Here is a 277955-nt window from a genome sequence, read left to right as displayed (position 1 = left end):
CTTTATAAATTTTAACTAAAACTCATCATATGTAGGCCAAATGATAAAAATGTCAAATGGAAAAGGCTCAAATCAAAGAGGTCAACATATTTGTGACCTAATCTAAAAAATTACATTTAAATTTGGTAGTTCAATTGAAATATTATATAGTCTTCATGCTATGCCAAAAAATTATTGGAATTTGGTATTTAATCCTAATTTTCTAAATAATATTTGGCTTACAAAATAATATGACAATATTTTAATTTTAATTTAAGTCTACTATAAATCTCATTTAAATATTTATACCGACACATCGATCATTTAAAAAACAAATTCGATAACTCTAGCATATATTATATATTGTGGCTCTATATGTTGAATCTATCTGTACGGTTGTAAATTCACGTTACATTAATTTGCCAGTTAAATTCCTGAAAATTTGCGGCCGCAGCTAAAGAAAGCACCAAACTTGGAGGTAAAAAACATACTAAGATCCTACAAGCATCATAATGAAAAAACTAGGTGGGGGTTTCTATCCTTGCCCCTACCCCATCAACAATGATCTAGTATATCCTCATTGTAAGAATGGTATATACACATCAGGGTCAAGTGTGAGATCAAATAAGAATACATATAAACAAATTAAAAAAAATTATATATATATAATAATCACATAATACCAAGGAATAAAATTTCGGGTTTCGAGGAAATTTCGATGGAAATTTAAATTTCGACAAAAATTAGACAGAAACGACGGAAATTTTGATCAAAATACGAAAATTTTGATCAAAATACGGAAATTTTGAATGAAACTTTACCATATGTTTATTTAACATATTATCTACTACATTGATAAAAAATATTGAAGAAATCTAATTATATAGTAGGTTTTATATTATATAAGATAAATATAATGCGCGCTGGAGACAAATATTGTTAAATAAAATTAGTATAATGAATAAATAAAATTAGTATATTCTTTATACTCTATAATCTATATACTAAACCTTATATACTTTATAATTTATACTCTATATTGTTTATGATATGGTATAAGATATTAGAGTTTAGGCCCTTTAGGGTATTTTTAATTATTTTTTATATATAAATATATATTAATTTAGAATTTAAAAACAACTAAACGAAACTCCAAACTTTTTTTTTTCATTCCAATTGCCCAATTGCCCAAATACCCCAAACCCCAATCAACCCCTTAACTCTTTTTTTTTTTTTTTTTTTTTTTTCTTTTCTTTTTTTTTCTTTTATTCCTTTTCCTTCCCGTGAGTCCTTTGACTTCTTTCTTTATTTGTTGTTCACTTTTTCACTTTTCAAATCTTTTTCTTTCTTTTATTTAATCTTATTTTTATTTTTATTTTATTATTTCTCTATCTAGCCAATCCCACATTCCCACCTCCTTTTCTCTTTTTATCTCCCGAAAGGGCCAAAACAACAAAGCCCATTTCTTTCTTTTATTTTATACTAACATTACTGTTTGAGCATTACATTTATTCCTCTTGGCATCTTCGGTCTTCCCCACTCAGCAACTCTCTTCTTGCATCTGTGATGTATTTTGAAATCAAACTGTATGTTTTGGGTCCTACGGCTGTGACTTCTTCCCTCTCATCTCTCTCCCTGCCCAGTCACATCTTTTCCTCCTTCCTTCTTCTCCTCTTCCTCTTCTCCTCCCTGATCTTTTCTCCTTCTCTTGGGTCGTCGAGATCTGGCCGGAGTTGGTTGGGTTTGTGCAATTAAGTGAGCGAAGAGTTGGGCCAGTTGGCTGGGTTTATTTTCGTTTGGCTGGGTTTGATTGTTTAGTTGTTTGCATTGTTTCATTTTGCCAAAGACAGGGAAGGAGAAGACAGAGAAGCGGTGAGAGCGAAATTTCGGCGAAATCTTGATGTTGACGAATGCATGTTAAAATTTCGATACCCCTGAAAATCGAAATTTAACTCCTTGCATAATACTAATACTCTAAGCAGAGATGCAAAAAAAAAAAAAAAAATACTGAAAGACAATACTTTACTGTTAAAGACCAAGTTATTTACAAATACATTCCAGTAGAGGTCAGCATACCAAGCCTTGTACATCCAATATAATTGTTGTTGAAGAACTTTGTTTCTTTGCTGCAATTGAACAAGCAGGGAATTTCTCCTGTAGAGCTCTCTCAAACTCTTGGACATGGTACCTTATGTATTGCTCTATACTGGTGATTTGCATAAGCCTACTTGGATGGGCCTTTCCCAGTCGCTCAATGTAAACCGGCCTGCCTTCTTTATCAACCCCATGGTACCCTTGAGGGTAATATTGCAATACTTCATCGTGTTCTTCAAATTCAAAATCCTTCATATTGATTAATTTGATAAGATGTTACAGCTAAGAACAAAAAAAACATAAATGAATTAGCAAAGTATGTACTTCAACTATACTACAACATTCCACCTGTTAGAGGCCTCTTGTTATAATTCAGATGTTAATGCATCATCTGCCAAAGACGAATTCAGTTTCAAGGTTTTAGTTTAATTTTTTATTAATTCTATAAGAATGTTTAATAAAAAAATTACAGAGTAACGTGGACAAGAGATCTACTAAAAAAACAATCTCATACAAAATCACATAAAACACTCGGTCGATAAGGATAACACAAAAAGACATGCCTTTAAAATGCTTTGCAAACAAAGCCCAAAGGCAACAACAGAGAAGCTCTTCTTTCGTAGCACACCAAAGACTCTCCAGTCTAATAAATACTACATCTATATCTACATCATTTGGCAAAATTTAACATCATTACCTCCAAAATAATGTCTGTTCCAAATTATTTTCTCTATTTAAGCATTTCTTCCCACAACTGGATTGTTTTGTCAATAAGGTCTCTAGCTTTCAAAAATCTACATGAGGGGGTAAAAAAGTAACATTAAGCTACTAAAATCAAATAGATCTTAAATGGAAAAGGAAAGGTAAAAAGATCTATTAAAACAGCCACTTTGTTAATGAACAATGGATATTAAGAGACTTGACTGACCTCAACAAAGTCTGGTAGTCATCGTGGACGATTAATGATCCAGGACCACCTTCTTGCTCAAAACGACGAGAAAAAGCTTCCTTAGGTGGTCCGGAAAAGGAGTGGGCTTTCAGTTTTGCTGGGTTACTGGGTGATCTAGGGCATGTTGAGGAAGATGAGGAGGAGAGGAAGAAGATGGGAGTGTTCCCATCGCTATCTGCCGCCGGATGACGGAGAAATCTCCTGTCAACGGCACTGCTGCATGAGAAAGAGGAGAGAGAAGAGAGAGATTGGGGAGAGAGAGTGCGTGAGAGAGGAGAGGGAATTCGGCTAGGGCAAAAAAGTCTAAAAACTCAAGGAAAAACTAGTAATTGGCTGGGGCCATAGGGCTATTGACCAAAACATAATTTATGAAATTGAGAAAAATGCACCATTGATCCACGAACTTTCTCTTATTTCCCAAATTGATATACGAATTAATTTTCGTATCACAGTGATCCTCGAATTCAATTTCTTGGTCCAAATTGGTCCATTCTTTTATGTTTGGCCCATTTGGCCATTAAAATGCATCATGTGCGCTCCATGTGCCATTTTATGAGGGCAAATTGGTATTTTCGCCCTCTACTATAGTCAACGCAGCCAATAATTAAATTAAAAATAAAAAAATCAACCAAAAAACATAAAAATTAAAAAACAAGATCGCACCCCCCTCATTTCCTTTTCTTCTTCTTCCCCAAGACCCCAACCCCTTCTGCAGATCGATCGATCAACAAAGAAAAATAACAGCCCCCACAATTTTTTTTCTTTCTTCTTCTTGTTCTTGTTTTCTTCTTTTTCTTCTTCATGCATTTGGCTTGCAATTCACACACAAAATCCAAAATTATGCAATAAACCCAAAATCCATTTGCAGTAAACAAAAATTGCATAAACCCAAATTCTACTTGTTGTTTGATCACACCCATAGCCATTTCTTTTCCCTTTTTCTTCTTCTTCTTCTTCTTCCCTGATCACACCCATAGAAGTGCTTGAATTGCATTAGCCTCTTTCGTTTGAAGGGAGGAGGTGTAACCGTGTAACCGGTGTTGGCCAACAAGAGTCAATATTCAACACGGTCGCCCCATAATATTTTTATTTTGGCCCGGTCCATAACTTTTTCTGTTTGAGCATCGTTTATTGTTTGAGCATCGTTTATTATTGTATAGTATCCGGGTTTGAATCAGGTTCTGACGACCCATGTGCTCATAAAAAGAAGCCCCTTGTTATTAATTATCAAGCCCAAGTTTAAATAAAAAATTCTAGAAACACTATTTGGTCTAGTAGATGATTCCCGGTTTCTCTTTGTTAGGGAAGATCTTGAATTCAAATCTCATAAACAACAGTTAATTAATTTAAAAAAAAAGTTAAATAGAAAATACTAGAAACTTTATTTTTGACTTAAACGTACATTGTATGAGGAAACACAACATTGGACCAAGCCCAAATCGAAGTAACCGGCCAACAAATCCAATATGATTAGAGATATCGATTGGCTTGGTTCAGTAGAAACCTATAACTTTATTATTGAGTGGCCAAAAAAAAAAAACTTTATTATTGGTTTAGAGCTCGAGCTCATGTACTTATTAATTTTCTGAGAAGTAAAGATAACCCTTCACTTGGTATGGATTACAATAATCCACCATTGCATGACTTATTAAATATATTTGACTTATGCTTGAAATTTTGAATTATGAAAAGCATCCCTTGCAAGCTTCTCATCTCTCTTGCAGCATCTTAAGGCCAATATACCTGTCCAGATCGACAAAGAAATTAGACGCGAAAAACCACAATATGTCATCGATTTCTTTACATTAATCAAGCCAGCCATGAAACCAATGATTATAGAGAATTTATTGTGGCTTTATTTATGTGTATATAACATACCTTCCAAACATCATAAGGGTGGCCTGAGGATTGGTCCCTGGTGACAAATTAAATGTGGATCCATCAACAACACGTAATGAGTTGATTCCAACGAACCGCAAATGACTATCAACCACCTTTCCCACAAGGCATCCGCCATGGTAATGCCAAAATGTGGCTAATGTACTTCGACAATATGTTTCGTAGGAAGCATTATCTGTTTGGTTCATTGGTAAAGATGGTCCAAACAAGTTGAAACCTTCTATACCCGGCAAAGCTTCAGCCTTAAATGGTTTCAATGTGTTTGTCTTTAATAGATCAGACATTATCCTCACCCCACTGACACAATGAGCAAGGTCCATTGGATGTGAAAAGTAGTTGAAGCTGACCTTTGGACCGACTCTCACATCGGAGGATGATTGCAGCTTTAGAGAACCATGAGACAAGGGTCTTCGGAATTTGCTACAAATATGTGCGAAACTAGAATTTACCTCTTTAGGATTAGATGGATCAGAAAAAAAACTAAAGGGTGGAGTGGAAAATGGGATGCCTGAGATAGTCTCTATGTAGTTTTCACTTGTGATGCCAACAATCTTTGGAATTGAGGACTCCATTGGAAATGGAAGCAAAATGTTGATGAAATTACGAGGATTGTCATACATAAACTGTCCAATGTAAGGTTGAGGGCTAACAACTGGGATTTTGAGAGATGATAGGTAGGACTCTGGGCCAACACCACTAAGTAGTAGAAGTTGAGGGCTTCCAATTGCTCCAGCACTTAATATAACCTCTCCCTTACCACGTACAAAAGCCCGATGAGACCTCCCATTAGAATCACTATATATGATTCCTATTGCCGACAAACCTACATTAGAGAGCAAGTTATAATTAGTATATATCCAACTATATTTGAATGAAACATATGTAATTGTACAAAATTATTATAGATGTAGCATACTGGATGCATTGGAAGAGAAGATGATCCTCTCTACTGTGGCTTGAACTGCAACTTGCAAGTTCTTTGGCTCTCCTTTATTAAGAAGTTCCACTGATCCATGTCTCCTTCCAAGATTGTCAAAAATTGAACCTGTGACTTTACTTCCTTGAACGTGGTCCAAATTAAATCCATTGTCAGGACCAACACCAGCCTCCAACAATGCTTCTTTCAAAACAGATTGCCAATTATTTCGCGTCAAATTTGGGCGAGACACGAGAGTGTTTTCGACCCAATTATAAGCCTTATCAACCAAATCCATGTCCCACTCAATTCCCGATTCCTGGTAGAATTGCTTGTCGGCTCTGGAGTATAAACCAGCATTGATCATGCTTGACCCACCAAGGACCCTACCTCTTATAATGGGAACACCTTCTTCCGACCAGAACCTCTCAGCTGGTGTCTTACCATCATCTTCTAGCTGGAGATTCGTCACAAAGCCTTCTTTACGCAACACGTTTGGATATGCACTAGGAACGCTGCCCTTTTCTACCACGAGAACCGAGTAGTTTGCTGATAAAGTTGCCGCCAATGGGCAGCCTGCTGTGCCCCCTCCAACTATAATGTAGTCATATATTTCTTCTATCGGTAGATCAGTGGCATTATACACAAATTTCATGTAGCTAAAATCTGACAAATATGGAAAGATGAATAAAAGATAAGTAAATATGAAGTAATTCTTGGTTATCATAATTGCACAACTACTTTGTTGCGTATCTTAGCAAGTTTTTTTTTTTTTTTTTGAAAAGCTAAATACAAAAATAATCTCTCTCTGCAGGATATTCGTTCTTTAGTTAAAGAATTGACACATATCTTTTATGGCTTTCTTTCAACTTTGATTTTATTCTTAGTAGGCTTTAATATTTTAGAGTATAAATCGTCAATTGAGACTTGTTGCTCGATTTTAACTCTCATTATTTTGAGGTCCAGTTACTCCATTAGATTTTAGGTTTTAACTCATCGCCCAAAATTTGAGAGTTAAAACCTAAAATATAACCTCGAAAGATGATTCTTTACCCTAAAATGTAACGTAAAGTATAAAATCATATACCTTAAAATGTTGAGTCATGTCACAAATGACCAAAAAATTAATAAATAAAAAAAATCATAAAATGGTCACATTAGAGAAATCTATTATATGGTTTTATCTAGCTATTTTGCATTTTTTAAATTTATTTTTCATGAAATTATTTTCAAGAACTAGTGACTTTAAGATACATAAGTTAAGGATAAAGTAATTTACCATGATCGGATGAAGTGGTGAACGAGTATACCTCGGATTGGCAGTGATGAAAGACACATAAGTACAGCATCAACAATATAGCAGAAACTGTTGGTTTCTCCATGATTTTGTAGCTAGATGATAGAGGTCTTTTCCCTGGAAAATTCAAAATCACTTTCGTATATGGAATTTGTAGGGTCTAATTAACAACATATTAGTCCAAATTGGACACGTAAATGAGAAAACACTCCACATGCTTACAATCGATCTGGTCCATTTTAAGTTGATGATTGATTGGCAAGGCCATCGATTGACCGGCCTATGTTACTGGTAGTCAATAACATCTACAATTGTTGTTTAGTGATCGCATAAAAATAATATTCCTACAAATGTCTTTTTAATTTCTTGTTTATGGAAATTTGTAAAGGGTAAGGCTGGGTGTGTATTTAATATGGAGTTTATGGACTTCAAAAAAAAATAATTTTGACTCTAAATTGGGTGTATTCAGTACAAAGTTAGTCTATAAAAAATGTATGGTATTCAATTAACGAGTGTAAAGAGTCTCTAAAAGTCATGTGGTATTCAATGATAAATGTTATAGAATCTATGGAATTTTTGTATTAATCACAACGTTATGCACTTTCACGGTGTGTTTTGATGGAAAAATTGAACTTGGTTTATTAAAAGTCACAATTTGATAAATCACAATCTCTAATTTTCTTGTTTGGTATGATAATATTATTAACAAAAAATCTTAGAATTATGTGTGGGAAAAATTATTTAATTTAGAATTTATAAATTCTAACTTTAAGTTCTATGTAAATAGGGACAAATTTTCAAACATGATACTTACTTTGGAGTCAATCTTATTTTAGGACACACGTTTGAATTTGTATTATTGTAAGGTACATATTTACAGTTTGTATTGTTTTGAGACAAACAGTTAGTTCCGTTAAAAACTCTGTCAAAATAAGTGACAATTTGGTCTTTTCGTATATAATTTTTTTCAGACCTAAAAAAATATTAAATAAAATATTAATTATATTTATAACTTAAAAAATATTAAAATTAAAAATTAAAAAAATTATTATTAAAAAATTAAAATATTTAAAACTAAAAAATATTAAAATTCAAAAAGATTACAACTAAACAAGATTAAAATTGAAAAAAAAAACATAAAAGATTAAATTAAAAAAATATTAAAAAAGTACGTTTAAAACTATAATCACAAAAAGCACCAAAAAAAAAAAAGAGAAGAAAGGATTGAAGAGGGAGATGCAGACTCAAAAGTCTCAAAATTGTCTTTTGATATGTAATTTTTTTTATTTGATGGTTTCTTTAGATTTTTGGTTTTGGAATAAAAATTAGAAAATATTCGACTAGATAGAGATTGCTCGGGGTGGGTGGAAAGCAAATTGAGGTTCAGATTTGATTATAGAGGGAGAGATCGATGGAGAGAGAGAGAGGGAGGGTGGGGTCACCACTGTCGGGTAGGGCCACCGAAGGAAAGATTATTAGATGTAACCGATATACCGACACATAGTGTAACCAATCTAATGTGTAAGAGTATTATTGGACGATATATTTATATTAGTACGATATAGTATTAAAAACATTTACTCATATTATGACATATTGGATTGGTTATACAACTTGGCGGTGTATCGGTTACACAGAATAATTTTTCGAAGGGAAGTGGGTTGAGGCTAGGTGGAAAAAGGGTGTGATGTCATCTTCTTCTTCTATATTTTTTTTTTTTAGTTTTACTTTTATTTTTTTTAATATTAAGGTGAATTGTCAATTTTGCCCCATGAAAATAAGTCATGTGCGTGGCACATGGTCTATGTTTTACGGTATAAGTCATGTGCGTAACACATGGTCTATTTTTTAAGGAATTTTCGACGGAGGTGACAGTTTTTCCCACAAAAACACAAACTGTAAATATGTATCCTACATCAACACAAACTCAAACATGTGTCCTAAAATAAAATTGACTCCAAAGTATGTATCCTGAATGAAAAATTTTCTCATGTAAATATGTGTAATTTTCATAATATATTCTAAGATAATTAAATTAGAAAAAAATAATAAAAAAACACCCACACCCACCACAACCATTCCATTACTACCATCGTAATTGTCACCACCATTGCCACTATATCCACACCAAAACACCACTACCACAAAATTTTTATAAATTCTATAACTTTCAATCTCATCGTTTAAAATTATGTTATTTTGACACTGCCTAGCACTTTAAAACGTACTTTCTCATCCAAACGCTGGAAGTGACTATATTGATGAGTCAATAAATTAGTTGAACATGCAATAGAGATATGAGTATCTTTCCATCAATATATATAATTGGGTTTAAAAAATTAAGCTCAAACCTTATTGTGGGAGATTCAAGAGAACTTCCTGACCACCATATCATGAGCTTAAGGCCAAGATTGCCTTCACTTAGGGCATGTTTACTTACCCGTAATCGGAATGAGCATAAATTAAAGTCGGAGTGAGGAGTAATCGAAGTGAGCAGGAATCGGAGTCAGACATTTAACGTGTTTACTAACTACCAGGAATTGGAATAAGAAACAACATAATTTTCATACACGTGTTTACTTATTTGTAGGAATCAAAATCAAAACCAGTTTGATTACTAAAATGTCCTTATACAAAATTAAATATGTTTTATAATACTCACAATTTTTAAAATGCCTAAAAATAAAGTTTACCTCAAATATTTTGCAAAAAATAAAAATAAAAATCATACTTTTATTTATGGTGAAGAAAAAAATTTAAATTATTTATGGTTGAGGGCAATTTTGTATTTTAAAAAAATAAGGGTGAAGGTAGTTTTGGCATAAAAAATTCTATTCCCATTCCCTCTTCTCTAATCTGGACCCCCCTATGGAATTCAATTCCTCCAAGAGAAGGAATGCAATTCCTTATTTCATGTGGGCACCACAATATATGTAAGTAAACAAGAGAATCAGAATGAGAATGACTCCCAAATGTAAGTAAACACATGAATGAGAATTACTCTCATTCTTCCATTCCGATTACAGATAAGTAAACATACACTTAGATAGTATAATGCTCACAAAAGAAAGTCATATGAAAAGGAGAAAATTGTATCTTTAGAAGCATATTTACCTAGTGGTACCAAAACAGTTGGATTGGTTTTCTATTGCCAAGAACTGATCCTTACGCACAATGGAGTTGATATATTTTGTGCATCTCTTCAACGACTTATATAAAGGCTAAGGAGGGGTCTAAAAACTCAAGGACGTACTCCTCCAAGTCGTTCTCCCACATCAATGTATACCTACAATTTAGGCGCATAGAGATAAGGTCAGTGCCTAAATTGTTTGGCATCTCACTCTTTAATTTTCCTTGGAACCTTCTTTCTTTGTTTCATTTCGTGTCCCCAAGGACTCCAAGTTGCTTTGCCTTAATTAGTGAGCAATTAATGCAGATATTGTTATATTGGATCTGCAACTAATAAGAATCATGGGTTTCTGGCGTACAATAATGGTTGAAAGAGATGCTCAGGGGCGTGCTTGAGATTTTGGGGCCCTAAGTACGTGAAAATTAAAGGTATGGCTCCTTTCAACAGAGTCTCACATGAAACATATAAATTTGTTAGTAAACTAATAAATTTGGTAAGGACATTGATATACAAACTTGGCCTAAAGAAAAATCTCTATGCGTAAAGCGCATCAAGGAGCGTAAATTAGACCACCGAGCGCTTGGCAGGTGCATTTATATATTGAGGTGCATCTACATTTTTTGAGTTGCATCTGTATTTTTTGAGTTACATTTGCATTTTTTTATATGCATCTGCACAAATTTTGCAAATGCAGCAATTTTCGCAAATGCAATTGCCGAGTGCTCGGAAATTTTTTTTTGCCTCGAACTTAAGTGGTTAAGTCAGTTGTCATTTTGACCAACATTTTTTGTGGTCGAGCCCTATAATCTAATGCATCCTAAATTTTTTTATCATGTTTTGAATCTACAACACATATATAATTAAAATTCATGGGATAAAAATTTTAGGACTCTCCACTCTAAGAGAGGGTTTCAACTTTGACAGCTACATTAGGGTTTCTTTAGAAATTACCAAAAAAACTAAAATCCGTCATTAATTTCTATAATTATCTTCAATCTACATAGTCATTATCATGTTATAATATAGCTTAATATATATACACTTATAAGCATATCATTTGATGATGATATATTATAGGAGCTCTATGTGGTACTAAGTTACTAATGTAATTCACCATGTAATGTATAAAGTGATATAAACCCAAATTGTCATCCTTAGTCAACAATAAAACTATTTTGACCACATTCATGTACCAATTATGTACCACATTTTAAAAAATACATTAGACCCATTTTACAAGCAATGTGATAATATGGTAGATAATGTGGTACAAAAATGCGTTCCATGCAGCAATTTCGTAACGTACTTGATGCGTCGGAATAGAAGATGATTCTCTCTGCTGTGGCATGAACTGCAATTCACAAGTTCTTAGGCTCTCCCTTGTTAAGCAATTCCACAGCCCCATGTCTCCTTCCCATTTCATCAAAGATGGATCCCCCAACTTTGGTTCCCAGCACATGATTTAAACTAAACCCATTGTCTGGACCAACACCAGCATCCAAAAGACCTTCTTTCACCACAGATTGCCAAACTTCCAAATCAGGATGGAACACCACTGAATTTTCAATCCACTGATATGCCTCCTCATACCATATCCATTTCCCAATCAACCCCTGATTTCTGAAAGAACTCCTCTTCAGCTCTGGAGTAGAACCCGGAATTGATCATGCTTGTCCCACCCAGGACTCTGCCTCTAGCATTTGGGATACCCTCTTCTGAAGTAAACCTTTGGGCAGGTGTATCACCATCATCATCTGCTTGCATAAGATTAGCATGGAAGCCCTTTTGGAGGAGGACATTTGGGTATGCTTTTGGGACATTGCCCCTTTCAAGGACAAGGACTTGAGTATTTTTGTGACAAAGTTGCAGCCAAAGGGCACCCTGCTGTGCCCCCTCCAATCACTATGCAGTCATATTCTTGGTCTGGAGATAGATCAGTGGCATTGTACACTGATGTCATGTAACTAAAATCTGCAATGAATACAATGTACAACACTTTTAATCTTCTAAATAATTTAAAACTAGGCAGCTAGCTGTGTAGAATATTAATTACAAGGAACATTTAATATGTGAGAGGGTTATATGTATATACCATGGTCAGATGGAGTAGCCAATGAAAGCAGCTCCAAATATTGAAGATGGGAAACACAGAGGAGCGAGGCTAAGGCAGCTATGGTTGATTTCTCCATGTCTTTGAATTATGGTTTCTGCATAAAACTAGAGAGAGTGGATATGTGACATTATATGTGTTTAACAACTGAACATCATTCAAGGCTTTTGAATAGCTAGGTGGCAAGTATGATTTTAAATCTTGACACTTGTGTATGAATGTGTCATGTTAAATTTTGTTACAAGCATTCAAGCTGCCACATGCACCAGTATAGCCATCACCGGGCACCAAATAATTGTACCTCCTGTATATGGTTCAGAGGAATTTGGAGTATGCAACAGCAAGTGTACAGATATGGAGGAGCTCTCAAAGTGGGCGACTTTGGGTCCTCAGGACTAAACCCAAACTAGACCCAACTCCTTCTTTGCTAGTTTCAAATGGGCTAGAAAGCCCTTAGGGACACATTCTGGGCCTGGCCATGTACCATTATATGTCCAATCCATTGATATATTGCCAAACTTGGGAGAATATGTTTTGTTGCTTTTTCTTTTTCTTTTTCGGTAGAAGGGCGGGCTGTTTTGTTGCTCCCTTGCTTTCAGGCCCAAAGTAAGAAATATCTTATATATATAGGCCTCTTCTATTGAGAGATTTTTCAAATAATTTTAGTTAAGGGATCTTTCATAGGGCTCATTCCATATAGTATTTCAACCATCCGAACTGTCTATTTTTTAGGTCTATATTCAAAAATCATCTTTGCAAAAAATTAAATAAATTGAAAACCATTAAGTTATCAAACTTTAATCAAATAAATAGACGAACATAATATTTTCGATAAACACTTGAAATGGTGACTGTTTAATCAACGATCAAATGGTTTCCAATAAATCTAATTTTTTGCAAGGATGATCATTCAATGGAAACTAAAAAAATAGACCATTCCGATCATAAAAATACAATATGAACTGGGCCCCACAAGAGATCCTATTTAAAGAATCACTTATTTATTTAAGGGATCTCTTGTGGGGTCCACTCCACATTAAATTTTGATGATCGGAACCATCTAATTTTTTTGTTTCCATTGAAGGATTGTCCTTGCAAAAATTAAGTAAATCGAAAACCATTTAACCGTTGATTAAATAATGATCATTTGACTTGACCGTTGTTTAAATAGTGGTCATTTCAAGTGTTTATCAAAAACATTTTGTTCGTCTATTTATTTGATCAAAATTAAATATCTTAATGGTTTCCGATTTGTCTAATTTTTTGTATAGATAATCTTATAATAGAGATCTACAAAATAAATAGTTTGGATCATTGAAATACAATGTGGAGTGGGCTCCATAAGAAATCCCTTTTTTAAGTTTAGGACTTATATATATACAGGCATCTTTCATTAAGAGATCCCTCAAATTGTTTTATTTAAGGGATCTCTCATTGGACCCACTCTATATAGTATTTCAACTATCCAAACCATCGATTTTTTAAGTCTATATTCAAAAATCATCCTTACAAAACATTCGACAAATTAGAAATAAATACGAATATAATATTTTCAATAAACACATGAAATTGTGATCGTTTAATCAATGATCAAATGGTTTTCGATTAACCTAAATTTTTGCAATGATGATCCTTTAAATGAGACAAAAGAAATAGACGGTTTCAATCATCAAAACATCATGTGGAATAAACCTCACAAGAGATCCCTTAAATAAGCTTATTTAAAAGATCCCTCAATGAAATGTTTATCAAGTATATTATTGCTCACATACTAAAAAAAAATATTCAAAGAAAAAAAATTAGACCATTAGGACAATTCAAAAGAGACAATTATGAGCCTACACTGATTCCTCATTTGGATTACCCCTGTACCTCACAGATGTTGTCTTCAATCGCAAATAAAATTTATAAGAGATAATAGAAACAAGCTACTACAAGGGTTCTTCACCATGCTTATTTCTCATCCCATGTAATCTTACTCAAAACCCAACCCTCCCCCCAAACCCTTAATTTCGCTTTTAATTATCTAAAAGCATTTTTAAACCGTCTACAAGCATTATTAAACATACTCTTAGTCCTGTTTAAACCCACATATTTAAACCAATTAAAATAGGACTATATAATTCTCGTGTTTTGATTTAAATTGGATTAGCTATCTAGTTCAAGGAAGAGCCAAACACGAGGCTAATCTAAAATAGTTTAGTTTCATACCTTTAATCCCCTTTAACACATCCCCTATATTGATCTAAGTCAACTGGATTGATAGAAAATTGGAATGGGCATTCTTACAAGTTTATATGGTAATACCCATTTCATTATTTTCGTGGAATGGCAATGATATCGATAGCATTCTTGTGTGCAAAAAAAAAAAAAAAAGTAAAAAAATTTACAAACAGGACACCTATTTTAATGGTTATTTCATTTCAGAATATTAATTTTGATTTGTGTTAATGAAAGACACATACTTTTATTTTGTGCCAATTAAGGATCCTGTTTTTTCTCAATTTTGGCCCGACATTAAATCCATCAAAACTCCACCAAATCTAGAAAAGTTATATTTGGTTTAAATATATGCATCTTCTCTTTACAACCATATAAAGATCACTCAAATCGAACATCTACAACTCCAGATAATTGGCCCAAAAGTAAGGTACCCGAAACTGTCCTATTAGACCTCTGGGAAAAAATTTGGAAAATCGGACAGTTTCGGGTACCCTACTTTGGGGCTGATTATCTAGAGTTGTAGAGATCCGATTTGGGTGATCTTTATATGGTTGTAAAGAAAATATGCATATCTTTAAACCCAATATAATTTATCGGAATTTCGTGAAGTTTTAATGGGTCCAACATCAGATCAAAGTTGAGATAAAAACTAAAAAAAACATGGTCCTTAATTGACACAAAATGAAAGTATATGTCCTTCATTAACACAAAGCAAAATTAATGTCCTAAAATGAAACAATCTTCAAAATATGTATCTTGTTTGTAAGTTTTTCTTAAAAAAAAAAAACACCAAATATGAGGCAAACATAAAATTGATTTAATTCCCTCCCACCTAACCAAACAGCACCTTAATAGATAAATTCTCAAATTCATAGTACAATGAACCCGAACAAGTGTCATCCTCTCATAAACATACTTGGCATAGTCCCAAAGCAAACCCATTAAAGAGAAACAAATTAAAACTTTGTAGTAATTGGGAAACACCATTATGCCAGATATTATATTTATTATTTTGTATCTAAAAATCTTATTTCATGCGGTGGAGGCTTATTTAGTTTGGTGCTAACCGCGTTTGGCATGCTAGAAATGGAAAAGAGCACCAAACATAGATGTGTCAAGTGTCCATCACTATTCTATACTCAACCAAACATGTATTAACTATTAAGATACTTATTAATAATTTTTTCTTGTTAATAGATTGTGTAAGATTTTTTTATTAGGTCAACTGAACTGTGAGGATAAGATACTTATTAATTATTTGTACTTGATTGCCCGAGAGAAAGGGGTCTAATCTTTAGGATCAAGACGAAAATAGCCTTTTCAACTACCCTCACATGTTACCATTTTCAACTTCTTCATTATCCACTGTCAGGGTGTCACCGTCCAAGCATTCAGAAAGTGACCCAACGACTCCACTATATTGTTTTTACTTCAAAAAGTTCTGAGTAGATTAATTATAGAGATAATTAGAATTAAATTTTTTTAAAAAATAATTTTTAAATGAAGGCTGAAAATATTTTAAAATTTATAAGAAACTTTCTTGGAGTTAAAATCTAACATAAAACTGTCAAAAAAGAAAAATAAAAAGATTTAATCAAAAATTCTAAATTACTACCGATCTTAGTCTAAGAAAAACTTATAAAATGGACTAAACTTTAAGTTTCCCAATTAAATTAAGAAAGAACTTACATAAAAAGAAAAATTAAGTTGTAACAATTTTTTTTTACTTTTCTTTACCATTTTTCTTCTATCAAATGATGCTAAGGAAGGATAATTCGAATATGGGATTCAAATGTATGAGCAAATAGCCAAATAGTCTTGATTATTACAGCTACAGTCCGCACTTATTTTTTGTACATCAAGCTTAGCATCAGAGTGTATAATATACTAAGAAAATACATTCTTGTTTTAGAAACTTACCGTGATTAAAAATTGGAGGAATTGTCTTATAAGTAAGAGAAATGTAAGCCTATATAAGCATATATGAGAATGATGAACCATTGAATTGCAATATTTTAATTTAAATAAAATAAGTATTTTGTAAGCTAATGGCTCATTATTCTCATACTTATGTATACTCATATTTCTTATATTTTTAAGAGAATTTATATTAAAAATTAAGGAATAAGTTTTTAACACACATCATTTGTGTTTGGTATGATTGTTTCTAAAAAAAAGAAAAAAATCAAAATTGCTCACAACATGGTATCCACAAATATTCATTATTGTTACATTAAATTCTTATATTGTGTGAATAAGACCAACTAGTTCTTTTCCTAGTAGTATTTATTTTCATTTTGTTAGATTTTGGTAAAAATTTCAAGTTCAATCCCCTTACTAAGATGGAAAAAAAAAAAAAAAAAAAAAAAAGCAAAACACAGGAGATAACAATACATGGGGAAGGGAGGGGGAAAATACCAAACTCCTACTCTCTCCCTTGCTATTCTCTCTAAATTCAGAATTCGAAAAAAAAAAACCTCAATGGATAGCCGAAATGACATTTTAAAAAGACAATATATATCATTTTTTGAACAGACTAACATATCAAGTTAAAAAACCAAATAAAAACTTACTTTGTCAGACACTAGTCAAAGGACTAAATATAAAGAAAAAAATGCTATCCTGGGTTGGAACTACAAAAATTTATGTCAAGAGATGTACTTTAATTTATTAAAATTATTTTTAGCTAAAGACTTAAATATAATCGTGTTTTATTCCGATTTTTATGTTTATTTAAAAGAAATGTAAGTGAGTGGCCAAAAAAAACAAGACATGTAAGTGCATCTAATGTACAGATTATCCTCCAAACCTCTTTTTTTTTGTCTTGATGTAATTGTTAGTGAACTCAACAAATGATTCCGATTGAAGAAAATGATGTCATCCCAAAAATTGAAACCATTGTTTGTTTCTGGAAATGTCCCTAGACAGAAATCCAAGGAAATCACGAGGCAAACCAAGAAACGCAATCAACATGGTTTGGCGAGCCCTCTGTCTGCCACATTGGCACGCTGACAGTGACTCCCTTGAATTCTGAGCCAAATCAATGGTTTCTAGGGGCAATTCCGTCCAACTACTATAAAACAGCTCACGCACCCCATGACGTAACCCAAACCAAACTTACCTGAATTTTAGTTCCTGCCCACCTCAGACATTCTTGGTATGGTCTGTACCGGGATCTAGGTTATTGTACCCTTCATCGCTACAAAAATTTGGTATGCGACAGTTAGGGGTGACTTCCTTGGCAAAATATGTATGTGGCACCTATACAACAGACCGTCCACCAGCTGACACTTGTCAATTTGGGCAAATTTCAAATCGATTTTGGCACCGTCAAAGACGATCAACTTACAATCGGTTGGTTTGGATCGGTATGGGTCTTGACCGACATTGATATTAGGCCACTTTTTGGCCCAATTTTGATAGCCCAAAACTAGATTATGGGCTAATTAAAAAATGTTCAAATGTCAAATTGGCAAGGTTGTAAAAAATTGGTAAGGTTGTAAAAATTGGCAACCATGCATTATACCTAATTACTTAACTTTATGTTCATGATAGAAAATAGAAATGTTCAAATGTCGAATTGTTAAATTTTTAACTTAAAACCTAATTACAATTACAACCCAAATTGAAAAATAAAAATAAAAATGTGAAACTTAAAGTATAAGATTTCAAATGTAGTACAAATTTACAACCCAACTAGAGAAAGAAAAAAAAAAAATATATATATATATATAAGCATACATAATAAGTCATTGCAAGTTGTAACTTGTAATGACCCCAGCAATTCAACAACAAAGTGAGGAATCAAAGTAAGCAGCCTTCAATCTCTTGTTGCGCAACAGTATTGACCCCATGCCAATCACTGACCTTTGAGCAGTCTTTAATCTCTTGTTGAAGGAGGTACTTCACTTGTGGACAGTTGTGAAGTAGCCACCACTGCAAAAAATACAAAAATTATTACTTGATTAGCAAGGCAACAAACAAAGTCAAGTTCAAACATAAAGGCAGCAAGTTTAAATTATTACCAAATTCAAGTTCTTCAAGTTCCTTGTAGAATTCAACTTCCTCATCTATTGGTTCGTTGTAGAAATTAAATTCTTCTGTTCTAAGCCAATCACTAGTACACACTAATGCCTCTATTGTTTTGGGAGTTAAAGAAGCTCTAAAAGGATCCACAATTCTCCTACCAAAGCTAAATGCATTTTCACTAGCCATTGTTGAACTTGGGATTGAGAAGAGATCATTGGAAACCTTTGAAAGAATTGGATACCAAGATTGATTAATCTTCCACCATCCTAAGACATCAAAACTCTGGTGTTCTAAAGTCTCAAAGGGATCACTTAAATACTTATCCACTTTATTGTTTATCTCTACTGCTTCTTTCACCATTCTTTTTCTTTTCAGCTTCAACTCAAGTCTTGAAAGTCCAGTTTCTAGTATTACCAGATTTGAGGAACTTGGAGGGACAATGTTCTCTGCTCCTTTGTATGCATTATACAAATTCATCAAACAACTTTTTATCTCACCAACAATATGTGAGATCTTTTCGAAATCTGCCCCAAGTTCCTCATATACAGTTTTAATGGCTTGAAGCTTGTATTTAGGGTTTAACACATGTGAGACATATACTGGCTTGTTCACAGTCTCAAAGCCCCCCAATACTTGTTAAACTTTGTCATCATTGAATCTGCCACCTTTTGCAACACCAGATTACTAGAATCTTGTTTTTTTTTTTTTTTCCATAATCTCAATTTTCAACTCACTTAATGTGACAAAAATCAAATGGGATATACATGTTTTGGTTGCACTAAGCAACAAGGTACTGTCATAATTTTTTTTAAAAAAATGCACAAAAGCATTTTCCTTCTCCCAATCCTCATCAATTGGAGGCCCCACCCTTAATGTTCCATCCCTCTCTTTCTCACTGAAATAGTTCATAAATGGCCTATATTCCTCTGTCATCCTACTAAACACCACTTTGTAATTTGATGCACTGTCCAACATCTTGTAAGTGGAATTCCACCTAGTTGCAACATTCATTGGCACATTGGACATTGCCCCCTTCTTCAGAAGGACAACATATTCTCTAAACTTGTCTAATCATTGAGGAGAAGAGTGAATATACTTCACACAATTGCTAATTGCCTCAATTGACCCAAACATCTCCTTCAACCCATCCTTAACAATTAAATTGAGGATATGACAAACACAACTCATATGCAAGTACATGTCATTAAACAACAAGGTATTCATCTTCTTCAGCCTCTTGCTCATGTACTCAACAGCCCCATCATTTGCAGTAGCATTATCAACACCGTAATGCTAAAGGACTTTGTCCTCACCCTTGTGATTTGTGATCTTTGTGAAGTTGATTATCATTTTATGCAACTTCCAATCACTGTCCATAAAATGGGCAGTGACCACCATGTAATTGATGTTTTGGACAGAGGTTCAAGTATCAGTTGTGATACTTACCCTTTGGTCACCTATCACATTCATAATCGTAGCCTTCTCCACATTATACAAATCTACAACTCCTGCAGCTACCTTCTTCCTATATGGTATCCTAAACTTAGGACACAAGTCAAGATCATATCCCTAAACCATGCTCCCTCAACCACCCTAAAAGGGATTTCATCCCTTATAACCCACCTAACAACCTTTTCTTCATGCCTTTTTTGGTTAAATGTATGGGGAACCAATGAAGCCCCTATTGTCTCTTGTGTAATGGTGGATTGGCCTCTAATAGTACCCTTATAACATGGATTGTTCACACATTTTCTCTATATGTGTCTTAATCTCAATAGTCCTATTAGTCTTGGGATGGGCTGGCATTTCGTGTTTGCAAGTTTTGCAAATAGCCCAATGATACATAACCCCTTTCTCATTTTTTTTTTTACACTTTAGTGACAAATTGCCACACATCAGACTGCCTACCCTTCTTAGTTGACCTAGGTTCAGACTCTGCTTGTTCATCTTCCCCAGGTTGTATTTGAGATTCATTATTTTCAGGTTGGGGTGAAGGTTCATTATTTTCAGGTTGTGTTTGGTTTTCAGGTGAGGTTAAGCTAGGTGCATTCATAGTGTTTGATTGGATAGACTCCATCATAGACTCCTAGTTTACAAACAAAACAGAATACACATTACTTAGACAACATCACAACAAGTACATTCTCAAGTTACATTAAATTGAAGCAAGCAATCACCAGTTACATTCTTAGAATACACATTCTCAAGTACATTCTCAAAATACACATTACTGATACTAAGCACTAACTATTAAACTGAAGTGAAAGCATGCATTCATAATTTCATATACATATATATATAAAACATATTACTAAAGACTATACAATCGATTGGCAGCAAGCAATCACAACCCTAAAATCTCGCATTCACATATACATATGCATACATACATATACTATAATTGAAAAAGAATGACAAACATACCTGGTTCAACAACCAATCAACAACCAATCAGCAAGCAAGCAGCACCCTACAATAGAAGCATGCAAATGTTAAATTGAGAACACATTTAGAATCAACATATTTGCATAGAATTGTAATCGAATTGAATTGAATTAAACCTCATTTGAAAAACCCTAAATTTTGGAAAACCTAGAATCAATTCAATTCAATTCATGATCAGGGTCTTTGATTATGAATTTAATTGATTTGAAACCCTAAAAGCCCCAATTTTGAAAACCCTAAAATTTGAAACCCCAACTTCTTAATCCAATCAATTGGGTTTAGGGTTGTCTTACCTCTGGTGGTGGTGGTGTCTGGTTATGGTGGTCTGAGATGGACAGAGACTCAAAGAGAAAAGAGATTGAGGGAGATTGAAGAAGAGATCTAAGAGATCGAAGAGAAAAGCGAGAAAATATAGAGAAGAAGGAGAATAGAGGAGGCTGAGATGAGAGGAATGTGGTGGTGGTAGCGTCTGGTTGTGGTGGTCTAAGAGAAGAGAGAGCTGAGAGGTAAGCTGAGTTCGCGAAGAAAGAGAAGAGAGTAAAGAGAGAAGACAGACTGAGAAAGATGATAGAATGTGATCGAAATGGTGTTTACAGTTTTTTTATAGGATTAAGAATAAACTAAATAAATATATATATCGATTTGGTAACGGTAAACTGCTAGTTTAGGTGAGCCAAACCCTTTCCGCGAACCAGGATGTCAGTTCACCTACCGAATCGACACCGACTCCTTTGGACAACTAGCAGACTTCATTCGTCGGTAAACCAACCATCGGTTTATGTCGGTTCGTCAGTTTTTCGGGTAAACCCACCCAGCCCTAGTGGCACCTATATGTATGTTCTGAAATGTAGGTCACATTATATGATCATCAAATGAAAAAGGCTTATTATCAATTTTGCCCCCTGAACTATGATTCCATTCCTAATGTGCCCCCTTACTTTTTAATGTTATCAATTTACCACCTAACAGTTACAACGTTATTCTAATGTACCCCTTCCGTCATAATTTCCGTTAGTTTTGTTGACGTGGCGCCTACTTGGCTACATAAACATAAAAAGTGGGACCCACCCCTTTAATTTAATTCAAAACTTAAAATTTAAAACAAAAAAAAAAAAATTTTAAACTCTAATATTTAGAAAGAAAAAATAATAATAATAAAAAAAAAAAAAACCAAACCCACCATCCCCTCCCCTCCCCAACCCGTGCCCAGGCCACCCCCACCTCCCTAAACCCTCCCGATCAGAAACTCACCCCACCACCCTCTCCTCCCGATCACCCACCTGCACCGGCCCCACCACCATTCCTGGCCAATGACCCCCATCCCCCCTCTCTCTCTCTCTCTCTCTCTCTCTCTCTCTCTCTCTCTCTATTTTCCCCTCTCTCTAGATCTGCAAATTGGTGGGTGGCCGTCGGAGGGGATGATGAAGGTGATGGTGAAGTTGTGGTGGTGGACGAGAGAGTTGGTGGGTGGGTGCGACAGTGGGGCTGGGTGCTACGGGGTTGGGTGGGAGGGGGGTGTGACGGGGCTGGGAGATTGGGTTGGGGGGGAGGTGCAACGGGGCCGAGAGGGGCTAGGTTGGGGTGACGGTGAAGTTGTGGCAGTGGACGAGAGAGTTGGTGGGTGGGTGCGACAGTGGGGCTGGGTGGGTGGGTGCGACGGGGTTGGGTGGGAGGGGGGTGTGACGGGGCTGGGAGATTGGGTTGGGGGGGAGGTGCGACGGGGCCGAGAGGGGCTAGGTTGGGGTGGGGTGGGGTGGGAATTGCAGAAGAAAAAAAAGAAATAAGAGAGAAGAAGAACTTGAGGGGTGGGTTCCACTTTTGGATCTATGTGCCAAAATGAGTGGTGCTGAGTGGTCTAGAGAGGTCAAAATGACCAATATGCCCTGCCACGTCAGTAAGGTTAACGGAAGTTATGACGGAATTGAGCCGAAGGGGTACATTAGAATAACATTGTAACTGTTAGGTGGTAAATTGATAGAATTAAAAAGTAAATGGGCACATTAGGAATGGAATCATAATTCAGGGGGCAAAATTGATAATAAGCCAATGAAAAAATTCCTCTTCTTGCTCACAAAATCACAACTCGATAATTGTCACGTCACTTTGTGGGTCCATTTTAGAATATAGGCTTATTGCAACAATGGGTCATAAAGTTTTTATCAAGTTTCAATATGGTCCTCAATCTAAATTTTGTATCAGAATTGTTGAAAAAATGTCAGTCGTGTCCAAATTTTTCTCTTCTCCAATAATTGTCCCAAAACCAGATATTTGTCTAGTTTTCCATCTATTTTGGATATGTGTCGTGCACGTGGGCTAACTTTCAAGAGTAAAAATGTCTAATCACTTCAAACTAACAGATCAAAGGGAGTGAAATGAGATTGGTTTGAGAATATTTGAATGCAAGAAGTGTAAATGGGTTTTGGGTACAAGTGTGTGTTTCTTAAGTACAAGTAGTGTGCTTGTTCAGTAGGGTCCATCTCGGATCTTGGTTGTAGGACTTGGTTGCAAATCTTGATGGTAGATTTGGATTAGTTTTGGTTTGGTAGTCCATCTACGGTTGTTCATGGGTTAAATAAGAGAAAAATGGAGCTTCGATAGGAATGGTATGGCAATTTGGCAGGAGGAACATTGAAAGGGGTGGGTAACATGCTAGTGAAGGTAAGCTTGAAGTGATTAGACATTTTTACCCTTGAAAGTGAGCCACATGCATGAACATCGCAAAATTAGACGAAAAACCAGCGGTGTTGATGGTTTAACCAAAATAGGGCACGAATGACATTTTGTAGACAATTTTGATACAAAATTTAGTTTAAAGACCACATTGAGACTCATTTGAGCCTGCAGGCCGGCTTGTTAAATAACGAGTTTGCTGGCCCATTTGAGTCGTAGGTCTACCAGCCTAACATTGGCTTTAGCATTGAGGCCAGTCTTATAATAGGTCTTCGGGAGCTCGAAGGTGAACACATGAATGCGTGATAATCTTTTCAATGGCCTACCTAGTAGCCCATTAAAGGATACCTCCTCTGCCTTGCAATCAAAGAGTCTTCATTCACAAATAGTGTCGTTCTAGGCACTAATATATACGCATTTAGAACTCGCATCCGAGATTCTCAACTTTCCCACTGAGAGTGCAAAGGCATGTTTTATCCCTTTAGATCGGCTCTTTATGGACACGTAGCACAATTCTACTAGGTAGAGAATGTGATATCCTATATTTAATATGATCAAGTTTAAATAAAATTAATAGGAAGTTACTAAGATAAATTAGCAGGGGTGTAGTGCATAAGAGTTGCTTATTTTGTGCATTGAGAGAGTGTTATTTATAGAAAAAATGAGGCAAAGTGGTATATTGACTTGCATGACTTTCCCTTGCTCTCACTAAACAAGGTGCATTTTATGGAAGCATGCTTATGCTTAGGGTTGTGCTTAAGGTATTGTCTTCGCCAAAAGTAGCCCCCAAAGCCCTAGATTAGTGACATGGTGATGGGATTAACCCCACACCTACCTTTAATCCAATCACCTGCCTCATTGTGTCAAACCATGCGAGCTCTAGACCAGATGCACTTCAATTATTCATAAGGTACATATCCAAGTGTGTTCACACATGGATATATGAACGGGTCTAGTGAGTGGTTGGATCGACTCAATGTGAACTTTTATGATCAAACTGTTTCAAAGGGTTAGAAGGACCACACAGGAATTATATATGACGAAGTGGTCGGGTCAAGCCACATAAGGTAGTCGATCACCAATCAGGCATGACGTGGTGATTGACACTCCTAAAAAGTCATCCTGCACTTTCTTTTTTCTTTTTAGTTATTTCAATATCATTTCATCAAGGGGTTTATTACCATAGGTTTCATTACCTCTTACTTAGGTAGAAAAATGAGGGAGAAGAAGAAGAGATCCATAGCACCTAAACAACGTTAGCTAACACAACCATCTAAAATTCATACTCAAATTTCCCAAAATCAAACCTCCTAATGAAGTGTATAAACCAAAGTATCGTCACCTCTAACTCAGGCCAATATATATAGAAGAAGAAAAAGAAGAGTCCTTTAGATCATGTTGAAAAAAAAAATTGAAAAATCAGAAGAAGAAAAAGTGTAAAGCATAAGAAAAAGAATAATCACAATCATAGAGGGCTTGATGTTGAAGAAGAAGAAGATCAAAGAACGTTATTTACCTGTATGTCAAACGTGTACGCAACTAGTGAAAAACATCTGGATGCCAACACAAATGGCAGCTAAACCACAAAGCATGACTGAATTTTGAAAAACGAATGCCAACACGTGAAAATGAGAAATGATTATATATATGTAACCGATATACCGGCAAGTGGTATAACCAATCTAACGTGTTATAATATGGGTGGATGTTATTAATCTATACCCTACTAATATAAATATACCGTCTAATAATACCCTTATATATTTGATTGGTTATACCACGTGTCGGTGTATCGGTTATACCCAATAATTTTTCCATGAGAAGAGTCTAGAAGCTTTTTTTTTTTTATTCATTAAATTCAGTTTACTTACTTGTATGTAAGACTTGCCTACAACTAGTGAAAAGCGTATGGATTCTCAACTGACAACAAATTTGAAAAAACATATGACATCGATTATTTGAAATTTAAATGAAGATTGAAAAGGACAAATTTAATTTTGAAAATCATAGATTAATAGACAATTATTTAATTACCAAAATGATAAATACAAATTGCTTAAACAAGGCATTAATTGACCAAAATTAAAATTTACATTTTGTCAACTTGAAGGGCAAAATAGGCATCCACAAAATAGACTTTCTACAGAAAGAAAAGAATCCGATATGGCAAATTCAAAAAAAAGGTGGAAATCTTATTCAACAACAAAAAAGATTAAATATAAAACGGAACTTACAAAATGGAGTTTTGTCTAAAAAAATGTTTTATCAATTCAATTACCAAAATTACCACTAATTACTTTGTAACATTATAGAAATTTACTTCATCCTTTTGTTTCTTCTATAAAATCATTTTCTTTCTTGTTTATATATTTCCTCTACTCTAACGTTCAATTAATCAAATTTTTCTTTAATCAATCAGATTCTCTCACTAATATTGGTGAACCTTGAGAGCTAAATAGTGGCTAAGCAACTCGATCACTATGAACATGCTTTAAGCAAATCCCATCCATACTTATGATTTTGGATGATCGATCACCATATCCAATGCATATATGCGTGAATCAGCTGCATTTAGTGTAAGAATTATTTATGGACAATCCTAATTTACTTAGGAAACAAAACAACTCATCATGTCTAAGAACAAAGGAATTGAGCTCTCCATGGTCTATCCGGATTCACCCCATATAACAGCTATGTTAATAAGTTTTAAGGGATGAAGGACTTATAGAAGTTTTAGGACTTCACTTAGATATGAACTAGGACTCTTAACCTTAGAGGAGCAGGATTGTATCTCGGCACAAAGTCTACTATGGGAAGGACTTGCCGAGACAACCTCTATAAATAGAGCTAGTCCCTGCTCTTATACATACTGCAGAATATTGAGCCCCATAGAATCAATTGCTTCAAGTTGTAGAGAGAGTAGAAGGCTAGCTTGTTGATTCCACCATGTCTTCCTCATCTAATGGTAAGTTTGGACTTGCAGGTAGTGATGTTTTTGTGTTCTTATACATGTATGTCTCAAGTATATAACTGGATGTCTTTATATATATATAGTTTACATTTGGTATCAGAGCATCACATACATGTTTAAGAATCAAAAAAACGATTTCCTAGTTGATGTTTTTGCTTAACAAGAAACAAAAGCATGAAAAATTTTGTATCTGTTTTCTTCTTTAAGTACCAGGTTTTTAAGTTCTTTGAGAAGGCCCAATTTTTTATGACCCATAAAGTAAAGCCCAACTTAAGGAGTCCTAAAACAAAAGACACGTTTTTTGTTTGATACATCAGAGAAAAGAAAGATTAGGGGAAAACAGAATTGGATTGTTAGGTTGCTAGGATTTTCACTGCAATAATTTATAGAAATCGATTATTATTCTCTATCTCTTTGATATTCAATCAATTTGTATATCATTGCAATTTGGATTCGATTTTGGTTCTGTAAATATTTTTGGTTAACTGGTGCTGCAGGAGCTCTCTGCACCAGGTAAGTTTTCGTTTTCTTTTTCTCTTCTTAGAGCATACGTGGGGATGCACATAGGTTTATTTTTCAGTTTAAGCATGCTGCCCCACCATTGAGGATGGTTGAGATATATATATATGCTGCTATGATTATATGCCGATGTCATGTATGATGTTGTATTTCACGGTTCTGGGATTTTAGCTGCTTATGTGTGTTGGCATATTTATTTATATATATAAACATGCTAAAGCAATCAAGTATTAATGGTTATAATCCGCTGCCATATTATGTTTTGCATACCAGAACAATTACTTAAGGTTTTCTTTGATCTTAATCCAGAAACCAATGTTTAATAATATTACCAAAGTAATATGACTTGATTAAAAGTTTCTAGGGATTACGGTTTACATGATCAAGCTTGTAGTATCAAATTAATTACAGAATTTATTTCCCAAAGGATCTATTCTTTCAGGATTGATACTAGCATGTTACAGATTGGTTAAAACATGAAGATACTCTTAGCGGTTGCTTTCTTGCCCAAAGGTGTAGGAACTACTTAGAAATTGTTTTTTCTTGTAATCTGGTAATATGATAAGGAATGAATAAAGGACATATCAAGTTATCTTGCTCAAAAGTGTTGCTTGATATTGCATAAACAGTATGTTGTTTTTTTTTTTTTTTTTCTTTTATGTAAGTATGAATATTTTCTGCAATATCAGTTTCTTAGACACTTGTTTTTTGCATGTTTTCCAGTTAATTCCAATTTTGCTCAGATAGAAACCCTCACTGGTTCCAACTTTAAGAAATGGAAACAAGACATAGAGATTTACCTAGGGTTATCTGAGTATGATCTAGCTTTGAAAGAGGATAAGCCCAAGCCAATCACTCCCGAGAGTACAGCTGAAGAGAAAGTAAAGATGGAGAAGTGGGAAAAATCTAATAGAATGGCTCTACTCATTATGAGAAAAGCCATGACTGATACTGTTAGAGGAGGGATAGATACTTGTGAAAATGCCAAGGATTTCCTAAAAGCTGTTGGTGAAAAATTTAAGGAATCTGAAAAAGCAGAAACTGGGAATTTGATGACTGCTTTAACATCTACTAAATATGATGGACAGGGGAGTGTGCGTGAGCACATTATGAAGCTTATAGACATTGCCTCTAAGCTCAAAGTCCTGGAAATTGCAATTTCTGATCCCTTTCTGGTTCATATGGCATTGAACTCACTGCCAAATCAGTATGGACAACTGAGGACTACTTATAACACTCAGAAAGACAAATGGAGTTTGAATGAGCTCATCTCCATTTGTGTCCAAGAAGAAGAAAGGATCAGAAGGGAGAATGGAGAGGTGGTTGTTAACTTAGTTATCAAAGACCAGTTCAAGAAAGGCAAGAACAAGGCTTTTAAGGATAATCAGATTCCCAAGAACAAAACTCAACCTACCAAAGCCAATAACTCACCTAGCAGCTCTCACAACTTAGGGCCAGTTCAAACAACACCTTTCAAGTGTTTTTTCTGCAAGAAAGAAGGTCATATGAAAAGGAACTGTTCTAACTATAAGGGTTGGCTAGCCAAAAAGGGTAAGAAACATATTTTCCATTGTATTGATAGCAATTTAGTTACCATTCCTTCGAACACTTGGTGGATAGACACAGGCTCACGGATACATATTTCTAATACTATGCAGGGCTTGGAAAGAAAAAGGACACCAAGTGAGGAGGAGGCAAGAGTTTATGCTGGCAATGGAGTAAAAGTAGCTGTGAAGGCCATAGGAGTTTTTAAGTTTAGGCTAGAGTCAGGTTATATATTAGAGTTGGACAATGTTTTTGTCATTCCTTCTATGAGAAGGAACTTAGTTTCGATTTCCAAACTTATTGTTTCTGGTTTTACTTTTAATATAAATAAAGATGGCTTTCATTTTTATTTAAATTCAGTTTCTGTTGGTAAAGCCTTAATGATTGATGGATATTGGAAACTAATGTATGAATTGCCTAATGAAACTTATCTAATTGAAAATACAGTGGGGATTAAGAGACCTAGATCTAAGGAAAGTTCATCTTTCCTATGGCACAAACGACTAGGACATATCTCCAAAGAAAGGATGCAACAATTAGAAAAAGAAAATATGCTTCCAGAATTGAATTATGCAGATTTTGATATCTGTATAGAGTGCATAAAAGGCAAAATGACCAACTCTAGGAAGAAGAACTCAAACCGAAGCCTACAACTCTTAGAAATTATACACACAGACATTTGTGGTCCCTTTCCAACCAAAACAATATGTGGAAATCAGTACTTCATAACTTTCATAGATGATTTTTCTAGATACTGTTACATATACCTTATCTCAGAAAAATCAAAAGCCTTAGAAGTTTTTAAAATATTTAAAACTGAAGTGGAAAAGCAGCTGGATAAATCAATTAAAGTTGTGAGATCTGATAGGGGAGGAGAGTACTACGGTAGGTATAATGAATCAGGGCAAAATAAAGGTCCTTTTGCTCTTTACCTACAAGAACAAGGCATACAAGCCCAGTAAACTACACCAGGAACTCCAGAACAAAATGGAGTTGCTGAAAGAAGGAATCGAACCCTTCTAAACATGGTGAGAAGTATGATGTGTGTCACTGCCTTGCCTAATTTCTTGTGGGGAGAAGCCTTGAAAACAGCAAACTACATTTCTAATAGGGTTCCGACCAAATCAGTTCAGAAAACACCTTTTGAACTATGGACAAAAAGAAAGCCAAGCTTATTTCATTTCCATATATGGGGGTGTAGGGCTGAAGTTAGACTTTATAATCCTCAAGAAAAGAAATTAGATGCCAAAACAGTAAGTGCTTATTTTATTGGCTATTCGGAAAAATCTAAAGGTTACAAATTCTATTGTCCTAAGAATCATACTAGAATTGTAGAGACAAACAAGGCAAGATTCATAGAAGATGTTAGTTCTGACCAAAATCAGTTTTCGAATGAACTTGAATTAAAAGAACAACCTGACACTTCCACAAGCTTTCTAGAACCAACAATCCTTGATTTTAATCTTAGGAACACTGTTTTAGATGAGCAGAACCAGGTAACAACAGAGATTGAAGATCACCAACCCTTAGAGCAACCCTTAGAGCAACCAGTAGAGCAACAAGTAGAAGAAGCACCTAGAAGGCAGTCACAAAGGGAAAGAAGATCGGCAATTTCAGAAGATTACATGGTTTATCTACAAGAAACAGACCTTGGGGAGGAATGTGATCCTTTGAATTTCAAAGAAGCCATCAACAGTGACCAAGTCGAGAATTGGAGAAGAGCTATGGAATCAGAATTGGAGTCTATGTCTAATAATGGGGTTTGGGACTTAGTTGAACCACCTGGAAATAGCAAACCTATAGGCTGCAAATGGGTTTTCAAAACAAAGAGAGGATCTGATGGCCAAATAGAAAGATATAAAGCCAGATTAGTGGCCAAGGGCTTTACTCAAAAAGAAGGGATAGATTACACAGACACATTTTCACCTGTCTCCACCAAGGATGCTTTTCGAGTTATCATGAGCCTAGTTGCACATTTTAATTTGGAGTTACATCAAATGGATGTTAAGACAGCATTTTTGAATGGAGATTTAAGGGAAGAGATCTATATGGTACAACCAGAGGGCTATATTGAGCAAGGTACTGAGCACATGGTTTGTAAGCTTAAAAAGTCAATCTATGGCTTAAAGCAAGCTTCAAGGCAATGGTACCTCAAGTTTGACTCAGTTGTAGTTTCAAATGGTTTTACAGAAAATCCTTTAGATGAATGTATCTATTTTAAGGTGAGTGGGAGCAAGTACATTTTTCTGGTACTTTAAGAAGATGACATACTGTTGGCCAGCAGTGATTTAAATTTGTTAAATGAAACAAAAGTTTTTCTTTCAAACAGTTTCGATATGAAAGATTTAGGAGAAGCCTCTTTTGTTTTGGGAATTGAAATTTGCAGAGATAGGAAGCATGGTCTCTTAGGACTCTCACAGAAAAATTACATTAATAGGGTTCTAAAAAGGTTTGAAATGCTGAATTGTGCACCAGGGGAGGCTCCAATGAGTAAGGGAGACAAACTACATAAAGGTCAGTGTCCTAAAAATCATATTGAGAAGGCTGCAATGGACACTAAACCTTATGCCTCACTTGTTGGCAGCCTCATGTATGCACAAGTATGCACCAGACCCGATCTTGCACATTCAGTTTCTATGCTCAGTAGGTTTCAGCTCAATCCAGGTCATCAACATTGGGTTGCAGGGAAAAAGGTGTTGAGATACCTGCAGAGGACTAAGAATTATATGCTGGTTTACAGGAGAAGTGAAAAACTTGAGTTGATAGGGTATGGAGACTCAGATTTTGCTGGTGACAGTGATGATTACAAATCCACTACAGGTTATATTTTCATGATGGCTGGGGGAGCCATATCTTGGAAGAGCACTAAGCAGACCCTTACAACAACCTCCACAATGCAGGCAGAGTTTGTGGCTCTACATGAAACTGTTGTGCAGGCACTTTGGCTTAGAAATTTCATCAAGGAAATTGGGATTGTGGATTCAATTTCTAGGCTTTTAAAATTGTTTTGTGACAATAGTGCTGCTGTGTTTTTTGCTAAGAATAATAAGAGGTCATCAAGTTCCAGACATATAGAACCAAAGTATCTGATGGTGAGAGAAAGAGTTCGAAATGAAGAATTACAAGTGTTACATATTCCCACTAAAGCTCAGCTGGCAGACCCTTTCACAAAGGCATTGCCAGTAAAAGCTTTCTTAGATCATGTTCCAAAAATGGGAGTGCTTGAGAATTTAGATTCTGAAGTTCAGTGGGAGTAGTTTTTATCTGTTTTTTGGTTTTCTTTCGAATTTTGTATGAACTTGTTTTTCCATTTTGTTTCCAGGATTGATTTCGTTTTTTTTAATATAAGTTTTTGGATAATCATTTTCATTCAGAATATCATTGCAGCAAACCATTCATACTCATCAAGTCTAAGCTCTGTCATTAGTTTTCTTTTGACAATGCTTAAAGAAACACATAACTGATCTTGTGAAAGAGCTTCATTTCTGAAGCATCAGTAAGTTTTCTTTTCGAAAAACTTCAAGAGGACTATGCATTTGACTTTTGGCTTTAGATTTTATAATCAATGTTCAATGCTTTTAAGATATTATATCATATCTTTGTGGTGACTTATGTAGTTTTGATTTCAGCCTTAGTAATTGCAGAGTGCTTATGCTTGGTTGAGCATATGTTTTTCTGTAGTTCTAGGTTGATGGTCAAAAACTGACCAAGTCTTGAAGTAAGTTTTGGCTTAGTGCAGCTCACGTGATCACTAAGGATCTTTTGTTCAAATTATGATGTTCTTGTTGAGTAAACTAGTATTGTCCAAGTGGGAGAATGTAAGAATTATTTATGGACAATCCTAATTTACTTAGGAAACAAAACAACTCATCATGTCTAAGAACAAAGGAATTGAGCTCTCCATGGTCTATCCGGATTCACCCCATATAACAGCTATGTTAATAAGTTTTAAGGGATGAGGGACTTATAGAAGTTTTAGGACTTCACTTAGATATGAACTAGGACTCTTAACCTTAGAGGAGCAGGATTGTATCTCGGCACAAAGTCTACTATGGGAAGGACTTGCCGAGACAACCTCTATAAATAGAGCTAGTCCCTGCTCTCATACATACTGCAGAATATTGAGCCCCATAGAATCAATTGCTTCAAGTTGTAGAGAGAGTAGAAGACTAGCTTGTTGATTCCACCATGTCTTCCTCATCTAATGGTAAGTTTGGACTTGCAGGTAGTGATGTTTTTGTGTTCTTATACATGTATGTCTCAAGTATATAACTGGATGTCTTTATATATATATAGTTTACATTTAGGACAAAAGTTTGATCAACAAATTAAGATGTGATCACATAGTTGTTATTGAAAACAAGTGTTTATAACTTGATGGATCAAAAGCTGCGCACTGCATCATATAGAGACGATAGCAAATTCTACGAGATTGTGTTGCCTTTTACACCATCCAAATACATCCGTTTTAGCTTGCCCAAGCCTTCAAAGTACAAGTACAAGCTTGAATTGAATTTTTTGGGCTGAATATGAGAAAGTTAATCTCATGATTCTCATATTGCACGCTTCACCTTAATTAAGGTGGCTTGTGTCTTGCAACTGCTAGTACATGCAGGAGGTAGCATATTGCATGTGAATTCTTCAACCATGCATTGTTTATTTTTTAAGTTTCACCATTTGTGAGAGAGAATGATTGTATAGATTGATTAATTAATTAAGATGGTTGATTAAGTGGATATTAGAAGAAACCGGGAAACAAATAACAAATGATTTTGCAGAAGAAAGAAACGCACACAAGAACTAAGGTCAATTTTGGCAATTAAATTAATACAATGATATTTAAAGGATAAAAAAAGAAAGTGGAGTGCATAATGACTTTCTGGGAGTGTCAATAGTGCAAAAATATATCCTACTTGCAGTGGCAGGTGCAAAAATCTACCTTTGTGAGTGTGTAATGAAAAACCTGTAAAAAGTTTGGCGAGGTGCACCCTTTCCCCTAAATTACGAACTACATCTTTGAGACATTTTATTAAATAGTTGTTACATCATTCTTTGAGAAAAAATTCTACAAAGTAAGAAACAATAAGCTAAATTTAATGAAAAATTAATAGGCAATATGGAGTCAGTAGATCCCATTGACCCCATTATGGATCCGTCACTGGCTACTTGAATACCTCCTAGTTGTGACAAAGAGATCAATTGTAATTGTAGGACTTAATTTTTTGAAGAAATTCCCTTTTTATGTAGAAAGATTTATAAATATTTCTATTTGAAAGGAACAATCCAACTCACCTAATTAAAGACTTAACATGAGGGACAAGTGATGAAACACATTTAAAAATTGAATCTAATACAATTATAAAATCAATACTTCATTTAAAAGTTGGAATATCTTTTTTTTTTTTATTATTACTAATGAAAAAGGAATATTTTCTAAAAAAAGCAGCCAAAAGAAGGAAGAATTTCAAGTTGAAAAACAACTCTAAGTGAAACACAATAAGATTTGGAGAGTAATTCCTCATAGATAGGTCTATAATTTGGATTCCTTTTATAGACTTATCATTTACAAGGACTTATATCACCAAGATTTACAAGATACACTACTACAAAAAACGTAATATACAACGGATTTTATCTGTTGTGTAAGTTGTCAAAATACCGTCATCTAATCGACCGACGTCTATTGGGGTACCAATAGACAACGGGTAATATTCGTTGTCTTGTAAACATTAATACAATGGTTTTAATTAAAAACCGTTGTATATACACCCTCAAAAACCAATGATTTAGGAGATACCGTTGTTGCGTATTTATCTAGACATCAATTTTTATTTAAAGACCGATGTGTGCTAATAGGCGAGACAACGGTTTCTATACCCTAATGCATGTATTTTACAACTGTTTTAAGTATAAACACGAGGTGAAATAGTCATTAAGACAACGGTTTATGTTTAATAACCGTTGTGTAAAATAACAATTTCAATTTGTTTTTGATGTATATACTGCTTTAGTACATCGGTTTTTATTGAAAACCGTTGTAGGACGACACTTTAAACAACAGTTTTAACCATATAAACATTGTGCAAGATAATAATTTCAATTTGATTTTGATGTATATAATGCTTTGGTACAACGGTTTCTGTTGAAAACCATTGTAGGACGACACTTAGTACAACTGGTTTTAACCATATAACCATTGTGTAAGATAATATTTCAATTTGATTTTGATGTATATAATGCTTTGGTACATTGGTCTTTATTGAAAACCAATGCAATACAGCACTTAGTTATAGTATACCAATGCACGCTCATGCTCAAAATTAAACCAAAAGATATTTCATAAATATAAGTAAGATTACATTACATGATAGGTTCCATAAGTGTGATCAGTTGTACAAAAAATACATTGAGTCAAACTAGCTTAAAAGAAGAGGCACAAAAAAAAAAAAAAAAAAAAAAACCTAGTTTAACATAACACATTTACTTCCTTCCAACTTGACCCCCCTAAGTCACAAGCATATGCATCCATATCTGCCAGTTCTTATTGCCAACTACAATCAAAACAAAACTAATAAGATACCAATGCAATGCAAAGCAATATTAGGCAAGTCATATGCAAGCTCTAAATAGAAGAATTGAAAACACTGTTATAATTCTTGATAATTTTGTATATTTACACATCGATATCTTATTGGGTATAAGTGTTGTCCTTCCTCCTCCCCATACCTTTTGAAGTAGCTGCCCCCAACTCTAAAGCTCTAAGAAAACTAACAAAGTCTCTGTAAAAGAGCACAAACACACACAAAGTCACATTTAGATAAACTTCAGAGAAATTTAAAAAAGATACAAATATTCACTTATTTGGTCAAGTAAGAGAGTTTTGAAAGAAGGAAAATCCACTAACTTTTTGTATCTTGACCAAATATTGTTGGGTCTATGCATTTTTTTCATTGTTGGGTTTCTCATTTGCAGATAAGTAAATATTTTTATCTTTTTGAAATTTCTGTAAATGATCATTACTACAAAGTCTGTGCACAAATCATGTTTGGTCCATTTTCCTAGTGCCCAACTTATTATTTGAATAATCATACAAGCTTTACAATTTCATTCTAATCCAGCAATCAATCCCACAAGAAATTAGAATACAAAGCTAGGCTTGAGGTCCGGACCTCACCCTTCAGGACCAGACCTCTAGTAAGATTGGATTTAGAAATTTAGGTTTGAGGTCCATACCTCACCCTTGAGGACCGGAACTCCAGTAAAATTGATATTTGAGACCTAGGCTTGAGGTCCGGACCTCTCCTTTGAGGACCGGATCTCCAGCGGCGAACTCAGTTTTCTGTCAACATGAAGCTGAGCAACTAAGACTAAACAAAAGGAAACAACATTTTGAATAACCAAAATACTGATTCAACCATAAATTCCACCAAATATGGAAAAAGTAAAAATTTGAAAAAAAAAAAAAAAAAAAAAAGTGAGAAGAAGAGACTTACTTGCTGAAGAAGATCTTGTTCACTTGAATAAGGAGACCACATACTACACTATGGTAGCTAAGTTTCTCTTCCAATCATCCAGAGAAACCTGTCTGATCTTGTCCCAATCTTGACCTTTTCTCTCATAGTCAATCTTGCAGTTAAAAAAAGAAAAGTAACAATTAAGAAAAGTATTTTATGTTAGTCCCCTCAGCTTGGCAGCTTGGCTGCCAAGTGCAGTGCTGGTCCACTTCCGAGTAAAGAAGAGGTGTGGACGAACTGCTAACATGGAAAAGATAGGGGTGGGATGGGTGGGAAATTTTCTAGAGCAGGGGAAGGAAGGACATAAGAAGAGGTGGAGGGCACAAATGTGGAAACGAGTGGAGAGGGGTGGGTCCAGTACGAACCGAAGGTGGGAACGAAAGGAGTTTCGTCGACCCCCATTGGCATTTTGGGACCCAAACGGAACTGGCGCAACTTCTCCAACAAGGCGTTGCTATCTTCTGCTTGTTTGGAAGAGAGACCCATCACAAGCTCACGCAATTCTTGAAGCTCCAAAGTCGTACGATCGTGGAGCGACTGAAAACGAAGTTCCAGCAGAGTGGGTTCCAGGGGAGACGTGCGATCAGTGTCCATGGAGAAGGCTCTGATACCAAATGTTGAGGTACCACTGCATATGAAGAGAATTCTAAAAGAGTTCTTAATTAATTTCATGGAGTTCTTACAGCTGCTGATATAAGATATATGAAGGAAATAACCTTAACTGAAGATCTACGGTTAAAGATGCAAGTATTTCTAGACGCTTGCTACCTGGCAAATAAACAATTACAATTTAGGGAAGAAAATATAGGAAACTAACTGAGTACTAATGTTTAACTGATATAAGCAGCAGAGGACCATCGCATATGAACAAGCCTATACTAAGCCTAATACAAGGGGAATTCAGCACCATCCCAAAATATTTTTATCCTTCTGAATCCAATCATCATAATCCGGGTTGATAGAATCAGTAGGTCGACCATTATCATCAAGCATTTGCATGAACCATCAATAAAACCCCAAAGTCCACGACTTTTGACAAGGGGTGTGATTTACCATGCTAGAGGAGATAATTATCTTTGTCAAGCTTAATGGAGATATTGTAGAAACCATGGTGCAACAACAGTTCAAGAAGAGGACCCAAGACTGAGTTGCTGCATGGATGGTGATGACATAGGCACCCTGGTAGAAGAAGTAGCCAACAAAATGGTAGAATCAATATCAGCGGCAGTAGATGTAGCCATTGTGCTGTACGAGTATGGAAGAAAGAACTAGGGTTAGGATTGTGTATTTATCGGAAAAAGAAAGAAAAAGAAAAAGAGTCCCTCTGTCGTTTGACTAGGGCTCTAATACCATGAAACACAATAAGATTTGGAGAGTAATTCCTTAGAGATACTGAGGTCTATGATTTGCATTCCATTTATAGACTTAGATTTACAAGGATTTACATCACTAAGATTTACAAGATAATTACATTAATGACAAGATAAGTAATCACAAGAATTCTTTAGAACTAGATGATGATGGTGTAGGCTAGCTTGTCTTGCACGGAAAGGTTTGCTCAACTAGTACGACAAGAGCTTGGTGCATGGGTCGGATCATTGTGTGCATGAGACTTGGGCTTGGTTCTTGACTAGGTAGTTTATTATAAAGCTTTTTCCCGTTATGTTGGATGTACGTCATATTTCTTTTATTCTCCATCTTTAATATTTTTATTTTTTAAGGAAATAAACTTCATTCAACTAAATATAGAATTACATATGTCCTTATAAAGAGTGTCCCGAAGAAAGTCAAGAAACTTCTAATTCTAGAGGCATTCATCTAAACATGATGTAGTTAAACAAATTAAACGATGCGCTACACTATGAGCTTGATGTGAAATATAAAAAATTAAACTTACTCTCAAAAGAATGTATAAGGAAACAAATAATATCATAAATCTGACCAAAAGGAGAAAATTCAGTCTTTGTATCTTTTCTAAAATCTGATTTTTGGTATGTATATCGTAAATGGTGTTTATCGATTTAATTCAATCTAATAAAGAACGAAAGGTAAATTAGTAAAGTCTCACTGATACGTTTTGGATAATTTGATTAATTTCCAGCTGCAGCAAGCAACAGAACAGTGGATGGAGAGTTTCATGGCAGCTGGGCCCCGCATCCCTCCCAGGTCGGCACAGACACATGACAACTACTTGTACACGGTACACCCAAACATTATTGCATTTTCCATATAAGAAAAATAAATAAAGGGTAAATCCCAAATTTGTTTTTATAAATTTTAAATGGCCAAGAATCACCCACGTGTCGTACTCTGATTGGCTGATACCCAGATTTCCATCCCCTCCCCCACTAGATAGCTAGATATCAAACCCAACACCATCAGCATTTGTCTACAGCGAGACACACAGCGCTTAAGAGTCTCAAGCAGATAAACATAGAGACACACACACTCCTCTTGTAGTTGCTGCGACGTCGTTTGCCTCACATGGGAATTCAGGGCGGTCGTTGGGCCAACGTGGCGTGCCCGGCGCCGAAGCCATGCGACTCGTGCAAGGCGTCCCCCGCGGTCGTGTTCTGCCGAGCCGACTCGGCCTACCTCTGCCTCATGTGCGACGCCAAGATCCACTGCGCCAACAAGCTCTCGTCGCGCCACGCGCGCGTGTGGATGTGTGAGGTCTGCGAGCAGGCCCCAGCCGCCGTCACGTGCAAGGCCGACGCCGCCGCCCTCTGCGTCACGTGCGACTCTGACATCCACTCAGCAAACCCCCTCGCCAGCCGCCACGAGCGCGTCCCCGTCACGCCCTTCCTCGACTCTGCCAGCGACTCCATCGCCAAGTCAACAACCAACGTCTCCTCCGCGCTCAACTTCCTCGTTCCCACCGACGTTGTTTTGCCGAAGGAACCCGACGACATGTCGTTTCTTATTCCCAACCCGAATTTTATTAACAATCCCAAGTTCATGGATATGAATGCTCCGGAAATCAAGTCCGGTGACGTGTTCTTCTCCGAAATGGATTCGCTGCTGGAGTTCGATTACCCGAACCCGATCCACCATAACATTTCGGGTTCGGATAGCGTGGTTCCGGTTCAAACCAAACCACTAGCAGTACCAGTACAACCTCCGAATTCACTGATCAATTGCAACCAAGCCTCAACTGAAACTTGCTTCGACATCGACTTTTGCCGAAGCAAACTCTCTTCCTCCTTCAGCTATCCAACTCAGTCCCTCAGCCAAAGCGTAAATACCTCCTATTCTCTATGTTCTGTTTGTTTCGCGAGAAAATATTACATTTTCCCGGGCATTCTGCTTCTTTTGTACTGAATTTTGTTGCAATTTAATTATTCTTATTTTCAGGTTTCGTCGTCGTCCTTGGATGTTGGAGTTGTTCCCGACGGAAGCTCCATGTCCGAGATATCGTATCCGTTCACCCGAAGCGCAAGCCACAACGTTTCGGATCCCGGCGTGCCGGTCTTGGCGGCGACCGCCGCTTCGAGCCAAGCGACTCAGCTCTGTGGGCTCGACCGGGAGGCCAGGGTTTTGAGGTACAGAGAGAAGAGGAAGAACCGGAAGTTTCAGAAGACCATCCGGTACGCTTCGCGGAAAGCCTACGCCGAAACTCGGCCGAGAATCAAAGGCCGGTTCGCCAAACGTACCGAAACCGAGGGAGTCGATCGAATCTATGGCTCTGACGTTTCGATATTTAGTGTTGACTTTCAGTACGGCGTCGTTCCGACGTTTGATTAATGATCCTCTAGTTCGCACATGCTTTTCGTTATGAGAGAAGAATCATCCTACAGTCCTTTTCTTCTGGCCAGATCAACGGTCCTTAATATCTGGTGATGATGTCGTTCGATATCAATGTCCAGCTGATGCTTTTGATGGTGGGTTCTGAGCTGTTGGATTACATGACCACGATGCTGAGCTTCCGCACCCGAATGTGCCCACTCAGCTCCCAAAGACTATTTACTTTTTGTTTTACTTAATTTTTCTCATTTAATATCAGATGGGATTTCAGATTTGTATGTCTTCTAGCAAGAAGCTTTTTTTTTTGTAAAAAAAAAAAAAAAAAGATGGCGGATCTGTTTCTGAATTCGGATTGGCTCAATCCATACCTACTTTTTTTTTTTTAAAGAAAAAAGTAAAGTGTAATTAAATATATTACTAATTAGGGAATAATGTTATTGTCATTATTATTATTATCATATGAAATGAATATGGTTTAGGTAATGTTTGGTTTGGAAGTTTCCAAAAATCTACATTATAATCTGTGCATGTGTAGCATACATGGATTCAAAGCATGTGAATAGAATTGACAATACTTTGGGTCACTCCAAGGTTGACCTCCATATACACTTCATTTTCTAAAAATACTTGTTCATCAGTATAGACTCAAGATTAGAACCGTTTAATTTTGAGATTATTTACTAAATATTATTTTTATAAAAAATTAACTTAATCGAAAATCGTTTAGTTATATAATTTTTATCGAATAAACAGAATAAATAGACGCTTTGGTCAAGAAACTATTTTTTAAATATAAACTGTTTATTTATTACATTTATTAGAAAATAGTTATATAACCAAATAATTTTTGAATAAGTTGATTTTGTACAGAAATAATTTTTGAATAAGTTGATTTTGTACATAAATAATTTTTAATAGGTGATTTAAAAAATAAACGGTTCCGATTCTGAGCTTGTACTGCCGAACAAATATTGTTATGGGGTGGGGTGTATATGGAGGTCTGACCCAAGCATTGTGCATAGATAAGAGGCCAAATTGTATTTTTAGTCTTGGTAGGTTTAAGTTTTTGTAACTTTTAGTCATGTAATTTCATACTAGTGCAATTAACAAAAAGACAAAATTCCGGCTTAGTGTAAAATTCAAACATTTGTGTGCTACATTAAATTTCTGTCTTCAAAAGAAACGAATTTAACGTCTTTGACGTGATTGTGATAGTCATGGAAGTATAAGACTAAAATTGAAAATTAAAACTATAGGAAGAAAATTAATGACTGAAGTTATAGGGACTAAAAGTGACATTTTGGCAATTAATGTGCTCAATTAAATGTTGATTTCAAAATTCTTACCCCAAGATTTAAAATATGGAATACACTTTTTTTATTAAAAAAAATATTATTTAGCAAGTTTCTTAGTTGAATTTGATTTTGGGAGGAGGATTCATACTTGGGACCTCTTTGAACATTTGAGAGAGGAATACCACTAGAGTAACTTGTTGGTAAGTTGTTTAATTCTTAGTTATACTTTATATTTGTATATCTTTTAAATGATTATTTATCAAATATAAAGAAATTTTTTCAATGACCATTAAATTTAGTGGTGGCAGTCTCCTATATATTGGACAAGAGCTTAATAAGTTCAAATTTTGTGGATAACAATTGTTGATTAATTTAAAAAATATATATTTGATATATAATTGACAAAATTGCGTTGATTAGGGCATCTGCAGACCTATAGTGATTGAAAATTAATATGTAAATGATAATTTAATATTATTAATTGTATTTGCTTCTTTTAATTCTAATTATGTATTCATGTATATGGTGACGATAGTCATGCAGTGCATTTTTAGCAAGGTATGCGCTTTTGGTTTTTGATTTACAAGTTTAGATTCATTGTAGCCAACTTAATTATCTAATGTACTATTATCTGATGCTAATTAGATAAAGTAGATCATTCTAAAAAAAATAATAAAATCACCATTGTACCATACGGGATTGAGTTGGTTGAACTACAAATACTATTTGACTATGGCATGATAAGCAATTGTGTAAGTAGCTTTTTCATTATTTTATTTTTTTCATAGTCCTCCTTTTGTTTATTCAAGTTGGTTTAATGTTTTGAGACATATTCCACTATAAAAAAGAAAATAGTGATATATTTGTTTCCCTATTAAATGTAATTAACGATTTGTCAAGAATAGTATTGATAATAAAAAATAAAAATGGTGGTGATGGGTTCAAATGAGTTACTGGAATTGGAATATACTTGAAATTGAAGAGGAGTTTTCCGGTTCTTCTGAAACTTTCTTGGAGTGATGAAGACTTGGAGAGTTGGGTTGAAGCCGTGGAGGTTTGACAGCTTGGCTTTCCAAGAAAGGCAATATCACGTTCATTGAAGAGTGGCCCAAATCATCTCTTTGACTCTTTCCTTTTATTCATGGAGTAGAGCGCCTAAAAGATATTAATAAAGTAGCAATTTTCTTATTTTTAAATTGGGTTTATTTCATATTTAGTACGTAAACTTTGATCCTTGTTTTAATGTGGTATCTAAACTTTTATTTGTCCCAATTGAGTACCTAAACTTTTATTTTGTGTCGAATAGGTACCAAAATGAATTTATGTTAAAATTGTCAACAAAAATTAAGGGCAATATAGTCAAAGTATATTTTAATTATTTTCTTTATATGTTAAAAAAAAAAAAAAACACAACAAACACAACAAACAAAAAAAACAAAAAATTATAATTAAAATATAAATTTTTTGAAGTGACCATATTGTCCCTAACTTCTGTTAACAATTTTAACAGAAATTCACATGGGTATCTATTAGACACAAAATAAAAGTTTAGGTACTCAATTGAGACAAATAAAAGTTTAGGTACCACATTAAGACAATAGTCAAAGTTTAGGTACTAAATATGAAAAAAAAAAAAAAAAACCTTTTAAATTTGATTGGCATCACTTTTGCGTTGAGATGGACTCATAGCCACGTGTATCTGATCCATCTAACCTTTCTGGCACTTGGGGAGATTTCTACAGACTTTAGTGTTTGTTTGAAAGTGTTTTGTAGAAAGTGTTTTCACTAAAAGCATTTTTTTTATAATTACATAAATTTTTTTTGAAAAAATTCAAGTGCTTTTTATACATATACTTGAAAGCGCTTTCTAAGAAAGCACTTGTTAGGTGAACCAGGTGCTTTACCAGGAAGCACTTCCAAGTGTTTTTATAACCCAAAAGCACTTTTAATTTTTTTTGCCAAACGTAAATAAAAATGATTTTGATTATTTAAAAGTGTTTTTAAGCCTTATAAAAACACTGCCAAACAAGCTCGTAGATTACTAGACTAGTGATGGTACCGAATATTTTAATATGATATGTGGCGAATTTTTAGTGATCAAAGAGTGCCACGTAAGCACGAAGAACCATCAAGCCACCTAATAGGAGTTAGGGGCCAGAGTCAACTGGTTGAGGAAACACACCTTCAACCAAACAAACCTAGTACCCGTTTAGCACTGCTTCTTAAAAGCGTTTATAATCAGTAGAGTTTTTGCTAGAAGCGCTTCTGCTCATAAGCACATACAAATTTTTATAAAAATTTCAAGTGCTTCATGCAAAAGCACTTGGAAGTGCTTCTTGAGAAAGCACCTAACATGTGCTCCTCAAAAAACCACTTAAAAGTGCTTTTATAATCCAAAATCACTTTTATTTATTTTTGCCAAACGCAACCAAAAGCGCTATTACTAATTTAAAAGAGCTTTTGTCAATTTTAAAAGCAGTGCCAAAAGGGCCCTTAGATTGGCCAAAAAGAGTAACAGGGAAATCTCGGCTCAGATGTTCGCTAAACCTTGGTTGGGGATTTTTGGTGTCAGAATAAGGGGAGCCAGCTGTAAAGGTGATTTACAAAAGACAGCTGTAAAAGGATTGAAGCAAGGTACGAGGAAGAGCAAAGAGACCCTACATGTGTCATTCATCAGAAAGTACACTCGTGAAACCCTAATTTCCATAACACTTATATTATCATTCCATTAATCAAGATAATACAACATTTTATATAGAGAACCCTAAGATGCTAAAATCAAAACATACCCTTACCAATACAAAGTCTAAGTTGACTTAAAAATTTAAATATTAAACATAATAAAACAATTATCTCTAACTCCCCCTTTAAAATTCATGTTTCTAACGGAATTTTGCCTTAAAGAAAACTAAATCGTAAAAAACTAAATGAAAATTAACTACTGTTGAAACTGAAACTAAGCTGGATATGGAACATGAATTGGATTTGCATATGGAACTAGATTTAGAACAAGAACATCAACTGAAATTGAATCTTTGAATCAAATAATTAAATCAAAGAATGGAAAAAATCATATCTAGATTCATCGTCTTCTCGAGGTAGTCGGTGGTGGCCGAAGAATGGTTATGATACCATGTTAACAAAATAAAAATAAAACTTGATAATAAACTTATATTCTCATTTCGTTAATAGAAGATGACAATACAACACTTTATATAGAGAAAACCTAAAATGCTAAAATCCAACTACACCCGGCCTTAACAACAAAAAAACCTAAGTTGTTCAGGAAATTCAAATATTAAACATTATAAAATAAACCAGTTTTTTTTTTTTTTTTTTTTTTTTTTAAAAAAAAACATATAACATATATATGGTCTATTTCCTACCACAAATGAAAGGGGTAAAGTTCAAATCTGAGATAACAACTACCATAATAAGCACGCCCACCTCTCCTTCCATGAATGTCTTCTAGAACTTCACTCATTGCTACATCAAGGCACTTCTTACACGATGTCTGAGAAAGGTCCCCAGTACATTGGGCCGCACTATAAAGTACTAAATCATGATTGTTTAATAGTCCAAGGTCTAGCTTCCCATAAGCAAACAAGTCAGGGTTATCAAGTGTTCTAGTACATATATTGGTTAAGAACAAACGAACTTAATTTGTTATCAAAATAGGGAGCATCATTAACGAATATTAGGTTATTCTTCACATAAACCCCATTAATGCTGTCACTTATATTAAAAAACATTACATTTGAGTATTTTATAAGGCAGTGATTGTACCAAATTATAGCTCCTTTACTATGAGGGCAGCGCTTGCGAAGCTCTTCGATTGCTGCATGCACACAATTTATGCAAACTCTGTGGGAAATTTTCTTCCAACATTGTCTTAATCCATATACAAATTCATCATTCATTCCTATATGTATACCCTTCACGCCACTTTTATAATAGCTTTTAAAATGAGTTGCTAATTCTTGGAGTAATGCATTCAAGCTAAGCTCATAATTCCCATGGGATGGAAATTCTAACTCACTAAAACATGAATGCTCTACAACAAGAACTTCAAAACTCGTGTACAGAAAAATGGAAAAATATAATACAGTTAGAGTTGAGATTAATAATTTTGAGCAATACATATTGGATGTATAGAATTGAACTTTAGTTGATGAATTTTAGAACAAATGAATAAAACTATTTTCAAGTTATTGGTATATATATGCTTCTATATACATATGATATGTATAGTACACTTAGTAGTAGTACTAGTAGTATACATATGTTATAAAAAAGAATTAGAAGTGTTTTGGCCAATTCGTCCAAACAAAAAGCCATGCTTAAATATATATATATATATATATATAAGAAATCAAACTTTAAATTTTTCTTGATCACCTTCTTTTGAAAGCAACAACATTAAAACGGTGATATATATAATCAAAATAGTTGTTGTCAATCAAAGTATATATATATATATATATATATATATAAAATTTAAATTAAACTATTGCACTTTGAGTTGTTCAACATATATCTATTCGCTATCACCCTTTGTCATTTATTGAATCCAAACCTCCACTGCCACACATACTGATAAACAGTATAGGTGTTTTGGTAATTATTTTTTTCATCTATTATTCTTTCTCTATGAGGCTTTATATAATGTGATTACAAGTAGGTTTCGTAAGGAATCATAATTACACCTAACTACTCCTAATTATACAGCTGTTATAACATTCCCATAAATACACCTAATTACTCCGAATTACTCATAATTATACAAGTTTGAGCTGTTACAACATTCCCATAAATACATACATGTATCTAATCAATATTTATGACTATATTAAACACTCTCCCTTCAAATTGATGCATAGATATCTCGCATGCCCAACTTGTCAATAAAGTCATAGAAAATTCTGCTGGAGACGACTTTGGTAAGAACATCTGCAAGCTGATCTTTGGTCTTCACAAAAGGAAGTTCAATGATACCATTCTCCAACTTTTCCTTGATGAAGTGTCGGTCTATCTCAACATGTTTGGTACGGTCATGTTGTACCGGGTTATGCGCAATGTCTATAGCGGCTTTATTGTCACAAATGAGTTGCATAGCTTTCCTGGGTTTACGACCTAAGTCACGCAAGAGACTACGCAACCACAATAATTCCTGAATTCCATGTGCCATACCCCTGTATTCCGATTCTGCACTAGATCGGGCGACGACTTTTTGTTTCTTGCTACGCCACGTAACAAGATTACCCCTACAAATGTAAAGTATCCTGACGTGGATCGCCGATCAGTAATTGATCTGGCCTAGTCTGCATTTGTATACCCCATAACCTCATCAGAATTATTCTTACAAAACATAACACCAATACCTGGAGAAGTCTTCAAGTATCTCAGAATTCGGGTAACTGCATCGATATGAACATTGCTGGGATTATAAGTGAACTAGCTAACCACTCCAACTGCATACACAATGTCTGGTCTCATGTGTGATAGGTATATCAATTTTCCCACCAACTATTAGTATTTCTCCTTGTCTGTTAGGACTTGGTCAGGAAAGATACCCAACTTGTGGTTCATCTCTATGGGTGTATCACATGGCTTGCAGTCCAACATGCCAACCTCGGCAAGTAGGTCTAAAGTATATTTCCTTTGAGATAAAGAGATGCCATGTTTGGATCTGGCAACCTCAATTCCAAGGAAATATTTCAGATCACCCAAGTCTTTAATCTCGAATTCAGAAGATAGATATTTCTTCCGTAGACAAATTTCTTCACTATCATCTCCAGTCACTATCATATCATCGACGTATATGATCAAGACTGTTATTTTTTCTCTCTTGTTCTTGATGAACAAAGCATGATCATAATTGCTCTGTTTGTACCTAAATTTCTTCATGGCAAGTGTGAATCTCCCGAACCAGGCTCGGGGTGACTGTTTCAACCTATACAAGGACTTCTTCAGTTCCCCTAGTTTGAAATAGTCATCATGCCAGGGGGAAAATCCATATATACTTCCTCCTTGAGTTCACCATGGAGAAAGGTATTCTTGACATCAAATTGCAATAGAGGCCAATCATAGTTTGCTGCAAGTAATAGTAGTACCCTAACTGTATTCAAATTCGCGATTGGGGTGAAAGTTTCTTGATAATCAATGCCGTATGTCTGGATGTACCCTTTAGCCACAAATAGTTGATAATCAATGCCTTGTACCTTTCAATAGAATCGTCTGACTTGTATTTAATGGTAAAGATCCATTTGCAACCAACAGGTTTCTTTCCCTTGGGTAGTGCTACAATATCCCAAGTTTCATTCTGTTTTAGGGCAGTCATCTCTTTGTTCATGGCTTCCGTTCACTTTTCATCTGCTAGAGCATCCTGCACTTTATTTGGAATAGATATAAAGGATAGATGACGAACAAATGCATCATGAGACTCAGAAAATCTATAGGTAGACACATGGTTACTAATGAGATATTTCGATTTTGCATGTATGTCAGGTGAGTATTTGGTTTTGGGTTTGCCTCGAGTAGTTTCGATCAGGTGGTAATTGGTATTTAGACACAGATTCATCATTCTCAACATTCTCAACATAATCATTTGGGTCATAATCAACATGTTCATTATCAGAGTTAAGTAGTACCTCGTTTTCGAGTGTCGATTGATGCATTGGAAAGGCAGAAGGGTTAGTTACTTCATCAACGACGACATGAGATGGTGCTTTAGTAGTGTCTTCATCAACTATATGAGATGTATGGGGTTCAGATGCATTGGGTGTAGATTCGGTACTGCCAAAAAGGCGCTCGGATGATGCAAAGTGCGAATCTTCCAAAAAATCAACCACTTAGTCCAAGTTTTCAACCACTTCGCGATTCGGCACTTCACTCCCCCTCTCCTCCTAAAGTAGAGAATCGGGAGAGTGTGAATGGAAATATGCATCATCCTCCCGAAACTGAACATCAAGAGTCACAATGGTCTTTTGGATAGGTGGGTGAAAGCACTTGTAGCCTTTTTAAGTAGGTGAGTACCCCAAAAACACACACTTGGTAGCGCAGACATCCAATTTACTTCTGTGAGTAAGATCGATATGAGTATAGGCAACACATCCAAACACTTTTGGTGGTAGTTTGGATACAGACGACACATTTATATGTTGAGAAAAAACTTGAAGTAGTGTTTCAAATTTGAGGGACCGGTTAAGAATCCGGTTGATCGAATAAGCTGCAGCTAGCACGGCATCGCCCCACAAATAGTGTGGAACATTCTTTTCAAGCATAAGAGCCCGTGCCATTTCAAGGAGTTGGCAATTCTTCCGTTCAGCAACCCCATTTTGTTGTGGGGTATATGGGCATGAGGTCTGATGTATCATGCTTTGTTCATGAAAAAATTGAGACATGCTATTGTTGACAAACTTAGTGCCATTATCAGAGCGCAATGTTTTAATCTTGATCTGGAATTGAGTGAAGACCATGGCATGAAAATCCCTGAAGGCTTTATTGACATCACTTTTGTTCTTCAGGAGGTATACCCAAGTCATTCGGGTACAATCATCAATAAAAGTTATGTACCATATGTTACCATGAGAAGCAACCTTAGTAGGATCCATATGTCAGAGTGAATTAACTCAAATGGGAGAGCAACTTTATTATAACGCAGCGGATAAGAGGTACGGTGGCTTTTGGCCATCACACAAGTTTCACAAAAGAAATCATTGTTTGATAAATCCGTAAATAATGAAGGAAACAATTTCTTCAAATAACTAAAAGAGACATGTCCCAAACGGCGATGCCATAACCAAATTTCATGCTCCTGACTTGAACCACCACTTTGGACTTGACAACCATGACTACCAGCACTACTACAAAAAAGCTCATACATATCACTAGATTAATATCAGTTTTAAGGGTATTCGATATAATATGGTTTTTAATATCGTTTAAAAGTTTTTTTTTCAAAAAATGATATTTAAACTAGTTTATATATCATCAGGATTTTGAATGTGATATATTATGTTGGACAAATTTATTAACCCTGATTTAAAAGTGATATCTATACAAATAAATGATGCTTAAATTTTAGAATGGGAAAATAGGGGTACTGTTCGTGACTTAAAAAAAATTTTGCAGCCCGCGTTTATACACTTAGACTCACACACCCACACTCAGTCACTCACATCCAAACTGAACCAGGCTCAAACCCACACCCTAACTCATCATCTTCTTCATCAATCTCTAACGAAGATATATGTATTGAGCTCGAAGGTTAAGCTAGCTAGCTGGTTTTCCAATCCACCCAGCCTTAAGACGTTGAGAGCGAACGCTTGCAGATCGAGATCGATGGGTTGAACGCGCGCGAAGGCTTGCAGAGAGCGAAGGCGACAGAGAGACAGAGAGACAGAGAGAAGTCTGAGAAGTCGGGAAGTCGGGAAGTGAGAAAGAGAGAGGAGAGAAGATTCTGGACAACGTCGCGAGATCGAGATCGACCCAGAGAACCCTTCCCGATACCCCCACCCAGCCTTCGCGATTTCAGGTATTTGATGAGATTTTTTTGTTATTTTTTCTTTTTAATTTGAATTTTAGATTCCGGATTAAGGGTTCTAATATCTGCAAGTTGTTTGAACATGTATGCATTGCTATTTGGGTGTTTTGTTATTTGGGTGTTTTTGGAATTTGGATTTGTTTGTATTTGGGTGTTTTGTAGATTGTTTGAACTTGGGTCTGTTTGAATTTGGGTGCTGGAATTGTTTGTATTTAATTGAAATATGGAACTTGGGTCGACTGTGTTATGAATTTGGGTATGTGGTTAATTCGTTTGATTTTGGGTTTGAGGTCTAATATATTATGTGGGTTTTGCAATTAAGGGTAGAGTTCTAGGTAAAGATATATAGGTTTAAACCCAATACATTGCCAGGCTTCAACTAGGTCATATGGTGTCAATATAATTGAATATTTGATGAGTTCTAGGTAAAGGTATATGTGTTCTTTAGATGAGTTTCTGCTAATTAAAATTGACATTAATATTAGTTATATATTATCAGTTAATATGCTTCCTTTTGCATATGTTTAATTGGGTTCGTATTGAAATGGTGTTATTTTGTGTAAGAGTATGGATAAAACATGGATGCATGCTGATAGAAGGTCTGTGGAGTATGATGAGGGAGTTGAGAGTTTTTTGAGAATTGGATTACAGAATGCTACCAATCCGAAGTACATCCATTGTCCTTGCTTGAAATGTGTAAACTTGAAAAGGCATACCGTTAGAATGATTATGGAGCATCTATACTTTAATGGTTTTGACACAAGGTATGCAAAATGGATATGGCATGGTGAAGTTGCTGGTTGTACAAGTAGAAATACAGAAAACGAAAGAGAACCTAGTGTCTGTGGGTCCGAAACAGTAAACATGTGCGAAAGTGCCTTTGATAATTTCCATGATAATCCATACGAGTTTAGTCATTATGTTGATGAAGGATTGAGACCCTTATATGATAATTGTGTGAAGTACAACAAGCTATCTGCATTGGTTAGACTATTCAATATGAAGGCAAAACATGGGTGGTCTGATATTAGCTTTTCTGAACTGCTGGTTGCTATTGGTGATATGCTGCCAAAAGGTCATGTGCTAACCTTGTCTATGTATGAGGCAAAGAAGACATTGTCTGCTTTAGGAATGGAGTATGATAAGATTCATGCATGCCTAAACGATTGTATTTTGTATAGAAATGAGTACGAAGATGAAAGTAAGTGCCTCAAGTGTGACCTATCTAGGTGAAAATTAAACAAGCAAGGGGTTGAGCAAGAAGGGGTTCCGGCAAAAGTCTTGTGGTACTTTCCACCTATTCCAAGGTTTAAACGAATGTTTAAATGTGGTGAGACATCAAAGGATCTTACTTGGCATGCCGATCATAGAGTCAACGATGGCATGCTACGTCATCCAGCTGATTCTCCGGCTTGGAAGTTGGTTGACCATAAGTGGCCAGATTTTGGAAGTGAGCCTAGAAATCTAAGGTTGGCTCTTTCGGCAGATGGGATCAACCCACACAGTTCCTTAAGTAGCCGATATAGTTACTGGCCCGTCATCTTAGTGACGTATAACCTTCCTCCATGGCTTTGCATGAAGAGGAAGTTTATGATGTTAACTCTTTTGATTTCCGGTCCTAAGCAGCCAGGAAATGACATAGATGTCTATTTGCAACCATTGATTGATGATCTAAAAGCATTATGGAATGGAATTGATGGGGTGTACGATGGGTTTAGAAAAAACACATTTACCTTGAAGGGTATACTCTTGTGGACAATCAATGACTTTCCCCCTTATGGTAATTTGTCGGGGTGCACCGTTAAAGGGTATAAAGCGTGTCCCATCTGCGGTGAAAACACGGATAGTGTTAGGCTGAAACATGGTAGGAAAATCAGTTTTCAAGGCCACAGAAGGTTCTTACCACGCCACCATCCATATCGGAATCAAATGACAGCGTTTAATAATAAGCAGGAATTTGGTTCTGCTCCTAAACCTCTAAGTGGAGAGGAGGTCTTAGCTAAAGTGTCGGGTATCAATTGTATCTTCGGAAAGCAACATGTAAAGAGCAGCCTAGGTGGTGAAACTCATGTTCCATGTTGGAAGAAAAGGTCCATATTCTTTGACCTTGAATATTGGAAGTCTCTTCACATTCGGCATTCTCTAGATGTTATGCACATCGAAAAGAACGTGTGCGAGAGTGTTATTGGAACCTTACTAAACATTCCAGGGAAGACAAAAGATGGGATTGTTGCCCGTCTAGATCTTATGGAAATAGGGGTACGACTTGACTTGGCACCCGAAGTTGGGCCGAAAAGAACCTTTCTACCTGCTGCTCCATATACATTGTCTAGGGGTGAGAAACAGGCATTGTGCAGATCTTTGATGGGTATAAAGGTCCCAGAAGGTTACAGCTCGAATATAAGAAATCTAGTATCCATGCAAGAGTTGAAACTATTTGGTCTTAAGTAACATGATTGCCACGTCTTGATGCAACAATTGTTACCAGTAGCCATACGTTCGGTGCTGCCCAAGCATGTGAGATACGCGATTACTAGGTTATGTTTCTTCTTTAATTCCCTATGTAATAAAGTGATTGATGTGTCAAAGTTGGATAAAATCCAATCAGAACTTGTAACCACATTGTGTTTGTTGGAGAAGATCTTTCCACCTTCATTCTTCGATATAATGGTTCACTTAACTGTGCACCTTATTAGAGAGGTTCGATTGTGTGGACCGGTCTATTATAGATGGATGTATCCATTTGAAAGAGGCATGAAAGTGCTAAAGGGTTTTGTAAGGAATCGTAACCGTCCGGAGGGCAGCATCGCTGAGAATTATATAGGTGAGGAAGCTGTGGAGTTTTGCTCCGAATATTTGTCTGATGCAAAATCAGTTGGAATCCCGCCTTCGCGAATGGGTCAACCAACCCTTAGCAGACCTATCTCAGGTGCTAAGGTACAATCAGTCCATCGTGAAGACTGGGAGCAGGCACACCGTTGTGTATTGGAGAATGCTGATGAGGTCGACCCTTATGCTGAGTAAGTTACATTTTATCCACCACTAACACTTATAGAATAACTAAGTTACTAACACTTATAGTAAGTTACAATTTGTTAAATTTTATGAAATCTATTTGCAGATTACATAAGGCTTACTTGAGTGACTTTTATAAGAGTAAAAAGAAGAGTGAAAAGTGGATGCTAGATGAGCATAACCGCACGTTTATCTATTGGTTACGTGACAAGGTATTATACTTTTAATTACCCTTTCAATGCACTTACCCTTTGTAAACGTTTGGTAATAATTAATATATTTTAAAAGTGTTAATTAACCATTAATAATTAATATAGGTGGCAGATGAGATAAACAGTGAATCAAATGACATAACACCCTCAGTGAGGCGACTAGCTCAAGGGCCACCTATGAGTGTGCTTAAATACGAGGGTTATGAGATAGGGGGTGCTATTATCACGCAAAGGCACGTGACATGGTACGTTCTGTCCAAAACAGTGGGGTGAGCTTGGTGGCAAATACAATGCAGGTGGTGAGCGCGAAGGATAAAGATCCAGTTTACGCTGATATGGCTTTCTATGGGGTTATCCAAGAGATTTGGGAGCTTGATTATAACGGTTTTCAAGTGCCTTTGTTTAAGTGTGAATGGGTAGAGAACAACAAGGGAATAAAAACAGATGAATTAGGGTTCCTTTTGGTAAACTTGAATAGGATAGGTCACAAGAGAGACGTATTTGCTTTGGCTGCCCAAGTGAAGCAAGTCTTTTATGTAGAGGACCCACTCGACTCTGGCTGGTCAGTAGTGCTTGCAGCCCCGACTAGAGATTATCAAGATGGTGCACATGAGGATGACTTAGGGGACACTGGTGTTCACGCTCAATCCTTTACTGAAGGAATACCATCTGTCGAGGAATTTGATGATATACTTGGTGATGGTGATAACACTTACAAGAGAGATAATTGCAAGGGCATATGGATTGATCACTCAAGAAAACAAAAACCATAATCCATGCATTTTTTTGTCATGTAATTTGATGCTAATTTGTAATTTAATTTGCATACTTTCTACTTTAATTGCATACTTTCTACTTTAATTTCTTTCATTTCAAGAACGATTTGTATTTGTTTTTAGGCTGTTTTCCTTGTATATTTTACCAAGTTGAATATTCCATGGCTTACTTACTTAGGCTGTTTTCCTTGTATTATTTACTAAGTTTACTAAGTGTTAGTATTGATTAATTAATAGAGGTGAGGAGCTTGTGTTTTCCTTGTGTATATCCATGTTTTCTTATAGATGTGTATACCTTGTGTTTTCCTTGTAGAGGCATACTTACTTAGGCTGTTAAAACATTGCTTACAGATGTGTATATATTGATTAATAGAGGTGAGAGACTTGTGTTTTCCTTGTGTATATCCATGCTTTCTTATAGATGTGTATACCTTGTGTTAATTTTCCTTGTAGAGGCTTACTTACTTAGGCTGTTTTCCATGGCTTACTTATGTATGTACTGTAATTTTTTGTTTTTAATTACACAATTTTGCTACAGTTTTGATCTTCGAGTAATGGCAACACCGAAAGGCAAGAAGGGAAAAAGAAAAGGTAGGGGAACGCCAAAAGGAAAGAAAGGTGCAGTGCCCACACCAAAGGCAACCGAAGTCCCACCTGCAGATGAGGAGAATGTGGATGCCAAAGCAAGCTCAAGTTCGAAGCAAGCGACGATTACTACTGCTGATAGTAGTTCCACTCGGGGCATTACACAGATGCACCATGTAATTGTGAAGAAAGCTTTAGGCCGAAAAGTTCAAGTGCAGTATAATACACATGGTGTACCGGTAGGACAAGCTCGTCAGACTTTAGCTTCATACATAGGGGTTAAGGCGAGGACCACAGTCCCTATTATTGAAGAAAGCTGGCCGAAGGTGGATAAGGACTTAAAAAAAAAAAATCTGGGAGGATGTTGAGGTATTTCAGCTTTATTTTACCTATTGTAACCGTTAATTTGCTGCATGTTTATCCTGAGGTATTTGCTGCATTTTTAATGATTGTTTGTCCTCATTAACCCTAAATATAGGCTGCCTTTGATCTTCCCTCTACAAGCCAGAAGATGGTGCTGTCTTCAGCTGGCATTAAGTGGAGAACATTTAAGACTAATCTTACAAACAGATTCGTGCTTCCATTCAAGGACGATCCAGAGGCTTTGAAACTCCCACCCAAGCAATATGAGGACTTCATTGAGAAACGACATTGGGAGGCATTTGTTGCACGCCGACTATCAGACTCATTTATGGTAAGCTTGTTCATTTGTGCCAGCTGCTGCCAAAAGTTGTTGCTCCAGCTACATTTGATATTTGCAAAGTATTAAATTTTGGTTATTTCAAGAACCCATTTTCCTCATGATATGTGTTATATTTTGGTTCCTTGTACTTAATTGTAGGAACTACATGAGGCACAAAGCAAGAGAACTGCAAAGAGGAAGTATCACCATAGATTGTCGCGAAAAGGATATATAGGCTTGGAGGAGGATTTGGTAAGCTTGTGAATGGATATCTGCATGTCTAGTTTAACTAGCATTTTGCACTTGCATTTTTAATGTTAAATTTGGTTCTATGGATAGAGGAAACAAAATGTGGCAGCGGAGGATCTTGACCGTTCCGTTCTATGGAAGAAGGCACGTGAAGATTCTAATGGGAACTTAACTGAGGAAGTACAATCGGTGGCTAATGTCATTGTAAGCATTCTGACTTGTTATTGTAGTGGATTTCATAATTGATGAGGTCATTTTTGTGTAATGTAATTTTTCATGGACATGTGGCAGGACGAATTGCTGGAGAAAAAGAAGCAAGGAGAATTGAAAGTCGAGGGTGCAGTGGACGTTCTAACTATGGCTTTGGAGACTCCGGACACCCATGGTAGGGTAAGGGCAGTAGGGGGGAATGTCAACCCTACCACATACTTCAACATTCCCAGAAAACCTAGGGAACTAGTCTCAAAAAATGAGTTGGCGGCCATGTTAGAAAAGGAGCGTGAAATGTGTAAAATGTTGTTGGAGAGAATTGAAAAGTTGGAGGCGCGGGAGAATGAGAAGGGTGTTCTTACACCTAAGACACTTCCAGGCCATGGGAGTGTCTCCGATAAAGCAAGCTGCCAAGATGAGGGAAAGTGTAAGGCTGCAGTGGTTGAGCTAAAAAGGAAGGAGGCAATACACAAAGACGTCATCGCTGACTGCACAGTAAAGGTATTGGTCTGAGATGGTGTTGTTTTAGCGTTTTGAATAGCACTTTATTTATGTATTGGTATGTACTATGTTTGCTTAGGAAAAGTCTTGCAAACTGACTTTGGGAACTACTAGAAAGATTGTTGCATATGGTTCAATTATTGATCTTGCATCTAAGGAAGTGCATGGGTTCCGTTGGGTGACGCCAACCTGCGGGTTGCAATTGACATTGCCATTGATGGACAAGCTTTGCTTCCCATTCCAGTCCGAGAGGAGTTAAAAACTGTTGATGATGCTGTTGGCAGCCATGTCGCTTGGCCTAAAGACCTTGTAATTGAATACAATGATAAGGTAAATATAGTACGTACTTTCATTACTTATGTCTCTTTATTTTTCTTTCATTACTCACTTAACCTTGGGTCTTTGTGCTTAACCATGGCAGATGCAGAAGAAACAAGTGCCTGGCATGGTGAAGGAATTATTCAAGAAGGATGCACCAGTTGAGAAGCTTGTGCCGACAAATTGCAAGCTACTGTATCGTTATGCCCAGGAAGCAATGTATGAAAGTGGAAAAGCAATCACATCTGAGATAGAGGAAGAAGTCTTTGGAGAAGTCCGAAAACTATTTATCTTGAGAGAGGATATAACTTCCCTCATGGAGATGCAGGAACTCTCCGCGACATGCATAGTGGTGTATATGAGGTAGTTAAGTTTAATTGAAAAGCTAGTCATGTTTTGTCCTACTAATCTGCTCTGATATGTATTTTTTTAATTAAATACTATTAGGCACCTATATGATAAGCTGGTCAGGTCAAAGATGATTGATATGGTTGGTTTGGTGGATCCGGCCCGTGTTTCTGTTGGAGTAGCAAGCTCAGAGAAACGATCAACCTACATGGCAGCTCGTTTTCAGCAAGGAAAAAGCGATCGTGTTTTCTTGGTGCCTTACAATTCTGGGTAAGGGTGTTTAGATGATTAACTGACTTTCTTGAACCTTTTTTATGCCTGTCATTTATTCATGCATGCTAATTATAGTGCTACCCTTTTGAAAGGTCGCATTGGATGTTGACCATAATTACTGAAGATAAAGACATTGTTTATATAATGGACCCTCTTGCAAAACCGACCTTTGACCAGGGATGGATGGACATTGTCAACACGTGAGTTGATGCTCCCTTATATATTTATTGGTTTATGCACTAGGGATAATTTGTTGGGGTGTAACTTATTGTGTTGTTTTGTTGATTCAGTGCGATTAGACAATTCAATGTAGTTACGGGTAGGCGAACTCGCAAAACAATACAGTGGAAGCATCTTTCAGCATGTATTCCAAATAATTCATTAATGTTTTCCTAATTACTATTTCTGCCATTCCTATTTAAAACCTGTATGAATACACACTAACTCTATATGCATGCCACTGTTTTCTTCTTGTGGTCAGTGTCCTAAACAACCTGGAGGGGTTGAATGTGGTTACTACGTTATGAGGTACATGAAGGACATCATTGAGGATACGAATCTTGAGTTTGAGAGCACGGTAAAATCGAATCCAAATGACCTTCACGTACAATATATATTTGCTTACATCCTTGCTTGAAGTTTCTGAAATTTTGGTTAACTGCATTGCTTATATTGAATACAGCTGGAACCTACTCAAATGGATTTTCTTGATCAATTATATTCATGTAAAAAAAAAAATTAAAAAAATCAAATTATAAGATTAAGCACTATACTTTCTGTTTGCCATCTCTTGTTTCTCCTTGCAGTAAAGAAGGGTTCCATCTGAACCTGCCTTAAAAAACTGGTCAGTACCAAAACCACACTTGGCCATTATCATGGTTGTCAAAATTCTGTTTTCTACATGCTATATATTGTTCCTTTCTTATGTAAGCATTCAACTTGTACTAAGTTCTCTTTTGTTTGTCACTAATAATACATCAAACTTAACCATTCTACTGCATGTCTAATTTCTCTTAACCTTTGAAAAGTTGTCTAGCATTTATTTCCCATGGTGTTAGTTATGTGAATTTGCAAAAGCTAGATGCAAGCATTATTTTAGTATGAGCAAGCTTTAAGCTACCTTACTATTGAGCTAATGCAATTTTCCTTTGTGTTTTCAGTGGAGCAAATCAAAGATCAAGCGATGCAGTTACACCAAAGACCAAATTGATGATGTTCGAGAAGAATGGGGTGACTTTGTTAACTTGAATTATGTGTAGGCTTAGGTATATGTGGTGATGGCTGGATGTGCCATTTTGTGGATATTATAGAACTTAGATCAATTAATTTAAATGCTGCCATGCCCATATTTTGTAAAGAGGATTAGGGAATTGCATGCCTACTGCCTAGTTTTTTGGAAAAATGCATGCCTAGCCTACTGCCTAATAGTTTTTGTAAAGGGTAGTTTTAAGTGATGCCTAGCCTAGCTAGCTTAGACATATTTGAAGGAAGGGGTAGTTAGAGATGATGAGATCTCCCCCTAATTTTTGTGATATGACAACTTTTGGGTCCTTTGAAATATATGACATTTGATGAATGGAATGGATTGTTGAATGAAATGAATCAGTTTAGCTTATCTATGCAGGTAAAATTGGCCACTAAATAAATATGCTCTAGATGGTTCAACGGTGTTAACCAATTATATCAGTTTTTTGAAAATAAACCCGATATCAAAACAGGTCACATAACCCTAATTTCGAAATATATTAGATCAATTCTAATATAAAAACTGAAATGCTATAGAGAATAAATATCTATTTTGGGAAAATAAACTGATACCAATCATAGCTTCGTAATCAATTATACAATAAAAACACATATAATAGATGTCTACGATATCATTTTTTATCACCAATACCGATATCTATAAAAATATTTATACCAGTTCCATACTTTTTAAACATATAATTCAAATATACGATATCATTTTTAATCACCAATACCGATATCTATAAAAATATTTATACCAGTTCCATACTCTTTAAACATTTAATTCACATATACGATATCAGTTATTATAAAAAGAACGATATCTATGAGAATATAAATATCATTTTTATATCTTAAACACATATAATTCACATATCAGATATCATTTATGAGAACTAATACCGATGTCTATGATACAGTCTATACCAGTTCCGTAATTTAGGAACATATAAGTCTGATCTAAGATATCTGTTCTTATATACAATACAGATGTCTATGGAAATAATTATACCAGTTATACGACTAAAACTCATATTATTAATATATATGATATCAGTTATAAATATAATACTGATATAATATATTATAAATATATCATTTATTGCATATTTAACCATCCAGGAAGGGAAAATATATCGTATTTAAAAAAGGAACTGATTTAAAAACCTCTATAGAGATAAGTTCAAAACTGATATGTAAACCAATGAGAATAGATATCACGCTTTCCTATATCGAATTTTAGGGGCCTTAGATATCGGTAAATTACTGATATGTATGAGCTTTTTTGTAGTAGTGCAGCTTTATCAAGTGGGGACATCTAGTAGTACAATCCCCCTCTCCATTTACCATGCCCAATCTTCTCTTGGGTTGTGAGATCCCAAAAGTAACAATGAGTAGGATAAAAAGTACCAAAACAATGAAACTGGTCTAAAAGCTTTCCGACATATAGAAGGCTACCATTGAGTGAAGGAACATGCAATACACTAGACAGGGGAAAATCATGGGAAATTGAAACGGTACCCTCTCTAATAACTGGAGAAGTTATGCCATTGGCACTTGTAATATATGGAGCACGGGTATGAGGTTTTAGATCACTAAACAAGCTAGAGTTACATATCATATGGTCAAATGCACCTGTGTCAATAATCTATCCATATCTATCACAAGTATTAGCTTGAGTACTCAAAGCAATTTTAGAGGTACCTGACTCAGGAGGGATGAAGTCATCTCCTGGAGTAACTGCTAAGGAGGCCTTGGGAGTGGAGGATGACGATTTTAGGACATGATTGAGAGCTTTGTAGTCATCCCACCATTTTGGGTATCCATTTTCACAGAAGCACTTTTCAGACAAATGGTTGCCACCACAATGAGTGCACTTTTCACCTGGTGCAAGGTCTTTGCGGGGATTTGTTGGGCCTGTTCGGTGGGGCAGCGAGGATACAGGACGTGTGCCTGTACGGTGGGGCGGTTTATGAGTCTTAACTGCCATGGCACTCGCACCACCAAGCATGGAATCCTGACGAGTTACTTCTTGCATAACCTGAGCATAAGCTATCTTAATATCAGGAATAGAATCTGTTGCTAGGACACGGCTGCGAACATTATCATATTGAGGTTCCAGGCCTCCCAAAAAATCAAATACACGGTCGCAGTCAATTTTTGTCTTGCGAAGGACAATGTCAATAGAAGATGTATGTTTATTAGGATTCAACAAATCAATTTCATGCCAAAGTAAAGTCATTTTTTCATAGAATTTGGGAACATAATCACTTCCCTGCATAGTGGTCACAGCTTGACGACGAAGTTGAATGAGTCTGGAGCTATTTTGAGTGACTGTGTAGGTTTCTTTGGCAGAGTCCCACACACCTTAAGTAGTTTCCAGGTTCTCAAAGAGAGGGCGGACCGAGTCTGTCATGGAGTTGAGCAACCATGATAGGATTTGGCAATTATCTTCATCCCAGGGGTTGTACTCGGGGTTTGAGATGGCAGAAGCAGGTTTGGTATTATTGATGAAGCCACCCATATGTTGGCCAACAATGGAAATTCTGGCATTCCGGGACCATGATAGATAATTGAATTCATTCAACTTTATTGGGGTGATTGGAGCAGATGAATCACGGGCATAAATAGAGGACCCTCCGGAACCGCTGGAGTTTGAAGCATTTGAAGCATCATTTTTGGGTATATCTTCGTTGGCCATAGCAAATTAGAGGTATTGTATGGTAAAGCTTATCACAATCCACAGGTTCAGAGATTATGCTCTGATACCATGATAAATAGTATAGGTATTTTGGTAATTATTTTTTTTCATCTATTATTCTTCCTTTACGGGGCTGTATATAATGTGATTACAAGTAGATTTCGTAAGGAATCATAATTACACCTAATTACTCCTAATTATACAGCTGTTATAACATTCCCATAAATTCACCTAATTACTCCGAATTATACAGCTGTTATAACATTCTCATAAATACACCTAATTACTCCTAATTACTCATAATAATACAGGTTTGAGCTGTTACAACATTCTGATAAATACATACATGTATCTAATCAATATTTTTGACTCTATTCAACACATACCCTTTGTTATCCATTTTTGTTCATTTAGATGCCAACTACATATATTGATGTCACATGCTATTGTCACAATTTTATATAATTTTTTACCTATGAAGTAAATTAATCGACATGTTTAACCACACATATTCTGATATTTGGAGAACTCATATTGTTCATTATTTGAATCAGGGGTACGTCCGAGCCTTTATAGAGTGGAGCCTAAAGGCATGAATCAGGAGGATTGGGAGAAACTTGACAAAAAAATATATCTTTGGGAGATCTTCGTCGAAAAGCATTGCTATAGACTCGATCATTGATACTCTATCGACCTTTTCGAAGTATTTCCTATCAAGTTAAATATAAAAGCACAAGAAAGTGCTTTTGTAACTCAAATAACATTTTTAGCTATTTTTCAACACTGTGGAAAGCGCTATTGACCATTTAAAAATGCTTTTAAGTGCCATAACAAAACCCACCCTAAGGATCCAAAAATTATAACAGCCAATTCCCGAGTGTTATAGTCCAAAGCTCTTTAAAATGACTTAAGCCTTTTTTGTTACGATTCAAGTTGAATCAAAGCATTAGTTGTAAGATGAATAAATATTTTATAATTGAGCCAACCTGCCAATATTACAAATTTACAAGTGTGACCTTGAGGAACATACATTTAATAAGATGATGTTCGACAATATATATATATATTAAATAACCAACTCATAGGGTATGACACGAATATATTACAACCAATAACAAAGTAGTACGACAAAAAAGGAAGAAGAGGAAAGCTAACTAGAGATAGAAGCTAACACACAATGGTGTTTAAGACTTACCCAAAAAAAGCATACAATCCAACTAGCTTGAGGCTGACAAGATGCAAGTATTGCGCCTTTATGATCCTAATCTAGATTGTCAACCTATGGATGATTTGTACTAAAAGAAGAAGTAGGAATTAACTATCACATGCATGTATTACTTTCTTGAAGGGACCCCTGACCAAGTTAGAAAATAGTAAGGCAAACATTTACTACATATATGGGAAGTGGAACACTATTTAAATATCAATGCATGTGAGACCCTTGAATTTTTTGCCCTAGCTTAATTCTTAGTAACTTTAACTTTCGGCATTTTATTTTGGGGTTATTTGAAATTTTGGGTGAATTGTAACATTTTTAATAAATGTTGGTAGTTTTTGGAGATTTATTAGAAATTATTCCCTTGTGTTTTTTAGGTCAAATGGTCAAAGTGGAACAAAGGTTGGACAATATCCACCAATACGAACTGGATCGAGGAAGTGTAGGTTATGTCAAATTAATGTTCAGGAGAAAAAGCTATGATATTTTTAATTTTTAGGAATTAATTTTGAAGAGTAGAAAAATTTAGAACAAATATTGGAAGTCCAAATTTTATTTTAAGGTGTAATTTTGGGGAATTTTTCGGACTCCCGACCTATTTTTGGTGAAATTTTAAAGTTTGTAGAAATTAGAAAGATAGGTAATTAAGGAATCGTTGACGTGCCAGCTAACTGGGCTAACAACACGCCACATGGCACACGCGCATTCGCTGAGCATTGATCCGTCTCATATTGGGCGATGATGCATGCGAGCACACGGAAGCCATATGTGTTGCGCCACACTGTATCTCCTCGCACGTTTTAATTAGGGTCATCCAGGGGGGAGAGATTTTAGTCGTTCATCCAAAAATTGGTTGACAAAAAAGAAAGGGGAGATGCGCTAACCCAAGCATCCTAGCAGGGCAAACTTGACCCTTCCTTTTTTTTTTTTTTTTTTTTTTTGCAAATGGGCAACCCACCGGGTTTCCTGCCAACTCGGTTTAATTTTTAACCCTTATTTTTGTGTTTTGTTGCCCTAAAACCCAATTTTTGATCCTAGCCCCTAACCCATCTTATATCCAAGCACTCAATTCTCATTCTTTTGCCAAAAAATAAAGACCCCCCTCCCCCTTTTTATTTTCACTTGCACTATCAAGAAGAGTTTGAAAGCTTTTCACTCTAACTTGGTTTCACTTTCACTTTCTAAACAATATTTCTTCTTAGGGATCTCCCACACTAAGTTGGAAATTCTTAGTATAAAATTTTATATTCTCTGGGAGCAAGCTCCTATTTTTGTAGAAGTTCCTTAGTTAAAATATTTGGTTGGGTTGTCCTAGGGGTGGGCATTAAGATCGAAAATACCGAAACCATACCGTTCCGTGCCATTTCGTATCGTTTGATCCCATTCCGTTTTTATGTTTTCAAAACCAGTACCGGTCCCAAACTGGATGAGATTGGTCCTGAAGGTTCAATATTGGGATCATCCTGTACCATATCGATTAATTAAAATTTAATTAAAAAATTATTCATTTCATTTTAATAGGCCCAAGTAACACTAAGCCCAATCCATTTTTTAACTTTTTAACCAAATACCCAACCCACAGTCCCACACTCGTGACTTTCAAATCCCAAAGGACCTAGAGGTCCCAGACTCCCAAAGTCAACAAAGTTCCAATTTTCCAAACCCTAACCCAACCCTCTCACAATCCCGGAGTCTAGCAAGTACGTCGCAAGTTGCAACTTCACATCACAAGTTGTTGTCGCAAACGAGGACCCCAGCAGCATCTCTCTCGCCGTCACTATCGCATCGCACCACCCTCTCTCGTCGTCGTATCACACCAGCCTCACAGCTTTAAAAGGAGCTTACATATATGTTAAGAGTAGATAGAGAATACATACATACATATTTGTGTCTCTATAGCATTTGTATTTCACTATTGATGCCTCTTACTAGACGATTGATTGACCTATAATTTTGAAGAAATCCAGTCTAATACCCCTGAGCCAAGTTGCTAACTACGTATTCAAATAACACCAGAAAACAAAATAAAAAGAAATAAAGCAAGACTGATGGTGTCTGTGACTTTATTCTCTAGAAGGTTTTCAAATAAGTGCAGAAAGGTGCTAATATGAGGTATTACCTGCTCAAGAACAGAAATCGGCTCCGTAGCAGTTGCTTTGAACTGGCGAGACAATGTTATAAATTCTAGATCTTGCTCCACTTGCTCAATTTCTAATTAAGATAAGAAGGATGAGAGCAATTCAACATATATGTAGATAAGGGCATAAAACTCATCAATCTAAATATCGTGTAGTTTTGATGGGTACAAATATACAACACAGTAGAGACAATAACATCTAAAATGAACTCCAGCACATTCAGTTGAATAAAAATTGAATGTTTTTTGTCTGGAATCGGGATGGTACCGAACCAGTTTGGTACGGTACGGGACGAGATGGTACCATAACCCCAAAACCCAAATCATGAGATGGTACCCTAGTCTTGTATCGATCCCGAACCCAAATCATGAGATGGGAACGGGATGAGGTCAGTCCTGTTCCCCCCCGTCCTGTGCCCACCCTTAGGTTGTCCCAAGGTGCTCATAAGAACTTTTGCACCCAAGACAAAATGACCAAAATTTTTAAGCGGCTATAGGGAGATTATGCCGAATTTTTGACTCGACTTCAGTTTTAGGGATTTTCAAGTTAGGTCCCGTAAGATCCTCTAATATAGTTATTTATTTTTAGATCAAGTGTTTAATTATTAATTATTTATTTAGCTTGTTGGTTCTTTGTTTTGGGAGTAAGTTAAGAAGGTCTATAACTAGGTAATCCTCCTAACCTCTCTTATTTATTTTTAGGCTTAAAAATTTAATTAAGCATGTTCAACTAATTAAGTTAGATTTTAATTATGAATTAAGCATGTTCAATTATTTGTTTAATTCGAGATTATAATTAACTAATTGTGGTCTATAGTTGATTAAGTTTAACATCTTTTATCGAAAAATTCAAGTTGGTTTAATCAAATTGAACTATAGAATTTCTACAAAGTAGTTTGCAATTAATTATGAATCAATTAACTTAATTAAGTATTAAGCTTATATCAGTGGTAACCACACGACATGATGACTAAGGTCAAATCCATGAGCATATGTTGGGTACTGAACCAGAGCTCGCTCAATTTCCCCATACATTGACTTTGTCACATTATAGGTTTAAATCTTATCAACCTCTTCGACATAAATTAAAATGTGCGCTCACTACAACAATCAGGTTAATAGACAATGGTTTAAAAACCGTTATCTATTAGAGGAAAACTTTGTTGTGTATGTGACTGACTGAGTGTGTCTTTCATGCAACAGTTTGTTAAAAACCGTTGTGTGAGTGGATTCCTACAACATTTTTTACTTACAACTGTCGTGTATAGTGATTGAAAAACCTTATATTGGTCTAAAAACTATAAAGGCATGGCATGGTATATCCTCCCATTTCACAGCTGATGGAGTTTCCCCAGTACTTTTCCATCGTTCACCAATAAGCTTTGTCATCTCCTCTGATGGAAGTGCTCTTATAAGTGTTGACCATTCATCCACCTTTAGTTTGTAAGTAGATGCCCTTGATTTTAACCCCAAACAGGAGGAAACATGAGGGTAGGTGGTACATTGTTCTTTGGGTAAGTTTGGGCAGTAAATGGCCATTTTTTTTCTGGGTGATATATTTTCACATGCCCAATAGTCTTGGTGGTATTAGCAAAAAAAATTTAAATGAAAAAAGAAAGAAAGAAAGTCGCCGATCAATTAGCCGCGTGTCTCTTAGCATGCACGGATTGAGGAAAATGATAAAACTTTATGCAAACACCTAATTGTAATAAAAAAGCATAGCATGGGTCTTAAACTCTTGGACCTAGTGCGGATTTCCATGTTCAAGTTTAGTGGCTATCAAAGTGATCGAGCTGCATTGTGGATGATGAAGCGGTGGGCCCAGTCTCATCCTCTTCACGTGCGCCACCGGCCCACGCCATCTCCCGTGGGCTCTCCAAGCTTGTCCTGTAGTGCTATCCGAACTGTGGTCCAACCGTCCAATCCACTAAATTAATTACTCAACATGTTGGTCTACTATAATACAAGCCATCTATATCAATAATGATGAGAAAATTACAGATTTAATTTATTTGTTTTATATCTAGTTTAATTTTGGTTTACGATATTTTTTAACTTTTATTTTAGTTTATTAATTATTTCACTTGTTCAATAAACATCCATATTTGTTATCTCAAATTTGTCTCATTTTTTGCCTTATCAAATTTCAACAAACATATATTTGTTTTAAATCTATGCATCTCATATTTATAACCATATAAAGATCATTCAAATCAAAGTTCTAAAACTCAAGATAATTGGCTCCAAAGTAGGGCACCCAAAACTACTAATTTTTCTTGGAAAATTTTTAGATTTTTCAAACTTTACCAAATTTTAATTCTATTTTATTTTAATACTCCAAATTGGTTACTATGACTAAGAAATGATAAAATATAACTTATACTTCAATTGTAATTAAAGAAAACACAATCAAAATAATTTAAAATCATAACTTAAAAACATCGTGGACCAAAATTAAACTTAAAAAAAATCATGTACCAAAATTGTATATATATAAAATAAGCGGACCAAATTTGTAATTTTCTCAAATAATGAGTAATCAACGGTCTGAAGTATGAACTGAATTTTTTAATTTGTGCAATTTGTGCAAACATGTATTTCACATATGTCGAATTTTCTTTTTCACAATATATATATATTTTATTTTATTTTATATTATTTTTTCAGGTTTAACTGGTGTTGAATTTAATAATTTACTTTTACACGTGAAATACATGTATTTCCAATTAAGAAGAATTAAAGAGATGAACAATATCAAATGGAAATCAATAAAAAAATCATTAAAGTAAAAGTAATCCATTAAATCAAGTTTACGTACTAAGTCATTCGTCTACTTGGTTACCGAAAAAAACGATGGGGCTTAACATCTTAAGTTTTCTTTTCATTAATGTCTCTTTATCACCTATATATATATTAGTTGTACGTTAAATGAGATTATTTTTTGGCTCAATTATAAAATACACCCACTAATTATGGGGGGTATTTTAGATTGGTCCATAAATAAAAAAATATTTTAAATTAGTACACGAACTAATAGAAAGTTATAAAATAACACATAAGTTACAAATTTCGTCAATAAGGGCATTAAATGCTAGTGTAGACAATATTAACAGGATTTTTTGAATAATGTGAACACTAATTTTACACCATATGGATTAATGATGTCATATTTATTTTATTTGTAAGGGATTAAAAGTTTTTGTAGTTTTCTTTTTTAAGTTTTTTTTTATCAATATGACATTATAAATCCATGTAGAGCAAATTTGGTGTCCAAATCATTAAAAAAATTCACGTCATTGTTGTCCAAAGTGGCATTTAACCGTCTTTCTTGACAGAATTTGTAACGTATGTGTTATTTTGTAACTTTCTATTAGTTAATATACTAATTTGAAATATTTTTTTGTTCATGCACCAATCTGAAATTTCCCTATAATTGATGGATACATTTGTGATTGAGCCTTATTTTTTTTATAAGAATTTAAATGAGATTAGAGTTATTTTGCAAATTCATCCATATATCCCCATCAAATTTATAGTTCACTTTATGGTATATTCCCCAAACTTTACAAACCAAAGTTAGGAGTAAAGCTATATGAGATACCGACATCTAAATAATTAAAAGGCTTCTTTACTATTTCACTCCCTAAAAGTAACTTCTAATTTAACTTCACCCCCTAAGGTTTATTTTATATCACATTACCTCTGAAACTAATTCTTGTGTATCACTTTGCCCACTTCTTATTTTTACAAACTTTAAAAATTAATTAAAAATATCTCTAGACTTAGAAAAATACATGAAAAATTCTTACAAACTCGTATTAACTAGTACTAATTTACAAGAAACAAATATATAAGAAACAAAAAGAATTCAGATGAACAACACAACCACATGTATGTAATGAGGAATAGTAAATACATAAAAAAAAAAAAAAGGAAGTGGATTAAAGGCTTTACTGTTAATCTTGATGTTGGTTCTGTCCTTGAGGCTGAGTTGTAGGGTTTGTTTTGGGGTCTTTCCCTTGCTCGTGATCAAGGTGTTGCTATGCTTGAAGTGGAAAGTGATTCCTCCTTGGTTGTCTCCCTTGTTTCTAAGGAGGTTGATGTTGCTCACCCTCTGTTTAGTCTTGCTAATAGTTGCAGGCTACTTTTTGGTGGGTTTGCTAATTACTTGGTGAGGCATGTGTATCGTGAGCAAAATTTTTGTGCTGATCGTAGCCTCCTTAAGTGTAGGGAGGGATTTGGGTGTTCATTGGTTTGATTTCCCCCATCCTGAGGTATGCTTTTACTTTCTACTGATGCTTTTGGTATTCCCTATCCTAGAGCTATGGTTGTTTAGGTTTTTCTTTTGGGCTTTGGCCCCTCTTGTACCAAAAAAAAAAAGGCAAGTAGAATAGATAGAGAATTGACCATAGCGATATTGCTCACGTCTAGGAATCCCATAATTTCCATTAAAGGAAATTACAAATTTAGTTCAGTAATTTTATACCTAATTCAATTTTGGTCCACAATCTTTTTTAAGTTCTATTTTGGTGCATTAATTGTTCCACTTGTTCAATAAAGGTCCAGATTTGTTTTCTCAAATTTGGTCTGCCTTTTACCCTATCAAATCTCATCCAAATTCAGCAAACATATACTTGTTTTAAAGCTATACATTTCTTCTTTACAACCATATAAAGATTATTCAAATTGGAGTTCTAAAACTCAAGATAATTAACCCCAAAGTAGAGTACCCGAGACTGCCAATTTTTCAAACTTTACCCAATCTCAATTCTCTTATGGTGTGTTTGGATGGAGAAAAAAATTTGGAATTTAAACAAAACTCAGCATTTAAGAAATTACATGCTCTAATTTCCTTGTTTGGGTCTATAATTATAGAATTTTGTAAATTCTATGTAGAAAAAAACTTGGGATTTGAAAGCTATAAATTTCAAGTTTAAATTACACCTAAATTGGTATCATTTTCAAAATTCTAATTTTTATAAAAAAAAAAAAAGGTCGTGTCCAACCATCACCTTGTCAATTAATTACAATACACCACCACTACCACCATGCCGCCGTTACCACCACCACCACCGTCACCACCACTGCCACCGCCACCTTTGTCGCCACCATCACCACAACAACCACCGCCACCACCTCCGCCGCCGCCACCACCACCACCTCTGCCACCACTACGACCGCCACCGCCGGCACCGTCACCGTCACCACCACCACCGCCACCGACACCGACACCACCTCCGCCGCCACCACCACAGCCGCCATTACTGCCACCACCGTCGTCGCCACCATCACCACCACTGCCACTGCCACCACCACCACCACCGACACTGACACCGTCGTCGCCGCCTCCATCACCTAGTGCCATCACGACCACCATCGTCATCGCCATCGCCACCACCATCACCACCACCACCACCGCCAATGTCGCCGTTGCCGCCACCTTCAATACCCCAATTTTTGCCATCACCATTTCTCCCACCGCTCATGGGCCATCACCCCTACTACCATCGTCAACTCACCACAAGCATCATTTTTATTGTTGCCACCATCACCATCAGTTTTTTATAAAACTACTATAAATTTAGTATTTAAATTTTATTATGATTACATTTATTCAAACAAGAGAATTTACAAATTCTAGAATTTTAAATCACATCATTTTTAATTCCGTCATTTGTGAATTCCTTAGTATTTCAAACTGCTTCATCCAAACGCACCATTAGATTATAATACTACAAATTTGTTTTTATGACTAAGAAATAATGAAATATAACTTATACTTCAATTATAATTGAAGAAAACACAACCCAAAGGATTTAAAGTCACAAATCTGGACCTTTATTGAACAAATGAAACAATTAGTGGATCAAAAAAGAACTTAAAAAAGATCATGGACCAAAATTGAACTAGGTACAAAATAAGTGGACTAAATCTGTAATTTTCTCTTTCCATTAAAATTTGTATCCTTTGTCAATCAACAAAATTATTAAGCTCCAAATTAGTGAGCCTATATAGTGGCTCAATTCTTTTAAAAACATACACATAATTATAACACAATCAATTTTAAGAAGTTAGAAATTGTTACTTCGATGGGGAACACAAAATTGGTTGCATTACTCAGAAGCAAACCACTTTTTCTTGTTATTGGAATTCTTAAGTGTTTCGAGAATCCTTCCGGTTGTTGTTTCAAATTAATGCAGCGATGACCAAGAGAATATTAAAAGGAAAAAAAAAGGGAAAGAAAATAAAATGAAAACATACTATTATCACAAATAGGGAAAAGACCAAATTATTTAACAAACAAAAATGATCTATTCATGAATTTCTTGGGAACTCCTGTTCCATTTAATGAGCTGGATATATATTAATACTTCAGCAAAGAAAATTATGGGTACTGTTGTGGGGACTTGGATTGCACAGTGAACAGATGAAGTCAGGAATTAACTAACAAAATGAATCATCAAATATAACTCCTCCTCGATCCTTCTCCTTCTGTTTCTTTGTTCTTTCTGAGGATCTGTTAGGTATGACTCGTCCCAAATCCATTTTGATGTAATCTATGCTAAATGGTCAATAAAATAAATACTTAAAATATTGATCATTTAATCTTATATGGTAAATGGATTCCGATTTACCTAATTTTTTGCAAAGATAATCCCTTAATAAAGATATAAAAAATAAACGGTTTGAATCGTTGAAATCCTATGTGGAATGGGCCTCATTAAAAACTTGTGTCAAAACTATGTGTCATGGATCCTTCTCCTTTAAAAGTAGGCGTAATTAAGTTAATATGAAATCAACTTTGGTCAAACATAGTTCATTAGAAATTTAGAACATGTTTTATTCTCAGGTTTTTTATATTATTTTTAGCTATTCATTAAGGTTTGTCTCTGATATATTTGGTTGAACTGAGTTTGATATACTTTTTCATCCACAGTGGAGGTGAAGGTCCTTGATTCCACGGTGGTTGAGAATGAAAATTTGGTGGTCTATAGTGGCCAATAATTTCCATCACAACGGTAGACTTAGCCATTCCCGAGGCGGAAATCGAGAGAGAGACGAGTTGCTTCAACCCTCTTCTCTAGAGCACTTAGGTGAGAAATTTGTGAAGAAAAATTAAAAATAGTTAGGATTTCTATATATAGCCAGGGTAAAAAAATTTGGTATTAGAATTAAGAAATTAAAATCAAAGACAATGATTCAAAATTCAGTGACTATGTGTGATTCAAAATCAGTACTAATTCAAAATTAATGAATCTGTAATTCCAAATCAATGACTGTCACAAAGTCATCATATCTAGGGTTTGTGTGATTCAAAATCAGTAACTATTTACACAGTCACCATATTTAAGGTTTAGAAAAGTGGAAAAGATGACATTGACAATGTGTCAGCAAGATGGCAGTGGTAGCAATTATAAGAGTCTTTTGAGGCCGGTTTTTAGGATCCACAATTCCCTTTTATTCCATTTTGGTAAATAGTGAGTAAATTGGTATTATGAAATAATACATTGACTAATATGTAATAATGAAATGTTTTATTGATTTTTATGTAAATGATCTTATTTTATTTGGTACATAGAGGAAAAAATAGAGGAGCTCTATTCACCCTCCTTTGTTTCTGTTCCACACTCTGCAGAGTGTAGAAAATATTACTATTTCACTATTTCCAAAGAGAATGGCCATTTTAGAAGGGTTTTCATTTTCAACTTCAAAAATCAATATTAGGCTGATAGAATGGCCTATCTTAAAAAACACGGTAATAGACTGGTCCAGTTTAATGAAAGCCCTAAGTGTCCATGTTGAGCACTGACCATTTTTTTTTTCTGCATCTTACAATATCAACATTTTACACCACCATTGGTCTGTTTTTTTTTTTTTTCAACCACCTGTTGATACCAAGCTAAAAATCTACTCTTTTTCTTTTTTGTTCAAGATTTTACATATGAAGATTCCAAATTTGAAATCAATTCAACATTTGCAATTCAGATTAATCTTCAAGATTCAAAATCAACTCTTTTTCTTATGGGTATTTAAAATTCTTTAATTTATAAAATAAATATTTCTACGAAAAATAGTTATTTTGAAGTGTTTTTAATTTTAGTTTAGATTTATATTTTATGTATGAATTGACGAAAAATATCCTTAGACTCAACAGAAAATTAAACAGAATATAACGGTAGGTTCTATATTAGCACCATTTGCAAAATATGGGTGGTAATTGGCCAAAAGTTTTTTAAGAAATAATTGTTAGTTCTAGGCATTTAGAAATTGGCTTCTTCTTACCAAAAACATTGTAATCTTTCAACCATTGTCGCATTCAACAAGCTCTCAGAATTTTATTTTCTTAAGATTTGATTTTTAGGTTGAAGATATTAAGATTGAAGTTCAAAGACCTTATGCTCTAAGCTAAAATGCATTTCATGCATCATATTTTTACATGTTTTGATGAGTCTTTAAAAAATTTTCAGACTTTATTTTCATTATTTAAAATGACATGTGCTGAATGTGAGTGTGTTTGTAAGTGGGTCCGTTACATGTTTAATGCGTCAAGCCCATTACACGTTGCCCATTTTGATTTCACAAGACTCTACTTGTATGCAAGCTCATTCTTGATTAATGGTCATGTGCAGTGAACATGCCTTCAGACATATGTTTTAATACATTCTCATGTGCACTATTCATCATCACTTACACACTCTCATGCACATAGTAGTGAAAATTCCTATCTCTTTCTTCAGCCACATCATCATTCTCATCCTTATATCTCCATGGTATATAACTTGGATATTCCTTTTGCTAGCTTTGTCTTCTAGCTAAACCAAGTAAGAATCCTCCAAGTGTCCAAATTAGGTGAGAATGGTTTTGATCAAAATATAGGTACGACACACACTCTCTTCTCACCTTTTTCATTTTTGCATTTTACACCTTGGGCATTTTAGAGAGAGTGTGCTAGTTATACCAGTGAAGAAATTTTTTTTTCTTATGAAAAAATTGATTTCTAAAATCTGAGTGTGCTTTGTGTGTTCTTCATCATCATCAAACAATCATATAGATTTTAAATTTTGGATTCTCCATCGACTTCTTTAAGTTTTGTAACTTGAGGGAGCTGATTTTTATAGAATCCATACTTGCATCTCATTGCACTTTCGTTGGATCCACTTCGCTTGGTTGCCGTCGATGCCGTGCTTTGAAGAGCTCAAGGAGGAGCTGCCAATGACATGATTGACTAATTGCTTTGCTCAAGATGTTTGCACAAGGTAGCACAAGGATAAGGAGCTGTCACTTAGAGTTAGGACTTAAGTGATTGAACTTGTTTGTGTGATTTCTTGTATTGAAATACTTTGAAATACTTGATAATGGATTGCCCAGTTAGCTGAAAAAGACCCCCATTTTTTAACTCTTTAGTGGTTTTTCTGGGTGAACAATCTTGTATCTTCTACCTTACTTGTTTCTCTTGTGTTGCTTATTATTAAAATGAAAACATAAACACAAGAACACATACTTCACTTCAGTATGACAACTTAAACTCTTGAATGCTAAATGAAATTTGCAAATCTATCCACACACCACTTTAGTTGTTGATAGCATCGGGATGCCTATTGTGATGAGTTTTTTGAGTGTTTAGGTTGTCACTCGTTTGTTGAATGCATTTGTGATAAGTTGTTTGTGTCATTGGTGTGTTTGTTTGTAGTGTCAATCGGAGATTCAGATTTATGTCTGGTTGATAAGTCACTTACTCAACATTTAAACGAAAATTAGGGTCATGTTACTGAGTGTGGTTTTAACTTAGTAAGTTAGGCTGATGTGCCACCAAATACCAAATTACAATAATTACTATAGGATGCATGTTTAATCTCTAGTGCACCAATTGATTATATGTAATAATAAGGTAATAAAAATTAATAATCAGATATGTCAGCCTGTTTAGCTTGATGTGTGGCATTTTATGAGTTGCATATTTATGTTTTTACCGTTCATGTAGCACGTACACTCATACTGCACACTTCCCTACACTACATGATGAACCCCATAAGCCATAACACTCACGCCCACAATCTACTTGCACACCTACCAGCAAGAATAGAATTTTTTTTTTTTTAAATCATCTCTACAAAGAATGCCAGTTTATTATTAAAATCAACCAAACTTTGAAATTAAGTTTTTAAAAATTTAAACAAACTTATCCACAACATGGTACTGTTCAAAACAAAAACAATAAATTAAGACCATTTATATTTGTCATTCAACAAAAAATAAGGATAAACTTTAAAATATTGAAACTTAACTAATCAGAAAATAAATTGCGAACTAAAACTGTGACTGAAACTGTAACAGAAAACTAAAACTGCATCAAAATAATAGACAAAATCTCAGTCAATTTAAAAATAAAACAAGCAAAATCATGTACAAAAAATCAAACAAAACACAAAATAGATCTCAAGTCACCAAAAGAACAAAAGAAAATAACAAACCAAGTAATCAAAACAGTACAAATCATTCATAAATATATGAAACAAAAAAAATCAGTAAACAAAAAAATTGAAAATGATAAATAATTAATATAAATATAATTGGAAAGATATTTAAAAACAAAAAATTATATATCACTAGTTGATTACTCATAGGTGTGCAAGTAGATTGTGGACCTGAGTGCGTCGGTTATAGGCTCTTCCTCAAATTTCATGTTCATTGCAACCTCAAGAAATTGCCTTAGAGGCTGGGGGCAGAAGCAACACAGCATTTCAGGAGACATAGGTGGCGCCTCTTGTCTTGGGTCTTCTGGAAGGTGGGCTGTAAGTAAGTTATTGGGTTTGGGTGGTTTTGGTTAAATTAAAAATTTGCCAGTACCTTGTAGTTAAGTTAATTAACGAACCCTTTTTTTATAGGTGATATGTATGGACAATGTGCTTAGTCTTGGTGGTAAATGTGTAAAAAAAACCTTAAAATTAAGCAATAAAAATATAATACCTTCCACATCTTCATGATTTCATTGTTATGATTTCATTATGTTGGCATGAGTCCTAATTTGTCTAAGATTACTAATTGTATGCATTAGTTTGTTTTTCCTTACTTTCCTTGTATAGATTTCCTTGTTGAACAATGTTTGTATGTTTATACTCTTATAAATACTTCAGTATGGAGATGAATAAAGTCATGCATATTTTTACTTAAAGCCAAGGTATAAAATTTCGATTTTTGGGGTCATGGAAATTTTATCACCTGTTCGTTGATATTTCGTCAATATTTCGCCGAAGTTATCGAAATTTCGAAAATTTTGGCGAAATTTGATGGAATTTTGCTCACTTACAGCAGCTCTTCCTCTGCTTTCCCCTATCTATTTCTCAGGTCCCCTTCATTTTTTCAAGCTCGGTAATTCTGTTTTGTGGTCTTGAAAGAGATCCAAACTTTGTGTAAGAGTCATGAGAAAGAGAAGAGATCTGAGATGGAGAGGAGGAAGAGAAGGAGGAAGAGGAGGAGAGATTGGGGAGGGAGTGGGAGGACTGCGGAGCGAGGAGATGCAAAATACTGGAAGGAGGAGAGAGAAATGAACTAGAGCTAGAGGAAGAGGATAAGTCTTCGACCAAAAAAAAAGAGAGAAGAAGATAACTAGACAAGTGATAAGTCAAGGGAAGAAAAGGCGTCAGGGAAGAAAAGGGAAGAAAGAGAAAAGAAGGAAAGAAAAGAAAATATATTTAGGGTTAATTAGGGTTTGGGGCCTTTGGGCAATTGAAAAGAAAAAAAAGGATTTGAGATTTGATTCGGCTTTTTTGGGGTTTCGTTTAGTTGTTTTTAAATTCTAAACTTTAATGCATTTTTATTACCCTAAAGGGCCTAAACCCTAATATTTTCTATCATATCCTAAAGAATATACTAATTTTATTTAATAGTATTTGCCTCCAACGCGCATTATATTCATCACATATCACATGCAACCTACCATATAATTTGGTTTTTTCAATGTTTTTTATCAATGTAGTAGATAATATGTTAAATAAATATATGGTAAAGTTTCATTCAAAATTTCCGTATTTTGATAGTAATTTCCGTCGTTTTTGTCGAATTTTTGTCAAAATTTAAAAATCTTCGAACCTCGAAACCCGAAATTTTATTCCTTCCTTAAAGTCTATTAGACATGGAAGTCGGACTTACTCATCACTTCAGTCTCTGTTGATGCCTTCGTTGGCTTGCTTTCTCATTGAAGTACTATTCCCCATCCCCCGCCACTCCAAAAAAAAAAAAGGGAAATAAATCTCTTGAAATTTTATGGTATTTTCAATTTCCAAATTAATAATAAAAAAACCCTTTATAAATTTGTTTTCAAGAACTCAAAACAGAAAGCCGTTAACCGTTACGAATGGGCCATCTCTTTTGCTTTTTCCCTCCAAATTTTAACACCCAACAAACACCGACTCTTCTCTTCGCTACCCATATCATACGAAGTCGTTAGCAACATTCCCAATTCCATTACCCAGAGAGCAAGAAGAAGAAGCACAAAGACCCATCTGGAAAATTTTCCAGGAAAGCGGACCAAACAAATAGAAATCTAGGAAAACGCAAGAAGAAGAAGAAAAAGCAGAGAGACCCATCTCGGAAATTTTCCAGGAAAGCGGGCCAAACAAAGAGAAATCCCGGAATATGCACGAAGAAGAAGCGAAAGCAGAAAGACCCATCTGGGAAATTTTCCAGGAAAGCGGACCAAACAGAGAGAAGTCTGGGAAAATGTCATCTGAACAGAATGTGAAGAATCAAGGTGAGAAGAGAGAATTCTCTTGGGCAGTGACATTTGGGAAAGACTGGATAAAGATTGGCGGTGAGTATGTCCAAAACCCTGTAGCATCACCCCCATGGCCTGTGACATTGAAACAAGTTCTCAACGAAGAATTTGAAAGAAGCTCTGAAGAAGAAGAGGCCCTGAACTCGAACACCGGCATTGTTCCTGACTCACCGATTGAGATTCCCGAGAATGCATTCATCAAGAATCATAGTCATAAGTCGGAAGAGAAGTATGTGAAACTGCATATTATGAACAGGCATTTCATGTCCGAGAAAGAGGAAGAAGAAGAAGACAAAGTATCACCATATTGCAGGTTCATAACCAAGAGGCCGTTCCTTTATGAATAATGATTTAGTGGAGGTTTTTTGTTTTTCATCTTTGACTTTGAGGCTTTAATTCATTGACCAGAATTGTGAATGATGATCAACGGAAAATATTAGTTCCTTATTTGCTTGCAACTTGCAAGGCCATTAATTGGTGTTCTATTTGGCAGTATTTTAGTAGGAATTCTTGGAATTTGAAGATCATTTTTTTTTATACTGGAAATTGGTTTATTGTGTCTTCTTTCGTTGACGTGTACTTTTCAATGCTCTGTTTTGCTTTGGTACATAGACTTGCCTTCAATTCAGAGTTGTCATATACCTCAGTTTTCATATATAAGCTTTCAGCAAGTTGTTCAAGTATAGTTGGAATTAAAAGGAAGATTGGAATTATTAATATGATTTTCTTGTAGTTCATTAAAAGAAAAAAAAAAAAATCAAAACTGGAAAATAACATTGGAGTTCACTGCAAATTAATGCCCTTCAGTTCTATTTCCTAACATCTAGAAGTAGCCCCATACTTGATGCTTACGCAATAGGGAAGAAGTCAACTTTTTATCCTTACTCTGAGTCTACTAGATCTCTTTTGCCCCAAGTAATTAAACCTAAAATCATCATGCACAAAATAAATAATAAAAAAGGTCTAATGCTCATAAATAGGCCTCCAAATCAATATCTACTAAAAAAATCTCATATCCAGCTCATTTGAGGTAAACTTAGGAATCCAACTCTTGCAACGACCTCAAAGTTATGGACATTGGTTGGAAGCTCTAACAACTAAAGGACAACACATATTAAAATAAGGCCAAACTATATTTTGGTAACTGAGGGTGTCCTAGGCCAGCTTTCACACACCAGACTAATCCCTTGAACCGGTGAAAAGTAGGCAATCCACGCCGGGCCTAGGGGATTTATAAGGGATTTTACCTCCCTTACTGTTTGGCTTCAAAAGTCGAACTAGAGACTTGAACTCGGCTGCAGGCCAAACTATATTTTAAGCCAAATGGTTAGGCTACTTTTCACTTTAGTTCATATGATTCAAAAAGTTTTAATAAATTGTAAGAGTTTATTTTATATTACAATCTAGGCTAAATTCGTAAATCTATTGATTTTTCAATGATATGATGACATGGCAGCCCTAGATTGATATGGATATGGATATTGATATTTTGGTGATTTCGCGTAGAGTTTGGAGTCATCATGTTACTATAACATCTTAATCATAAAAAAAGGGAAGATTAACAAATTTCTCCTTGATTGTAAACTAAGGTAAATCACGAGAATTTTGACTGAAACTTTTTCGACTAAAGTGAGAATAGTTCAAACTATATGGACCAAAAATATCATTTGACACATGAATAAATAATTTCAAGTCATGCATTAGATAAACTGATTGTATCAACATAATACATAGACATGACAAGATTTTAAAATGAAGTGAGTTGAACTGCCAAACCATTTTTTTTTTCTCAGCGTAAAAATTCTTCCATAATTTTTGAAAACTTATGTTTATTCTTATGACATTTCCCAAATTGCCTGCCAAAACACTTTCATTATTCTTTTTTAAATCCTCAAGGACTACACACACACACACACACACACACACAAATCAAATACAAATATATTTAGACATAAATGAAATTTATTTAAGGCAGACTTCTATTTAGATCCTTTAATTTTATAATATACTGAATAAAGCCTTGTGCATTTTAAAATTCTAACTAAAGTCCAATAATATTGTAACCATTTAATGTTACACAATATTGGTCTATCATTTTCTATTTTTTTCACACATACCAGGCGTCGAGCGGTCGGCGGCCATTTTTGATTGTTCGGCAGTGCATTTTTACTTATTTATCAAGCCCTGGTTTGTCGGCTTTATATTAGGTTTTAACTCTGAGATTTTGGGAAATATGCAGCCTCCACAAACCTCATTCTATACCCTAGGAAGGTATAAAGTTAACCCATATCCTAAACCCTCAAAAAATAAAAAAATAATGACATTTAATTCTTGACAAGACAATGATCAAATGACTTTAATTATTTACAAAAATAAGGGCTTTATTTGGAAAAAAAAATAGTCATAAGGTTTTTTTTCCAAATAAGAAATGTTAGAAGGACTAAACTGTTAATTTTCCCTTTATTTAAACAACAGAAGATACACTCATACACATAGTAAAAGTTCCACCAGAATCAAATAGGTCCTACTCCTAATAAAAAATATTAACAATGATTAATATGATCAAAATGGAAGCATTTTTCAAAGATAAACAAAATTAGAATGGCATAATTAACCAAGGAATTAAATTTCGGATTTTGAGGAAATTTGGACGAAAATTTCGACGATTTTTAAATTTCGACAAAAATTAAACGGAAACGACCGAAATTGCTATCAAAATATGAAAATTTTTAATGAAACTTTACCATATGTTTATTTAACATATTATCTACTAAATTGATAAAAAATATTGAAGAAACTAAATTATATAATAGGTTTTATATGATATAAGGTAAATATAATGCGCGATGGAGCAAATACTGTTAAATAAAATTAGTATATTATTTAGACTCTATAAATTAATTATACACTAAAATCTAAATGCTAATACTCTATATACCCTAATACTCTTTATACTCTATCATCTATAAATTAAACTCTATATACTTTATATTCTTTAGGATATTAGATTTTAGGCCCTTTAGGATATTTTTAATTATTTTTTTATAAAACAATGTATTAGAGTTTAGGGTTTAAAATAACTAAACGAAACCCCAAACTTTTTTTTTCTTTCCAATTGCCCAAAGGCCCCAAACCCCTGCTCCCTTTTTCGCCTTTTTTCTTTTTTCTTTCCTTACTTTTTTCCCCCGTTCCTCTCTCTTCAGTCTTTTTTTTTTCTTTTCTTTCCTTCCGTTTTTCTCGTGCCTCTCACCAACTAAGCTTTGTCTTCACTGAGTGTAACAACCCCAATTTTGGCTTATGGTAATTTTGTTACTTAAATTTTCCAAACTTGTTTTAAGGTTTTTTTAAAGGAATTAGAAAATTTCTTAAGTTTATTTTAACTAACTTAGACCTTTGGTTATGGTTTTAGAGCTTGGTTGTGTGGAAAATAATTTTAGAAAAGGAAAATTCAAGAATTTGGCGGTTATTATTTTTTTTGAAATTAAATTATAAGAGTAGGATTTTTCATAATTGTTTTGAAATTAATTTGACTATTTTGAGGTCATAGGAAATTAGTTCTCATCAATACGAGTTCGTAGAATTTTTTGGTGAATTATTTGGAGTCTCGAGCTATTTTTGGTGAATTTCCGAAGCTGGAGAAAATATAAAATATGAAAATTTCGATAAATTTCGGAGAAAACTTCATGAAAAATTGTTGAATATGTGTTTCGATTTCGGACTCTAAAAAAAATGAAATTTTCAGAAATTTCAAAATTTAATACCTTGGGCATAATACAAGTACCTTTTGGAACATGCTAGCTACCGTTTGGAACATGCTTTCTTTTCATTGAACTAGCCCTTGAAAAAGGCAACATGGAAGGTAGTATGAATGGCTTGGGGATAATTAGTAATATCAATTATTTTGGCGGGATGCAATATATGATTTTCTATTTATTTGTGTGTACACAGAAGGTGGAAATAAGTGCAGGCACACTCATGACTTTTGGTGAGTTCCTTTCATTCTTGCATATCAATTCAATCTACCTTGCTCATATTGTGGCACTGCAATTTTTCTTATTTTTTAGTTTTTTAGCAACTTATCTTGTGACACTGACTTTGGCTTTCATAATGGACTACTGGAGTCTGTTTGAAAATTTTGCATTGCCATAAAGATAAATTAAAGGTGAACAAATAAATAAAAAGTAACACAAATAAAAAATTTGCTGTAGTGCAGTGCCCTTGTCAAGGTGCTCAATTATAAATTTGATGATTTAGCTTTCAAATACTTGTATATATACTTTTAATTTCTTCTAGTTTGATGTAGAAATTGTTAAAATAAGGTTAGAATAATATTAGTTATTAGAGTTTAAGTTGTTTGTACCTTTCTGTACTTTGGTGTAAAATCGCTCACCTCTGTTAGAATAATCTTTGGAGAAGTTTGCTATTGTGTAGTTTGTTAAATTAACTATGAGGAAGATTACTGTCAGCACTTTTACATTTTTCTTACATGATGGTCCATCTAACATATTCTCTCTTTTTCAATTGGTTTTTATTGTTCTCTCTCTCTCTCTCTCTCTCTCTCTCTCTCTCTCTCTCTCTCTCTCTTTTTGAAGGATTCATTGATTATGCAGGATATCAGAAACTCAAATATAGGCTACAGGATGTCTTGCAACTTTTAGATAAGTCATTGATTAGGAAAGGCACTGCTTTGGTGGATCATTGAAGATCCAAGGTGCTCAATTATAAATAAGGAGATCATTGAAGATCCAAGGTGCTCAATTATAAATAAGGTGAGTACTAACTATAAAGAATGGCACCATTTAATTGTTGTGATTGTCCTTCTCTACTTTTTGGTGCCTTTACCTGCCTTTGAAGAAATTTGAAAACTTCAATTAGCTAGTTAGCTAGTTATTTCTGCCTTTGGATGCACATAAGCTGCAGCAGCCAAGTAGCTAGCAGACAGTTACTATACATTCAAATAAGTGGGCGTGTCTCGATCTCATTTCTTATTTGGTTCATGATTCTTATTAGTATACTAATGTACCTAACTTTGGTTAATTAATATTAATCTAAACTTTTTGATTGCTTTATTTTCATGGATGCCCAGTTGCTATTTTAAAAATGTTTCATATTTCACCTAACTGTCCACCCTTTCCTAGTGTCTCTAATTTTAATTCATTGGGTGTTGCCTGTTTGTTTAGGATTTGTCATCATGTGTCCATTTGGGAAGGAGTGTGCTGAAGGATTCCAGGTGTAGCTAATGCCATTGTTTAAGTGTACCCTTATAGGATAGTTCATGTATGTAGATAGGAAACTAGGATATGGTTTTGGTTGTTGTAAATCTGATAAATTGAACTTTAAAGCTTGTTGCTGGACCATCACATGCAACTCTTCCTTTTGGATTTTGGGATTGATATCAGTTGCCTTCTTTATTTGAATAATTGTATGTCTAGGTGGCTGTGATAGCGTGCAGCTAGCCTTATATTATTTGTACTTTGCCGTGTATAGGTTTTGGGATTGCAACATGAGCATAAGTTTATAGTTTGAATATATAATTGCATATCTTTTGGTGGCTGATCATGCATTTGTCTTTAATGTTTTCAGTGGTCTAAGACGGAGAACAAGCGGACTGGTTACACCCAAGCCCAGATTGATGAAGTCTGAGTTGAATGGGGAGATTGTGTCAACGATAATTATTTTTAGACATGTTGGTATGTTGTTTTGACATACATTCTGTGGATATGGTATTAGTGCTGCCATTCCAATCTTTTGTTAAGGAAAAGGCAAAATTTAGAACTAGCTAGCTAGTGTGCATAATTTAGAACTAGCCATACCTTATATTTTGTGCAGATTTTTGAAGTTGCTTAGAGGGTTATATATGGATTATGGTTATCTCTACTTGTAGAGGGATTTGTAATTCATTTTTGTTAACTTGAATATAGGTTGAAATTGGATGTTGGAAATGTATGAGAATGTTGGATGAAATTTATGGAAGCATTTAAATTGCACAAATTGGATGTTGCATGTTGGAACTTTTATATCAAATATTTGGCAGGAAAAATTAATATCTAATAACCCATTTTATTTTATTTTTTTAATTAAAAAACATTTACAATATCAGTTAAACATTGATATCTAATGTTTATTAAATCTGATATTTATACAGGTATATACATCGAAATAACAAATAATACCGATATCTAATGTTATTTTTATATCACATTGTAACTCAAATATGATGTTTAAAAGACTTATAATATCTAAAACAACGAACAAACAGATATCTAATATGTACATATATATCGGTTTTAGTTACAAATTCGATGTGTTAAAAATATTATATATCGCTTTGATAAAAAAAGTGATGTAACAACTTACCAAATATAGCTTTTGATGAGTTTATAATATCGAAAAATAGAACCAAACAGATATTTAATATACCTTTTAATGTCAGTTCTTGAAAAAATAATGATATTTAAAGTATATTACATATCGGAATCCGTTTATTTAGATAGCGAAAACTTGAAAAATCGATATATATTATTTATTAACAATATCGAATATTTAACAAATAGGATGTCTAGATATATATTATTTATTAACAATATCGAATATTTAACAAATAGGATGTCTAATTTGATATAGACATCGGCCCAAAACTGATATTGAAAATAGGGTACATTAGATATCACGTCTGCCCTTATCGGTCGCAAACCTAATAGACATCAGTGTTCCACTGATATCTAATGGGGTATTTCCTAGTAGTGATTGCCAACTCTGCAGCATAATCCCACAACTTAGCATATTGTTCAGTGTAGGTGCCCTCTAGAATTTTTGCTGAACAATATGCTAAGTTGTGAGATTATGCTACAGAGTTGGAAATGGTCACAGTCCCAGTTGGGAGTCCCACTAAATGCTGATGTGGAGTCGATTTGGCAATGTGTCAGTCTGAGTCAGCTTTGTGTCGAGTAAAAGACCTAATTGCCCCTTCCCCAACTTCAACAAAGAAACATGTTGAAGGAAAGTTTACTTGAGAAAAAAGATTTCCCTTAATTTTTCCTCACACCTAACAATCTCTACCTCGGCGAAATTAAGCCTCTAGCTAGCCTTCCCCTCAAAGTAAGCTTAATGGGGCTTCTTAAGTCACCATCGCTATCATGTGCCTCACGACACCCATCATTGAAGCGAGTTAGCCGAATTTGAGAAACATTCAAACTCAACCCAAGTCTTCAATCTTGTGTGTCTTGCGCAACCACAAACATGTTTTCCAAGTCTTCATCCTCTAATGTGTCAAACCTAATTGGGGCAAGAACTGAAGGTTGGCACAGATTTGTGTGAGCATCGATCTCCTCTCTCAGTCAACTACCACATACTCACCACCGGTTGACACCTTGAAGTCATCTTCTCCCCACCTTGGAGAATAAGACGTCCTTGACTTTCTTGTGTATCTCTAATATATGCACCAAGTTTTCCTCTTCACACACCCTTAATCACTGATGGCCTCTTAGTAGAATATGCATGGACCGGCCTCTTAACACCACCCTAATTCCCTTAACCACCAGTAGGCCGGTCTGTTCTAGTAAGCTAAGGCTCCCAGGGGAGGTCAGATTCCTTTTGGATGACATAGGATGCGGCTCCCCAAGGCAGTCACCTTTTGGTACATTGTTAAAAGTATGCTAAGATGTTGGGCCCTACTTATTTCATTCATCTGGGGAAGCACAACACAGATGACGCCTCACTACTAGTCCCGATTTCAGTTACGGGAAGAAGGATTTGATACTAAGTTAGCGGGTCCAATGTGAACTATATGGAGGTACTTTAATTTTGCTACATCAGAATAGCAAAGGTACGCTTGCATGGGTTATTGAGCATACATAACAATAAATTTTCATTGGCATTTCATATGATCTTGATTATTGATTAATCTATATTTACTGGTATTTTATAATGGTATAATTATTTTGAGAAGTTAATTATAGCAAAAGCCCATAAATAATACCCCAAGTATCACTTTAGTCCATCAATTTTATTTTAGAATTTTGTAATCCATGAACTATTGCACAAATATCACTTTAGTTCATTTTGTAACATCTGTTACATTTTTCATCCAAAACACCGATATTTGAGGGTTATTTTCGTCCAAAAGACCCACACCCACAAAATAAAAATAAAAATAAAAAAACACACACCCACAGCCAACCCAAGCCCGACTCCATCCCCTACACACCAACAGCCAACTCACAACCTTCGGTTGACGGACTTTCTCCTCCTTTTCTCTCTCTTTCTCTTTCTCTTCCTCTAATGGGCAGCTACTGGAATTAATAAAAATTAGGGCTGCCCTTTGGTTTGGTTTTTACCGAATCAACCGACTACCGACATAATTTTTTTGGCTTGGTATACCGATTTTCACAATTCGAAAATCGAAAATCCGAAACCGAAAAAAGTTAGTTTGGTTTTGGTAAAAATCGAAAAAAGTTGGTAAACCAACTGATTACTGAAAATTATTACTGAAAAAAACTGAATCAATTATTACCGAAAAAACTGAAATATATACCAAAAAAATTGAAACAATTACCGAAATTTAGTTATATAAGCTTATATAACGACTAATATCTTAAACAACTATAAGAAAATATAATTGTATAATTTTATCATATTAATATTATCAAAAGTGTGAGTTAAGATATAGAGTCGTTCTCTAATAAAGTAAATGCTATTATTTTTAGGAAAATAAGAATCTCATCTTTAGGTAGTGATGCATATATATATACTCATATTTATCGGTATATATATATATACTAAATATGTACTAATACATACTATTAAACTAATTATACTAGTATATATTATTACTAATATTGATATTATTGCAATTAATACTAGTACTATACTAAACTACCAATATTACTCGTACAAATATATATTCATCAACTATTATATTTTATGCATCATATTTGATTAAATTTTAATTTATATTGGTATATAATAATTAGTATTATTATAATTAAACCGAAAATGAACCGAAGATATACTGAAGTAAACTGAAAATGAATCGAAGATATACCGAAGTAAATCAAAATTAAACCAAAAGTATCTGATACTAAAATTACCGAAATCGAACCGAAAACTGAAGTTTACCAAAAATTACCTAACCGAAAAATACCGAAATCGAAAAATACCGAATTTTTTTGTTTTGGTTTGGTAAGCCTCAATACCGATCGATGGGCAGCCTTAATAAAAATTTGACCCACAAGAAAAATGGGTCGCGAGTTACCGGATTAACCCGTTCCATTTCCACCAACCTCTACTCTCATTTGTTGGAAAATTAAACAAAATTATGCACCCTCATGATTTTCCTATTTAAGTTTTTTTCAGTTATGCATTTGTATCATTTAAGTTTCTATTATGTTTTTCTCATTCATGTCTATGAATTGAGTCTTTAATTTTTTTAGTTATGGTTTTAATTAGGCTGGGGGAATGTTTCTTTTTCATTAAAGTGTAAGGAAGTGGAAAGGGTCTTTGAAAGGCTTTAAATCTGTAACCTTGTATCAAGTTCAGTTGTGTGAGAAGTTGAATAAAAAGTATTTTTCCCCAGTAAAACTATTAGAGTTAGCATTTTCTTTCTACATATTGGTATCAAAGCCATATAGAAAGAAAAAAAATTGGAGAGGAGTGTGCCAAATAGAAAGAGAAAGAAAAAGTGAGAGAGAGAAAAGTGTTCAGCTGAGATGGCAAATACCAACTCAAATGGTGGTTCAAATTTGCTTTCTCTTATTCCTCATTTCAGTGGGGATAACTATGATTATTGGAGCAACAATGTGAAAGTGTTGTTGAAATCCCTAAGATAGTGGAGCTAGCAAGCATATGACAGGTAACATAAATCTTTTCTCAACTCTCTCGTTAGCTAATTATGGGCAAGTGGCGATCGGTGATGCTAAAGCCTATAAAATTGAGGGAGTTGGAGAAATTTCTTTAAAATCAAAATCTGGAAATATTGAGAAAATGTCAGAAGTTTATTATGTACCTGGCTTGAAGAGTAATTTATTGAGTGTTGGTCACTTCTAAAGAAGGGGTACGAGATTTATTTCCATTAATGTTTGCTTCTTATCAAGGAACAATCAACTTGTTGCAAAGATTGGTGTTACATGAAATAATTTATTTCCTCTCGGACTACATACAACAAATTTATCATGCTTTGTTGGTGTAGAGAAAGAAACTTCCAAGTTATGGCATGACATATATGGCCACTTGAATTATGGAAGCTTGAAGATGTTATCAACCAAAAACATGGTTGACGGGCTACCCCAAATTGATCATTTATCTGACATATGTGAAGAATGCCAACTTGGAAAGCAACATAGAAGTCCATTCCCATCAAAGCCCTCATGGCAAGCAAAAACGCCTTTGGAGCTTATACAATCAGATTTGTGTGGTCCGATGCCCGTGGAATCTCTCGAAGGTAGCAAATATTTTATCATTTATCAATGATTTCTCAAGAAAATTTTGGGTTTATTGTTTTAAAGAAAAATCTTGAGCTTTTCAGGCTTTTAAAGATTTTTAGGTTGAAGTTAAAAAATTTACTGGTTGTTTGATTAACACTTTGAGGACTGACTGTGGAGGAGAATATCTCTCCAATGAGTTTGAAAAATATTGCAGAGATCATGGCATCCGGCATGAGTTGACAACTCGATATACACCACAATAAAATGGTGTAAGTGAAAGAAAGAATCGGACTATCATGGAAATGGTGAGGTGCATGCTCAAAAAGAAGAATTTGCAGCAAGAATTGTGGGCAGAGGCTGTTTTATGTGCAGTCTATTTGATCAATAGATCGCTAACAAAACTGAGAGTTTTAGGTAGTATTGCTTATGCTCATGTTCTGAATGCAATAAGAAACAAATTGGAAGCTAGCTAGACAAGTAAGAAGTGTATTTTCATTGGGTACAGTGAAAAAAGCAAGGCCTACAAGCTATACAATCCAAAGACAGAAGTTTTTAGTAAGTCGTGATGTACAATTTGATGAACAATCTTTTTTTGATGAAGAGAAGAATGGTCCATCAAGCTTTCCTATTTTAGGAGATGAAGACAATGGTTCTCACACCCATTCGGATCCTTCATCAAGTGAAGACTCATCTCCAAGTCCTCCTCCAAAGTACAAAATGCTACAAGATCTCTATGATTCATCATAGCAGGTAAATTTGCCAAATGATGTTCTGTATTTTGCTTTCTTTGCAGGAGAGGATCCAATTTTCTTTGATGAAGCAAGTAGAGAAGAAAAATGGAAGAAAGCCATGGATGAAGAAATAAAAGCAATTGAAAAAAATGAAACATGGGAGCTCATAGATTTGCCTTCACATAAGGATCTCATTGGTGTAAAATGGGTGTTCAAGATGAAGATGAACCTGGATGGATCCATTAACAAGTACAAAGCGAGACTTGTGGCAAAGGGATACAAACAAAAGGAAGGTGAAGATTATACTGATTTGTTTGCTCTTGTTTCTAGACTTGACACCATTCGGTTGATAATTTCTCTTGCAGCATAAAACAATTGGAGGTTGTTTCAGATGGATGTGAAGTCTACGTTTTCAAATGGTGTTCTCAAATAAGAAGTTTACTTAGAGCAGCCACCTAGATATGTAAAGAAATGAGAAGAAAATAAAGTTTACAAGTTGAACAAAGCATTGCATAGGCTGAAACAATCACTACGAGCTTGGTACAGCTGCATCAATTCTTACTTTGAGAAGAATGGCTTTTAGAAATGCCCCTATGAGCATACTCTCTACGTCAAAAGCAACTCTCAAGGAAGTTTCTTGGTTGTAAGTCTTTATGTTGATGATCTTATTTTTACTGGAAATGATTTGGAGTTGTTGAATAATTTTAAGCAGTCCATGAAGAAAGAATTTGAGATAACTAATTTGGGAGAGTTACATCACTTTCTTGGTATTGAAGTTCATCAATCCAAGAAAGGCATTTTCATTTCTCAAGAGAGTTATGCAAGAGAAATTTTAAAAAAATTCAAGTTGGAGAATTCAAATCCAATTATGACACCGAGCAATACAAGCATAAAGTTAAGCAAAGAAGGTGAAGGTAAGCTTGTTAATTCCACCATATATGTTTCAAAATTTGGTGGGTAACTTGATATGTTTAACAACCACAAGACTGGATATTATGCATATGGTAAGTTTGGTTAACAGATTCATGGAGAAACCATATAGCGATCATTGGGAGGCTGCAAAAAAAATTATGTGATATGTCAAAGGGACCATTGATTATGATATTTTCTATCAAGTCAATGTTCCAGTGAATCTAGTTGGTTATACTGACAGTGACTTGGCTAGAAGTGTTGATGACAGCAAAACCACATCTGGCTATGGTTTTAATCTTGGAAGTGGTGCAATTTCATGGAGTTCAAAGAAGCAACCCATTGTTGCTCTTTCTACAACCAAAGCGGAGTATATCGCAACCTTTTTTGCAGGGTTTTAGAGTCTTAAGCATAAGAAAAGCAGCCCAACAAGTTTATTTTGTGATAATAGCTCTACAATTTCAGTTACAAAAGATCCAGTTCTTCATGGGAGGACAAATTAAGCACATTTGTATGCATTATCATTTTCTAAGAGATCTTGTGAGTGAAGGAGCTATTCAAGTAAAGTATTGCAAGACAGATGATCAAATGGCTGATGTTTTCACAAAGCCACTTGAAGGTCAAGTGTTTAAGAAGAATGTTGCAAGATTGGGTGTCAAAAGAAAATTTGGCTTACGGGAGGCATTGTTGGAAAATTAAATAAAATTATACAGCCTTATGAATTTCCTATTTAAGTTTTTTTAGTTATGCATTTTTATCATTTAAGTTTTTGTTATGTTTTTCTCATTCATGTCTATGATCGAATTGAGTCTTTAAGTTTTCAGTTATGGTTTTAATTAGGCTTGGGGAATTTTTTTTTTTTCATTAAAGTGTAAGAAAGTGGAAAGGGTCTTTGAAAGGCTTTAAATATATATGTAACCTTGTATCAAGTTTAGTTGTGTGAGAAGTTGAATAAAAGTATTTTTGCCCAGTAAAACTATTAGCGTTAGCATCTTCTTTCTACATCATTCACCATTTCCAGTTGGAAAAACAAAAACCCATTAAACCCTAAACCCCAAACCCCAAAATGATGACGCTCCACTCCCTAGTAATCCAGAAGCTCCTTAGCACGAACGTCCATCTGGATCGACGAGTGGCGGCCCACCACTTGTAGCAGTTCATGTACGGCACCCATAACGGCATGGCCATTATCGACTCCGACAAGACCCTTATCTGCCTCCGTGGCGTGGCCCAGTTCATATCGCCCTGGCCCACCAGAAGGCCCGCTTCATGTTTGTCAACACCAACTCACTCTGGGACGAGATCCTGGAGTAGATGACTAAGAAGATTGGAGAAAGAGAGAAGGGAGAAAAGAGAGAGAGAAAGAGTGGGGAAGAGAATGAGAAGTAAAAAGAAAGAGAGAGAGAGAGAGAGAGAGAGAGAGAGAGAGAGGGAGGGAGGAGGAACTTCGGCGACAAATTCGACAACCGGAGGTTGTGGGTTGGCTGTTGGTATGCAGGGGGTGGAGTCGGGCTTGGGACCTTAGGTTGGCTATGGGTGTGTGTGTGTGTGTTTTTAAAAAAAAAATAATAATTTTTGGGTGTGGGTATTTTGAACGAAAATACCTCTCAAATATGGGTGTTTTGGATGGAAAATATAGCAAAAGCTACAAAATGGACTAAAATGATACTCGTGCAATAGTTCAAGGATTATAGAATTTTAAAATAAAATTGATGGACTAAAGTGATACTGGGGGCATAGTTTATAGACTATTGCTATAATTAACTCTTATTTTGAGATTAACTGCTAAAGATTGTGATAGCATGATAACATACAACTTTGAATGAAGTTGTCTACTAATTATTTGTACGATTTACTTACCAAACCCAATGTTGTATTATGGGTTATGTTTGTGATTGAAAAATATTTAATTAAAATGCTTTGTGAAAATAATTATGGGAAATTTATTTTATCTATGTGTAAAAGTTTTTTTCGGGTGGGTCGAGCGAAGGATCTGGTGGTTTGGTGATGCTCACCCCTACACAGTTTTTTACGTAGCAATGGGCATTTCTAGAAGATTTATTATTAATTCTTCCCTATTTTGTGTTTCCTATTTTGTTTAAAGAAATTCATGTTATTGGCCCATCAATTGATCGACTATACAGTCTTTCAAGGTTACTATTTTAACTTGTAACTTGGGGCCGATCGATGTTGGTTTTTCAATAAAGATATATTTCTCAAATTGTCCATTATATTTTCATTGGCAATTTAAATCTAATCCAGCCCATTTTTACTAAACCAAAAAAACTTAATCTATTTTGAGAGTACTTGAAATTATAATACTCGAGGTACATGTGTTACGTACCCAGGTTCTAGGGCTTGGCAGGTGACCAAAGAATGACACTGATACCATGTTAACAAAAAAGAAGAAAAATTGACTACATAAAATTATGTTATCATTTAGTTGGTAGAGTATATATGACAATACAACGGTTCATATAGAGAAATCCTAAGATGCTAATCCAAACGTACCATTAGCAATACAATACAAACCCTAAGTTAACTTAATTGGAAAATTCAAATATTAACATAATAAAATAAACCTAGTTTTCTCTAACAATGAGAACATATAACATATACATAGTCTAATTCTTACCATAAATAATAAAGGGGTAAAGTTCAAATCTGAGATAACAACTCCCATAAAAAGCACATCCACCTCTCTTTCCATGACTCACTTTTAGAAGTTCGCTCATTGCTACATCAAGACACTTCTCACATGATGCTTGAGAAATGTCCATAGTGCATTGAGCTGCACCATATAGCACTAAATCAGTATTATTGGATCGCCCAAGTCCTTGCTTCCCATAAGCAAACAAGCCTCGTTTATTAGGAGTTCTACTACATATTCTAGTTAACAACACACGAACTATGTAATCAAACGAGGGATCATCTTTAACGAATTGGTTATTCTTCACATAAATCCCATTAATGGTGTCACTTCTACTAATGAATTTACATTTGAGTATTTTATGAGGCAGTTATCGTACCAAATTATAGCTCCTTTACTATGAGGGCAGCGCCTTCGAAGCTCTTCTATTGCTGCATTCACACAAATTAGGCAAAGTTGTTCAGAAAGTGGCCTCCAACATTGCTTTATTCCATATACAAATTCATAATTTATTCCTATATGTTTACCCTTTTTGCCACTTTTGTAATGTGTTTTAGAACGAGTTTGAAATTCTTCGAGTAATGCATTCAAGCTAAACTCATAACTCCCATTGGCTGGAAATTCTAACTTACTAAAACATGAATGCTCTAAAACAAGACCATCAAAACCTGCATGCAGAAAAATAGAGAAATATAATACACTCAAAGCTGAGATTAATGGCTTTGAGTAATACATATTAGATGTATAGAATTGAAGTTTAATTGATAGATCTTAAAACAAGTTATGGGTATATATATATAGTTAAGCATATCATATCATATATATGCTTCTATGTATATTAGACTAAGTAGTAGTACTAGTACTATACATATATATGTTATAAAAGAATTAGAAGTGTTTTGGCCGATTTGTGCCAAAAAGAGCCATGCTTAACTATATATATATATATATATATATATATATATATATATATATATAAGATGACCACCTTCGATGAAAGCAACAACATTAAAACGGTAATCTATATAATTAAAATACATGTTATCAATAAAATAATATATAATCAAAATAAACTTGTGTACTCTGAGTTGTTCAATATATATTTATTGGCTACCACCCTTTATCACCTATTGAAACCAAACCTCCACCGCCACACGTACCCTTTACTATCCAGTTTATTGGTGATAAGAGATGTGCCTAGAAGGGAAGGATGAATAGACTCATTTCGGGAGACCCAATTTCACATTACCTTTTTTTTTTTTTTTTTTTGAAATGAGATATACACCTATTTTTTAATTTTCCACGTAAGTTTATCTTTTTTTAAAAAAAAATTTATTTTGTAATTTCCTCTTTTACCCTTTTGAGTTAAAAAAAGGTAAATTTTAATGTTGTCAATTAATGTGTTATTTCAAGGTATTATTATTTCTTATTTTGGTAATTAATTGCCATTAATTTCTGAAGTTGAATATTAAGATTTTTCTTTTTTTATTTTTGTTTTCAAATGTCAAAAAGAGCAAATTTGCCACTAATTTGCCACTTCTTTCCAAAGAAGCCACGTGTTATATTTACTAACCAAGGCTACTTTCACCCTACCTCTATTTCCGTTGTGCATAAAAGCCCAACACCAATGGAGGGTTTATAAAATTAAAAAAATATTAAAAGTCTAGGAGATCAAATGTTGATGTACCACTATTACAAAAATTAGTTTAATGATGATTGGTCTGTAATATGTTCCAATACCCAAAGTTCACAAAGGCCATCCTCCACCTCCTATGGCCCAACACAACCCACCTCCACCACCCAACTCACATCCACACTCCCTTCATCCTCACCTATTCTTTAGGTTAATAATTTCAAAAGTTCCACATGGCTTTTTTTGCGGTGTTTTTCAAACTTTCATTCATCCTTACTTGTAGGTAAGTAACGTTTTAATTGTTTTTGTTGTGTTTGTAGTTTCTTTAATCTTCTTCTTCTTCTTCTTCTTCTTCTTTTATCTTCATTTTATTTTATTTTTCTTCATCTTCTATCTTCATCATCATCAATCTTCATTCTTCTTCCCACCTTTTTCGTCGATCTTTTTTTTTTTTTTTTTCAACACCAAGCCCTGCATGATTGTGGTTCTTATTTTTTTTTTTCCACATATTTTTACCTGGGTAAGAAGTGATAAAATCATTGGTATATATACCTCATAAGGAGGTTGGATTTGAGGGGATTTAAGTATGAATTTTAGATGGTTGTGTTAGCTAATGTTGTTAGGTGCTATGAAATGTTATTATGAATTTCTTGTTAGTTTATGTACTTTACATGGAGTTTGGGAACACATAAACCTGAACCAAAGGTATCTTATTATTATCCTTTTTGTTTATTTTGTTCTTTCATTTTTCATGACCTAAGGGATAGGTATATATCTTCGATCTTTTTATTCTTTTGTTTTATACCTGAGTCCAAGGTATTAGTATTTGTATTTATATATCTTCGTGATATGTTTGTATTGTGTTGGATTTTTTATATTTTTATTAGATTTTCTCTTTTTTTTATTTACCCAAAATGGAGGCTTACTGTGTTCATTTTTTTAATCTATATCATAGGCATATTATATGTATATTGGGTGTTAATTTTTTTTTTTTTTGTATTTGAGTGTTTATATGTTGATGTATAATTGGTAACAATTTTTTTTTAATTGGATGTCTGAATCATGAATTTTCATCAATAAAAACATTCAAAATTATGAGTAATAAATGTCTCAAATCATGGATTTTTAATTTATTACTCAAATTGGAGCAATGACATCTTTTGTAAATGTCCACAAATTCAGGCCTAAGCCATTATCTGCCATGGAAAAAAAACTTTACACACATTTGTTTACCTAATGGGTCTATTCTAAAATGAGGTATTGAAAATGGAGATATATCTAAAGGACCCTTTTCTTAAACTCTTACTGTTTCAAATGAATCTTAAAAATTACGACAACACAAACAAGCTTGATAAATATCAAAACTGCATCAGATTTAAACCGAGTATAACAGTTCGTTTGAGTAAAGTAAATCACACACTAAAGCATATACACACAACACCATATTTTTGTTAACACAGAAAAAGACGCCTCAATGCTCCAAAAAACTAAGGGACCATGCCGGTGATATGCACTAAATATGAATATATAAAAGCACTTTTTAAAGACTCATCACTCTCTCTCAAGAGATACTCTTATTGAGTTTGGAGTTGGTCATGCAAATCTAATCTTTCATCCCATGAACTTCTGAACTCCAATGCCAAGAACAGATATAAGGAAGTATGTATAGAGAATACAAGAAAGCTGGATGATCTAAAGATCGCATGCTTCAAGTGTGTGAAACACTCAATTATGGAACATGACAGATTAGCAAAACAAGGACTGTTGGATTAAAACAAGGAGTTTGATAAGGATCAATACTTAGGCCTAGTGTATTGATTAAGCGTGCAGGAAAGTCTATTCTATCAATATGCAATCAGAGCTCTATCAATTGAGAGGCTCGATAAAACTATTTTTCTGAAAGCCAATGCAAGTGTTAGATATCTTAACTATCAATGCTCATATTTAGTTGAGCATGATGTCGAATTCTACCATACTTGAATTTGATAGGCAAGTGAGACATTATCAAATGGTCAATGTGAAGAATAATAGCTGGTCTAACATGGACACTAGCATATTTGGCAAGCAACTAATTAAGGATATCCACACACACATAAAGCATTTAACATGTGTAGCTTGCCAAATTAACATACTCCATCAAGAGACAGTTGTGGTCTATATATCCGTAGGCGTATCTCAGCAACCTTCAATAGAGCAACATGCACGGACTCTATCAATTGTGCATGTAGTCATTTAGTAATGTTTGAGGAAACACAAAGTGTCGATTAAAAGAGAATTGGTTCTATTGGTTGAGCATGCATACAGATTTCAACTATGACTATGAATTACAAAGTGGCATTCAGTACAATATGGTATCCATGATATGCAGGACTTACACCTGATCTTCTTTTGAGTGTCAGCATGTGATCTTCTTCTTGACAGCAACTTGATCACTCACACATGCCTATTTTCCAAACATGAGATCGACCTAGTTTAGTTCTATTACACATAAAGAGCATTTTGGAATAGAGAGATGCCAATCACATTTACTTGACCCTTGCATATATGTCCGAGCCGTTATAAAGAGTGGTGCTTAAAGGCATGAGTTACTGACCATTTGAAAATGAGTGCTTAAAGGCGTTTCCTATTAAGTTCTACTATAGAAAGGACTGAAAACTGCTTTTGTAACTCAAAACACATTTTTAGTGCCCTATTTTTCAAACATAGCGGAAAGCGTTACTGACCATTTGAAAATCCTTTTAAGCTTTTAAAATGTGATACCCCAAACTTCGGAAACACTACAGCAACACCCAACCTAAGGATCTCAAGAGTATAACACACTACTACAAAAAACGTCATACACAACGGATTTTATCCGTTGGGTAAGTTGCCAAAATACCGTCGTCTAATCGACCGATGTCTATTGGGGTACCATTACACAACGGTTATTTTCCGTTGTTTTGATTACATTAACACAATGGAAATGATAGAAATACCGTTGTATATATGTTAGTTTCTAGGATTTGATATATTGGCTTTTTTCTTTGTCAAAATCATTGTATTTAATTTTATTTAATCACTCACAAACTCTAGGCTAAATTAAGGACAAGATCAGTTGTATTGAAGAAGTCAAGAATGAACAAAGACTCAAGGTATACTGCACTTCATTCATTTCATGAAAATAACAGTTTTTTGTCTATTTGACTAGTCATTCACTGAACATAAAGAACAATGTTTTTCACGTACAGTGGCTGATACTTATGTGACAGTCACTACAGTGGGGCCATTTCGGGTTTTGCTTATTAAAGCCCATTTCATTGAAAGCCCATTTTCTATTTTTCTAAACATGCATGTGCACAGCACATGACTTGCTTTCCCTCACTGAATCAGATCTGATTGCATCTCATCCTTTCACGCCACTTACTCACACACACTTCAGCACTATTCATCATCTTCTTCATTTCTGATTTTTGCAAAATAAAGCAATATTTGATTTTACAGCTCCTCATTCATATCCTTAGCAATACTAGGATACCTCTTTAGGACAAAAGGAATATGCCCTTTATTCTTCTCTTTTGGATAGCCATTGATTGGCTTCCACGTGGCTTGGGCAAACATGGGAATGGCGTGTGTGGTGTACGGGTATATGGCATAACGGTTTAGACTTTTTCGGGTGTGTTGATGAGCATATTTTCAGTGGGTATTTTTGTGTGTTTATGATTGGGTATTTTGGGCGAGTGCTCATCATTTATCAAGTAAGAAAATGCTTTTGATTTTCAAAAACTAAAATGATTTTCTTAACTTGTTTTTTTCATCTAAAATCTAAATGGGTTTGAGTGTTGTTTAAATCTTTTTATATATTCACAAACACATTCATTTAGATTTTTAGTTGAAGGATTCTTCATTAACCTTTTCATGTCTCTTGGTTGAAAAGGCTGATTTTTAAAGAATCCAAATTTGCATATCATGTTCATACATTGAAGAATCTGCTGGGCTTGGTGTGAATTGGTGTCATGGGTTTATGAGCTTGGAGTTGGAGCTGCCTTCTTCATGAATGACCGATTGCCTTGTTTATGGAAGTTGCACAAAAGGGTAAGAAGCTGTCACTTAGTTTAGGACTTAGTGATTGAGCTTGTGTACTGTATGCTCCCTTTGTATTGAACCTCCTCTATAGTGGATTGCCCGGTCAGCTGAAAAAGACCCCCAATTTTTACCCTTTGTGATTTTTCTGGGTGAACATCTTGTGTGCATTCGTCTCTATTTTTTGTTGTTATGTTTACTGACTCACTAAACTTTTAAATACAAATCTGCACTGTAGTTATATGCTTGAAATTGCTATATGTCATATGAAACTGTTTAGCTAATCACACACCACTGGGATGCCTACTGTGATAGGTCCTTTAAGTGTATAAGATGTCACTTGATCCTTTGGTGTGTTTGATTTGTGTTTTTTACAAAAGTTATTTTTGATTGACAAGTCAATCTGTGTCTTCAGATTTTAGCCACTATGTCGTCAGAGTTTTGTCTTCTTGATTAGTCCCTGAGTGATCATATAAAACAAAAATTGGGGTATGATTACTGACAGTGGTTTTAATCAAGTTAATTAGGTAGATAAACCACCTAATACAAACTTTCAATATACATCCTAAAAATCTCATGGTTTAAAGGCTACTGTTGTTGAGTATATATCTACACAACGGTTTTCTCCTCGAACCCATTGTTTTATGTTCTCAAAACAACGGTTATGTTTACTAATACATGTATTTTACAACTATTTTAGTTTTAAACACGAGGTGAAATACTCCTTAAAACAACGGTTTTTGGATCCTAACCGTGGTATAGGTCATTCTAAAAATAGGTGTTTGAGATATGTATATGTCTTTCATACTACGGTGTTTATATGAAACCGTTGTATTATGAATTTAAGAACATTGGGTTTTAACTATATAACCGTTGTGTAAGATACTAATTTCAAGTTTAATTAGATGTCTATAGGTATTAGATATATCGGCTTTCTAAGGTTTGTGCGGTATTGTTATGGATTATACAACGGTTTCTGATACTAAACCATTGTAAGTTAATGTTACAGACCACGATTTCGTCAGAAAAATTGTTGTAAAATGTTCATATTTACATCTGGTTCACATAGGCGCGCAGTAACTGAAATAGCTAGCTATGTGTTTTTGATACAACACCATTGTTCCAAGTAGCTTTTTTCCCTTTATAATGTTAACATTCTTAATAAATTATACATTAATTCACAAAATCACAATTTACTCAAATTTAAACTAATCCACAATAAATAAAGATTTTGGAATTGATAAAGTACCAAATATTAAAAGGAATTTCAAGATAGCTAGTAATTGTTTATATGTAGTTTACTCTCTTAACTCAATGCTATTCACACAACTGGTCATTCCATACACAAAAACCATCTATAACACAAAAATTAGCCATCAAGTTTCTAATCTACCAATTTGCTGCCATCAATCTAATCTGGCAATTAATTAAGCCTAGCTATCAATCTTGACAGCACCCAAAAGAATCTAGCAAAGTGATCAATGATATATATATACCCCAAGCTAGTCTAACTAAACACATGACCTACAAAATCATGTTCAAAAATGCTATACGTCAAAAATCCACCTTCTACTCGATCTACATATACTGCCCCACAAAGTTTGCCCATTTAGCCCGGACTTCATCGATATCTTCTTGGGTATAAGTGTTGTCTTCCTTTGCTCCCATTGAAACAAGGCAAAAATGAAGTAGTAATTAAAAAGAAAATTCAACCCAAAATGAAAACATAATGAATCCAAGAAAGAAATAAACAATATGCCCCTTAAGTAAAAAAGACCAAGACAACTCATGATATAAGTGCACAACTACATTAATTAAGAATCAAGCACACATATATAACCAACAAAATGTCCTAAGCTAACTGCACCCAAAACAGAATCCCCCAATGGCCTAAAGAAATTGCACCAAACCACTCATGAATTTGTTATTAATAATATAAGTGCATAACGACATTAATTAGAATCAAACTGAAATCAACCTCAAATTCACACAAGTGATCATCAAACATGGGTCTAGCTATATAACATGTTCACTTCCACAAGTTTGAAAGAATCCACCCAGTATTCCTAATCTGCATGCACCCAAAACAGAGTCCCCCAAGCTAATTTATTTCCTTTTATTCCTTTACTACATTTCCAATTTTTCAGCCACAAAACAAATAAAAGAATTTCAACATTTCCAAGTAAAGACAATTTTCATCTCACTGCTCAGAGTTCACATGACCAACATAATGTCAAGTTACTTATACTTCACTAATGCATACCTTAGTCACAAAAGCTAAGCTCTCATCTTCAATTATTTCCTTCATAAAACGCATAATAAAATAGCCACACTCCTTATCACTTGGCTGTTGAGGAATGCCCTAAATGCAAATAAACATTAATTAGAATAAGCACATATACAGTCCACTTAGCAATCTGTTATTTGAGTTTTAAAGCAAACTACAAACAAGCCAACCTACCGCCATATTTTTCCAGATTATTGCCTTACACCCTTGCCTATTCCCTTGAGCATTGAAGATTCTAATTCCACTATCGCATGAAAAACCAAATGATTTTAACACTTGCTGATATATGTACGTAAATGAACTTATAAACTGATGAGACGTCTAATCAACTTACTTGTCTACCACAGTTTTCCATTCATCACCGATCAGACGTCTTCTCATTGGGTCCATGAAACAGACAATCTCCTTGTCCGAATTGATAACAGTCAACATCCAATGATTTCTACACATTTATAATTCTCATTAAATACCTTATATGGCTGGAAAACACTATTTACAATGACCACATAAATGATTAACTTACCCGAAATTGTAAGGGACCAAAAAAATCTCATTCACAAATGTACTAGAAACTTCTCCGTGCCATATCCAATTTTGGTAACTTTGGTCAACCCCATTAAAATGTAGATGATCCCTTATAACTCCAATCCCAAATTGTCTCATATTTCCACATTTTTGGCAAGGACAATGAATGAGGTTTGGGTTTCTAGCATGCTGTAATGCAAACTTGAAGAATTCTTGAATCCCTAACTCATATGCCCTTGATCTTCTATCCGCATACATTCATGACTTGTCCATCTTTGACTTGTCCATACAAACATGTATGTCATTTATAAAATCATACCAAATATTGACTCTAGTGAAACAAAACAAATACAAAGACAAACTAAACACAACCACTATACCATTAAACATGGGCATGCAATTGGAAACTAACTGGTCTTAGTAAGATTGGTGTTTGAAACCTAGGCTTGAGGTCCGGACCTCACTCTTGAGAACCGGACCTCCAGTAAGATTGGTATTTGAAACCTAGGCTTGAGGTCCAGACCTCACCCTTGAGGACCGGACCTCACCCTTGAGGACCGGACCTCCAGTAAGATTGGTGTTTGAGACCTAGGCTAGAGGTCCGGACCTCTCCTATGAGGACCAGACTTCCAGTGGTGATCTCAGTTTTCTAACAATATGAAGCTGAGCAACCAAGACTAAATAAAAGGAAACAACATTTTGAACAACCAAAATACTGATTCAACTAAAACCAAATCAATAAACAAACCCCATATTAGTAAAAAAAAAATCAATAAACTCATATCAGTAAACAAAATCAATAAAGATCAAGCAAAATAAATAAGCACATTTTAGTAAACCCATATAATTTACAAAATTAATAAACAAACCTTATATCAGTAAAACCCCATATCAGTAAAATCAATCACAAACCAGAGAATTTAACACAATCTATGAATATTAACTAAATCCAGAAAAATACCCCAAATTTTTATCAAGCCACAATAACTTCACCTAGAACAAGAACAAGAAGAAGAGAGACAGAGCAGGTGAGAGAGAGGAAATAAACACTAACCTGCAGGCTGATCTAAATTAGGTATTTCAAGTTAGCACAATGCATCTTAAAAATTATACACCTAGTTTAGTCTTAGTAATTTCCTCAATTGAAATAAAGCAAACACAATGGAGTGAATGAACTTATATGATTTCTATAGGGTAGGGGAGGGGTAACAACTTTCCACTTTAATACACAATTACTTACTCATAACTATTTTTCTCATCAAAATCAAACATTCAATATAATGAGTAACAAAAGTTAATCAATAGCATCAAGAAATCAACATAATCCTTTCAATAGTCTACAAATAAAACCCCTACCATCAAAACAGAAGAAAACAAGATGCCAAAACCAACAAAACGGAAAAAAAAAAAAAAAAAAAAAAAAAAAGGGCCTGATGAACTCACATTTCCAATCCAATCAGCAGCCTAGCTATTTTCTTTCCCCAAGCTCAACAATATCACCAATATGAACTTCACCTTAAGCAAAACCTCAAAACAAAAAGGTTTAGAAGAACCTCAAAGAACAAAAATCAGAAATGCACAAAAAAATAAAGAATAAAATCTAATAAGGAAAAAATCCCCCAAAATCAAACCATAACCCAACTGTACCTGAACCGGAGTGCAGAGATGCGCGAAGATGATTCAGGGGAGTGCAGAGATGGCCGGGCAATGAGGAATGGGCGGAGACGATGAGGATGGAGATGGAGGTCGGTGACGTCAAGAGACGTGCAGATGGAGAGCGAGGGATGACGTCGAAGATGGAGATTGACGCGCGATGAGGACGGAGATTGATGCGCGAGAGGGAAGATCGATCGATGAAGCCAGAGGACTGAGTTAAGGAGGGAAGATTGATTGATCAATGAGGACTAAGTTGTGGGCTAAGTGTGTGTGAGTTTCTGAAAGGTGAAGTCAGAGGGCTTTGACCCAAAAAGACCTAAGGTGCGCGATATATTTCATTAACGCGGTCATGCGCTTGTCAAATACAATGACCCGCAAAATTTTATATTTTTGTGAAACTTGCCCAACACAACGGTATTCCCTAAAACTATTGTCTGTTAATTGTTAGGAAAAATTATCAAACCAAATACCATGGGATAATATACATTAATATAACGGTTTGTTAAAATCCGTTGTGTGGTAAATTAAGATAACGGAAAAAATACAAAAAGTTGTCTATTACATTTTTTGTAGTAGTGACTCTTAATTCCCGAGTGTTATATATAGTCCCAAGCTCTTCAAAATGAGTTAATCCATTTTTGTTAAGATTCTGGTTGGATTAGAGTTTTAGTTGTTGGCGGAAGAAGAAAATAATTTGGTAAAAAACTAAATATTTTATAAATGAGCCAATCCGCCAGTTTTACGAATTTACAAGTGTAACCTTGAAGAACATAAATTTAATAAGATAATGCTCGATAGAAAAATATATACAAAATAACCAACCCATAGGGTATAACAAGAGTCTAGTATAACCAATAACAAAGTAGTACATTAAATAAAAACAAGGAAAGCTAACTAGGAATAGAAGACAGCACATAATGGTGATTAGGACCTGCCCGAAGAAATGATCCAACCCAAATAGCTGAATGTTAAAGCTAACAAGATCCAAGTGTCGTGCCTTTACGATCCTAATCTAGATCGTCAACTTATGGGTAATTTGCATTCAAACAACACAGTAAGGAGTAAGCATCACATACGTTCATTACTTCCCCTATTACTTCCCCTTAGGGGATCCCAGGCCAGGTTATGGCTCAAATATTTGCTACATATATGGCTAGTGAAAAGTATATAAACATCAATGCACCATAAAAACAAATACCAATAATCAATGATAAAATTAGTTGCATGACGACATAGATTTCGTAAAATGATACGCGTATCAATACTTTAGAAACATACCTGAAGACCTAGCTATCACATTCAAGGCCAACTACCACTATCGATAAAAAAAATTCAATAAGGTAGCAAAAGTATCCATTATTGGTTTATACCTTATAGACTAGCATACACAAATGGCCAAATCTACTAGTCCATATGTACAACTGCCTCCAGAGGTTTAGGAGATCGAAAACCTAGGTAATTGATTCATAAAACATAAAACATCAAAGAAAAAACCATACAATAATGGCATACAAAATAACGCACTTTAATTTTTACACAACGATATGTACATACTATATGATACAGGTAGGAAATCCACTAACTATAATGTGGTATCCCCTACCTAGAATCCAATGTGCTTATGCTTGATCCCACGTTCTTTATACCAAATCCAACCAACATCCACTTGGGACTTGATGGGTATCTGGAGTCCCTAGTTCGATAACAATTAGCATTAAAATCGACTTCTTGTAGCCTTATGACCTTGTGATAAAGATCTAACAACATGCACATTTATATCAAATGCATTAATTTAGCATTAGTGGCATTGTCCAGCATAATGGGAAATTGATGCATGCCTTCTTATTTTTCTAGAATATCTATTCTCTTGTCTTTTCAAATTTTTAAGTTTTCAATTATTACTTATCATCTCACTTTGTCTTTTGAGTTGTATAGTATTAACTTTCTTTACATGTTCTGAATTGAGGTGATGAAGTTGTAAGCTTATAAGCAGTTCTACTTGTTGTAGCATAGTAGTTGGTTGATTAATGAAGTTTTAAGGAGTTTTGTTAATTATCTAATTTTATAGCGAAGGTTGATTCTCAAGTCTCATGTCATATCCGATGCGGTTTCTTAAAGGTAAGTCTTGATGTTCAATTTCTCTTAGGATTAAGGTCATGTGACTTAGAGACCTTGCATGCATTCTAGATGGTTAAAATTATGTTCATATGCATTTAAATGTGTTTAAATGTTTTCGGGTTTGAAAAAGATGTTTGAAAATGATAAAAAAGATGTTTTGGTTGCGGAGGACCGATCCTACCCTTGGGAGGATCGATCCTATACGGGTTTAAAAGTGTTTTGAAAATTTTCATTCCAGATCGAGGATCAATCCTTTGGATGGGAAAATCAATCCTCCCTTGGGTTTGTTTTTACAAAGCTCTTGTAGGAGCAATCCTATGGGAGGTAGGATCGATCCTACCAAGACGTTGATTTTTCCTAACCCGTATAGGATTGATCCTATGGTTTGTAAAATCGATCTCACACATTTTTAAATGTTTTTCTAAGTTTTCTAATCCTAGGTTTTCAAGGTTCTTAAGTCTAAGTAATTGTTAATCCTTTCCTATATGGTTTGTGATTTATTTCCTAGGTTGTTAGGGTTTTGACTCTTATAAATAGTTTGTTTTATCATAAGTCTAAATTGCTCATACATTACACTTTTGAGAGATTGTGTATTCTAGGGTTTAGTGTGAGTTTTGATTATATGAAAATCCTTGTTGCATAAACACAAATCATATATGATAGTTTATCGTGCATAAACATAGATAGTTTGAATAGATTGTTCTTTGTGAATCTATTCAAGTTTTTGCCTTCATTCATTCATTCTCCATCATTGGTTGAACTTGAGCATCAAGATCAAAGCTGGGTCGTGAGCTTTTGTCTTCAGGGTGTTGGCAAGAAGACCTCCATACAATTCCTATGATTGAAGAGTAGCAAGTGGTGTGAGGTCAATTTATCTTTCTAGGAGAAGTCCACATTAAGTTTGGATTAAGTCACTGGTTGTAACTTTTTAGATATCATAGTGGATTGTTTTCCCTGGACTAGGTCCAGCGGTTTTTCCCAGTTGAGGGTTTTCTGCGTCAACAAATCTCTATGTTCTTTGTGTGGTTGTTTGATTGTTTACTTGAACAAGTTTGATTGATTTTAATCCGCTGCTTAATTCATCAACTTGGTAAAATTAAAATTAGACAATTTGTTGCTTAAGTCTATTCAACCCCCTCTAAGCTTGTTTTAGTGATCTGTTTGAGAATTTCATATATGAAGCTAGTCGATAAAATTTCCTACATACTAGTGGTCCAAGTGTAATTAATGGCATGATATTAGAAAGAGGGATAATATATAAGTCCCTCCCCTACATTTTATTTATTCAAGAAGTTCAATCATACATTTTGTTAACAATAGATCTCTATCAATTCTAGTTCAGTAAAGAATGTAACTCGATGAAAATAACATCAATATATCTGTCTCCGTTAACATCAATAACATCAATATATATATATATATATATATATTTTTTTCTTTTGCAATCTACGTACTATTTCTCCTATTAAGATATTTCTTCCCTGTCTTATTATTATATTTTGCCCAATAACAGTGGTCTTTTATGATAACACAAAAAGAAAAACTATGGCATTTAACTTTCCAAGTTGATATAAGGACAAGTTCTATAGTGGATGAGTGATGTAAGGGGGGAGGTACAATCCCCACCATTTATGTATGTATATGTAGACAAGTTATGTCATTCTAGAACGTTGCTAAGTTATTGTTGTTGTTTAAATCTTCTCAATTAGGTGTACGAACGAGATGATAGTAACACCACGTCCTTCTGTCTGAGTGCCTCGGCTATGCCACCACACGATTGAAGGCCAAGTGTGTAAATTGTGATGAAAATCTTACTTAAACCAAATGATTGTTCGGTCAAAAAAGGAACACAAATCTTGACCTAGGTTTTTGATTGCCTTGAGAGTAAGGACTTCATTGGTCGTCATCATGAGTAATAGTAATTGTGTATATGAACTCAAAAGTAAGAAGTATTTTTGTTAAATTAAAGGATCTAAATAAAAGTAATGCCCTTTGATGATGAAGTTAAAAACAACTTGATTATATAAAGGTTTGTAAAAAATAGTAGTTCTCACAATGAATCTTGCATGAAAACACTGAAAAGATAACATGAACAAAAAACCCTAAATCGATACTAAGGACGTGGTATTGCTTAGGAGAGCTACAAATCAAATAGAAATTCACAGAAACTTTAAAAGATAATCCTAAAAAAACCTATGAGAGTTGTTGCTTGAGAAACTTGATTGCAAGAAGTTATTGCTTCGTTTGTCTTATTGTTGAGTTTTTGGAGAGGTTATATGGATCACATTAATTCCTTGTTCCCAAGGTCTCCAAATCTTGTTGGGATTCCGACTCTTTAGTGTTGTGGTCTTTTTGGATACTGTAAACTCCTACTAGGATTAGGATTACTGACTTCCATGCTATATCTTAGGGTGGACTAGACTGGTAATCTCAGTTTGGCCTTTGAACTTTAGGCTAAAACCCGTCATGCTGGATAGGCAGAAAACCATGTGGGCACATGAATCTTTCTATCTTGATTACTCTTCGGCCTTCAATCGCATGACCTAGGTCAAATAGAATGCAAAAATTGCCCCTCCAATTTCTTGAGCTTTGCCTTGTATGGCCGAATGGTTAAGGAATTGAATAAGTTTTTTTGGGTAATTTAAGTAGAAGGCCAAAATGAGAAAGAAACTTAACCCATAGTCCACCCGCCCCAAAAGTTAAGTCGCATAACAAAATTCTTACTAAGCGCTTGACAATTCTTGCCGAGCACTCAGAGGTTCTTAACGAGCACTCTGCGGTTCTTGCCGAGCACTCCGCAGCTGCAGATGCAGCCTGCATCTACAACTTAAACACATGCATCTGCAACCTAAAATTTATCATCTACAACCTAAAATATGCATATCCAGATGAAGGATGTATGTGCATCCGCTGAGCGCTGGATATGTCGAGCCATCGGTTGTCTTTTTCTCGCCTCCAGACACGTCCACGAGAATAGAATGACCTTAACTTAATTTATTTAGGTGGATTTACAGTTAAGAACCTTGATTTTTTGTCTTTAGAAATAATTTATGTTTTTTTTTTTTTTATTCTTCGACCAACATCTTTGGACATGTAAGGATTCGATTAAGTCCAACACTTGTTACTCTGTAAGATCCTACTGAAGAACTCAAAGGTCTTTTCGACGAGACTTCTTTCGTTGTTAGGACGTTACACGTTAGTTGGTTTGTGTTTGCAAACTTTGAGTTTTGTGTGAGTTTGGTATCCCGTGAGTTTAAGACCTTTAGATCTGAGATAATAGCACCACCATGAGATCAAGACATTGTATCAAGCTCGGACTTTGGACAAGTCATTTGGAATGAGCCAAAAGTGTGGTAGTGCAGTTGCATTACAAGGGTAGTAGTTGGAAAGTTTGCACAGAAGTTTAGTTTGTAGTAAATTAAACTCTGCTCGTTCTTCATCTGCTCATTCTAGGAATGAGATCCGACAATATTCTGTTTAGTTTCTGTTCTTGTGAAAGTATTCCTCAAACCCAATAGCTGCTAGTCAACGAAGTATTTTTTTGGAGAACGTTTTCACCTGTTAAGTATCACTTAGGGATTTCGGGGACGAAATTATTTCTTAACGACCATATCTCATTATAATCCAATACATCAAATTGAGAATGTAAAGAGAAATGACTTCTTCCAGGAAAGAAGCCAAGCATTGTTCTTTAAGCTTTTGAGGGAGTTGAATTATAATTTGACTCACAGGAAGACTTTCAGTATTTTGATGCTCCAAAAAAAACAAAAAAACAAAAAACCTCATAGATTATGGTAAATCATGGTTTTTGAGTTTTTGACCTGAATCAAGAATTTACTAGAGTTCTGATACTTGAATTACCCAAGAAAATGAAAAATAACATAGGAATTCCGAATTAACATAGTATGTGGAAGTAGTCCAATACTTAAGTTACAGGATGAAGCCAACTTTTTTATCTTTCACTCAGTGAACTATAACTCTCTTATCACAAGTAATTATATCGAATACCATCATGCAGAAAATAAAAAAAATAAATAAAAACTGTCTAAATACTCATAAATAGTCCTCCAAATCAATATCTACTGGAACATCATACCCATAAACCATTGAGTAATCATCCAACTCATCTGAGGTAAACTTAGGAATCCTGCTCCTTGCAACCTCAGCGTTATGGCCATTGGTGAGAAGCTCCAAAACCTAAACCCAAAAAAAGAACAAATATATCAATAATGGTTTCAAATTATGTATTTGATGAAATTATTGCATTCAGCATAATAAAGTTTATTAGAGCATCCAACCCAAAACTAATTTACTAGAGGAGAAGAGGCCCAAGACTGTTATAAGCACTTATACAAGGCTAAAATTTTCCAGTGTGGGATAACACACTCCACATTCTCACACATAATACTTTGTGATGTACCTCACTCATTGATGGACGCCAAACTGAGGATTGCCTCACACAATAGGAAGCTGTAAGCACTACTCTATGAAGTTGTTCTGCATCATATTTTCCTTCCAGTTTTGGATCAGCTAGCTTTGCTATGTCCCCTGATTCCATAAGAGGCTTTGCCTGCATATATATGCCAAACATCAGTAATAAATAAATAGTATGGTGAAATGAGGGAATTTTCAGTTTTCTTGATTCAAGATAAAGAAGGGAGGCATGCTTGAAGCTCTTAAAAGTTTTATTTTAACCTTTTTCTCTGTTTCTAACAGGTCAAATTCTTTCATCTGTTATCCCATTTTTTCAACTTTCATTTCAATATATTACAAGAAAGGACATGGATTCTTGTAGCAGGATCAATTTTGGGTCTTGGCTTTGATTTCTTCAGGTTTTGTTTTCCTACAGCCTCTCAACAATTAGAGGAAGATGAAGAGATATACTGATATGCATGTGTGTATGTGTGTGTGTGTTATATGTTAAATTCACACAATTGGTTAGAAATTCCTTACCCAAAGGAGAAGGTTTTTCTTTGATGAATCCACAGGCTTTCGGCCAGTTACAATCTCCAAAAGAAGAACCCCAAATGCAAAAATATCTGTTTTTTCATCCACAATTCCATGCATGAAGTACTCTGGTGCTAAGTATCCAAATGTACCCTCAATTGGAATCACTGCATGGTGAGTCCATTTGTTAGGAAGCCACTTTGCTAGTCCAAAGTCAGTAATCTGCAGAGAGATAAAACCACATCTGAATTAGATGAGTGATTACACTATCAAGCTTATTATACTGACGTAAGTTGTTTGCTTCCTCACCTGTGGTTCATAATCTGGCCCAAGAAGAACATTCGAGGCTTTTATGTCACGATGTATTATTCGGTGCTTGCAACATTTATGTAGATAATGCAGACCCCTTGCAACTCCAATGGTGATTTTGTATCTAATAGGCCATGCAAGTGACTCGCACGATTTACCTGAAGATTGATTGAGAGGGTCCCAATTAATAAGCAAGTTGTTCATACCAAGCATAACTAATTTATTATTCACAGTTCAACAGATCATGAATAATCCCTGAATTTTCCAACTGTTGAGAAACTTAGCCTATCAATTACAGAATTTAGTAAACTTTCTCTAATTAGTTTTAATAACAAAATCAAATTTTGCTTTCAATAACTTGTTCCTTTTCTTCCACTCCAATGCAGCATATGAATTTGATTTGTTTCCAAAGTCTTCAGCATACAATGTCTAAAGATATTCATGACTCTGCATCCTACTGAAGTTGAGGGCAGTATATCTTTCTTACCATGCAAAGCAGATGCCAAATTTCCATTTTGAGAGAAATCAAATATCAGGTAGAGTCCATTTTCAATGCAGCAACCAACTAAGTTAGCTGTATTTGGATGGCAGACATGTAAAATTACACCCAATTCCATGAGGAACTCTTTTTCCTTGTTAGCATCCTTGTTGTCCTTGGCCAACATTTTAACTGCAATGGTTCGTCCATTCGAAAGATCGCCCCTATATACTTCTGAATACCCACCTACACCTACCAGATTATCTGAAACACAGAGCAACCAAATGGCATATGAATTCCAAATAATCCCAAAACCACCAGGGCTACAAGGGAAGTTGGCAAAATACCACAATTTTCAATGTGTTCAGATATTATTGTGAAGATAAATTGTACCGACACTTTTACCTGGGTGGAAGCTATCTGTAGCATTCATGATCTCCTTGTAGCTGAAGCACTTCAGCAAAGGTATCTCCTTTTCTTTTTTAGATAAACTGCCATTTCTTTTTCTAAATGGTGAACCTAAAAAAGAAGTGATAAATTTGGAAGATGAAAATCCTTGCTTCCTTATGTTGGTTTGGCTGTTGAACTTGGGGGCCAGGGAGGGGGACTCGGTGATGGTCGAGTCCCCATAGCTACAGGTATCATCTTCTGTGCTCTGAGATTCTGCTTCAAATTCATCTAGAACAGTTCTTGGTGAAGGGTTTTTGCTCTTTGTTTCTTGGACAATTTGCTTTTTAGAAGAGGATGCAGTTCTGCCACTATGAATGGTATTGTTTGTCCACCTTGAACTTGATAATTCACAGATTTCTGCCATTTGGGACAGATTAGAATACAATCCACAATTGACTTTTTATACCATACGAGATTATTTTAAAATAGGCTACCTTTAGAGTCTGCAGAATGTGAATCTGATTTTTGCTGAGGTTTCTTAGATTTCCCAAACAAAACCAGTGCGCAAACAGCTGGGGCATGTTTGAAGCAGTATCTTGTAATGGAGGGTGTTCTAATTCAATGAGGAAAAAAAGTCAATTAAGAGGGGTCATATTGAAGAAAATGTGAAAATTTTAAGTTTAATTAACCTGGTTTTCAATTTCACCTAATTGATTGGTTTCTTGAGCCACAGAGTAGAAGATAGTCTGCCAAACTGGATTTTGCTTCCTCAATTAGACCTTTTCCCACACTGGAGCTAAAAGCTACTCTAGCTTCCAAATTTATCTGAAAATTAATGGTAGACAGTTTAGCCTTCTAACTCCATTGTAGAATTGCATTAGCATACTTTTTATAAATCTTTCACATCACTAATTAAGTCCAGTTCACCTGCTTAGATTGGCAAGTCCTCGCAAATTCTCCAAGCACAGATATAACATAGGCTTTTGCTCGACGAAGCTGTGATTGATTTTTTGCTGCTAATTCGCCCTTCTTCCTCTCCTCCCCAACTGAAATACAAATAATCATGTAAGACATTGCAAAATTTAGGCACACTACACATACAAATAAATTGATTGAAGTTGACAATGCTACTAATCTGATAACAAAAACTAGTATATATAATGCAATTACCAGCTGGTTTGCTGTATGCATATACACTAGAGCCAAACTAATGCAACTCTAGTTACCACACTCACTAATTAGTTTAAATGAATGAGATATACATAAAAATGCATATAGTAAATTTAAACCTACTGACCAAGAACATGTATGGCAACAATGTTGTCATTCGGATGAGCTAGAACTCCAATTGCCCGTGAGAGCAACTCTCTGCTCTCATCTGGGTCTGTAGAGATGCCTATGAGTATCTTAGCAGGGCTTGAAGGGACCATTATGTGTAGGTTGTGAATGCAGTTGATCAATATGTGCAGGGGAGTTTCAGTTATATATATTAGTTCTTGTGATTCTTGTCAACCATGAAACCATGCACATAACTAACTCAGTTTAAGACTATATATGTAGAGGAATAAGATAATAGCACATGATTAAGGTGAGTTGGAGTGTGAGGCCACCTTGGCTCTCATTCTATTATTCTTGTTTAGGAAGCATGAAATTCCTTTTACAGTGGCAATAGGAGAGCTGCTCTCTCTCTCTCTCTCTCTCTCTCTCTCTCTCTGTGGCTATACAATTAAGTGCTGTGGTTGGGTGCATGCTTTGGGGTATAAGCAAAGTTTGTGGGCACGTATTTGATGTGTCTTGCTTTGTAAGCCAAAAGAAGAGACTGGTGCGAACTAGCTTAAAAAGTTGCTACTTTGATCGAGTTGGTAGGAGGGGGCTAAGTGACACTCAAAAGAAGCTCTCACTTTATTGTGAATGAAACGTTGAGAGGACACTACAGTTTCTTACTTCAGTGTTGGTGGATAAAGAAAGTGATAGAGAGAAACAAAAAGGTTGCACAAGTGAACGAAATAGGATCCTGTACTTGTGTGTATATTAGAAATAGGGGTTGAAACCCAAGAAGAATAATTCAGATTAGTTTCAAAAAATTTGCAAATTACACTATAAGTATTTTAAAGCATACTAACCCTATCCTAATTAATCACCTAAATATGCCCTATAAACCTAAAGAAGAATATTAAAACACAAGAAGAAAACATAAATACCAAAAACAAAAATACACAGCTGATCAGCCCTTATGACAATTGATCGTCATCCTACAGAAGTAACACATATCGATCCCCATAGCCCGACACAAAATTGTAAGAGCCGAAATTAATTTTTTTCCTTAAAATTTAAAAATCATTCCACGCAGGCTTATGATAATTTGTTCTTATAATTAAAAAAACAAAAAAGAAAACTTCAGCACAGCTCTACTGGTTGTTGAGCCCAACCCATGCATAGCTTTAATACCATGAATTAAAGAAAATTTGAGCAAAAAAACGTGATATTTACACTAATTTATAGTTGATGATGCGACATTTCTAATTAAGAATTTCACTTTCACTTACGATTCAATCAAGAACTTTCTGTCAACTCTGTTATTATATCCGTTAAAAATTGATCATGGTTAAAAATTGATAATATAACAATCACATGACTAATTTTTAGAGATAAAAGTGTCTATTCTTCTAAAAAATAATTAAAAAATTAAAACTAAACAATTACAAAAATAAAACTAAACTAATTAAACAAATAAAACTAAAACAATTACAAAAAAAAATTAAACTAAAATAATTAAAAAAAAATTAAACTAAAACTAAACCCACCAACCAGCCCCTCCCCTCTCCTTCCCCACCACCACCATCACCCCCACCTAGCCCCAACGGCGCTGGTAGCTTGCCCGGAAATGGGCGGCAACCACCACCCGCGGGGCTGCCTGCCACTCAAAAAATCACAGAAACTCACCCAATTTGACAACTGGACTTGGAAATGGGCTTTGGGGTTCCAATTGGGCAGAACAACAAAGAAAACCACCCAACCCTCCGCCACAAGCGACGGCAACACCTGAAAAACACAAATTCTCACACAATTTCAGTTTGGGTTGACCATTAGGGGTTTCTAGGAGTTAGAATCAACATAAAATCAACACCAAAACAGCCCCAAGGCCGGCGGTGGAAGGGGAACCCGTGGAGGCACTATTCACAAGAAAGTCAAACCCCGAAAAACTCAGTTAAAATCAACAAGAAGCTATGGGTTTTGAAGCCCAAGATGTGGGGAGAAGAACCCACTTAAAATCGGGTCCAGAAGCTCCCGAGAATGGCCGGAATCGGCGAAAGAATCTGGAGGTACAGCTAGGCTTCCGAGCTGATTTCGGCGCACAGGGTGCCTGGCCGGCGAACTAGAGGGCAGGGGTAGGTTGGCCGGCCTGAGTGGAACACGCCGGTGGCCTTTGGGACGCCGGAACACTGCCCAGACGGCTGGGCTCGGTGGAGGCCGGTTGTGGGTACAGTGAAGGTCGCGCGAGAGAGAGAGGGTGCGGGTGCGGGTGCGGGAAAGAGAAATGCAAATGAGGGGGAGATGGGGGAAGGGCTGGGTAAGAGAGGTGAGAGAGAAAGAGAGGAGAGGCAGAGAGATGAGCTGATGGGGGAAGAGGGACGGCCGGGGCTAGGTGGTGAGGGGATGGGCGGGGCTGGGTTGGCATGGACCATGGTGCAGAGGATGGCGGTTGGGTTGGGTCTCCAACCCCCTTTTTTTTCTTTTTTCTTTTTTAATTTTTAAAATTCATTTAGTTTTATTTTTTTAATTATTTTATACAGGAATATACACTTTTACCCTTAAAATTAGTCATGTGTTTGACACATGATCAATTTTTAACAGAAATACCGACAAAAGTGACGGAATATCTTTGATTGAACGTAAATGAAAATAGAGTCTTTAATTAAAATACTTTGAATGTTGTATCATCAATTACGAATGGATGTAAATATCACGTTATTTTGTTCAAATTTTCCCAATTAAAAAAGTAAAAAAGAAAACGTCAACACAGCTTTGCTGGTTGTTGAGCCCAATACATGAATAGCTTTGATACTATGAAGAAATCTAAGCATTCAATTCAAAATTAATTGACAATAAATAAAGAGGCTAAAACTTTATAAACCAACACATACATAGAATTACTCTTATGTTCCTCCTCAATGCATGTAATGCCAAATACACAACTAGCTCCTATAAAAATTTACTTGTCCATAAGTAGGCCATAAAGCCCAATGTTGGAACTAATCCTAAAAAGTGTCACATGTACCCTAACTTTGTCACGTGGAAGAAAGATGTAGCAAAGACCATAGCCAGTCAAACAAAGTTGCACCTTCTCGGCCGAGATAACATAATCTCGACCAAAGTAATGGCTTCGAGCGTAACAAGTTATACAATGAATTGGGACGGAGTAAACAAGCAAACAAGAAGAATCAAAATGACATCAAAGAGGGAACATGACCTGAAAAGGTGTTTATACAGCAGTTGGAAAAGGACAAACGTGGCATGAAGAAAGCTGACGATAGTACGAGGATTAGGTAGGGCAAACAAGGATCTAAGTAGGCCTTACATGTGTAAGGCATCCCCAAAAGGCAACTTGAAAACCCTAATCCAAAAGCACTATAAAAGCAAAGCTACATAATGAATGAAGGCATCATCAAACCTCCACACAAAACCCAGATCCCAAAATGGCTACTTTTTGAATATTTCAAGTCTTTCTTTGTCTTGTCAATGCATTTTCTTCACTGTTTTGGCTTTTAAGTAGTCATTACCAAAGTCTTGTTGCATTTATTTTGTTGCCTTGTTCTTGTCTTTATTTCATCTTTCCTTAAAAGTGTAAACCTTTTTTATGAACAGTGAGAAAGAGTTATTGTTCTTTATTGTTTTGGGTTGAGTTGAATATGATTTATTGCTTAGATCTGTAGTGTTTTTATCTTTATTTCTTGTTCTCTTGAATAGTTAAAGCTTCCTTTATTCTCTAAGTATTGCACGCTGGTTAAATCTATCTACTTCTCAGCTTCTGAGATCCATTCACTTTACTTGCACTTTACTTTATTTGTTATTTAGAACTTTTTTAAAAAACATTTTTTCCTTATGGTCACACAAACATGATATGACTGGAGATTGAAACATGGTCAGATTTGTGGTGAGGACCACCATTAGCTACTAACTCCACCCCTAGTATATCATATTTACATTTTGATTTAAGGTATTTTGCTTTTACTTAGCACATGAAACACTTAGCCCCGTGGTAACTTCCTTCGAGTTCAGTCATAGAGTAACCGTAACCACAACAAGGTGAAGTCTTAGCCAGCATTAGGCAAGAAAAGAATCTCGACAGATCGACGAAACAAGTTTATCTCGGCCCACAGTCGCCTGATCAAGATTGTCATAGGTTGTTGTTGTTGTTAATTTTATGTACTCGTTCTAGTATTTAGTTGTTTTAGTGTGGTTTCTTTTAAATATTTGTCGTCATTCGGATGAAGATTGTTGTCGTTCCAAATATATTCAATATTGACCTTATTTTAAAGATCTCATTAAAATAAAATCAATGGTATACTTTTTATAATTATTTGAGTTTTAAATTATAAATTAAACATTACTTAATTAATATTAGCCATATTTTAAATAAGTATAAAATACTGAGACCCAAAATGAGCTTTTGGTCACAAAAATTGAAGTGAAAAATGAGTCTTAGTATTATTTGAGACCCAAAATGGATTTTAGGTTACAAAAATTGGGTCTTGCCATATTAGAAGGCCTTATGGCCGTATCTTCTAAATTTTGTCTGGACTTACTGTTGTTTGCACCCCCGGCAGGAGAGAGTCTTCGGTGGGGCTGGAATGCCACTCACCCAATGAGACTCCCATTTATGTGGTGACATCTGTCATATTTTTTATCTAGCTGGATCAGACCAAGACTCCTCCATTCTCTGCCTTTTCTCTTTGTCTCTTTCGCTTCCCTCTTCACGTCAAATACGACGTTAATAGAAAAAATAAAATACTTTCCCTCTGTTTTCCAATTTTTCCATCCAATCTTGAATCATCAACGCCTTGCCATATATCAACGACGACTCTGCCAACCCCGACATCAGACGAGAGAGGTCAACTGGCTAAAGAGAAAAATTGGTAGACAAGATCGTGAAAAAGTAAATTTTGCTGCTTTGTTTGCTAAAATCTCATCTTTGATTTAAGTTTTATTGTTCTTTGGTTTAAATCATTCCACCGTTTATTGATTCGACTCGCAAACGATCAGCAAGTGAAGGACCGATCCTTTTGCGCCAGTATTGGTATTATGAGAGAAGCACACTTTCATAACATCAGAAGGGGGGTAGGGGAGCTCATTGAAGACTAGTATTAATTTGTGTTTTAGATTGCTGGTTCGGTTAGCGATTCCAAATCCCCCTTTCTACATACCAACGGAAAGATTGCAAGTTTCTTGCAAATCTCCCAAAAAAGCCTATTACTTTTGCCTTTGATATAAATACTGCAGAGTATTGATATAGGAACAACTAAAGTAAAAAACTTTACTTTATTAAACTTGGGTTATATATATTATATATATTTGGTATATGTTCAGCAATATTGCACTTGTATTTTTCTGGTGACTTAATTGTGTTTTCTCATTATTTTCTTTGGTCAGTTGTTTCTTCCATATTACTATGGTGATTAGAGCAGGAATTTTCAACATTTACCACTAGTTTTAGGTTTTATTTGTGCTAATGTAGGTGGTTGGTGTTTTGCTTCTCAATTTGTTTCATACTATTGATGTAGTTGATAATTCCAAATCTGCACATACATACCAGAGGAAAGATGACAATTTTCTTTCACCAAAGGCCATGTCTCCTAATAAAGTCTCTTGCTTTTGCCTTCACTATAATTTATTTATACTTGAAAGTCATGCATGAGAGGTGGTGATACCAGTGCTACCAAAAGAAGATACAGTAGGAATGATATCCCAGTTGTTGTCCCTCCGATCGATCAGTAATGGCCTCTAACCATATTCATCACTCATCACTCATTATTAGTGCACTAATTGGATGTAACTGATGGTGAAAAGTCTGCCACAATGAGCAAGAGGATTCGAAGTTATTGACACAATCAAGAGCTTTGTGGAGAGTGCATGCAGTGGAGTTGTATCATGTGGCTCATATCTTTTGTGTAATTAATTTATACCTCAACTTCTTTTATGTATTAATTTGATCGATGAATGTAACAAACATTCAAGATGAATATAGATTATTCCTTGGTTTGCAATAAATGATATAATTTTACACCAGTGTTTCTATGTTTCTTCTATGAGAATCTGTTTTAGTTTTGGCCAATGAAATGCTTATGTTTCATTCAACAAGATGGAGTTGCTTCAAACATAAAACAAGCATTCCTTATCAAATATAAAAACAAGTATTTCTGAGAAAGTAACCAACAAACTTGGCCAATAACAGATAAAAGAAAATGAAGAACATAAACTAAAAACTGAGCAGCCATAGGGGTATATTAATCAACAACTAGAAAAATTCATCCAATTCCCATTGACAATAGTTATATATGCATACAACAGTGTCTCAAGACAAACAGTCTCATACTTAGGCATTCATGTGCAAAAAATACAATTTCTCTCATGTACACAAAAAATTAGACTTTCATTCTATTCTGTATGATCAAAAAAACTAAGTGCTGCCCTTCCAAAAAAAACAAGTGCTGCCTTCCCAAAAGAATCTGTATGCTGCTCTCTATTTGTAGCTGCTGGAATCCTGTAGGTCACAAATTCACCAAAAATTAGAATGCAATTATAAGTTACTTTATTTAACAATTAACCTAAGAAACTAATACTAAAACTCAAACCTGACTCAAGTGACTTAAGTGAGGCATATGTGCATTGCTAAACTGAGAATTGGGATGTCCAAAGTGCCAATTTAAATTGCCCTAAAAGAGAATAAAGTGTCAAGATACTAATTGCATATAATTCACTAGAACTCTAAATTAAATTTTGCAAAAGGCATACCTGATTATAAATTGGATGATGAGATAAACCGAAGTGATAAGTTGATGGATTAAGTATTGGCATTTGGGGTGGTGCTACTCGATGAGATGAAACATTGGAAGTTTCTTGACTACATTTTCCTATATATGTACGCAAAGACTAATTAATGATACAATAAAATAACACAATCATAAAATTCAATTATATGCTAAACAAAAAGCAGTGAGAACAACATCTAGCTAACAAATTACATGTACCTTTCGTAGCCTTTTTTTTTCGCTTCTCTAAACTGCTTTTTAGTCGAGACTTTGTCATTTGCGCCCTCACAATTGGTGGATTCAGAACTGTCGATTGATTAGGGAGAATGCTGTCATTGGATTGTTCATCCATTTTCTTTAAGTTATTCAACATATTTGTAACTTCCAAGTCTTTTTCAAGACGCTTCATCGCCTCTACTAGCATTTCTTTAACAATCTTAGTTCCACAATCACTCAATGAAGCTATACCATAAACATTTCTTCCTTCATGCATCAACTCACTAAGGCGCAATAATCTAGCTGACTTTGGATCGTTGCTTATAGAAGCACTTTTATTATTACTCCACACAATCCCTTTCTTTGCATCCTTAGTCCACCTCTTCAATATGTATTGTGTAGGTAAACTAGTGAAGTTATTCAAATCAAACACCCTTAAAGCATGACGACACAAGATCCCCATTGACTCAAACAGCTTACAAGAACAAGAAATATCCAAAGTCACAGGGTTATATTCAATTCTATATAATCTTTGTTGAGCTTCTTCAAATACATCATAGGCATAAACCTCATCCTTATGGCAAACTTCTTTCACCCTCACCGTAATACAACCCAATAACTCCTTCTCAAAGAAACTAAACAATTTAATAGTGTACACATTAGCTCCATGACTCAACATTCCATTCCTTACTCGTAGACGAGGTACACCATTTTTGCAACGAAAATCATCTTCCAACTCCGCTAAACGCATCTCTTCTATTTTTTTCTCATAATGATGCACAAATTTAATGAGCTTCATTGTTTTTGTAGAAATTTGATGGAAAATATTATTTGTACTCTCACTCCTTTGGGTTGATCTCATATTTGCTGAAAAACTATCCAAACTAAAAGCTGGGCACCACTTGTCTCGAAGTGAATATAACTTCTTAAGCCATGGCTGATCTCCAAGGTTCAATTCATTAATCATTTCATCCCACGAAGCCTCAAATTCAGTTTCACTTTTACAGCCATTAAAACACTTGTTGAAATGCTTCTTGAACTCAGGATTAGCAAAAAGACATCCAAGATTTTCTTTTGCTTTCTTAGCAATGTGCCAAGTGCACAACCGGTGGCGCGTCCTTGGAAACACTATTTTAATTGCCTTTGCAATTGCCTTATCCTCATCTGTAAAAATAGTTGTTGGCTCTTTGTTTCCCATTGCTTCTAAAAAAGACTCAAACAACCAGACAAATGACTCAGTACTTTGATCTAAAAGAAAAGAACAACCAAATAAGACATTCTTCCAATGGTGGTTAACTCCCACAAATGGAGCACAATATAAATTATATTTATTAGTTCGAAATGTTGTGTCAAAGCATACGACATCACCAAAACATTCATAATCTAACTTTGATCTGCTATCTCTCCAAAAGAAATTTGTCATTCGACTAAATTGATCCAATTGCATTGAGTAGAAAAAGTTAGGATCATCACCTTGCTTACGCTTAAAGTGGTTTAACAGACTTTGCCCATCCCCTGCTTCCATCATTTCATTCTTCTTCCTTTGCAAGTAGTTTTGAACATCTTTCTTAGTGAATCCAATATTCTCAGCACCACCCACTTCATTCGCTAGGTAGAAGTATGATTTTGTCGGTCTTATACCAGCATCAACCATAGAACTAATAACACTTGCATGTGCATCAATTATTTTTCGACCTGATCTTAAAAACTGTCTTTCTTCAGCTTTAGCAAGGTCATGGTTGTGATCTGAAATAATATGAGAAATTGTCCATATATCATCTTTCACATTAAACCGAACCATAGCCTTGCAACCTGTTCTTGTCTCTAACCGATTGAGTTTTCTCACTGTAAGTGAATTTTCATTTTCGAAAACCCCTTCTTTGGAACACAAAAATTCTCTTTGGCGAATATTCCCTGATACATCTTTTCGTAAATGTCCTTTACGAATACTGAAACCCTTTCTTAAAGCATAATTATTGTATAAATTGTAAGCTTCATCATCAGAGTATACCTTTCTTCCCACTTTGAGTTCTTCATCTACATCTTCTCCAAATATCTCATCATGATCACTTAATATCTCTGTTCCACAATTTGAGTGCTCCATTGGCTTAATCAACCTAATCACATAAATATATATATGCATTTAGTTAATACAATATACAAAAAATTTTGGGCATTACAATCCTATTAGCCTAAATTTGATTGAATTTTTTTTCCAATTGTTTTCCTTACTATGGCTTATTAAACCATCAGACTTAGCCCAATATTGGGACGAAGTTTGCACTGGGGTCAATACAATTCACACCAAAAGGAAAAACACAATAATAGATTTCTCATAAAATAAAATTAAGCAAGTCAAACAAACAGTAACATAAAAAGTAGTTGAATAAGCCTCACCTTCAAAGACTTTCTTGATTAGAATTGTTTCACTGATCTAATGTTTTTCCTATTCAATAGGCTTTCTTCACAATTGATTAAAGCAAAGAAAATTGAATAAAGGCATCTTCTTTGGGCCTTCAAACTTTGGAGGAGAGCATAACCCTTTGATGGAAAAAGAGCGCCAACAGAGAAAAATTGTGGAGGGAAGGCTTTTGGATGGAAAAATTGGGAAACAGAGGGAAAGTATTTTATTTTTTCTATTAACGTCGTATTTGACGACGTGAAGAGGGAAGCGAAAGAGGCAAAGAGAAAAGGCAGAGAATGGAGGAGTCTTGGTCTGGTCCAGGTGGATAAAAAATATGACAGATGTCACCACATAAATGGGAGTCTCATTAGGTGAGTGGCATTCCAGCCCCACCGAAGACTCTCTCCCCCCGGCAGTGGTACGCCCGCAATCCTTTTGCCACGTGGCAGCTCAGTAGCTTCACGTGTGGCATAGGCCCATTTTTGTGTCAAACACCCTACCCAGCCAAATATAGTAAGCCAGTTTGTATGTAGTGATAAAATTAATTTCAGTAATTGGAGTCGTTTTTTCAATTGGGTTCTTCTTGTTCAGTCATATCTGTCAGCAATGAAGATATAAGAAATTTGTTGTTTGTTGTACCTCCAAGTAAAAAATAATGACATGCATATTATATAACATCTTCTCATGAATTTGCATAATGATCAAGAAGAAAAGTCTGTCACTCCCCTCTCAAATTAACCATTTTCTCTTGTTATATATGGAAATAATATATTGCTGGCTGAATGCTGAATATTGACAAATCAATAGCTATATATATAAGCATAATTAATTAAATGGAGTACTACTACTACCACCACTCTCACACATACTTAGCCATATGATTTCTCCTCTCTCCATTGAGCTTGTAAGGGTCCTGCATTTTCTGCACCTCTATTGCACTAAAAACCCCATAATTCCCATTGCTTTCATCACCACCCTCATCTTCATCATCTGTGGCTTGGTCAAGTGCCAGCAGCTCCTCCTTGTATCTCACACTTTCAATCCTCAGTGGTATCATTTCGGCCTTATTCTCATACCCTTTCAAAAGCCCAACCACTTCCTTCATGTTGGGCCTTTTCTCAGGCTCACTTTTCACACACATTGCAGCCACATTGATGGCCATCTTCAACTGCGTCTCATCAAAGTTGCCTCTGAGTTTTGGGTCAGCAAGGTCCTTAAACCTCCCTTTAGTTATAAGAGGCTCAGCCCATTCAGTTATTGTCCTCTTAAGCCCACCAGGGAGTTTCTCAATGGGCTTTCTTCCAGTGACAAGTTCTAAGAGGAGAATCCCAAAGCTGTAGACATCACAGCCCTCGGAGACCTTTCCCCACATGGCATATTCTGGGGCTAGATACCCTAGAGTGCCCTTTACTCGGGTAGTCATGTGGCTCACACCTTCTGGGATTAGCTTGGCGAACCCAAAATCTGCTACTAGTGGCTCGAAGTCTGAATCCAAGAGCACATTGCTTGCCTTTATGTCTCTATGAAGGATGTGGGGTGTTACCTCATGGTGCAAGTACCTAAAAACCACACATAGAATGAACAATTTAATTCTTTAAGTTGGAAATTTTTTTTTTTTTTTTTTTTTGGTAGGGACAATTATATTTTTCAATAATACTAGAATGATCAAATTTGCTTACCAAAGTTACTTACAAAAAGCATGTGTCAATCAATATGATAATTGTTCAAAATAAATGAGATCTAAAATGGATCTAAAATTTGAATAAATAAAAAAAATCACATCATTAAATGAACATAATTTAGTAAACAAATTTGGTGTATATAGTAGTTTTTAAATGGTTTTTTTTGTCCATTACGGAGTTCATGCCCGAAAGAACAAACTAAACTAAAACAAATCAAGGTGTAGCAACATGGTTTAGTAAACAAATTTGGTGGGTGTAGCCTTCATTAATCGATGATTTAGTTTGAGTTGCTAGACCTTGATTTGTTTTAGTTTAGCTTTCTCTTCAAGCGTTGACCTCCTCGGTGGACCAAAAAAGTAAGAAATTTTGATCACTTGTCATTATATATTGACCATGAAAATCCCTAATCACTAATCATTGGATTAAAATCTAATGACTTAGATTCATATATATAATTAAATAATATGTTTAAATGACCATATATACAATAAGGTGTATAGTTTATTCTTACAGGAGGCCTTCTGCTGAGCCAATAGCAACCTTCATTCTCCTTTTCCAATCTAGTTGAACTTCACTTGCAAATTGGCCATGCAAATGGGAAAGTAAGCTGAGATTTGGCATGTAATCATACACAATAAGGCGTTGATCAGCCCCAGCATAATAGCCCTTCAGACCCAACAAATTCTTGTGCCTAACCCTCCCAAGAACTTCAACTTCAACTGCAAATTCCATTTCAGCCTTTGAATTCATTGCTTTCAACTTCTTCACAGCAATCTGAAGTTATAAATATTCAAAAGTTGTTAAAAAAGTTAAGGGTTCAACTTATACTTTGTAATATTTATGAATCAAATTAACGAGGGTCAAAATTATACAGTTTATTAAAACGAATCATTTATGAAATTTCTCGTATATATATACACCTGGAGACCATCACTGGTTTTTCCCCAAAAGACACTTCCAAACCCTCCTTCTCCAAGCAAATTGTCATCACTAAAACCATTGGTGGCTGTATGCAATTCCTTGTATGAAAATATCCTCCATGATGTTTGGCCTCTACCAATTTGATCATCAGAAGCCCTAAAATTCCAACCCAACCAAAACTTTCTTTTAGTTTCAATGAAAAGTCTACTCATGTTAAACAATCATTTAATATAACAACTTAAACGGTTAGAAAATGAGTTAATTATGTATATCAAACTATCAAACTAGTTAAGAGTTTATGAGAAATTAACATAAATATTATACATTTATACATACCCTCCTTCATCTACATTCTCTGAACTACAGCAACTTAAGGAGGACCCCATGGTAGCAGTTGGGATATTGATGAGTTCAAAATTGAGTTGAGCTAGCTAACTTCTACAATTGAACCAAATAAGTGGTGTTATGGTCGTATATTATAGATGTGATGATGGCCGACCTTGGCCGGCAAGTGTTGATATGAATATGAACTTGCTAATTGGACGGTTGTAAGCTAAGGCAACATCATAATTAAATGGAACAAAATTTTAGTACCCTGAAATTAATAATTTAATATTTAATATTTTAATGTACTAAATTAATATGTGACGTCACTAGATTATCTTATACCATATAATTAAGTAATTAATTACTGAGTAATATGTGGGATGGTCCGTCATCATAAAATCAGTAATGTTGCAAAGTGGCAACACGAGCAGCTTCGAAATTAACTCTTCAATTTATACCGTTTTGTACAATGATTGAACTTAAAATAGCTGCAGCCCATTGTTGTAATTTGAAAATTGATATGATTTTCCAATTTCATGATTATTTGGTATAGTAGATGGCATATAATTTTTCTTCTTTATCGGAGAAAGTTCTGAATTTAAATATCGTGGATGATAGTTGATTTAATATAATAAAAAAATTTATATGTCCATCCAATTAATTTTTTTTTTTATCTCAGAGAGAGGCAATTCAAATATGAGACATCTTTTAATGTTGGGAAGAATAATATCACTAAACTAATATAGCTAGTTTTTTTGTTATATTAAAGGGTTTGAACCATGTACCTAGCCTAATCCTAACCTTTACCCCACCCACACTCACCACTTGAGCTAACCCCAAAAGCAACTAATATAGCTAATTGCTCATCATGACCATCTAATTAGATAACCTAATGAGTTTACGTACCCTCTCAGTCCTATGGGCACACGCTAAAAAAATTCTCAAGTACGTTTTATAATCTCTAAATTTTGATATATTCTAAAAATTTCTCTTTTTAGCGAGTACATAATAGCTTTGCAATAGTTTCTTTTATAGATAATGTTTCTTTTCTTTTTTTGGCCAACTTTTATAGATAATGTTTCACTTAAAGTTTTTATCTCTTTTTTCTTTGATCATTTATAAATATACATCTCTTGATATCGATATTTTGTCAATATTTATGTGTTTTCATACTTTTGACAGTTAACATCAATATCTAATACATACCTTTATAGAATTCCTAGGATATGGAAGTTGTTATGAATGTTGTATCATATATTTTGCCAATTAATTGGCGTTGATTAAGTACTTTGTCATTGATTAGGCACTTTTATTAATTGATGTTCAAATTGATTGTCATGTACACATTATCTTTCTAGTTGGAGAGATCGAGTGCCTGCCTCTATACTTTATTTGACTTTGAATTTGATGCCATAAAGTATATACCAAGAAGATTAGTCAACTGATTATTTGATACATGGTCGACTGGACTACTTAACTAACAAGTATTTTAGATATCAAAATTAATGACATTACTCAAAAGATAAAAGGTTTGTTTGACTTTTGCTTTTAGCTTTTTTTTTTACATAAAAATTGTCAACTTATTTTTTTCCTTCAATACGTTTGGACATTTTCAAACCAAAAGAAAGAAGGAATTGAAAAACTCTAGCTGCTAAAGTGAAAAACAACCTCCAAAATTTTGTCTGCAGCGGCCTAGACCTTTAGGCCTCAGGCCGCCGCCGCAGGCTAATGTTTTAGTTTTCTTAAATTTCGAATCTCTCACTTAATCGAGGGTTAGTTTTAATTTTATTTTGTCAAGTTCACTTTCTTATTCTTCGAAAATGTTTGTCTAGTGTTTTTCTCTGACTTTTTGTCAATAGAGATGAACTCTAGCCAGTTTCTTGTTGGTGTTTTTTTCAATTGTTTTTCCAGGACTGATGGTGCTTTAGATCCCGTTATGGGGGTGAGTGGTGCGGGTACGATTGTTCGTGATTGCACAAAGAGATTGTGGTGGTTATGGTCCTCCCTCTTAGTCGTATTACTTCCTCCCAACAAGTAGAGATTTGTGTTTTTGCATGAGATCCAATTTGTCTTGAGTGTTGGGTTTTCTTCTATCAAATTTGTAAAGATAGGATTTAATTTGTAATTTAGTAACTAATTAATCTATTAAGCATATGACGGGATTTAACCGTAAACTTTTTTATTTTTCTATTTGAATGCATTAATATGTCAATATGAATAGTTGTGGGGTAGTGAAAACCAAGGTCGGTGATGGTAGCAATAATGGTGATGAAGCACGTTCAAAAAAGTACGTGGCTTATATTGGAGCTATATTTGTAACCTTACATGCAATTTGTGAGAGTCATCAATGGATATATATAGAAGGCTTATTCACGATTTATCACTCAAAACTGTTTTTCATTCCCAGATTACCACTTGAAAATTTTTTTGTTTCAGGTTACCACCTATAACTTGCACCCGTGTCTCATTTTACCTTATTCTGTTAACACCTCTGTAAACAATGATGACGTAGCGCACATTCAGCGTGCCATGTCAGCATTTTTCTATTATAATAAACTTTGAAAATTAATAAAAGAACATATATGACACGCGTACGTGTCGCGCATATCTAGCGTGACACGTGTCACATTTGTTATTTTATTTTCTGATTTTTGCTATTTTCCTATTATAATAAACTTTGAAAATTAATTGAATATAGCTCCGGACTTAGAAAAATACACGAAAAATTCTTACGAATTCGTCTTGACTAGTACGTACTAATTTACTATGGAGTCAAAATACCAATTTTTCCTCTAAGTATTTCCAGAAAATTTGAGAAGTCCCAATTTATTTCTAGAAAATGAAGCAAAATTTCCCTCTATTAAATAAATTCTAGAATTTCCATAAAATCTTGGACGAATTCTAAAAAATATTTTGAAAATTACTGAAAACTTGTTTTAGAGAATTCTTTCGAGGTTTTACAAAAATTATAAAATTTTTCTAGAATTTATTTTCCTCTACGACTAGGAGGTCTTTTGGGTAGCAAAAATGTTCACGAGAAAGGTATTATTAGTTTTTAGAAGACCAACGGGTAAACCTCGTATTTTTTAGAGTTCGGGAGATTATCCTATGAATTTCCAAAAAGTCTAGAGTATTTTAATCTTCTAGAAATAAATTTGGACTTCCCAAATTTTCTGGAAATACTCAGAGGGAAAATTGGTATTTTGACCCCATAGTAAATTAGTATTAGTCAAGACGAGTTCATAGGAATTTTCTTGTGTATTTTTCTGAGTCTGGAACTATTTTTAATTAATTTTTAAATTTTATAAAAATAAGAAAATAACAAAAATCCGAAAATAAAATAAAAGATATGATATGTGGCGCACATCCAGCGCGCCACGTCAGTATTTTTTACGGAAATGTTGACGGAACAAAGTAAAATGGGGCACATATGTAAGTTATAGGTGGTAACCTGAAATAAAAAAACTTTCAAGTAGTCATTTGAGAATGAAAAATAGTTTTGGATGGTAAATCATGAAATAAGCCTATATAGAATTAGACCACACATTTTAATGTAAAGATTTTTTTTTATTTTATAAAATTACCTCATACTCAATCCACTCGGATGGCTAAATTAGGATAATATCAGCATGTGTGACATTTGTGTGAATAAGTAAAGATACATGGTTAGACTCATCCATCGACTTTTGCACAATAAGAGATACAATAAAACCCTTCTAAATTAATAATCTCGGTTAAATAATAAAATCTTCCGGTCCCAACTCGGGCCAGTATACTAAAATAATAACCTCGCTAAATGCATAAGATAATAATTTTTCTTAAAATCCTTTAGGGCCCAACGAATATATAAATTAATAACTGATGAAATACATAAACTGAATTGAACCTCATCCTTAATATTTTGAAATGCATACACCACATAATTTAGTATTTTTTTTTTTTTTTCATTTTGAAAACACTTGATCTTCTAGTTCTTAACTTATCTCGAAAATATATATATGTACTTATCTTTAATACACTTAATCTTCTGGTTCGTAATCCATGTATGTATGTACTTATCTTGAAATCACTTGATCTTCTAATTCTTAACATCCATTTAAATTAATACATGTATCTTTGTAAAAAAAAAAAATAATAACACATGAACAAAAAAAAACATAAAACTCTTTTTAAATTAATAAATATTCGTTTATCAATAAATTAATAAATTAGTCATTTATTGATATATAAATAACCCCATTAAAATAATAATTTATAAACTCCCTATAAATTATTCATTTATTGTTGCAACAGTAGTAAACAAAAACGACACTCCTCCAAGTGAGGGATCCAAACAGGTGTGGTCCGTTGAGTATTATGCAGCTCATTATATTTTAGATTTAATTTTCAAATCCAAGATTGAAGTAACCTTTGCATTTGTTTTAGTGCTATTGGGGCTTTCTCTATCTCACTTCGTTTACATTGACTCTCATTGAGTCATTGATAATATTAGATGTATTCTTTTGATGTACATGGACTCTCATGATTCAGGCACAGTGACGGTTGCTATAACTTGCATTCTAATTCATAACTCCAGCATACAAATGGAGTGATTCTACACAACCATTATATATGGACATGCAATCCCGCAAGATACTGTTTTTAAAATTGTCAAAAATATTTTTAAATTAATAAAAGCGTTTTTGGTAGCATTTAATAAAAATAAATAAAAATGTTTCTACATTATAAAAGCACTTTTAAGTGATTTTTTGAGAAGTTCATGTCAGGTGCTTTCTCAGAAAGCACTTTTAAGTACTTTTGCATGAACAACTTAAAATTTTTATTAAAATTTGTATATGCTTCTAAGAAGCAGTGCCAAACAGGTATATAATATAATTAGCTTCGAAATATGTTTTTATATTTATAACCCGTCACACTCGATTTTAAGAATAAAATTGCATTGATCAATCGGTCAACAAAACAACTATAATTGTAACATTGTAGTTACATTATTCCTACAACTGTAACTAATTCTAATCTTAAGCTCATAAATGCTCTAAAACATATTAAATCATAAATTTTTTATTTTTTAATTGTTAGGAAAATTTTTGACCAGGTGTTCAAAGATCATAATCGGAACTTCGGAAGTCCATAAATCACTTTACAAATAAGCATGCAAGGCTGAAAGGTGTGCGTGAAATCAACCAGTTGATTTATTTTAAGAATGGGCTGAGGACCAAGCAAGACTGACCAGGTTGGGCCTCTATTTTTCTTACAGCATTGTGCTCATCCCGACCCAATTGCATAAATGGACCAAGCCCATATACCTTATTCAATTTTGTGATATCTCATGGTCCATAGTCATTTCAATTGATTCATACATATAGCATTAGCGTTTCATTTCTCATTGTAGTTATAGCATCAATCTTACAGTTATATATTTGTTTGCCTTAATTTCTCTCCGGCCTAGTTGACACATGGCCGTAGATCAAGAAAACCATGTTCTTCTATTTTGCATTTGGGCGTGCGAGTACACGGTCGTGAGGCCGAGCGTACAATTGATGATGTTGCGTGAATCTGACTTCAGGTCAGGCAAGCGTGAACCGAGGAAGGAACATCTCTCAGTTTCAAAGATTCTAATGCCTTAACTGCAAGGACTTAGGGTAGATAGGCCGTATTAGGTGTGATGGTGATGCGATGTGAAAACGTGTATGTGCGAGTGATTGGTGTAAAATCAAGATCAAGTATATAACAGTTAACTGTAAAGACAAAATCAAAACTCAAACAATCTTTAGTATTACTTGTAATAATGCAAGTATGAACGGTAAAACGCATAATCTAAACTACTTTAATATAAGAAAACAATAAACTTAGTTATGCAAGGAAATAAAGAACAAAAAATTGAAAATTAGCAATATGCGGATTAAACTACCATACTTGCATTAATTCCAATAAAACCGAAGAACATAAAGATTTTGATCTTAAGTTCTTGAAAGAAACCATGAGATTTTCTCAAAAACTTTGCCTAAAAACTGAAAATTGAATTGAACATAATAACAACCTATGAAAGTTTGGAGGCTTAATGCTCTTGAATTTCTTGGATTTTTTCTGGGGGATTTTTCGTGTCGTTTGTGGTGATACAAGGCTTATATTTATAGTGATCAAACCCTAGTGGGTGCCTTGAATCCCAAGAGTCTTGATTCTTCTGAAGAGTTGTAATGGGAAAGGATCTTGAAGAGTTATGACTCTTCGATTGCTTGTCCCAATTGGACTTATTTCCTTGATTTGATCCAAATGCTAGGCTCGACCTGCTTGGCTTTTCGGGTTTCAATGTTATTCCGGCCTATTTCTTTTCTCAACATGTTCTGGTTTGACAGTTTCTTTCATTTATTGGGCCATATATAACAAAGATTGGAACAATAATATTTCATTCCTGGCCCAAACACTGATAATGCAAAAAATAGGTCCAAACAATATCTAGGTCAAAGATGCATATGGCACCATAACTAGCATATGGATATGACTTGTTCACCAGGCAATTACCTTTGGAGCTGCTGCCCCTACTACATGCTAATACTCATGGGTTTGACTTGATTAATTGGGTCTGTAATTGCATATTTTCTTGTTATAACTTGGAAGTACTGTCTTAATTACCAGGGCTTTTCATGAATTAACCAAATAGGGATAAGTTTGGATGTTCTAATATAACATAAAATCTTTGCATCCATATTTGACTTTGCCTAAAACATGGACTCCAAAACATGCCATAATGTTTTCTTATCATTCCGTAAATTTGGACTACACATTCAGTTAAGAATCAACTTATCCACATATTTAGTTAAGAGTCAACTTATCCACATATTCAGTTAATAGTCAACTTAATCAATAAATCTGATTCAAATTCACAATTTACCTGCACAATAAATCTCATATATATATGTTTTTGTCCATTTCTCTCATCTTGTTTTCATCTCTCAAAAATTGATTCCAATGAACTGCCTTTCATTTTAATTACCATATGGGGTATACCCTCCCCTCACAAACCTTCAATATGACCAAAGTTTCTGCAATAATTTTCCCAAATGCCTCAAGCAGTTGGTAGACAAGGTCCCTTTCTAGCCAGATACAAACATTTAAAACGCTGAGTCGTAATTTTCAAACCTTTTGAGCAAGAAAGTAAAGAGCAAACAAACCTTCACCTGCACAGCTTTTATGATTGCAAAATATTGGAATGTCATGATTTGACATGACACAAGTAAAGCAAGTCCATATCAGCAATTATTGGAGCCTCATCTTCTCTTTGAATCCACAAAATTTTTTTTAATCTTTTGCCCAACAACCCAAAAAAATGTTCAACCACAAGAAACCCAGAAATTGATTTTTTTATAGATCTCCATATCCAGCAAATTAAAGCATGTCATTTTAACTGTCAAATTAAATAAGGGCCGGTTAGTGAGGTCATGAGGTCTACAATCAATCTTTGATCAATTTTTAGTAGGCCAGCCAAGGATGTATATAGTACATGATTACTCGTGCTTAAAGTAAAACAATGTGAGTAGCTTTTGAAGGTTGAATCGCTAATCAAACACAACATATCAGATTCTACCGTCTTTATTAGAGGACCGGGCCGACCCTAGCCATGTGCAAGTAGTGCATGGTACAGGACCCCAATTTATTTATTTATTTTTTTTATGTAGGCCCATTTTTCATCGAAAAAATTAGCCTAAAACACATTTTCATGCCCATTATTAGTTGGGGAAATATTTGTAAAATATAAAAAGTATAGGAATTAGTGAATTACTGTAATTATCTCCTTGTGGGATGAACAAAATTATTATGAAATTTTTACCCTAAAATATGGTTTTGGCATGATATCAGACCCATCCAAATTCCTATTTCACTCTCTTAGGAATTCAGTGGTGTTTTAGGGTTTCCTTGATCCTTGTTCTTTGGTTTTCAAGAGTTTTCTTGAAAATCTTGTGTTTGTGTGTTTACGGGAATTATTTTCCCTTGGTTTGTGACTCTGTTTTTGGGTTTGTGTTTGCTACGTACTTTGTTGCTTTGCGTTCTTGATTTGTTACTTCATGTTCGTCGTGACTGCTACTTCCACCGAGGGCTCGCATATCCCTTCTGATCCCTCGGTACTGGAACTTTTGCGTGTTTGCGGATTTGGTTGCTTTTTCTGCTGTTTTCTTTATCATGGTGAAGTCTACATCTACAGATTTTCCAAAGGACAACAAGAAATTTGAATCATTCAATCCTCTTCTTCCTCCTGTGGCCTTTTAGGATTCATCTATCACTTATGTGTTCGCATCTTATGCTATTGTGTGTGCTGAGGCTAATAGACGAGAGAGAAGGAAAGATGGTCATTTTTTGTTTCAAGCAGCTATCAACTAATTATTGATATAGCGTTCTTTATCTTCATTGTTGGACAAATTCGAATCCCCTCTATCCCAGATAAAAACCAAGTACGTTGGTGCGTGAAAGCTAAGTGCATGTTAGGATACAATCAATCGAGACTGAAGGTTTGCCTCAAATGTGCAAAAAAAAAAAAAAAAAAACAAGGGCTAAATTACATTTTGGTCCTTCTAGTTTGGCCTAGTTTCCACTTAAGTCCCTATATTTTAAAATGTTGTAATTGTATCCTTCATGTTTGGTTTAGTTTGTAATTAAAGACAAAACTTCAACTTCGTTAATATTTAACTGAGTGATGATGTGACAGCACAAGAGAGGCATGCAAATTACACTTTTGGTTTGTAGTTTTGCCCAATATTATGCATTTAGTCCTTTGTGGTTTGTTCTAATTTTCACGCAAATTCTTTTTACAGACTGCCACGTCAACATTTCTTAAAACAATTATACGTATGGAGTTGAATTTTTTATTACAAACTGAATCAAACTATAGATATTATAAGGGCTAATTCTAGCAATGGTCCCCGGCTCAACTATTCCACGAGTGACACTTTGGTCCTTCAAGTATTATTTTAATTTCTAAGGTTCTCGAATTTTTTCACAAGTGACACTTGGGTCCATTCCATCAAAACCGTTAAATATTCTGTCAATATATAAAAGTTTTTTTTCTAGCAGTAGTCCTTTAACTATTCTACAAGTGACACTTTGGTCCTTCTATTCATTTTTTTAAATTTTTAGGGTCCTCAAAATTTTTCATTTATCTTACTTTAGTCCATTTCTATCACTATTTTTAGTATTTTATTTGTTTAAATTGCTAAAATGGCAATTGTGGGCACCACAATTAAATGCTTAATTACATGGATAAAAGCATGATAAAAATTTAAAATTTAAAAGGGTAATATTAAAATAAAATGATATAACAAAATAAAAAAACAAAAATAAAAAATAAAAACTAAAAACCAACTTATGAAACTTAGAGCGATATAATTGGGAGAGGGAAAGTAGAGAGAGAGAGAGAGAGAGAGAGAGAGAGAGGGGAGGATGGAAAGGGAGGGTTCACCAGTGGTAGAGCCGGAGGCAGAATGGGTAGGTGGTTGGTGGGAGGGAGATAGGATGGTGGTGTTATTTTATAATTTTTATTGTTTTTTAATATTAATTTTTAAAGTTTAATATATTTTTATTATGCTTTTATCCATGTAGGCATTTATTTGTGGGACCCACAATTGTCATGTTAGCAATTACACGAAATACTAACAAAAATGATCATAATGGACCAAAATGAGACAAATGGAAAAGTTTGAGGACCCTAAAAATTAATTACAGGACCAAAGTGTCACTCGTACAATAGTTCAAGGGCCACTGCTGAAAAAAAAAAAAAAAAAGCCCTCTTATATATTGATGGAAAATTTAATTGTTTTAAAGGAATAGACCAATTAAAGTGTCACTCATGGAAAAATTCAAGGATCTTAGAAATTAAAAAAATACTTGATGGACCTCAGTGTTACTCGTGAAATAGTTGGGGGAGCACTGCTGGAATTAACCCGATAGTATAAATATGGCTTTATTACACTTTACCTAACTGAACTTTGGCTCACATCACCACCTAAAAAAATTGCATCAATTTACAACCTAAATTTAAAATTGTTGCAATATACCACCTTGGGCTCATTACATCTAAACTTCTAGTGAAAAGAACAGTGCTTTGGTCTTTTCAAATCAATTTCTTTTTTGTCAAAGTAGGTAGAGTGTAAAAAAAAAATTTTTTTTCTTCTAACAATAAAAACTTGTAAAAACCAAAACACCCTTATTTTAATAAAATCTATACAAAATGAGCCAGAAGTGGTATATTGTAACAAATTTTTAATTTAGATGGTAAATTGACACAAATTTTTTGGTTTTAAAGTAATGAAATGAGATCATGTCCAAATTCAAATGAGTAAAAAGCCTATAAATATTACTAGACCAATTTAAAATAATTGAGGACAACATTTAAAATGGACTCCGGCACTGCATGTAACTTAGACAAATATTTATTTTTTATTTTATTTATTTATGAGAATAGTGGTATAACTGCATTGCAACAAAGGGAGATAAGATTTGCACGTACGGTGAAATGCTAGACTGATGGAAATGCTAGATTTGAAGTAAAAAAGTGTGAAAGTGAAATGCTAGACTGATGGAACATATATTGATGTAATAGCACTATTTGGTAATAAAATATTTTATTTCTAGACTGGAAATTTGAATATGTTGTGTTATATCATTGTAATATTGTCATGTAGTGTTATTAATTTATGTGTTCTGATATATGGATAGACAACGAGTTTAAATTTTTGGAATATAATATTAAGGGAGACTTAGACTCCAGTCTATTTTATAAGTCTTTCTTAGATTATGACTGGTAGTGATTTAGGGTTTTTAATCAAGTCCTTTTATTTTTCTTCTTTAACAACTTTATGTTAGGTTTCAGCTCCGAAATTTTGGGCTCCACCCAAAATTCTGAAGTTAAAACCTAATATGCAACCTCTATAAAGCTCATTCTATACCATAGGAGGGAAAATACTCTTCAAATCGGGGAAAAACTTTATTATGAATTAAAAAAATTTCTTATAAATTAAAAGACTTTATTATGAATTAAAAGAATTTTCTTATAAATTTTAAAACACCCCCGCTCTCCATCTGAAAAATGTTTTTCTAAAGAATTCAAACCTAATTATCTCTAATATTAATAACCAATACCCACATTAAAATATGTGAATTGATTATACTACATAACCGTTTTATAATTATACAAAATAATTTCTTGAAAACTTAAACCACACATTGAGGAAAAAAAAAAAAAACAAAACCCAATCAATAATTTAGATTCATACTCTCATAATATAAACAATTAAGTTATCAAACTGTCTTAACTTTCTAACAAAAGAATATTCACTACAAGAAAAATATATTTGGGCGACGAAACTTTGGGAGATGAACTAAAATTCGTCACCCAAAAAAACTTTGGGCGACGAACCAGAAACTTTGTCGCCTAATCCCATCCAGTTTTGAGTAACGAATATTTTCGTTGCCCAAGGTAACTTTTGGCGACGAATATACTTTTCCTCGCCTAAAGATACTGTCGTCGCCTCAAATCACGCGCCAAAACGATAGTTGATCCATACATCAGGCGACGAATACGTAAGTTCCTCGCCCAAAGTCACTTTGGGCGACGAACAGAAACCTTCCTCGCCTAAAATGATTTTGAGCGACGAAATATTTCGTCGCCCAAAGTTATTTTAAGCGAGGAAGTTTCCTATTCGTCACCCAAAGTCACTTTGGGCGAGGAACTTACGTATTCGTCGCCCAATGTATGGGCGAGGAACATGCATATTCCTTGCCCAAAGTCTCATTGTTTTTTTTTTTGTACAATTTTATGTAAGTTATATTCATTTAATGCGATCGTGTTTCCATTAATCCAAACCGTTCAATTTTTAATTCCTCACTCAATGATCATCATTGCAAATAATTAGCTTAATCGGAGATGTAAAAGTTACGTAACGGTGCTCGAATTTATGAACGATCGTGAATTTTCTAATACTGATCGATCGAGTAGATGAATTCCGATTTGGCCGATTTTTTTGCAGGGATGATCTTTTAGTATAAACGAATAAAATGAACAGCTCCGATTGTTGAAATCACATTGTAATCTTCACAATTGTTGAATCGACAAAGTTTCAACGAAAAAGCTAATAGAATTATACTCTTCAAGTGTATTTGTATGTAGAAGTTCACTTTTCTATTGTGTTTTTAACGATCTGAACAGATCATTTCTTAGTGCCCCACTCAAAAATCATCCATGCAAAAAATTATCTCAATCGGAGATGTAGAAGTTAGGTTTGGCGTTTAGGGTGTATAAACGATCGTGATTCTTATAATAATAATTGAACGGGTATATGAACTCCGATTTGACCGATTTTTTGCAGGGATGATCTTTGAGTATGAACATAGATGATGAACGGCTCTGATCGTTGTAATCTCGTTGTGCTCTTCATAATTATTGAAACGACAAGATTTTAATGAAAGAGTTAATATAATTTTATTCTTCAAATGTATAAACCGTTCTTTTATATATAGAATCTCAAATATCGGTCCTGTTTTCAATGATCCGAATTGTTCATTTACTAGTTTCTCACTCAAAGATCATCTATGCAAAAAATTAGCTTAATTAGAGATGTAAAAGTTAAGTATCGGAGTTCGAACGCATGAACGATCATTGCCTACTAATAAAGGTTTGGGCGAAGAACCATTTCCTCGCTAAAAAATAACATTCCTCGCCTAAAATAACTTTGGGCAAGGAAATGGTTCATCGCCCTAGGTTACTTGAGGCGGGGAATATTAGTATGTGTCTCCCAAAGTGATCTTAGGCGATGAAATGTGCAGTTCGTCGCCCAAAATCTCATTGCCTTTTTGTGTATAATTTTATGTATGTAATCGTATAAGATGCGATCGTATTTTCAACGATCCGAACTGTTCATTTTTTAGTTCCCCACTTTAAGATCATCCTTGCAAAAAATTAACTAAATCGGAGATGTGTAAAAGTTAGGTAACGGTGCTTGAACTTAAGAACGATTGTGAATTTTCTAATACTAATCGAACGAGTGGATGAATTCCGATTTGACCGATTTTTAACAGAGATGATCTTTGAGTATAAACGAATAAAATGAATGGCTCAGATCGTTGAAATCACATTGTAGTCTTCACAATTGTTGAATCGACAAAGTTTCAACAAAAAGCTAATAGAATTATATTCTTCAAGTGTATATGTATGTAGAAGCTCACTTTTCTATTGTGGTTTGAACGATCTGAACCGATCATTTCTTAGTGCCCTACTCAAAGATCATCCATGCAAAAAATTATCTCAATCGGAGATGTAGAAGTTAGGTTTGGCGTTTTGGGTGTATGAACGATCGTGGTTCTTATAATAATAATCGAACGGGTAGATGAACTCCAATTGGACTAATTTTTTGCACGGATGATCTTTGAGTATGAACATAGATGATGAACGGCTCTGATCGTTGTAATCACGTTGTGGTCTTCACAATTATTGAAATGACAAGATTTCAATGAAAGAGTAAATGAAATTTTATTGAAACGTTTTTTTGGGCGATGAAATTTTTTTTTCGTCGCCCAAAAGTTGAAAAATTAGGCGGCATAAAGCCCGCCATATATTTTAATGTTTGGGCGACGAACTTAGGTTCGTCGCCCAAGTTGTTCTTAGGCGAGGAGATTCTTAGTTCGTCGCCCAAGAACGTTTTGGGTGACGAAAATTCTTCGTCGCGTAAGGTTCTCGAAATTTTTAAAAAGCTTTCTTTTCTTTCCTTCCTTTTGTTTTCTCTCATCTCTCTGATCTTCTCTCCCAGCCCCAACCCCGCCCAGCCCAGCCCCAGCCCCAGCCCCAGGCCCAGCCCCAGCCCACAGAAACCCCAATCCCCGCCGATCCCCGCCCAGCCCTGCCGTCGCTTCGCTGCTACATCTCTCGCTTCCCCTCGTCGCCAATCGCCCAAAACTCTCTCACCCGATCTCTCACCCCCTCCTCTTTCTCTCTCCCTGAAACTCTCCCCGGCTTCCTCTTTCTCTCTCATTCCCCTTTCCCTGCCGCCTCCCTCGATTCCCATTCCTATCCCCACTAGCAACCCCCACCCCGACCAGCAACCCCACCGGAACCCAGCTGCAGCAAACCCACCCGATTGTGGGTTTTTGGTGGGTTTTTTTTATTTTTTTATTTGGGTGTTTTTTGTTTTTCTGTTTTATGTGTTTTCTGCTCATTAGCTTTAGCTTTTTTTCAGAGGGATCAAGTGCAGGTAACCAGGGGAATAATAATACCCAGGGAAATTTTTCAGGTCAGACTTAAGACTCAATCGCTCCTTTAATGTTATTTGGCTGGTGTTTTTAATTTTTTATTCTTAAATTTGTTTATTAGTGTTGAATAAATTAGTTTAATCCTAATCATTGTTCTTACGGCCGGAAATTAGTTTGCTGATATTTTCTTATGCTACATAACAAATTAGTTTTCATATAAAATTAGTTAGTTTTATATGTTTTTTAATTATAAAATTTATTAGGTAGTTTGTATGTAGATTAGTTAGTTTGTTAGTTTTTAAATATAAAATTTAGTTTAATTACAAAATGTAAATTAATTAGTTTGAGAAATATAATTTAGTTATAAGGTGGAAGGCGATGGAGTCAGCTCCCAATGATGTAGTTCAGCCATCCTCGAGTACTGGGAGCCCCTCTATGCCACGGAGGGCCCGTCGATCTCACCGCTCTAGTCAAGTCACCGCTTCCGCTTCATCTACTGCGACGTCATCCACTGCGACGAGGGGACCATGTAATGGGTTGAAGTCCTCTCGGATCGTGCACAGTACTAGGGCGCGGATTCGAGTCATGTGTGTGCAAAACGGCCGATGACCGTTAGATCCTAACGTTGACAGTTTGTTCTCGCACGATGTGAGGGCTATTATCCGTGCCAAGTGCGCCATGGTTGCAACCACTTGGAAAAAAATTGCCGGCAAAGATTCAACACAAAGTGATCCGCTCCATCTCAGTGAGTATATAGCTCAATAATTAATTCAAAACGATAAATTTGATCATTCATAATAATCTAATATTTTTTTCAGGTTAACTTTGACATTCAGATGGATGATCCCCTCACCATCACGTACATAACAGATTTACTCATCAAGTCCTATAGGCAGTGGAAGCACGAACTACACATGCATTTCAAGGTATTTTCCTCGGCAGTTGAGGCATTGGCGAACCCCCCTATGGAGTTGGTAGAACAGTCTGACCAGTGGCGTTTTTTGTGTGATCATTTCATGAGCCTGTCGTTTTTGGTACGTTTTATCATTTTAAGACTTTAAAAAATCGATTATTGTTTTGTTATTCTATTATTGTATACATACACTAACACATTTATAATTTGCTTAATATTTAACAGAAGAAGTCGGTCGCCAACGCCAGAAACCGAAAAAGGAAGCCGTTTAACCATCATAGTGGTCCGACGCCCATCTCATATCGAGTGGAGTCGCGACGTCGGGTACGTCATTATTTAGTTTAATACATATATATTCTTTAATATTGTTTGGGTCTTTGACAAAATTATTTTCTTTTTCAGCGTTGGTCGCAATTCCCGGAGATAGACACTTTCGGGGATATCTATGTTCATCCCGGTTGTGATGCGACCAAGGCAAAACATGTTAGTTTTTTATATTTTAATTTTTTCACATTTTTTTATATTTATTTTTCTAATTGGTTACTTGTATATATAATATTTTGAAGGATGAGATGGTGGCCAACTCGAGAATATATTTGGAGAGCTTAGCTGAGCAGTACCCTCCGGGTACTCCGTTGGAGTCGATTCCAGTACCCGATCCCGATGTCGGACTTTATTATGAAAGACTCATTGGGTGTTAGGCCCGTTAAGGAAATACGCGGCATGAGATATGGGTGGATTCGTGATGTTCGATTCTCGTCTTCGTCGATCTTCATCTTCTTCTCAGCCATCTGCAGTCGTCGCAGGATTGTCCGCTCAAGTGAAGAAGTTGCAGGAGGACTTACGAGCTGAGAGAGCGGAGAAGAAGGCGTTGTATGCTGCATTGACCAAGGCGATACCTGGGTTTGTCCCACCACCATCTTCTCATCAACCTCTGTCAGATATGAATGATGATGATGCTACTGGTTTAGAATAGATTGATCATTAGTGTTATTACTACTTTGTATGAAATTATAATTTTGCTAATTTGTGTTAATAAAAATTTATTAAATAAAAAAACTTATAATTTGTGTTAATTTGTGTTCAATTATATAGGTTTTGGATTAAAAAAAATTAATAATTAAGAAAATATTTGGGAGACGAATATTTTCGTCACCCAAAGTCGCATAAGCTGACAAAGGCATAAGTTCGTTGCCTAAAGTCGCTTTGGGCGACTACCATGTACTTCATCGCCCAAAGTTAACTCAGGAGACGAGTTTGGTTCGTCTCCCCATGTATCTTTGGGCGACGGAAATAATAGATTTGTCGCCCAAGACTTTGGGCGTCATGGTTTGGGTGACAAAATTCTCGACGAAGCTGGTTCGTTGCTCAAAAGTACGTGTTTTTTCTTATAGTGATTTAGGTATATGTCTTATCCTATAATTTTTTTTTTTAATTTCAAATAAAAAGTAGCTCTCAAGGCTGGCCTTGAGGAGGGGCGACCGCCGCGGCCCAAATTTACATATATATATATATACATGTAATATGCAATGTCATTAGATCAAGTAATGTTATTTGCCCTTCTCCATATTTGTATGGAAGTGCAGAGGTTAAGTGGGTGTGTGATCAAATAGCTCTTCCAACAAGATTTTGATAATTAATATATGTATAAAATATATCCTTTCATGAACATAATGAATTTTAAGAGGCTAGGCCAGGATATATGCTCTTTACAATAAAGTACCTAAGCCACATTTAGTTTATAGGAAGGGGCCGCCACCCCAAAAGAAAAAACTCTCTTCTCCTCAACCTCTCCATGGGGGAGGGGTGGCCCTTGTGTTCTCACAGACTGTTCCTCCCCTCGCCCCTCGCCCCTCTCTCCTTTGTTTTTCTTTTCCTTTTCCTGTGTTTTTATTTTTGTCCTTTGGGATACTCTCATCCTAATAAGTGAGAGTGTTTCCACCTCTCCTTGCGAGAGTTTCTCCACCTCTCTTCGTGAGAGTTTTTCAGATTTGGTTTGTTTTGTGTTTTGATGCTTTTAGGTTTTCTCTGGCGCTCATCACAAGGTGTTAAGGAGTCACTATTTTCGCCGGTACCAATCATATTTCCACCGGTTACTATTACCACATCTGCCACTTTGCGCTATTGTCAGCCTCGACTTAGAGATGTTGGTAGGATCATGAACCCAAACGCGACTAGTTCGCTAATTCCTACGGTGCCTCTCTGACTGTGTTTGATGGCTATAGTATCTGCTCGATGCCGATGTTATGAGATCTTGAAATTTCTTTGGGCTTTTCTGCTCCACTTTTGTGGGTTTTTGTTTTCTTGTAAGCCTTTGGGCTCATATTTTGTATTCTCTCTGCCTTTTTGACTGTTTTAATGCAATAATATGCTTTATTTAAAAAAAAAAAAAAAAAAAAAGTTTGTAGGAAGGGAACTGCAGAAGTACACATGCATAAAAGGAACCCAAAGAATTTAACAAAGAGAGAATCAATTTGAGCTAGCTAGCTAGCATCTTCTGTCAATCTATTGAATTAACTTTGGAAAAACTCAAAAGGTATATAGTTTATATCTATATATGGACTTTGGATTAATTATTAACTGGAGGTGGTGGCAAAAGCAATGAATGAGAGAGAGAGAGAGAGAGAGAGAGAGAGAGAGAGAGAGAGAGAGAGAGAGAGAGAGAGAGAAAATTATGATGAAAAGAGAAGAAACTTGGCCCAAGGTTCCTCATTTTTTAGCTATATATTCTCTCTTTCATAATGCTCGTACAAGTTTTTATCATTTGTGCTTTACATGACTATATACCCCAACCATTTTCTGCCTGCCGCATCTCGATCTCATTCCCTTCCTCTCCTCTCTCAGCTTTTCTTTGCCTTTTTAAGGTTTAATAGATTATAACAGATTTTTTTTTTTTTCGGTTATATTGGAGGAAAAGGAAATGAGATTTTCAATGGTAACTATTATATCTAGCTATATATATTCTTAATATTATTCATCTCAAACTGTATTGTATGGTTTTCATTTAGTGGGTTGTTTTTTAAATTTTGTTTAATTTAATTTAAATCTCAATGGATGTTAGTGTCAACCAAGGAATAAAATTTCGGGTTTCGAGGAAATTTCGACGGAAATTTCGAAGATTTTTAAATTTCGACAAAAATTAGATGGAAATGACGGAAATTGCTATCAAAATACGGAAATTTTAAATGAAACTTTACCATATGTTTATTTAATATATTATCTACTAAATTGATAAAAAATATTGAAGAAACCAAATTATATAGTAGGTTTTATGTGATATAAGATGAATATAGTACACGCTGAAGACAAATACTGTTAAATAAAATTAGTATATTATTTATACTCTATAATCTGTATACTAAACTCTATGTATTTTATAATCTATATTCTATATTGTTTAGGATATGGTATATGATATTAGGGTTTAGGCCTTTTAGGATATTTTAAATTATTTTTTATATAGAAATATATTATAGTTTACTAGTTTATAGTTTAAAAACAACTAAACGAAACTCCAAAACGGCCAAATAAAACTCCAAACTATTTTTTTTCTTTACAATTGTCCAAAGGCCCCAAACCCCAATCAATCCTAAACCTTTTAATTTTTTTTTCTTTTTTATTTTTTTTCCACTTTTTTTCTTTTTTTTTTCTTTTTTTTTTCTTCTTTTTCTTTCCTTTCTTTCCTTTCATTTCTTCTCCCTTGAGTCTCCAGTTCAGCAGCTACTGTTTTTTCTTCATCCTCTCTCTCGCTCGCTCGCTCGCTCGCTCTCTCTCTCTCTCTCTCTCTCTCTCTCTCTCTCTCTCTCTCTCTCTCTCTCTCTCTCTCTCTCTCTCTCTCTCTCTCTCCCTCCCCTTCTGCCGTCGCCCCCCCGCCATCACTCCCCTGCCATCGCCCCCCCGCTGTCGCCCTTCTGCCGTCGTCCCCCCGCAGTCCAAAAACCCAGATCTCAGTCTCACCGCCTGTCGCCTAGCTTCCCCCCGCCAATCTCCCTGCTAAGGTTTCCATTTTTTTCCAAAACCAGATATGTCTCACCGCCGAAAATTTTGTCGAAATTTCGCCGAAATTATCCTGAAAATTTAACAAAAATGAGTTTCGATTTCGACACCCCAAAAAATCGAAATTTTTCGCCTAAAACTTCGAAATTTAACACCTTGGTGTCAACTGATAAATATTATATATTCTCTTATCAAAACTGTGAATTTAAATTATAATAATACTAGAGGCACTATCTTGTATCTTAACTTATTAATTTTAACTAATGTGACAAATAATATGTCAGTTTTTTATTGCGGTATATAAATACAATAATGCTATTTGTCCCACATTTTTTTTCCCACATTTGTATCCCACCTGATGTGTCATTACTTTACTGGAAGAGTATTTCCTTTTTCTTTTTTAAGTTTTATTTTTTAATTTGTAATGTCCAATGTATGAATGCCATGTAAGATGGTATGCAATTGTGGTATAAAAATGTGGTAAGTGTAGCATTACTGATATAAATAAAATCTAAAGTGGGTCCGTTTACAAAGAAATGACAAACTCTCACATCGAGGTGGTGCCTATAGGCTATATATAGCACTACTTTTTAAATTATTAATTCACAGTTTACCATGTATATTGTTCTAAATTTTGTGGTGTAGTTTTGGCTATATATATATATATTATTTTCTAGCTAGCTAGCTGCTAATTTCCTTAAATTGATATCTAAAACGTGTGAGCTAGTGCTACAGAATATGAAAATTTATTGGGAAGTAACTCAAGTAAGTACTTCAAATTTGTATACAAATGAAACAAATAATTGGTTTGAATTCATCTGGGTAGAAGCCTATATATATATAACTTCTTTTTTTTGTCAAATATATATAGCTTGTTTTTTTGGGTCAAATATATATATATATATATATATATGGCTTACCCTCTAACCCAGTTTTAGTAGTGTCGACCTAGTCAGCTAGTGAGTACACTTTAATTTTCTCTTTTCTATGTGAACCCCAAATTTAATTTAGCAACTATTTATAATAGTGTATATACTTTTAGTGGCTTACTGTTCGACGCATAGTAACATACTATTTCCAATCATTAATGTTGCTTGACATCATTTTCCATATCCATATATATCACCACTGTGTATGACTGTATATCTGCATTGCCAAAACTAAATGTACCCCTCAATCACAAGAGTGCTGAACTAATGCGCATTGCAGTGTTCCACTCACAAACATAATAATTGTATTTTGCATCAGCAACTACAAAGACAAAAAGTTAATAACATACTAATGTTCATGCCCTTCAAAAGAAAAACCATGAAAAATATATATTAATAGCGCGCGGTCAAACTATGTTTTTTAATTATCTTTATAATTTGGATCATGTTCCACTGAGACTTTTATAGTTTCAATCATTTTAATTAGTTTTAGCTAAAAATTATTAGCTATGTGATTTTTAAATTGTTCAATTTAAGAATTTCAGCTATGTACTTTCATAATTGTTACAATTTAAAAATTCAAGACTATGTGAGGTCATCTTTCAAATGGTGATAATGAAGTTAATTAAATAAGGCAAAGGTGTAAAATATTATATATACTTAACTTAATTTACTGATGCGTGTTATGCGCTATTTCCGTTTAATATTGATTGACGATATATATTAAGAATATGTTCTCAAATTACAGTAGTTAGGAAACTACAAAACCAAAATTGACAAAAACTGACAGATCGCATGAACCAAACTACAGGGATAGAAACGTAATTTGGTTTGTCTAATTATTATATCCCGGTAATTAATTTCTCTCTGATATGAATGCCCCAATATTAAGCAATTGTCAAGTAGCAGTAGTACTGTGGCAACAGAGAAACCAAATAGAAGAAAACTAGAAAGAGATCGATCGAGAAAAATGAACAAAGAGAAAGTGGTCTCGAGTGTCATCAAATTCAAGGCCTTGTGAAGGCAGCAACCTGGTGCAGTTTCACTTCGCCGCATCAGCCAATATCCTGATCAGGCACACCTACAAATTAAGACCTATATATGCTTAATTCTCTGCATAGCTAGACCTTACACGTGCCTTTCCTATACCTTACCACATACAATCTCAGCCCACCACGTGTACCCCATAATTCTGCTCCTCTTGATACGTACATGTTCATATATTTACATGGTTTTCTTTTCTTATATATAACTGGTTTCTGGGTTTCTCAAAACCACCACCTCAAAACAATACTAGTAGCTAGGAGTGTTTCCTTTCAAAAAAATAAACTAGGGAGTGCACTTTCAGTTATAATTTTAATATTTTACTTTTTATTCTAAAAGAGTGCAAGGACATGATTTTGATGGGGGTGAGAAGACCATTGGCTGCATTGCTATTAATTAAAAAAAAAAAAAAAAAACAGAAAAATTGTGAAGAATAGGAAATTCTTCCATTTCATCTCAAGTTAATTTACAGCTCCCGTAAAAAAGGAAAAAGAAAAAAGAAAAAAGCACACCTGCAGGACTGTTTTAACATGCAAGCTCAAATACACAGGACTTGTAATCCCCCAGTTTCTGAAGCCCAAAAACAAAACCTGTAATCCGAACTCTCGCTTAGCTTTTCAGCACTTGCCACCCAAACCCCCCCATCTGGAAATTAATTAATTAATTACCCAAAACCACCAACAATTTCGACAACCCAAAAATTAATTAATTAATGGGTCTGATGATCATATATATATGATCTTAGGAGGGCTGATGGGTAGTGTCAGTAGTGTCTCTGTTGTGCTCACTCTGTACCAGATCATCATGACCCTGATCAGCACCCGTTTGCTGCTTCAATGTCTCACTCATTTCCACAGACTTGTGACTGCAGCTACAAGTACTAGTAGTACTGTTGTTGTCGCCAAAAGACGAAGACCTGCTCGAAATGGGGGTGGCCAGGAACGTGGGCTTGGCATCACCTGCCATGATGACAAGGATTTTGTCCTCCCATACCGGCGGCGCCTTCTGAGCCGCCGCCTCGTCCCCTTTGGCGGCTTGGCCGGCCTCGAGGTCCGGGTCGGCTCCGTTGGCGTTTTCGCCGCCCTCCAGGTAGCCGGAGAGCTTCCAGTAGGAGCAGGCCAGGATCAGAAGCGCGAATGCGATCAGACCCAGCATGGCCGCCAGGCCGCCGAACAAGTAAGGCACCGGGGAATGCCACGGTGACCGCTGGGTCGTCGTCGCGGCGGGTGACCTGGCCGTCACGTTAAAAGGCTCCCTGCTGGCTGCCATTTGTGAGTGATATGCTTATGCTTTGAAAGAGCAAAGAAATTGAGGATATTAGAGAGAGAGAGAGAGAGATGGGTTGATGTTGTGGGTTGAGTTGAGATGAGGGAGATGGGGTTTGGGGAGTTATATATACTGGGAATAGGGGTGGGTGGTAAGGTGGTGTTTTTCTTGGGGTTTTAATTTATTGGGTGATTAATGTCGTCATTTTGCATGAGATGGTGGTGGGGCCTATTTGGTTCTTTGTTTGTTGGGTTATTTGATTTGATAATCTGGGAGCACAGTGAAAACGCACTCAGGGGCAGATTTGGTCATTGGTTCGGTGTTCATTGGAGAATGGAATCACGGGAAAGAAAAGAAAGGAATTAAAAGAAGAGAAAGAGAAACAAAAAGAAAAGAGGAAAAGTTATCTATTATGATATATATGATGAGTGTTGTGCTAAGGAACAGAAATATGTAGTATCCTACCGTACAATCATGCTACACCATATATACACGAAATCACCAGTACTCTTGTAATTACTAATTATATAGTTATTTATTACAATAATGCTTTTTGTGAGATAATTTTGTTAACCTAATATGCTTATATTATTAGATTGTAAATCTAGACTATACATTGAATTATAAGTCAACTTAATCAATAAAGGAGATTCATATTCCAAAAACGCTTTATAATTTATTATATATATATATGTTCTAAAAACAATGAAGAAAGCAGCAAGTGGAAGTTACATTTGCAGAAGGTTAGGATTTTTGTTTTATGGGAGTGTGTGGTAGCTGGTGTGAGTGTAACGCATGCAAGACCCAAGTCATATAAAAGAATATCAGAGAGATGTTATGTCATATAAAAGAAACGCTTCTTTCACTCCATGCATCATTTGCTTTGTCATAATGTGATTCAAGTTGGCTGACAGGGTGAGGTGTATATATATGATCGATCATCATATACTCTAGGAATGTTTGATCAATTATAATGATCACCTAGGGTAGGGGGTACCCTACAAATTGAGTAGATGAGATTTCAAATATAAGGATTTAATTAATATTATATAATTTACTTAATTAAATGTTTTCGTAGAAAAATAATTAATTGATTAACTATTAACATTATCGATCACAATATATTTGTATTAGAAACATTAATTTCACAAAAAAAAAAAAAATTGTATCTAGTAGTTTCAAATGTTTTCTTTCAAATATATTCCAATTAGTATTTTTATAATTTTCTTAAAATCTGATTTTTTTTTTTTTTATAAAATCGAAAAATGTGCTTGTTTTGTTTTTGTTTTTTCAAATACTATTGAGGAAGGTGAATTTCAAACTTAGAATATTTACTGTTAGAACTACAATTCTCCATTTGGAATGTGTTTATTTGTTCTTGGAATTAGCTCAATTGATAAGAGAAAGTGGAATATTGAATAAGCATAGAACAGGTCAAGAGTCCGATTTCTTAAAAAAATGTGCTCATGAATATTTGATATTCAATAAAATTTCTGACATATATTCAGATAAACACCATGCATGAGGCATGAGGCCGGGCATTTATGATCAAATGCAATAAATTAATAGGATAATTTCGATAGCCACCCATTTGTACAAGTAGTAGTACTAGACATTATGGTTTAGATATCATTCATTTTAATAAATGGTAGGACCACATCATTGACATCAGACCATGCATCCAACAGCTTGCTTGGTCCAATTCAAGGTTAACTTTAGGGTTAGAGATAGATATAGATTCCTCATTCCTCCGTTGATTCATGTGTACAGATTTAATCCACACCATCGAAACATTATGCGGCGCATGCATAAGAAAACTCATGATGCACTCATGTCAAGCTAGAAAATAACTCGATCAGTCGAACCCATGCATCATGTATGGTTTGTCATAACAAAGGTTCTCAAACGGTTTGAAAGGCTTTAAAAAAAAAAAAATTTGCATGTAACGGAAGTATATATATATATGAGGAAATTACAGATTTAGTCCAGTTATTTTATATCTAGTTCAATTTTGGTACACAATCTTTTTTAAGTTCTGTTTTGGTCCACTAAATGTTCCACTTGTTCAGTAAAGGTCCATATTTGTTTTCTCAAATTTGGCATGCTTTTTATCCTATCAAATCTCACCCAAATTCAGCGAACATATACTTGTTTTAAAGCTATGTATTTCTTCTTTACAACCATATAAAAATCATTCAAATTGGAGTTCTAAAACTCAAGATAATTGACCCCAAAGTAGGGTACCCGAAACTGCCAATTTTTCAAACTTCACCCAATCTCAATTCTTTTAGATTATAATACTCCAAATTTGTTTTTATGACTAAGAAATGATGAAATATAACTTATAGTTCAATTATAATTGAAGAAAACACAACCCAAAGGATTTAAAGTCACAAATCTGGACCTTTACTGAACAAATGAAACAATTAGTGGACCAAAACAGAACTTTAAAAAAATTATGGACCAAAATTGAACTAGGTATAAAATAAGTGGACCAAATCTGTAATTTTCTCATATATATATATATATATATATATATAAAAGAGGATCATTCTAGCGTGCCTGGTATTTGTGGTATTAGGATGTATATATATTGTGACCTACAAGAGAATTATCATCCATACCACACGTTTTTTGTACTCGTACGTGGATAATGTTGTATGTTTAATATTCCATAAAGTACATGTATACTTTTTATATACAAGCACAATGTGAGTCAGTTCATTAATTATTTCAGTATTGATACCGGGCCAACATATGGTAGAAGAATCCAAAGAGAATATTAGAGGGGTCCTTATAGTTGAAGAAGCTTTACAAGTTAGCCAAGCTATACATATATATATGGCTATGGGCAAAAACAAAAAACAAAAAAATGTAAGAAAAAGAAGCTTTATCTAGCTATATATGGGGGCATATGCGCCTAACAGCTAGTACTGAAAAGAACAAGAAACTGTTGCTTTTTATTTTTGGAAACGGTTTCTGGGTGATGCATGTGTTGTTGCTGCTTTTAATTTGAAGCCAGTGATTGCTCACACGCAATTTGCACTTCCCCCTTCTTTATTTCTGTCTTTTTTCTGGGTCGGTTAATTTTGCAGTTTTGCAGCGCTATCTACTTTTGATTAGTTAAAGGCTTAAAGCACTAGAAAATGACAATATTGTTTGTTTCTGTCATATATATGTATATTTCATGTGGATGAAGATAGATATATATGAATAAACGAGGACACAAATTTTTTTTTAATTTCTTATCTGAATTACTTTTTTTTTTTTTGGTAATCTTATCTGAATTACTTTAATTTGTCTTTTGAGTTGTTTTATACTTATTCCTACATATATGTGGTGATGAATTGATGATCACCACCATGACCCAAATGTTAATTTTTTTTTTTCCTTAGCCATAAACAACTAAATAATATTGGAGAGGGTGGACTCTGGGACCCAAGCAAAGAAACTGGCCGGGTACTCCAACTCTCTCTTCCCCCCACTATTTTATGCTTTGCTTGCTAGTGGCAATTGTCTCTGTGTTTGCAACTAGCTAGGCATTGTATTACCCAAAGCCAAAGCCAAAGGTGGTGGGATGTGCAACCTAGACATATATACACAAACACATATAGTGGAGATAGTTTGTCATACTAGTATACTCAAAGAAAATTGGTCATATCACTATTATGTGAGGCGTTGAATGTACCTGAGAAAGATTGTATACAAAATTTGGTCATTAGAAGATTTTATTTACATGAACTATTATTATCCTTGTTCATATATTTTTATATACAAAAAGTATATACGTATGTCTTACGATCACAATAATTAATGACCACGAGAGAAAGGTTGTATATATAAACTTCTCTTGGGGTGTGCAAAATTCTTTCTAGGCCAATAGCACTCCATTTTAAATTAGCTTTAAATATATATCTTATAACCTTTTTTTTTTTTTATAATCGTAGAGTTAAGTAGAGAACGTTAAAATAAAGTGTTAATGGTAATGGCCGGGATTTTTCAAATAATATATATCTACTCAAAATGAGTGGGGCCAAGTTTAATAGGTCCCACCTAGGCATGTCCCCTAGATGAGTGGTGTCCCATTTTAGGACCTGACCTTCCATCGTCACCTTCCACCACCCAACGTACACGTCAAGGACAATAGGATATTCCTCCCTCTGACACGTCCAACTTTATTCATTTCTTACACTATTATTATTTTATTGCAATTTTTGATAGTCTCTTCCACTAGGATTATCGCATCTTGTAATTACTTGGTTATAACATGAAAGGGGTTCATAGGAAATAATTGTGACCAACAAATCCAAACTAAATCCCACGATATTCAAAGTGATCATCATCATCGATCAATGTATGTTGGGGTTGGGCTATACTAATTACTTTCTTTAATTAATTGATGATGTTAAAGTATACCAAACGTATGTATCTCTCTCTTTCTTCTAATAGGTTAAACTTGTGTATCTTTTCACTTCTTGTGTTGTTTCCCATTAGAGTTGAAAACTTAAGTTTATCGCTGACTCTATCGTTCCTTCTTACAAGCCAATCACTCTTATGTGTGTATATATAGAAATTAACAGGAAATTTCTCACAGATTAGATTGTGACTTGTTGGTAATTAGGATAAGTTTTGTTGACTGAATGATGTTGTAGTGTTTCATTTATTTAAATCTGAGTCCACTTTACAACTTATTTATTTATAATTTGTGAGTATTGAGTATTCACTGATCGACTAGTACTAGTACTTATATATATATATATATATATAGCCACATCATTTTGTGAGCCTATTATTATTGTATTATTTTACCATATTCATCATTATCGATATCCTTTGAGGTCTTAACATGTATATATATTACATATATATCAAAAACATAAATCTTATTTAATAAAAAAGGCAAAGAAAAATGAGGTTATCATAAAGAGGCTTTAAACATGAACAAGAATATTGATCAGTGCAATCACTTTCAATTGTAAAGTTTTAGGGATAAAATATTCATTCAGTTAGTAGCTAGGTTCATCTCAAAGATCCAATCATTGCATGCCAAAAGGAGATTCAAAATTGAATTCACCCATCAATTTTAAATAAAGGCTCGAGGAGTAGTGAAATTGATTAAGCAAAGCCCATTAATTGGTACTACTACTACTACCTAGCTTTTCTCTCAGCATGCAACTCCTTTCATGCATGCATGTTGATTGAGTAACGCATCTTCTAATTAAATAGCTCACGCTGGCTATATGCTAGCTACTTTTGCTTTATTTTCTAGGCAACCAATTAACCAAACACTAATAAATGCACCGGATCGAATCCAACACTGTCGCCATTGATGGAATTAATAATTTCCTAAAATTAACAAGTATGAGAATTAATTCCAAATTACGTGTTGATATATGCTTGGAACGTTCTTGGTAATAAACTTAATACTTCACTATTGAAGTGGGATTTCCACCACCATGATTTTTTCTTTCCTCTTTTTCCGTTGTTAGGAATTGATTTGTAATGTGGGGTCACCCACAACATGTACGATTACTTTTAAGTGGCTGCTGATCTCATTTTTCAAGCAGCTTTAATTACTTTGTTTTTAATAAGTCTCTTTCTTAAAATAGTATTAATTATTTAATATTTAATATATAATAAAATGAGGGAATAGGAACATAATCTCAATATTTTAGACTTTTAGTTAATCAAATTATAAGGAATATGTGTGCTAATGCAAAAGATTAGATATGGTGGATAAGGCAGTTGAGTGAGGCTTAAAGAGTGAGCCACTTGATATAACTACGTACTCCCCTCTAAATTAATATTTAATCAAAGGCTATGTATTTGTAATCTATCTAGCTAATCATCAACCAAATAAAGGAGCTGAGTAGGGGCATGCATGCACCTAATTAAATAAATGAAAATTGAGTGGAAAAATGTTGGAATCTAAGGTCACAACGACATGTTAATTTGGCTCCTCTCACTACTAGGAAATACCCCATTAGATATCACTAAAAATATATCGGTTTTAAACAAATTGATATTGTCAAAGTTTTTTATATCAGTTGGATTTTTAGTTTTCTAAAAATGATGTCTAAATACATTTATATATCGCCAAGTTTTCAAATTCGATATCTAAATTTTTGGGTAAAAATTAAAATTCTACAATAACCGATATCTAAACCATAAACTGATATTAATTGTTTCAGCTCAAAATCAAATATAAAAATTTTTGTTACAACTTAAGTGTTTTGACTTAAGTTAGACCCGACACTCCCCCCCTCTCAAACACAATTAACACAGAAACACTATAGCTCAGACACTCCTCTCACACTCCTCTCACCCCGAGCTCTCTCTCTCTCTCTCTCTCTCTCTCACCCACGCCCTCATCGTGGCGGCGATCTCTCTCACCCACGCCCTTATCGTGGCGTCGCCGTTCTCACAGTCCGACCTTGTCATCGTCGCATAGTTGACCTTAGCCATATCGTCGGCCCTCAAGAGCTTTCTCTGCCACACTCATCGTCCTGGGTTGCAGCCAAAAGGTAAGATTAGTCATCGTCCTAGGTTCTCTCTTTCTCTCTGTCCTCGATCTTCTCTCTATCTCATCCTGGGTTCTCTCTTTCTCTCTGTCCTCTTCTCTCTTTACTGAAATTAGGGTTTCAAAATTGGGCTTTTCTATTGTTTAGGTTTTTCTTCAAATTATGGATTTCTTAGCTAGGTTCGTATGCTTCATGAAATTAGGGATCTGGTGCATTTGTTTCTTCAAATTAGCGTTAATTTTTTGTGGGCTTAATGCTTCATTTGCTTCTTTTAATTAGGGGCTTATTCTGTGGTTTTCTTGGCATGATTGATTCTGTGAATTAACTTAGGAAGTTTGGGTTTTTATTTGTGCTAATTCTGGCTTTTGGTTTCAGCACCACAGGAGCTTTGGTAGGTGTACAGTTTCTGTCGACTTGGGAGCTTGACATCAGTCTTAGCTACCATGTTGGCTTTTTGTGCATCTGAGCAACGTCTACAACATAATGTACTTAATAATTAGCTCTAAATTGCTTCTTTTCAGTATCGGGACTTTCGGGGAGTAAAGAAACAGCTCAAAGTCAGGTCTCAGTTGGAATGGGGTTGCTAGCTGGGTCAATTGTATTGATTCTTACACTAATATGGGGTTCCTGTGTTGTTGTTGGCAAGTGTGATATTCAGAATTCCATTGCCATTGATAACAAAGATACAAAGGGATTTAGCTTAACTGGTATGCCCATTATTTTCTTTACATATATGTTTTTCTTAGCTTTTACTTTTCATCCATCTATGATAAATAGCTAGAGATAGTAAATTTGCTATGCATTGTCTGCACTTTACATAACATAATAATGATGATCGATGGGGGACATATAAATGATTGATCACAGTTTATAATAGCTTAGAGATATCACAAATTCACATTGACATTCACATATAACAGAGTTTATTTTTAAAAATATATATATTTTTTTTTCATCCACAATTTTGTTATTGCAAATATTTAGGCAAATATCTCCTTTGCATGCAGTTTTTCTAGGAAAGTAAGGTACTAATTCTACTATCGAAGTTAAGAACAATTAACTTGGCTCATTTTTAAACTAATTTTTGCAGAAAAATTTCACCAGAATAGTTGTCATCATTTTGTTTTTAGTAAATATAGGTGCCATCATTTCCAGTTTTACTAATTCTCAATTTCACAGCAGCTTTGTTTGTGTAACCATCTTTCCACAGTATTCAATCTTTCTACTGTGATTTTCTTATGATCCTTCAATTTTTGATATTGGGTGCTATGTTATTAATGGTTTCACACTGATAGACAATGGTCAATGGGTTCATTGTAATTTATTTTGGTATGCTCAAGTATAATACATTATGTGGCTTACATTTTGATTAATGTTACCTGCAGGTTAATCCAAAAGCTGCTGAGTCTTTGGCTGATCCTGAAGAGTATCCTAATTTGTTTGAGGATTGGCAAGTTGCTCTTTCTGTTGAATCTAAAGCTTCAGAGACAAGGTATCTCTCTCTCTCTCTCTCTCTCTCTCTCTCTCTCTCTCTCTCTCTCTCACTCACACACACACACATACGTCAACCTTCTATCCTTTGTTTTAGCACAAGTTTCTTGACATCTCCAGCTTATTTTTTTTTTCTTTTGGCTTGACGCTATTTGCCTTGTTGTATTAATAGCTTTCTTTTGATTGTTTTTTTTTAGGGGTGTTTATCCTCCTGCCGAGGAGTACATAAACCATGTTGACAAAGCACACGTCACCCTTGTGGATGCTTTCAGGAACATGCAATTGAATGAAGAGGAACCTCTTGAAAATGGAGATGCTAATCATGAGGTAGACAATGGATGCAAATTTTATATTGCTTGCTGGAAGATATTATTTCTCATTGCGAATTTATTTTAAACCGTTGATATTTGCATGATAAGATATGCAGATTTCCTGCCTGTCTCAGGACATATTTGTCCTTTTTTATGTGATCTGCATGTTGGACTACTTCTAGTTAATATATTTGAATGTTTGGTCTATATGATTGGTACAAGCTAGGTCTTCTAACTTGTAGACTTATTTGTATGAAGCTGATATGGATTTCATTGCATAAAGAACCCATATTATAGTTTCTCTTTGCTTTTGCTTTATGAATTGGCTTTTAAACACTAAAGTTTCATTTCTGCTTGTGATCTGTTTTACCACAGGTTTTGGAACAGAATGGGGAACATACTGCAGATGAACAGTATGGGGAACAGACTGCAGATGAACAGTATGGGGAACAGAATGCAGATGAACAGTATGGAGAGGAGGAAGGGAGCCAGGAGGAGCCTGTTGTGGTAGACGCTGATTCAACGGATGGTGTTGTACTCATTAATGGTAACGAGGCTGACGAAGAGTGGGGTACGAATAATGAAGGAACCTCGTCAGCCTAAAAAGCTATTGGTTGGGCCAATGTGAAAATCCAATTTTGTCTCTGGTGATTAATTGATTCTAAAGTGCCATCTCTGACTCCCATTCTGACAACTTTCTGATATAACTAATCATACCACTTTCTCTAATAACTACTTTTTGAGATTTTAAATATTTTTTTATCGGTATAATTACTACAATAAGTACTATTAATGCTGACTCTATTAGGGTTCATCTTCACGGAATGCCTCAGCATTGTACCAGTGATCGAGCTGTGTTTATTGACTTTATTCGAAGTTAGCTATGTGTTATTTATTCCCTGTGGAATAACAGCAAAATAGATTTGAAGATTTGATTGCTAACAGTTTCAACAATTTTTTTTTTTCATGTAAAAAAACTTTTTTAGAGAGAAAGCAGTGTGAATCTAACATCTAACTGCATAGATACCCAGAATTCCTTTATAGAATACCTGGAAGCAGTATGCACAATTGTCATCCACTTAATCCAAAAATTGATTTTCTGTAGCTTGGTTTCGCTGTTGATTCTGTATGATTGGTTTTTTCTATTATCTTTTTGGCTTCCTCTTGTTTGATTTCAGTATTGGCTTCATTTGTAACATGAGATTGCTCTTATTCTTTCTGTATGCGTAATTAACTTGTAAATGATTGAACTTGGTAGTTTTGTTGTTACTCTCTCTTTGCATTTGGATGGACCATGTGAGGATTTTTCATTGTCAGCTATCATTATTGTCATTGTAAAAATTACTAAAAGTTGTTTTTATTTTTATTTTTTTTATATAGTTGTCTATTCTTAGCTGTTGCATTTTTTTAGGAGCTTAAGGATTGTGTTTGGTATTTTCTCTACTCAAGTTGTTTTGTTACTTCCTAATTCTTGCATCTCTTTCCTGTTTGCAGTGCTTACACCACGTCACTAGGTCCCTATAAAGACTGCTGGTCCAGCTGTATGGATCCTTTGCAAAGGTGAGAAAAGATACATATATTATACTTAATCAAACTCAAGGCTTGAGCAGAGTTAAATGCCAGTAGGATGATCTGGTAGTGTGTTCTATTATTGGGATATTTTATCAGATTATGTAATCATAGTTTTCCATTCTTTACTGCCTTTATGAATAGTTTGGGCATATTACACATGACACATTTATGCACTTAAAGAAGCCATTCACCCTGCACTTTTGCTTGTATGTAGTGTCCTAAACAACCAGGTGGTGTTGAATGTGCATATTATGTGATGAGGTACATGAAAGAGATCATTGAGGACACAAACCTTGCCTTTGAGACCATGGTTAGAATCCTTTTGACTATTTCAGTATATATAAATTATTATCCGATGTAATTTTGATTGCATTTTTTTTTTGGTTATGTCATCAATCTGTTATTTTGGAGATTTTGAAGTTATATATATAGGCATGTACTGCCTTTGGATATGGTGTTTGATTGACTTGAACTGCCCTGCATATATTTGTCCTTTGCATGAATGTTTGCAACTTTGCATGTTGAACTTGGAACTGCCCCTTGTCTTTAGAATTTCCAACTGCGCATGCAATTGACTTTTTTAATTTCATGGATATGCAGCTTAATTTATAGGAAACTTGGATATGGCTTTCTCAATCTTTAAATTTGAAACTGGTTTTGGATTGATAGGAAACTAGAATATGGTTTTGGTTGTTGTAAATCTGGTAAATTGAACTTTAAAGCTTGATGGACCATCACATGTACTTAAGCTTGTTGCTGGGGGCTATCACATGCAACTCTTCCTTTTGGATTTTGGGATTGCTATCAGCTGCCTAGCTTCTTTATTTAAATAATTGCATGTCTAGGTGGCTCTGATAGCATGCAGCTAGCCTTATATATATTATTTGCACTCTGCCATGTATAGGTTTTGGGATTGCAGCAAGACCATAACTTTTATCATTTGAATATATAATTGCATATCTTTTGGTGGCTGATCATGCACTTGTCTTTAATGTTTTCAGTGGTCTAAGACGAAGAACAAGCGGACTGGTTACACCCAAGCCCAAATTGATGAAGTCCGAGTTGAATGGGGAGACTATGTCACCGAGCATTATTTTTAGACATGCATGTTGGTATACTGTTTTGACATACATTTTGTGGATATGGTATTAGTGCTGCCATTCCAATCTTTTGTAAAGGAAAAGGCAGAATTTAGAACTAGCTAGCTAGCTAACTAGTGTGCATAATTTAGAACTAGCCATGCCTTATATTTTGTGCAGATTTTTGAAGTTTCTTAGGGGGGTTAAAAATGGATTAGCTAGCTAGGGTTATCCCTACTTGTTGAGGGATTTGTAATTTATTTTTGTTAACTTGAATATGGTTGAAATTGGATGTTGAAAATATTGTATGAGAATGTTGGATGAAATTGATGGAAGCATTTAAATTGCACAAATTGGATGGTGCATGTTCGAATTTTTATATCAAATATTTGACAGGACAAACTGATATCTAACAATCCATTTTAATTTTTTTTTAATTAAAAAACATTTACAATATCCGTTCAACACTGATATCTAATGTCTTAAATTTGATATTTATACAGACATATACATCGAAAAAAAAAATAATAGCGATATCTAATATAATTTTTATATCACATGGTAGCTCAAATATGATGTTTAAAAGACTTATAATATCTGAAACAACGGACAAACAGATATCTAATCTATACAGATATATCGGTTTTATTTAAAACTCTGATGTGTTAACAATATTAAATATCGCTTTAATAAAAAAAGTGATGTAACAACTTACCAAACATAGCTTTTGCTGAGTTTACAGTATCGAAAAATATAACCAAACCGATATGTAATATACACTTTAATGTCAGTTCTTAAAAAACTAATGATATTGAAAGTACATTACATATCGGAATCCATTCATGTAGATAGCGGAAATTTGAAATTCGATATATATTAATTATTAACAATATCGGAAATTCAACAAATAGGATGTCTAAGTTTTTATAAACATCAGGTAAAAACCGATATTAAAAATAGGGTACATTAGATATCACGTCTGCCCTTATCGGTCGCAAACCTAATAGACATCAGTGTTCCACTGATCTCTAATGGGGTATTTCCTAGTAGTGTCTCCAATACTTAGGTGTTTGATCATTAGGATCGACAAGAAAAGGATGCAATAGAAAGCATAATCTTCTGCCCAGCTAGCTAGCTAGGCCTAGCCAAAAGCCATGACCAACCTTTACTCAAGTAGAATGATGATGATGATTAGTAGATATGCTTAACTAACGAGTTAATTACATTTACACTTTATGAGGTTTATCGTCTTTTCACATATATTCCCTGAGGTTTCAAAAATTACACCTACACCCCATGAGGTTTCAAAACTATTGCATATAACCCTCTACAAGAGAAAAAAATAAATAAACAAAAAAGAAAATATTTGTATTGAAGTTGGATCTTACACCTTGAGTAATCTTATTAGGCCATTTCACCCTTTAGTATGCCTTTTTGCATAATTTCTCATCATTTTTCTTCTCACTATAGGGAGTTTTATGCAACATTTTTGAAATCTCAGGAGGTGTATGTGTAATTGTTGAAACACCAGAGGGTGTATGTGAAAAAACGATAAACCTCAGGGGGTGTAAGTGTAATTAACTCCTTAATTAACTATACTAAACTAGGAAGCATGGAAACAATGGGAGACTTAAAAGCTTTAAGTGGTAGAGCATTTTACTCGATCTTACTCTTATTAGAAAAGTTCTGATGTGCGATTCTATAATCTCAATATAGAGACATGCATTAGCAAATGTGCCTTTTTCTTATTTGATTCTTTGGATCTCATCATATAACTTCCTTTCTATATATTGATTAATAGTGGGCACTTAAAATATGCAATATTATAAGGGGATGGATAAATGAATTAAAGTGATATAAAAGACGCATATATATATATGATATGACATGGCATATCTTGAGCTTAAGTGTCGGTATCACATCATAGATATACAAGGGAAAAATGCAACTAAGCCTAAAATATAGAGATACGTTATGAAAGCATATGAAATGGCAATATAAAATTGATGCATAAGGTGACATAAGAATGCACATAAATGAAATGCCAAACGCTATGGGCCTAAAGTCTTAGTAGATAAGACCAAGACTATACATTTCTTAGAGAGACTATGCAGTTGAGGAGCAGGCACATCACTAATTAAGTACAGCATACTCAGTGACACAATCAGATGAGTCTACATAACATATCAATAACTCGCAAAGGAGTACTTGAAAACAAAGATTGTGATTGCAATATTTCAACGAAAAAAGAAAGTAAGAAAACCCCACTCGAAAACCCTAAAAAGGGACTCATAAGATGACAACCAAGCTAGCTATACCTCTATAAAGAAGCACAATAATTGTCCGCATTAGACATATTTAAAGTGGTAACAAGTTGTTTATTATTAGCTAATTTAATTTATAATCCAAGCCAAAGTAGAGCAGGTGTTCTTTGGTTTGTCAAGACCGACAATTGATAAAATTTCAATTTAAAAAGTCTTGTCAGGAAGAAAATGAAAACATGCACTATTTAGCGAGTTCGATCTCAATAACAAGGTTAGCTGGCTAATTTTCATCGATTGCGTCAACGCGTAACACATTAGCATTTTTAAGCTTAATTCTTTTTAATTAACATATTAATGATTAATTGATTGTTAATTTTGATGTCGACATCTATCAGTGCCTGTGATTATTGTTTAAAATTTAATTAATAGTATATAGTATACTGTGACACTATCATTGCCATTGTAGGAATTAAGAGCTAAATATTGCATGAAACATAACCAGGCCAAAAAGGAACATGGACCATGATGAAAGGAATTAGCTAGCATCAATATTATACACATTTTTGGTTTTAGCAGAAACTTGAGTCTGCTTCTCCTACTGTGATTTGAGCTACAACTTTATTTTATTTGTGCAATTTTACTTCTTGAAGCATCAATTTAAGGAGCGGCTAATTGATTTTCTGAAAAATATAAAAAATAATTTATTCTCATCCTAGCTATTACGTCTGTATATATTTATTCACATCTTATAACGTCGGGTTGATCTGCAAATATTTATTATGTCTATCTTTTTCATTACCAGATAGATCATACGATAAAATGTGAACAAAATAAATTTGTGCATGCACGTGAAATATACAGGTTCAATGATTGAGTTGTTGCAGAAAATGAAAGAAAGCAATTAAAGACGAACCTGACTGCCTGAGGCTCTGAGCCAATAAAAATTGGAGCCAACAGAGTAACTTGGCCAAGTTCCCAAGTAGCTATACAGTGAAGCTCCATTAATTCTTAACAGAAAGGATGTGAATTATAGGAGAGATGGAGTCCTAGTCCAAGCCAGCTTTGCTTCTACCTGGTTGCAAGTATCTGACAGGACCAACTCATGCATATATCATCTGATCAAGTAATAAAGTTTCTGATGTGGTCCAAAGGGGAAATGGCCCCTATTGATTTCCATATGCTTTTGATCCTCTAAAAAACTAAATTAAAAAGCACAACAAAAGCTGGGGTATTTTGGCTCAATCTAGCGCGCTCCCACAAAAAACCAAACAAGCCACACAAATTAACTGTACATGTAAAAGAGGGTCCAACCACTGTGGTACACAACCGTACACGGCAAACCATCTTTTTCTCTACTGTCCCTAGTTAGTTCCCAAGAAAATGTTGCATATATAATATATTTTATAGACCAATATATGTACTATATTTAATTCCCGAAAAACAAAAATATATCATTCTTATTTGAACACTCACGTAAAAATTTCATGAAGGTTTTTCTGTTACTAAAAACGAAAAGAACAAATTGAATATTTCTATCAAGTGCGCATGACCTATTTTAGATTAATCCGACTTAATTAGTATACCCGGCCCTGAAGTTTGAGACCTAATTAGAACATTCATTTGAGTCTGGATTCTCGACTTCTCGACTGATTTGAGCTTTTTATGATAAATTTGTATTTTTATTTAACACTACATTGTTATAGACCGAAAACTATACCCTAAATGGAAATCGCTTAACAACATGAGAGGATTCTATTTCGATTAAGTCTCCATATCTGCTTGCATGCCAAGTTGATTCTGCTGTATCATATCCAAATATCCAAATATCCAATTAGTGGCCACTGATCTGGATAATGATAGATGAAAATTCAACTGTGCAATCAGAACAAGCATTAGTGAAAATCAACTAAAGGGCACTAACTTGAACATATATATATATATATATATATATATATAATGATACGATGATAATGGTGGCTCCCACAGTCCCCACTCCTTATAATTTCGTCGAAGAATCATTTGGAGCATAATACGTCGACGTAATGCCATGTCAACATCGACTTGAAATAATGTTCTTGCTTCTCGTGACAATGGGATGTTTAGTTGAAAATGGTGGTCCTCCAATTGATTTCAAATTATTTCAGCTCACGGTTTCGATTATCAAACTTGTCATTCCTATTGGCTACATATGTACTAATTGAATTCTAGATGCACCCCATGATTTGTGTTTCTGTAGTTAGTGGCTATACTTTGTGGTTGCTTTGTGGGAAAACCAAAAGAGCTAGGGTGCTTCTTTCAAATTTTACAAAAAGTGGTAACATTATGCTAGGCTATCTCCTCCATGTGTCATAGCTGGGCAAGGAACAAGTAGATCACTTTTACCCTTTTTGCGGGTACTAGATGATAAGAAAGCATCTGAAATCCTGAAAAATGTGCATGAGATGTCTGCCTATGGTAAAAGTCTTGTCTAGAGTCTCTACAGGTCGGCTCATATAAGAGATTAAATATAAAAGATAAGTGAAGAACAACACATTTAATGGTTGGATTTAATATGATTATAAAATTAATAATGCATTCAAGTAAATCTAACCCAAATATATTGTCCCTCATGTTAGTTCCTTATATGAGCTGAATTGGAGTCTCTAATATATATTCAGTGTTTAATCTCACGATTTATTTAGAATAATGAGAAATATCTTCAAGATTTATTTCATTTTTTGGTATAAAATATTATGATGAACTCAAGATATATACGTACAATATCACTATCTGGTGAATATAGATAATTTGCACCATCTCATCTCTGTATCATTTGTTCTGCCTTTTCCATGCCATTATATAGATAAAGTTCTTATATTTTATTCACCAAGTATTTTAGGTATAATGGCATGGAAAAGGCATCAAAAGCATCCTAAATGGAATAATTTACATGTTTTTTTTTATCTGGGAACAATACACAAGTTGAAAACTTCTTAGGAAATGAAACCGTGCAGGGCCATTGGTGAGTATTGGAATTTCCATATTGTACTTCCCAAACCAAACAATGTACCTCAAAAGGAATTTGGCGAATATATCAGATGGTGCATTTACCAAGCAAAAATTACCCCTTAAAATAACTTGACTAATATTGGTAAATCGTAAACACGTACAAACGTCGTAAATTAAATCTCAGTTTATGAATGTAAGAACATTCAAATTTACCTAGTAAATATGATTTGGGATCATTACATGTTTATGAGATTTATCTTTAATTCTTGTACAAAATAAGAGAGAGAGAGAGAGAGAGAGAGAGAGAGAGAGAGAGAGAGAGAGAGAGAGATTTTCCTCATTACCAAACAAAAAACCCTAAAAAAGAATGTGAATAATTAAGGATCGAAAAAGCACCAATTAGCAAAGAAGCTAGAAATCCTTGGATTAGATGTGATGTATATTTGTGGAGGATGAGTCAGTAATCAGTAAGGGGAATAGTGACCAAAAGAAAACAAAAGGGTCCAGAGCACTTTGCTTCCTGGTGGGCAGACACATGGCACAAATGGTTAGCCATACGACACAGGTGCACCAGCCCCATGGCCCTACCACCAGTCCCTTTATATATCCCACACCCTGGCCTAATGGCCTTGCTCACTTGTATCAATCACAATTCACAAGCAAAGCTCTTACACTCCCTATATTGCTTAGATCCTAGTGCCATACAGGATAACTGTCTTTTTCTTTCTCTCTTCCTTTGCCTTTTGTTTGGTTACTGAGAAAAGGCTGGAATTGCAAGGAGGATTTGAGGCCAGTAATTTTGGTTGGTATGATTTCTACAAATAACATTAAAATTAAGTAACTTGTATGGTTGCATTTCCACCATTTGTTACCAAATAGTCCACAAAATACAAGCCAGTTTTGCTTTATACTTCCTGGAAATTTCTTTGTGGAAGCAATTTTATTATTTCAGCCAACAAAGTCCACCCTAATATTAAATAGCTCAGCAGTTTCCTTCAACTACACGACTCCCTTTTTAGAATATGATTCAATACCAAATGTTGTTTATAGACAAGGAAAGCTTTTGCTTCAATTTGGCATCAGATTTGGGCAAGAAGGGTTCATTTGGCAGCAATTTCATTGCATTTGCGTATGGTGGAGTTCTGCCACCTACAAATTGCACAACCTCCACCAACCCCAAGAGTAAAAGCCCACTTGTTTTCTCATCCTCAGCCTGGTTATGTGGCAATATCAAAACACCTGGGAGCCCTATATAAATCCAATGATCCACTCAGTGGACCCAGCACCCAGAAATTAAAAAATATATATCTAACAAATTTTCTCATTGTGAATTTGTGACCTTGGAATTGGATGCACAGAACAGGGAATTAAAAGAAAACTGATAGCTAAGAACAAAAACAATGGAAACCGATGGCAACATTGCCCCCATCTCTGAAAAACTCAAAAATGGGAATGTCATCCCCATCTCTAGCAGACCAACTTTGAATCTTTTTAAACCTTTGAACCTTTTGGGTTTTCATTTTAAACTTTGAATCATTGATCACCTAAGAGCATGCTACATGGATAATGGAAAATTCTGGATTTTCGTTTTGGATGCTGGGTGCCCTAAGGATATCTGTGGGTGCACATAAAGCCCCAGAAAGCTAATATCCCATTAACCCGAGAGCCATTCAGCCCAAAAAAGACCAAACAAAAAATCCTGGAACCATGACTAGTGTAATTTTTTTTGCTTTAGAAAATCCATTCAAGGCAACAAAAACCACTACCTGGGTCAAGGAAAGGTAATAAGGTAGCTTTCAGAGATTGTCAGTCATCAGATTTATAGTACATTACCCTGTTACTCTCAGAGTATGTTAACACAATAGACTGGAATATTGACATATTTAATGGAAAATCTAGTTGAAACAATTAAAGAATTCTTTATTTTTCTGCTAACAAATTAAAAGAACCATGATTTTCATCAAGCAATGATGGCAAACAGTTGTTTCCAACTTAAAAAAGGCAAACAATCTCACATGAGTTAACAGATTTTACTCATACATGCAGCATATCACATTCCCAATTAAACAATATACAATACAAGGTATTATGCAAATGACCTAACAAGGGCTATCAAATGTAAACAGAAGGGATGACCAATTCTGCATGATTAAACAAGACAGAGAGTGACACCAGTGAACGTTTATCCGCTTGGAACCAAGGTTGTTAATAAAATCACTACTCATAAATGATTTTGAAATACACATGTATTTAGAAAAGCAGTAAATCTGAATAGCTCGACCTCAGCTGATGCATTTGCTAGATTGGTCATCATTTCCCCCTGGGATTAAAAAAACAAAAAGAAGAGGTTGTTAGAGAGAGAGAGAGAGAGAGAGAGAGAGAGAGAGAGAGAGAGAGAGAGAGAGAGCAGAGAGTAGAGACGGTTTGAATGGACTTACGTGTTCATCATCAGAGTTATGTTATCTCCTTTAAGAAGAATCCTTCCTGAAAAATAAAAGGACATAAATAAGGAAACAGATTTAGAGATTGCACAAAAAAAGTGTACCAGAAGAGCCAAGGATGAGGAGACTCACCTAATGTCTTTCTGGTCTTTTTCTTGATGCTCACTTCTTCAGCATCATCCAGAACCAAATTCATGTACTCATCAAAACCCTGTAAAACCAATTGTGCCAGAGGTCCAGAAGTTAACTTATGACAACATTTGTTGGAGAAAATTGAAAAAGAAAACATGAAACTAGGTTATAGCACAAATAATGTCAAAACAATTATAGGAAAATATGAAATATAAGATAAACCAAGTAAAGCAAACATACAGTTACGAAATTAGGAACAATATGGTTCAAGCCATCAAGTACAAGGCACCACAAAAGGTAAAGGGGGGTGTGTGTGTGTGTGTGTGTGTGTGTGTGTGAGAGAGAGAGAGAGAGAGAGAGAGAGAGAGAGGACTCAAAATAAGAAATAGGAAAAAAAATTAGACTGGAAAAAAAATGCAGGGTCTTCCATTATCCATGTTGTTTCTGACTATTCCACTATTACTACCTTTTTAACATCCTCCTCAACGACTAAAATCCTCATCTAGCCATGAAAGGATAACTTTTAGCACATGGACAAGATTTAGCAATGAAAAAGGTTTGAATATCAAAAAAATTGTTACACCATAAATTTAAGACAAAGTACAATTTCCAGTCCGTTTGCAGTAATTGAAAATTTAAAGGGTATTCAAGTTGAATATTATTAAAACATGTGCTAGCATTTGTACTCTAATTTTAGGCTAAATGTCACAAATGGTCATCATTGTTTGCCTCATATTTCAATCTTACTCTCGTGTTTTCAATCTTACTCAAAAATCAGAATTTCCTCCGATAACCGTCAAACAAAGCGCACGTGCAGGTCAAGTGAAGGGTAGAATCATCCTTTCAGGTCCATCGGTTACTAAAAGATTCTACCCTCCTTGTGACCTACACGGGCGCTTTATTTGACGGAATTATGATTTTTGAGTAAAATTGAAAACATTTTAAATCACGATGGTACTTTTAAAAAATTGAAGCCACGAGGGTAAGATTGAAAATGAGGCAAACCACAATGACCATTTGTAACATTTGGCCAAATTTTTAATCACATGAGTCTGCGTATTATAAAACTTTATGAACCATTTTATCCATTTTAGTGAAGCAAATATGATCTTACATGAACCTAGATGCTAGTAAGGAATTATAGGGATTTGAACACCAATAGGGAAGAGGAAGTAGTTACAAAGTTCTACGCCAAATCAAGACTTCAAAAAGTGTTCCCTGTACCAACCCTCTAATGATCTATATAACCAGCAGGTGTGTAGACAACATAATTTTATGGTGAATATGTTTACAAAATGGAACTGAACCTGTGAATTCTTTTAACAAATTAACTTTCAAACAAACACCCCATACTCTTTTTATGTTTAGTCATGTGAAAGCCTTGACCAGCACAGCACAGAAGCATGTTTTCACATCTTTTCCACAGCACAGCACCAGGAAAACATATTTTACAAACTTAAACAGACTAACTGTTTTACGATAAGCACAATATGTTGAAAGCTAAATAATCTCCTAGGACAGTTTCCACATCTTTATTTTGTATAACTTCTACTTAAAGAGAAAAGCTAGTTTTTGGCTCAAGTATGATAATCATCTATACCAGGTCGTCATACTTCTGCACATACTGCATGACCCTGATTACTCAAATAATTCCAAACAACCCCTCACATATCGTATAACCTAAACTGACGACCTACAATATCATCAATTATAAAACACAACAAACGATAACAGCCAACCAAAGGCATTTACCAAGGGAACATAAGAACCTCAAGATCCAGTATCATTAAATAAAACAATTAAATTGAGCACTCACTTATATACTATGATAATTTACTTGTTTAAGATTAAGCACAACAAAAATATACTAAATTAACAGTTTGGGCATAGATTGTGCCATAAACCAAGACAACAGAAATCATTACTAGCCTAAAAAAAATGATTTTTCTATAAATGTGTGGCAATATGAACAAATAATACTCTAAACCCCTAGTGGACCAAAACTATGAACAAATAGAAAAAGAGAAAAAAACTTACAATAATTCGGCCTTCAATCCTGAGGTCTTTCTGCTCAAAGAGCCAAATCTGAATGCGAGCTTTCTGAAACCAAAATCGTCCGAAAAAAAAAAAAAAAAAAGTCAAAACCCCAGTAAGAAAATCCCCCGAGATGCGAGGTTTCTGAAGCAGACCCAGATGAAAACATCAACCAAACAGAAAATATATATATATATATATATATTACTTACACTTTGAAGGAACCTGAAAATCAAGTTCTGATGCAGCCAATATGCCCCAAGCAAAAGAAAGAAAATTTGTCAGTGAAACATTAAAACAAAAACAAAAAAGTTAAAACAAAACGGAGAAAAGGAAGATGGAGAAGGGAACGTACAATCGGTTGGGTCATAATCCTCTGGACTTTGGTGCTCGCCATGGCTGCTAAATTGAATGGGTTTTGGGGTCACAGAAAGGGGTTTTAGCTGAAGAGAATTTCGAACCCTAGCAAAGCTCAGCTTCTTTTCTATTTGCTAATAAGAAATACTTGAAATTGGGTGACCAACCCGCCTTTTATCGCCTTCCCTTTTTTATTTCTGTCACTTGGCAGGCTTCAGTTGCTTTTTGCCAGAGCCTCAGCTATTGCAAAAGTCCAGACACCTGCCAAGTGATGGATCAAGCCCATTACATCATTTATGGGCTAAGCCCACCTTTTTTCCTTGGGATAGACCTAGCAAAATTGTACACGACCCTTTACGACATAAAACGGCATGAAAAATTTAGTATATGGGTTAAGGCTTACCGTGTCTTGTGAAAATCGTGTGGACTTGTCAGCAACCAATTAAGCTAACAGGCGGTTTTCATGTCAACTCACAAAACCCGTTTGGACTTGTTAAGAATAAGGGTATTTTTGAAATTTAATAGTTTGTTGATTTAGTCATTTATTTTTTGACTGAAAAATTATAGTTTATTTATTTTTGCACGGGTGAAACGGGTGTTGATGTGTGAAATGGGTATGACAAATTGAAACAAGTCAACTAGCATCCAATGTGTGAATATGATGAATAGTTTTAACAGGTGAAACGGGTTGTGTGGTGTTCACCCGTTATTTTTCAAGTCATGTTAGTTTTAGAATTTTTTTTTACTTGTTAACTTAACATGTCGTGTTCAGATTAAGCCATTTTTCACATGACATGACACAAACCAGCAAAAACACTATATGTTTCCAAGTCTACATGGGAAACATCGTTGAGGTTTAAACTAGTGTTTGTTTTGTCGGAATGTGGCTTGGAAATAAGTATGAAACTTCTTTGAACAATACTTGGAGGGGGAAATGCTAAAATGACCCCATTGTTTACTTTCAAAATTTTCACAATTTTTTTTTCCTATAATTTTTTCAACTTACCCTTAACACCTTACCTGTAAAACAAGACAAAACAAAACAACCCCAAACAGCCCAACCCCCACCTGACACCACCCTCCCTCCCCTACCCACCCACCCACCTCCCCAGTGCCGTCAACCCAGCCATCGTGTGCCTCCCCCAACTCTCCTCCCTTCTCTCTCTCTCTCTCTCTCTCTCTCTCTCTCTCTCTCTCTCTCTCCCTTTCTCTCTCTTTCCTTATCTCTCCCTCTCTTTTTGACCCGCAATAAAAGGAGGTTGGCGACCTTGCCAGCCTCCAAATCGAAGGACGACGACTAACTGTAGTGTTTTTTATAATTTTCTTTTTTTATTATCATGTTAATTAAGCGTTTTCTTAATTTTTGTTAAGGATATTTAATACAATATTTTTTTTAATTAAGTTTAAATGGTTTTTTTTTTTGGAAAATTTTCTAAATAGGACACATACTTTAAGGTCAATCATATTTCATGACACATATTTAGGTTTGTGTTAATGAAAGACACTAATTTAGAATTTGTATCAATGTAGGAGGAACCGTCAATTCTGTCAAGATTTCTGTTAAAAAAAGACCATGTGTCAGTCACATGACTTTTTTTAAGGGGTAAACTGGTCATTTCCTATGTATGACCATTGCACTAAAAAAAAAATTCATTTTTATGTTTTAAAATCTTAGAATGTTAAGAAAAAATATAACAATAAATTAAAATTAAAACAAAAAACGTGGGAGATGGCATATCGCTCCTCCTATCCTGCCCTAACCCAACTTCTACAGCGGTAGCCTCACTTTCCCCCCTCTCTCTCTTTCTCTCTCTCTCTCTCTCTCTCTCTTTGTCCCTCTATGTCTCTTTCTATCTTTGTTTTTATCTTTTCTCTCTCTTCATGTAACCCACCGTCGGAGCAGTGAGGTAGGCTAGCGACAATTAATAAACCTCTGTGAAACTAACTAATAGGGGCATTTGGGCTCAACATTGAAGAGAATGTGTCAAAGGAAAATGGGTCAACATTGAAGAGAATGTGTAATGACCCGATCCAAATTTCACTAGAAATTTAAATTTTTATTAGTTGTAGACTTAAGAAGCTTAAAGAAAAGTTAAGTCGTGGAACCCATGCCATAAAAGTTTTTTTTTTTTCTAAATTAAATTGGAGACAAAGATAAATATTTTGAGATTCATGGAAATTTATTTGAGGTCATGAGGATTCTTGGTGAATCAATTTAAATTGTTAAGGATTTATTAAAATTATCGAGAATTATTTGGAGACATTTAAATTTATTGGAATTTAATTTAGGGGATTTAAAGTTTGAAGTTAAGGTGATAAAATAATGGTACAAGTCAAGAGAAACCCATAGGAATTTTCGGAACATTTTTGGGACTCGAATCCATGGTTTGTGAGTTAATTTAAGAATTGGATGTTTATGCCCATAATGAAAAAGTTTGGGTTTCCAAAGGGATTTAATTGGAAATTATTTTGAAAATTTGATTTTGGCATATATATTGTTACAATAAAGATAGTTATGAGTTGTTTTGAGAATCTTGTGTTGGCATATTCTTTTACTGGCAAATATTGTTTTACTGGAAAATGTTATTTTAGTGTTTGCATGAGCAGTTTCAAACCGTCATGTTAATACCTTCCTCTGACAATGATATCAGCTTGGCATACACATATGAGCATACATGTCTGCCCGTGCATCGAGATCACTTTGCACGGAAAGTGGTGAGCTTATCTGTTTGCTCGTGCATATGCATGAGATGTGGCGAGCTTATTTACCTAAGTGTATGGCCAGTTTCTCCGAGTACAAGTATGACGTGTTTTTAGTTGTTTTCTGAGATATTCTACAATATGAGTTAAGTTGAGAAATTTACTTTTGTGATTTATTAGCTTTTTGGGCAGGATTTTATTTGAAACTTTTTAATTAACATTCTTGTTGAAGAATTTTCTGAGTATTTCATGCATATTTGATTTGTTTGAATTATCGCTTTGATGGCTTTAAGATGTTCTCAGAAAAAGGATTGTGAAATGGTTCATGCACAAAGTTTTTTTAAAACTGGGGGCTTTCAAAGAAAATGAAGTCAAGGAAAATGAACGATTTATTAAAATGAATTTTAAAGAAAATGTTTTAAATTTTATTTGTCCACTCATTGAAATTATTCTCACGTTTTGGTTTTTAACTTTTCCCCTAAGTATTCAAGATTGCGGAGGTCAGATCGCACCACGTCGTGGTATTCGAGTTTTCTCATCCCCAACATATTGGTATTATGGGATCAAGGTTGTTATTGTAATTGTTAGAGTAAGATGTAATTGTAATCTTATTAGATATGTACTGATTAGACTTAACATTACTTGGTGTGGGTCTGAGACTCTTATTGGATTATGGTTAAGGTTGGTTGTTAAATTAGAAGTGCTATTTGATTTTTGGATAGGTGAGATTGTTTAATTTATAGGGGAGGTGCTGCCAAATTTTCGGTAGAATTTTCCACTTAGATTGACATTCCTATAAATATCATAAGGATGATGGAAGTTAGTGGGCTAACACCCTATGTGTTGGACCCCACAGGATCACTTCGAGTTCCAGGGTGGAATATGTGGACAGTCCTATTGAAGGAAGGGAAGCTTCTGGGATATGAATGGCTTATCTGAGACATAGAGAGAAAGAGACAAAGAGGTAGATCGAGGGAGAGGAAGAAGGAGAGGGAGAGAGAGAGGAAGAGGGAGAGGAGAGAGAGAGAGAGAGAGAGAGAGAGAGAGAGAGAGAGAGAGAGAGAGAGAGAGAGAGAGAGAGAAGGGGAGGGTGGGGTTGCGCCGGCAGATAGGGCTACCACCGGCGGGAGGCCACTTGAGGTGGAAAGTGGTGGGGCGGCTGGGTTGGGTTATGCAATCTGGGACCTGCACCTTTTTTTTTTTTTTTTTTGTTATTTGTTATTAGTTTTAATACTTTTTAGTTTTACTTGTTTTTAATTAATTGTTAGTTTGAATTTTTTTTTAATTTTTTAAATTTAAATCTTTTATAGTTTTAATTTTTTTTAGGAATAATCTTTTTTAGTTTTACTATTTTTGTAATTTAGAAATAGAATTAAGATTTTATTTAACATGAAAAGACCAATTTATCTCTCATTTGGACGGAGTTAGTAATATAACTTACGGTTCGTCCTATATTGATATAAATTCTAAATTAGTATGGACAGATCCACTAAGGGACAAGTGTGGTCGCCTGGCCAATCGCCCGCTGTAAAACTCTTACCAAAATCGCTGGTTTGACCCCCTGGAATGACCACTTACAACTCTGTAAGCACGCCCATAACTTGTTCGACGAAATGTCTGAATGGTGCGTTTGACCTCTCGAGATAAAATTCATGGATCCGTCACTGTAAATTAGTGCCCTTCATCAACACAAACCTAAATATGTGTCCTGAAATAGGATTGACCCCAAAATATGTGTCATATTTAAAAATTTTCCCTTTTTTGTTGTTTGTTTAGGATTTAACATAGTTTGGAAATGATATATGTAATTAACCCATAAATAAAACTAGCAGGGTCTCATTAGAATAATTTCAAACCAAAGGGGGTTTTGTATGAAATTAACTAATACTTTTGAGTACTTAGTGTAGGGTGATTAAGGTGCAATTGGGTTAATTCTTAGCTGCACTCGAAAGCTCATATTTGTCATATATTGTGGGGAATGAACGTTAATGACACTTGTGCATTGGTCGAATCTTCTCTTAAGACAATACATATGCACAATCCGGCTCACCTAAAGAACTTAACATAAGGGACAACTATCTACGGTTTACTAGAAACTCTTCGTTGCATGGCGGTGTCTAGCACAGTGGATCAAATCTTGCAGCGGTCTGTGGATATCTAGGACGAATTCCAAGCAGCCTCCATGGTCCCTAGAGCTATCCCTTCTCGAGCTCAAGTGAGGTGGGTGCGCCCTTCTTCGTGCTTTTACAAACTAAATTAATGTCGACGGTACTTGTGATATATATATGTGAGACAGTGAGAGTACATGAGACCAAACCTTGCAGGCCTGACAATGGCAAACCAGAAGCACCTTCCTTCTTTCTTCTTCGTTCTTTTGTTCAGCCTTGGTGGGATTGAGCCTTTGATGTCGAAGGAGGTTATACGAGTCCCGGTGGGGGTAGTTCTTAATCGAAACTCCCCAGTGGGAGTAATGGCAGAGAGCTGTATGGCCATGGCACTCTCAGATTTTTATGCTAAGAATGCTCATTATCGAACAAAGCTTGCTCTTCACACCCGGGATTCGAAAGATGATGTTGTTTTCGCAGCATTTGAAGGTCAAAAACACATCTTTTGATCTGCCTTATATTTTTGGTGAATGATTGAAGCAGAGTGCTAAAATGTGGTGGTAACTTAGGCATTACGAAACTCTCTGTGTCAACATTTTATCTAATTGAATTCATTCCCTTGTATATTGTTCTTTTTCGTAATTGAATTCATTCACCACTCTATTGAATATGCAGCGTTTCGTATGATAAAGAAAGAGAAAGTGCACGCCATTATCGGTCCTCAAAGTTCAGCAGAAGCAAAGTTTGTGATAGAGCTTGGCAGAGAGGCTCAAGTTCCCATCATTTCCTTTTCTGCCACAAGTCCATCTCTTTCTCCATCCCACAGCCCATTTTTCATTCGGACAGCCTTTGATGACTCTGCTCAAGTGCAAGCCATAGCCGCCATCATTGGAGCTTATAGTTGGTTGGAAGTTGTTCTCATCCATGAAGACACAGATTATGGCAATGGTTTAATTCCATACTTGATAGATGCTTTCCAAGAGGCTGATGCTCGAGTACCTTACAGAAGTGTCATTCCCCCATCTTCTAATGATTCTGATATTCTAAAGGAGCTTGAAAAGTTGAAATCAATGCCAACAAGAATATTTCTGGTGCATATGACTGCTTCATTTGGGTCAAAATTCTTTGTACTAACAAATAAGGCAGGAATGATGAGTGAAGGGTATGCATGGATTGTTACAAAAGGGTTATCGACTTTGTTAGATCCTGTGGGTTCGAAAGCCATGGATTCAATGCAAGGTGTATTGGGAGTAAGGCCATATCTACCAATGTCAAAAGATCTTGAAGATTTCAAATTAAGATGGAAAAGATTCACATTGAGCAAACCAAACAATTTTACTGGCATAAATCTCTTTGCATTGTGGGCATATGATACAATTTGGGCATTGGCTATGGCGGCGGAGAAGGTAGGAATAGCAAATTCCAGCTTCTTGAAGCAAAATGTTAGCACAGGTAGAGTCAATCATGCAAGCTTGAGAACAAGTGACATGGGTAAAAATCTACTTGAGGCAATCCTGAGTTCAAAATTTTAAAGCCTCAGTGGGAATTTCAATTTGGTCAAGAGACAGTTAGAAGCTTCAACCTTTGAGATATTCAATGTGATAGGGGAAAAAGAAAGGATTATTGGGTATTGGGTATTGGGCTAACCCAGAAAAAAGACTTTCGCGAGACCTGAATGACAGTAGTGATCATCAAGCAGCAAAATCAGATTTAAAGAACAAACTCAAGCAACCAATCTGGCCAGGGGTTACTACAAACCAGCCTGCAACAAAAAAATTGAGGATTGGAGTTCCATTGAAACAAGGTTTCAATGAATTCCTAAAAGTGGAAAAGAACAATAACATATCCGGATTCGCTGCAGATGTGTTCTTTGCTGCAGTAGCTCAACTACCATTTCCCTTTCCCCATGAATTTTTTCCCTTCAGTGGGACTTATGATAGTCTTCTTTACCAAATCAAACAGGTAAGTCATGTTAGTTTACAAATCAATTACCCCATAAATTGATGATGATCCTCTCACTTTTCACTTAATTGTGAGTTTAAATGCAGAAATATGATGCTGTGGTGGGAGACACAACTATTGTAGCTAATCACTCATTATATGTAGATTTTACATTGCCTTATTCCGAATCAGGAGTGTCAATGGTGGTTTTGATGGAAGATAATGAAAGAAATAATATTTGGATTTTCTTGAAGCCACTAAGCTTGGATCTTTGGTTGACAACTGGGGCAGCCTTCATATGTACAGGTTTTGTGATATGGGTTCTTGAACATCGGGTGAACCCGAGTTTAGAGGTCCTCCACATGAACAACTTGGCATGATATTCTGGTTCTCCTTTTCAACCCTTGTCTTTGCTCACAGTAAATTCTCTTGTCCTCACAGAAGCATATGTTTGTTTTTTATTGAAGTTTTCTTTCTTCAGAATAACAAATTCTAACATGTGAAAATGCTAAGTGAAGCATGTTTACTGACAATGCTTAATTTTATAATGCTGTAGAGGAGAAAGTGCTGACCAGTTGGTCAAGATTAGTGCTGATTATATGGGTTTTTGTGGTATGATCCTGACACAAAGTTACACTGCAAGCTTAGCCTCAATATTAACAGTGCAAAAATTGCAGCCTGCATTTACCGATATAATTAAAGAGATCCAAAGGAATGGTTACTATGTAGGATATCAAAATAATTCCTTTATTAAAGGGTTTCTGATCGAAAATTTAAAGTTTGATGAGTCCAAGTTGAAGCCTTTTGAAACCATTCAGGAGTACCATGATGCACTATCCAAAGGAAACAACAATGGTGGAGTTGCTGCTATTTTTTATGAAATCCCTTACCTCAAGCTGTTCCTTGCAAAGAATTGTTCTAAGTACACCATGGTTGGACCAACTTACAAAACTGATGGATTCGGCTTTGTGAGTTCCCTCTTTTCTTTGATTGTATTATTCTTTGGAAGATGTTAAAAGGAGCACATTAGCTAGCTAAGAGCCTCTGATGAGACAGTCGATGCATGTCTGCTTATTACATCAATTTTCATGGTTAACTGTTAATTAACACATCGTCTTTATATGCTGCAGAAAATGTAGTCCTTGACTCTAACATTACTCTTAACTCTTTTAGATAAATCAGTCCATAAGCCAAAATGATATGCAGCAATGTTGCAGCTAGTGGTACCATTTTATTATATTCATCAACATGCTAAATTCTTTTGTTTTCTTACATATCAGGCCTTCCGAAGAGGGTCTCCTACATGTCAAGGGCAATCTTGAATGTCACTCAAGATAAAAATAAGATGGATTCAATTGAGTCCAACTACTTTGGAAGCCAAACTGCAGCCTGTGAGGATCAAAGTGCCAAAATTTCCTCAGATGGTCCAAGTCTTGGTGTGTACAGCTTTGGAGGCCTCTTCATCATAGCAGGTGTGGCATCCATTTTTTCGCTTCTGACGCACATGTACCACTTCCTGTGCTCATATTGGCCTACTTTGAGGAGCTCCAAGAGTTCAGAGAGCTCATTTTGGTCCAAAGTGGTTGAAATGGGAAGGCATTTTGACGAGAAAGATGTCACCTCTCGTCATTTGAAGCGAAGAGACTCTAGAGTAAATGCTGTAGATGCTCCTCAGGAGCCTGCTGATCAAGCCATAAGAGCTCCACCTGGTGGAGCTAATGGTATGCAGATCAACCATTCTGGGACTTCCAACCAAACAGTGGAGAACAATAATGTTGATGATGCTAATTATGAAAATGAATCAGTACTGCATAGTGATTCATCTATCCATGCATGTACCTAATTTATCATAGCCTACATCCTTTACTTGTGTGGTACATGTATAATGAGTAATCTATGTAGAACAAACAAAGATGATCAACCTCTAATTATCTACAAAACCCTCTAGTACGTACTGTTATATCATGTATAAATAACATCAACATGTCAATTTATGAACACACATCCACATGTATATATGCAATTTCTACTTTTTAACGAAATTTCCCAAAATACTCTGAATTAGCTCTAAGAGACATGCTCAAATTAAGATCCAAAATCAAGTGAGCCTCCATTACTCATCATTCATATATAAAGGCTGCATGCCAAATCATAAATACACATTTTTGATTCGTAGTGCGATCGTGATTTTTCAAGCTCTCGATTTCTCATTCGATTATGGATTTCAAATTTGCCGTAGGTGCGAGAGCCGACGTTGCCGCGCAGGAGGCCTGGGTGGTGGTAGGGGCCAGGGGGCATTGTGTGGTGCAGTGGCGGCTCAATAAAAAGTGAGGCCTAAGGCGAAACTACAAAGAGGCCTTCTAAATATATTATTCAAAAATATTTTTAAAAAAAAAATTATTGAAAAATTAATCTTCTTGCTTTTTGAGATGCAAAATTAGTGATTAAATTTTTATATTCCAATTGTTTTACCAAATTTTTTTCAATAGATAACATAGCTAACCCATTTAATCTTTCTTGTGACATAGTTGACCGTAAATAAGTTTTTATTAGTTTTAATTTTGAAAAGCTTCGTTCTGCAGAAGCAACAGTTACATGTATTGTCAATAATATTCTATATGCAATCCAAACATTTGAAAAAGAATCAAACCTCGCAATAAAATTGAGTAGTTCAATTGGAGTTTTTGTTTCTGTTGGTAACATTTCTCTTAAAACATTTAATTCTTGAAAAAGATCTAATCCATCAATATCAGAAGTGTTGCCATCTTTTAAAAACTCTTCAAGATGAAGACACTTACTTTTCAAATCATCATTGACTAATGACTTTAAAATTTTCAAATCATATAAGAAACCAAAAACTTGTTCATATGTTTGAAACTGTTCAAACCTACTTTGAAGTGAAGAAATAGCATGATCTATTATATATAAAAAATACTCAACTCTAAAAGACTCCTCAGCTGATTGAGTTGTTTCATCATTCACATTCTCATCAAATTGTTTTTTTCTATAAACCTTACGTTTTTCACGAAAAATAGGATCTATTTCCATTTCAAGTGCAATCTCTTTAGCTGAAATCAAAGCGCGCAGATTCAAATCCATTTTCCCTATACTTTTCAAAGAAAGAAATCAAACCTTTTAATTGGTGTATGGCAACATCAATATGCATGTCTTTGGATTGCAAGTTTTTACTAACAGAGTTAATAGCAAATAATATGTCATACCAAATAATCATGCCCAATAAAAATTCAAAGTTTTCAATCTCATATGTTGATAATGTTTCGGCTTCACTTTTTGATATGGGATCTAAGTCACTAAGCTTTGCTACTTGGAGTAAAGCATATCTAATTTGTGGAGCTTGGTATCTTATTGCTTTGACACTTGCTATACGACTTTCCCAACGTGTTTGTGACAATGCTTTAACAGTTAAACTAGTTACATTATCTTCAAAAATTTTCCACCGCTTAGGTGAAGAAGAAAATAATTTATACACACGTTGTAACACTCCAAAAAATGTTTTAGCTTTAGAACAAGAATTGGCTATGTCACAAAGTACAAGATTAAGACTATGACAACCACATGGAGTGTAAAATGCTCTTGGATTTATTTCTAACAATCTTTTTTGTACTCCTCGATTTTTCCCTTTCATGTTAGATCCATTATCATATCCTTGTCCTCTTATGTCATTAATATTAAGTCCAAGATTTGTTATTTCACTTATAAGTTCATCAAAAAGTCCTTTTCCTGATGTATCATCTACTTTTAAAAATCCTAAAAAGAATTCTTCTATAGTTATTGGACTTTTTGAAAGATCCACACAACGCAATATAAGAGACATTTGTTCATGATGACTTATATCTGGTGTGCAATCAAGTATAACTGAAAAATATTTTGCCTCTTTAACTTTTTTAAGAATTTCAATTTTAATTGCACATGCTAACATATCTATCAATTCATTTTGTATGTTATGACCAAGATAATGATTATGAACATCACCATTTTTTATACGTTCAAGATGTTCTTCCATTGTTGGATCAAATTCTGCAATTGTTTCGATAAAGCTTAAAAAAATTCCATTATTTTCTTGATATATCTTCTCATTTTTTCCACGAAATGCCAAATTGTTTTTAGCAAGATTTTTTACAACTGCAATAATTCTTAATAATACTTTTTTCCAATGCTCTTTCTCTTTGTTAATGTGTTCTTGTAATTTTTTATCTATTGTTTTATTTTTTTCCAATCTTAATTCTAAATCAATCCAACTACCCATATTAGTCACATGTTCAATACTTGCTTCATGACTTCTTAGCTTTTCACTAAGATTTTTCCAATCTTTATATCCTTCATTAGCCAATTGACTTCTACTAGTCTTTGAATTAAATAGCTTACAACAAAAACAATATACTCTATCCAACTCTTTTGAATAAACTAGCCATGTTCTTTCACGTTCTTCTCCATTTGCTAATTTCCGATTGTAATGTCTTGTAGAGAAATGTCTAGAGTTTTCATCGTTAGGAAAATTGAATTCAAAGTCTTTAATGGGACCTCTTTCCACTAATAAATTTCTTATGTTTGTATTGATGTTTTTCCATTGGCAAGGATCATAAATGTTTGTTACATCTTCATTTGGTTCTTGACTTGGTTCTTGGCCTAGTTGTTCACTACTACAATAATATAAATAGACGACACTACTTACATAACGGTTGTTTTAAAACTGTTGTGTAATTTTAAAGCATAACAGTTTTTAGAAAAACTGTTGTATTTATGCATGAAATACAGTCTTTTTTTGTGGGATAGATTTTATGAACTAGCCTAGACAACACTTATTAGTTGTGACCGTTGTGTATGTGAAAGAAAATGAAAAAAACCGGTGCTACAGTATTTTCATTAATCCTCTCGATCTGTGTCCTCCCCTATCACTTACACATACAAACCTTCTCTCTCTCTCTCAAACCCTCTTGATCTGCTCCCTCTCTCACTATCAGACTTTCTCTTCTATTGTCCTACTCTCTATCTCTCTCACACCCTCCCCTCAATCGACCTCGCCCTCGCCCTCTGACCTCACCCTCGCCCTCGCCCTCGTCATCGCCCTCTTTTCTTTCTCAGTCTCGATCGTCCTCCATCGAAACCCAAAAGCTGCCTCTCACCTCGCCCTCTAGTTTAATGGGTCTGAGAAAAACAAATTCTAGTCACAAGTAATCTCTTTTCATTCTGCTTTTTCTCTTTGATTACACTTGTGGTGATAAATGGTCAGTGAGGGTTTTGTAGTCTAATAATAAGGGTCCGTTTGCCCACCATTTTTCTATGCTTGGATCTTCTGTTCTTTCTAGGTTTCTTTTAGATCCGGTGATGAACGAAGGTCAAGAGCGTCGTTAAATACTCCTTCCTCTCTTTCTCTCTATGTCTCTCTATTTCGTTTACTGATTCAAGGTTAGGTTCTTTATGTTTTTTTATTTTCGTTTTCTAGGGCTTTTGATTTTCATTTTTAGGGCTAAGTTGTGATTTTGTGATTTCTGAAATCGGAGAGGAGAGGCTGTATGGCAAGTAGAGTGGAACACGAGTACGACTATCTGTTCAAGATCGTGTTGATCAGAGACTCTGGTGTGGGCAAATCGAACTCTACAGGCAAGTTTGATTTTTGGGTTTTGATTAGTCTGCTTGTGTTTAATCTTAGTGTGGAAGCTAATTTATGTTTTACTCCTTTTATTTTATGAGCGTTGTATGTGAATTTTATTTGTCATGCTGCCCAGGTGGTTTAATTTTTGGAATTAGAATTAACTTGGTTGATGTTTTAGAAGGTTGTGTATGTGAGTTTGGATAGTTAGGAGCTTTTGATAATTATTTGTATGTTTTTTTCCTTTTGGGATTTGTTGTGTTTGATTGAAGATATATCGATAGAAAAAAAAAAAAATTGTTATTAATAGCTTGGTCAATGAGGCTCATATTGGTTTTTTTAGTACTTTGTTTTTGTGAAGGTTATGATTGATGAACTCTAGATGGGGCTGTCAATTTCTAAATTTAGATGGGAGATGAACTGCACAAGATCCCAGTTTTGTAGTGTGTCATGTTTCTTGTTGTTGTCTGGTTATGATCAAAATAAAGATGACGTGCATTCTTACTCAGATTGTGATACAGCTAAATATTTTAAGTGATCTTTATTTAGCATAGAGCGTTTCAAGGTACTTCCCTTATCTTTCTTCTTGTTCCTTCAAAATCAAAAGCTGATTCAGATGTAAGAAAGCAAAATCTAATATTTTTTGTAATAGTACTTTGTCTCTGTTTGTATTGGTGAATGGTGATTCTCGGAAGTGGGCTTTAGTATTTCTTCTAGCTTGTATTGTATGCAAGCTAGAACAAGAAGATGATGAAAAAGAAGATAAGAATTAAAGTCTGGATCTTAATTAAGTTTCTCTTTTTATAGAGTTTCTATTTTAAGTTATTTCTCTGTTTTTTACTCTTGGGTGTTATGGTTTTAAGTGGGTAATGATTTTAAATGTCTGGAGGGATCAAATTTGGTTCTTTGAGCTCCACTTTGTCACCATTGATGACTGATTGTAGGAATTACCATACATTTTCATGTATTGTAAAGTTTATCTTTTATTTTTTATTTTAGTTAAGCTAGTCCCTTTTCATTGCCATACTTGACTTATTTTACTTTTTTTTTTTTTAGTGATTGGAAACTAATAGAGGTAAAGCTCTGTTACCTATTTCAGTTGTCTTTTTTTGTGCTTTTACTAAAGGTTAAAGCTCATTTGAATCTGTATGGGATTGTGTTTGTGGAGTCAGCAACTGTAAGTTTGTTAAAGCATTCTGTGCTTTCTCATTCACATTCTCAACAGTTGCACTCTTGGTTCTGCTGTTCACTCTGAGCTTCACACTTGTTCATGGAGGAATCCCAACTACCCTTGAAGGACCCTTCAAGCCTGTCACTGTCCCTCTTGACAAGAGCTTCCGAGGCAATGCTGTTGACTTGCCTGACACTTGTTGACTGAGCTTAAGCATTTGACAGACTAAGTTAGCTAATTAATATTGCAGTTATGTTAGTTAATTAGCAAGATACTTTGTTTATGTAAATTGAACACGTGTCTGTGTCTCATAGGACACCAAATGACTGGTGGTGCTGAGCTCATAGGCTCACGCATTTGGAATGCCTCAGCAATATGGTTGCTGTCCTTTATGTAACAGATTTTGATGAATGAATACAACAGTGGCGTGAGCACTAAGAGTGACTCAGAGAGATTGAATACAATTCTTCCTCTTTCATCTTCAATGCTGCTTCCTTTCTCTGCCTAAAATTAATTAATGAACAAAACACTCCTTAATTCTACATGGTATCAGAGCGTAGGATAGGATCAAGGGGTACTGGGGCGTGATTTCTGTGAAGAAAAACAGAGTGAAACGAGCAAGGATTCGTGTTTGCAATGGCAAGCTCTGGAGGTGGTGAGCTACGAGCTCCTATCTTTGATGGTAATGAATTCGATTATTGGAAAGTCAGAATGATTACAATCTTCAAGTCACAAGGATTGTGGAAGCTAGTAGAAAAAGGGATTACAGTCCCTGAATCAAAGAAAAAGAAAAGCTCAAAGAAAGAAGAACATGCTGAAGGTGTAGATGTTGATGAAGAGATGGAAGCATATCTTGAAGAACAGCACATGAAAGATGCAAAGGCATTAGGCATCATTCAAGGAGCAGTCTCCAAAGAAATCTTTCCTCGAATTGTAAATCAAGAAACTGCAAAGGGAGCTTGGAACCTATTGCAGGAGGAGTATCATGGTGATGAACAAGCTAGATCTGTGAAATTGCAAGGTCTACGCAGAGAGTTTGAGTATATGAGAATGAGAGATAATGAATGTCTTGCTGATTATTTTTCCAGGTTCTTTGATTTAACAAACCAGATGGAGAAATACGGTGAAATCCTCTCTCATCAGAGAATGGTCCAAAAGGTACTTATCAGCTTATGCAAGATTTATGATCCAATGTGTGTAGTGTTAAAAAGAACTTGTGATCTGAATTCAGTTTCAGTACATGAAGTTGTTGGATCCTTGAAGAGTTATGAGCTTCGATTGAATAGACATGAAGAAGATGATGGACATACTGAGAAGGCTTTTTCTAGCATGAGCATCACTCCAAAAGGCCAAAACACACAGAATAGGCCATATGCTCATGATGGAGGAAGGAAGGGATAGAAGCAATGGAAAGGAAAACCAAGGAAATGGGATGCCAAGTTTCAAGTTGCTGGAAAACAGGAAAGAGGTGCTGACTCTGGGAAGCAGAAATGCAAGATTTGTGACAAGCTTCACTATGGTGACTGTTGGTTCAAAGGAAAGGTCAAGTGTCACAAATGTGACAAATTTGGTCACATGATGAAGGATTGCCATCAACCTAACAGGAGGGGTGAAGTGGTGAATTATGCCAATCAGGTCCAGGACACTGCCATAATGTTCTATGCATGTCATATGGCATCTGTGCAAAAGGAACATGGGGTCTGGTATCTTGATAGTGGCTGCAGCAACCATATGACAAGCTGTGAGTCACTCCTTATCAACATAGATCGAAGTGTGAGATGCAAGGTCAAAATGGGGACTGGTGACTTAGTGGAGTCTACTGGCAAAGGCACACTGGTGGTTGAAACAAAGAGAGGAGTCAGACTAGAGGTGTCAAACGGGTCGGGCCGGCCCGAGCACGACACGGCACGGCACGATTAAAATAGGCACGGCACGACACGACACGATTAAATGGGCCGGGCTGGGCCGAAGTTTTTAGCCCATCGGGCACGGCACGGCACGAGCACGACACGGGCCAAGCACGGCACGAGCACGAGCACGAAATGGGCCCGAATTAGACACGACTATTTTAACATTGTTTTTTCTATTTTTAAAGAATTTTTCAACAAAAATATTCAATTTTCATGAAAAATAATGTTAATATTTAATTATGAATAAGAAAAAATATCATAAGATTAGTTTTATCACCATAAAAAATAAAAATAAAAATAGGTCCGTGGGCCGGCCCGTTTAAGGCACGGCACGAGCACGAATGGCCCGCGGGCCATGGGCCGTGCTGGGCTTAGGTCTTAACTATATGGGCCGGCCCGAGCACGGCACAAAAGCACGATGGACTGAACTTAAACGGGTCGGGCCGGCCCGTTTGACACCTCTAAGTCAGACACATACCTGAAGTGATGATTGTCCCTGGTCTGGATGAGAATCTGCTCAGTGTTGGACAGATGATTGAGCATGGATATTGGCTTGTTTTTGGTGATTTCATGGTTTGCATTTTTGGAGACAAGAATCTGCAGGAACCTATCACCACTGTAAAAATGAAAGGAAACAGATGCTTCCCCCTTTCATTTGACAGTGTTACTCCTTTTATGGCAAACTCAGTGACCACTATTGGGTCAACTTGGAAGTGGCACAGAAGGTTTGGACATTTGAACTTTGGAAGTCTGAAAAAGTTACAAGAAAATGAGATGGTATATGGTCTACCAAATTTGACTGACAGTGATCACATGTGTGAAAGCTGTGCGATGGGAAAAGCTCATAGGCAACCCTTTGACAAAGACAAAGTCAGAAAAGCCTCTGATCTTTTGGAGTTAGTACACACAGATGTGTGTGGTCCCATGACAGAAACAATTGGAGGTAACAAGTACTTTCTCACCTTTATTGATGACAAGTCAAGAATGTGTTGGGTCTATTTTTTGAAGTTCAAGTCTGATGCATTCAATGTGTTTAAGAAATTTAAAGCAATGGTTGAATTACAATGTGGATTTAAACTCAAGAAATTGAGAAGTGATAGAGGGGGGGAGTATACCTCTCATGACTTTGAGAAATTCTGTGAGGAGGTGGGAATTGAGAAACAATTAACTGTTGCTTACTCACCTCAGCAAAATGGTATTGCTGAAAAGAAGAACAGGACCATAATGGAAATGGCCAGGACTATGCTCCATGAAAAGAAGCTGCCACAGAGTTTTTGGGGAGAAGCAGTTAATACTGCTGTCTACCTATTGAACAGGTGTCCTACAAATGCCTTAGACAACAAAACTCCATTTGAGGAGTACAGTGGGAGGAAGCCAGGTGTTAAACATTTAAAAGTCTTTGGTTCTGTATGTTTTACTCATGTTCCTGCACAAAATAGGCAGAAACTTGATGAAACTGGTCAGAGAGGCATTTTTGTGGGGTATGGAACTCGAGAGAAGGGTTATAGAGTCTTTGATCTGAAAAATAACAAGGTTGTTGTCTCTAGAAGTGTGATTTTTGATGAAAACTCACTGTGGGATTGGAACTCTAAGGAAACTGTTTATATAACAGTACCTTTGGAAAGAGAGCAGACAAGCAATGCTGCAGAAGGTGAGTTTGAACCTGCAACACCTGTGCAATCTCCAAAAGTGTCTAATGAAGCTGCAAGTGCTGAAAACTCATGTCCAAGTCCACTCACAGAAGGCTCAAATGGTGAAACGAATATGACAAGTTCTGATGCTGCAACTTCTACAGCTGAAAATGAATTGTTGATGTCTGATACCTATGATTATACTCCAAAGAAGTGGAAGAATCTCAATGAGGTGTTTGCTCAATGCAAGTTTAGTATAATAGAGCCTGAGAATTTCACTGAAGCTGTCAAAGACCAAGCATGGCAGAAAGCAATGTCAGAAGAGATTGCTATGATTGAGAAAAACCAAACTTGGAAGCTTGTAGATAGACCAAGTGACAAGCCTATTGTGGGAGTAAAGTGGATTTACAAGATCAAACTTAATCTGGATGGTACAATTCAGAAACATAAGGTAAGATTAGTTGCTAAAGGCTATACACAGAAGCCAGGAATCGATTTCAATGAAACCCTTGCCCCTGTGGCAAGGTTAGACACCATTAGAACATTGATTGCTCTAGCAGCTAAGAATGGCTGGAAACTTTTCCAACTTGATGTCAAATCAGCCTTTCTCAATGGAATTCTAGAGGAGGAAGTGTATGTAGATCAGCCAGATGGCTATGTTGTCAAGAATCAGGAGCACAAAGTGTATAAACTGCATAAAGCCCTCTATGGTCTGAAACAGGCTCCACGAGCTTGGTATGGAAATATTGATAGTTACTTGTTGGAATGTGGTTTTGAGAAAAGTCCTAGTGAGGCAACTCTGTATGTTAAAAGCAAGGAAGGCCAGGGCACACTTATTGTATCAATCTATGTAGATGACATTGTCTACACAGGGAGCAGTGACAGTATGCTTGTGGAATTCAAAAGGGATATGATGAACAGATATGAAATGTCTGATCTTGGTCTGCTACATCATTTTCTTGGAATGGGAGTGATCCAACTAGAAGGGAGTATTTTCATTCACCAAAGAAAGTATGCTCACAATTTGCTAGAGAAATTTGGTCTAAAAGATTGCAAACCTGTGTCCATCCCATTGTCAACAACTGAAAAGTTAAGGAAAGAAGATGGAAGTGTGCCTGCAGATGAAGGTTTATACAGAAAACTGGTTGGAAGCTTGTTATATCTAACTGCCACAAGGCCTGACATTATGTTTGCAACAAGCTTGCTAGCTAGGTTCATGCATTGTCCCTCTGCTAAACACTTAGGAACAGCTAAAAGGGTGTTAAGATATGTGCAAGGAACCATTGACTATGGCATACAGTATAGGAAAGGAGATTCTGCCATTCTCATAGGCTATTGTGACAGTGATTGGAGTGGAGATGAGGATGATATGAGATCTACATCAGGATATGCATTCTCTTTTGGGAGTGGTGCATTTTCATGGGCATCAGTCAAACAACATAGTGTTGCTCTCTCTACTGCAGAGGCAGAGTATATGAGTGCTTCAGAGGCCACATCTCAAGCTATTTGGCTCAGATTTGTCCTACAAGATTTTGGAGAAGAACAAGTTGAAGCAACTACCCTACTGTGTGACAACACATCAGCAATAGCAATGTCCAACCCTGTCTTTCACCAGAGGTCAAAGCACATAAAAAGGAAATTTCATTTCATAAGAGATGTTATTCATGATGGAGTGGTTGATTTGGTGTACTGCAAAGGAGAAGACCAACTCGCAAACATTTTCACAAAGGCATTAGCCAAAGATAGGTTCTGTTGGTTAAGGAGCAAGCTTGGTGTCAAGTCTGCCAAATCCTTAGAAGGGAGTGTTGACTGAGCTTAAGCATTTGACAGACTAAGTTAGCTAATTAATATTGCAGTTATGTTAGTTAATTAGCAAGATACTTTGTTTATGTAAATTGAACACGTGTCTGTGTCTCATAGGACACCAAATGACTGGTGGTGCTGAGCTCATAGGCTCACGCATTTGGAATGCCTCAGCAATATGGTTGCTGTCCTTTATGTAACAGATTTTGATGAATGAATACAACAGTGGCGTGAGCACTAAGAGTGACTCAGAGAGATTGAATACAATTCTTCCTCTTTCATCTTCAATGCTGCTTCCTTTCTCTGCCTAAAATTAATTAATGAACAAAACACTCCTTAATTCTACAACACTGACCCTCGAGTTCAGAGAATCGTTAAAGGTTTCGAGCCTGAACAAATCTCTGTCTCTCTCTCTGCAACCCATGACTCTGTTTGGATATCTTGGATCACAGGTCTGAGGTCTCTAAGTCTCTTTCTCATTACAAACCTTTTAGTGCTTGGACTTTCTATGGCTTTTCTTTTGAAACTTTTGTCTACGGAACTTTCCAGGTTTTTATTTAGAAAATAAAAAATGACTTTTTATATTTACTTGTCACGTGCAAGACATCTTTGAAATACTAAAATTATTTTGGCAAAAAAAACAAACGATATATTTTTTTTTTTTCATTTGTGGTCAAGAAGATAGATCTTTTTAAGTTTTTAACTGTTTTTTTTTTTTTTTTTTTGAGAAATAGATCTTTTTAACTGTTAGATATTTGATTGTACTAAAACCAAGAATTGAGTTATCATAATTACTGTTACAATCCAATTTTATGGATGGGAATGTTACAATAATAGCAAGAGTAATCTTCTAGCACCGAATCTAATTCATTATTCCCAACTTTTGATATCAACTGATGTGGTACATTTACATGTTTTAAATAAATGTTACTTTTTTGGACTTTTCTTTATGATATGAGCAAATGGAGTACTTGTGATGTGGCAGATTGTGTGTCAATATGTTACTTGTTAAAAATATAGAGAGAATATTGAGTACACAGTTGCATGAAGATTGAAGACTCTCTCTCTGGGTACTAGGTTCCAGCGCATTACTTGATACTTGATTGAATTTGCAGGGGAGTTTCAAATTGGCGACGACATAAAACCATTGGATCCGGAAACAGTTCCAAGTGTTGTTGTATATGGAAGGTATGGATCTCCTATGGCTAACCAATCAACGGGGTATTCCCTTGTTTACAATCAGCTTTATCAGTTTGAAGGCCTCCAAAACTACACTTCTGGAATTATACACCATGTTCTTCTCACAGGTATGATTCAGTGATAATTTGTATCCTAATACATGCCATTAGCTTTATGAGCTGCTCATTGACATTCAATCAGCAACAAGAGTATCTCTATTGCTTAGTCACTTTACATTAAAAAGTAACCATTACCTATTTCTAGAGGTACTTCCCTTTTCTCCTCTCTACGGAAACACAAACTTTGAGGGTACAGATGATTTCTTATGCTATAGTTATAGAAATTTTGATATAAATGATTTGCAGGTGTGTTTCTTTCACAATTTCCTTCAGTTTTTAGTATTATGAGCATTCATGTTCACATATATGGAAACATTCCAGATCAACTTAGAAGATAGAAGATGTGATGCATAGCCAGTGACGTTTATTTTCAAGTGTTTCTGCCTAAAGTTTGGGCTGGTGACTTCATTAGCTAAGGCCTTGATCGTAGAATGAAAATACTTGAATCCTACTGAAAACAGATTTTTATTTGTCTATAAATAAATCCAACCAACATGGTTTGCATAAAATCACACTGATTACAAGCTAAGCAGCAATTTTATGTGGCTTGCAGGTGAAAAACGAGACTCATGCTTTATGGACTTGGCACAGAAATCAGGACTTGTACAGATTAGCTGGAGATCAAATTTACATTGTAAGGCAGCCTGATAAGTGTCCAGTTAGAGCCAAAGGTACATAAATAATGGTGAGCAAAAAAGGACATTATTGGGTAAACAGTACCAGCTTGACCACAATAGTGAACTCTTAACAATATTATACCCAACAGATGTGGATTGATTCATCTACACATTTTTTGTCTGTGTCTAGAATTTTTCAACAAATTGCTTCATCTACACATCTCCAGTTGTGAGCCCTATAGTCTTTTTACTTGTTGATGTCAGGAGTGAATTATCTTCACATGACTGTGAGCATGCATGATACATCATTCTGTAATGTTGGAGAACTATTCTAATGAAACTGCCACATTTTAAACTTGTTCTCCATTTGTATGTGGTCTAAATACCAGTTATATCAAAGTCAGGCCCAAGAAAAAATAAACTAAGTAAACATATACAAGAGTAAAAAAAAACAAAGTAAACATATACAAGAGTGGACCAATACGTTCAAATGGTATAGTACTGTACATTATAATATTTAATTTTGGCAAGGATTGGAAGATAATTCACGTATACTGTATACATGCCATTTATTTTAGATAATTTTCAAGCATGCATTTAGAAAATATTTCTTCGTTTTTGGCTACATTGGAAGGGATGAAACTCTTAACTTATCCTTATCTTAACACCTTCTCCACCAGTCCACCTTCCCTCACAATTAGCTTATGTTAATCCCAAGACTTATAAATATTCTTCTCCTTCCTACCAGAATATTATCTTCTCAACTGTGCCTAACTTCTTTTATTTTCTTTTTATGTACGGCCTAATTTTCATATCCCTATGCCGCGCGTTGATGAAATTTTTCTTCTATGTTTTATTGTAGCATAGTGTTGAATTAAAAACAAAAGATTGATGCATTTCATGCATCTTCTATTAATTGGTCCTGCCTCTATTTTTTTAGATATGGCAGAAAAAAAAGCTAGGATGCATAGTCTTATAATGTAGTTTCAGTTAAAGGGTTTGAGTTGATTGCTTGAAGAACGAACTTGTCTTATAGCATGCTTGACATTTTCTTAAAATGTATATGGGATTCCTATTTGTGTTTCAGCTAGTGACTAGTTACTATTTGCTGAACATCTTGTACAGCTGTTTTACTACTTGAAGAATAAGCCAGTTGTATTTCTCATAATGAATTATCAGATCACATGGAAACTGTTTGAAATGAAATAAAGGTGTAACCTGGAACTTACCTCAGAAGCAAATTATTTATATCCCAGAAAGGTTTTCTTGTTGTACTAGCTTTACTTTCTAAACTATCCTTTGTTTTTGAGTATCTAAAACCTCCCTCTTCAACCTCCACTACTTATTCGATCTCTTTCTTCTAAAATTGTTTTAATGAGTAAATTTTCCCTCTTCCCTGTGTGTTTGGGAATAAAATTAAACAAAAGACCTATATGTAATCTCTTCTTTTTTGCTTTGTTATAGGTGAAAGGATTATGCGAGAAGGCAAAGGAAATCTTAATGGAAGAAAGCAATGCCCAGGTGCATGACAACTTTATTTGTAGGAAGTCTTAATTTTCTTTTTGTAATATATCATTTGCTATGTAATTTCATATGTAAGGTTAACCACTGTCCAACTATCATTGTATTGTCTCTCTTTTGCAATGCACTTTAAAAGCCACATCTCGCAAACTTGTAGTGGGAGGCATTAATTTTATTTTACTTGTTCATGTACTACAGCCTGTGAGAAGCCCAATGACAATTTGTGGCGATATTCATGGGCAGTTTCATGACCTTGTAGAGCTTTTTTGAATTGGAGGGAAGGTATCAGTTCTGACTATGATCTTTTTGTATTCAACTCTTATGTTTCAGCTAAGGGAATCTCTGGTCCCTCAAATGTTTGGCCCTTAACTGATTAGCAAATGTTTGGCTGCTAGTTCATCAATTTTATATCATGTAAATTGCTTTTACATGTTTGATTTGTTCAATATAATTTGAATAATCATTTCTTAATCAGTTGTGTTGTAATTTTTTTCCCAAATACATCTCTTGGCCATACTTTGACTTCTTCAATTTGCTTGGTATTCAGTGTTGACATCAGTTCATCAGATCTTCGTGGAGGAAATAAGCCTACTCTTACTCTGCAGTCAGCAAGTCATACTGAACATGTCAATAGGTCATGTTGTCCAAATTCTTCTGTAACTTTTTCTCTTATCTTCTCTTCTTTTCTATGTTTTCTGTAACTTTTTCTCTTATCTTCTCTTCTTTTCTTTTCTTTGGTTCAGGGGTTTCCCCTGCTCCTTTTTTTTTATTGATTCATTCAATTACTAAAAAAAAAAAAGATTAATTAAACAAAAATGTTGAATTTTTTATTGGTGTATTCTCTTATGTTAATCCCTTTGTTACTCCATGGTTAATTTCAGTGGGAAAGGAGAAAGACAACACCTACTCACATGACCAGATTGATGAAGTACGCACTGAATGGGCGGGCTTTTTGGTGCGCTATATGTAGATCCAATACGTACTCCTCACTTCCCTAAGTCCGCTGGCTGGGTTTAACAAGCATTTTTTGGTAAATATTTTGTATAGTTAACTGGCTAGGCTGTGTAGACATGCAATATTATGATGGGAGCAGTTCATTGACTAGCTAATCTTGCAAAGTCAGATATTTTGGTATGTATATGGCTGACTTTACACGATTACTTAGGTTAGACCATGCCATCCCTAGCTTTATAGTTTTTGTAATCAATAAGTACTTTTTGTAGTTATCAAGTTACTTATAATTTTTTGGGCTGTACATTAATTGGCAAGGAATGTGTGAATGGGTTTGTTATCATGATCGACTTTGTAAACTCCAATTCCAATTTAATAAATTCATGGATCTTTTTGAGTTACCAATATTTGTGGATTACTTTGGATGCAACAAGCAGGGATTTAGTGGGATTTAATTCCAATTGGATATGCAAGCAGGAAATTAATGGGGATTCAATTGGATGTAAGCAAGGATATTAAAATGTGAATCAAACAAACAACAGTTTTAAATTTAAAAAAATTATGTTAATTAATAATAGACAACGGTTTTAGTTAAATAACCATTGTATAAAACACCTACTAACAACAGTTAAAACGATTAACCAAAAAATTGATGTGTATCATCTATCTATACAACATTTTTGAAAAAAAATTACTTGTCAAACACATAACTTAACATCATATATAGTTAAAAAAAGTTGTGGAAAACATGATTACCCAACGGTTTTAAGATATAAAATGATATGTATAAGTAATTAAAATAACATGTTTTAGTAAAAACTGTTGTTGAGTTTCTTATGTACAAACATCATGCCGGTTTTATACTTAATTATGCAACGGTGTTTCTTAAAACGAATGTTTAATAATACTTCGGACAACATTTATATCATATAAGTATTGTCTAATCATTACTAATACAATTGTTTTGTATCTGTAAACGTTGTGTATTGGGTTTCAACACAATTGTTTAAGATGAATATTGGGCATTTTGGTGGATACTAGACAACAGTTTTAAATTATAAATGTTGTATTAATCCATTTAGACAACGGGTTTTTACCGTTGTCTAAATATACTATAGTCGTCACTCGCCTAGACGACGGAATTTTGGGTAAATAGACAACGGTTTTTCACCGTTGTCTATTAACTTTATTGTTGTAGTGGTTGGCTTGGTTCTTGGTGTGGTTCTTGGTTTTGTTCTTGGCTTGGTTCTTGGTTGTGTTCTTGAATTGGCTCTTGATTTGGTTCTTGACTTAGTCCTTGATTTGGGTATTGACTTGGTTCTTTATTGTTAATAACAAACTTATCAAGAGCTCCTTTTTGAGATTGAATTAGTTTTTCTATTCTTTTTTTCTTCTTAAGTTTTTCATACCCTGATTCAAATTTTCTGCTAGACATATTTGATATTTATACTGATAATTAAACAACAAAGTAACAAACAAAAACTAATGAGATACAAGAACAATAAAACCTTGCTCAACTGCAATTTCCACAAGTAAATGGCTCTACAATTTCAACAAGTAAAAGGCTCTGCAATTTTGAAGAAAAAAATCTTGATTAGTATAAAAAATCATATCATTGCACATTTACACACCAATTTTGAACAACCAAAAATCGAATGACAAATATAAAAAATTAGCAAAAACTTACCAGTTATCCAATGAGGCAATGAGCCTTGACTATTGAGTTTGAACTGTGAAGATTGAGAGTTGAGATTATTAGAGAATATAGACGAGAGAGACTGAGAGTGAGGAGAGTCAGAGAGACAAAGAGAATAGAGAAAACTAGAAGAGATTAAGAGATTAAGAGAAGAGGGAGAGAGAGAGTCTGATGGGAATAAGGAATAGACAACAAGTAAAAGATGTAGAGTCTAATGCTTAATTTAGGCGTGCAACTGTGCAAGTGCAGCAATCACTCAATCAAGAAATCAACATTAATTGTAGAGGTGCCGTGTGCAACATTAATTGTAGGGATAAGGCATGTAGGCTACTAGGCTAGTAGGCTTCCAGAAAAATATTAGGCCTAAATTTTTTTTTTTCAAAGAGAAAAGGATGGAGGCTTTTAGGCTTCCATAGTTCCATTATAAAATTTTTTTTTTTTCAATAGTAGAGTAGTAGACTATCAGACAATGGAGGCCTTTCAAAATTTGTGGCCCTAGGCCTGTGCCTTGGTCGCCTTGGGCCTTAGCCGGCACTGGTGTGGTGGCTGCTGGCTGGGTGGGGTGAAGGTGGGTTTTTTATTTATTATTTTTGTAGTTTTTAGTTTGGTTTAACGGCATAATTGGAAGTTTTTGAAAAACAAAATTTAATGTGCGGTTAAAAAAGTGGTTTTGAGGTTGTTGTTGGTTAGCTCAGTTGAAAACTTAGAAGGGCTGTATAATTATTTATAATGCACCCAATTTTGATCAACTCTCCTTCCAAATAAATAAAAAAGTGGTTTAGAGTGGTTTAAAGAGTAATGCTATTTGGACCAAATTAAATGACCAAATGAGAGGAACCAAGTGAGGTGTCACTTGGGGAGGTGGTCCTCATCTCCATGTGCTCCTTATCTCTCCAAGTGACCTCATTTGGTCCCTCTTATTTGGTCATTTAATTTGGTCCAAATAGCATTACTCGTGGTCCAAATAGAAGTACTAATAATATATATAGGCCCCTTCTGTTAAGGTATACCTCATTTTAAACATGATGATCTATGGTTTATGGGACTCACTTCGCATTATAATTCAATAATCGAAGCTGTCTATTTTCTAAGTATCTATATAAGAATTATCTTTGCAAAAAATTAAGTAAATCAAAAATTATTTAACCATTTAATTAAAGAGTCATCACGATTTTTGATATGTCTAATTTTTTGTAAGGATAATCCTTGTATAGAGACTTAGAAAGTAGATGAGTTTGATTATCGAATTATAATGCGAAGTGAGTCCCACAAGCTATACTTCATCATGTTTAAGATTAGGTATACCTTGTCGGAAGGGCTACATGTCTTAGTTGCTGTTTGAACAAAAAATAGCTCAATAATTGGGTCCGCAGCCCAAATCAGGTCACGAGGCAATCAAAAGGCGAAGATGGAGCCTAGTAACACTTACAACTCTAGAGTCTGGATCAGATTGTTAGGCCGGCTGAGGGCCCTATTTGGGCCTGCATCACTTACATAACTAATGGGCTCAAGCCAGGATTCATTACCTGAAGGCCCAGTTGGGCCTGGTTTGTTAGAAAATCAAAGCTGAGGCCAGAAATGATCTCATAGCCAAAAATGCTTTGATTGAATTGATCTTATTCACTGGTTCAATCTGCATATCATTTTGACAAGAAACATATCACTTCGCAACATTTGAAGCGAAAAGAATCTAGAGACATGCTGCAGATGCTGCTCATGAACCTGCTGATCAAGCCCTAGGATCCCCTCCTGGTGCTAATGGTATGCAGATCAACCATTCTGCAGGGACTTTCAGCCAGCAAACAGTGGACACTGAAGAGCAATAATAATAATTATGAAAATGAATCAGTGTGCATATATAGTGATTCATCATGTACCTAACTTATCATAGGCTATATCTATAACTCTATGGTACATGTATAATGCATGAGAGTAGATATGTCATGAAAAACTAAGATGATCGACCTCTAATTAATTCTCCACAAAACCCCCTAGTATATGAACAATATATCAATTTATGAACACACATCCACATGTATGCACTTTCTAATTTTTCAGAAAATTTCCCAAATCAAGTGACTCTCTCCATTACTCATTCTTCATAAAGGCTTCTAGGTAATGCATGTCAAATCATAAATACCCTTCTCAATCAGTCAGTCCAAGAATTTCATCTTACAGACTTTTTTGTCTAATGGGCCTAATGGCATTAGTCTCTAATTTGTTGGAGATGTTTCTTGTTCAAATTTTATGGATGAGATTTTGATATATATTTGATGGTTAATATCCAAAGCTGAAAAGTCTAAGCCAACTTAAAACCTATGTATATCTTCTTGAGCTGAAAAGTCTAATTTAGAAACTAAGCTCTGGGCTCTGGCTGAGTATACTAGCTGTCGTCCAGCTTGTTACTCTCAGTCATGGTATCTGGGTCCAGTTTTTGGATTCCATAATCACTTAATTTAATTAATGATACTCATAATAACTTCAAAATGTAATTAAATCCAACAATCCTAATTAGTTAATAAATATGTCCGGAGTATCCTTCTCATTAGGGGGTCCTTTTTGGATTTCTCTGAAAATGTATGTGTATCTGGTTTTGAGGTATAAATTAGTACAAATTAGTATAATAAATAAATAAATAAATATATATATGTACGAAAATTCTCACGTGAGCACCTAGGTTGTGAGGACTTGATCTAAATCAGGAAACCATACGCGCGATGATACATGATGCACACTCTATACCAGAATGTCCCAAAGTGCTCATTCCATATATACATGAAGACATTTTCGTATAAGATGGGTATCATATATCATCGTATAAGAATATTTTAAAATAAAATGAATATCATGTATCGCCAAATAGTATTCGACTCCGAACCAGACCGGTGCTCACGAGAGAAGGCTTCTGTACATGTGTGTGGTAGCTGTTTGGCTAATATATACAACATGAAGCTCCCAAATTATATACTGATACTAACAAAATAAATCACTATTCACTAACCGATCGAGTACTGCAAGCATATATGCTGGACCACATTTCTTAATGAATTATGTCCTCAGATCTGCGTTGTCTTCCAAAATATCGGGGATGTCTTTTCTCACCACTTAAGAATATAGCTATCAAGCCAGCTATTATATCTTGCTGTTAAAGAGTTAAGTACAACCAATTAAATTCCACCATTAATGAGTACTTCAAAGCCGTGTGGAATAAGCTAGTCGCCAAAAAAACAAAAAAAGCCGTGTGGAATAACTGAATAAGGAATCTCTATACTACATGCATGAGCAATATTTTGGTGCGCGCGCGATAAAAAATTTAGAATTCATGTAGAATACAAAATGTGGAATCCGTGCAGAATGTGACGTACTCTCATTTCACATGGATTCTGCTGACTCTCATTTGATTCCACAACTCACATTATGCATAAGAGAATTCTTCTAATCGTAACTGGGCCACTTGTTGAGTTGTGGAGGCTAATTCAAGGAGAAAATCATGTTTGGAAAGTGAAGATCGATCTTTGGAAAGTGAAGATCGATCTTTGGAAAGTTGGATCAATTAGATAGAATGAGTCTTAAGGCTGGATACTTCAACGTTTTGTGGCTCGATATAAGTCAATGAATGTGAAAATAAATTTCACATAGGAAAAGTGACTAAAAAATTAATAAGATATAAGTCGGAGATTCACTACTAATAATACTAAAGCCTTTTGAGATAAAAAGTTAAAATCTCACACCTAAAAAGGTCCGCTAGGCCTAATTTCACCTGAATGGTAGACCTAAATGGTTAAGTGGAGACAACATGGGTGCAGGATTAGTAGTGGGCCATGCTGAACTGTTTGATCAGCTTTTTAGATCCTTTTTATTGGCACTTGGTATTAGATTATAAATTGGGTTTGAAATTCCCTTACACCGTTCTCCAAACAAAAAGAGAGTTTGAAAGAGAAAATCAAAAAGATGTTACGATTCTTATGAGAAGATATTCTTGGATTGGTAACTATTGTGGTAGAATAAATGAACGAACATAGTGGTTTTGGTAAACACTTGAAATGATGATCATTTAATCAAATGGTTAAATGATTTTCAATTTATTTAAACTTTTGTAAGGATGATCCTTAAATTGAGAATTAGAAAATAGACGGCTCTAATTATTGAATTCTAATGCGGAGTGAGTCTTACAAGCCATACCTCATTATGCGTAAAATGAGATATACCTTAATGGAAGAGCCCTTTTTTTGTGTCTTCTATTTTCTTTTCTCCATCCCGCAATAAATTCTCATGACCGGCCGAAACTAATAACTTTCTATATCATACTTTAAAAACCATATCTACAAAAAATTAATCAAATAAAAAATCGTTTAACATTTAACATATATTATCAAATAAATAGACGGTGAATCTAATTGTTATAAAAACCGTCTATTTATTTGATAATAGTTGTATAACTAAATGATTTATGATTTAGTTAACTTTGTGTAGAGATGATCTTTTGGTGGTCTAGAAAATAAAGGTTTCGATCATCAAATTACACTGTAGAATAGAAACGAGAAAAGAAAAAAAGCACAAAAAGAAGGCACAAAAATGTAGAAGGCAACTAGCTAGCATTTCTCTATATCCATGGCATACCATCAAAAGTAACATGTAGTATATACAATATATTATGGTCAACATGCATGTATGTACTGATCAATCAACTACTTTTTGACTATTAAATCAACAAACTTTTGAATCTTTTGATTAATTATTTTTTAATTGAAGGAGATGTTAATTTCAGCTACTAACATGGTGTAACTGAATGATAAAAGAATTAAAAAATTTAGATCAGTAGATGTAATATATTCTTTTTTTCTTTTACTTTTATGTCTTTGTGTTGGTGTATTAACTTTACACATAAAGCCTTAAGAATATCCTGAGTTGTGAAGGAAGGTGAAATAATGAGTTAGGATTGATAGGTCGAAGCTAGGTTTCGATTCCTTGTAACCCAAAAAAAAAAAAAAAAAAACTTTTCACATAAATTAAAGGACATTCATATAAATATATATAATGTTTTTGCGATCTATTGGATGTCAATGAGTAACAGAACAGGTGTTAAGTGACAGTAACCTTCCTCCCATCTTGCTGTCTTTAAACTATGAAAACTAGATTAAAAAAATTAATATAACAGAGACAAAATTAAAATAACCACTAAACTACATGGACCAAAATAATAATTTGCAATATAAATAATTGAATCAAAATTAATGAGTACGTGTCTTTTCAATCCAAGACTTTGGGCCAATGCGTGAGCATTGGGTTGTACTATTACATATGGGACTTTTGCAACAAGGTGGTAATATTGAGTATGTAATACGCATCAAATATTCAAATACGTACGTTTTCTATAAAGGCCGGATTATATTTGTTCTCTTCTCTAGCTTAATTTTCCTTTGTCAATATTGTCGAAATTATGTTCACATTAACCAACTTGCATTGCCAATGAATCAAGTACGAGAAGCTGTATTAAAGCTTAATTAATCACTACTTCGTACCAACAACAAAGAAAGAAAAGCCAGCACATGAATATTTAAGCATATAGCATTCGAGCTTTGCTTCTATGGCGAACAAGATTGCCCTCGTGATATTCTTCTTCTTATCGTTAGAATTCGGCCTCTTACATGCAAAATCCTCAACGGTTGATGAAAATGGAACAACAGCAATGTCGAAGCAAATGATGCGTGTGGGAGTAATTCTTGACTTGGATTCTCCGGTTGGGAAGATGGCTCAAAGATACATATCCATGGCACTCTCTGATTTCTATGCTGCAAATGCTAACTATCGAACAAACCTCACTCTTACTGTCAAGGACTCTAGGAATGATGTTGTTGCTGCAGCATCTGCAGGTACGTACACTCATTTCCATAATTTTCATAAATTTAATTAGCTGATTATTTAAATTTTCATAAGTTGCTAATTGTACTCATTTTCTTTTTGCTGCTTTGAAGTTCATATAATTTTAAAAATTTTATTTGCTGATTATATATACTCATCTAATTAAAAACGATTCCTTACCATGTTTTCAAACTTCTGATAACGTTAAACCTTTTAGCACTATTCTCTGAAACTATATAGTGCTTCTGAAAAACAAGAGAAACTTGAAAAATTAGCCCAAATTTGTTTATTTAAAGACTTTTAGCCAATTTTTTAGAAATTTAGAAATCTAACTTTCAAGTACTACATGAGAGCTCCCATTGAGAAATGCTCGAATCCTCCTTGAGTAGCATTATTTGAGGGGACTTCAAGCACTTCTCAATGAGAACTCAAATACTACTCTAGGTTTTAGATTTTCTAAATTCTTTACGGAACCAAGGTCGAAAAGATTGAGATAAATTAATTAGTGACTTACAACCATTGATGAAGGATTTTTTGAAAAGTTAAGGATTAATAATAATCATTTTTAGGGGCAATATTTTTTTAGTGACAAAAGTTATTTGTTGCTAAGAGGGTCACCTGTTGTATTGTTGTAAAAGAATCAAATTTCACTAGAGTTACTAGATTTGATGCAATATCATTTTACTTATATACATCTTTCTGACAGTTAACGAATAGATTAGCCTACAAATGAGAGGCGAATCTCTCCCATTTGATATTTTTTCCAGTTACAAAAGTTATTTGTCGATAAAAGGGTCCTCTGTTGTAGAAGTACTATTGTAAAAGAAATAAAAATAGGCTGAGTTATTAGATGTGGTGCAATATCTGTGTACTTCTATCCAAATTTTTAATCCTTCAAACAATGTGGCGAATCTTTCCCAATGTTAGAATTGACAAACGTTTCCGGTTCATGCATCATTTGTATGATTTGCAGCTTTAGATTTGATGAAGAATGAAGAAGTCCACGCTATTATAGGGCCCCAAACGTCAAACCAAGCTAAGTTTGTGATAAATCTTGGAGACAAAGCTCAAATTCCCATTATTTCATTTTCAGCTACAAGCCCTTCTCTGTCTCCAACCCAAAGCCGTTTTTTCATTCGAACAGCTCTAGATGACTCCTCTCAGGTAAAAGCCATCACATCCATTATTAAAGCATATGGATGGCGCGAAGTTGTCCTAATCTACGAAGACACAGAATATGGAAATGGTCTGATTCCCTGCATCACAGATGGCTTTCAACAAATCGATACGAAGGTCCCTTACAGAAGTGTCATTTCTCCAACATCCAGTCCCTTACAAATTTTGAAAGAGCTTAACAAGTTAATGGCAATGGAGACAAGAGTGTTCTTGGTGCATATGACTCCTTCTCTTGGGTCCGACCTCTTTGTGCTAGCAAAAGAGGCTGGCATGATGAATGAAGGATATGCATGGATCATAACTGCTGGATTATCAACTTTATTACATCCAGAGGGAAAGGTCATTGATTCAATGGAAGGTGTGCTTGGAGTAAGGCCCTATTTACCGAAGTCAAAACGTCTTGAAGATTTCAGGATGAGATGGAAACTAAAGAGATCACCCAAGATTGACAAGACAAAGCAGATGATCGATCAGTACTTCTAAGATAAGCCTCATTGGTTTGTGGGCATATGATACAGTCTGTGCATTAGCAAAGGCTGCAGAATTTGTTGGGCAGTTGAATTCTAGTGCTTTAATGCAGCAAAAGAATAATGAAAAAAATGCAAGTCATGAACTCTTAGGCCTAAGTGTCTCTGAATCAGGTCCAAGGCTTCTCAAAGCATTGCTAGATACTGAATTTGAAGGCCTAAGTGGGAAATTCAAATTGATTGATGGACAGTTGCAACCTGCATCCTTTGAAATAATCAATGTGAGAAGTAATAAGGGAGAGACAGTGATTGGATATTGGACCCCCAACAAAGAAACATTTGATGGTTTAGTGAAATCTGGTAAATTAGTAGCAAACTCAACTTCTAATTCCATGCTTGATCATTATCAGTTTATTAATATAATAGCACCTATCTGGCCTGGAAACACAAGTATTGCACCAAAGGGTTGGGTTATACCTGTTAGAGCTGGTAACAAGTTAAGGATTGGGGTACCAGTAACAGCTGATAGTTTTAATGAGTTTATGAAAATAGAGTGGTTTCCTCATACCAATGAGCCTAAGAGCTTCTCAGGGTTCTCATATGATGTCTTCCTCGCTGCCTTAGAAAGAATGCCATTTGCAGTTCCACACAAGTTTATTCCTTTCACGAATGGTTCATCAAGAGAGGGTGCAGGGACTTATGATGACCTTCTTTACCAGATTAAGCTGAAGGTGTGTTCGATTAATTGATCTTTTATTTGTTCACTTTTTAACTTCATCCCCTTTTCATTTATACATGTTTTATGTTAATGATACTCATACTCTCATTTGGCTGGCGCATGCATGTGTGGACATGGAAATGCAGAAATTTGATGCTGTGGTGGGAGATACAACAATAATTGCAAATAGAACATCTTTTGTTGATTTTACATTACCTTATTCTGAATCTGGCGTATGGATGGTAGTGAAAGTTAGAGACAATGAAAGAAAGAATATTTGGATTTTCCTAAAACCTCTAAGTTGGGATCTTTGGTTAACAACTGGGGGTGCCTTCATCTTTACAGGTCTTGTAGTATGGGTTTTGGAACATCGTAAGAACATGGAGTTTAGTGGTTCACGAAAGCAACAACTTGCCACAACTCTTTGGTTCTCTTTTTCGACTCTTGTTTTTGCGCATAGTAAGTCTCTCTTCTACCAACCTACTTTATATATAATTGCTCATTTACATGTACTATATTTACGTACTAATCACATGAGACTCATTCACAAAAACAATTAGTTCGTAAATGTGATACAAATAATTTTATTTAGTATGCTAAGCTCTTGACAAGTCATGAGAAAAAGAAAGGAAGGTTAATTATTTTCCAAAAGAACTCTTTTGATCTAAAATACCATTCTTCTCCGAATCCTTCTCCAAATATAGATTAATTATTACATTGCAAACTAGCTTGTGATTTTGTATTTAACTATTTTCATGATCATATATATCTACGTATCAGAGGAGAAGGTGGTCAACAACTGGACAAGACTTGTGGTGATCATATGGATTTTTGTGGTACTCATCCTAACACAGAGTTACACTGCGAGCTTAGCCTCGATGTTGACTGTAGAGAGGTTGCAGCCAACAGTTGCTGATGTAAACGAGCTCAGACGAAATGGTATGTTTGTTGGATACCAAAAGAATTCCTTTGTGAGGGGGCTTTTAACAACCCAGTTAAACTTTGACGAGAAAAAGCTAAGGTATTACAGATTCCCAGAGGACTATCATCAAGCATTGAGCAAAGGAAGCAACAATGGCGGGGTTGATGCTATCTTTGATGAAATCCCCTACGTTAAGCTCTTCCTCGCTAAGTACTGTTCTGGATACACAGTCGTTGGACCAACTTACAAGACTGACGGATTTGGCTTTGTGAGTCTCTTCATCTTTTTGGATTCATGCATGGATTAAGTCTCTAATCAAGAATCATTCATGCAAATAACATATTTGAAACCATTTAGACATCTAATTGTACGTAATCAAATAAATAGACAAACACAATACTTTCCAATTTAGTGATGATAATCAATTGGTAAATAGTTTTCAATTCAGTTGATTGTTTTATACAAGGTGCTTCTTGTTATATACATACAAGAACATCCTCTTAGGACCTACAATACAATGATCGAAACCGTCATATTTTAGGACATTATTCATAGATCACCCTTACAAAAAAATTAGTCAAATTAGAAATTGTTTAGCCAATTTGTTACTGTTAACATCACTTCACTTAATGGACTGCATGTGTTTATCTACACAATTTAGAGGACTATAAAATTACTGATTTGACTGATTTTTTTTACTGAGGTTACACTTGAAAAAATGACCTAAAAATAAACGGTTCCGATCATTGAACTACATTGCTGGGTGGTATCTAGCGAAAATAATATTCTTACTTTTCATAAAGTAAACATCTTACTTGATAAAGTTCTCTCTCTATGTATATAATATAATATAATATTAATGTCTCTTACCAAACCAATGGTCTAGTACATTTTATTTTCGTACTGTAAATCAAGATCATTAACTCGTATTTTATTGATGTATGAGGCCATAAACATGAGGAAATTGCATTTTCTATGTCAGGCCTTCCCACTAGGGTCCCCACTTGTTGCTTACATTTCAAGGGCAATCTTGAATGTAACTCAAGATCATGAGAAAATGGAAGAACTACAGCGTAAGTATTTTGCATACGAAACCAAATGTCAAGACCCAAGTTCCACATTCTCTTTAGAAAATCCAAGTCTAAGTGTGTACAGCTTTGGAGGCCTCTTCATCATCACAGCAGTCATTTCAATTTCTTCATGCTTAATATATATACTTTATTTTCTCTACAAACACTGGCCTGCTTCGAATTCCATCCATCCGGATCAAACCTCCCCGCAAACTGAAGCAACTCATGATCATGTAAATGTTTCTTCAGTAAGAAATGCTGGAGGAGGTCAAGCTTCACCTGATGGGGGCAACTTGCCAAGCCATGCAGAGTCTTTCAACCAAGGATTAGACAATGTTTCCATAGATGAAGAAGATGAAAGTGCTACGGATTCTAGGCGGTTCTTCTATGGCTGTGCCTAATTTCTGATAATTATGCATCCTGTTTTAGTACCCCAAGTAGTAGAGTATTCGATCAAACAGGTTTGGTAAACTTTATTACTATATTTTTTTTTTTGTTCAAAGGAGGAATAAAATTCAAACTCTCATTGTGTTGAGGACCCACGTCTTTTGGACCCCTCTGTTGCATCGATATTGTTTTCAACTTAATCCTTGGAGCCCCAACAGGTGGGGCTTAATCTCGATCACTACTATAAATCCGCTCAAACACAATGTTAATCAGAGATATGAGAGTCTATCATGTTTCTTCCATTCCTTGTATTCTTGAGTGACCTCAGTATTTATCCAATTTATTCAGTAATCATGTATTGTGGTGGACAATAAATACACCCATCCATGAATCCCAGAAGGGACTCATGTCCTTCTAACATGGACTCAAGTTGAAAATTCCATGTTACATAATTCGTGTCATCAAGTCTTACAGTAACTAGCTAGGTTGCAAATGTTGGGTAGCAAAGAAATTGGTGATGAAAGCGAAGTCATTGCAGGTTTTTGAAGAATTTAGTTGAATTTGGTAGAGGGTTGGGAATATTCAAGACTGAGTTTTCAAGAAAAAGAGTTTCCAATATTGGGAATCTTCAAGAAAAGAAGATTGTCAAGATTGAAGTGTAGAAATCAGAACATAATTGAAATTTCAAGATGAAGAAGTAACCAAGATGTGGAATTAATTAGAGTAGGGCTAATGCGTGTGAAAAACAGAGAGAATACCAAGAGCAACTTGAGTTAGAACTGGATGTACACAGTCAATCGGGGTTGAAGGAGTGGAACAGTGGAAGTGTGTGTGTTATCCTTGTGAAGGCTCTGATACCATGTTAATATTCAAAGAAAACTTGAGAGAAATTCAAATAACCCAGAAATTGAGGAATAGCTTTCATTCAATATGAAACTGATACATTCTACAGTGAGAGTTATGCTTTTATAGTCTGCACTATACAACTGACTCAATCAACAATACTAACTAAACTTGTAACAGGCTTAATCATTCTAATTTCTAACAGTCTTTTAACAAAATCTTAACCAACTAATACAATGAGTAGGCAGACTAGGCTGACATGTAATGTTGATATGTAATAGTGTGTGGATCATTGATTCAAGCTTATACATAAACATTATGAAGGATGAGTGATGGAGGCTCACTTGCTTTTGGATCTTAATTTGAGCATTCTCATAGTTCAGAGTATTTTAGGAAATTTCCTTAAAAAGCAGAAATTGCATAAACGTGGATATGCATGTGTTCATATATTGAGGTTGATTTTATTTATAAATGATATGACATTATACATTTACAATACAAGTTAAGGATATAGCTTATAAGCTAGGTACATGGAGAGATGAATCACTATGCACTGATTCATTTTGATATGTGTCATCAACATTATTATTGTTCTCCACTGTTTGGCTGAAAGTCCCTGCTGGATGGTTGATCTGCATATCATTAGCATCAAGTGGAGCTCCTATGGCTTGATCAGCAGGTTCATGAGCAGCATCTACAGCATGTACTCTCGATTCTCTTCGCTTCAAATGATGTGAAGTGACATCTTTCTTGTCAAAATGCTTTGCAATTTCAACCACTTTGGACAAAAATGAGCTCTCTGAACTGGTGGAACTTCTCAAAGTAGGCCAATGTGAGCACAGGAAGTGGTACATGTACATCAAAAGCGAAAACATGGAGGCCACACCTGCTATGATGAAGAGGCCTCCAAAGCTGTGCACACCAAGACTTGGACCATCTGAAGAAATTTTTGCACTTTGATCCTCACAGGCTGCAGTTTGGCTTCCAAAGTAGTTGGACTCAATTGAATCCATCTTCTTTTTATCTTGAGTGACATTCAAGATTGCCCTTGACATGTAGGAGACTAGAGGAGACCCTCTTGGGAAGGCCTGATATGTAAGAAAACAAAAGAATTTAATTAGCAATTTAGCATGTTGATTGACTATAAAATTGATACAGTGCTGCAGAAAAGCTGCACATACTTTTGTCTTATGGACTAATTTATCTAAAAGAATTAAGAGTAATGTTAAAGCTAAGGAACACATTTTCTTATCACATTAATTGACTGCAAGTACGATGCCTTAATTAATAGTTAGCAATAAAAATTGATGTAATAAGTGCACATCAAATCTCACATCATGTGAGCGTTAGCTAATATGCTCCTATTAACATCTTTCAAAGAATAATACAATCAAAGAAAAGAGGAACTCACAAAGCCGAATCCATCAGTTTTGTAAGTTGGTCCAACCATGGTGTACTTAGAACAATTCTTTGCAAGGAAAACCTTAAGGTAAGGGATTTCATCAAAAATAGCAGCAACTCCATTTTTGTTTCCTTTGGATAGTGCATTATGATAGTCCTCACTTGTTACATAAGGCTTCAACTTGGACTCATCAAACTTTAAATTTTCAATCAGAAAGCCTTTAATAAAGGAATTATTTTGATATCCTACATAGTAACCATTCCTTTGGATCTCTTTTATATCAGTAAATGCAGGCTGCAATTTTTGCACTGTTAACATTGAGGCTAAGCTTGCAGTGTAACTTTGTGTCAGGATCAGTACCACAAAAACCCATATAATCAGCACTAATCTTGACCAATTGTTCAGCACTCTCTCCCCTACAGCATTATAAAATTAAGCATTGTTAGTAAACATGCTTCACTAAGTATTTTCACAAGTTCTAATTTGTTATTCTGAAGAAAGAAAACTATATAAAAGCAAACATATGCTCTGCTATGAGGACAAGAGAATTTACTGTGAGCAAAGACAAGGGTTGAAAAGGAAAACCAGAATATCATGCCAAGTTGTTCCTGTGGAGGACCTCTAAACTCGGAGTTCACCCGATGTTCAAGAACCCATATCACAAAACCTGTAAATATGAAGGCTGCCCCAGTTGTCAACCAAAGATCTAAGCTTAGTGGCTTCAAGAAAATCCAAATATTGTTTTTTGCATTATCTTCCAACAAAACTACCATTGACACTCCTGATTCTGAATAAGGCAATGTAAAATCTACATATAATGATCGATTAGCTACAATTGTTGTGTCTCCCACCACAGCATCATATTTCTGCAATTTAAGTGACAAAGTGAAAAGTAAGAGAGGATCATCATGAACTTATGGGCTAATTAATTTGAAACTACCACTTACCTGAAGTGTGATTTGGTAAAGAAGATTATCATAAGTCCCATTTGTGGGAATAAATTCATGTGGCAGGGGAAATGGTAGTTGAGGTAGTGCAGCAAAGAACACATCTGCAGCGAATCCGGATATGTTATTGTTCTTTTCCACTTTTAGGAATTCATAGAAACCTTGTCTCAATGGAACTCCAATCCTCAATTTTTTTGTTGCAGGCTGGTCTGTAGTATCCCCTGGCCAGATTGGCTGCTTGAGTTTGTTCTTAAAATCTGATTTTGCTGCTTGATAATCACTACTGTCATTCAGGTCTCGCGAAAGTCTTTTTTGTGGGTTAACCGAATACCCAATAATCCTTTCTTTTTCCCCTATCACATTGAATATCTCAAAGATTGAAGGTTCTAACTGTCCCTTGACCAAACTGAAATTCCCACTTAGGCTTTGAAATTTTGAACTCAGAATTGCCTCAAGCAGATTCTTACCCATGTCACTGGTTCCCAAGCTTGAAAGATTAAATCTACTTGCAACCTTCTCCACTGCCAAAGCCAATGCCCAAATCGTATCATATGCCCACAATCCAAAGAGGTTTATGCCAGTATTATATGTCCATCTTAACTTGAAGTCTTCAAGATCTTTTGACATTGGTAGATATGGCCTTACTCCCAATACACCTTGCATTGAATCCATGGCTTTCGAACCCACAGGATCTAACAAATTCGATAACCCTTCTGTAACAATCCATGCATACCCTTCACTCATCATTCCTGCCTTATTTGTTAGTACAAAGAATTTTGACCCAAAGGAAGCAGTCATATGCACTAGAAATATTCTTGTTGGCATTGATTTCAACTTTTCAAGCTCCTTTAGAATATCAGAATCATTAGAAGATGGGGGAATGACACTTCTGTAAGGTACTCGAGCATCAACCTCTTGGAAAGCATCTATCAAGTATGGAATTAAACCATTGCCATAATCTGTGTCTTCATAGATGAGAACAACTTCCAACCAGCTATAAGCTCCAATGATGGCGGCTATGGCTTGCACTTGAGCAGAGTCATCAAAGGCTGTCCGAATGAAAAATGGGCTGTGGGATGGAGAAAGAGATGGACTTGTGGCAGAAAAGGAAATGATGGGAACTTGAGCCTCTCTGCCAAGCTCTATCACAAACTTCGCTTCTGCTGAACTTTGAGGACCGATAATGGCGTGCACTTTCTCTTTCTTTATCATACGAAACGCTGCATATTCAATAGAGTGGTGAATGAATTCAATTACGATAAAGAACAATATACAAGGGAGTGAATTCAATTAGATAAAATGTTGACACAAAGAGAGTTTCGTAATGCCTAAGTTACCACCACATTTTAGCACTCTGATTCAAACATTCACCAAAAATATAAGGCAGATCAAAAGATGTGTGTTTTACCTTCAAATGCTGCGAAAACAACATCATCTTTCGAATCCCGGGTGTGAAGAGCAAGCTTTGTTCGATAATGAGCATTCTTAGCATAAAAATCTGAGAGTGCCATGGTCATACAGCTCTTTGCCATTGCTCCAACTGAGGAATTTAGATTAAGTACTACCCCAACTGGTACTCGTATAACCTCCTTCGTAATTGAAGGCTCAAACTCAGCAAGGATGAACAAGAAAATGAAGGAGTAAGAGAGAAGGTGCTTCGGGTTTGCCATTGTCAAGTCTGCTAGGATTGGTCTCATGTGCTCTCACATATATATTTGAATTACTTAAATTTCTGCTTTTTTTTTTTTTTTTTTTTTTTTTTTTTTTTCTGTTAGCAAGCATGATATCGACCATTCGTATTCCAAGCTCATCTTCAACAGCTGCAAGCATTAATTCTACACACAATATGGGCCCCGCTCTGCGAACAAGACAGAATATAGACTAAAAAATAGTGTACACGAGATTAACGTGGTTTGGTAAATTTCCGCCTATATCCACCAGAGATATTTGTTCTTCACTATAAGAATACAAATAGTATAAGACACACTTGAATTAAATCACATAAACCCTTGCACACCCACACTCTTGGAATTTCAATTCCTAAGAACTCTTTATCTCACCCAATGCACTCTTGATCTTTTTCTCTTAGCACTCAAAAGCTCTCAAGTTACTAATTCTTTGATGCTTGCTTGATGCTTTTGATGCTTACTGGAATGCACACATCCTATACTCTATTAATTTATAGGCCATTCCCAATAGGTATGAAGACGACCATGCATATTGTATTCCTTCCTATTCCTATTTCTAGCTATTTCGGTAGCAGCAAATGAAGACCAAAAGTGATCTTCAAATTCAACCTATCATTTAAGATTATCTCTGTAAAAAATCTCCAAAGTCGGAACTCATTTAACCATTTGATAATAATAACAACTATTTATATGCTTTTATAAAAAACATTGTTCGTTTATTTATTTTATCACAATTAGATGACTAAATGATTTCCGATTTAGTTGATTTTTTGCAATGATGATCTTTGAAGTAGGGCCTAAAAAATGAACGGTTCAGATTATGAGATTAGTTATGTAGTGAGTCTAAAACATGGTTAGCTTTTTATTAACTTGCTAATTAATTAGCTTTAGAGCACTCATGTATATATATATATATATATTTATATACATGTACGAAAATTCTCACGTGAGCACCTAGGTTGTGAAGACTTGATCTGAATCAGGAAACCATATGCGCGATGATACATGATGCACACCCTATACCAGAACGTCCCAAAGTGCTCATTCCATATATACATGAAGACATTCTCGTATAAGATGGGCATCATGTATCATCGTATATGATATTTTAAAATAAAATGAATATCATGTATCGCCAAATAGTATCCGACTCCAGACCAGACGGGTGCTCATGAGAGAAGGCTTCTGTACATGTGTGTGGTAGCTGTTTGGCTAATATATACAACATGAAGCTCCCAAATTATATACTGATACAAACAAAATAAATCACTATTCACTAACCGATCGAGAACTGCAATACTGGTAACCAGTAACCATGGTACTGCAAGCATATATGCTGGACCACATTTCTTAATGAATTATGTCCTCAGATCTGCGTTGTCTTCCAAAATATCGGGGATGTCTTTTCTCACCACTCAAGAATATAGCTATCAAGCCAGCTATTATATCTTGCTGTTAAAGAGTTAAGTACAACCAATTACTTCAAAGCCGTGTGGAATAACTGAATAAGGAATCTCTATTCTACATGCATGAGCCATATTTTGGTGCGCGCGCGATAAAAAATTTAGAATTCATGTAGAATACAAAATGTGGAATCCGTGCAGAATGTGACGTACTCTCATTTCACATGGATTCTGCTGACTCTCATTTGATTCCACAACTGACATTATGCATAAGACAATTCTAATCGTAACTGGGCCACTTGTTGAGTTGTGGAGGCTAATTCAAGGAGAAAATCATGTTTGGAAAGTGGAGATCGATCTTTGAATAGTTGGATCAATTAGATAGAATGAGTCTAAGGCTGGATATGATCATGTTGGAGTACGTTGTGTGGCTCAATATAAGTTAATGTTGTGTGGCTCGATATAAGTCAATGAATGTGAAAAAAAATTTTACATAAGAAAGTGATTCAAAAATCAATAAAATATAAGTTGGGGATTCACTACTAATACTACTAAAGCCTTTTGAGATAAAAAGTTAAAATCTCACACCTAAAAAGGTCCACTGGGCCTGATTTCACCCGAATGGTAGACCTAAATGGTTAAGTGGAGACAACATGGGTGCAGGATTAGTAGTGGGCTATGCTGAACCGTTTGATCAGCTTTTTAGCTCCTTTTTATTGGCACTTGGTATTAGATTATAATTGGGGTTTGAAATTCCCTTACACCGCTCTCCAAACAAAAAGAGAGTTTGAAAGAGAAAAGCAAAAAACTATTACGATTCTTACGAGAAGACATTCTTGGATCGGTAACTATTGTGGTAGAATAAATGAACGAATATAGTAGTTTTGGTAAACACTTGAAATGATGATCATTTAATCAAATAGTTAAATGATTTTCAATTTATTTAAATTTTTGTAAAGATGATCCTTAAATTGAGAATTAGAAAATAGACAGCTCCAATCATTGAACTCCAATGCGGAGTGGGTCTCACAAGCCATACCTCATTATGCGTAAAATGAGATATACCTCAATGGAAAGACCCTCTTTTTTGTGTCTTCTATTTTCTTTTCTCCATCCCGCAATAAATTCTCATGGCCGGCCGAAACTAATAATTTTCTATATCATACTTTAAAAATCATATCTACAAAAAATTAATCAAATCAGAAATCGATTAACGTACATCTAACATATATTATCAAATAAATGGACGGTGAATCTAATTGTTATCAAAACCATTATTTATTTGATAATAGTTGTATAACTAAATGATTTATGATTTAGTTAACTTTGTGCAGAGATGATCTTTTGGTGGTCTAGAAAATAAAGGTTTCCATCATGAAATTGCACTGTAGAATTGAAACGAGAAAAGAAACAAAGCACAATAAGAAGGCACAAAAATGTAGAAGGCAACTAGCATTTCTCTATATCCATTGCATGCCATCAAAAGTAACATGTAGTATATACAATATATTATGGTCAACATGCATGTATGTACTGATCAATCAACTACTTTTTGACGATTAAATCAACAAACTTTTGAATCTTTTTATTAATTATTTTTTAATTAAAGGAGATGTTAATTTCAGCTACTAACATGGTGTAACTGAATGATAAAAGAATTAAAAAAAATTAAATCAGTAGATGTAATATATTCTTTTTTTTCTTTTACTTTTATGTCTTTGTGTTGGTGTATTAACTTTACACATAAAGCCTTAAGAATATCTTGAGTTGTGAAGGAAGGTGAAATAATGAGTTAGGATTGATAGGTCGAAGGTTTCGATTCCTTGTAACCCGAAAGAAAAAAAAAAAAAAAACTTTTCACATAAAGGACATTCATATAAATATATATAATGTTTTTGCGATCTATTGGATGTCAATGAGTAACATATATAACAAGTGTTAAGTGACAGTAACCTTCCTCCCATTTTGCTGTCTTTAAACTATGAAAATTAGATTGAAAAAATTAATATAACAGAGAGAAAATTAAAATAACCACCAAACTAGCTACATGGACCAAAATAATAATTTGCAATATAAATAATCGAATCAAAATTAATGAGTGTCTTTTCAATCCAAGACTTTGGGCCAATGCGTGAGCATTGGGTTGTACTAATACATATGGGACTTTTGTAACAAGGTGGTAATATTGAGTATGTAATACGCATCAAATATTCAAATACGTACGTACGTTTTCTATAAAGGATTATATTTGTTCTCTTCTCTAGCTTAATTTTCATTTGCCAATATTGTCGAAATTATGTTCACATTAACCAACTGGCATTGCCAATGAATTAAGTACGAGAAGCTGTATTAAAGCTTAATTAATCACTACTTCGTACTAACAACCAAGGAGTTCAATTTCATTTTTCAGGGCCATGAAAATTTTATCACATGTTCATCCATTTTCGTCAAATTTGGCCGAAATTATAGAAATTTCAAGGCATCTTCACGGCATCTTTTGGTGAATTTGAGTGAAATTTCGTCGAAATTCCAATCAAATTCACAAACCCAGTCATCTCGCCCAGGGGAGAGAAGAGATAGTCCATTTTCCCTTAAAGGTTCTAAAAGAAAAGGGGAAGGAGAGGTGTTTTTATTGACTAGGGAAGAAAGGGGGCGAGAAGAGATTAGAGAGAGAAGAAATCGAGGGAGAGAAGAGATTGGGGAGGGAGAGGAGAAAGAGAGGGAGATTGGGGAAGGAGAAAGGAGGAACAGATTTGGGAGGGAGAGGGAGGAGAAAGAAGAGATCAGGGAGGGAGGGAGTGAGGGCGTACTAGGAGGGAGAAAGAGAAGATGAGAAGAACCGAGAGGAATAGGAGAGTGGGGCCTGGGGAGTGGGGAGTCACGAGGAATGAAAGGAAAGGAAAAAAAAAAAAAAAAAGGAAACAAAAAAGAAAAGAAACAAAAAGAAAATAAAAGAGGAAGCTTACTGAAAAGCCTACAACTCCCAGTGATTAGATTAGACTTCTTAGTTGGCTGGGCTCTCGGGCTCAATCATGTCATGTGTTAATCAAACTAATTTCATATCCTTTGATCCCACCCCCACCAACCACATTATGCTCAGGTACTACTACTTACAAGTTGCCTTTATTCCATAATTTAAAAATGGTATTTTATTCAAATTAAAATGTTGAATGGACTTATTTATAATGTTAGTTTCTATGCCACAAGGCCCACAATGAATTTCAATTTATTTTTATTATTTATTTCTTACATAATATTTTTTTTGAAAAACATGATTTGAACATCATGAGCATAGAAAAGTATCTTTGGAGTGTATAATTTAGGATTTGGAGCCTTTGGGCAATTGGGAATTTGGAAAAAAAAAAATTTGGGTTTTCGTTTAGCCGTTTTGGAGTTTTGTTTAGTGTTTTAAACCTTAATACATTTCTATATAAAAAATAATTAAAAATATATATCTTAAAGGACCTCAACTCTAATATTCTATATCATATCCTAAACAATATAAAGTATAAATTATAGAGTATATATGGTTTGGTGTATAGATTATAAAGTATAAAGAGTATTTAGGTATATAGAGTATATAGGTTTAGTATTAGGATTTAGTGTATAGATTATAAAGTATAAAGAATATACTAATTTCATTTATTTATTATATTAATTTTATTTAACAGTATTTGCTCCAGCGCGCATTACATTCATCTTATATTACATGAAACCTACTATATAATTTGGTTTCTTCAATGTTTTTTATCAATTTAGTAGATAATATATATGTTAAATAAACATATGGTAAAGTTTCATTTAAAATTTTCGTATTTTGATAGCAATTTCGGTCGTATCCGTCTAATTTTTGTCGAAATCATCGAAATTTCCTCGAAACCCGAAATTTTATTCCTTGCTAACAACAAAGAAAGAAAAGCCAACACATGAATGTTTAAGCATATAGCATTCGAGCTTTGCTTCTATGGCGAACAAGATTGCCCTCATGATATTCTTCTTCTTATCGTTAGAATTTGGCCTCTTACATGCAAAATCCTCAACGGTTGATGAAAATGGAACAACAGCAATGTCGAAGCAAATGATGCGTGTGGGAGTAATTCTTGACTTGGATTCCTCGGTTGGGAAGATGGCTCAAAGATACATATCCATGGCACTCTCTGATTTCTATGCTGCAAATGCTAACTATAGAACAAACCTCACTCTTACTGTCAAGGACTCTAGGAATTAATGATGTTGTTGCTGCAGCATCTGCAGGTACGTACACTCATTTCCATAATTTTCATAAATTTACCTGATTATTTAAATTTTCATAAGTTGCTAATTCTACTCATTTTCTTTTGCTGCTTTGAAGTTAATTCATAGAATTTTAAAAAATTTATTTGCTGATTATATATACTCATCTAATTAAAAACGATTCCTTAATTACCATGTTTTCAAACTTCTGATAACGTTAAACCTTTTAGCACTATTCTCTGAAACTATATAGTGCTTCTGAAAAACAAGAGAAACTTGAAAAATTAGCCCAAATTTGTTTATTTAAAGACTTTTAGCCAATTTTTTAGAAATTTAGAAATCTAACTTTCAAGTACTACATGAGGGCTCCCATTGAGAAATGCTCGAATACCCCTCGAGCAATACTTGATCGAACCTAATGAGTAGCACTATTTGAGGGGGCTTCAAGCACTTCTTAATGAGAACTCAAATACTACTCTAGGTTTTAGATTTTCTAAATTCTTGAAGAAAAAAAAAAAAAGCTACAAGTCTTTAAATTAAACAAATTGTGGCTAATTTTTCAAGATTCCTGATGAAGATTGAAGAGTCAAGATGACAGTATAGCAACGAAAACTTTTGTCGCCCTATTTCTCAATCTTTTTGACTTGCTCATACAGAGCCAAGGTCAAAAAGATTGAGATAAATCAGTGATTCACACCATTGATGAAGGATTTTTCGAAAAGTTAAGGATTAATAATCATCCTTTTTAGGGGCAATATTTTTTTAGTGACAAAAGTTATTTGTTGCTAAGAGAGTCCCCTGTTGTATTGTTGTAAAAGAATCAAATTTCACTAGAGTTACTAGATTTGATGCAATATCATTTTACTTATATACATCTTTCTGACAGTTAACGAATAGATTAGCCTACAAATGGGAGGCGAATCTCTCCCATTTGAGATTTTTTCCAGTTACAATATTTGTCGATAAAAGGGTCCCCTGTTGTAGAAGTACTATTGTAAAAGAAACAAAAATGGGCTGAGTTATTAGATGTGGTGCAATATCGGTGTACTTCTATCCAAATTTTTAATCCTTCAAACAATGTGGCGAATCTTTCCCAATGTTAGAATTGACAAACGTTTCCGGTTCATGCATCATTTGTATGATTTGCAGCTTTAGATTTGATGAAGAATGAAGAAGTCCAAGCTATTATAGGGCCCCAAACGTCAAACCAAGCTAAGTTTGTGATAAATCTTGGAGACAAAGCTCAAATTCCCATTATTTCATTTTCAGCTACAAGCCCTTCTCTGTCTCCAACCCAAAGCCGTTTTTTCATTCGAACAGCTCTAGATGACTCCTCTCAGGTAAAAGCCATCACATCCATTATTAAAGCATATGGATGGCGCGAAGTTGTCCTAATCTACGAAGACACAGAATATGGAAATGGTCTGATTCCCTGCATCACAGATGGCTTTCAACAAATCGATACGAAGGTCCCTTACAGAAGTGTCATTTCTCCAACATCCAGTCCCTTACAAATTTTGAAAGAGCTTAACAAGTTAATGGCAATGGAGACAAGAGTGTTCTTGGTGCATATGACTCCTTCTCTTGGGTCCGACCTCTTTGTGCTAGCAAAAGAGGCTGGCATGATGAATGAAGGATATGCATGGATCATAACTGCTGGATTATCAACTTTATTACATCCAGAGGGAAAGGTCATTGATTCAATGGAAGGTGTGCTTGGAGTAAGGCCCTATTTACCGAAGTCAAAACGTCTTGAAGATTTCAGGATGAGATGGAAACTAAAGAGATCACCCAAGATTGACAAGACAAAGCAGATGATCAGTACTTCTAAGATAAGCCTCATTGGTTTGTGGGCATATGATACAGTCTGTGCATTAGCAAAGGCTGCAGAATTTGTTGGGCAGTTGAATTCTAGTGCTTTAATGCAGCAAAAGAATAATGAAAAAAATGCAAGTCATGAACTCTTAGGCCTAAGTGTCTCTGAATCAGGTCCAAGGCTTCTCAAAGCATTGCTAGATACTGAATTTGAAGGCCTAAGTGGGAAATTCAAATTGATTGATGGACAGTTGCAACCTGCATCCTTTGAAATAATCAATGTGAGAAGTAATAAGGGAGAGACAGTGATTGGATATTGGACCCCCAACAAAGAAACATTTGATGGTTTAGTGAAATCTGGTAAATTAGTAGCAAACTCAACTTCTAATTCCATGCTTGATCATTATCAGTTTATTAATATAATAGCACCTATCTGGCCTGGAAACACAAGTATTGCACCAAAGGGTTGGGTTATACCTGTTACAGCTGGTAACAACTTAAGGATTGGGGTACCAGTAACAGCTGATAGTTTTGATGAGTTTATGAAAATAGAGTGGTTTCCTCATACCAATGAGCCTAAGAGCTTCTCAGGGTTCTCATATGATGTCTTCCTCGCTGCCTTAGAAAGAATGCCATTTGCAGTTCCACACAAGTTTATTCCATTCACGGATGGTTCATCAAGAGAGGGTGCAGGGACTTATGATGACCTTCTTTACCAGATTAAGCTGAAGGTGTGTTCGATTAATTGATCATATATTTATTTGTTCACTTTTTAAGTTCATCCTTTTCATTTATACATGTTTTATGTTAATGATACTCATACTCTCTCATTTGGCTGGCGCATGCATATATGTGTGGACATGGAAATGCAGAAATTTGATGCTGTGGTGGGAGATACAACAATAATTGCAAATAGAACATCTTTTGTTGATTTTACATTACCTTATTCTGAATCTGGCGTATGGATGGTAGTGAAAGTTAAAGACAATGAAAGAAAGAATATTTGGATTTTCCTAAAACCTCTAAGTTGGGATCTTTGGTTAGCAACTGGGGGTTCCTTCATCTTTACAGGCCTTGTAGTATGGGTTTTGGAACATCGTAAGAACATGGAGTTAATTGGTGGTTCACGAAAGCAACAACTTGCCACAACTCTTTGGTTCTCTTTTTCGACTCTTGTTTTTGCGCATAGTAAGTCTCTCTTCTACCAACCTACTTTATATATAATTGCTCATTTACATGTACTATATTTACGTACTGATCACATGAGACTCATTCACAAACACGATTAGTTCGTAAATGTGATACAAATAATTTTATTTAGTATGCTAAGCTCTTGACAAGTCATGAGAAAAAGAAAGGAAAGTTAATTATTTTCGAAAAGAACTCTTTTGATCTAAAATACCATTCTTTTCCGAATCCTTCTCCACATATAGATTAATTATTACATGGCAAACTAGCTTGTGATTTTTTATTTAACTATTTTCATGATCATATCTACGTATCAGAGGAGAAGGTGGTGAACAACTCGACAAGACTTGTGGTGATCATATGGATTTTTGTGGTACTCATCCTAACACAGAGTTACACTGCGAGCTTAGCCTCGATGTTGACTGTAGAGAGGTTGCAGCCAACAGTTGCTGATGTAAACGAGCTCAGACGAAATGGTATGTTTGTTGGATACCAAGAGAATTCCTTTGTAAGGGGGCTTTTAACAACCCAGTTAAACTTTGACGAGAAAAAGCTAAGGTATTACAGAGCCCCAGAGGACTATCATCAAGCATTGAGCAAAGGAAGCAACAATGGTGGGGTTGATGCTATCTTTGATGAAATCCCCTACGTTAAGCTCTTCCTCGCCAAGTACTGTTCTGGATACACAGTCGTTGGACCAACTTACAAGACTGACGGATTTGGCTTTGTGAGTCTCTTCATCTTTTTGGATTCATGCATGGATTAAGTCTCTAATCAAGAATCATTCATGCAAAGAACATATTTGAAATCATTTAGACATTTAATTGCACGTAATCAAATAAATAGACAAACACAATACTTTCTAATTTAGTGATGATAATCAAAGGGGTAAATGGTTTCTAATTCGGTTGATTTTTTTATACAAGGTGCTTCTTGTTATATACTACAAGAACATCCTCTTTGGGCCTACAATACAATGATCGAAACTGTCATATTTTAGGACATTATTCATAGATCACCCTTACAAAAAATAAGTCAAATCAAAAATTGTTTAGCCAATTTGTTACTGTTAACATCACTTCATTTTTATTTAACGGACTGTGTTTATCTACACAATTTAGAGGACTATAAAATTACTAATTTGACTGATTTTTTATTGAGGTTACCCTTGAGAAAATGACCTAAAAATAAACAGTTTCGGTCGTTGAACTGCTGGTGGTATCTAGCTAGAATAATATTCTTAATTACTTTTCATAGAGTAAAGACATCTTACTTGATCAAGCTCTCTCTCTATGTATATAATATATATATATATATTATATATAAATGTTCTCTTACCAAACCAATGGTCTAGTACATTTTATTTTCGTACTGTAAATCAAGATCATTAACTCGTATTTTATTGATGTATGAGGCCATAAACATGAGGAAATTGCATTTTCTATGTCAGGCCTTCCCACTGGGGTCCCCACTTGTTGCTTACATTTCAAGGGCAATCTTGAATGTGACTCAAGATCATGAGAAAATGGAAGAACTACAGCGTAAGTATTTTCCATACGAAACCAAATGTCAAGACCCAAGTTCCACATTCTCTTTAGAAAATCCAAGTCTAAGCGTGTACAGCTTTGGAGGCCTCTTCATCATCACAGCAGTCATTTCAATTTCTTCATGCTTGATATATGTACTTTATTTTCTCTACAAACACTGGCCTGCTTCGAATTCCATCCATCCGGATCAAACCTCCCCGCAAACTGAAGCAACTCATGATCATGTAAATGTTTCTTCAGTAAGAAATGCTGGAGGAGGTCAAGCTTCACCTGATGGGGGCAACTTGCCAAGCCATGCAGAGTCTTTCAACCAAGGATTAGACAATGTTTCCATAGATGAAGAAGATGAAAGTGCTACGGATTCTAGGCGGTTCTTCTATGGCTGTGCCTAATTTCTGATAATTATGCATCCTGTTTTAGTACTCCAAGTAGTAGAGTATTCGATCAAACAGGTTTGGTAAACTTTATTACTATATTTTTTTTTTGTTCAAAGGAGGAATAAAATTCAAACTCTCATTGTGTTGAGGACCCACGTCTTTTGGACCCCTCTGTTGCATCGATATTGTTTTCAACTTAATCCTTGGAGCCCCAACAGGTGGGGCTTAATCTCGATCACTACTATAAATCCGCTCAAACACAATGTTAATCAGAGATATGAGAGTCTATCATGTTTCTTCCATTCCTTGTATTCTTGAGTGACCTCAGTATTTATCCAATTTATTCAGTAATCATGTATTGTGGTGGACAAGAAATACACCCATCCATGAATCCCAGAAGGGACTCATGTCCTTCTAACATGGACTCAAGTTGAAAATTCCATGTTACATAATTCGTGTCATCAAGTCTTACAGTAACTAGCTAGGTTGCAAATGTTGGGTAGCAAAGAAATTGGTGATGAAAGCGAAGTCATTGCAGGTTTTTGAAGAATTTAGTTGAATTTGGTAGAGGGTTGGGAATATTCAAGACTGAGTTTTCAAGAAAAAGAGTTTCCAATATTGCGAATCTTCAAGAAAAGAAGATTGTCAAGATTGAAGTGTAGAAATCAGAACATAATTGAAATTTCAAGATGAAGAAGTAACCAAGATGTGGAATTAATTAGAGTAGGGCTAATGCGTGTGAAAAACAGAGAGAATACCAAGAGCAACTTGAGTTAGAACTGGATGTACACAGTCAATCGGGGTTGAAGGAGTGGAACAGTGGAAGTGTGTGTGTTATCCTTGTGAAGGCTCTGATACCATGTTAATATTCAAAGAAAACTTGAGAGAAATTCAAATAACCCAGAAATTGAGGAATAGCTTTCATTCAATATGAAACTGATACATTCTACAGTGAGAGTTATGCTTTTATAGTCTGCACTATACAACTGACTCAATCAACAATACTAACAAAACTTGTTACAGGCTTAATCATTCTAATTTCTAACAGTCTTTTAACAAAATCTTAACCAACTAATACAATGAGTAGGCAGACTAGGCTGACATGTAATGTTGACATGTAATAGTGTGTGGATCATTGATTCAAGCTTATACATAAACATTATGAAGGATGAGTGATGGAGGCTCACTTGCTTTTGGATCTTAATTTGAGCATTTCTCATAGTTCAGAGTATTTTAGGAAATTTCCTTAAAAAGCAGAAATTGCATAAATGTGGATATGCATGTGTTCATATATTGAGGTTGATTTTATTTATAAATGATATGACATTATACATTTACAATACAAGTTAAGGATATAGCTTATAAGCTAGGTACATGGAGAGATGAATCACTATGCACTGATTCATTTTGATATGTGTCATCAACATTATTATTGTTCTCCACTGTTTGGCTGAAATCCCTGCTGGATGGTTGATCTGCATATCATTAGCATCAAGTGGAGTGATGCAGTACAATCAGCCAAAGGTTTACAAACGTAAACCTAAAAGAACAAGAAGCCTGGAATCCACCAGGAAATTGAGAGAAAACCTCAACAATTAGTTTGATAAAATATAATAATAGCATAATCCGCTAGCAATTGTAAAAATTGCTTAAGTACGCTTAACGAAACCCTAGGGCGCAAACAACCATATAATTAAGGCCCACGGATAATTACAAACCCAAATAAAATATAAACGAAAATAAATAAAATGTCTAAAAGTTTAAAATGCCGTTTTGAGGCCCTAAACAATCTCGGATGGCCGAAAAAGCCCATACGTCATGGCATAGTGATGAGTTTGATTCGTCTCGCGATTCCCTTCGCAACGATATGCATTAGTACCACGTTCTGAGCCAAACCCTCCGACTAGTAGAAATCATTTCCCCAATTTCTTGGGTTTGCGACGATCAAGCTGTTGCATAAACTTCTCCGCCATCCGTTCTGCATCATGGAGCTCCTATGGCTTGATCAGCAGGTTCATGAGCAGCATCTACAGCATGTACTCTCGATTCTCTTCGCTTCAAATGATGTGAAGTGACATCTTTCTTGTCAAAATGCTTTGCAATTTCAACCACTTTGGACAAAAATGAGCTCTCTGAACTGGTGGAACTTCTCAAAGTAGGCCAATGTGAGCACAGGAAGTGGTACATGTACATCAAAAGCGAAAACATGGAGGCCACACCTGCTATGATGAAGAGGCCTCCAAAGCTGTGCACACCAAGACTTGGACCATCTGAAGAAATTTTTGCACTTTGATCCTCACAGGCTGCAGTTTGGCTTCCAAAGTAGTTGGACTCAATTGAATCCATCTTCTTTTTATCTTGAGTGACATTCAAGATTGCCCTTGACATGTAGGAGACTAGAGGAGACCCTCTTCGGAAGGCCTGATATGTAAGAAAACAAAAGAATTTAATTAGCATGTTGATTGACTATAAAATTGATACATTGCTGCAGAAAAGCTGCACATACTTTTGTCTTATGGACTAATTTATCTAAAAGAATTAAGAGTAATGTTAAAGCTAAGGAACACATTTTCTTATCACATTAATTGACTGCAAGTACGATGCCTTAATTAATAGTTAGCAATAAAAATTGATGTAATAAGTGCACATCAAATCTCACATCATGTGAGCGTTAGCTAATATGCTCCTATTAACATCTTTCAAAGAATAATACAATCAAAGAAAAGAGGAACTCACAAAGCCGAATCCATCAGTTTTGTAAGTTGGTCCAACCATGGTGTACTTAGAACAATTCTTTGCAAGGAAAACCTTAAGGTAAGGGATTTCATCAAAAATAGCAGCAACTCCATTTTTGTTTCCTTTGGATAGTGCATTATGATAGTCCTCACTTGTTTCATAAAGCTTCAACTTGGACTCATCAAACTTTAAATTTTCAATCAGAAAGCCTTTAATAAAGGAATTATTTTGATATCCTACATAGTAACCATTCCTTTGGATCTCTTTTATATCAGTAAATGCAGGCTGCAATTTTTGCACTGTTAACATTGAGGCTAAGCTTGCAGTGTAACTTTGTGTCAGGATCAGTACCACAAAAACCCATATAATCAGCACTAATCTTGACCAATTGGTCAGCACTTTCTCCTCTACAGCATTATAAAATTAAGCATTGTCAGTAAACATGCTTCACTTAGCATTTTCACAAGTTCTAATTTGTTATTCTGAAGAAAGAAAACTATATAAAAGCAAACATATGCTTTGCTATGAGGACAAGAGAATTTACTGTGAGCAAAGACAAGGGTTGAAAAGGAAAACCAGAATATCATGCCAAGTTGTTCCTGTGGAGGACCTCTAAACTCGGGGTTCACCCGATGTTCAAGAACCCATATCACAAAACCTGTAAATATGAAGGCTGCCCCAGTTGTCAACCAAAGATCTAAGCTTAGTGGCTTCAAGAAAATCCAAATATTGTTTTTTGCATTATCTTCCAACAAAACTACCATTGACACTCCTGATTCTGAATAAGGCAATGTAAAATCTACATATAATGATCGATTAGCTACAATTGTTGTGTCTCCCACCACAGCATCATATTTCTGCAATTTAAGTGACAAAGTGAAAAGTAAGAGAGGATCATCATGAACTTATGGGCTAATTAATTTGAAACTACCACTTACCTGAAGTGTGATTTGGTAAAGAAGATTATCATAAGTCCCATTTGTGGGAATAAATTCATGTGGCAGGGGAAATGGTAGTTGAGTTAGTGCAGCAAAGAACACATCTGCAGCGAATCCGGATATGTTATTGTTCTTTTCCACTTTTAGGAATTCATAGAAACCTTGTTTCAATGGAACTCCAATCCTCAATTTTTTTATTGCAGGCTGGTCTGTAGTATCCCCTGGCCAGATTGGCTGCTTGAGTTTGTTCTTAAAATCTGATTTTGCTGCTTGATAATCACTACTGCCATTCAGGTCTCGCGAAAGTCTTTTTTGTGGGTTAACCGAATACCCAATAATCCTTTCTTTTTCCCCTATCACATTGAATATCTCAAAGATTGAAGGCTCTAACTGTCCCTTGACCAAACTGAAATTCCCACTTAGGCTTTGAAATTTTGAACTCAGGATTGCCTCAAGCAGATTCTTACCCATGTCACTGGTTCCCAAGCTTGAAAGATTGACTCTACTTGCAGCCTTCTCCGCTGCCAAAGCCAATGCCCAAATCGTATCATATGCCCACAATCCAAAGAGGTTTATGCCAGTATTATATGTCCATCTTAACTTGAAGTCTTCAAGATCTTTTGACATTGGTAGATATGGCCTTACTCCCAATACACCTTGCATTGAATCCATGGCTTTCGAACCCACAGGATCTAACAAATTCGATAACCCTTCTGTAACAATCCATGCATACCCTTCACTCATCATTCCTGCCTTATTTGTTAGTACAAAGAATTTTGACCCAAAGGAAGCAGTCATATGCACTAGAAATATTCTTGTTGGCATTGATTTCAACTTTTCAAGCTCCTTTAGAATATCAGAATCATTAGAAGATGGGGGAATGACACTTCTGTAAGGTACTCGAGCATCAACCTCTTGGAAAGCATCTATCAAGTATGGAATTAAACCATTGCCATAATCTGTGTCTTCATAGATGAGAACAACTTCCAACCAACTATAAGCTCCAATGATGGCGGCTATGGCTTGCACTTGAGCAGAGTCATCAAAGGCTGTCCGAATGAAAAATGGGCTGTGGGATGGAGAAAGAGATGGACTTGTGGCAGAAAAGGAAATGATGGGAACTTGAGCCTCTCTGCCAAGCTCTATCACAAACTTTGCTTCTGCTGAACTTTGAGGACCGATAATGGCGTGCACTTTCTCTTTCTTTATCATACGAAACGCTGCATATTCAATAGAGTGGTGAATGATTTCAATTACGAGAAAGAACAATATACAAGGGAATGAATTCAATTAGATAAAATGTTGATACAAAGAGAGTTTCGTAATGCCTAAGTTACCACCACATTTTAGCACTCTGATTCAAACATTCACCAAAAATATAAGGCAGATCAAAAGATGTGTGTTTTACCTTCAAATGCTGCGAAAACAACATCATCTTTCGAATCCCGGGTGTGAAGAGCAAGCTTTGTTCGATAATGAGCATTCTTAGCATAAAAATCTGAGTGCGCCATGGTCATACAGCTCTTTGCCATTGCTCCAATTGAGGAATTTAGATTAAGTACTACCCCAACTGGTACTCGTATAACCTCCTTCGTAATTGAAGGCTCAAACTCAGCAAGGATGAACAAGAAAATGAAGGAGTAAGAGAGAAGGTGCTTCGGGTTTGCCATTGTCAAGTCTGCTAGGATTGGTCTCATGTGTTCTCACATATATATTTGAATTACTTAAATTTCTGCTTTTTTTTTCTTTTCTTTTCTTTTTTCTGTTAGCAAGCATGATATCGACCTTTCGTATTCCAAGCTCATCTTCAACAGCTGCAAGCATTAATTCTACACACAATATGGGCCCCGCTCTGCGAACAAGACAGAATACCCTTTTCCTTGCAACTGCAAGTTTCTAAGATACAAACCAAAAGAAGAAATTTTTCACATCAGTTTGGATTGCCAACATCAATCAACACTAACACCATCAAGGCATCAAGTCTATGTTGCCTGCGTCTTTGTTTAGAAATTGTTGGAGATATTACTAAATTTTTGCAAACATCAAAATAGAATAATGATAATGATAAGTTAACGGAAATTTTCACATAAGCATCCAAGTTGTAAGGACTTGGTGCAGGCCCAGATATTATACGGTGATACATGATACTCATCGTATACAAGAATATCCTTATATGGCGACACATGGTATCATCTAATTTATGTATGAAGACGTTCTAATGAAGGATGAGTATTATTTATAATATATAGAGATGTTTTAATATAGAATGAGCATAATCAGTGGCAGACCCAAAAATTAATATATGCATTAAATGATAAGTTGAATTTGAAGATCACTTTTGGTCTTCATTTGCTGCTACCGTAATATGAATATGAAGGAAGACAAATACATGGTTGTCTTCATAACTATTGGGATTGGCCTATAGTGTGCATTTCAGTAAACATCAAAAGCATCAAGCAAGCATCAAAGAAGTAACGTGAGAGCTTCTGAGTGCTGAGAGAAACAAATCAAGAATGCAATACTCTTGCCTATAAATCAAGATCTAGTTCCAGAAGAAGGGGCGTGCAGTGCTACGTATGTAAAGAATTAGGTCATGTCAAACGATATTGTCCTTTGCGTAAAAGAAATGATGATATTGTTTCGAATAGTAATTTTGTTGGGATTTGATCGGTGCAAACCGAGATTCAAATATAAACACACCACGAAACAAACAGAATCTAGCAGAATAAATAAACCAGGAAAAAAAATAGTGTACACGAGATTAACGTGGTTTGGTAAATTTCCGTCTATATCCACCAGAGATATTTGTTTTTCACTATAAGAATACAAATAGTACAAGACACTTGAGTTAAATCACATGAACCCTTGCACACCCACACTCTTGGAATTTCAATTCCTAAGAACTCTTTATCTCACCCAATGCACTCTTGATCTTTTTCTCTTAGCACTCAAAAGCTCTCAAGTTACTAATTCTTTGATGCTTGCTTGAAGCTTTTGATGCTTACTGGAATGCAGACATCCTATACTCTATTAATTTATAGGCCATTCCCAATAGGTATGAAGACGACCATGCATATTGTATTCCTTCCTGTTCCTATTTCTATTTCGGTAGCAGCAAATGAAGGCCAAAAGTGATCTTCAAATTCAACCTATCATTTAATGCATATGGGTAACATAGCAATTAACTTGCTGTAAAAACATATGCTAGCTCTTGCAATACAAAGTCAAAACTTGATGCATCTTTTTTACCTTGTGGGTCCACTAATAGTGCATGAGATTTGAACCAATCTCAACTTACAGTATCCTGATCACTAAGTGAAACAATGACCTAGCTGTGAGAATGTGAATTGTTGTTCTTGAAAAATTATAACTTTGCATATTAGATTATAAGAGTATGGACGGCTATTTTTTTTTATTGCCAATTAGTTTTTGGACGGATACCTAGATTTTTTTATGGTATATATCAGAGCATATTCACCCACGTGTGTTAGGCCAAGTTGTTACACGTGCTCCACATAATCACCCACTATGAGTATGAGTTGTAAGTCCATATGTTTGGCTTGAGTGACATCACACGTACGAGAGCGTGTGAGATCAATGTGAAGTGTTGTCTCATATTGAAAAATTAAAACTTTATATAGTAACTTATAAGGGTCATTGACTATTCTTCTTTTTGCCAATTAACTTAGAATAAATGCCTAATTAAATTAAATTGCTTCACTAGCGCAGCTAGCTTTGGAAAATTCATGCATGCATGAATGCTGGGCCAGAGTTATTAATGGAAAAGATGTCCTCATCTGCGTCATCGTCCTCCAAACTACTATGGGAAGTGTTTTGTACGTCACCATTCAAGACTACAGCTTACAAGCGGCTCATAGCCTTGTTGTCAAGTGTTAGGTGCATCCATAATTCCAGACACCATTAAGGAGTAGAGCAATAGTAGAGTGTACTATTCTGAGTCCATAGGGTGTACTATTCTGAGCCCAGCAATTGTAGGGACTTTTCTCATAAAATGCATCCAAAACACCATTAATGAGTCAAGCAAGTGGAATGTGTAAACCATATACAAATACTTTGAATCTAGCTTAGCTCTGCCTTGTGCAACTGTCTCAGAATAGTAGAGTGTACTATTCTGAGTCCATAGGGTGTACTATTCTGAGCCCAGCAATTGTAGGGACTTTTATCATAAAATGCATCCAAAACACCATTAATGAGTCAAGCAAGTGGAATGTGTAAACCATGTACAAATACTTTGAATCTAGCTTAGTCTGCCTTGTGCAACTGTCTCAGAATAGTAGAGTGTACTATTCTGAGTCCAAAGGGTGTACTATTCTGAGCCCAGCAATTGTAGGGACTTTTATCATAAAATGCATCCAAAACACCATTAATGAGTCAAGCAAGTGGAATGTGTAAACCATATACAAATACTTTGAATCTAGCTTAGCTCTGCCTTGTGCAACTGTCTAGATAGATTTTTCTCACAAACTACATTACCCTTCACAGAAATATATATATATTTTTTTTTTTTCGGTCAAGTCCTTCACAGAAATATTGATTTGACTTGACTAACAATTTAAAAATTAAAATACATATAGATCACCATCAAGCTAGGCATGCACATATATTCAATAAGCCTATATATTATATATGTTTTATATCATCATCTGACCCAATGTCTAATGAATGAGATAAACACAATTATTACATATATATCCGGTTAACTTTCATATGATTGATGAAGATATATACATGCATGCATGCATGGCCGGCATCCATCAAAAGTGATATTATATGTGCATGCAACTCCATATGTATATAATGTTTTCTTACTCACGAAGTTAATGATGTCTGATTTCAATCTAAGACTAGTTTACTTGGCCAACCCGTGAGCCAGTGGCAGATTTCCGTACGAAGGTGGTAATATTGAATAATACCGATCTAAATACCGATCTACGAAGAAGCAGTGAAACTTCAGAATTATACATTTGTTCTCTTCTCTTGCTTACTTTTCTCCTTCTTGGAATATATGCTCGATCGTTTGTCAATATATCATTGAAATTTATTCTGCACAAGTGGCCCACGCGCCAATTAATGGTTACACGTACATTGACCAACTTGCATTGCCAATTTAAGCAAGAGAGGCCATTAATTAATGGTTACCAATTAATCACATCATATAAGAACAACAAAGACAAGTCATATTAAACACATGAATTAATTAATTAAACATAGCATTCGAGCCTTGCTTCCTTATTCTCATTGGAGCTTCTATGGCGAACAAGATTCACCTCATCATATTTTTCATTTTATATTCCTTAGATCTCAGCCTCTACTGTGAACCCTTAACTGTCGGCGAAAATGGAACAATGCCAATCATGTCGAAGCAAATGGTATGCGTGGGAGTAATTCTGGACTTGGATTCTCCAGTTGGGAAGATGGCTCAAAGCTACATATCTAAGGCACTCTCCGATTTCTATGCTACAAATGCTAACTATCAAACAAAGCTCAATCTTACTGTGAAGGACGCTCAGAATGATGTTGTGGCTGCAGCATCAGCAGGTATAAATATTAATTAATTACCACTTTCTGAAGCCTGAAGTTTAATCAATTTTTCATAATTTTAGCTGTTAATCATCCAATTCTACTCATAAAAAACGATTAATTCCATACAATTTTAATTTTACTCATCTAAAATGATTTTTCTTTAGAATGTTTGTGAACTTGTTAAAATGTTCAACCTTTCAGTACTTTACTCTGTGAAACCATGCATAATTGTGCTTCCAAAAGGCAGAAGAGGTTTTTAGTGGAAAAGCTGAACATTTCGTTGCCAATTCTCAAGGGCATTGATCCATGACTATCGCCGAAACCCATTAGGGACGAGAATCATTTCTTTGGAGATTTGTGACCCGTTTGGCACTGCTTCTTGGTAGCGCTTTTACTTAGTAACGTTTTTACTGGAATCGTTTTTACTTAGTAGCGTTTTTACTGGAAGCGCTTTATGTTAAGAAGTACAAACATATTTTTATAAAAATTTTAAGTGGTTCATGCAAAAGCTCTTGGAAGTGCTTCCTCACACCTCTCAAAAAATTCTTAAAAATGCTTTTATAACTCAAAAGTACTTTTTTTTTTTTTTAAACGCTACTAAAAGCGCTTCCACTAATCTGAAAGCGCTTTTGACAACTCTAAAAACAATGTCAAATGGGCCCTTGGTACAATATATATCTTTGTACAACCAAGGAATATATTAAGTTAATTTAATTTATAGTCGTTAAAACAACATGGCAAATCATTCCCATTACTGACCAATTTTTTTAGTCATGAAAGTTATTGTCTCTAAAAGGGTCCCTTGTTGTAGCTAGCTATATGCGCATATGTGTACTTCTTTCTTAATTTTTAGGCTTAATCTCACTTTTGGTCCATTTAGTTTGAGTCAAGTTCTACTTTGATCCATGCAATTTCAATTGTTCTACTTTTGATCTTGTAATTTACAAATCGTTACAACTCACGGACACTTTAACATTTTCGTCTATTAATTCGTTAAATATATCATTGAATTGATAATGATTTGTAAAGTACACGACTAAAATTATAACAGTTTATAAAATATATGACTAAAAGCGCTACGAATTTAACGGTTTAATGAACGAAAATACTAACATGTTCGTAAATTGCAACGGTTTGTAAAGTATAAAAAAAAAAATTAGAACAATTGAAACTATAAAGACCAAATTAAAACTTAATCCAAAATACATAGACCAAAAGTGAAATTTGGCCTAATTTTTAATCCCTTGAAACAATCAATGTGGGAATATTATTTCCCAATTATTGTTAGTCGATCTATATTAATTATATCCAGTTTATGCATCATTTGATTCATTTGTATGATTTGCAGCTTTAGATTTGATGAAGAATGAAAGAGTGCAAGCTATTATAGGGCCCCAATCATCAAGCCAAGCTAAGTTTTTGATAAATCTTGGAGAGAAAGCTCAAATTCCCATTATTTCATTTTCAGCAACAAGCCCCTCCCTATCCCAAACCCAAAGCCAATTTTTCGTTCGAACATCTCTAAATGACTCGTCTCAAGTACAAGCCATCAAGTGCATTGTCAAAGCATATGGATGGCACGAAGTCGTCCTAATCTACGAAGACACAGAATACGGCAATGGTTTGATTCCCTACATCACGGATGCCTTTCAACAAATCGATACGAAGGTCCCTTACAGAAGTGTCATTTCCCCATCATCCAATCCCTTCCAAATTTTGAAAGAGCTTAACAAGTTAATGGCAATGGAGACAAGGGTGTTCTTGGTGCACATGAATGCTTCCCGTGGGGCCCAACTCTTTGGGCTTGCAAAAGAGGCTGGTATGATGAGTAAAGGGTCTGCATGGATCATAACTTCTGGATTATCAACTTTATTACATCCAGAGGGAAATGTCATTGATCCAATGGAGGGTGTGGTTGGTGTAAGGCCCTATGTACCAAAATCAAAAGCTCTTGATGATTTCAAAATGAGATGGAAAATGAGTACCCCTGAGATAAACCTATTTGGGTTATGGGCATATGATACAGTCTGGGCATTAGCTGAGGCTGTAGAATCAGTTGGACAGGTGAATTCTAGTGCTCTACAGCAGCAAAAGATTAATACAGGTGGTCATGAACTCTTAGGCCTAAGTGTCTCAAATTCTGGTTCAAGTCTTGTCAAAGCATTGCAAGGTAGCAAATTTGAAGGCCTAAGTGGGGAATTCAAGTTGATTGGTGGACAATTGCAACCTGCAGCCTTTGAAATAATCAATGTGTTAAGAAATAAGGGTGAGACAGTGATTGGATATTGGACCCCCAACAAAAAAACATTTGATAATTTAGTGAAATCTGGTAAATTATCAGCAAACTCGTCAACTTCTAATTTCAGAATTGTTGATAAAAATCATGATGAATCCTTTATCATTAGAAAAGAACCGCCGATCAGATGGCCTGGAAGAACAAGTACTGCACCAAGGGGTTGGGTTGTGCCTGTTACAGCTGACAACAAGTTCAGGGTTGGGGTACCTGTGACATATGATGAGTTTAATGAATTTATGAAAATAGAGTGGGATCATCATACCAATAAGTCTAAGAGCTTCTCAGGGTTCTCTTACGATGTCTTCATTGCTGCCAAAAAGAGAATGCCATTTGATGTTCCCTGTAAGTTTATTCCATTCAGGAATGGTTCATCAAGAGAGCCTGCTGGGACTTATGATGAGCTTCTTTTGCAGATTGAGAAGAATGTAAGTGTGTTTAATTAATTAATTAATCTTTTCTCTGATCCATCTCTTTTATTTTATTTTTATTTTACTTTAACTTCATTCTTTATATATATATATATATATATATATATATATATATACAAAAATGCTCTAAAACTAACTAGTTAGTAAGTTAATACAAATCTAACCACCATGTTGGGTCCACTGTACAATGTAATCTCAAAATCCGAACCATTTATTTTTTAGGCCATACTTCAAAGATCATTCCTGTAAAAAATCTCCAAAATCATAAGTCATTTAGCTATTTGATTATAATAACAACTATTTCTATGCTTTTATCAAAAATACTGATCGTCTATTTATTTGATCTTAATTAGATGACTACATGATTTTCGATTTAGTTGATTTTTTACAATGATGATCTTTGAAGTAGTGCCTAAATAATTGATGGTTTGGATTATGAGATTAGTTATGTGGTGGGCCCAAAAGCATGGTTAGCTTCGTATTAACTTGCTAACTGGTTAGCTTTAAAGCATTTCTCTATATATATATGTTGGATAGATATGTGGCATTATATTTTTGACACAATTTTTACATAAGTTTTTTATGGGGCCCACCTCATATAGGATTTCAACGATCCGAACCGTCTATTTTTTAGGTCTCTATTAAAGAATCATTCTTGCAAAAAATTAATAAATCGAAAACTATTTACCTACAAAGATTAAATTGTCAACAAAATAAACACTTGAAATGTTTACTATTTAATCTTTGTAGGAAAATAGTTTTCGATTTATCTAATTTTTTTTTGCAAATAATGATCTTTTAATGAAGCCCTAAAAAATAGATGGTTCGGAATTTCGGATCGTTGAAATCTTATATGGAGTATGTCCCATTAAAAACATAGTGTCAAAACTTGTGTAAAAAATAAAATGTCATGATCCTTCTCCATATATGTTTTATATTAATGAAATTGCAGGTATTTGATGTTGTCAGTAAATATTGGTTAGGATTATGTTAGCTAGGTTCAAGATTCGATTACTTCCAATATATGTAACCAAAAAATGAAACTGCAGGTATTTGATGCTGTGGTGGGAGATACAACAATCATTGCAAATCGGACGGCTTATGTTGATTTTACATTACCTTATTCTGAATCAGGAGTTCGGATGGTGGTGAAAGTTAAAGATGCTGAAAGAAAAAATATGTGGATTTTCTTAAAACCTCTAAGTTGGGATCTTTGGTTGACAACTGGGGTCGCCTTCATCTTCACGGGCGTTGTGGTATGGGTTTTGGAACATCGTCAAAACACAGAGTTTAGGGGTTCACGAAAGCAGCAACTAGGCACAATCCTTTGGTTCTCTTTTTCAACCCTTGTGTTTGCACATAGTGAGTCTCCGGCCTCCACATACTTACTACTTAATTATACAAACTAGTTGAATAAGATTGCATAGTACACATAATATATAGCGAATTAGATGGTAGTTGCAATTAAACTTTTTTGTTTTGATATATTGACAATTAATTAATATTGCAAACTTACATGTATATATATACATATTTCATGATATGTAGAGGAGAAGGTGGTGAACAACTGGACAAGATTTGTGGTGATAATGTGGATTTTTGTGGTACTCATCCTAACACAGAGTTACACTGCGAGCTTAGCCTCAATGTTGACTGTAGAGAGGTTGCAACCAGCAGTTGTTGATGTAAACGAGCTCAGACGAAATGGTGATTATGTTGGATACTACAAAGATTCCTTTGTAAGGGAGCTTTTAACAACCCAGTTAAACTTTGATGAGAAAATGCTAAAGAATTAGACTTCCCCAAAGGAATATCATGAAGCATTGTCCAGTGGAAGCAAAAATGGTGGAGTTGATGCTATCTTAGATGAAATCCCCTATATAAAGCTCTTCATGTCTCAGTATTGCTCAAGATACAGAGTTGTTGGACCAACCTACAAAACTGACGGATTTGGTTTTGTGAGTCTCTCTCTTTGGATATGCATGCATGAATGAAATTTTTTATTTTGGGAAACATAGAATCAATATATAAATAATTAACATTCTCATGTAGAATATCATATATATATTTATGTGCATGTTCACTTTTAGTCGCGCACACTCAAGCACACAGATGGATAAGTACTTGCACTGTGAATCTATGATACTCTAAATCGTATACGTCGGTAATCCGTTGGGTAGATGATCTAAGGTACTTAATCAATGTCTAGGACTCCAAAAGTCAATTTCATAAAAACCTTGGGTCATTACACATGCACTTCATGGAAACTATATATGCACTTGATTTCATAAATTAAGTACATATATATATATATATGTGTGTGTTAGCTTGTGTTATTTGAGTGGGGAACTCATACTTATTTTTATTGTACGTTCTGATATTTTGTTTATGTTGAAAACTACATCATTTTAGGATTCTTTTTAATTTATATCATTCCAAAATAATCCCTAAATGCTTAGATTATGATCAATTAATTAAACACATTAAACATTTGAAACTCTATGTCAGATTTGTTTTTGTGTTGATATTGTGCTTATGTTTGCTTGTGTGAATTTTTTTACTACTAATCATTTGAAATCCTACATTGTTATGGTGCTGATATATCATTCTTAGGGCCAATTACATTTATAATAAACATGAGGAATTTTATTTTCTTTTTCTATTTCAGGCCTTCCGACTAGGGTCCCCTATTGTTGCTCACATGTCGAGGGCAATCTTGAATGTGACTCAAGATTATGAGGAAATGGAAAAACTGCAGCGCAAGTATTTTCTACACGAAACCAAATGTCAAGACTCAAGTTCCACATTCCCTTCAGAAAGTCCAAGTCTAAGCGTGTACAGCTTTGGAGGCCTCTTCATCATCACAGCAGCAGTTTCAGTTTCTTCATGCTTGATATATATCCTTCATTTCCTCTACAAACACTGGCCTGCTTTGAATTCCATCCATCCAGAGGCATCTCTCTTGTCCAAAATGGAAAGAATGGCAAAGCATTTCGACCGAAAAGATGGCGGCTATGTGCTTGGTTTTGAGCAATCCCAAGCAACTCATGGGAATGCTTCTCCAATGACAAATGCTAGAGGAGATGAATTGCTTCACATGATGGTGGGGACAACTTGCTGACTGAGCCATGCAAAGTCTTTCAACCAAGCTAGGATTATATATAGATAAGAAGATGAAGTGCATTTTTATTCTGTGGATTTAATTTGGGTGATTCTTAATTGCCATAATTTCACTTTTGTTCCCAAGAATGAAATATCTCTATGATGAATCTTCTCAAAAATTTCTCTATGATGAAGCATGTAATCAATCGGGCTCAAACATAAAATGAGCACAACATTCTGATCGATATTATTAATCCATTTTGCCATATCCAAGGACCAAGGTAAATAATTACTTGAATTTTGTTAATCAAATTTCACACAAAAAAATCAATCTACAACTAATTTTCACTTACTACAGAATCTAGCGTGCTTTTCAGTTTAACTATGAATCAAAACCAATATCGTAAAGCTCAAAGTAAAACAAATAACATGACAGATGTGAGATAATGCATACATAGACGTATAGATATATTATGAATAAACATACAAAATGCAAATGGAAACAGAGCATATGCATTAAAAGCATTTTTATTCATCAACTAAAGAGTAACAAGAAGAATCGTCCATAAAAATAGAACAAAAACAAACTGAATATTAAATATAAAAACAGTTACACTATCTGCTGAAACCGGGACAAATGGCACCACAACCACAAGCATCACGAAAAGTTCAGAACCCACCACGAAGGCGAAGGACAAGGTGGAGGGTGGACTCCTTCTGAATGTTGTAATCCGCAAGAGTCCTCCCATCCTCCAGCTGCTTACCAGCAAAGATGAGCCTCTGCTGGTCCGGAGGAATGCCCTCCTTGTCCTGAATCTTGGCTTTCACATTATCAATCGTATCAGAACTCTCAACCTCCAAAGTTATGGTCTTTCCAGTCAGGGTCTTCACAAAGATCTGCATCCCACCACGCAGACGGAGCACCAAGTGCAGAGTCGACTCTTTTTGAATGTTGTAATCCGCGAGGGTCCTTCCGTCCTCCAGCTGCTTACCAGCAAAGATGAGCCTCTGCTGGTCCGGAGGAATGCCCTCCTTGTCCTGAATCTTGGCTTTCACATTATCAATCGTATCAGAACTCTCAACCTCCAAAGTTATGGTCTTTCCAGTCAGGGTCTTCACAAAGATCTGCATCCCACCACGCAGACGGAGCACCAAGTGCAGAGTCGACTCTTTTTGAATGTTGTAATCCGCAAGAGTCCTCCCATCCTCCAGCTGCTTACCAGCAAAGATGAGCCTCTGCTGGTCCGGAGGAATGCCCTCCTTGTCCTGAATCTTGGCTTTCACATTATCAATCGTATCAGAACTCTCAACCTCCAAAGTTATGGTCTTCCCAGTCAGCGTCTTCACAAAGATCTGCATCCCACCACGCAGACGGAGCACCAAGTGCAGAGTCGACTCTTTTTGAATGTTGTAATCCGCGAGGGTCCGTCCATCCTCCAGCTGCTTACCAGCAAAGATCAACCTCTGCTGATCCGGGGGAATGCCCTCCTTGTCCTGGATCTTGGCCTTGACATTATCAATGGTGTCCGAGCTTTCCACCTCCAAAGTTATGGTTTTCCCAGTGAGGGTCTTAACAAAGATCTGCATGCCACCACGCAGACGCAGCACCAAGTGTAAAGTCGACTCCTTTTGAATGTTGTAGTCAGCAAGGGTGCGACCATCCTCAAGCTGCTTACCGGCGAAGATGAGCCTCTGCTGGTCTGGAGGAATGCCCTCCTTGTCCTGGATCTTGGCCTTGACATTATCAATGGTGTCCGAGCTCTCAACCTCCAAGGTGATTGTCTTTCCAGTAAGGGTCTTGACGAAGATTTGCATGCCACCAGGAAGTCGGGGCACCTGGTGGAGAGTGGACTCCTTTCGGATGTTGTAATCCGCAAGGGTCCGTCCATCCTCCAGCTGCTTACCAGCAAAGATCAACCTCTGCTGGTCCGGGGGAATGCCCTCCTTGTCCTGGATCTTGGCCTTGACATTATCAATGGTGTCCGAGCTTTCCACCTCCAAAATTATGGTTTTCCCAGTGAGGGTCTTAACAAAGATCTGCATGCGACCATGCAGACGCAGCACCAAGTGCAAAGTCGACTCCTTTTGAATGTTGTAGTCAGCAAGGGTGCGGCCGTCCTCAAGCTGCTTTCCAGCGAAGATCAGCCTCTGCTGGTCAGGGGGAATGCCCTCCTTGTCTTGGATCTTCGCTTTGACATTGTCAATAGTGTCAGAGCTTTCAATCTCGAGGGTGATAGTCTTTCCTGTAAGGGTTTTCACAAAGATCTGCATCTGTTCAAGCAAAGAGACAAGACCCTAAATTAAAATTTCTACCCAATAAATTTCAGGATCTAAAACTGAACAAAGAACTGGTCTTAATCCACTTAAAACAAACTAATCCAAATTTGACTGTAGTGATTCTTGGAATTCATTCAAACAAACTGCATCGCGAAGTATATGATTAAATGGAACAAAATTAAACAAATTATTCAAAGAATTCCACACATTAGATCTAAAACAAAACCAATTACCCAAATCTTGGCATCAAATTGGCTGTGGCGTTTCATGGAATTCACACAAACAAAATTGAATCTCGAAGAGCAATTGATGAAACAGGAGACAAAATTAAACAATTTAATCAAAGAAAATTCGAAGAAATCTAGAAGATTCTAAACAATTTCATACAGATCTTAATTGTTAAAATTGCAATAGAATAACAATTCCATCCACAAATAATAAAAATAAAAAACAATAGTACGAACCTTGAAAGTGGGAGAAAAGTTGTTCGACGAGCTTCGACTAAATGCTTCTTTGTGTGCTTTCAATCTGAATTGGGAACGATATGAAAGGGTTTGGGGTGGGATGGGCTTCTTTTATACGAGCAATTGCCGACTTAATCATGGAAACATTATGAGACCTATTCGAATGAAAGTGCGCCACGTGTTCTCATTAATTGGCTTTCCCTGCCATGCACGCCAAGTTTTCTGTTTGACCCATGTATGCCCGCCAAGTTTAGGAATCTAATAGGATATGTATTAGTAATTTCAAAAAATAAATTTTAGCAAAGGATATTAGCAAATTTAACCTATTAACCCAGCTGTCATCTCTATTGCTTTTATAATCCTTCATCCTAAATATTATTTTTTGTATGTAATGTCTAAAATATTATTAAGGGAAACTTTTTCAACAAAGACATGTATTTGGGGTCAATTCTATTTTAGGACACATGTTTGTATTTGTGTTAGGATAGAATACATATTTGGGGTTTGTGTTATTGTAAGATAATCCATCAACTCTGTTAAAAATTTCATTAAAAATAGACCACGTGTGACCTATTTTTAGGGAATTAAATTGACAATTCACCTATATATTTTTAAAAAGGCCAACTGACTTTAAATACCAAATTTTAATAATTTTTTAGTTTATGTACCAAAATTTAATAGCATTTTAGTTTGAGTTAATTACATTTACATCTCCTGGATTTTATCTTCTTTTCACATATATCCCTAGGAGTTTCAAAAATTACACATACATCTCTGATGTTTTAAAACTATTGCATATAACCCCCTACAAAAAAAATATAAATAAATAAATAAAAATATATTTGTATTGAGGTTGGACCTTACACCTTGAGTAATCTTATTAGGCCATTTCACCTGTTAGCATGTCTTTTTGCATAATTTCTCGTCATTTTTCGTCTCACTATAGGGGGTTATATGCAACAGTTTTGAAACCTCGGGGGGTGTATGTGTAATTGTTGAAACCTCAGGGGGTGTATGTGATAAAACGATAAACCTCAGGGGGTGTAAGTGTAATTAACTCTTTTAATTTAGATATTAGTCGAAAAGTCAAACAAACTAATAAAGTGAAGGGTACTAGAATTCAGAAAAATTACATCATATGCCACTACGATAAAAAAATTTAAAAAACTCTCAACTGACCACCGGCAATCGCCGTCTGGCCTACCACCTGCCACCTCCGTCCGGCCACCACCGTCCGGCCGACCACAGGCCAGCGGCATCCAACAACAAAAACAATTTGGCATAAAAGGGATTTAAACCCCTCTCATGCAAGAGAAAGAAGCATCTCTTACCACTACACTACTTAATAATTTCAATAAAAGTACTACTTTGACCTATATTTATCCAATATTGTAATACAATTTTTTTAAAAAAAAAATATTAATTCAGTCACAACTCACAAGTTAAACTGTAACTATCTCACAATTTGTTGTGACTATCATGGTAAGTTAAAAGAGACACCTTCCCCAATTACACTAGTTATTATTTTGTATAAAAAATATTGCTTTGACCTCTATTTATACTACATTGTAGTACAATTTTTTCAAAAACATTCAATCAAGTCACAACATAACCGTGACTGTCTCACAGTTTAGTTGTGATTGTTCTGTAGTCACAACTAAATCTGAAGTTGTGACTGTCACAATAAGATAGACCCTAAACTCCAGCATGCGAACTATAGAAAGTACACCTAAACCACCCCCAAAACCCATATAACAAAATTTGAAGTTGTGACTAATATTAAGAAAAAGATAAATTTAACATAAAATACCTAAATGTTTAACATAAAATACCTAAATGTTTAACATAAAATAGAGAAGAGTTTCAGAGTATCCCTACATAACCAGCAAAAATATTTCAAATTTCCAAAGAACAAATTCAGAGTTAAAAGGCTTAAAGCAACCTTGCTTACCAAGACCAGCACTCTTATTTACTACCCATTTTGAGTTTTATTACTTGTTTTACTAAAAAAAAAACTTTGAGTTTGTCCTTGAGCAATGAATTAATTTCAAAAAAGGACAAACCCATGAACAATACATGGAAACCCATAATGAACGTCAATGCAAAAGTATCGATAAACCTATTCTGCCAAAAAATGGGGGAAAAAGGAAACAAAAGCCCAAATGATTCATTGGTTCTAACCTTGTCACTCTCAAAGAAAAAATTACAAAGGTAGCAATGGAGGTTTTTAGTTTTTACCTTTAAGTCTTTAACTAAGAAAATGATACAAATGCACAAGAATAAAAAGGAACTTAAAAAAAATAAATTCATAGTCTAGCATGCAAATGAAAATCATAATTTAGAAGACATTAAAAGAATACACACGTGTCATAAGCAGAAAAGAAGTCACAATGAAAACCGAACATACATGCAAATACAAAGTCGCAATTTGACATCAAAATTCAAAACCTTTGTGGCACTCACTGTAATGCACTAAGTCTTCTTTTGTGTAAAGTAATTGCTTTGAACCTAATTTATATGATATTGTGTATATATTTTTTTTTTTTTAAATAATCAAGGCTTATTCACGCTAATACCCCCTGAAAGTAACTTCGATTTTCAATTTGCCCCTTGAAACTTCATTTCTCCCACTTTACCCACCGAATTTTACAAAATATCATATTCCGTCAAATTCGTTACAAGCTCCGTCAAATAAGCTGACGTGGCAGTTTATTGCCCCTTCCACATAAGGGCCACGTAGGCTTTTTTGATGGACTCATAGACAGACTTAACGAAATATGGTATTTGTAAAGTTTGAGGGGCAACATGGGAGGAATGAAGTTTCAGGGGGTAAATTGAAAATCGAAGTTATTTTCAGGGGACATTAACGCGAATAAGCCAATAGTTAATCCAGTCAGTCACAACTAATTAAATCTAAGTTATGATTGTTCGATAATCACAATTTTATATTTTAATTGTGACTGACTGTTTCACAACAAAATTAAGAGACTCCTTTAAGGTATAACAATTAAGTACTAGTAGGTTACAAGGTCATCAATATATCATGATATCATATGCTAACCCCAATATAAAGACAATATCACTGTACAAATGACAATGCATGTACATAAGCATACAAGTCATATCATTTACTATTTTGTAATTAGCGAATGTGAATTTGGATTGTACACATTTGAACTTCACCTAGTATTGCATATGTATTAGGTCTAATAACTTCAACCTTTCCACAATCTTAGAAAGTTTTCTCTATTTGATGAGGTCTAATGACATAACAATATGCATATGTAATCAACCAAATTTTCATGACATAACATAGGTGTATATGTAATCAATCAAATTGTCATGTAACTCTGAATTATATAAGCAAAAAATATGCAGAAAAATATTGCAACCTCACTAGAATCAACAATAAGAACAAAGAACCTTTTTGCTCATAAAACACCTAATCATGCAAACTTTACTTTCCTTTTGGCATCTGTCATAGTTTTCTCAGCTAATCAACAGAAACTACAAAAAATCAAACTCAATAGAACCAAAATCACTACCAAAACTCATATAACAACCAATTAACAAAATCAGAAGTTGTGACTGAGATCAGAAAATATAAGTTTAACATAAAAGCTCACATAAAAAGGGGATTTGCATTAAACAAATACATTAAATATATACACTCTAAGAAGGAAATTTAACCTGTGACTATCAAGCAGAACAACTTGAAATTCTTCTTTATCTTTCTATATCCCAAACTAAAAAAATGCTGAAAAGATAGAAAAGAATCTATTGCAACAAATCACAAAAAGAAAATATTTAAAATGAAAATCAAAACCAAATCCCTAAAAGCTCGAAGCAAGTTGATCAATTAAAAGTCATAATCAACCAAATTGATGAAGAAAACATATTCAAAATGAAAATCAAAACCAAATCTCTAAAACAGTCGAAGCAATGAGCAACTGATCAAATAAACCAAATTGATGAAGAAATCAGATTCAAAATCAACCAGAAATCAAGAGAACTTATCTCCATAACTAGATCGACGAAAATCACGAAGGGGGTGAGCAAAATCCAAGAACAAATCGCGTGAGATAAAGCTCCAAAGTTAATAGTTCACACAACGATCAAACAGTAATTTTTTAACAATTATTAATTATACTAAACCCAATAAACAGGCCAATGGCAAAATCGGAATATGAAATATGCCCACTAGAAATGGGCTAGGCTGGAAATAAGGTTTGGTATCTAATCTAAAATGTTTTTAAGAAAGTTAGTAGCCAAACTAAGAAAAATAGTCATGTGCTGGTATTCCAAAAAGTTATTAAAATTAGGTAATTAATCCTAATTTTCTCTTTTAAAAACAAATAAAAAAACTAAAAAAGTGAAAAAAAAAAAAAAAAAACCAGCACCCCCTTCCCCTACTAAGCCCCGCCCCACCAGCCCCTCCCCTCATCCTTCCCCTCCACCCAACCTACTCCACCACCCCCCTCTTCCCCACCCAGTCCGCCCCACCACCTCTCTCTCCCCCACCCAGCCCCGTCCCACCCTCATGGGTTTTCGATTTGTGTTCGAAATTCTTAAAAGTATATGTCCCTTAAAAAAATTTCCAGAGACATTTCCCCACCTACTTGACACTCCACCACCTCCCCCTCCCCCACCCAGCCCCGTCCTACCCTCCCGAGTCTTCGATTTGTGTTCGAAATTCTTAAAGTATGTGTCATTTAAAAAAATTTCCAGAGACGTTTCCCCACCTACTTTACACGTATTTTTGTGTTCGAAATTTTCAAAGTACATATCCTTTAAAAAAAGAATTCTTTTTACAAAGACCCAACCACGTTTCCTTACCTACTTGGGTCTTCGTTTTGTGTTCAAAATTCTTTCTTCCTTTCCCCACCTCTCTCTCTCAACCATGTTCAATATATAGCTTGTAGATCGAGTCCGGATCCTCTGTCCCCATTTTACCTGTCCATCCATGTCCCTTGGCTAATATTTTGACACATATCCCACTACTTAACACCAATTAACACCCACTTAACCTCTGTTATCTCTAAATAATTTTTAAAATTGATTTTTTTTGCCTGATTTTTAAAAATTAATTAAATGAAAGCAGCAAACGTGTTTCAATTCACTCCCAACCTTCTTCCTCTTCTAATTGTTTTTTTTTTTTGTCTGAGTCCTTTCCAAAATTCTTCATTGTTCTCCAATGAAAAAGAAAGCTACCAAAAAATTCAAAAAGAAGAAGAAAGCTCTCTCACATACAAATTCGACCTGGCCGTAAGCTGAAAACACTGACAGACCTCATCTGGAAGACACCACTATGGAATTGGACATCTCATGAAAGATTACAAAACAGAAAGAGGCAGAGAATGGCCAAAGATTTCTCACATCGCAAACATCAAAATTAATCAAAGATGATGATTGGGTCCAGCAGGATGATTAATTAAGTTCAGATTTAAAGAAGAAGACAAAATTCTGATTCATCCAGAAAGATGACGAAACGACTTGCAAGAATAGAGAAGTACTGATGATGATGATGGACACTGTCAAGAAGAAGAAAGTTCTCCAAGTGCCTTCCTTCTCACTTTCTTGTAGCTTGCTCATGGATTTGGCGTGGAAAACTATCTTATTTGAAGAATAGTACAAAGAAGATGAAGGGACTCATACCCAAAAAGAACAAAGAAAAAGAAGAGACTTTGGAGTGAAACAAGTTTGATATTATTCTATTTAATTAAGTAGTGGGACATGTGTCAAAATATTGGCTAAAGGACAGGTAAAATGAGGACAATGGAACCACAATACAAGATACTACAAACAATGCAAATCCCTTTTGATTCTTGCCAAAAGAGATCCCTCTTAAGAAGATCTCCTTTTGAAAGTCCCTGCTGCACAGTTGATCTTCATATCATTAGCATCAGGTGGAGCTCCTATATATGGCTTGATCCTGATAGAACCTTGTTCAACCTTTACCCAATTAAGAAGAACACTAGAACCTTTTATTAAGAACAGAGAAAACCTTATACAATTCACGCCTCACTTTTTACAACAGAAAACAGCTTATAAGCTAGTGGCTGAACCACTTATCTCAACAACCCCACTAACTAACTAATTGCAACAATTCAACTAATTACAATTTGACAAGTGGCACAATTGAACCACCTAAACAACCCATTAAAAGTGACCTGGATGATGACTTGGCTGTATAAGTCAGCATCCTAACAATACCCTCCCATCAAAATCAACCTTGTCCTCAAGGTGCAAAATAAAGAAACCGAGCCATAAGGTCATAGTAATGCTCCCAAGTAGCATCTTCTCTGGGATGATGTTGCCATTGGACTAACACCTCAGTAGCTGCAGCATTGTCACATTTAATCATCCTTCTGTCCAAGATGGCTAAGGGAGTATCTTGCAAAATACCATCATATGTGATAGTTGGCAAGGGAATAGTCGGAACCACTGCAGACCCCAAATGTTTCTTAAGACATGAAACATGGAAAACTGGATGTAACTTGGGATTGGAAGGAAGTTGGAGTTTATAAGCCACTGCACCAAGTTTGGAAAGCACCTAAAAAGGTCCATAAAACTTGGGTTGAAGTTTATTAAAAGGGTAGCAAGCCAAGGATTTGTGCTGGTAGGGAACCAAACGCAAATAAACCCAATCACTAACATCAAACACCTTTTCAGTTCGATGTTTGTCAGCTTGTACCTTCATCCAGCACTGCGCAACTTCCAAGTTAGCCTTTAGCTGAGCTAAAACCCTGGTTCTAGCCTGTAAACTTCGATCAACTACATCCAATCTTGTAGTACCAGCTTCATATACAGGAACAGAAGAAGGTGGCTGACCATAAACAATCTCAAAGGGAGCCATTCTTACAGCTAAATGGAAGGCAATATTGTAGCTCCATTCAGCCCAAGGCAGCCATTGTAACCATTGTTTGGGCTGCAAGCTACAGAAACACCTCAAATAAGTCTCAAGACAACGATTTAGCACTTCAGTCTGACCATCTGTTTGAGGGTGATAACCAGAACTCATCCATAAAGCTAAACCCTGGAACTTGAAGAATTCATTCCAAAATGAACTAATAAACACAGGATCCCTGTCACTAACTATGAAAGTGGGCATGCCATGTAGTTTAAAAACCTGATCCACAAAGAGATGGGCTATTGAAATGGCAGTATAGGGATGAGATAAGGGCAAGAAATGTGCATACTTGGAAAAACGATCCACTACCACCTAAATGACAGTTTGACCCTTGCAAGGAGGTAGACCAACAATGAAGTCCATAGAGATATCAGACCAAACTCTAGTGGGAATAGGGAGAGGATGTAATAAACTAGCAGGAGCTAGAGTCTGGTATTAATGTTGTTGACAAATTGAACAATTACACTACAAGAAAAACCTTAATATATATCAGTGATAAACCGATATCTATTTAGGTTTCCAACCGATATATTGAGTGCCGATATCTATTCTCCCATATTACATATCGGTTATACACTGATGTCTATATTATATTAGATATCGTATTTGTTTGATAATCTGATATGATATACCATCATCGTTATCAGATATTAATCATTTCTGATATCTTAAAAACTTCATTCCGATATGTAAGATATTTATGATATCATTAGTAATTTTGAAACCGATATAAAAAATGTATTCAATATCGTCTTGGTACTTAAAATCAGATATAAAATGAGTATAGCATATCAGTTTTGTAATTAAAATTGGATATAAATGGTGTATCACATATCGGTTTGGTACTTAAAATCTGATATAAAAGGTGCATAACATATCGGTTTGTACTTAAAATATGATATAAAAAGTAGATAAAATATCGTTTTTAAATTAAAATCGGATATAAAAGGTGTATAACATATCGATTTTGTACTTGAAATCTGATATAAAAGTATCCTTTACATATCGGTTTTTTGTTTTTTAAATGATGTTAAAACATCATTCCTTATCGTTGCATTTTTACATAATCTGATATGCAATAGGCTTCTGATATGGATAAAAATTAATTGGTAAATATGCATCCACGCAACAATTACTAAGCTTCTAAAGTAATCAAACTTAAATTCTTCCATTCATATAAATGAATCCAACATCCAAACTCAGTAATGAAGTTAACAAAATAAGATTACAAATCCATATAAAAAGATGGATAGCCCTCATCATGTATACCTCAAAATCACTATCCTATCTCCATAACCTTCACAAAATCCATCTCTAGCTAGCTAGATCCTAATTAAACACATGCCAACATGTACAAAAATAATGAAGGCATGACAGTGCAATTCAGCTAGGCCTAAATTCTGCCTATACAAAAGATTTGAATCTGAACTAGCTAGTATATATCTTCATATCTACAACAAAATGCTCAAAAAGGTACCAAAAATATGCATGTTAGTCTAAATAAAATTCATGGAAACATAATCTCCCCATTCAACCCGGACTTCATCTATTTATTCATGTGTGTAACTGCTCCTCTTGTTCTTCAGGTTACTCCACTGAAAACAAGAAAGAAAAGTGCATTAATTAATAAGATGGCAGCAAGGATCCCAAAGTATTGAAAAGTGCATTCAGCAAGGATTCCAAAGGGCATTAAGAAAATATAGGCCAAAAGCATTAATAAGATTGCATCAAGTATTGAATTTAGATGGCTGCACATATATATGATTCAGATGGCTTTCAGATGGCTTACATTTGGGATCCAGACAGAGATAAATCATATAAAACCCAAAAACTTAAGTTGTAAATTTAGAAAGATAAAATAAAACATGGTCAAGAGATACAATGAAATTACATCCAGCTGGCAAAATTAACCAGTATACACCACCACGGGTTTGTGTGGTTCCACCTTTATCAGCATGAACTTGAATCCCTTCCACCTGCAAACTAATCTGTATCATTACCTGCCTTAAATAAATGCAACACTTATCAAATATGAGCAACAAAGACTTACCAATGTCCTCCTATTTCGTTAATAAAATACAATAAAGTGCACCGTAATACTTTTTACCAGTAGCAAATAGGCACCATGCCATGTACAGATTATGATTCTACTGTTATATATATATTATATGTATATATGGAAGAGAATTATTATAGGAAGCAAGTGACCTATTTCGTCACCTGAATTATCAATCACAAAAATTATACTACAAACAGTTCAAGAATACTATTCTAGAGTCAGCCAGGCAATCAATGTAGCATTATGAATTTTAGATGAAAGTAAGAAAGAACAGAGCTGCTTACATGACCACATGTAAGTTTACAAGCAATAGCATGGCTCGCCTCATGAAGAAACACAGTGACAAGCTTAAATGGTCTCAGCAGTATTGTCCTCCACAGCTACAAGAATTGAAGAATAATTTACTATACATGACTTGTAAAAAGCACAACAAGTTATTAATTGAAAGCATACTAGAGCCTAATTTCAAAGTGATTGAAGTTAAGATGGCTCTTTAAAACAATGTATGACCTATGTTGCTGTTTTGGTTTCTACAATCCTAGTTTTTTTTAGCTTCTGCACTAAGGGACTAAATTCTTGTCTGTAGTTTGGACCAGTTTTCTTATCAATTGTTAAGACAAAATTTCAAAATTTCAAAATTTCAAATCAGTTGGGACCCCCTTTGGCTCTGTTTTTACCTACTGGATTTCCACCCAAGCATTATGGCTGGCATTATGGCTGGTCACCTCATTTTTCACTACAACAATGAAGTTAATAGACAACGGTGAAAAACCGTTGTCTATTTACCCAAAATTTCGTCGTCTAGGCGAGTGACATCTATAGCATATTCAGACAACGGTTAAAAACTGTTGTCTGAGTGAATACATACAACAGTTATAATTTAAAACTGTTGTCTAGTATCCACCAAAATGCATGATTTTCATCAAAAACGGTTGTCTCACAATAGAATACACAACGTTTATAGATATAAAACTATTGTAGTAGCTAATGTCTAACAATAGTTATATACTATAAATGTTGTCCGATGTATTTTTAAACATCATTTTTTATGAAAACCGTTGCATAATTAAGGTTAAATTTGGTAGGAATGGTGTTAGTAGAGGCACTCAACAACAGTTTTGGCTAAAAAATGTTGTTAGTAAAGCATATACACATCTGTTAATAATCTAAAACCATTGTGTAATTCATAGCCCAACAATAGGTTTAACTAAAACATGTTGTTTGAAAAGAATATACACAATTGTTTATTATTTAAAACTGTTGTATAATTTATTTCCCAACAACAGGTTTAAGAAAAACATGTTGTTTTAATCACATATACACATTCGTTTTATAACATAAAACCGTTGTGTAATTTAATTATCCACAACTTGTTTTCCTCTAAAACCGTTGTCGAGATTTGACTAACACAATGATTATTCAACTAAAATCGTTGTCTAGGTTTGACTAACACAATATCTTTAAATTGACAAATGTTGTTTGTTTGATTCACATTTTAACATTCCTACTTGCATCAAATTGGAATTAAATCCCACTAAATCCCTACTTGCATCCAATTAAATCCACAAATATGAACTCAAAAAGATCCATAAATTCATTAAATTGGAATTGGAATTTACAAAGTCATAGCAAACCCATTCACACATACATTGCCAATTAACACCCCAAAAAATTAATTGTAAAGTAGCTTGATATACATTGAAAAAAAGTACTTGTTACACAAACTATAAAGGCATGGCTTAAAAATTTGGAGACCAACTTTTGAACCTTTCTACATCCGCATTATTCCCATACTAGCTTCTTGCACTTTTTACAAGGCTTTTAAACAAACCCTTCCTCTTGTGCACAAGCATAGATTTATAGTTGCAGACTTTCCACTCTGCAAGATAAGAAACAACAATATTCAACCAAAAAGAAAAAGAAAAAAAGATTTGTATTACTATTAAACTCAAGCAAAAGATGCAAACATAACAAAAGGGTATGCACAAAAGATACATTAAAAATACAAATGAAACAAGTTTGCAAATGCACACAAGATACATTAAAAATACAAATGAAACAAGTTTGCAAATGCACACAAGAAATTCAAAAACAATAACCAGGAGAGCCAATTGTAATTCATTACCTACAACCCAACATTATAAATCAAGAGTTGGCATATAACAACAAGTGAATTTCCTTGAACTTTGAAGCTTTATGTCAATCTGGTTATCAATAAGTTCAATATCTCCCAAAAAATAAATTTTCAATTTATATATGTTCAATGATGTTTGGTCAGTTGTGTAATATTTGAAAGGTTGCTTTGACTTGGCTCCATATATTTTTTGTTTATAAGAAACATGGATGCCTTTAAAAAATTAAATTGGAAAGGGTAAAAGCACAATGATAGGGATACATAATAGTCTCACTTGTTGGACAGAATGGGGTCAACAGCAACATCTGCATTACTGAAATAAGTTATTTTACCTGCAAAAAAATGTAAGGGATTAGGGTTCACAACAATAATCAATGCATTAAGAAACTCAAATTTTTGCAATATATAGGCATAGAAATTTGACAATGGATTTGAACCCTGCTATAGGAAGCAAGAGTTGTTAGAGCCCATATAGCAGGACTCTATAGGAACCTGCAGTGGAAGCAAATCAATGATACATTAGACAGTACTTAAGTTTCAAATTTATGAATCAAATGTTGCTAGTAATGGAGAAATGACTTCAAAGAAGATAGGCAATAACAAACCACAAGTCCACAACTTTAAGGTTTTCAGAGAATTAGAATAAATTAACTACCATAGTAAAATCATGAATATGTATGGAAGAGACAATTAATTAATAGACTTCTTGTTCTCAGCATTTCAACATGGCACAAGTATGAACATAAGATGCATAAAGAAATATAAAGCTAAAAACAACATAAATGAATAAATCCAATCCAACCTTAATGAATTTACAAGAAACAATTCACAATAAAATAAAATTACCTGAGAGTGTACGTAGTTCTCACATCTTCAATGCAACCCAACGGACTACAAGGATTACAAATAGTAGTAAGTTATTATTTCATCAACAAAGAAGGTACTGTGACTAGCTCACAAAGGGGAAAGTAAATTGCATGCAACCCCACAAAAATATAAAAATAAAAAGGCTTCACAATCAGTCAAAAGGTTGAAGCTTAAACAAAATATCTATGGTTAGTATGGACAAAATCATGGACCAGAAAATTTAAAATAAAATCTTAATGGCCTCTGTTGTTTACTAGAACAATGGGTATTGAAATTTTGAATAGAATACTAGGCATTACAGAGAATTTTTCACTTGGTCTCTTTTTGGTGAAGTTAGACCCATGGCCAACGAAACGAACATGAAAAGATTATGAAGCCGGCAGCACCAAGCCTTCCATTAATGAAACAGAGGAGACATGCAAGAAAGCGACTATTTATGTTTCAAAAATGAAATAGCAAATTCAGAAAATATTATCCAAGCAAATACACGGAGAACAATCAATAATCTGAAAAGTAGAGACCAACAACAACTAAACAAGGCCCATTACAACTAAAAGTAGAAACCATGGGAGCATAGTTATTTTCACAAGAGAACTGATCCTTCAATTGTACCCCAGCAGCACCAAGTGAAATCTCCACTACTTACCAACCAGCAGTTTACTAAACAAATGCAGACAAAACTCTCCTTGTTGCATCAAAGTATTATGCAGCCCCTCAACAGTTGGCCTTGGCAACTCTTTCGATCTCATCCTTCTTCTTGATGGCATAGCTGCACACATGTAGAGCACCTATAGTAAGAAAAGAAAAAAATGAATCAAGGAAAAGAAATAAAATCAGACTACATAACAAAAATGAAAATAAACTAGATAAGAGAGCTTTGGGAGAAAAAACAAGCACTAGGCAAATAAGCATACAGAAACCAGGCCATCAGTACATGTTAGAGGAACCTTTTGCAGCATTAACAACTCCAGCAGATCCAATACGAGTTGCATCTTCACGTGGACCACTGATTGTCACTAAAAAACATATACAATAAATAAAATGTTTGATGAAACTTAAACTGGAAAAGGGAAAGAAAAAAAAAAAGGTCATACAGATCAAAATCTAATCAGGAGAAATTTGTATCAAAGGCCACTTGAGGTTCAACAATAACTTTAACCAAAAGACATCCAACATTAGCATCAATACCTTGTGAGGTACACAATTTGCATGCTTGGCTGATTCCACTCCAACGTAGTCCACCAGTGAAATATCACTGAACTATATGTTGCAAATTACATAATTATCATTTCAAATATACATGGGAAGTAGATTTGATTGTCACACAAAAAAAATTTTTTTGAACTCCCGGTAGAAAGAGGTAGAAAGAGATTTCACTAACGAAAAAGCTTTCAACGCTGCCCAATATCCCTTCCTTTTCCAAATATTTTTACGAATCCGTTTTTTTGAAATAAAGGTGCGTTTTTTTGGAACTGCCATTAAAAAATTATAATAGGTTCTTTAGTTGGATGTGAGTTTATATAACAAATTAATCTATACGAAAAACTCAAATGTAGATATTATCAAGATATTGACAATAAACTTTAGCCTACAAAGTTACACCTACTAACCTACAGTAAATCTAAACCACACTAGAAGGCCACACAAGGTCCAGAAACATGTCTTTCAAAAAAAAGTTCCCAATTACACATATTGAGGTTGAGCAACATATGCACAGTGTTATATACCCAACAGGGAAAAGCATGCATACATATCCTCCACTACTTACCAACCAGCAGTTTAACACAAAATATAATAACTCAAAGCACAGCTACACTAAAATGCACTAGAGCCATTCTTTTTGAGACAAAGCTCTAAGCACACACATTGAAGATTATAATTTCTTTTCCACAAACCCACCCAGTTAATGAAATAGTACTAATTACCTCAATTGTGCCCACCACTGGGGTCTTCCTGTTATATAACTAAAAACCACCCATTTCATATAAGAAAACTAAACAACATTACCTCATATTCAAAAGTTATGGCATCTCCTTTATTCTGTAAAATGTTCTCTTTGACAAAGGATGTCTAAGTAGTCGAGTGTCTCAAGCCCTTAAATCTTCACCTCACTATGAGAAACAACAAACTGTCAATACCTTAGCCCCTGTTGCAAATAGTATTAGAAATATATTTTGGTCTAATACAGATTTCTTTTACTACTATGATAAAAAGCTCATATTAATGATATATAAATTGCCTATCATGATCAGCTTGTTTCCAAAATCAGTCAATTTTCAAAGATTTTTTTGATTTTTCATTGCTTTTCTCCTTTAGTAACTGCTGAAAGATAATAATACATAACAAAATTAACAAAGAAAATTTGATGTTCATAAGAGCATCACTCCACATCTCACCAAAATAAAATAACATGTAGAAAATGTTCATTATTTTCTTTAGGATCTGCATTGTTTAAAATGTTATTCATCACCATCCTGTTCAAACAAAAATTGACAACCTAAACTTATATTCCAATTCTCTTAGAGAATGGCTAAATATCATAATATTTTAAAATCATGGAGAGTACAAGACAATGTTTCTCCTGGACTTCTGATCCAAAATCTAATAATGGAAAATCTTTCAGGGATGTCAGGTTTCCAAAAGAACTAACATTCATCACAATATGAATTTTTTGTATACAAAGATAACTAGTTTTGCAAGATCAACAAGTTCCATGACCTTCAAATCATACCTTGTCAAATGTTTACACCATAACTTTATATGTTATTGTATAATTACCCCAATCGACTTTCATTCCAACATATCAGGTGTGCCATGCATCAACCTCCCCCCCTCTCTCCCAAGAAAAAAAAAAACAAATCTGAAACTGCTAAAGGAAAAGAAATTCATGCACTCTAACTTTGTTGGATCTTTATACAATTATTTAATGTGATTAAGTATACTGACTTCACTATTACATAGTTATACAAACTCAAACATCTTAAAAAGAAAAAAAATAATAATATGATCAGTATTATAACCAAGAAAGACAAAAACTTTTCATCTTTTCAGTAAATTAAAGGCAGAGCAACAACAAAGGATTTAAAAACAAGATACCATTGTTTTCATTAGAACTGTACTTGGGGAAAATTGAGAGAAAAAAAAAAAAAGAGAACCAGCTACTTTAGAAATAAATAGAATAACAAGAACAGTACCGTAAGTGCAGCCAATGATGAGCCATCAAAAGCCGAAAGGACCAGCTCACTCTTTAAAAAGGCTTCATAAAGTTTCCGCTACACCAAATAAGTGATTAACTTGAGAAATGTACTAATAATATTTATGGGATTAAAAAACTGTCATCCAAGTAGCAGCTAGTCAATCTTAGCCAAACAATGATCCATTCTTTTTAGAAAGTTTGGCATTTGTTTGGTCATTATCTTCATTACAAGAAGATGCATAAAGAATAAAAGAAAACAACAAAGAAATCATCCCAGTTTCATGATTTTGCTTGAGAATCCCGAAGCCCATTCAAAATGGAAACATAAAGTAAACAAAATTAGTCATCCAAACCCTAAATCAAATCAAACAGAGACATGTTTGAAATTATAACCTAAAGACCCAAAAATCACATAGAAAAAACTAGAGCATATGAGATTCCTACCTGGTGGTGAGCGACGATGTTAAAAAATACTAATAGAAGGTTGAACTAAGAAAAAGAAGACGAAAAGTTCAGTTCATCGAATAGAAAAACTCAATTCTTCAATTTTCCCCAACTGATAACTTTTGAAACTAGAGGAGACACCCACCTGAGTTTTTGAAATCGGCAAAGGGAAAAGCACATCCGTTGCCCGAACTTGAGCAAGAAGCCCTGAGATTTCGTTATTCACTGATTTGTAGTAGTTCTCAGATATGGGTTTCTAACTTTCTGGACTGAGAGAGTTTGAGAGAGAGAGAGAGAGAGAGAGAGAGAGAGAGAGAGAGCAGATCGAGAGGAGTGGGCTTGTGAGGTCGCATGGAGGGTCAGACAAGTGCGCATGGAGGTCAGGTCCGTGCGCAGAGGGTGGCTTCTCTCTCAGATCTCTTTTGATTTTGGAGGTCAGGAGTGAAAGGTGAGAAAAAGTGAGGGAATAGATGGAGAGATTGAAAGTGATAGACGGAAAGTGAAAATATGGAAGGAACCAACATATCAGTGAACAGTAAATTTTTTTAATGAAGTTACTGTAGACCGGTTTTTTCATTTTATTCCACTTACACAACGGTCACATATTATAACAATTGTGTAGGGAAAACTCAAAAATTTATCGTTCCGAAAACCATTAGATTTCATGCATATATACAACAGTTTTTTAAAAACCGTTATCCTTTAAAATGACACAACAGTTTTAACAAAACCGTTGTGTAGGTAGTGTTGTGTATTTATATTATTGTAGTAGTGTTTGGTTAAAATTGATGTCACATGACCTGCCTTGTGAGTCACCATTTGACATTGTTTCCTCAGTAAAATCATGCCTAGCTAGTAGTGATTATAACTGAAAGTAAGTGAATACCAAAACTGGGATCAAAATGTGTCAAAATCAAAACATGCAGAAAAGCAGGAATTGCATTATACACTCGAATTCACGAGGTTACACTCGATCGAATGCACAAAAGCTCTTCAAACCTACTTCTCTGGATGCCAAAATAGAAATTAGACAATAATTTACCAGCATACTCAAAAACAACACCCATTTGAAGCTTTAAATCAGAGTAAGAGTAAGATGCCAAAATAGAAATTAGACTAAAGACACAGAGTATTATCCATCAGTACTGAAGCTTTAAATTAGTGCATGACATAAAACCAACCTTCTATTTTAACAAGTCTAATTTAAAGCATATATTTTTTGAGGAGTGAACCATCCAAATTCTGAATTGTTCACAGTAGGTGAATGCTGCAGCACTCCCAAATGGAATCAATTCGAAATGCTGACCCTTACCAAGTAAAGATGTATGTCCCATATCGATGAACCATCAGCTGCTTTATAAGTATAACAACTAAGAACAAGAAACTCAAGCATGACATTAGATTTTCCAAACCAATATAAAGGAAGAATTGGCTAGAGAGGTGGCATGTGCTTTACTTTAATGTACAAAGACCAATAAAGAAGAAAAGAGATACTTTGACTGGTTGAAAAACCTATATTTAGAAAAACCTCTTAACTAGTTAACTAGTTAACTACTTATTACCTAGTTAACTACTTATTATTTAGAAAAGATAATAACAAATAAGAAGATAACTGCTATACATGGAGGCTGCTCAAAATGTACCTGCTTCTATTGGTACAAGATCTTTCATGCCTTGATTAATTATCTGCAGATGCTCCGATTCTTCAGCTGCAGACCATAACCCTGTTTCAAAACATTCTCAACAATAATATTATTAAGCTGCCATGCACACATACTCAGCTAGTGTCTCTGATTTATCATATATATATATATCTATTAATTAAGCCCCAAATATTTCAAAGCCTTGCTGATAGATTGTCACAACATGCAGTTAATAATTTGAATACACATCTAAAACATTTCTGCAAAAATTGCTTCTAGATCCTAGTACTTGATTGGATACAATCCATGAAATTAAAAGGAAAGGACATCTTGGGATATACCAACACATCTTAGCTCTTTCATTAACATAATGCAGCTAGTACAATCTGATGATTACATATTCAAGGATATACCAACACATCTTTGCTCAACCAACATTTCTCATAAAAATAGGATTGGATAAGCTAATGTAACATAATCAGCATACATATTCAAGTAATAGAATGATGATTACATAGCCCATCTCCTTGTCATATTCAAGTTAAATAAAAGCATAACAAAAGCAGCCTCATCATGTTTCCCATTTTACTGTAATTCTCAATCTATGGGAAACTTCCAAAATGACTGTATAGGTAAATATGAAATGGGGTTGACTGAGAATGAAGATTAGTAGTACCTGGTGCTTGGTCAGTCGCCTCCTGAAGGCCCTGGTTTTCTTTGGACGCAAATTAAGAGGAAAGAACTTCTTGTTCTTGTAAACTTCTCTAAGAGCATCTTTTTACTTCTGGGAAATCACTGTCAACACCTCAATATTGAAAGCCTCACGACCTTGCTGAAATCACAAAAACACAATAAATGTTGATTTTACTGAATGAATATACCTGGAATGTGACCAGGAATGTAAGCAAGAAATGATACTGAGATTACAGAGAGAATTTGCAGAGTGATGAGAGAAGGAAGAGAGAGAGATTCACGAGAAAGGCATGCTCACATGTGCAAGATGCACACACCAGCAACCATATATTCCATTTGCAAATTCTGTTATACAAAACGACATAGCATTGATCAAATATGACCGTTGCCACACATGAGCCTATGAGCTCTTACAGCAATGCAACATCACCCTATGAGGCAATGCCAACTAAGCAATGACAATCTAAATTAACTAACTAAACAGAAAAGCTTAGTTATCAGGCATAAGCCTTAATTAACTCTAATACTCCCTTCTAAGGCTTTGACTGATAGCACTCCAAGTTGATTCCTCAATTCACAAAATCTTTCTCTAGGAAGAGCCTTGGTGAAAATGTCAGCCAATTGCTCCTCACTCTTGCAATACAGTAATTCAATTTCTCCTTCATTAATGGCATCTCTAATGAAATGGTACTTCCTCTTAATATGCTTTGACCTCTGATGAAAAACAGGATTCTTAGTCATAGCTATAGCAGATGTATTGTCACACATAAGTGGGGTTGCTTCCATTTGTTCCTCACCAAAGTCATGTAATACAAATCTCAACCATATGGCTTGAGTTGTTGCTTCTGCAGCACTGACATACTCAGCCTATGCTGTTGATAGAGCCACACTGTGTTGCTTCACAGATGCCCAAGAGAAAGCTCCACTTCCAAATGAGAATGCATAACCTGAGGTAGACTTCATGTCATCCTCATCTCCTCCCCAATCACTGTCACAATACCCTATTAGGACTGCAGCAGTGTCTTTCTTGTACTGGATGCCAAAATCCAAAGTTCCCTGTATATATCTCAGCACCCTCTTTGCAGTACCAATGTGCTTCATTGATGCACAATGCATGAATCGAGCTAAGAGGCTTGCAGCAAACATGATGTCTGGTCTTGTAGCTGTCAAATAGAGTAAACTTCCCACCATTTTCCTGTATTGTTCTTCATTAGCTGCCTTGCTTCCATCATCCTTCTTGAGCTTATCAGATGTTGCTAGAGGTGTAGAGACAGCCTTGCAATCTCTCAAACCAAATTTTTCTAACAAACTTTGAGCATACTTCTTTTGATGAATGAAGATGCTCCCTTCTAATTGGATTACACCAATTCCTAGAAAATGGTGTAGCAGTCCCAAATCAGTCATCTCATACCTATTCATCATTTCTGCCTTGAATTCTTCAAGCATGTTCATGCTACTGCCAGTGTAGACTATATCATCCACATAGAGTGAGACAATGAGTGTTCCCTGGTTTTCTTTGTTCTTAACATAAAGGGTAGCTTCACTAGGACTCTTCTCGAATCCACACTGCATCAGATATGTGTCAATGTTGCTGTACCAGGCCCTTGGTGCTTGCTTTAGACCATAGAGAGCCTTGTGCAGCCTATATACCTTGTCTTCCTGGCCTTTAACAGTGAAGCCATCAGGTTGATCTACATACACTTCCTCTTCTAGCTCTCCATTTAGGAAAGCAGATTTGACATCCAACTGATAAAGCTTCCAACCCTTTTGAGCTGATAAAGCAATTAAGGTCCTAATAGTGTCAAGCCTTGCCACAGGGGCAAATGTCTCATTGAAGTCAATCCCTGGTTTTTGTGTATAGCCTTTGGCTACTAACCTAGCCTTGTGCTTCTGTATTGATCCATCAAGGTTGAGTTTAGTCTTGAATATCCACTTTACACCAACAATTGGTTTGTTCCCTGGCCTATCAACCAGCTGCCAAGTTTGATTCTTCTCAATCATTTCAATTTCATTTTCCATAGCCTTCTGCCATGCCTTGTCTTTAGCTGCTTCAATATAGGTTTCTGGTTCCACAATGCTCATTTTACAGTGAGCAAATACCTCATCTAGGCTTCTCCACTTCTTTGGTGTTGAATCATAAGTGCTTGCAGGGTCAATTTCAGTTTCTGCAGCAGGTGATGTAAGTGAGGGACTAGGACTTGGATTAGCATTAGATGATGCAATTGGATTGAAGGGACTCTGTGAAATTGGACACAAGGCTTCATGCTCAGATTCAGTTTCTGCAGTATGGGAATCATCTTCATCACTCCAAGGTACAGATATGTATTCAGTGGACTTTGAATCCCAATTCCACATTGCAGACTCTTCAAAGATCACACTTCTAGAGACTATCACCTTACTGCTCTTGAGATCGAACACCCTATACCCTTTCTCTCTAGTTCCATATCCAACAAACACTCCCTTTTGACTTGTATCATCCAGCTTGTGTCTCAATTGACTAGGGATATGTGTATAACACATTGAGCCAAAGATTCTCAAATGCTTCACTCCTGGCTTCCTTCCACTGAAAACTTCAAATGGAGTTTGACCAATCAAGGCTCGAGTAGGGCATCTATTTAAAAGATACACAGCAGTGTTAACTGCTTCCCCCCAAAAATAAGCAGGTAGTTTCTTCTCTTGCAACATAACCCTTGCCATCTCCATGATTGTCCTATTCTTCCTCTCAGCCACTCCATTCTGCTGAGGGGAATAAGCAACAGTGAGTTGCTTTTCTATTCCAAAGTCTTCACAGAACTTCTCAAATTCCATTGAGGTATACTCTCCCCCTCTGTCACTTCTAACTTTCTTTATTTTGTAACCACATTGAAGTTCCACCATTGCTTTAAACTTTCTGAATACAGTAAATACATCTGACTTTTGTCTCAGAAAATATACCCAGCACATTCTTGATTTGTCATCAATGAATGTGAGGAAATACTTGTTTCCTCCCAAGGTTTCTGACATTGGTCCACAGACATCTGTGTGAACCAATTCTAGCAAATCAATAGCTCTAACAGTCTTCCCTTTATCAAATGCTTCCCTGTGACTTTTGCTCAAAGCACATCCTTCACAGACATGCTCTCCTTTTGTGAGTTTTGGTAAGCCAATCACCATTGCTTTGTCCTGCAATTGCAGCATGCTCTCGAAATTCAAATGGCCAAGTCTCTTATGCCATTTCCAGTTTGAACCAGTCACTGTGGCCTTCTTTGCCATCATTGGACTTATGTCCTCGAGTACAAGTGGGAAACACCTATTCCCTTTCATTTGAACTGCTGCCACAGGAGTTTTCATGCTCTTATCTTCATAAATGGTCACCATGTACTCACCAAATACCAGCCAGTAACCATGCTCCACCATTTGTCCAACACTGAGAAGATTTTCATCTAATCCTGGCACAATCATGACTTCTGTGATATACCTTGTTCCTCCCTTGGTTTGCACAGGCAAGACTCCCTTCCCAGTTGATTCCACAATGTCTCCAGTCCCCATTTTTATTTTGCATTTCATACTTCTGTCAATATTGATCAGAAGTGACTCATGGCTAGTCATATGATTGCTGCAGCCACTATCAAGATACCAAACACCTTGCTCTTTCTCCACTGAGGCTTTGTGGCATGCATAGAACATTGTGGCAGGTTCATGGACTTGATTTGCATAGTTAGCAATCTGTCCCTTCTTGTGTGGTTGATGGCAATCCTTCATTACATGCCCAAACCTGTCACAATTGTAGCATTTCACCTTTCCTTTGAACCAGCACTCTCCATAGTGAGCCTTATCACAAACTTTGCATTTTCCTTTCCCAGAGTCACCTCCTGGTCTCAAATTGGATTGAACCTTGTTGTCCCATTTCTTTGGTTTTCCCTTCCAGCTTTTGAAGTTTCTTTTTCCCCCATCATGATTGTGAGACTTTGATTGATTGTTCTGTCCTTTGGAGCCAACATTCATACTAGCAAAGGCCCTTTCCACCTTCTCATCATCTTCCTCATGCCTGCTTAGCCTTAACTCATAACTTTTCAGAGAGGCAAACACTTCATTTACAGACACAGAATTCAAATCACTAGTTCTTTCGAGCACCACACACATAGGATCATAAACTTTAGTTACACTGATTAAGACCTTCTGCACCATTCTTTGTTGAGACAAGCATTCACCATATTTTTCCATTTGGTTAGTTAAATCAAAGAAACGAGTAGAATATTCAGACAATGCTTCACACTCCCTCATTCTCATGTATTCAAATTCTTTTCTCAGACTTTGCAATTTAACAGACCTGGATTGTTCATCACCATGGTATTCTGTTTGTAGAAGATCCCAAGCTCCTTTGGCAGTGTCTTGGTTGATAATCCGAGAGAAAATCTCTTTGGATACAGCCCCTTGAATGATGCCCAATGCCTTTGCATCTTTCATATTCTGCTCCTCCATGTAAGCTTCCAGTTCATCTTCCTCATCGATGCTGGAGTCTCCTTCCTTCTTAGCCTTCTCCTTCTTCTTCTTTGCTTCTGGGATTGTGATCCCTTTTTCTACTAACTTCCAGATGCCATGTGACTTGAAGATGGTCACCATGCGCACCTTCCAGAACTCATACTCAGTACCATCGAAAATGGGAGCTCGTAGCTCACCACTCCCAGACCCAGCCATGCCTAGATCTAGATGGATTTGTTCCTCTGTTTCACTCTAGCTCACACACACAGTACACGCCCAGTCACAGAACCAACCTGGCTCTTATACCATGTTGATTTTACTGAATGAATATACCTGGAATGTGACCAGGAATGTAAGCAAGAAATGATACTGAGATTACAGAGAGAATTTGCAGAGTGATGAGAGAAGGAAGAGAGAGAGATTCACGAGAAAGGCATGCTCACATGTGCAAGATGCACACACCAGCAACCATATATTCCATTTGCAAATTCTGTTATACAAAACGACATAGCATTGATCAAATATGACCGTTGCCACACATGAGCCTATGAGCTCTTACAGCAATGCAACATCACCCTATGAGGCAATGCCAACTAAGCAATGACAATCTGAATAACTAACTAAACAGAAAAGCTTGGTTATCAGGCATAAGCCTTAATTAACTCTAATAATAAATACTGTGAAAAATAAAATAAAAATTATTGAGGGAGAAAGAGATGGGTACATTTTGGAGAGCTTTTTGGGCTCCTCCGGTGACCTTGGCTACTCGGAGAAAAGCGAGCTCTGCTTTCAGATCGGGCTGGAGAACAGAACGGAAGAACATGAAATAGAAACCAGATCTGAGCTAGAGTTAAGGATATGGGCGAATCTTTCCTGCTAAAATAAGATAAATCAGACCAAAGTTCTTCAAATCTTCCCCTGCTTAGTGAACGGGGATAGAAAATACTACTTGGGAGGTTGGAAAAACCCACCTTAATTCCCACCGAAAACCCACTCCCCCCCTCCCCCGAAACCCACCCTCCCCCGAAAACCGACCCCCACAGAAACCCACCCCCCCACCCTCCTACCCTCCCAGCTCACCGATCACCGAAAAGCCACCCCCTCGAAACCCACCTTAATTCCCACCGAAAACCCATCCCCCCCCCCCTCGAAACCTACCCCCCCACCCTCTCAGCTCACGGATCACCGAAAAGCCACCCCCACCAAAAGCCACCCCCCCCCCCCCCGAAACCCACCTTAATTCCCACCGAAAACCCACCCCCCCGAAACCCACCCCCCCCACCCTCCCAGCTCACAGATCACCGGAATCTGTTCATCGTCGATTTCAACAAGCGAAGTGCAGAGAAAGAGAGAGGATGGGGAGATGAAGATTTGGGGGCCGACTGAGAATGAGAACGAGAGAGAAGGATCGAGTGAGAGAGACGGACTGAGTGAGTGTGAGCGAGGGTGAGAGAGAAGAGAGCGCGATGGGAATGTGTGTTTTGTGAGGGATATCGTGACTGGGCTGGGGTTGGGAACTTAAGTTGGGGAAAAATTCTCCGTGTTTTTTTTTAGGTGAAGTATAGATATCAGATGGTGTGGCTTACATATCGATTTTAAAAAAATCTTAATCCAAATTGCAAAATTTAGATATCGGAAACAAAAATTGGTGATATGTGAATGAGTTTAGATATCACTTAAAAAATTAACTGATATCTAAAACTCTATAATATCAGTTAATGTAAAAACTGATATTAAAGAAGTGATGTCTATTACAGTTTTTCTTGTAGTGTTAGCTACCAAATCTTTGATATCATTCTTCATGCCTTCCTAATAGAAGGACCTAGAAAGTCTCTTGTAAGTTTTTAGGAAACCTAGATGGCCAGCAGTAGGACTACTGTGATGCTCCTGAAAGATCTTGGTTTTCCAAGAACTTGTAGGACTAAGGACAATTTTATGCTGAAACTTCAAAAATCCATTATCCAGATGAAACTTTGGATGTGGTGTAGCCTGAATTTCCTTTATTTTAGCAACAATCCAAGAATCTTGTTCATTGTGCCTCCTCAATTCATCTAAACAGCCCAAATAAGGGTAAGAGATTGCTAGACAAGCCTTGGAATCCAACTCCAACTCAGCAGCTTGTAACTCAACAACAGTGGAATTCTTAACATCACTATACAATCTTGAAAGAGCATCAGCAGCTTGATTATCAACTCACTGCTTATACTGAATTTCATAATTGAAACCTAGCAACTTAGCTACCCATTTTTGTTGAAATGGGGTATTCACCCTGTTTTGCAAAAAATACTTAAGACTGTGGTGATCAGTCTTAGTAACAAAATGCATGTCTAACAAATAGGACTGCCACTTCTTAACTGCGTGAATGATTGCCATCATCTCCCTCTCATATGTAGAGAGTGCCTGATTCCTAGAGCCAAGAGCCTTACTAGTGAAAGCTATAGGCCTTCTATGTTGTTGAAGGACAACACCAATACCCGAACTGGAAGCATCACTCTTGATCACAAATGGTTGAGAGAAATCTGGTAAAGCCAAAACCTGTGGGGAAAGCATGGCATGTTTCAAGTTGTGAAAAGCTTCAGTGGCAGCAGGAGTCCAATAGAAACCCTCTTTCTTGGTGAGAACAGTTAGAGGCCCACAAATTCTACCATAATTGGGTATGAACTTCCTATAATATCCAGTTAAACCCAAAAAGCCTCTTAAAGCCTTAACAGTTTGTGGTAAAGGCCAATCTGCTACTGCTTGCAACTTTGCAGGATCAGCACTCACACCTTCCGTAGAAACAATATACCCCAAATACTCAACATGAGACCTACCAAAAGCACACTTAGACTGTTTCACAAACAACTGATGACTTTGCAGAATCTGGAAAATCATCCTCAAATGCTGTAAATAAGACTCCCATGAACGACTATAAACCAATATGTCATCAAAGAAAACTAGAATAAATTTGCACAAATAAGGCCTAAAAATTTCATTCATCAGACTCTGAAAAGTTGCAGGAGCATTAGTAAGCCCAAATGGCATTACTAAGAACTCATAATGTCCATCATGTGTGCGAAATGCTGTTTTTTCAATATCAGCAAGATGAACTCTAATTTGATGATAACCAGCCCTTAAATCTAATTTGGAAAAATATTGAGCACCAAGTAATTCATCCAACAACTCATCAATTAAGAGAATGGGATACTTATCTTTGATGGTGAGCTCATTCAAAGCTCTGTAGTCCATGCACATCCTCTAAGTACCCTCCTTCTTCTTAACTAACAGAACTGGAGAAGAAAATGGGTTGTTACTGTCTCGAATGAAGCCTGAGTCCTTCAATTCCTGAACACATTTTTCTATTTATGTTTTCTGGAAAGGCCCATACTTGTAAGGCCTGCTACTTGGTGGTTTGGCACCTTCCACCAATGGAATTCTATGATCTTGAGAACAATGGGGAGGCAGGTCGGAAAGTGGCTGAAAAACATCTTGAAACTCCTGGAGAAGCTAGTGTAATTCTGCTTCCTGAGATGTGGTCAGATCTGGAAGTGGCTGGCTGGAAACAACATGCTCCACCAAAAATAGAACTGCTCCTAGTTGAGTAGTGTGCAACATTTTCTCCATTTGTAGAGAAGAAATGACTTCAGGGTGTAGTGGTTTGGTGCTAGAAAGGAAGATTCTACGATTATCAACCTCAAATCCCATTTGGAGCTTTTTGAAATCCCATAAAATAGTTCCAAGTGTACTAAGCCACTGAGCACCCAACACAACATCACAACCACCCAAGGATATAGCATATAGATCAGTAACAAACTGATAATCCTGAATCTTGACAGAAACACCAAGAAAACAACCCTTGCTAGTAATATTTTATCCTCATCTGCTATCATAATGTCAAAGGTGTTAGAGGAATCCAAGTGACCCCCAACTTCTTAACTAAGGAAAAATCCACAAAATTATGGGAGCTACCAGAATCAAGCAAAATCACAACAGGAAAATTCTTAATAAACCCCATAACCTTCATTGTTTTAATAGATTTAGGAGCAGGAGTACCAAATAAAGCACAAGCAATGATAGCAGGCTAAACATTTTCTTCATCACTCTCATCTCTCCCCCCATCGTCATCCTGAACATCAATAAGAAGCAACTGTTTCTTAGCACACACGTGACCTCGGACATACTTCTCATCACAGTGAAAGCAAAGACCCTTTTATCTTCTTGACTGGATCTCCACAGGGGTAAACTTCCTAATTTGGTATGATCGAGAAAAATGCGTAGGAGCGGCCAAAACAGGCCCAGAAGTATGCATAGTGTTACCAATTGACTACAAAGGTGAATTCTTAGAACTGGATGAGAAAGAATGGGATTCAATAGAAAAAGATCGAACCTTGAGATCGGACAATTTAGCATCAATCTGATAGGCGAGGGCAAACGCTTCATGGACATCATGAGGACGCAGAAGCTTAACATTATGGCGCAATTCAGGCTTTAACCCCCAAATGAAACAACTCTTCAACATAGTCGGACTAATGTCCCGAACACAATTAGCCAATCGACGAAACTCAGCAACATAATCTTTGAGAAACCCAGATTGACGAAGCTGCACCAAAGCCTCTGCATAATCGTCAAAATCAGTAGGCCCAAATTCCTTACAAAAAACCCTAGTAAAATCATCCCAATGAGGATAATTCTTGATGCAATTAACCCACTGAAACCATTGGAGAGCCTCATTTAACATGTGAAAAGAAGCCATTTTCACTTTACAATCGGCCGGAACGCCAAAATAATCGAAATAGTGCTCAGCTCGATAAACCCAACCCAAAGGATCATCGCCATCTGAAAAATGGGGAAAATCAAGCTTAACCAAAGGAGGACGAGGGACAAAGAGGGAATCTTGACGACGCAAAAGATGATCCGGTGGCACCGCCTCTGAATTCTGGTCGGAATCAAGATGAACAGGAAGATCTCGACGAAGATGTTCGCACTTCAAATCGACAGCAGAAATGCGAGAATCGACCTTGGACGTACATGAATCGATGGACTTGAGGTGACCCAAAATCTCCGTCAACGCATCTTCAACCTTGGACATGCGAGCTTCCATTTTTGCAGCACGAGTAGACTCTCTGGTCATGAAAGAGAAGGGAAGCAAGAACCGAGCACTGGTTTGATACCAATGATAGAACCTTGTTCAACCTTTACCCAATCAAGAAGAACACTGGAACCTTTTATTAAGAACAGAGAAAACCTTATACAATTCACGCCTCACTTTTTACAACAGAAAACAACTTATAAGCTAGTAGCTGAACCACTTATCTCAACAACCCCACTAATCTAACGAATTGCAACAATTCAACTAATTACAATTTGACAAGTGGCACAATTGAACCACCTAAACAACCCATTAAAAGTGACCTGGATGATGACTTGGCCGTATAAGTCAGCATCTCTAGGTTCTCTTCGCTTCAATTCAAATGTAACTCTCACGGTTTGTCATATCAGGTTATTTGATTACCAATTCCAACACCACCAAGAAAACAAAATCAAGTTTATGTTGCCTGCTGCCTTGTTAGTCAAGGAAAATACTCGAATCAGTTTGATGCAATAAACATAAAATTAAGTGTTATCATAACATTGTTCAAGTATTACTCCAGTGATCCGTGTATTATTTGATTAACTGATATAATTTATATATAACAAATAAAACTTTCTGAAAACCGAAATATAACTTTATTATTCAAAAGAGTTTTGATAATAATTTTAAAGGGTAACGTAATACGATAATTTTCTTCCCACCCATTTTCTTCTATATTCTCATCCAATTGTAACTTCCATCACACTGCACATGGATTCTAGTATACATTATATCACCATCAATCAAACGTAGTCAACTACGAATCCTACATATGAGACCTGCTTTTCCCCCTTAATAACTTATTAAGGCACTAATAAACCTGGAAACCATTACCTAACTAAATAATGCAAGCTAGTTGTTACAGTTGAAAAGATACAGTAATGGAGACTAACAAATGAGTTTAAATAAAATGCCAAATACCAAGCAATAGAGGCACATGAGAACAATTTACAACACTTCAGGTGATAAAGCCCACTGGAATACTTCACATCTGTAAGAAAAGGCAGCAATAAAACAGGAATCACCCCCGAGTAAAATGCCAGCTAGTAAGTAATGTTAGTCTCCATTAATCATGGTTGAGGATCTCCATTAATCATCGGTGATTGATTAGGAAACCTCTTAATCTCCACAAATGTCGAATAGTCATCGTCCATCGGCTGCTTCCATGGTTCCCCATCCATCTGCATATATGCATTTCTCCATTCTCCACCTCTAATTTCCAACCGAATTGCAGCAGCCTAAACAACAACGGTGTAGTTTGGTTCAATAAAACAGATCTCCAAATTCGACTCCAGCATATCAAATCACAATAACAAGCATACATAGAACATAGAAAATCCACAATGGCAAGCACTCTGGAGAAATGAATTGGCAAAAGAGAAGGCACAGTAATCCCACTTTCAGACTCAGACTCATCAACCATAACAAAAGAAAATCAACAATGCCTTACCTTTGCATGATGAGTAAAAAGTTGACCTAGAGCATGAAAATAAAAATTATAGCAGTACCTGGGCAATGTGTTTGGCGGAGATAAGTTCAACCATAACAAAAGATGCATGCCACCCTTGTTTCAGGCCAAAAATTTCTAAAAGACCGTCGTCAGCATGCGCCTCAACAAAGCCTCTCTGAAACAATAAAAATTTAAGAAAACCATTATTACCTTGGAATTCAGCAGTCAATCTGATAAGCAGCATTTAACCTAGCACGCAGTTGCATGTTAAATCATAGCTCATAACTTTGATTTGAATTCTACAAAATAATTCTAGAGTGAAGTCATAAGAGGAAAAAAAAAAAAAACCTAATAAGGCCCAGCAATTGGTGTATAAACACAATTAGAACTCCAGGACCTTCTTCCAGGCATAAGATAATGCAACAAGGAAACCCGAAATTGCATAAGAGAACTTTAAACAATCATAAAGAACAAAATATGTGTTGGGTGTGTCAGCTCCTCTGTGTGTGGCCTAAAAACACAGCATCCTTCAAAGTACTGATAGGCAACACCACACCATTTCACTAAAGAGCTATATAATACCTTTTCCAAGTACTCTGGCTTCAGATTACCCCATGGATTTCTTCCACTTCCATAGTTATGAAGATTTAAAGCAACAATTGCCCTTACGCTGAAAGAAGACAAAATAACAATATAAGCTGTTATGATACAAACAGAAACAACAAAAGGAAAATTTTTGTCCTTTAAAAGTACTTCATGTCTGGCAGCATTGTAGTTTAAACTATTTTACGTTCAGAAAAAAAAAAATACCAAGCACCAGACACACACATCTAGTCTCTATTAGATGACGAAAAAAGGAAGTGACACATAGATTATTTACAAAGATTATTTTTATTTTTTCCTAGGTGTAAGTGATGCAGACTTATTTAAAACAAAAAAAAAGGAGGTAAGTGAGAAAGAGAAGCAAACAAAAATAATTACCAATAATTTAAAATTATGTTGTCAAATTTGTACCAGAAAAAAAAAAAATTTACCTTGAGGGAACTGGAACCTGCTCCCATTCTGAGCAATTGACCTTTTTGACATGCAACTTTAGGATGTTCTTTAGTCCCCTACAACCAGATATATTATTAGATGCATGAGAAAACGGATAGAAAATCAGAGAGAGCATTACAAGTCTTTGAACCTCCAAATTCAAATTGAGGTTTTACACTATTGCTACTACTGTTTAATGAATAGCAAGCTTATGATTTAGAAAAAGCAAAATGAATAGCAGATCTACTATTTCAGCATTTTAGGCTCCTAAAACTTTTGAAGAAACATGAGAGAAGATTACTTGGAGACAAAATTAACAGGACTGTCGGTTTTATTCCAAGATATAATCACCCAATAAAAAGGAGAACAATATCAAACGAATACTGCATTGTAGACATAGATCAAGCAAAACCATTAAGAGGCCATTTTAACTCAACTCCCACACAAAGTCAAGGATGATTTCGTCTAAAATAAGGGAGAACTTATCATAGGATAGAAGTATTGTATTCTTAAAAGTCCAAATATTCAAATTGATACTAGAAAGCTAAAGACAATTACAGTCAAAGAAAACCCTATTTAATCAAAATAATATATTGTTCAGTATAAAACAAAATAACAAGCAGAGCAACCATCAAAGTACATAAAACAATGCTTCAGTTTTGAGATATCAAACCTTAAACTTGGATCACTTGCACAAGGTGTGAAGAACCAACCTTGAGTGCAACTATAACCAGAGTAAACCAACTGCAATAACAGATGGATCAGTCACAATCTAAAGTAAGTTCTGTACCACCTAAAGCCCTCAGATCTAACAAACAGAAAACAGCTTAAATTTTATGGTTAATCATAAAATGTTAAAACATGATTGTATGGGAAACATAATGGAAATGGTGTGATTCAATTTATAATGTAGAATTTTCTATAATTTCAAGAAATAAAAAATAAATTACATAAAGATTCCCAAAATTTGTTTTCTTCTTTCTGGAATTTCAGTATTTAAGAAGGAAAACATTTTTTCCTGGCCAAAAAAAAAAAAAGAAGGAAAACATTTTTACTTTTTATTGATAATATACTCAAATATATTTCTATTCAAAAGAACATTGTTCTCTAGTCATATATATGCAAATGAATTCATTGATAAAAGCACACCACAAAGGAAATTCAAATCATATCTAAAGGTAAAGAAATTCAATCATGCCTTGTTTGGAATTGGACCTTATTGATAAAAGCATGTCACCAAGGAAATTCAAATCATATATAAAGGTAAAAAGAGATAAAATCAGACCTTATTTGTAATTGGACCTTGTGCAAGATAGGGTTTTTCATTTCGTAAATGGTGGAACCCATAAGCAACTTGGGCATCCATTCCTGTAAGACCAAATAACAAAAAATAAGAAGGTTCACATAAAGGACAATTCCTCATAAGCAAGAACCTATAAGGCTGCATTTCAGTGCAAAGACTGCAGATCTTCAACTACCATACTTTTAGCATCTTTAAATCATCTTTCTCTGAAAAGAATATCTTTGCACAACAAAATTCTCATCTTAGGTGAAACGGTTTGTGAACCAGGAGATAGTAGATATAAAACATTGTTGACTCAAGCCATCTACAAATATTTGTTCAAGATAATGTAGAGTTAAGGGACATCTTGACAGCTGAACAAAATGTGTAGGAATTGCAACTAAATCTATTGTCAATATAATAGGTGATTTATAGAAGTGCAGTTCCTTACTGGAAGAGGAAAAGGACCAAGATTGTTAACTGGAAACACATGAACACAAGAATGGTATTGGTTCAGTATACAAATCACACCTCTGGTTTAACTTTCTATTAATTGCTTAGTACCTAGACCCTTTAGAGTGTATGCTCTGGATAGAAGCTTATAAGATATGCCATGGGCATTTATCATGATCATACCATCTAACACCATGTTAAAAGCCATAGGCGTCAATAAATATAGCCAATCTACTAATGTAGCCAGCATACCTATGCTAAAGTAATTATAAAACACTCCTTCGTAGGAAGTCATTTTCTCAGGTAAATCCCCTTGCACTTCCAAACCCTGCAGTCACTAAAAAGTTTCAATAATAAAGAATAGACATATAGAATTATGATATCCTTAGGGCCATACAAATACAAGTTTCAATCAAATCAAACCTTGTCAACAATATAATGTATTCAGTATTCCTTTAACTTATTTCATCCATATTTACAAACCACCTCATATGTTTTCATCAAATGCTTTTTGAGCTCACATTCACCAGCCAAAATATTTCATTCTCAAAGACATACTACTAGTGGCCAAAAAATGTACAAAAATATCAAATCTAACTTTTAATAGATACAGAATTGCATCTGATGAAAAAGGAAAAAATAATCCCCCTTTATAGTGAACAAAAAAGAAAACATGGTAAACCAAGTAAATACATACAAAAGTCCCCCAGTATACGATGTAAGATAAATTTACAAGAAATTTTAGCCGAAGCCTGTAAAGGTTTCATGGGCTGGGCTTCCTATACAATCATGGACCAATCACATCTACCATGTGATGTAGGTTAACCCAGAAGAGTAACACAGAAATCAGGATATGTATTTGCACAGTATTTGACATCTGAATGAAACCTTTTACTTGTAAAAATTTAATATTCACAAGGTAAACCCAGAAAGTAGCTAAGTGATGCAAATGGCAGAATGTAAAGTAACCAGATTTACGACCTCATCAAGAGTCCACTCTTCTGTAAGCTTCAAACAATGAGATGGCTCCACTTTTACACCAGCTGGCACTGTCAGCAGAATACGCCAACTGCACCATGAAAAAACAAATATTAATATAACTGCTGGCTTGATAAAAAAAGCATAATCAAATAGTATTATTGTTACTACAAACAGAGTTGGTTATAACAGGCCTCATCCCAAATTATATAAATATAAGCAACACAAAAAAATTATATGCTATATCATATAAACTAGTGCACAAGAGAACTATTCAACACATGAACGTCCATTGACCTTTTAGAAAATATGCGGGGTATAACTGTTCATTATAAGAAATAATATTTCCAATAAAAAAAAAACTCACGATCAATTTCATATATTTTTCTTACTTTTTATCTCGTCTTCTAAACCTAGTAGCAAGCACAAGCATTAAACTTTCCTATAGAAAAACATTAAATCCAGACCAACCACCAAATAAAACCCATTTGCAATAGGTTTATTACATGAGAATTTTTCTTTTAAAAAGTATAGCATAAAAAATAAAATAAAAATTATCTGCTCTCCTCCTTTTGTGGAAAAAGAGAAAAAGAAACAGTAAATTAAAAACATTTTAGAGAAAGTTGACGAAATGTTACAACTTGGTCAAATTCTGTTGACTCTGTAAATTCTGGTAACAATTTAAAGTATAATTAGGTTAGACAGATCCGTGAAATAAATTAGCTGCACACAACTGCTAAATTCCCAGACCACTAACTCAGCACAATCATTCCCTAGACATGATTAGAAAGAGGCATCAATTGTACCAGCCTTAGAATTGAAAACATGTACCAATGGTTACCTAATAATAGAAGACTTACCTATCCAAACGGCATATGGGACCCATAGTAGCCCTGAATAGGGTTTTTTTTATGGCTGATTTCCAGGCAAAAGGGAATGAACCACCCTGGTGAGAACATATAACCCAATGCTCAATGATGCAAGAAAAATCTCCACAAACTCAAAATTCATTTAAGAAGGCTTACCCAACCAAAACTCCTAGACAGATCATTTCCCGTGCCAAGTGGAACAATTCCTACTGGAGGAACTGGTTCCCGACCCTGTTTCTGAAGTTCAGATAGACAGCCTAGTACCCAACCGACTGTACCATCACCCCCTGCAACCTGCCCAATCATCCCAGTATCTTACTGTGTCAAATTTAAATATTGTAGGGATCTCACTAGATGCCAAAATTCATAGTAGTTATGGGATATGAGCTTTAAGTAAATGTGCTCCAATGTCATACCATAACCCGAATCTTCTCACGACACTCTTTGGCACAAGTGTCGCCAAGGGTAGCCAACAGCTCTAGACAACCCAATCCATACTGAACAAATTCATGAGGCTTCACATCTGAGAGGTCAAAAACCTGCATAGAAAATTAAATCCAGTTAAAACAAACCACTTTGTACACAAATTAATGAAGTATGAAGAAAGCCTCTCAAGAAAATAAACAAAAATTACTGAGAAAAAAAAGATAAAGGAACAAAAAAAGACACACACACAGATGAAAAAAGGTCAGCCTACTCCAAAATGCACAATTTCAAGCTACACATACATTTGACTAAATGGTAATCTCACATGTGTTTTTGTAAGCACACTCACACAAAAGCTTCATGGCAGGCATCAACATTTAGTAATCTAGGTGATAGTAACCACTTCGACTATTAGGTTATATCTGTTAGGCAGAATCGATCCTAAAAATCCTAAACCTATACCTTGGAATGGGGCTTTTAGAAGCAAATGAATCCAGCATTCCCATTTCAATGTTTGGAAATGATGAAAATGTAAGCATGTCTACGAAGACACCAACGGAATTTAATTTTTTGGAAGCATAGTATAAGTGTACAGTTGTCATTATGAATTCTTATCAAGGAATGGGAAAACTCAACTCTTCCTTTCTTTTTGGCCTGAAACCCAACTCTTCCTTTAATAATGCAAAACTTCAAGTTTATGAGTGTTTTTTTTTTCCATTGGCCAGTCTCAAGTTTATGAGTTTGCAAACCCAAAGTAATTTGAACTTACTAAACATGATAAAGCATTTTAGAGAATGCAAACCAATTACATAACCACAATTCTGGGAAACAAACATAACCTTAAAGGAGACTTAAGAAGACGATGGAAAGAATCGATTTTGCTCAAGGCAGAGGCAGAGATCGTTTCAATAATCAAGGAGGAAGGTTTTCCTCTGCTAGCAGACTTGGTACTTTTGGATCAGACAAGCTCTACTCCTTTTGAGCAAAGAACTCCTTATTTCTCATTATATGATTTTGACCATAAAGTAAGAATGAGGTGGAGTTCTAGAGAGAGTGTGAGACAGGACCAGTTCATGACTCTTGGAGAGGGGGGTCTTCTATACAGCACAGAGAATGGGACAGGGATGTGAAGATTGAACAGTACAAATTTTTCATTGTTCAGTCATCCACTAAGCATTTCTGACCTGATTATAGTCATGTTAATTGAACAGAACTAAGGTAACTAGCAAACATCCCAAAACTTCCAAAACAACACAATAAGCCCACAACGTACCCCAAGTGCATAAACTCCCAAAAAATAAACTTGTTTTTTTTTTCTTTGTAACACACCAAAAAGAAGAAAAAAAGAAGAAGACGAAGAACCAATAACTATCCTACGTAACCAAGAACCCCGAAACCAACTTCACGTACACTGTAAGCAAACAAAAAACCAAAAAAAATCACACGTAAATTCATGCACATACTTATAAATTATTTTAAAAAAATGCTTTTCCATTATTAATTACTGACAAAAAATTTCATTTTTTTACGGTCCACAAATAAAATTCTCAAAAAAAACAAAAATTTTGAAATGGGTCGGTGAGAAAATTGAGAAACAACAACATACAAACCTGTTCTTCACCCATCAACTGCTGGAGCCTCTCCTTGAGCATAGGGCCATGTCTCCCACCGCTCTTGGGATTTATAAACACCACCATGGGCGACTCCGGCGCCGACTCCACGACGTTGTCTTGGGAAGGGGCGGCAACAAGGTCTCTGCTGCCGGGAAGGCGGCTCTCTCCGGCACTCGGGTCCTTTAACCGAATCGAATCGCGCATGGCGAAGCGTAGGTACTGCGGCATCAGCAGCTTCTTCTTGAGGTCCTCCTTGTCGATCGTCATCCCCGAGAGGCTGCAGCTCTTGAACGACTCAATCATCGACGATCGCGCTGAGATCCGCGTCGTCGACGACGGCGAGTCCATTTCGCTCTCTCTCTCTCTCTCTCTGTCTCTGTGTGTTTCTCTCCCTGGAAAGCGCGTTTGAAAACAATAATTGAAACTCAAAAGGCCAATTGGGGAAGAAGAAGAAGAAAAAGAGAATTAAATCCACTTTATTCAACGATATTTTATATAATAAATACATTTACTATTATTAAAACATCTATATATAGGAGAAAGGAGAATCTTCGTTGTAAGTAAATGTAATAACTATCCCAGTAAGAAGAATAATTTTAATGAATATTTAATATTATGAATCAGAAGTTCAGAACTGACAGTGGTAAATGCTAACTAGGTTTTTTATTTTATATTCTTCTATCTTTTTTCTGCCTATTATGTTGTGTATAGTATAAACGGAATTAATTATTTTCTAGATCACCTTTTATTATTTCTATAAAAAATTAATAAAATTAAAAACTTGTTTAGTCATCTATATTTTATCAAGATAAATAGATGGCAAGTCTATAATCAAAACTATCTATTTATTTTATAAAAATTAAACAACTAAATAATTTTTAATTTAGTAAATTTTTTTATAGATATGAATAATTCTCATTATAAAACTACACTATATAATAAAAAAGAGAGAAAAAAAATATCAACTAGCATTTTTCAAAAATAAAAACGCATAGAAGAAATAAAAATATTAAATTTAAAAAATTGAAAATGACAATGATATGAGAAAATTAGGATTTATTTTTGCTTAAAGCATTACCACAATAATAAATGAGTGACACACATTACTTGATCATTTTTTTATAACATGTATCATTCATTCATTATGATGATAATGCTTACCACGGTAAGTAAAAATAGACTCATAAAATTATATTTATTGAAGATATGATTGAGAGAAATTATTTTATATATTTAATACACGACGAAGCATATCCTAATGAAATATCTGACCAATAGTATTAAGTCACAAATATATCTATCCTAATGGTGAACTGGATAGATGGTGGGTGGTGCTGCTAGCTGTGGAAGGATATATTGATTGTGGGTACTGCAATGGTGCCGACGGTTGATGAAGAAAACTTAACAGGGGAAGATAAAAAAAATATATAATTTTTTCTTCTTTATTAGTTTATTATATCAATGGCAGCCTTTGTAAAAACATTGTCCAAATGGCTTAACACTTATCAGATATATGGAATAATTTATTCATTGTTGGAGGTTGGGACTTGGGATTACCTAGTGACTAGTGGGCTGTGAGGCCGGCAGACAAAAAGATCGAACTGACGGGGTAAGCTTTTTTTATTATTATTATTTGTTGTATGTTTTTTGCTGGTTTTTTGTTTATTGATAATGCCCTTTATGAATTTCAATTTTCACTTGCTTACAAAAAGGGCAAGATGTGCTCAGTTGCTAACTGCCATTTTCTAATGGAAAACACCAATTAAGAAACAATCTTCATTTCTTGATTAATAAAATACACAATCTTAACTTCAATAGGAAAAAGTTAATGGTATTGTACTATTGTGCCTTACTTCTTTTTTCGACGAAAATTGTGCCTCAATTTCTTAATTGCTTGTAAGTTTAACAGATTAGATTCTTTGTTTGGTTGGATGATGTATTGATCATATTGTTCATGCGAATCAACAATGATTAATGGATTAAAATCAAAAGATTATGAAAAATAGTGTTAGAGATCTCAAATTTGTATCTTAAATTTGAATTTTAAATGGCGTAGCACCATTTGATAGATTCATATTTTGGTTCACATTTATTTATTTACAAGTAAAATGTGTACAGATACACTATCACAATCATATCATTTAGGATCCAAATTTAAAAAATAAATTTAGGATCCCTAATATTATTCTTAATTAAAATAGAAGAGTATAGCTCCTGATGGACTAATTATGAAGGATTGTGAAAAACTATTTTATATTTTTATAAGAGCCCTTAGATTTAACCAAATAACACATGATTTTCATCATAATATTAACTTAGCATGCAACCTCTACAAGCCTTATTTTACACTTAGAAAAGTATATGGTGAACTCGTCGGTAAATGAGGTAAAAAACAAGAAAAATGAATAAAATGAGTTTGGGTGAATTTTTTTTCTTAAGGGTCAGTAATTTAAAACGGGTTATCAGGTAATATAATGGGTATGGGTGAAGTTTTAAGTTAATAAAATATATGTCATTTAATTAATCTAAGGATTCTTATAAAATAGTCACTCATAATTAATCCCTTGTATAAACCATTCTCGATCTAAAAGATAAACAGTAATATCAGTGAATGAAAAATTTAAGACATAGTTGAGGAAATGAAGGTTGATGGAGATAATTGAGATTAATAGAGATGATTGAGGTTGATGGAGGCAATGAGTGTTAATGTAAGTTAACAATGTTAACTTTAATTAGTTTTTATATTCACGTGAATTTTGAGTTGTTAAATTTTATATTAGTTAGTTATTAATTTAGCTAGTGATATTTTTCTGTATTTTCTGTATAATAGTATAAATATTTCAAATTTGACTTTTTTTTAAATTAAAAATTATAATTCTAAAGATTTATAAATTTAGTGATAAAGTACTTTACTTGCATTCATAGTAATAGTACGAGCTTTGCCTTTTTCTCTTTTACACATAAAAAAGAAAAAATGTACTTGGGACTCAATTTTCTTCTCAGTTCTCATGACCTCACACCAAGCTAGAAGCCTAATTAAGATTACAAATATATCATCAATACTATTATTTATGGAGAGCTATCAATATGACGAGGATGAGGATCATAAAAGCCATCCCATGCTGGCAGTGACGAGTAATGGGATCGCCCCACTCGATCTTCGATCTGTACATTTCTAGAACCACACATTACAGAAGCAATCTCACTACTCATAAATTCATAATATAAGGCTTATTAATATTACTATTTCTCATTCAATATTTCAATGTGTGTCAGAGCCAGATCCACTAGCTAGGTGGGTGACACTTGAGAGCTAGAAGTCCATATTCCATAACCACATCATATTTTGAAGGACATTGATTGTCATTGAACACTTGAACTACCTGAACTAGATACTATTTATAGTAGTGGCGTAGTTAAGAAATTTTTTTTCATGGCAGTGAGATATGATAAAGCTTTCATATAAATTTTTCCTTACAAAAAACCAAAATCTCAAATATTTCTCATTGTCCTTGCTTTAGCTTCTTTCAGACATTTTAGCAAGTATTTTGCCTCTATACTTTAGAAAAATATTAAAGAAAAAATTAGGTTATTAGAAAGAATAGATTAGTTGTGTAACATTTCAATGTGACACCCCCCCTCTCCATGCAATAAGGATGTTGTAACTTGACCGAGGAATCACCACGGTTGGCTCTGCAAGTAGAAGCGAACGGGTTAAAACTTGGACTACTTCCTACTAAGTAACATGAATTTTGTTAAATAATTATTTAAGGCGACTCCAAATAGGTACACTTCAAAAATGAGACTTTCATGAAAACTTTTTTTTTCAATACTTTCGGATATTGGTACACTTTTTTAAGATTTTGATAAATCGGTTGTTGGAGAGGATGTTGGAAATTTAATGACTTAGAATTAAAATTAAAATTACTTTTGTGTTATAAACTAGAAAGAAAAATATATATGGAAAACTAAAGTAACAAAGAGTGTTTCTCAATTAGCTAGCTTGTCTATTCCATTTTTGGTGGAGATGTCTATTTATAGGCTTACAATGATAGGACTCTTAATACAAATCATTAACCACCTATAATTGTAGGTTAAAAAACCACTAATCACCATTATTAAAATATAGGTTGCAAAACCATCATTAATGCATAGGTTACATGATATTTCAAAGGTATAGTAATGGTGGTCATCCACACATTAAACCTTATGATTTATAACATTTTGATGTTTATATTTATATTTATAACTTTATTTATTTGGGGTTTATTTTTAGTATATTTTTTATATTTTCTTTTATTTAATGATTTATTATATTATTTAATTATGTTTAAAAGTTTCATATATTTATGTGAGTTTGAAATATTTAACCGTTATGAGATGACAGAGAAAACCGTCTTCTTTAACTCCATGCCCCCATTTCTTCCATGCATTTAAGTTCTGTCATTAATTTAAGGGAAACTTAGAATTTAGTCCATTTTATGAGTCTTTCTTAGATTATGACTGGTAGTGATTTAGGTTTTTTAATTAAATCCTTTTATTTTTCTTCTTTGACGGCTTTATGTTAGGTTTTAACTCCAAGATTTTAAGCTTTGCCCAAAATCTCAGAGTTAAAACTTAACATGCAGCATTTACAAAACCTACTCTACACCCTAGGAAAGAAAATACCCTTCACATATATAGAGGGAAATACCCTTCAAATCGGGGAAGGACTTTATTATGAATTAAAATGATTTTCTTATAAATTAAAATGACTTTATTATAAATTAAAAGGATTTTCTTATAAATTTTAAAACACCTCCGATCTCCATCTAAAATCTATTTTTCTAAAGGACCTAAGTCTAATTATCTCTTAATTTAATTTTGAAAACTTTTGCAGCATCGTTATCTTATGTCGGTTACATTCGACCTCCACACTTTAGTACACATTATTGCTAATATTAATTTTGACATTTAAGTTTGTATGAGTATTTGAGTTTACATGCCTTTATCATTTTGAGTTAGCATGAAATTTATATCCAATGTATATCTTCATTTCAATATTTATCCAATGTTGTTAAATAAGAATGCATTGAAATTTTATAGTTGTATTTTAAGAATATTCAATTATATGTGTATCATACGTTATATTAATTATTTCATATATGGTCTATGAGGTAGTGCTTTATGTTAAAAAGAGAGTCATAATTAATATGTGATGAGGGTTGCTTTATACTCATTATAGTATGTATGTGACCCATTCTCAGTTATTATTGATTAGAATGTTTAATTTCAATTTGTTGAACAATCGTTCAATGTGGGGATAACGTTTTAAAAAAAAATAATAATTAACTGTTCTACTTTATTATTTGATAACCATTCAATAATTGATGAATGTGAGTTATTACTTACTTTTTTTTTTTTTTTTGAAGTTATGAGGATTACCCTATTTAGTATTACTATTGTGAGTTATTATAGAGAATTGATATTCGTTAATATTTATTATGGTGTTGATTGCTTTTAATGTTCATGCATGATCAATTATTGAGTTTACATGCTTTCAATATTTATCCAATGTTGTTAAATAAGTATGCATTGAAATTTTATAGTTGTACTTTTAAGAATATTCAATTATATGTGTATCATACGTTATATTAATTATTTCATATATGGTCTATTAGGTAGTGCTTATTTATGTTAAAAAGAGAGTCATAATTAATATGTGATGAGGATTGCTTTATACTCATTATAGTATGTATGTGACCCATTCTCAGTTATTGATTCGAATGTTTTTCAATTTGTTGAACAATCGTTCAATGTGGGGATTACGTTTTTAAAAAAAAATAAAAAATTAAATGTTCCACTTTATTATTTGATAACCATTCAATAATTGATGAATCTGAGTTATTACTTACTTTTTTTTTTTTTTTTAAGTTATGAGGATTACTCTATTCAGTATTACTATTGTGAGTTATTTTAGAGAATTGATATTCGTTAATATTTATTATGGTGTTGATTGTTTTTAATGTTCATGCATGATCAATATACTACATAGAGTGAATAAAATTATGAGTTACATGTTGAATATTTAATTTGTGCATATTACCCTTAATATGAGGGACAAGAGAAGGACATATTTAAGGGTTGGATTTACTTCACCCTATATTAGTTTTACAATTGTGTTA

General features: G+C 35.1%; 14 protein-coding genes, 3 long non-coding RNA genes and 6 pseudogenes across 38 annotated transcripts; 9 read left to right on the top strand and 14 right to left on the bottom strand.

The window, feature by feature from the left end:
- Positions 1-4565: 4565 nt before the first annotated feature.
- On the bottom strand, positions 4566-7219 carry LOC147293464 ((R)-mandelonitrile lyase 3-like). The gene is made up of 4 exons (XM_086231790.1): positions 7117-7219; positions 5838-6503; positions 4901-5744; positions 4566-4765 (listed from the first exon to the last, which is right to left on the bottom strand). The coding sequence occupies exons 1-4, from the start codon at positions 7217-7219 to the stop codon at positions 4732-4734; spliced, it is 1647 nt and encodes a 548-aa protein (XP_086087916.1). The 3' UTR covers positions 4566-4731.
- Positions 7220-11622: 4403 nt separating this feature from the next.
- Positions 11623-12453, bottom strand: LOC147293463 ((R)-mandelonitrile lyase 1-like). The gene is made up of 3 exons (XM_086231075.1): positions 12357-12453; positions 12107-12235; positions 11623-11906 (listed from the first exon to the last, which is right to left on the bottom strand). Exons 1-3 carry the CDS (start codon positions 12451-12453, stop codon positions 11623-11625), a joined length of 510 nt encoding a protein of 169 aa, XP_086087201.1.
- Positions 12454-38676: 26223 nt separating this feature from the next.
- COL5 (CONSTANS-like 5) lies at positions 38677-40517 on the top strand. Its single transcript, XM_086232477.1, has 2 exons — positions 38677-39527; positions 39645-40517. The coding sequence occupies exons 1-2, from the start codon at positions 38775-38777 to the stop codon at positions 40032-40034; spliced, it is 1143 nt and encodes a 380-aa protein (XP_086088603.1). The 5' UTR covers positions 38677-38774; the 3' UTR covers positions 40035-40517.
- Positions 40518-51191: 10674 nt separating this feature from the next.
- On the top strand, positions 51192-53374 carry LOC147293461 (uncharacterized; annotated as a pseudogene).
- A 54622-nt stretch (positions 53375-107996) lies between these two features.
- LOC147293460 (Protein kinase superfamily protein) lies at positions 107997-111862 on the bottom strand. Its single transcript, XM_086232122.1, has 10 exons — positions 111531-111862; positions 111161-111279; positions 110940-111058; positions 110728-110846; positions 110249-110650; positions 109853-110107; positions 109366-109523; positions 109063-109278; positions 108530-108679; positions 107997-108306 (listed from the first exon to the last, which is right to left on the bottom strand). The coding sequence occupies exons 1-10, from the start codon at positions 111661-111663 to the stop codon at positions 108163-108165; spliced, it is 1815 nt and encodes a 604-aa protein (XP_086088248.1). The 5' UTR covers positions 111664-111862; the 3' UTR covers positions 107997-108162.
- Positions 111863-117974: 6112 nt separating this feature from the next.
- LOC147293459 (protein FAR1-RELATED SEQUENCE 5-like) lies at positions 117975-120583 on the bottom strand. The gene is made up of 4 exons (XM_086231073.1): positions 118483-120583; positions 118247-118365; positions 118087-118167; positions 117975-117995 (listed from the first exon to the last, which is right to left on the bottom strand). Exons 1-4 carry the CDS (start codon positions 120581-120583, stop codon positions 117975-117977), a joined length of 2322 nt encoding a protein of 773 aa, XP_086087199.1.
- A 1159-nt stretch (positions 120584-121742) lies between these two features.
- Positions 121743-123872, bottom strand: LOC147293458 (PTI1-like tyrosine-protein kinase At3g15890). The gene is made up of 4 exons (XM_086233157.1): positions 123823-123872; positions 123486-123642; positions 123077-123339; positions 121743-122442 (listed from the first exon to the last, which is right to left on the bottom strand). Exons 1-4 carry the CDS (start codon positions 123870-123872, stop codon positions 121743-121745), a joined length of 1170 nt encoding a protein of 389 aa, XP_086089283.1.
- A 21455-nt stretch (positions 123873-145327) lies between these two features.
- GDU3 (glutamine dumper 3) lies at positions 145328-146273 on the bottom strand. The gene has a single exon (XM_086233408.1). It carries the CDS (start codon positions 146194-146196, stop codon positions 145669-145671), a length of 528 nt encoding a protein of 175 aa, XP_086089534.1. The 5' UTR covers positions 146197-146273; the 3' UTR covers positions 145328-145668.
- A 6045-nt stretch (positions 146274-152318) lies between these two features.
- LOC147293456 (uncharacterized) lies at positions 152319-153549 on the top strand. The gene is made up of 3 exons (XR_015120908.1): positions 152319-152717; positions 153090-153105; positions 153236-153549. It is a non-coding gene; the product is annotated as an uncharacterized LOC147293456 (long non-coding RNA).
- Positions 153550-154012: 463 nt separating this feature from the next.
- On the top strand, positions 154013-156111 carry LOC147293455 (coatomer subunit beta'-2-like). Its single transcript, XM_086231072.1, has 5 exons — positions 154013-154030; positions 154100-154206; positions 154403-154532; positions 154892-155163; positions 156011-156111. Exons 1-4 carry the CDS (start codon positions 154013-154015, stop codon positions 155117-155119), a joined length of 483 nt encoding a protein of 160 aa, XP_086087198.1. The 3' UTR covers positions 155120-155163; positions 156011-156111.
- An 8324-nt stretch (positions 156112-164435) lies between these two features.
- LOC147293454 (uncharacterized) lies at positions 164436-167538 on the bottom strand. 2 transcript variants are annotated; one of them, XM_086232486.1, is made up of 6 exons: positions 167382-167538; positions 167239-167265; positions 167030-167092; positions 164993-165071; positions 164858-164903; positions 164436-164739 (listed from the first exon to the last, which is right to left on the bottom strand). In XM_086232486.1, the coding sequence occupies exons 1-6, from the start codon at positions 167421-167423 to the stop codon at positions 164730-164732; spliced, it is 267 nt and encodes an 88-aa protein (XP_086088612.1). In that variant the 5' UTR covers positions 167424-167538; the 3' UTR covers positions 164436-164729. The 2 variants fall into 2 exon arrangements, with proteins under 2 accessions (XP_086088612.1, XP_086088613.1); XM_086232487.1 differs by lacking the exon at positions 164436-164739 and having other exon boundaries at positions 164854-164903.
- A 4850-nt stretch (positions 167539-172388) lies between these two features.
- LOC147293453 (glutamate receptor 2.8-like) lies at positions 172389-175972 on the top strand (annotated as a pseudogene).
- A 489-nt stretch (positions 175973-176461) lies between these two features.
- LOC147293452 (uncharacterized) lies at positions 176462-178393 on the bottom strand (annotated as a pseudogene).
- Positions 178394-179503: 1110 nt separating this feature from the next.
- LOC147293451 (purple acid phosphatase 15-like) lies at positions 179504-190915 on the top strand. Of its 11 annotated transcripts, none has more exons than XM_086233627.1 (7): positions 179504-179751; positions 187371-187562; positions 188107-188224; positions 189635-189691; positions 189890-189973; positions 190239-190347; positions 190573-190915. In XM_086233627.1, the coding sequence occupies exons 2-5, from the start codon at positions 187437-187439 to the stop codon at positions 189940-189942; spliced, it is 354 nt and encodes a 117-aa protein (XP_086089753.1). In that variant the 5' UTR covers positions 179504-179751; positions 187371-187436; the 3' UTR covers positions 189943-189973; positions 190239-190347; positions 190573-190915. The 11 variants fall into 11 exon arrangements, with proteins under 11 accessions (XP_086089753.1, XP_086089749.1, XP_086089748.1 ...); XM_086233623.1 differs by lacking the exon at positions 189890-189973 and adding an exon at positions 190022-190105 and having other exon boundaries at positions 188107-188238; XM_086233622.1 differs by having other exon boundaries at positions 188107-188238; positions 190239-190325.
- A 7009-nt stretch (positions 190916-197924) lies between these two features.
- On the top strand, positions 197925-203244 carry LOC147293450 (glutamate receptor 2.1-like; annotated as a pseudogene). The gene is made up of 5 exons (XR_015120936.1): positions 197925-198211; positions 199174-200574; positions 200708-201020; positions 201342-201751; positions 202466-203244. The product of XR_015120936.1 is annotated as a glutamate receptor 2.1-like (transcript).
- A 978-nt stretch (positions 203245-204222) lies between these two features.
- LOC147293449 (glutamate receptor 2.8-like) lies at positions 204223-207832 on the bottom strand. The gene is made up of 5 exons (XM_086233762.1): positions 207541-207832; positions 206133-207352; positions 205739-206051; positions 205195-205601; positions 204223-204871 (listed from the first exon to the last, which is right to left on the bottom strand). The coding sequence occupies exons 1-5, from the start codon at positions 207827-207829 to the stop codon at positions 204299-204301; spliced, it is 2802 nt and encodes a 933-aa protein (XP_086089888.1). The 5' UTR covers positions 207830-207832; the 3' UTR covers positions 204223-204298.
- A 5339-nt stretch (positions 207833-213171) lies between these two features.
- On the top strand, positions 213172-218742 carry LOC147293448 (glutamate receptor 2.1-like; annotated as a pseudogene). The gene is made up of 5 exons (XR_015120635.1): positions 213172-213477; positions 214606-216002; positions 216144-216459; positions 216777-217186; positions 217910-218742. The product of XR_015120635.1 is annotated as a glutamate receptor 2.1-like (transcript).
- Positions 218743-219958: 1216 nt separating this feature from the next.
- LOC147293447 (glutamate receptor 2.8-like) lies at positions 219959-223763 on the bottom strand. The gene is made up of 5 exons (XM_086233763.1): positions 223466-223763; positions 222058-223277; positions 221664-221976; positions 221120-221526; positions 219959-220804 (listed from the first exon to the last, which is right to left on the bottom strand). Exons 1-5 carry the CDS (start codon positions 223752-223754, stop codon positions 220367-220369), a joined length of 2667 nt encoding a protein of 888 aa, XP_086089889.1. The 5' UTR covers positions 223755-223763; the 3' UTR covers positions 219959-220366.
- A 3490-nt stretch (positions 223764-227253) lies between these two features.
- Positions 227254-233614, top strand: LOC147293446 (glutamate receptor 2.8-like; annotated as a pseudogene). The gene is made up of 5 exons (XR_015120636.1): positions 227254-227616; positions 228950-230322; positions 231375-231687; positions 231874-232283; positions 232994-233614. The product of XR_015120636.1 is annotated as a glutamate receptor 2.8-like (transcript).
- A 325-nt stretch (positions 233615-233939) lies between these two features.
- Positions 233940-236275, bottom strand: LOC147293445 (polyubiquitin-like). Its single transcript, XM_086231569.1, has 2 exons — positions 236169-236275; positions 233940-235698 (listed from the first exon to the last, which is right to left on the bottom strand). The coding sequence occupies exon 2, from the start codon at positions 235696-235698 to the stop codon at positions 234097-234099; it is 1602 nt and encodes a 533-aa protein (XP_086087695.1). The 5' UTR covers positions 236169-236275; the 3' UTR covers positions 233940-234096.
- A 10433-nt stretch (positions 236276-246708) lies between these two features.
- On the bottom strand, positions 246709-252204 carry LOC147293444 (uncharacterized). Of its 8 annotated transcripts, none has more exons than XR_015120944.1 (9): positions 251924-252204; positions 251779-251823; positions 251333-251410; positions 250146-250249; positions 249327-249398; positions 249073-249154; positions 248118-248926; positions 247546-247763; positions 246709-247016 (listed from the first exon to the last, which is right to left on the bottom strand). It is a non-coding gene; the product is annotated as an uncharacterized LOC147293444 (long non-coding RNA). The 8 variants fall into 8 exon arrangements; XR_015120943.1 differs by lacking the exon at positions 251779-251823 and having other exon boundaries at positions 248118-248162; positions 248785-248926; XR_015120938.1 differs by lacking the exon at positions 251779-251823 and having other exon boundaries at positions 249053-249154.
- Positions 252205-252812: 608 nt separating this feature from the next.
- On the bottom strand, positions 252813-259500 carry LOC147293443 (uncharacterized). The gene is made up of 3 exons (XR_015120557.1): positions 259300-259500; positions 254098-254253; positions 252813-253502 (listed from the first exon to the last, which is right to left on the bottom strand). It is a non-coding gene; the product is annotated as an uncharacterized LOC147293443 (long non-coding RNA).
- Positions 259501-264327: 4827 nt separating this feature from the next.
- Positions 264328-272324, bottom strand: LOC147293442 (diacylglycerol kinase 7-like). The gene is made up of 12 exons (XM_086232736.1): positions 271789-272324; positions 270169-270291; positions 269909-270046; positions 269744-269829; positions 268887-268974; positions 268158-268233; positions 267456-267538; positions 266844-266914; positions 266170-266247; positions 265718-265805; positions 265194-265310; positions 264328-264923 (listed from the first exon to the last, which is right to left on the bottom strand). The coding sequence occupies exons 1-12, from the start codon at positions 272137-272139 to the stop codon at positions 264756-264758; spliced, it is 1467 nt and encodes a 488-aa protein (XP_086088862.1). The 5' UTR covers positions 272140-272324; the 3' UTR covers positions 264328-264755.
- Between the last annotated feature and the right edge of the window lie 5631 nt (positions 272325-277955).

This window comes from Dryas octopetala, chromosome 2 (assembly GCF_963921425.1).
Source record: "Dryas octopetala chromosome 2, drDryOcto1.1, whole genome shotgun sequence".
Lineage (NCBI taxonomy): Eukaryota > Viridiplantae > Streptophyta > Magnoliopsida > Rosales > Rosaceae > Dryas > Dryas octopetala.
Note: the sequence above shows the minus strand (reverse complement) of the source record. Positions and strands in the feature narration are given on the sequence as shown.

Coding starts and splice junctions, on each gene's coding strand:
- LOC147293442 (XM_086232736.1), bottom strand. CDS start 272,139: ATGGACTCGCCGTCGTCGACGACGCGGATCTCAGCGCGATCGTCGATG. Junction 269,830..269,908: donor TGTCTAGGAGTTTTGGTTGG/GTAAGCCTTCTT, acceptor TGTTCTCACCAG/GGTGGTTCATTCCCTTTTGC. Junction 266,915..267,455: donor AAGGTCCAATTACAAATAAG/GTCTGATTTTAT, acceptor CTGTTATTGCAG/TTGGTTTACTCTGGTTATAG.
- GDU3 (XM_086233408.1), bottom strand. CDS start 146,196: ATGGCAGCCAGCAGGGAGCCTTTTAACGTGACGGCCAGGTCACCCGCC.
- LOC147293447 (XM_086233763.1), bottom strand. CDS start 223,754: ATGAGACCAATCCTAGCAGACTTGACAATGGCAAACCCGAAGCACCTT. Junction 223,278..223,465: donor TGTTTTCGCAGCATTTGAAG/GTAAAACACACA, acceptor TTGAATATGCAG/CGTTTCGTATGATAAAGAAA. Junction 221,527..221,663: donor AACCCTTGTCTTTGCTCACA/GTAAATTCTCTT, acceptor ATAATGCTGTAG/AGGAGAAAGTGCTGACCAAT.
- LOC147293455 (XM_086231072.1), top strand. Junction 154,207..154,402: donor TCTAAAGCTTCAGAGACAAG/GTATCTCTCTCT, acceptor GTTTTTTTTTAG/GGGTGTTTATCCTCCTGCCG. Junction 154,533..154,891: donor ATGGAGATGCTAATCATGAG/GTAGACAATGGA, acceptor GTTTTACCACAG/GTTTTGGAACAGAATGGGGA.
- LOC147293454 (XM_086232486.1), bottom strand. CDS start 167,423: ATGGCGAGCACCAAAGTCCAGAGGATTATGACCCAACCGATT. Junction 167,266..167,381: donor GGATTATGACCCAACCGATT/GTACGTTCCCTT, acceptor TGGCTGCATCAG/AACTTGATTTTCAGGTTCCT. Junction 164,904..164,992: donor AAAGACCAGAAAGACATTAG/GTGAGTCTCCTC, acceptor TTTATTTTTCAG/GAAGGATTCTTCTTAAAGGA.
- LOC147293449 (XM_086233762.1), bottom strand. CDS start 207,829: ATGAGACCAATCCTAGCAGACTTGACAATGGCAAACCCGAAGCACCTT. Junction 207,353..207,540: donor TGTTTTCGCAGCATTTGAAG/GTAAAACACACA, acceptor TTGAATATGCAG/CGTTTCGTATGATAAAGAAA. Junction 205,602..205,738: donor AACCCTTGTCTTTGCTCACA/GTAAATTCTCTT, acceptor ATAATGCTGTAG/GGGAGAGAGTGCTGAACAAT.
- LOC147293460 (XM_086232122.1), bottom strand. CDS start 111,663: ATGGTCCCTTCAAGCCCTGCTAAGATACTCATAGGCATCTCTACAGAC. Junction 110,847..110,939: donor TCAAGAAACCAATCAATTAG/GTGAAATTGAAA, acceptor TCATTGAATTAG/AACACCCTCCATTACAAGAT. Junction 110,651..110,727: donor ACATTCTGCAGACTCTAAAG/GTAGCCTATTTT, acceptor CCCAAATGGCAG/AAATCTGTGAATTATCAAGT.
- LOC147293458 (XM_086233157.1), bottom strand. CDS start 123,872: ATGGGGTCCTCCTTAAGTTGCTGTAGTTCAGAGAATGTAGATGAAGGA. Junction 123,643..123,822: donor GAGAATGTAGATGAAGGAGG/GTATGTATAAAT, acceptor TTGGAATTTTAG/GGCTTCTGATGATCAAATTG. Junction 123,340..123,485: donor AAACCAGTGATGGTCTCCAG/GTGTATATATAT, acceptor TTATAACTTCAG/ATTGCTGTGAAGAAGTTGAA.
- LOC147293463 (XM_086231075.1), bottom strand. CDS start 12,453: ATGGAGAAATCAACCATAGCTGCCTTAGCCTCGCTCCTCTGTGTTTCC. Junction 12,236..12,356: donor GGCTACTCCATCTGACCATG/GTATATACATAT, acceptor TATTCATTGCAG/ATTTTAGTTACATGACATCA. Junction 11,907..12,106: donor TTTGTCACAAAAATACTCAA/GTCCTTGTCCTT, acceptor GTTCTACTCCAG/AGCTGAAGAGGAGTTCTTTC.
- LOC147293445 (XM_086231569.1), bottom strand. CDS start 235,698: ATGCAGATCTTTGTGAAAACCCTTACAGGAAAGACTATCACCCTCGAG.
- LOC147293459 (XM_086231073.1), bottom strand. CDS start 120,583: ATGGAGCACTCAAATTGTGGAACAGAGATATTAAGTGATCATGATGAG. Junction 118,168..118,246: donor ATCATCCAATTTATAATCAG/GTATGCCTTTTG, acceptor ATTCTCTTTTAG/GGCAATTTAAATTGGCACTT. Junction 117,996..118,086: donor ACTTAAGTCACTTGAGTCAG/GTTTGAGTTTTA, acceptor TGTGACCTACAG/GATTCCAGCAGCTACAAATA.
- LOC147293464 (XM_086231790.1), bottom strand. CDS start 7,219: ATGGAGAAACCAACAGTTTCTGCTATATTGTTGATGCTGTACTTATGT. Junction 5,745..5,837: donor CTTCTCTTCCAATGCATCCA/GTATGCTACATC, acceptor TCTCTAATGTAG/GTTTGTCGGCAATAGGAATC. Junction 4,766..4,900: donor ACCCTTATGATGTTTGGAAG/GTATGTTATATA, acceptor CGATCTGGACAG/GTATATTGGCCTTAAGATGC.
- LOC147293451 (XM_086233624.1), top strand. CDS start 179,664: ATGGCAAGTAGAGTGGAACACGAGTACGACTATCTGTTCAAGATCGTG. Junction 179,752..187,370: donor GGGCAAATCGAACTCTACAG/GCAAGTTTGATT, acceptor TTGAATTTGCAG/GGGAGTTTCAAATTGGCGAC. Junction 187,563..188,106: donor ACACCATGTTCTTCTCACAG/GTATGATTCAGT, acceptor TGTGGCTTGCAG/GTGAAAAACGAGACTCATGC.
- COL5 (XM_086232477.1), top strand. CDS start 38,775: ATGGGAATTCAGGGCGGTCGTTGGGCCAACGTGGCGTGCCCGGCGCCG. Junction 39,528..39,644: donor CTCAGTCCCTCAGCCAAAGC/GTAAATACCTCC, acceptor TCTTATTTTCAG/GTTTCGTCGTCGTCCTTGGA.